This window comes from Pseudophryne corroboree, chromosome 4, assembly GCF_028390025.1.
Source record: "Pseudophryne corroboree isolate aPseCor3 chromosome 4, aPseCor3.hap2, whole genome shotgun sequence".
Taxonomy (NCBI): domain Eukaryota; kingdom Metazoa; phylum Chordata; class Amphibia; order Anura; family Myobatrachidae; genus Pseudophryne; species Pseudophryne corroboree.
This window is the reverse complement of record NC_086447.1, coordinates 45,347,460-45,635,817: the sequence shown is the minus strand read 5'-3', so window position 1 is coordinate 45,635,817 and position 288,358 is coordinate 45,347,460. Positions and strand designations below refer to the sequence as shown.

The window sequence follows — 288,358 nt, the reverse complement described above, 5'->3', positions numbered from 1 at the left end:
CGAGCCCGCAAGGGGCTCATTTGCGCTTGCCCAGCTGTCGGTATGCCGGCGCCGGTAGGCTGCTCGCCGGGACCCCGACCGCCGGCAAACCATACTACACCCTGCCTGCTTGTGGACACTTGCACCTGAAGGGGGTCTATTATGTACAGGGCCTAATGCCCTCTATGGTGTCACACACCAAAGGCTTGTTTTGTGGCCACGGGCCTAGCGCCCGCCTACTGCACCCCAGGCCAAGCAGCCTGCCTCTTGCACTACAGCCTGCCTCTTGTCCCCTCAGGCTAAGTGCCTGATCCCTGATGGTCTAGGGAGGGGAGGGTGTTACAGATGGGCCTCACAGAGGGCCTAGCTGTCTGGTGGGAGAGTCTACAATTAGCCCTTTTGCTTTCCAGCCTGTAACATGACAGTTAGGAGCTGATTGGTTGGTACTTTATCACTGTGCTATTTATCACTCTCCAAGGCTTGATAAATCTGGGCCCATGTCCGTAACATGGCAGTTAGGAGCTGATTGGCTGGTACTTTATCTCTCTGCACTTTATCTCTCTCAAAGGCGTGGTACATAGACCCTATGGGGTGTATTCAATTGTAGTCGGAAACTGCCGCCTTGTCGGAAAGACGGCAGTTTACGACTTTTTTAGATTGGAAACTGTTCCGACCTATCCAATCCCTCTGCTTTTTTTCTGACAAGTCGGCAATTCCGACTTGTCGGAAAACACGTGGATCGGCAGATTAGCCGCGTATCCACGTGTTTTGTCGGATTCTGCGTCCAAATCCGACAGGTTTTGGCCCTGTTTCCGACAATGGCCCTCATTCCGAGTTGTTCGCTCGCTAGCTGCTTTTAGCAGCATTGCACACGCTAAGCCGCCGCCCTCTGGGAGTGAATCTAAGCTTAGCAAAATAGCGAACGAAAGATTCGCAAAATAGCGAAAATAAATTTCTTTGCAGTTTCTGAGTAACCCGAGACTTACTCCTCCAGTGCGATCAGTTCAGTGCTTTTCGTTCCTGGTTTGACGTCACAAACACACCCAGCGTTCGCCCAGCCACTCCCCCGTTTCTCCAGCCACTCCCGCGTTTTTACCCGAAACGCCAGCGTTTTTCCAAACACTCCCATAAAACGGCCAGTTTCCGCCCAGAAACACCCACTTCCTGTCAATCACACAACGATCACCAGAACGAAGAAAAAACCTCGTAATGCCGTGAGTAAAATACCAAACTTCTTAGCAAATTTACTTGGCGCAGCCGCAGTGCGAACATTGCGCATGCGCAGTTTGCGGAAAATCGCTCCGATGCGAAGTAAAATAACGAGCGAACAACTCGGAATGAGGGCCAATGTCGATCCAACTTTAAAAAAAGCCGGACTGGCATTGTCGGGAACGTGTCGGATCCTTTCTGTCGGAAAGGATCCGACAAGCATTAAATACCCCCCTTAGTCTTAAATACATTTTATTGCCTGGGGAAATGACTGTCTTAGAACTGAAGTAAAGCATAAATGGACAAGCTTCAGTTTGCGGTTAAACATACTGAGACAGTCAGCACAGACAAATGTGCACATTCTCCTAATTGTGGTTCTTCTGTGCGACTGTATAAAGTATAAAAGGTGATTGTTCTCATGTAGGGAATTATACTGGATTAGACATGACAGATTTTCCATGTTTGGCATCTTGGTAAGTGTGTGGGTGCTCTGCTATGTCCTGCAAAACTAAAGCGGTGCAAGAAAAATAGAACAAAAATCTCCAGTAATCTGCATTCTTCTCAGAGAGAACGGGTGTGGGTGTAATGGTAATATACGATCATTTAGATAAACTGTTTTTCTGAGCCTATAGATTAGGGATGGCCATCAACCATCAATGATTCATAATCATAAATGGTTTCTGCTCCATGTTGAATGTTTTTGCCATCGATGGTAGAGAACCAAATGGTTTCCCTGCATCAATGGCACGACATAAACTAATATATATATATATATATATATATATGTTTTTTGCAAGGTGTCGGGACACAGAGCATAGCTCTGCCCACTAAGCCCCACCCCCCTTTTTTATTGGTCCGCGGCCCAGCTAGCACCTCTCAGCGGTGGCAATCGAGTGGTGCAAACCATAGATGGCTTATGTACCATCGGTAGTTATCGTTGTTGGCCTTCCCTACTATAGATACTCATTACCATGCATCTCCGTCGAGGTTATATGTGACCCTTATATGCCCAATGCCATAAGTCATGTCCCCTTTATCCATCAGTAATAGGGACTATGGGGTGAATTTACTAGGGTGGGAGTTTTTTTTAGAACTGGTGAGGTTGCCCATAGCAACCAATCAGATTCTATCTATTATCTTCTAGAAGCAGCTTGATAAATGTTGCGCAGAATATGATTGGTTGCTCTGAGCAACATCACCACTTCTACCTTAGTAAATTTACCCCAATGAATCTGATTCTACATCAGATCAACATAAGGGTATGGATGGGGGTGGGGGGGGGTGAGAATTAGGAAGCGAGAGATTTTGTGAGCGTTCTCTTGTGGTTTTTTAAAGTGGCAATCATTTACATGGCAATACCAGGTTGAGTTTGCCATATAAATGATTGCCACTTTAAAAAACAGGAGAACTCTCACAAAATCTCTCACTTCCTAATTCTCATGCCCTATTACACAGGTTCTCAAACTCGGCCCTCAGGACCCCACACGGTGCATGTTTTCCAGGTCTCCTCACAGAATCACAAGTGAAATAATTTGCTCCACATGTGGACCTTTTAAAATGTGTCAGTGAGTAATTAATACACCTGTGCACCTGCTGGGTTACCTGCAAAACATGCACTGTGTGGGGTCCTGAGGACCGAGTTTGAGAACCACTGCCCTATTACATTCTCCCATAGACTCCCTCTCTCTCTCTCTCTCTCTCTCTCGCTCTCTCTCTCTCTCCAGGTGCAGCACATATGGCGCTGGTACTAGTAAGCAGCTGCTCCCAGTATATAGGTGGTCATTCCGAGTTGTTTGCTCGTTAATTTTCTTTGCATCGCAGCGATTTTCCACTATTTGCCATGCGCAATGTTCGCACTGCGACTGCGCCAAGTAAATTTGCTATGCAGTTAGGTATTTTACTCACGGCTTTTTCTTCGCTCAGGCGATCGGAGTGTGATTGACAGGAAGTGGGTGTTTCTGGGCGGAAACTGGACGTTTTATGGGTGTGTGTGAAAAAACGCTACCGTTTCTGGGAAAAACGCGGGAGTGGCTGGAGAAACGGAGGAGTGTCTGGGCGAACGCTGGGTGTGTTTGTGACGTCAAACCAGGAACGACAAGCACTGAACTGATCGCACTGGAAGAGTAAGTCTGGAGCTACTCAGAAACTGCACAGAGAAGTCTTTTCGCAATATTGCGAATCTTTCGTTCGCAATTTTGATAAGCTAAGATTCACTCCCAGTAGGCGGCGGCTTAGCGTGTGCAATGCTGCTAAAAGCAGCTAGCGAGCGAACAACTCGGAATGAGGGCCATAGTTAGGACTGGCTCAGTGGCCACAATCACTGGGTGCAATGAGTGCAGATGATGCTGTATACAGCTCTGCACCACAATATACATCTCACTCTCACAGCCCTGACCACAATTGTGTTACCACAAACACTGCAGGCTGTAATATTCTCCCTGTGTCTGTCACCTCTCTCAGGGTGGTCCGCAGCCCTCCATAAACACTGCAGCTTCCACACAGATCTCATTACGGCAGACAAAATCCTAAAAAAACAAATATTTTATTGTTAAAAAAAATCTGATTTTCTCCTTTTTGCTGCAGCTCCTCTGTGCTGCAGAAAATCAGGTTAGTAGTGTTTATTTGGCATCAACCATTTATTGGGCACAACAGCACTAATTACCTGTAATCTGTGTGTATGTGTGTAACTGTGTGTCTGTTGGGATGTATGAAGATCAACTCATTTAGAATTTTTTTTAAATTTAGATTTCTTCTTTCAATTAAATTGCGATCACATTGTGGGGCGGTGCTACACACGCTGGGCGGAACCCAGCATGTGGGTATATGGATGCAGATTTTGCTGCAGAAGCAAGATCTGCATCCATCTCTGAATACCCTTCCCCCCTTTCACTTCCTAGTAAATAATAAATAGAGTGGATCTACGATCCCGGCATTTTTGCTGGTGGCATTGGCAAGCACGTGTACTGTAAGGTGTGAACACGGGCTTTGTAATCCAGCGGAACCATTAGTATGTACCTGGACTTGGTAAAACGCAGGTCTGTTCTACTTGGGGTGGATAAGTGATCATGCAGAGTAATGTTCTGATAACACTCAATATGGGGAGGCATTCAATTTGCTGGCGGTCGGAATCCCGACACGGGCCCTGCAATTGCATTGCAGTATTGCAAACGCTTCTGCCTGATTACCAGGCAAAGGTATCAAGGGGGGAGGGATGGGGGAGGGCAGCATTGCCGGAAATGTGGGCGTGTAACCCCTGTTTTCCGGGAGTGGCGAGGCCAAGGACTTCGTCACGAGTTTCCTTGGCTTTGCAAGCCGCCTGCAATGACCAGCCTGAGTAACCTGAGGCTTACTCAGCTGGCAGTCTGCGAGGAACATTGCGACCATTAGTTGTGATGACGATCTCAGGCTGCGACGCGGTTGCATCGCTGGGATTGCAAATGCAGCAAGAAGGTGGATAACACCTCCTACTGTATCTGCATTGCTCAGAATCACATTTGCAAAGCTGCCTGTGAGTTGTTTTTACAACCACATCTGAATGACCCTCCTAAGTAGCTAAAGATTTACTTATAAGTGAGTTTAAAGATGCTTCATGTCGTTATAGCTGCTCCTTGCCCTTGTCCAAACATTCAGCAGGACATGTGGTGGAAAGATTTGGGGCAGCGACTGGTGAACAATTATACACCTATCTGGTCGTCTCCACCAGGTTTTTTTTTTTTTTTGAGTCTCTCAGAGGGGAAATTACCTCCCTCTCTCCTGCTTCCCCTTCAAAGGGTACGTTTCTGCGCCCACTGCCCACCTTTTTGGGAGGAGAGTCTGCCTTGCCTTCTTTGCCCCCTGCTGCAGGTACCAGAATCCTCTACCATTGCTCAATCTGCCCGCCGGCCACATCGGAGAACAAGATACCCGGTCAGCTCAAAAAGTTGCCCCTGACTGCACAGCTCTCTGTAAGTGATGTAACAGTTCCCATCAGCCACCTGCTGCTGGCACCACTGGATTGTAAATCATGTGACCGGCTGCTGGCTCCAGCGGCTTGTAAGTCATGTGACCGGCTGCTGGCTCCAGCGGCTTGTAAGTCATGTGACCGGCTGCTGGCTCCAGCGGTTTCTAAGTGTTGTAACTCAATATATAGCTCTTGTACTTTCCCAATCCAGACCAACATTGAATTAATAGCACCGAAAACACAGCAGAATTAAATTAATATACTCATCACTTCACCCTAATTTAATATACAGCAACATGATCTCTGTATTAAATGGGCCCCACTACTACAATTATCCCAAAATGAATATCACACAAATAGATGAATACCACCACTCCCAATAAAAATGTTGGCATCGGCTTCACCATATCATTAAATTAAATAGCTCTTACACCCCAAGTATTATGAAGCGTGCATATCAGGACATGACTTGCTGAGGTGCAGGGCGAAGCCGTAACACATTGGGGCAGATGTACTATTAACCTGGAGAAGGAATAAGGAAGTGACAAACATGTGGAAGGGAGGAAGTAGGACTAAGAGGCTGGTGGGAATGGGGCTACGGACAGAAAAGTCTTAAGATGTGTAATTTTTTATTCTGACCGGATATCCATGTCACCCCAAAATTCCACATCATCAGGCAGCTGGAGAAGATGGTGTGCTCTGGCCCTCATTCCGAGTTGTTCGCTCGCTAGCTGCTTTTAGCAGCATTGCAAACGCTAGGCCGCCGCCCTCTGGGAGTGTATCTTAGCTTAGCAGAATAGCGAACGAAAGATTAGCAGAACGGCTACTAAATAATTCTAAGCAGTTTCTGAGTAGCTCCAGACCTACTCCTACACTGCGTTCAGCTCAGTCCGTTTAGTTCCTGGTTTGACGTCACAAATACGCCCTGCGTTCGGCCAGCCACTCCCCCGTTTCTCCAGCCAATCCTCCGTTTTTCCTTGGCACGCCTGCGTATTTTAGCACACTCCCTGAAAACGGTCAGTTTCCGCCCAGAAACACCCACTTCCTGTCAATCACACTACGATCACTCGAGCAATGAAAAAACGTTGCTCGAGCTTGTGCAAATCTCCAAAGTTTTGTGTTAAATTACTGAACGCATGCGCGCTGCATACCATGAGCATTTTCCACCTAATCGCTCCGTTGCAAAAAACGGCAACGAGCTAACAACTTGGAATGACCACCTGTATGCACAGTCTCAGCAAACAGGTTTGAGAAGCATTTTCATGACTTTTACAGTGCAGCCCGTAGAACTGCACCGTTCCTCCTAATACCATGTAACCCATATAATATCCTGCGCAATCCCCACTAATTCCGGGATTTCTGCACCTGCCGGTGGCGTGACAAGTGTTTATTATGATTAAATACTTTTTCTTGACTTTGGTAAAATGAGTTAAAGGAATGGTGAAACCTCATCTCTTTACAGCACGCCCGGTGACCCGGAAAGGGGAAAGAGCCGTGGTGTCAATGCGTTCTGCTGATTTTCCAGATCCGAGGATGCAGCCAAGAGAAACATTGCTGCTGGGATTCAGGTTGCAGCAGTCCAGGTGGGCGCATCTACCCCGGACTGTATGCTGCTCCCTCTTTTCTTGTGTCGGCAGACAGAAGATCGGTCTCATATGAATCTGACCACAGGTATGTGCATCACGCCCATAAACATAAATGTAGAGTAACGAGAGGAAAATGGAGGCTGGGAATACTGTACTGTGTTATACAGAATATAAGTGTCAAAGGTCATGAAATATACAGAAGTCACCTGACCTTGGGCCGCAAGGAAGCGGCTGTGCAATTCTGTATCATTCTAATTCTAATGCACCAGGGAACGCCTCGTGTTAGCAAGGATCTGAGAGCTGCGTCTGAGTCTCCACTTTATCTCTCTCCAAGGTTTGCTACATTTCCCCCACAGTATCTTAGCATCCAGATCGGCAGGCAGCGGTTCCCCTTTTCTGGAAAGCAGAACCACAGATATATTGGACTTGCTTGATCCCAGTGGTACCCCAGTATGATGGGGCGTACAGGGGCCCTGGTGCCACATCCCCAGAAGCTGATCCTGATATCTACTATAAAGGTGAAATATAAAAATAAAATAAAACTCAACAGCAACTTGTATCATATTTTTTTTTATAGATTTTTCTGCATTTGTTTTCAAATAGAAGATGCTAAAAAAACTGATTTTTATGTTTAAATACTGAGCGCCTAGAACGGTATACACAATACACATTTCGCAGTGCAGTGCTTGGTGTTCGTTACGTGTATATAAATTGTGTAGACCGGTAGTCATGTTCTCCAAGTAGTGTCTCCGTGCCTGGCTCATGATGCATGGACTTTTCTCCATATCGGTGTTGTGCAATGACAGGCCTCTGTCCTGCTCCCTCCATGCTTGGATATAACATGCTTCCTGGTGATCCGTTCTTGCTGAACATCTGGGAAGCGCCGTCAGCTTGTAAATGTGCGATGCTAAGACCTCTGCAAGTTCTCAAACCAAACCAAGTGTAATAAATAACATGTGTCTGCGGAGCCAGCCAAGGCTTTCCAGCAAAATGTAATGAGTCCACTAAGGAGCCTGACTCATCTGTCCAAAACAGCAGCTCGGAGTAGTCCTACACACAGCTAACTTCTTACATTGACTCGGGCACTAGAAGGACCAATGTAAGGAGCAGCCCAGCAGTCTATCCTTGGATGCGGGTATGGATCCCTGGGTCGACCCTAATTAGGTCAACAGTCATTAGGTGGACTACTAATGGTTGACATGGCAAAGGTCAACATGGTCAATATGGGCATTAGGTCGACATGTGAAATGTTGACAGTTCAAAAGGTCGACATGTACAAAAAGGTCAACGCTCAAAACTGTTTTTTGTTTTGTTTTTTGGTGTCCTTTTCTTCGTACACCAAAAAAACAGGGAATCCCAATTAGAGCACCACGTTCCCTTGCATGGCGCGGTTACTATTCCCAATCGTAGTCCATGTGGATGGTAACCTTTGCTCGCCACAAGGTTACTAAAGGTAATAGTTTGTGATATGGATAGTAAAGGAAACAAAAAGTTGTAAAAGCATGAAAAAACCCTAAAAAACATGTCCACTTTTTGACCCTGTCTGACTTTTGACTATTGACCATGTAGTGTCGCCTACTGACTGTCTATCTTCTAAATGTCTGTCTATCGACCTCCTCCCATGTGTGTTGATCGTTAGAACCTGTCGACCTTTTGTGCTGTAGACATTTTGCACTGTCGACCTATTACATGTAGGCTTAATGATCATGTCAACCTTTTGACCATGTAGACCTGTCCCATGTTGACCATTAGTGGTCGACCTATTGAGTAATGCCCTAATTAATGTCGACTTAGAGCCCAGACACCCTTGGATTCAACATGTGTAAATTATTTGCTGAGAGCATAATCTTGCTGTCACGCTCGGAGTAAGTTGGGGTTAACTTCCAACAACTGAGTTTTGGCTGAAGGGACAGCTACCTGTGAGGAGAGTAAACGAGGTGGCTGAATGTAATTCCTCCTCATGGGCTGGAAGCTAAACTAAGTGTTAACGTTGGCCGGAGGGCGTAAAGAAAAGGAGGACTTCGTAGCAAGATAACTGTAGTTTTAATGAATAATCAGGCTGTACACGAATATTGGAGAAATAGAAGAAACTGGAAGAATTAGAGTCTATGGTTAAATGACTTGAAGAGTGAAGCTGAAGAACTCCGGTAAAGAAGAACTGAAGACTGTGTTTTATGATTAAAAGACGAGGCTGAAGTACTTGGACTTTGAAGAAATGAAGACGTGGTTTGTGATTGAAAGACGAGGCTGAAGAACTTGGACTTTGAAGAAATGAAGACGTCTGCGGGAACCGCCGTTAGCACCTGGAGCTCCTCTATGACCTGGGACCCCGTGAGCGCTTCCACGAGTGGCAACGGACTTAGACAGCAAGACTGCAGCAGCGTTTAGGTAACCGATGGATGTGAGCAATCAGGACCAGGGAACCAGAAGTAACCTGGGAGCACAGAGCTGGAGAACCTTTCACAAGGAGATAACTTGAAGCACTGGCACTCTCCCTCTGAGCCAGCCCCCTTTTGTAAGGGGAGAACATGCAGGATTGGCAGGACACAGATGGAGAGAGAATTGACTACATAGGAGAGGAATGAGTTAAACATCCTGGGAGGAGTGGACCTAGCTGTGAGGTAGTACAGCCTTAGGAAAAGGGGAGGGTTAGGATATATATAGGCAGGAGTGGCCATTTTGGGTCTCTTTGCCTGTGAATTTCCTTGGGTGAGTGCTGCTTTGCAGATTTTTCACCCTTACTTTATTTCACTTTAAAAGTTTACTAAATTGGACAGAATGGCCTCCAGCCGCCCACGCCGGTCCGCTGGTGCCCCAGCCCGTTACCAGTCTGGTGAGGCTGGTCTCGGGGCAGGGGTGTCCGGCTCTGATGAGGCCGTACCTTCCCCTGGGGCCTCTCAGATGGCAGGGGGTTCGGAGCGCAGAACGCGCTCCTCTGGCGACCCTGTGGTCAGGTCTGCCTCTGCGGGCGCGGTCGGCGGTCCGGGGCGTCTCGGAGGTCTGGCCTCCCGGAGAGGGGCGAGCAACAGCCCTCGCCTCCGGGGTCGGCCAGGGGTGCCGGGAATGCGGGCGCGCGCTGGCGCGCCTCGCCGGGCGCCTTTCGGCACCCGCTACTTCGACTCCCGCACACTCACGCTTGCCGGGGCCGGATGGAGGCCCCAGGCGGGGGGTGAGAGCCGGGCGGGAGTTAGTGGCGATCCGGGCCAGGCCCGTCGCGGGGCCCAGCGCTGGATCGACGGGCGCACCAGCAGAGACCTCAGCGGAGGGCGCCCGGGCTGTAAGCGGTGGGGCGTGCGCACGCGCCCACGCGCGGCTCCGGCGGCGTCTCTCGCGCACGTGTGCGCGCAGCGACGCCGCAGCACTCTGTGTCCCCCCAGCCCTCCTCGTTGCGGCCGGATCCCGGCATGACGAGGGGGGGGGAGGAGGCCTGGCAGGGATCAACCAGGTTTTGGGGGGAATGAGCCCAGCGGTGCTGAGGGCACAGCATCGCGGGCACCTAGCGATCCACGGAGCGGAGCCAACCCGGCTGGCCGAGCTGGCTCCGTCCGGCGGCAGGTGAGCCTCAGAGAAGGGGCAGAGCGGGAGTCAGGCATCACTCCCAGGGGGCCGGGGCGGGTCGGTGCAGGATGGATGGAGGGGTGGTTATCCGGGGTGAGGTATCCTAACATTGCGTACCCCCCCCTCCAGGGCCGACCTGGCCGCGGAGCGGATGGGTCCTGGCTGCCTATGCCCAGCGGCGGTTCTAATCGCCGTGTGCCTCCAACACGGCAGCCATCAGGCGACGTCACGGCGTCCCGGGGTCACGCTGAACCGCAAGGCGCATTTGAGTCGGCCCTTGCCACGGTGGTGGCGGCGTTGGGTCCGCTCGCCGTGGCCCCGGAGCTCGAGGGCGGGTCCGGGGGGGGTGCCGGGCGGATCGGGCGCTGGTGCCGTTTCAGCCGCCCAGAGGGTAGTGCGTGCGTGCCGGGAGCTTGGTGCGGCCGCGGCACAGCTGCATCAGCAGCCGCGGCAAGACGAGAGTGTGCAGTCATCTGGCACGCCTACTCCTGGACGGGCTAGGCGCACGCCACTGTTTGTGTCCGGGTCCTCTCTCCCTTTTCTGCCCACAGATGTTCAAGCGGATACAGGGGTACCGGAATCGGAAGATGAGGATGTTACGTACGTCGCGCCTGAGGAATCTGGATCTGACCAATCTACGGCTTCAGGTGAGGCGGAACAGTCGGGGTCGGTTTCAAGTACGCCCTCGTGTTCGCGCAGCTCTTCCCCTTCCTCCTCTTCTTCCTCCTCCTCCCTTTCTTCGGCAGCGTCCGACGTCAGTAGCACGACAAAGGCGAAGAAAAGGGCAACCAAATACGCCAAGAAGGCGGCTGGGCAGCAGGAGAGGCGTAAGAGGCGAAGGCGGCTTAGCAAGGAATCTCGCAGGGCCAGGAAGCGACGCGACCTGCCAGGCGTGGTCCGCTGCGAATATACCGCTGTCATGCGGGGGCTTAGGGATAGCTGCAGCAAGAAGATTCGCAGGGGGGACTACGTAGATGTCTTCGTCTTGACTAAAGACGCTAAAAAAGATTTTAAGGCAGCAACCGCTAAGAAGGGCATAGGGGCCGAGGCGTTCCGCACGTTTGATAACTGGCTGGCGGGTTTCTGGGTTTTCGCGGCTTGTTACCTTGAGGACAGGCCAGAGGAACACATGAATGTCATTCGGTACCTGCATCTCGTGCACGATATGCAACGCACGTCGGCGGGTAACGAATGGCGTAGGTATGATGAAGAATTCCGGGAGAAGCAGGACGGGTTGTACGTGATGGATTTCGGTTTCAAGGACGTGGAGGTATGGCTTAAGGTCACCAGGGCCTCGCAGCAGGCCAAGGAGCGCAGGGGCGGACGGACACCGTGCTGGGCCGTCCGCCCATGCGCCCGGCGCGGACGGCGGGTCGGCCAAGCCAGGTAGGTCGGCCGTCCGGGCAGGGAAGCAGCCCGCAACGAAAGGACTCTGTTTCGCGTTTAACAACGCTGCATGTTCCTACGGCAAGCAGTGTCGGTTCCGTCACGCTTGCCTCCATTGCGGGGGTTCCCACCCTGCCTCATCCTGCTTCAAGAGCAATCGGCAGGGCCCCCGTACTAAGCAATCCTACACGAGAGCGGCACCCGGCGGAAGCACTCCACAGGGCGCCAACGCCAATTAGGTTAGAGGCTATGGGTAGATGGTTGGATTGGTATCCGAATAGGGAGGATGCCAGGTTTTTATATTCAGGTTTTAGTTTTGGTTTCCGCTTGCCTGTTGCGAGCGATGTTACGGTTCGGGCACAGAGGAACCTCCAGTCTGCTCGGGCCTTGCCTTTAGTGTTGCGGGAAAAGGTCGATAAAGAGGTCAGGCTGGGCAGGATGGAGGGGCCGTTTGCAACACCCCCAGTGGAGGACCTCGTCATCTCCCCGGTGGGGGTGGTCCCCAAGAAAACGCCCGGTTCTTTTCGACTGATTCAACACCTTTCCTACCCAGCGGGGGCCTCGGTCAACGACGCCATACCTCCGGCTCATTGCTCGGTAGTGTATCAGTCGTTTGACGAGGCGCTTGAATTGGTCCGCAGCTACGGCGCTGGGGCCCTCATGGCAAAGATCGACGTCGAATCCGCTTTTCGGTTGCTGCCCCTCCATCCGGACTCATTCCGTTTTATGGGCTTCCGGATTGGATCGGAATATTTCATTGACAAATGTTTGCCGATGGGATGTTCCGTTTCATGCTCGTATTTCGAACGTTTTAGCACTTTCCTGCATTGGTGCGTGGAGTCTTCGTCGGGTGGGCACGGGGTTGCCCACTACCTCGATGATTTCCTTTGTACGGGACCGGCGGATTCGCCGCGGTGCGGCAACTTGCTTTTCAGTATACGAGCATTATTTTGTCATTTCGGAGTGCCAGTGGCCGAGGACAAAACGGAGGGGCCGGTTTCTTGCCTGTCATTTCTGGGAATCGAGATCGACACGGTGTCAGGCGCGTGTCGCCTTCCTTTGGACAAAGTGGCTAAGCTTCGCGAAGCCATTGGCAATTTCATGGGTTCGCGCAAGGTTAAGCTGCGGCAGGCGCAATCCTTGCTGGGCATGTTTAACTTTGCGTGTCGGGTCATCCCGATGGGCAGGGTTTTCTGCCGGAAGCTTGAAAGAGCGACTGCGGGGTGTGCCAGGCCGCACCACTTTGTACGCTTGTCCGCGGAGTTAAAAAGGGATCTGGCAGTATGGGCCTCGTTCCTGGAGGATTTCAACGGTGTGCGCATATGGCAGGCTCCAACGGTCGACAGCGCTAGATTGCAGCTGTTCACCGACGCGGCAGGAGCCTCCGGTTTTGGTTGCTATCTTGAGGGATCTTGGTGCGCGGCATCATGGCCGGCGGACTGGCACCAGGCGGGTTTGACTAAGGACCTTCTGCTCCTGGAACTTTTTCCCATCATGGTTGCGCTGGAAATTTGGGGCGAGCGGCTAGCACATCGCAGCATCCTGTTCAGATGCGACAATCTGGGCGTGGTGCACGCGATTAACAACCAGAGGGCAAAATCGCTGGTGGTGCTACGGGTGCTAGGGCAGTTGCTGCTTACTTGCCTGCGCAGGAACGTGTGGTTTCGCGCACAACACGTGCCGGGTCTGGAGAATGGGGTCGCTGATGCGCTATCACGAGGGCAATGGGATAGGTTTTACTTGTTGGCTCCCGAGGCCGACGAACGGGGTTTTCATTGTCCCGGTTATGTCTGGCAGGTCATCGAGCCGGACTGGAGGGTCTAGCACTGCGATCGGTCGCGCCATCCACGCTTAAGGCTTACGAACAGGCCTGGAGCGAATGGGAAGAATTTGCTAGAGGACGGAAGCAACGAGGTAAGAGCGGGCATCGGATGATGCTTTCTTTTATTTGGCAGCTTTATGTTTCGGGTAGGTCTAGAGCGGTGGTTTCCCGGTACTTGGCTGGCATTGCGTTCTTCTGCGGAATTAAGGGTGTTCCCGATGTGACGAAAAGTGGGATTCTGCTTAAGGCTATGAAAGGATGGGCGCGCGTGGCGCCTACGCCGCCTGACAGAAGGCGGCCCATTGATGCGGCTTTGCTGCCGGGCATCATTGGGTCGGTCGGAGCCATCGCATCGTCTATGTTTGAATCGCTGCTTTTTAGATTGGCGTTCTCTATGGCCTTTAGGATATCGGAGTTGGTAGCTCCTTCTAAGCAAACGGATTCGCGCATGCTGGTAGGGGACGTGGTGGTGAGTGGGAGGTCCTTGCTGTGCAGATTGCGACGCTCTAAGACGGACCAGGTGGGGAAGGGCCGATGGGTCACCCTGGTTCCGGCACTTGAGGAGAGCATATGCCCAGTGCGGTTGGCAGTCCAATACGAGGCAGTGAGGCCCGACTGTCGGGGGTCGTGGTTGCTGCACTATGACGGGCTGCCAGTAACGAAGTTCCAATTTCGGTGGATGATGGGTCGCTGTCTGACGAGCTTGTGCCTTTCCCCCTCCCACTTCGGTACACACTCCTTCCGCATAGGGGCTGCGACGGCGGCAGCGGCTGCGGGTTTTTCGGGGGCCCAAATCCAGGCGGTGGGACGATGTAAGTCGTCCTGTTATAAGCGGTACATTCGCCCCATCGCCTGAGATGCTTTGCTTAAGCGTGGCTTGCCTCGATAAAGTTAGAGTAAGATAAATTTTGCTTTGTGTTTATGCATATGTTATGTTCGCTGTATGTTGGTTTGTTTACCCGTGTGTGATCCTACTCAGGGATTAGCCACTTGCCGCTGCGGGCGTGAGCTGGCAGCGGGGGTCTGGAGTTATTTTGCGATTTTTGCCTGACTAGACGGACTGAATTCTAATCATTAATTCGGCTGATCTGTTCTAATCTAAGTCCCTCAGCAGGTTTTTATGCTTTCACCTCCAGCTGAGTTATTTCATGTTTTTTCCCTCTTTTTTATACCCCCCCCCCCACCCCCATTTAATTTTGTTTTGTTTCTTTTGCCTTTCCCTTAATGTCTTAATGTTTTTTGCTCCAAATTGGCTAGAAGCTCGGGAGATCGGCTAGGCCGTGACTGCTGCGACATTAGGAAGCAATAAATTTTTTTTCTTTTTGGCAGATCCTTCAGGTTAACACAATCACAATTTATGGCGTAGAATTCTATTAACACATTTTACCCCTTTTTCCTTCCCTTCAGGTTGTTTGGCTGATGGCTTGTCCGTTTGGGTGGTCGGCCACTCGTATGTCTTTTGGGCAGCAAGGTTTTTGGCCTCTGATACTGCTCAGAGGTTTCCTGGTGGTCAGGGAATCAGATGGCTTGGTTGGCGAGGAATGATGTGGAAAGATCTGATGAGTAGACTAGTCAGTCAGGCCAGGAAGCATGGAGTTCCCAAGGTTTTGGTTGTCCACTTAGGTGGCAACGACCTAGGGAAGAGGACTTCCTTGGAGTTACGGTGGGCCATGATACAGGATCTGGCAAGGGTGGCCGCAGCATGGACCAATTGTATATTGGTATTTTCCCTGATGGTGCCAAGGTTGAGTTGGCGAGGTGTGGAGGACGGACGCGTAATAGATGAAGCCAGGATAAAGGTGAATGGGGTGGTGGCGAAGTGGGTTTTGTCCCACGGAGGTAAAGTGGTTCGCCACCCCAGGATTCGGTTCCGAGACAAACACCTTTTTCGCCCTGATGGTGTGCATCTATCCAATGAGGGGATGATGTTGTTCCTGGAGGATCTGTTCCTAGTGTTGCAGGAGTTAGGGTAGGTCATGGTGGCGGTGCGAGGACTCTGGGATGGAGTCCTTCGCTTTTGGCGGAAAAGAACGGCAGTTTGTAGTTGTATGGTTTTTATAGGTAGTAAGTTTCAGTGTTATATGGTTTAGGTGCACTCACCTCCATCGACTTAATGGCCGCTCGACCACCCATCCGGGAGGCAGCGGCAGGGCACCCAGGAGCAGTGGGAAGTCACTGTGGGGGTTGTGTTGACACCTATTACCGGTTTTGATAGGGTGCTGGACGGTTTCGATCAGTTTACCACTTTAAGTTTACCAATAGTTTTAATAGAGCCGTTCTTTTTTCTGCCACCATTATGCCGGCTGATTCGGCATCTTAACAAACTTTTTCCAATTACAGGTTTTGCTATGGTTAGGGTCAAATAAATAGCTAGCAATTTTTCTGCCAAAATCAAGTCTCCGTGTCTTTATTTACTGGTATAAAAGGTAACTAAGGTTTACTTGAATGAAGGGGGTCCACCAAATATCACTAGGATGTTTAGGAGAGAGAATTGACTACATAGGAGAGGAATGAGTTAAACATCCTGGGAGGAGTGGACCTAGCTGTGAGGTAGTACAGCCTTAGGAAAAGGGGAGGGTTAGGATATATATAGGCAGGAGTGGCCATTTTGGGTCTCTTTGCCTGTGAATTTCCTTCCCGCCCTCCCGCCCTATGGGTAGAGGTTGTGTTTTGTTTGACGCGGAGTGCAGTGGCGTTTAATTGCTTGGCTGGTTTATTCGTTGGCTATTTATAGGCGGAAAAGAACGGCAGTTTGTAGTTGTATGGTTTTTATAGGTAGTAAGTTTCAGTGTTATATGGTTTAGGTGCACTCACCTCCATCGACTTAATGGCCGCTCGACCACCCATCCGGGAGGCAGCGGCAGGGCACCCAGGAGCGGTGGGAAGTCACTGTGGGGGTTGTGTTGACACCTATTACCGGTTTTGATAGGGTGCTGGACGGTTTCGATCAGTTTACCACTTTAAGTTTACCAATAGTTTTAATAGAGCCGTTCTTTTTTCTGCCACCATTATGCCGGCTGATTCGGCATCTTAACAAACTTTTTCCAATTACAGGTTTTGCTATGGTTAGGGTCAAATAAATAGCTAGCAATTTTTCTGCCAAAATCAAGTCTCCGTGTCTTTATTTACTGGTATAAAAGGTAACTAAGGTTTACTTGAATGAAGGGGGTCCACCAAATATCACTAGGATGTTTATTGGAACTTCATTGGTAATACTCTGGTCTGCAACTTGGCTGCCCCCAGCACAGGAGACATACTTAGCTGTTAGCACTGTTACAGTGTTTGGATTGGAAGCACCTGTATTCTGGAAGCAGACACCAGGTGGTTGGCGCGACCCAGAGCAGAGGCGCAGAGTCTAACACACCGGGGGGTGTTCACCAGGGAACCCCGCAAGGGGATTTGGGCTTCGCTGCCCCTTATGTGCAGGTCGCGGCCCTCTGCCTGGGTCACCTGGTATCTGCACAGGAGTCCACAGGGTATAAACAGGATAATTTACCTGGAGAAATGCAGCTGGTAAAGCAGGGGTTAATTGCAGAGTAACTGACACAGCAGGGCTAATGGCAGAGGTTTGATGAGAGCTGAACTGGGACACAGAGGGAAACTTAAAACTTATATATGAAAGTTCTGGATAGCAGAGCTGGAATTTGGCAGGATTCACAGGAGTTTGTTTGGAGTCTGGATACAGAATTGCAGGTACTGAAAGGGGATGAACATGCAGAAAGGTCTGAGTGATTACTGATGCAAGGTGCAAGACTGGCTGGAATGGTGCACTGATATCTTGAAGCAGGGATTCCAAAGCAAAAGGACACACTGGATCAGTGGCAGAACTAGCGAGCTGTGGGCCCAGGTGCGACAAAATGCTGTGGGCCCCCCATTCCATCCAAGTCCACCCCCTCACCCCTGAAGAGGATCTGGTGAGGGGGACCTGCTCAGGGCCAGAGAAATGGATACCTAGCAACAGTGCCGTAACTAGACATTTTAGCACTGTGTGCAAGAAACGGCATCGGAGCCCCAACCCTGCATGCAAAACAGGGGCAGTGCGCGCCGTAGGCGCACGCAAAAAATACATAGTGGCGTGGCTTCGTGGGGAAGGGGTGTGGCCACAAAATAATACCAATTCATAATACGGTGCACAGTAGTCTCCATTATTCACATTACGCCGCACAGTAGCACCACTACACCAGGTAGAGACCCTTTTACACCTTACGGCAGACAGATTCCTCTTTTTACACATTACAGCAGACAGTGTCCCCTTTTTACACATTACGGCAGACAGCGTCCCCCTTTTTACACATAACGGCAGACAGCGTACACTTTTTACACTGATTTGTGTAAAAAGTGTACGCTGTCGACGCGACCCCTATCAGCGCCGCCCGAAAACGCAGGACAATACCGCCAGGACGACCCCAATTATGCTCACGGTGGCAAAAGAGCTGTACAAATACCCCTCAGTATCCCTTAACTACGGACACCCAACAACAAACCACCCTGACCAAAACATCAGCTGTCCTACACGCCAAGGAATGCCCTGCCACCCAAAAATTGTACCAACTAACGCGGGCGCCAAGGAGAACCAGGGGAACACTACAGAAGATAACGCACTGTAACAATAAGGAGAAAAGAACAGCATGCTCACCAGTGCCTGAAGGACCTGGAACACCATCAGCTGCCGCCACCGCCACCGATTCCGGCGGTGCATCTTCCGCTGCTGCCGCATCCCTCCTCGGCCTCCGGTTCCTCCATGCTGACGCCCTGACTCCTCCGGACCCGCAGACACCTGCGCAGACAAAACAGAGGGGACAACAAGCGCAGGAAGCGCACGCGCTTCGACGACAAAAACAGGAGGCACAGGCGGGAGGGGGCGCAAGTGGAAATAGGGTAGGAGGGCTGCCATGACCCCCGGAGCGTCCCAGTGGTGAAGGCCGGAAGCCATGATGGGGGGGGCTATAGCCCGGGAAAACATAGGAGGAACGGTGGGGAACAGTGCGGGAGCGGGGGGGGCCGTAGAAACTGGGCAGGAGGGGCCGTAGGGGCCGTAGCAGGGGAATTCCCGAGCTGGCCGCCCGCGTGGGCTGAACCCCCGGGGGCCGAACTGAGTAAAAATGGGAAAATTGGGTGGGGGGGGGGGGGGGCAGACGGAAGGCCCGGGATGCGCACCAAGGAAGACCTGGTAATTGACCGCGCAACGGGACAGGCACGAGTTCCGGGAACAGTTGGAGGGACCTGACCCCCGGCAAACCCAACCGGTGCCGAAAACCAACAGGAGGGCCAGGCAGGTGTAACAAGGCTGCCGCAGCCGACCGCGCCGACACAAACCGCACCGTCCCAGCCTGCAGTGCGGGGCACCCGCAAGCCGGTAAACGGAGGGGGTGGGTGCAGGATGGGCCAGGCAAGCGGGAAAAGGGAGGGGGCCACGCAGGTGAGGCCCCCCGCGAGCACCGCGTCCGGAGGCCCCCACTAAAGAGGGGGGGCCACCCAACGCACCCGCGCAACGTAGCCCACCAGCGAAAACTACGCAAAACCAGGGAGCCCGGCCGGGATCCCACTCGAGCTAGTGACTCCCACAACCGGACCCCCCCCGCGCCTAAGCGATCACCCCAGCTCCCACCAGCACAGCAGCAACCCGTGGAGACGCTGCAGAGACGCTGCCCCAGCTACCCCCCCCCCACCAGAACACACCGCGCAACCCCCCCCCCCCCCCCCCCCCCCCGCCCGCCCTGGGCCGCCAGGCACCACGTGTGCGCCGGAGCCGTCAGCCGGGGCCGCAACGGGGAGGAGGCAGCAGGCGCGCCGGGAGAAGGAGGACCGGCGGGGAGAGCCCTGCGGCCCTGCAGACGCCGGGGATGACTCCCCGCGACCGCGGCTGTCCACAGCGGCGAACGTTGAGGAAGGGACCGCACCGCCCGCCCCAGCAGCCAGGGGAGAGCGCAGTATGTAGCGGTACGACCCCGCCGCGCTCAGCAGACGCCGGGCCGGAGATCGGGGAGGACACGGGCCCCGCACGAGAGCGCTGGAATCTCACCCCTAATACAAGCGACGGGGTGGGAGGGGGGCGAGGAGAGGACCCGCCGGGACGCTGCATGGCGAAGGGGGCACAGGAGCCACAAGCACCCGGCGCCATAAGAAATGCATGTAGGAAGGAAGGGACAGGGATGGGGAAGGGGGGGGGGCGATAAAAACAGTGGGTAGGGAAAAAGCATCACATAGTAGAAGTGGGATAAGAACCCAAACAAAAGCAATAACCATTAACAATATATAATGCCAGCAGTACTCAGCCTTCTTGGGCCATTCCAAAATGGCAAGAGGAAGTCTGAGGCAAATGACTATGGCTTATATATTATTCCGAGACCAACCCCTAAACCCTTGACGGACAGCCCTATAATCCTATAGGAAAAATACCAGAGAAAACACTAATCTACCTAGCAGTTGCTTAGTCATAAACAACCAATCACAAAAAATTGGGCTCTTATATGGCCTCAGGCTTATGCAGCCTTCAGCTAATCTAATTATAACAGGAAACATCCTGAAATAAAGGAAGATGGTTTTGTCTTTCTTACAGTATGTCTCACTCCTCCTTACCTAGGGGACAACATAAGTACGGATTGTCTCATTTTACCCCGCTCTCCCTATACAAGCCTGCATGGATCTTAGACCCTCCAACATGACCCGCCCCACTAGGTACAAAATGCTCTGTTTCTGGACTTCCCTCTTAATTTATGATTTCCATCACCTGTGTTGAACTAGCTAAATGATAAGAAAGCTGTTTCTTCACAGGTGATGGAAATCATAAATTAAGAGGGAAGTCCAGAAACAGAGCATTTTGTACCTAGTGGGGCGGGTCATGTTGGAGGGTATGGGATCTCAGTAATCTGTCCAGTGCTTGCACACCCACCTGTCAGAGGCAGGTCATTTACTGTATTTGGGTGGATATGCAGTGTGATTTTGCAGTGAATTCTAAACCCACCACTTAGTAAATCCCGGTTTTCTATCCTTCTAATGGCAAAATCATTGATAGAGGCTCATAACCCTTTTCCACTAGCTCAAAAAAAAAACAGGTTTTTGCACAAGGGCGCGCATCAACCCTTTTTGTTTTGGTAGTGGAAACGGCTCCCTCAGAAAAAACCCGGGTTAAGTGTCCCGGGAATCCTACCTGGGTAGCTACCTGGGTTAGACCCAGGAATGACCTGGGTAAGGGTGTAGTGTAAAGGGGTTACCCGGGTCATCCGACCCGAGACACGTTTACAGTATGTTAGAGCCCATACCTCCCTGACCGCAGTGTCCCGCGGGCGGTCGGGAGGTTGGGGGGAACAGTGCATGCTGTCGGCACTGCTGTCTGTCCTGCTATGCAGACAGCATCGCTGGCTGGGAAAGCATGTGCCGGAGTCTGGGGGCAGCACAGCAGCTTCCAGACGATGGGCAGCATCGAATTGGGGGTGTGGCCTAACGGGACCAAGCCCATGCCCCGAGGGTCCCGATCTGACGGTTTTCCCGGCGCTTGGAGATGACGTCATCTCCAAGTGCCGGCGAGAAGACACTGCACCCGGGTGCAGTGTAAATGGCGCCGACCTAGGATATTCCGGGTCGGCACCGATGAGGAAAAGAGGTTGTCTCGGGTCAGACCCGTGACTTTAAGTGGAAAAATAAGATTTGACTTACCGGTAAATCTATTTCTCGTAGTCCGTAGTGGATGCTGGGGACTCCGTAAGGACCATGGGGAATAGACGGGCTCCGCAGGAGACATGGGCACTTTAAGAAAGAATTTAGATTCTGGTGTGCACTGGCTCCTCCCTCTATGTCCCCCCTCCAGACCTCAGTTAGAGAAACTGTGCCTGGAAGAGCTGACCGTACAAGGAAAGGATTTTGGAAATCCAGGGCAAGATTCATACCAGCCACACCAATCACACCGTATAACTTGTGATAAACATACCCAGTCAACAGTATGAACAACAACAGAGCATCAGATCAACCCTGATGCAACAATAACATAGCCCTTATTGCAGCAATAACTATATACAAGTATTGCAGAAGAAGTCCGCACTTGGGACGGGTGCCCAGCATCCACTACGGACTACAAGTAAAATCTTATTTTCTCTAACATCCTAGTGGATGCTGGGGACTCCGTAAGGACCATGGGGATTATACCAAAGCTCCCAAACGGGCGGGAGAGTGCGGATGACTCTGCAGCACCGAATGAGCAAACACAAGGTCCTCCTCAGCCAAGGTATCAAACTTGTAGAACTTTGCAAAAGTGTTTGAACCTGACCAAGTAGCCGCTCGGCACAGCTGTAGTGCCGAGACCCCTCGGGCATCCGCCCAAGAAGAGCCCACCTTCCTAGTGGAATGGGCCTTAACTGATTTTGGCAGCGGCAATCCAGCCGCAAAATGAGCCTGCTGAATCGTGTTACAGATCCAGCGAGCAATAGTTTGCTTTGAAGCAGGTGCACCAAGCTTGTTGGAAGCATACAGGATAAACAAAGAGTCTGTTTTCCTGACTCTAGCCGTTCTGGCTACATAAACCTTCAAAGCCCTGACCACATCAAGCAACTCGGAATCCTCCAAGTCAGTAGTAGCCACAGGCACCACAATAGGTTGGTTTATATGAAAAGATGAAACCACTTTTGGCAGGAATTGTGGACGGGTCCGCAACTCTACTCTATCCGCATGGTTCAAACCAGTGGGATTTCAGGAAACTCAACACCACGTTAAGATCCCAAGGTGCCACTGGAGGCACAAAAAGGGGGCTGAATATGCAGCACTCCCTTCACAAACGTCTGAACTTCAGGTAGAGAAGTCAACTCCTTTTGAAAGAAAATGGATAGGGCCGAAATCTCGACCTTAATGGAACCCAATTTTAGGCCCAAAGTCACTCCTGACTGTAGGACGTGAAGGAAACAGCCCATCTGGAATTCCTCCGTAGGGGCATTCCTGGCCTCACACCAAGCAACATATTTTCGCCATATACGGTGATAATGTTGAGCTGTCACGTCCTTCCTAGCCTTTATCAGCATAGGAATGACCTCATCCGGAAATGCCTTTCTCCGCTAGGATCCGGCGTTCAACCACCATGCCGTCAAACGCAGCCGCGGTAAGTCTTGGAACAGACAGGGCCCTTGTTGCAACAAGTCTTGTCTTAGAGGAAGAGGCCACGGGTCCTCTGTGAGCATTTCTTGCAGATCTGGATACCAAGTCCTTCGTGGCCAATCTGGAACAATGAGTATCGTTCTCACTCCTCTTTTTCTTATTATTCTCAGCACCTTGGGTATGAGAGGAAGAGGAGGAAATACATAGACCGACTGGAACACCCACGGTGTCACCAGGGCGTCTACAGCTATCGCCTGAGGGTCTCTTGACCTGGTGCAATACCTCTGTAGCTTTTCTGTTGAGGCGGGATGCCATCATGTCCACCTGTGGCAGTACCCACCGACTTGCAGTCTGTGCGAAGACTTCCTGATGAAGTCCCCACTCTCCCGGGTGGAGGTCGTGTCTGCTGAGGAAGTCTGCTTCCCAGTTGTCCACTCCCGGGATGAACACTGCTGACAGTGCGCTTACGTGATTTTTCGCCCAGCGAAGAATTCTGGTGGCTTGCGCCATTGCTACCCTGCTCCTTGTGCCGCCTTGTCAGTTTACATGAGCCACTGCGGTGATGGTGTCTGACTGATTCAGAACCGGTTGGTCGCGAAGCAGGGTCTCCGCTTGACGTAGGGCGTTGTATACGGCCCTTAGTTCCAGGATGTTGATGTGAAGGCAAGTCTCCTGACTTGACCACAGACCTTGGAAATTCCTTCCCTGTGTGACTGCTCCCCACCCTCGGAGGCTTGCATCCGTGGTCACCAGGACCCAGTCCTGAATGCCGAATCTGCGGCCCTCGAGAAGGTGAGCACTCTGCAGCCACCACAGGAGAGACACCCTGGCCCTGGGGGATAGGGTGATTAACCGATGCATCTGAAGATGTGATCCAAGCCACTTGTCCTGTAAGTCCCATTGAAAGGTCCTCGCATGGAACCTGCCTAAGGGAATGGCCTCGTATGATGCCACCATCCTTCCCAGGACTCGAGTGCAGTGATGCACTGACACCTGTTTTGGTTTTAATAGGTTCCTGACCAGTGTCATGAGCTCCTGAGCTCTCTCTATCGGGAGATAACCCTTTTCTGGTCTGTGTCTAGGATCGTGCCTAGGAAAGGCAGACGAGCCGTAGGAACCAACTGCGACTTTGGAATATTTAGAATCCAGCTGTGTTGCCGTTACACTTCCAGAGAAAGTGCTACGCTGATCAGCAACTGCTCTCTTGATCCCGCTTTTATGAGGAGATCGTCCAAGTATGGGATAAATGCGACCCCTTGCTTCCGCAGGAGTACCATCATTTCCGCCATTACCTTGGTAAATATTCACGGTGCCGTGGAGAGACCAACGGCAACGTCTGAAATTGGTAATGACAATCCTGTACCCCAAATCTGAGGTACGCCTGATGAGGTGGATAAATGGGGACATGAAGGTATGCATCCTTTATGTCCAGAGGCACCATAAAATCCCCCCCTTCCAGGCTTGCGACGACCGCTCTCAGCGATTCCATCTTGAACTTGAACCTTTTCAGGTATATGTTCAGGGATTTTAAATTCAATATGGGTCTGACCGAACCGTCCGATTTCGGGACTACAACATGGTCGAATAATAACCCCCTCCTTGTTGAAGGAGGGGAACCTTGACCACCACCTGTTGAAGATACAATTTGTGAATTGCAGTTAACACTATTTCCCTCTCGTGGGGGAAAGCCGGCAGGGCCGTCGGTGAGGGGGCATCTCCTCGAAGTCCAGCTTGTATCCCTGAGACACAATATCTATTGCCCAGGGATCCAACAGGGAGTGAACCCACTTGTGGCTGAAATTTCGAAGACGTGCCCCCACCAGGCCTAGCTCTGCCTGTGGAGCCCCAGCGACATGCGGTGGATTTTGTAGAGGCCGGGGAGGACTTATGTTCCTGGGAACTAGCTGTGTTGTGCAGCTTCTTTCCTCTGCCCCCGCCTCTGGCAAGAAAGGACGCACCTCGGACTTTCTTGTTTCTTTGTGATCGAAAGGACTGCATTTGATAATGTCGTGCTTTCCTAGGCTGTGCGGGAATATAAGGCAAAAGATCAGAATTACCAGCCATAGCTGTGGAGACCCGGTCCGAGATCCCTTCTCCACATAATCCTCAGCCTTGTAAGGTAAACCTTCCATATGCCTCTTAAGTCGGCATCACCTGTCCATTGCATGTTCCACAGGACACGTCAAGCAGAAATCGACATAGCGTTGACTCTAGAACCCAGTAGACTAATGTCTCTTTGGGCATGTTTTATATATATATATATATATATCTATATCTAAGACAGCATCTTTTATATATATATATCTATATATATATATATATATATATACATATATATATATATATATATATATATACATACTAGGGTCTCAATCTCTGCTGATAAGGTATCTGTCCACGCTGCTACAGCGCTATAAACCCATGCCGACACAATCGCCGGTCTGAGTAGTGTACCAGAATGTGTGTAAATGGACTTCAAAGTACTTTTACTGCATGCTATCTGCAGGATCCCTGAGGATAGCTGTTAAGTCAGCGCTACCTTTTGGGCAAACGTGACACCCTAGGGGAAGATTCCAATCGTATCCTGGCCCTAGTAGGGAAAGGATACTCCATGAGAATTCTTTGTGGGAAACTGCAGTCTCTTGTCTGGAGATTCCCGCTCTTTTTCTTCATGAGAGGAGGGAAATTTACCTCAGCTTTCTTCCCCTTAAACATGTGTACCCTTGTGTCAGGGACAGATGAGTCATCAGTGATACGCAAAACATTTTTTATTACAATAATCATATATTGAATACTTTCCTGCCATTTTGGCTGTAACTTTGCATTATCATAGTCGACACTGGAGTCAGACTCCGTGTCGATATCAGTCTCTATTATTTTGGATAGTGAGCATTTAGAGACTCTGAAGGTCTCTGCGACATAGGGACAGACATGGGTAGATTCCCTGTCTGTTCTCTAATCTTTTGTGCAATAAATTTACCTTAGCACTTAATTTCACATATCCAAACAGGTGTCGGCGTTGTCGACGGAGACACCACTCACACACACATTTGCTCCATCTCCTCCTTAGGGGAGCCTTTTACCTCAGACATGTCGACACACACGTACCGACACACCACACACTCAGGGAATGCTCATCTGAAGACAATTCCTCCACAAAGCCCTTTGGAGAGACAGAGAGAGAGTATGCCAGCACACACCCCAGCGCTATTAACCCAGGAGTAACACAGTAACTTAATGTTAACCCAGTAGCTGCTGTTTATATTGATTTTTGCGTCCTAATTATGTGCCCCCCCCTCTCTTTTTACCCTCTTCTACCGTGTATCTGCAGGGGAGAGCATGGGGAGCTTCCTTTCAGCGGAGCTGTGGAGAAAAAATGGCGCAGGTGAGTGCTGAGGAAGAAGCCCCGCCCCCTCGATGGCGGGCTTCTGTCCCGCTTAAATATACATTTTCTTGGCGGGGGCTCATACATATATACAGTGCCCAACTGTATATATGAGTACTTTTGCCAACAGAGGTCCATATGCTGCCCAGGGCGCCCCCCCCTGCGCCCTGCACCCTTACAGTGACCGGAGTATGTGAGGTGTGTTTGGAGCAATGGCGCACAGCTGCAGTGCTGTGCGTTACCTCATGTGAAGACTGGAGTCTTCTGCCGCCGATTTCGATGTCTTCTTGCTTCTCATACTCACCCGGCTACTGTCTTCCGGCTCTGCGAGGGGGACGGCGGCGCGGCTCTGGGATCGGACGACGAGGGTGAAATCCTGTGTACGATCCCTCTGGAGCTAATAGTGTCCAGTAGCCTAAGAAGCAGGACCTAGCTTCAGAGAGTAGGGCTGCTTCTCACCCCTCTGTCCCACGATGCAGGGAGTCTGTTGCCAGCAGAGCTCCCTGAAAATAAAAAATCTAACAAAATACTTTCTTACAGCAAGCTCAGGAGAGCTCACTGAACAGCACCCAGCTCGTCCGGGCACAGATTCAAACTGAGGTCTGGAGGAGGGACATAGAGGGAGGAGCCAGAGCACACCAGAAAGTAAATTCTTTCTTAAAGTGCCCATGTCTCCTGCGGAGCCCGTCTATTCCCCATGGTCCTTACGGAGTCCCCAGCATCCACTAGGACATTAGAGAAAGGGGTATTAATTAGAGATGAGCGGGTTCGGTTCCTCGGAATCCGAACCCGCCCGAACTTCAGGTTTTTTTACACGGGGCCGAGCGACTCTGATCTTCCCGCCTTGCTCGGTTAACCCGAGCGCGCCCGAACGTCATCATCCCGCTGTCGGATTCTCGCGAGGCTCGGATTCTATCGCGAGACTCGGATTCTATATAAGGAGCCGCGCGTCGCCGCCATTTTCACACGTGCATTGAGATTGATAGGGAGAGGACGTGGCTGGCGTCCTCTCCGTTTAGAGTGACTAGAGTACTAGAGAGAGACACAAATTTTGGGAAGCATATAGGAGGAGTACTACTTGCTGCTGATAGTGTGACCAGTGACCAGTGCCACCAGTTTAATTAATCCGTTCTCTGCCTGAAAAAAAACGATACACACTGCACAGTGTGACACAGTCACACATACCATATCTGTGCTCAGCCCAGTGTGCTGCATCATATACTGTATATCATTATCTGACTGCTGAGTGCTCACTGCTCACACAGCTTAATTGTGGGGGAGACTGGGGAGCAGTTATAGCAGGAGTACATTTAAGTACAGTGCACACTTTTGCTGCCAGAGTGCCACTGCCAGTGTGACTGACCAGTGACCACTGACCACCAGTATTGTGATTGTCTGCTGACCACCAGTATATTGTGATTGTCTGCCTGAAAAAGTTAAACACTCGTCGTGTGGTGTTTTTATAAACGCATTCTGCAGACAGTGTCCAGCAGGTCCGTCATTACATAATATATACCTGTCCGGCTGCAGTACTAGTGTGATATATATATATATTTTAATTTTATCTCATTATCATCCAGTCTATATTAGCAGCAGACACAGTACGGTAGTCCACGGCTGTAGCTACCTCTGTGTCGGCAGTCGCTCGTCCATCCATAATTGTATACCACCTACCCGTGGTTTTTTTTTTTTTCTATCTTCTTGATACTAGTAGCCTACTTTAGGAGTCTGCAGTGCTGACAGTGTCCAGCAGGTCCGTCATTACATAATATATACCTGTCCGGCTGCAGTACTAGTGTGATATATATATATATACTTTAATTTTATCTCATTATCATCCAGTCTATATTAGCAGCAGACACAGTACGGTAGTCCACGGCTGTAGCTACCTCTGTGTCGGCAGTCGCTCGTCCATCAATAATTGTATACCACCTACCCGTGTTTTTTTTTTTCTATCTTCTTGATACTAGTAGCTTACTTTAGGAGTCTGCAGTGCTGACAGACAGTGTCCAGCAGGTCCGTCATTACATAATATATACCTGTCCGGCTGCAGTACTAGTGTGATATATAATATATATATATTTAAATTTTATCTCATTATCATCCAGTCTATATTAGCAGCAGACACAGTACGGTAGTCCACGGCTGTAGCTACCTCTGTGTCGGCAGTCGCTCGTCCATCCATAATTGTATACCACCTACCCGTGTTTTTTTTTTTTTTTCTATCTTCTTGATACTAGTAGCTTACTTTAGGAGTCTGCAGTGCTGACAGTGTCCAGCAGGTCCGTCATTACATAATATATACCTGTCCGGCTGCAGTACTAGTGTGATATATATATATATACTTTAATTTTATCTCATTATCATCCAGTCTATATTAGCAGCAGACACAGTACGGTAGTCCACGGCTGTAGCTACCTCTGTGTCGGCAGTCGCTCGTCCATCAATAATTGTATACCACCTACCCGTGTTTTTTTTTTTCTATCTTCTTGATACTAGTAGCTTACTTTAGGAGTCTGCAGTGCTGACAGACAGTGTCCAGCAGGTCCGTCATTACATAATATATACCTGTCCGGCTGCAGTACTAGTGTGATATATAATATATATATATTTTAATTTTATCTCATTATCATCCAGTCTATATTAGCAGCAGACACAGTACGGTAGTCCACGGCTGTAGCTACCTCTGTGTCGGCAGTCGCTTGTCCATCCATAATTGTATACCACCTACCCGTGTTTTTTTTTTTTTTTCTATCTTCTTGATACTAGTAGCTTACTTTAGGAGTCTGCAGTGCTGACAGACAGTGTCCAGCAGGTCCGTCATTACATAATATATACCTGTCCGGCTGCAGTACTAGTGTGATATATATATATATATTTTAATTTTATCTCATTATCATCCAGTCTATATTAGCAGCAGACACAGTACGGTAGTCCACGGCTGTAGCTACCTCTGTGTCGGCAGTCGCTCGTCCATCCATAATTGTATACCACCTACCCGTGTTTTTTTCTTTCTTTCTATCTTCTTGATACTAGTAGCTTACTTTAGGAGTCTGCAGTGCTGACAGACAGTGTCCAACAGGTCCGTCATTACATAATATATACCTGTCCGGCTGCAGTACTAGTGTGATATATATATATATTTGAATTTTATCTCATTATCATCCAGTCTATATTAGCAGCAGACACAGTACGGTAGTCCACGGCTGTAGCTACCTCTGTGTCGGCAGTCGCTCGTCCATCCATAATTGTATACCACCTACCCGTGGTTTTTTTTTCTTCTATCTTCTTGATACTAGTAGCTTACTTTAGGAGTCTGCAGTGCTGACAGACAGTGTCCAGCAGGTCCGTCATTACATAATATATACCTGTCCGGCTGCAGTACTAGTGTGATATATATATATATATATTTTAATTTTATCTCATTATCATCCAGTCTATATTAGCAGCAGACACAGTACGGTAGTCCACGGCTGTAGCTACCTCTGTGTCGGCAGTCGCTCGTCCATCCATAAGTATACTAGTATCCATCCATCTCCATTGTTTACCTGAGGTGCCTTTTAGTTGTGCCTATTAAAATATGGAGAACAAAAATGTTGAGGTTCCAAAAATAGGGAAAGATCAAGATCGACTTCCACCTCGTGCTGAAGCTGCTGCCACTAGTCATGGCCGAGACGATGAAATGCCAGCAACGTCGTCTGCCAAGGCCGATGCCCAATGTCATAGTACAGAGCATGTAAAATCCAAAACACCAAATATCAGTAAAAAAAGGACTCAAAAATCTAAAATAAAATTGTCGGAGGAGAAGCGTAAACTTGCCAATATGCCATTTACCACACGGAGTGGCAAGGAACGGCTGAGGCCCTGGCCTATGTTCATGGCTAGTGGTTCAGCTTCACATGAGGATGGAAGCACTCAGCCTCTCGCTAGAAAAATGAAAAGACTCAAGCTGGCAAAAGCACAGCAAAGAACTGTGCGTTCTTCGAAATCCCAAATCCACAAGGAGAGTCCAATTGTGTCGGTTGCGATGCCTGACCTTCCCAACACTGGACGTGAAGAGCATGCGCCTTCCACCATTTGCACGCCCCCTGCAAGTGCTGGAAGGAGCACCCGCAGTCCAGTTCCTGATAGTCATATTGAAGATGTCAGTGTTGAAGTACACCAGGATGAGGAGGATTTGGGTGTTGCTGGCGCTGGGGAGGAAATTGACAAGGAGGATTCTGATGGTGAGGTGGTTTGTTTAAGTCAGGCACCCGGGGAGACACCTGTTGTCTGTGGGAGGAATATGGCCATTGACATGCCTGGTGAAAATACCAAAAAAATCAGCTCTTCGGTGTGGAAGTATTTCAACAGAAATGCGGACAAAATTTGTCAAGCCGTGTGTTGCCTTTGTCAAGCTGTAATAAGTAGGGGTAAGGACGTTAACCACCTCGGAACATCCTCCCTTATACGTCACCTGCAGCGCATTCATAATAAGTCAGTGACAAGTTCAAAAACATTGGGCGACAGCGGAAGCAGTCCACTGACCAGTAAATCCCTTCCTCTTGTAACCAAGCTCACGCAAACCACCCCACCAACTCCCTCAGTGTCAATTTCCTCCTTCCCCAGGAATGCCAATAGTCCTGCAGGCCATGTCACTGGCAATTCTGACGAGTCCTCTCCTGCCTGGGATTCCTCCGATGCATCCTTGCGTGTAACGCCTACTGCTGCTGGCGCTGCTGTTGTTGCTGCTGGGAGTCGATGGTCATCCCAGAGGGGAAGTCGGAAGACCACTTGTACTACTTCCAGTAAGCAATTGACTGTCCAACAGTCCTTTGCGAGGAAGATGAAATATCACAGCAGTCATCCTGTTGCAAAGCGGATAACTGAGGCCTTGACAACTATGTTGGTGTTAGACGTGCGTCCGGTATCCGCCGTTAGTTCACAGGGAACTAGACAATTTCTTGAGGTAATGTGCCCCCGTTACCAAATACCATCTAGGTTCCACTTCTCTAGGCAGGCGATACCGAGAATGTACACGGACGTCAGAAAAAGACTCACCAGTGTCCTAAAAAATGCAGTTGTACCCAATGTCCACTTAACCACGGACATGTGGACAAGTGGAGCAGGGCAGGGTCAGGACTATATGACTGTGACAGCCCACTGGGTAGATGTATGGACTCCCGCCGCAAGAACAGCAGCGGCGGCACAAGTAGCAGCATCTCGCAAACGCCAACTCTTTCCTAGGCAGGCTACGCTTTGTATCACCGGTTTCCAGAATACGCACACAGCTGAAAACCTCTTACGGCAACTGAGGAAGATCATCGCGGAATGGCTTACCCCAATTGGACTCTCCTGTGGATTTGTGGCATCGGACAACGCCAGCAATATTGTGTGTGCATTAAATATGGGCAAATTCCAGCACGTCCCATGTTTTGCACATACCTTGAATTTGGTGGTGCAGAATTATTTAAAAAACGAGAGGGGCGTGCAAGAGATGCTGTCGGTGGCCAGAAGAATTGCGGGACACTTTCGGCGTACAGGCACCACATACAGAAGACTGGAGCACCACCAAAAACGCCTGAACCTGCCCTGCCATCATCTGAAGCAAGAAGTGGTAACGAGGTGGAATTCAACCCTATATATGCTTCAGAGGTTGGAGGAGCAGCAAAAGGCCATTCAAGCCTATACAATTGAGCACGATATAGGAGGTGGAATGCACCTGTCTCAAGCGCAGTGGAGAATGATTTCAACGTTGTGCAAGGTTCTGCTTTTGCAGAAGAAGCTGGAGACATTGAAGGAGGAGCTAACACGGAGCGATTCCGCTAGGCATGTGGGACTTGTGGATGGAGCCCTTAATTCGCTTAACAAGGATTCACGGGTGGTCAATCTGTTGAAATCAGAGCACTACATTTTGGCCACCGTGCTCGATCCTAGATTTAAAACCTACCTTGGATCTCTCTTTCCGTCACACACAAGTCTGCTGGGGTTCAAAGACCTGCTGGTGAGAAAATTGTCAAGTCAAGCGGAACGCGACCTGTCAACATCTCCTCCTTCACATTCTCCCGCAACTGGGGGTGCGAGGAAAAGGCTCAGAATTCCGAGCCCACCCGCTGGCGGTGATGCTGGGCAGTCTGGAGCGACTGCTGATGCTGACATCTGGTCCGGACTGAAGGACCTGCCAACGATTACGGATACGGACATGTCGTCTACTGGCACTGCATATGATTCTCTCCCCATTGAAAGAATGGTGGAGGATTATATGAGTGACCGCATCCAAGTAGGCACTTAGTACTTATACTGGCAGGAAAAAGAGGCAATTTGGAGGCCCTTGCACAAACTGGCTTTATTCTACCTAAGTTGCCCTCCCACAAGTGTGTACTCCGAAAGAGTGTTTAGTGCCGCCGCTCACTTTGTCAGCAATCGGCGTACGAGGTTACTTCCAGAAAATGTGGAGAAGATGATGTTCATTAAAATGAATTATAATCAATTCCTCCGTGGAGACATTGACCAGCAGCAATTGCCTCCACAAAGTACACAGGGAGCTGAGATGGTGGATTCCAGTGGGGACGAATTGATAATCTGTGAGGAGGGGGATGTACACGGTGATATATCGGAGGATGATGATGAGGTGGACATCTTGCCTCTGTAGAGCCAGTTTGTGCAAGGAGAGATTAATTGCTTCTTTTTTGGTGGGGGTCCAAACCAACCTGTCATTTCAGTCACAGTCGTGTGGCAGACCCTGTCACTGAAATGATGGGTTGGTTAAAGTGTGCATGTCCTGTTTATACAACATAAGGGTGGGTGGGAGGGCCCAAGGACAATTCCATCTTGCACCTCTTTTTTCTTTAATTTTTCTTTGCGTCATGTGCTGTTTGGGGAGTATTTTTTTGAAGGGCCATCCTGCGTGACACTGCAGTGCCACTCCTAGATGGGCCAGGTGTTTGTGTCGGCCACTAGGGTCGCTTATCTTACTCACACAGCTACCTCATTGCGCCTCTTTTTTTCTTTGCGTCATGTGCTGTTTGGGGAGTGTTTTTTGGAAGGGCCATCCTGCGTGACACTGCAGTGCCACTCCTAGATGGGCCAGGTGTTTGTGTCGGCCACTAGGGTCGCTTACCTTACTCACACAGCTACCTCATTGCGCCTCTTTTTTTCTTTGCAGTCATGTGCTGTTTGGGGAGTGTTTTTTGGAAGGGCTATCCTGCGTGACACTGCAGTGCCACTCCTAGATGGGCCAGGTGTTTGTGTCGGCCACTAGGGTCGCTTACCTTACTCACACAGCTACCTCATTGCGCCTCTTTTTTTCTTTGCGTCATGTGCTGTTTGGGGAGTGTTTTTTGGAAGGGCCATCCTGCGTGACACTGCAGTGCCACTCCTAGATGGGCCAGGTGTTTGTGTCGGCCACTAGGGTCGCTTATCTTACTCACACAGCTACCTCATTGCGCCTCTTTTTTTCTTTGCGTCATGTGCTGTTTGGGGAGTGTTTTTTGGAAGGGCCATCCTGCGTGACACTGCAGTGCCACTCCTAGATGGGCCAGGTGTTTGTGTCGGCCACTAGGGTCGCTTAGCTTAGTCATCCAGCGACCTCGGTGCAAATTTTAGGACTAAAAATAATATTGTGAAGTGTGAGGTGTTCAGAATAGACTGAAAATGAGTGGAAATTATGGTTTTTGAGGTTAATAATACTTTGGGATCAAAATGACCCCCAAATTCTATGATTTAAGCTGTTTTTTAGTGTTTTTTGAAAAAAACACCCGAATCCAAAACACACCCGAATCCGACAAAAAAAATTCGGTGAGGTTTTGCCAAAACGCGGTCGAACCCAAAACACGGCCGCGGAACCGAACCCAAAACCAAAACACAAAACCCGAAAAATTTCAAGTGCACATCTCTAGTATTAATGTTCTATTCCAGGGGTTCTAAAACGCAGTCCTCAGGACCCCACACAGGTCATGTTTTCCAGGTCACCCGGAAGCTGCACTGTGTATCCCCAACTGTCATATTTTAAAAATCCACAGTGACCTAGAAAACATGAACCGTGTGGGGTCCTGAGGACTGAGTTTGAGAACCTGTGCGCTATTCCATTCTAAAGTGTGGTTTGTGTACAGTTTTACGGTGGTTTTAAGCTTATTAAATCTGCAAAATGCAATCCAAACAGTAAACTGCCACAAAGCCACAGGGATATCAAACTCGCCACTTAGAAAATGTACCCCTCTCTCTGTTTCTCTGGAGGAGATTTATCAAATCTCGGAGAGAGATAAAGGACCTGATATTGAATTGGACGCAATGGGGATGCTTGCGCATGGGGTGGCGAGGAAAGTGCAGGCGTTTCACAACCTTTTCGGGGCGTGTCATATCCAGCAACTGCATCTTCAAACACAGTATCGCTGGCCCAGGTGTCTTACTTACGTCAGACATTCTGAGAAGCGTCATAAGGTTGCTCGGGGGACCGATTCTATGACCGATGTTTGTCCGATTCTGTGTCTGTGTATGTATGTGGCCGGATCTGAGAAACCTCCGGTGGACATCGTTATTCAAAAGACAATGGATGTGACATTTGTGCATCTACTCAGATTCACCGCGTATGAAGCCGCAGATTAGTGTCCAACTTCTGAATCAGGCCCAAAGTGGAGAGACATAAAGTACCAACCAATCAGCTACTAGCAGTCACGTTACAGGCTGTCTATTTTGGGTCTACAGATTAAAATTGACCAAAACTGACCGACATCCCCATAAAATTGATCAAAGTGCTTCTATTCAAAATAGATAATTTACTAACAGTCCATTCTGATTTTGATGGTGTGTTGGTTTCTATTTGAAGTTCTAAATGTGTTCTACTCACCCTCAATAGGACCAAAAATTGACACAAAATCGACACAAATTGAAAATGGTGATTTTTGGATGTTTTTGGACGATCTTCAAGTCAATGAGCGTTTTCTGCTGATGTCTATGGGGAAGTACTGGTGGTCTATTTCAGGTTCTATCTGTGTGAAGTCGAATGTCTGGAGATTTCGAGGGGATTTTGAGCCAGTTTGCTTTTAGTACATACCTGACTTTCAAAATCACCTCAAAATCACCTCAAAATCGTCATGGAACAGAAACTTGACCTTTGGTTAATCTGGGATTGGTACGCGATCCCAGCGGTCAAGATCCCGACAAGGGTGAGGTAAGTATTCCAACCCCCCCATCCCTCCCTTACCGCACCTTAAGCCTAACCTCCCCCTTAGTGCCTAAACCTAACCCCCCCTATCCACAGCCTAACCCTCCCCCTTAGTGCCTAAACCTAACAGCCCCCCAGTGATGCCTAACCCCCCACCCAGCAGCCTAACTCTCCCTTGCCCCCGCCAAAGACAAATCCTAACCCTCCCAGTCCCAGCTGTACATTTAGGATTGGCTGTTGGTATTTCACTGCTGGAATGCTGGGTTACAATACCAACGCCTGCATCCCGACCCCTCAAATTCCCGACAGTCGGCATGCCGAATAACAGGGACTAATCCCACTTTCGCCACCGAACCCGCAAGGGGCATTGTTGCGCTTGCCCCCAATCATCGGCATTCGAAACCCCCGGGATCCCGGCGTCGGTATGGTGACCGATGGGATCCCAAACGCCGGTCACCCATACCCAACCTGGGATGCTGATGTGGTCGGATTGCGGCACCGTGTTCTGACGGCCGTCGGGATTCCGGCCTCAGTATTTTGACTGCTGAGATCCCCGACAGCCGGGATCTATCACATATACCGTAAGTTTACTCCTAAGATTTGATAAATCTCCCTCTCTTTCTCTTTTGTCTTCATTTTCTTTTCTTTTTTAATAAAAAAAAAAAAAGAAATAAAAGGCATGAAACTGTTAGTATCTTTTTTGCACTGAAGTCATATCTGACAGGAAACAATTTCCTAGTTAATAATTAATATTGTATTTTATTACCAATAAATGGGGTATAAAAATAGAAACCCCATCTGGCATATCAGGACTTACTAACGTATGAAATGATTAAAATTCCACAAAGCTTAGACAACGTGAAATATGTTATATACATTATGAAGGCTTGGAAGTAATTATCAACGGGCACAGATTTTCGTTAAGCATGAAAGGAAAAATCCAACACACCCAGCGACGTTCTATAAATTCTCTACCCTACAGGCAATTATCACACAGCGTCCAGACAGTGGAGTCGCAACGCATTGCGCATCTGCTATTCTAAAAGTTAGACACTGCAGACTGTTACCAATCATGAGATGCCTCTATAAATCTGGCATAACCTGTACTGTATTGAAACAAATGTAAAGTAATATAGTTAAAGGATATTGGCCCTCATTCCGAGTTGTTCGCTCGCTAGCTGCTTTTAGCAGCAGTGCAAACGCTAGGCCGCCGCCCTCTGGGAGTGTATCTTAGCTTAGCAGAAGTGCGAACGAAAGGATCCGAGCGCGGCTACAAAAAAAGATTGTGCAGTTTCTGAGCAGCTCGAGACCTACTCCTAGCTAGCGATCACTTCTAACTGTTTAGTTCCTGTTTTGACGTCACGAACACGCCCTGCGTTTGGCCAGCCACGCCTGCGTTTTTCCAGGCACGTCCGCGTTTGTATCTGACACGCCTGCATTTTTACACACACTCCCAGAAAACGGTCTGATACCACCCAGAAACAACGACTTCCTGTCAATCACTCTGCGGTCAGCAGTGCGACTGAAAAGCGTCGCTAGACCTTGTGTGAAACTACGTCGGCTTTTGTGAAAGTACATTTTTAGCCTGATCGCTGCGCAGTGAACAACGGCAGCTAGCGATTAACTTGGAATGAGGGCCAATAATAGGTCTGATGGTTGGGTTCCTTAATGTCTTACCAACCTCTGCACAGTTTGCTCACGCTCCCAGTATGATGTTAGTGAAGTATTCTATCCGTCTAGAAGATCACCTCCGCGAGAATGCGGCAGACAGCGTTGGGTTCTCTGGGGTCTAGTAAACGGAGATAAAGTACCAGCCAATCAGCTCCTATCTGTCATTTTTCAAACACAGCCTGTGACACGGCATGTATTATTTATTTATTATTTATTTACAGTTTCTTAGTGAAACTTTTTTATTGAGGTGCTTTTATGGAATAATACAAAATGGCATAACATACAAGAGTTATAGGGGTGTACTCAATTCAAACTGGGTCCATACTGACATGAATTTCTCGGAATGTATCCGACAGAACCTATTCAATGCGGCGATTTGGCCGTTCCTGACATCTCAATCCGACTTCAAAAAAAGTCGGATTGAGATGAGGGTGCTGAGGGAGAGCAACCGGGAGACGGGGGAGAGCAGTGGCAACAGCAGTTTAGCCGGAGGATGTGGCACCGCCGCCAGAGCTCACCACAGCGTCCACCCGGCTCCAGCAAGCGGGACCTCGCTTGCGAGAGCCGGGTGGACGCTTCCGTGAGCGGCGGCTGTGCCACATCCTCCTGCATTTGCTGTGCTGTAGCCGCTGCTCTCCCCTGTCTCCTGCGGTTCTCCCCCGTCTCCTCCTCTCAGCTCCCTCAATGTGCTTTTTTTAAAGTCGGATTGAGATGGTCGGGGGCCAAAACCTGTCGGATTTGGCCCCGTTTCCGACAGAAGCTTGCGGATCGGCAGCTATTCAGCCGATCCACGTGCTTTCCGACAAGGCGAATTCCACGACTTGTCAGATAATTTGGGGGTATATTGAATAGGTCGGAACCCCTTCCGACCTAAAAAAGTCAAAAACTGCCGTCTTTCCGACAGACGGCAGCTTTCAACTTCCATTGAATATACCCCATAGTCTCAATATGTGACATATAAAATAATCAAGGATAATAGCAATAACAATGTTTCCCCTGAAACAGTTTAAGTACAGAGAATGATAAAACTGTATTATATTACTTGCTAAAATGTATAAGAGAGCATGACCATAAGGCCATCAAATGTAGTACTATATATCCATATGCAACAATCTGAAACTCAGAAAACAAGACAGTGGCAAGGTATAAGAAACATGAGGATCAACAAAACAAGGTGTGGCAGGAGAGGTACTTTGCCACCTGTAAGCTACACACAGGGTCCTGGGGGTAGGTGGGAAGTGTGGATGGACCGGGTTCCCATCCATTTGGCCCAAAACAGGTCTTATAGGCTTCTTAGCCCAAGAAGCTGCTTCATCAGCCAGCACCTGGGTGCTGGGTTAAAAGCAGAGTCTCTCCCATGAGTCAGGGCTCCTGAAGGCAGTTAGTGTCCAGGTGATAGGCCTGCTAGGGACAGTGGGATCGGGTAGACTGGGGCACTAGTGTCAGGATGCCGGGACCTGAAGGGTTCCTTATTAAGTAAGAGGGAGTGAGACACGGCCTAACCTCCCTGGTAGTTTATACTAAAGACAGTGATCTTTGTTTTAACCTGAATAAAAGGTATTTGTTGTTTTTGCACAAGCCTGGAGTCGGTCGTTGGTGGATTTTTGTAGCAGAGCACATTCTAGCATGTCTCCTGTTACAAAGGTTACAACTTGATTCCAGAATATTAGATCTGAAACCAATGTTATGGTTGTTTGTAATCCTAAACCTTATGATATAGACCGAAATTCTAAGTGCGCTTATTAACAGTCAGAAATCGTAGATCCCCAAGACATGTAGTAGGTGTTGAAACTTGAGTAATGAATACGCTGAGTTAGTCTTTCAAAATGGCATTACTGGATAGGGACATAGAATCTTAAATATCTTACATACATAATAGTAATACTCTTACCTAATGGTAATGTTTAGTTACTATAAGCTCATCACAGCAATAGTAATAATACACAATCATCTTAAAAGAATGGAAATTGAGTTGGTCCTGGTTATTAGTTGAGAAGAGAGGTATAGGTTATACAGCATCTATAACATACTAGCGTTCAAGGAGCTTATTAGGGAGAAACAGACGATACAATCTGATCCCGGGTAACGCCATCAAGTGCCGAGATATAGAACTTCTATTTCCGTAAGAGGGAAATCATAGATATTTCAGAGTCATGTGGAAGCGACCTAATATCAAAGAGAAGGAGTTGTAGTAGCCTACAGTGCCATAACTAGACATTTTAGCGCTGTGTGCACGAAACAGCATTGGCACCCCCCTCATCATATTGAAAATATGGCCAGTGCGCGCCGTAGGCGCGTGCCAAAAATATAGGGGTGTGGCTTCATGGGGAAGAAGCGTGGCCACAGAATAATACCAATTCATATTATGCCACACAGTAGCGCCACTTACACACATTACGGCAGGCAGAGTCCCCCTTTAACACATTACGGCAGGCAGAGTCCTCCTTTTACACATTACGGCAGCAGAGTCCTCTTTATACTCATTACGGCAGGCTGAGTTCCCCTTTTACACATTACGGCAGGCAGAGTCCCTCTTTTACACATTACAGCAGGCAGAGTCCCCCTTTTACACATTACGGCAGGCAGAGTCCCCCATACATCCCACCCCCTACCCTTAGAGTGTAGTGAAGTGTAGTATATTGTAGAGTACTATAGTGTAGTGTAGTGTAGTATAGTGTACTGTAGTGTCAATACAATGGTGAGAAAGGATATTACATGTAATCCCTGCGAAATTAAAATCCAATTTTTAAAATGAATGCATAGACATGCCAGTGGATCAGGCTTAAGGGATATATTGCCGGTGACGTTGATAAAAGCCATGACCTTACGCTAAAATTTTAGAACTTTGGAGCATGCCCAGAAGCAGTGAAAAAAATTAGCATTATTAATTTTGCACTTTTTACATTCCCCGGATTGAGCAGGTGACATATGTTTGCTTTGGGCAGGGGCTATATAAAGTCTGTGTATAGTTTTAAACTGTACTTCTTGTAGGTAGACCGAATTAAGTATTTTTAATGTGTAGGACAGATGGTGAAGTAGCATGTCAATATCAGTTATTTCTGGTATATTAATTTTTCAAATGTATTATCTAAATATTAGTGATGTGCACCGGACATTTTTCGGGTTTTGGTTTTGGATTCGGTTCCGCGGCCGTGTTTTGGATTCGGAGGCGTTTTGGCAAAACCTCCCTGAAATTTTTGTGTCGGATTCGGGTGTGTTTTGGATTCAGGTGTTTTTTTACAAAAAACCCTCAAAAACAGCTTAAATCATAGAATTTGGGGGTCATTTTGATCCCATAGTATTATTAAACTCAATAACCATAATTTCCACTCATTTCCAGTCTATTCTGAACACCTCACGCCTCACAATATTATTTTTAGTCCTAAAATTTGCACCGAGGTCGCTGGATGGCTAAGCTAAGCGACCCAAGTGGCCGACACAAACACCTGGCCCATCTAGGAGTGGCACTACAGTGTCAGACAGGATGGCACTTCAAAAAATAGTCCCCAAACAGCACATGATGCAAAGAAAAAAAGAGGTGCAATGAGGTAGCTGTGTGACTAAGCTAAGCGACACAAGTGGCCGACACAAACACCTGGCCCATCTAGGAGTGGCACTGCAGTTTTATAGCGAGAGGATGAGTGCTTCCATCCTCATGTGAATCTGAACCACTAGCCATGAACATAGGCCAGGGCCTCAGCCGTTCCTTGCCACTCCGTGTCGTAAATGGCATATTGGCAAGTTTACGCTTTTCATCAGACGCTTTTAATTTTGATTTTTATGTCATTTTACTGAACTTTTGTTTTTTGGATTTTACATGCTCTCTACTATGACACTGGGCATCAGCCTTGGCAGACGACGTTGATGGCATTTCATCGTCTCGGCCATGACTAGTGGCAGCAGCTTCAGCACGAGGTGGAAGTGGATCTTGATCTTTCCCTATTTTACCCTCCACATTTTTGTTCTCCATTTTTTAATGTGTGGAATTATATGCCAGTAATATATCAATAGCAATGGCCTACTGTACCGTACTGCTATATATTATATACTGGTGGTCAGCAAAATTATGCACTGTCCCCCTACTATATATACTGCGCACAACTTAAATGCACTACAGCTATGGATGGATAGTATACTTGACGACACAGAGGTAGGTAGATCAGTGGACTACTGTACCGTACTGCTATATATTATATACTGGTGGTCAGCAAAATTATGCACTGTCCTCCTACTATATATACTGCGCACAACTTAAATGCACCACAGGTATGGATGGATAGTATACTTGACGACACAGAGGTAGGTAGAGCAGTGGACTACTGTACCGTACTGCTATATATTATATACTGGTGGTCAGCAAAATTATGCACTGTACTCCTACTATATATACTGCGCACAACTAAAATGCACCACAGGTATGGATGAATAGTATACTAGACGACACAGAGGTAGGTAGAGCAGTGGCCTACTGTACCGTACTGCTATATATTATATACTGGTGGTCAGCAAAATTATGCACTGTCCTCCTACTATATATACTGCGCACAACTTAAATGCACCACAGGTATGGATGGATAGTATACTTGACGACACAGAGGTAGGTAGAGCAGTGGCCTACTGTACCGTTCTGCTATATATTATATACTGGTGGTCAGCAAAATTATGCACTGTCCTCCTACTATATACTACAATGCAGCACAGATATGGGGGGTAATTCCAAGTTGATCGCAGCAGGATTTTTGTTAGCAAATGGGCAAAACCATGTGCACTGCAGGGGAGGCAGATTTAACATGTGCAGAGAGAGTTAGATTTGGGTTGGGTGTGTTCAATCTGCAATCTAATTTGCAGTGTAAAAATAAAGCAGCCAGTATTTACCCTGCACAGAAACAAAATAACCCTCCCAAATCTAACTCTTTCTGCACATGTTATATCTGCACCCCCCTGCAATGCACATGGTTTTGCCCATTTGCTAACAAAAATCCTGCTGCGATCAACTTGGAATTACCCCCATGGAGCGTTTTTCAGGCAGAGAACGTATAATACTGGTGGTCACTGGTCACTGGTCAGCAAAACTCTGCACTGTCCTCCTACTATATAATACTGGTGGTCCCCAGTCCCCACAATAAAGCACACTGAGCACAGATATTTGCAGCACACTGAGCACAGATATGGAGCGTTTTTCAGGCAGAGAACGTAGATATTTTCAGCACACTGAGCACAGATATTTTCAGCACACTGAGCACAGATATTTTCAGCACACTGAGCACAGATATTTGCAGCACACTGAATACAGAAACTGAGAGGACGCCAGCCACGTCCTCTCCCTATCATCTCCAAAGCACGAGTGAAAATGGCGGCGACGCGCGTCTCCTTATATAGAATACGAATCTCGCGAGAATCCGACTGCGGGATGATGACGTTCGGGCGCGCTCGGGTTAACCGAGCAAGGCGGGAAGATCCGAGTCTGCCTTGGACCCGTGTAAAATGGGTGAAGTTCGGGGGGGGTCGGATTCCGAGGAACCGAACCCGCTCATCTCTACTAAATATGTTGAAGTATTGAGAAACCAATCCGAGATGTATCTGAAATGCACTGTCACATATGTGAATTCCAGTCATCAAGGTATCTTTAAAATGGGTCTGGGACTCCAGGTCGACAACAAAAAGGTCGACACACCTTAGGTCAACGCCAATTGGTCGACACACCTTAGGTCGCCATGGACAAAAGGTCGACAGGAACATGGTCGACATTGAAAAAGGTCGACATGAGTTTTTTATGTTTTTTGGGTGTCGTTTTCTTCATAGAGTGACCGGGAACCCCAATTAGTGCACCGCGTCCCCTCGCATGGCTCGCGCTTCGGGCATGGTGCCTTTGCTCCGCTCCGCTTTGCTCGGCACAGATTACCGTTCCAATCGTAGTCCACGTGGATCGTTAAGTATGAAAAGGTTCCAAAAAAGAAAAAAATTGTGAAAAACTCATGTCGACCTTTTTCCATGTCGACCTTGTTCCTGTCGACCTTTTGTCCATGTCGGCCTTTTGTCCATGTCGATCTAAGGCGTGTCGACCATTTGGCATCGACCTAAGGTGTGTCGACCTTTTTGTTGTCGACCTGGAGTCCGGATACCCTTTAAAATATCTGGTTCACAGGATGAGGTCGTTCCCGTTTGCGGCTGCCGGGCAGTGCGCCCTCACTTTTGCAATCCCCATTTGGAAAACACTGCACGCTTCTTGGGTTCTTTTCGCTGCTGTAAATATCTGTCTGTCAATAGTGTGATTTCAAGTCTTAAATAAATATAGTCTGTTCATACAACATCCACCTTGATGAAATTATTGTGAGCCCTGCATCTAAGCTTACCAAAGAAACCATGATAGGTGGTGTACCATCCTGTGAACCAGTGATTATGGTACCCACTATTGGATGATAGTTGTGGTTTGACAGAAATTTCACACAAAGACGATAGACTGGTGTTTTAAAGATATTTTATAGATACCTTGATGAGTGGAATTCACATATGTGATGTGTAAGTTGGGTACGCATTGTTTACAAGCAGGATTTGAAGAACCATAAGAGCTTATTTGGATTTTCTTTATATATATATCTGGACATACTACACCACGATCTGTTTTTATGTTTTTTTCATATAATCTAAACAACTGGAGGACTGGACAAGACGTATGACGCCATCTAGGGGGTACATTTACTAACATTCGTAATTTCCGAAAAAAGGTCAAAGTTCAATCACGAATGACATCGAAAGTGTAAAACTGCAACTTTTTGAATTTGTTACGATGGATTTACTAAGCTGTCGTATTCGGGTTTTTCTTTTCTTCCGATGTCGTTCGTGTTTTTTTTGTGTTTTTTACGGCAGTGATTAGCAAAACACTGCCGACTTTTTTACAATTAATCTCGGCCGGATCTGTGTGATCCGTGCTGGGGTTCTTTTTTTTTTTTTTTTTTAATTAAACACTGTAAAATTTTAAAAAAAAAATTGCGTGGGGTCCTCCCTCCTAAGCATAACCAGCCTCGGGCTCTTTGAGCCGATCCTGGTTGCCGAAATATGGGAAAAAAATTGACAGGGGTTCCCCCATATTTAAGCAACCAGCATCGGGCTCTGCGCCTGGTCCTGGTTCCAAAAATACGGGGGACAAAAAGAGTAGGGGTCCCCCGTATTTTTAAAACCAGCACCGGGCTCCACTAGCTGGACAGATAATGCCACAGCCGGGGGTCACTTTTATATAGTGCCCTGCGGCCGTGGCATCAAAAATCCAACTAGTCACTCCTGGCCGGGGTACCCTGGGGGAGTGGGGACCCCTTCAATCAAGGGGTCCCCCCCCCAGCCACCCAAGGGCCAGGGGTGAAGCCCGAGGCTGTCCCCCCCCATCCAATGGGCTGCGGATGGGGAGGCTGATAGCCTTTGGTGTAAAAGAAAAGATATTGTTTTTTGTAGCAGTACTACAAGGCCCAGCAAGCCTCCCCCGCATGCTGGTACTTGGAGAACCACAAGTACCAGCATGCGACGGAAAAACGGGCCCGCTGGTACCTGTAGTACTACTACTAAAAAAATACCCAAAAAAAGACAAGACACACACACCGTGAAAGTATAATTTTATTACATACATACACACATACATACATACTTACCTTAAGTTCCCACGCAGGTCGGTCCTCTTCTCCAGTAGAATCCAAGGGGTACCTGTTGAAGAAATTATACTCACGAGATCCAGGGGTCCAGGCTCCTCGGGAAATCCAGGGGTAATCCACGTACTTGAAAAAAAAAAAAAAAAACGGTGTCCCGACCACGAACTGAAAGGGGACCCATGTTTGCACATGGGTCACCTTTCCACGAATGCCAGAAACCCACTTTGACTTCTGTCTAAGTGGGTTTCTTCAGCCAATCAGGGAGCGCCACGTTGTAGCACTCTCCTGATCAGCTGTGTGCTCCTGTCCTCACTGACAGGCAGCACACGGCAGTGTTACAATGTAGCGCCTATGCGCTCCATTGTAACCAATGCTGGGAACTTTCTTGCTCAGCGGTGACGTCACTTTAGGTCAACCGCAGGGCAGAAAGTTCCCATCATTGGTTACAATGTAGTGCATAGGCGCTACATTGTAACACTGCCGTGTGCTGCCTGTCAGTGAGGACAGGAGCACACAGCTGATCAGGAGAGTGCTACAACGTGGCGCTCCCTGATTGGCTGAAGAAACCCACTTAGACAGAAGTCAAAGTGGGTTTCTGGCATTCGTGGAAAGGTGACCCATGTGCAAACATGGGTCCCCTTTCAGTTCGTGGTCGGGACACCGTTTTTTTTTTTTTTTCAAGTACGTGGATTACCCCTGGATTTCCCGAGGAGCCTGGACCCCTGGATCTCGTGAGTATAATTTCTTCAACAGGTACCCCTTGGATTCTACTGGAGAAGAGGACCGACCTGCGTGGGAACTTAAGGTAAGTATGTATGTATGTGTGTATGTATGTAATAAAATTATACTTTCACGGTGTGTGTGTCTTGTCTTTTTTTGGGTATTTTTTTAGTAGTAGTACTACAGGTACCAGCGGGCCCGTTTTTCCGTCGCATGCTGGTACTTGTGGTTCTCCAAGTACCAGCATGCGGGGGAGGCTTGCTGGGCCTTGTAGTACTGCTACAAAAAACAATATCTTTTCTTTTACACCAAAGGCTATCAGCCTCCCCATCCGCAGCCCATTGGATGGGGGGGGGACAGCCTCGGGCTTCACCCCTGGCCCTTGGGTGGCTGGGGGGGGGGACCCCTTGATTGAAGGGGTCCCCACTCCCCCAGGGTACCCCGGCCAGGAGTGACTAGTTGGATTTTTGATGCCACGGCCGCAGGGCACTATATAAAAGTGACCCCCGGCTATGGCATTATCTGTCCAGCTAGTGGAGCCCGGTGCTGGTTTTAAAAATACGGGGGACCCCTACTCTTTTTGTCCCCCGTATTTTTGGAACCAGGACCAGGCGCAGAGCCCGATGCTGGTTGCTTAAATATGGGGGAACCCCTGTCAATTTTTTCCCCATATTTCTGCAACCAGGATCGGCTCAAAGAGCCCACGCAATTTTTTTTAATAAAATAACAACTTTCCCACCCCTTCCCACTGATATACATGCACGGATCTCATGGATCCCTGCATGCCTATCCAATCACGGAAAAAAAAAGTAGGTCTGTTTTTTTTTAGCACTTTTTTACGAGTTGTAATTTTTCACGGCAGTGTTTTTTTTTTTTTTTGCTGTGCACTTCTTAGTAAATGACCGAGATTCATACTTAAACAGCCGCGTTTTGACCGATGGTGTATTCATTCGTGATTTTTTTCTTGGACTTCAAAATATAACGAATGCCCTCATCACTGCCGTGATTATTGCTTAGTAAATTACCGAGATGACACTTTGATGAAAAAACGGCATCTCGGTCAAAATCGGGAGCTTAGTAAATTTACCCCTAGGAGTGACTTCATAGAGATCAGACACCGTACCAGAGACTGTTTTGGACTTAAGTATCATTTTTACCACTAGGGTTGGTTTATGATATTTCTTTTACATTGTTTTATGGTGAACGCAGTGAGCGCATTGTGATTGGATAATTTTTCCCTAAGAATTAAGTAAATGTCTGCAGAGGCGTAGAGAGCCACGACGGGCCATGGTAAGGGGGCGTGGCTTTAAAAGTGGGCGTGATGACGTATGTTAATATTAAATTATGTAAATATAAAATAATTGCGTGGACCCGCGTGTTCCACAGGGGAGGTGCCATTTTAACCCAGGGGGCAGAGGGGGGCTCAGGGGAGGGCACCGGCTTCCTACCTTATCCACAGGGATATTACCATGAAACTGGGTGAAAACACGATGACTTATTTAAGGCTGATCTCCTGATGCCAACATGAGACACATTTATAGTTGTCTGCGTCAGGACTTGATCAAAGACACACACACACACACACACACACACACACACACACACACAGACACAGAGTCTGGAACAATGAGTGTCGCCTGAACCCGTGTTCTTCTTATGATCTTTATCACCTTTGGAATGAGTGGAAGTGGAGGGAACACATAGACCGACTGAAACACCCACGGTGTCACCAGGGCGTCCACCGCTATTGCTTGAGGGTCCCCCGACCTGGAACAATATCTCTGTAGTTTCTTGTTGAGGCGAGACTCCATCATGTCTATTTGAGGAATTCCCCAACAATTTGTCACTTCTGCAAAGACCTCTTGATGAAGACCCCATTCTCCTGGATGGAGATCGTGTCTGCTGAGGAAGTCTGCTTCCCAGTTGTCCACTCCTGGAATGAAGACTGCTGACCGAGCGCTTGCATGTTTCTCCGCCTAGCGAAGAACTTTTGTGGCCTCCGCCATCGCCGCTCTGCTCTTTGTTCCGCCCTGGCGGTTTATGTACGCCACTGCTGTTATGTTGTCTGACTGAATCAAACGAGCAGACCGCGAAGAAGATGTTCCGCTTGCAGAAGGCCGTTGTAAATGGCCCTTAATTCCAGAATGTTTATGTGCAGACAAGCTTCCTGGCTTGACCATTTTCCCTGGAAATTTTCCCCCTGTGTGACTGCTCCCCAGCCTCGGAGACTTGCATCTGTGGTCACCAGGATCCAATCCTGAATCCCGAACCTGCGTTCCTCTAGGAGGTGAGAACTGTGCAGCCACCACAGGAGAGAGATTCTGGTCCTGGAAGATAGGATTATTTTCCGGTGCATGTGCAGGTGAGACCCGGACCACTTATCCAACAGGTCCCACTGAAGCACCATCTTCCCCAGCAACCGAGTGCATTGAAGAATCGACACTCTTGCCAGTTTAAGAATCTGTTTTACCATGTTCTGTATTTCCAGAGCCTTTTCCACTGGAAGAAAAACTCTCTGTAATTCTGTATCTAGAATCATACCCAAGATAACCTTGGTGAAAATCCTCGGAGCCATGGACAGACCAAACGGCAATGTCTGAAATTGGTAATGACAATCCTGAACAGCAAACCTCAGATAAGCCTGATGTGGAGGATATATGGGGACGTGTAAGTAGGCATCCTTTATGTCGACCGACACCATAAAATCCCCCTCCTCCAGACTGGAGATCACTGCTTGGAGAGATTCCATCTTGAATTTGAATTTTTTTAGATAGAAATTGAGGGATTTTAGGTTCAGAATCGGTCTGACTGAGCCATCCGGCTTCGGGACCACGAACAGGCTCGAATAAAAGCCTTCCCCCTGTTGTGACGGGGGTACCGTGACAATGACCTGATTTTGACACAGCTTTAGTATTGCAGCGCATACTACCTCCCTTTCTGGAAGAGAAGCTGGCAAGGCCGATTTGAAAAATCAGTGAGGGGGCACGTCTTGAAACTCCAATTTGTACCCTTGGGCTACTATTTCTAATACCCAAGGATCCAGGGCCGAGCGAACCCAGACCTGACTGAAGAGTTGGAGACGTACCCCCACCGGTGCAGACTCCCGCAGAGGAGCCCCAGTGTCATGCGGTGGATTTGGTAGAAGCCGGGGAGGACTTCTGCTCTTGGGAACTTGCCACGGCCTGTGACCTTTTTCCCCTTCCCCTTCCTCTAGTAGCAAGGAAGGAGGACCCTCATCCTTTTTTGTATTTATTGGGCCGAAAGGACTGCATTTGATAGTGGGGTGTTTTCTTTTGATGTGCAGGGACATAAGGTAGAAACGATGACTTACCCCCGGTAGCCGTAGATACCAGGTCAGCGAGGCCGTCACCAAACAAGACACTACCGTTAAACGGCAGAGACTCCATTGCCTTCTTAGAGTCAGCATCAGCATTCCATTGATGAATCCACAATGCCCTTCTAGCCGAGACTACAATGGCATTGGCCCTTGATCCCAAAAGGCCACTATCCCTCGCAGCTTCCTTTAGATAGGCTGCAGCGTCCCTGATATGACCCAGTGTCAAAAGAACGCTATCCCTGTCCAGGGAATCTATATCAGATGACAAGTTATCTGCCCACTTTTCAATAGCGCTATTCACCCATGCCGATGCAACGGCAGGCCTGAGCAGCGTACCTGTAGTGACAAAAATGGATTTCAGTGTATTTTCCTGCTTACGATCCGCAGGATCCTTTATGGCTGCCATGTCAGAAGACGGAAGCGCCACCTTCTTGGACAGACGCGAAAGAGCTTTGTCCACCGTGGGAGTTGACTCCCACTTTTCCCTGTCCCCAGAGGGGAACGGATATGCCACCGGAATTCTCTTGGGAACCTGTAACTTCTTGTCAGGATTTTCCCAAGCTTTTTCAAAAGTTCATGAGAGGGAGGAAACGTCACCTCAGGTTTCTTTCCTTAAACATACAGACCCTAGTATCAGGAACAGTAGGGTCTTCCGTGATATGTAATACATCTTTTATCGCCACAATCATGTACTGAATGCTCTTAGCCAGTTTAGGATTCAATCTGGCATCACTATAGTCGACACTGGAATCAGAGTCCGTGTCGGTATCTGTATCCGCTATCTGGGTAAATGAACGCTTCTGTGACCCCGAGTGGGTCTGAACTTGTGATAATGCATCCTCCATGGATTTTCTCCATGTCTGGTTCTGAGACTCAGATTTATCCAATCTTTTATTCAATCGAGCCACATTAGCATTCAAAACACTCAAAACATTTACACGGTCACTCCTACAGCCTTTTCTGTCCCCACTCCAGCCTCCTCCTGGGAAGAGCACTCAGCCTCAGACATGTCGACACATGCGTACCGACACCCACAACACACTGGGGCTATAGGGGACAGACCCACAGCAAAGCCTGTTAGAGAAACACAGAGGGAGTTCTGCCAGCTCACAACCCAGCGCCTATCCCGGTTCTGAAGCGTGTAATATACTGCCCAGACCTGTTAGCGCTTTTAATATCAATAAAATAGCACCAAATCAACTTTGCCCCCCCCCCCCGTTTTGCACCCTGTTACTTGTACAGCAGTGTGGGAGACCAGGCTCAGCGTCTCTGCAGCTGTGAAGAGAAAATGGCGCTCGTTAGAGCTGTGAGGGCTAAGCCACACACCCTTAATGGCGCGCTTCAGTCCCAGTGGCAAACGCAGGATTTGCATGGGGGGGTTTCCAGAACTGGGTGGAGCCAATCACGGGGTTGGGGACTGAGGTGACCCAGTATATGCTGGGTCCGTAAAACTAGTGTGTCTGTGTGTGTATATATATATATATATATATATATATATCCCATGTAAAGAAGGCGGCACTCAGAGACTTGAAGGTGCAAAAGAATATTTAGTAAACAAGCTGCAGAGTTACATCAACGTTTCGGGGTGCGCAGCCCCTTCATTAGGATGATGAAGGGGCTGCGCGCCCCGAAACGTTGATGTAACTCTGCAGCTTGTTTACTAAATATTATTTTGCACCTTCAAGTCTCTGAGTGCCGCCTTCTTTACATGGGATAGTGATGGAGGTGGAAACCTCATAGGATGGCACCTGAGCCAGAAAGCTCTTGGAGGCCTTCCGAGTGCCGGCTACTACAAGGGTATCTATCTATCTAGCTATCTATATATATATATATATATATATATATATATATATATATATAATACATATCTACACATATATATACCGTGTGTATATATATATATATATATATATATATATATTGTAACACTGTAGGGGTGCAAGGCGCCTTTTCCTGGGGAATATGGTAGCACGCAGCAGCTGAGGAACAACACAAGTCCAGTTTCTGGTACAACTGACCCCGGCCAGTTTTATTGAAACAGAAAATAAAACAAACCCCAAAATAAAAATACCTTGCCTGTCCGGCACTAACTAAACATAAGATATTCCTAACTGTCACTAAACAAAACACAGAGTTCTTCAGTACATACTGTATAGCTCACTTGCATCAGAAAGCATGTCTCTCACACACAGATCCCTCAGCCTTCCCAGGCAGTCTGCCCATACTAATCAGGTTAGCAGCACTATAACACACTTACACAGCTGAAACCCTGATTAGCCCTCTGTGAGGCCAAAGACCCGAACTGGGCCCAATGTCTAGAACTCGCCTTATCTCTCTCTCAGAGCCTTTACCCAGCTTTTACAGCAAACTGAAAAGGTTCAGACAAAACAAAAAGCATTTTTCCTAGAAGTTAACATTTTCTAAAACATGTAAGACAAGAACCTGGGACAAATATACCTGCCCTCAAACACTATCCCAGTGTTCTTGTCACATATCCCCCTCCCCTGTTTCGACCTAGGGGCCGGAACACTTGTAGCCCCCAAACAGAAGATGCGAGACAATGCATCTGCGTTGGCCAATTGTGTTCCCGGTCTATGTTCGACAGTAAACTTAAAGTCCTGCAACGCTAGAAACCATCTAGTTACACGAGCATTCTTGCCTCTATTTACATACATCCATTTTAAAGGGGCATGGTCTGTCACTAGTCTGAATTGTCTACCCAAAAGGTAATATCTCAAGGTATCTAGTGCCCACTTAATGGCCAAAGCCTCCTTTTCCACAATGGCATACCTTTTTTCATGCTCATTGAGTTTCCTACTCAAATAAATGATAGGGTGTTCGTCCCCATCTCTGGTTTGGGACAGCACAGCACCTATCCCTACCTCTGAGGCATCTGTCTGTACCACAAATTCTTTTGAAAAATCTGGTGTTATCAACACCGGTTGTGAACACAAAGCCACTTTTAACGCTTGGAACGCCTTTTCTGCATCAGGGTTCCATTTCACCACATTTGACTGCTTCCCTTTGGTAAGGTCTGACAACGGCACCGCTGTGGTCGCAAAATTAGGAATAAACCGTCTATAGTACCCAGTAATTCCCAAAAAAGCCCTTACCTGTTTTTTATTCACTGGACGAGGCCAGTTTTGAATAGCATCAACTTTATTCAATTGGGGCCTAATCAGACCTCTGCCTATGGTGAAGCCCAAGTATTTGACCTCCTCCATTGCGAGGCAGCACTTCTTTGGGTTAGCAGTTAACCCTGCCTCTCTGATTGAGTCCAGTACTGCTTGTACTTTAACCAAATGGGACCCCCAGTCTGTACTGTGAATTACCACATCATCCAAATAGGCAGCTGCATATTTTCTATGGGGCCTCAAAATTTTATCCATCGCCCGTTGAAAGGTTGCTGGAGCCCCATGCAACCCAAAGGGTAACATCTTATACTGGTACAGCCCCTCCGGAACCGAAAAGGCTGTTTTTTCTTTGGCGCTATCAGATAAAGGTATTTGCCAGTAACCTTTGGTCAGGTCCAATGTGGTGAGAAACCTGGCTGTTCCCAGCCTTTCTACAAGCTCATCCACACGGGGCATGGGGTATGCGTCAAACTTGGACACCTCATTTAACTTACGAAAGTCATTACAGAAGCGTATGCTACCGTCGGGCTTCGGGATGAGCACTATGGGACTGGACCACTCACTGTTAGACTCCTCTATGACTCCAAGTTCTAACATGGTTTTAACTTCCTTAGAAATAGCTTCTCGCTGAGCTTCAGGAATCCTATATGGCTTTAAATGAACCCTGACCCCTGGTTCTGTGACAATGTCATGTTTTATTATGGTCGTTCGGCCAGGCAGCTCTGAAAATACTTCCCTATTTTGGATGAGAAATTCTTTAACCTGATTGTTCTGATCAGCTGATAATGTCTCTGACACCTTCACTGCGGGAAGCAACCGGGGTGAAGACACCGAAGGGCAAGGCTCCGCTGACAGAGACAACCTATCTTTCCAGGGTTTGATTAAGTTAACATGGTAAATCTGTTCGGGTTTTCTCTTTCCCGGCTGGTATACTTTGTAATTAACCTCATTCACTTTTTCCCTAATCTCAAATGGACCCTGCCATTTAGCTAGGAATTTGCTTTCCACAGTGGGTACCAAAACAAGAACTCTATCTCCAGGAGCAAATTCCCGTATCTTGGCACTCCGGTTATAGACCCTCTGTTGAGCACTTTGGGCCTGTTCCATGTGCTCTCTGACAACAGGTACCACGGCTGCAATCCTATCCTGCATTTGTGTTACATGCTCAATAACGCTTCTATAAGGAGTGGGCTGTCCTTCCCACGTCTCTTTGGCAATATCCAACAGCCCTCTGGGGTGTCTACCATACAACAAATCAAATGGAGAAAACCCCGTAGAGGACTGAGGAACTTCTCTGATGGCCATTAACAAGTAGGGCAACAAACAATCCCAGTTTTTCCCATCTCTCTCAACAACCTTTTTTAACATACTTTTTAATGTTTTATTAAACCTTTCCACCAACCCGTCAGTTTGGGGATGGTAGATGGACGTCCTGAGGTGAGTGACCTTAAATAACTTGCACAATTCTTTCATGATCCTTGACATAAATGGAGTACCTTGGTCAGTCAAAATTTCTTTTGGTATTCCCACTCTACTAAATACCTGCACCAGCTCCTTAGCTATCGCCTTGGTTGTGATAGTGCGTAAAGGGACAGCCTCAGGATATCGAGTGGCATAGTCCATAATTACCAGGATATACTGATGGCCCCGAGCAGACTTTAACAAGGGCCCCACGAGATCCATGGCTATTCTGTCAAACGGGACCTCTATAATAGGCATGGGAACTAGTGGGCTCCTGAAATGGGGTCTAGGGGCATGATACTGGCATTCAGGACAGGAAGAACAATATTCAGACACTTCTTTATAAACCCCTGGCCAAAAGAACCTTTGTAAAACTCTTTCAGTGGTTTTTTCTGCCCCTAAATGTCCTGCGGTAACGTGACTATGAGCTAAATCTAGTACCGTTCTCCGATAAGGCTGGGGAACTACCAGCTGTTCTACCACATCCTCACCCCTTTTGACAATGTGGTACAAGAGCTCATTACAGATGGCCATGTGGGGATACGTAACCCTGTCACCTGGTACCACAGGTTCCCCATTAACAATCTTAACATTCTCTCTAGCCTTTATTAAGGTAGGATCCTTTAACTGTTCAGACGCAAACAGATCCTTCTTTACCTCCAGGTCAGGCACGCTTTCAGTTCTAACTACTATGTCTCTGTTCCCGGCAAGAGGGTCCTCACTGGACTCCCCATCTGTCACTTCCCCAGCCAAACTAGCAAAAGGCAAAGGGCCAGAAAGTTCCGAAGACCCACGTACATCCATAAAATCACCGGTATTATCAACTGGCTTTTTACTTCTCACATCTGTTGATAACCGTGATTCCCACAGTTTCCAAAAATGAGGAAAATCCCTCCCTATTATGGCCTCATGCACCAAGGTAGGGACCAGTCCCACTTTAACCATTGCTGACCCACAACAAGTTTCTATATTCACCTCAGCAGTGGCATAATGTTGGGTATCCCCATGTATGCAAGTTACCCCAATAGGTATTTGCTGGACCTTTAAGGGGTTCACTAACCCAGCTTTCACGAGGGTAACTAAACTTCCTGAATCTAGCAAGGCCTCTACCCGGTTACCCTCTAAGAACACATCACACATTTGTTTTTCCAGCTCAGGTGAAGGTACCACAGTACAGGCTAACCTAGCAAAGAAAGACATTCTGCGACATTCAAAGGCAGCATCACATTGCATGGGTTCTTGCATGACTGGGCAATTGGCAACAACATGACCTGGCATACCACATCTAAAACATTTAACCACACGATTATCAACCCGTTTGGGCAACATAGACCGTTCTAGCCCCATTGGCCTGTCTCCAGGGCCAGTGTTTACAGTCTCTCCAGCCTTGCGTTCTCTTAACCGCCCAGCAACGTTTTCCCACGGAACAGTCTTACCAGTCTTTACTGAAGGGCGCTGTCGAGGATCTATGGGTTGCTGGGTGGTCATCAGTAGTTCCTCTGCTGCCAAATACCGCTCTACCATGTCTACTAATTGGTCAGCAGTACCCGGGTTTCCATGGCTCACCCACTTGCGCAGGACCATGGGCAAAGATCTCAAGTAGCGGTCCATGACGACTCTTTCAACCATCTGGGGACCAGTTAATGTCTCTGGCTGTAGCCATTTTTTTGTTAGCTGAATAAGGTCGTGCATCTGAGAGCGCGGAGGCTTCTCCATGGCGTACACCCAACGGTGCACCCGTTGTGCTCGTACTGACAGCGTGACTCCCAGGCGGGTCAGGATCTCAGTCTTTAGTTTATCATAGTCCCGAGCCTCAGCAGGGCTTAAATCAAAGTACGCTTTTTGGGGCTCACCTGACAGAAAAGGTGCCAGCAGACTGGCCCACTGTGCTTTTGGCCAGTTCTCACGCTCTGCAGTCCTTTCAAACGTGGTCAAGTAGGCCTCCACATCGTCAGCCTCTGTCATTTTCTGCAAGAAGTGACTGGCCCGTATAGAACTAGAGCTGGTCGGAGCACTGACGGCCACATCTCCAATCCGGGCTGCAAGGCTCTGCACCACTTCTGTTAAGGCCTCTCTATCCTGACGCTGTTGCCGGTAAAGTTCGTCAATAGCCACCTGCTGCTGTCTCCTATTTTCCTCCATTGCCACCTGCTGCTGTCGGTTGGCCTCCTGCTGAGCCGCTGTAGCTTGCAGCAAGGCTTTAAGCAGATCCTCCATGTCGACAGATTTTTCAGGCGGCTTTGTAGCTGCTTTCACCCAAGACATATATCAAACCCTCAGGGGTGAGTCTCAGTAACTTCACACTGGGCTGTATCTGCATAAACCACCGTTTTCTGCAGGCCTCACAAAGCTGCTGCTTTCACTTATGCGCAGAACGGGGTTGCTCGCATTCTCCACCAAGTTGTAACACTGTAGGGGTGCAAGGCGCCTTTTCCTGGGGAATATGGTAGCACGCAGCAGCTGAGGAACAACACAAGTCCAGTTTCTGGTACAACTGACCCCGGCCAGTTTTATTGAAACAGAAAATAAAACAAACCCCAAAATAAAAATACCTTGCCTGTCCGGCACTAACTAAACATAAGATATTCCTAACTGTCACTAAACAAAACACAGAGTTCTTCAGTACATACTGTATAGCTCACTTGCATCAGAAAGCGTGTCTCTCACACACAGATCCCTCAGCCTTCCCAGGCAGTCTGCCCATACTAATCAGGTTAGCAGCACTATAACACACTTACACAGCTGAAACCCTGATTAGCCCTCTGTGAGGCCAAAGACCCGAACTGGGCCCAATGTCTAGAACTCGCCTTATCTCTCTCTCAGAGCCTTTACCCAGCTTTTACAGCAAACTGAAAAGGTTCAGACAAAACAAAAAGCATTTTTCCTAGAAGTTAACATTTTCTAAAACATGTAAGACAAGAACCTGGGACAAATATACCTGCCCTCAAACACTATCCCAGTGTTCTTGTCACAATATATATACACTCACACACACACACACACACACACACACACACACACACACACACACACACACACACACACACACACACACACAATGATAAACACATATACATAGCATATTAAATATGCATATATATATATATATATATATATATATATACATACACACACACACATACAGTACACGTATATATACACATGTATGTATCATATGTGTGTGTGTTTATATGTATGTATGTATGTATATACTAGAGATGAGCGCCTGAAATTTTTCGGGTTTTGGGTTCGGTTCCGCGGCCGTGTTTTGGGTTCGAACGCGTTTTGGCAAAACCTCACCGAATTTTTTTTGTCGGATTCGGGTGTGTTTTGGATTCGGGTGTTTTTTTCCAAAAACACTAAAAAACAGCTTAAATCATAGAATTTGGGGGTCATTTTGATCCCAAAGTATTATTAACCTCAAAAACCATAATTTACACTCATTTTCAGTCTATTCTGAATACCTCACACCTCACAATATTATTTTTAGTCCTAAAATTTGCACCGAGGTCGCTGTGTGAGTAAGATAAGTGACCCTAGTGGCCGACACAAACACCGGGCCCATCTAGGAGTGGCACTGCAGTGTCACGCAGGATGTCCCTTCCAAAAAACCCTCCCCAAACAGCACATGACGCAAAGAAAAAAAGAGGCGCAATGAGGTAGCTGTGTGAGTAAGATTAGCGACCCTAGTGGCCGACACAAACACCGGGCCCATCTAGGAGTGGCACTGCAGTGTCACGCAGGATGTCCCTTCCAAAAAACCCTCCCCAAACAGCACATGACGCAAAGAAAAAAAGAGGCGCAATGAGGTAGCTGACTGTGTGAGTAAGATTAGCGACCCTAGTGGCCGTCACAAACACCGGGCCCATCTAGGAGTGGCACTGCAGTGTCACGCAGGATGTCCCTTCCAAAAAAACCCTCCCCAATCAGCACATGATGCAAAGAAAAAGAAAAGAAAAAAGAGGTGCAAGATGGAATTGTCCTTGGGCCCTCCCACCCACCCTTATGTTGTATAAACAAAACAGGACATGCACACTTTAACCAACCCATCATTTCAGTGACAGGGTCTGCCACACGACTGTGACTGATATGACGGGTTGGTTTGGACCCCCCCCAAAAAAGAAGCAATTAATCTCTCCTTGCACAAACTGGCTCTACAGAGGCAAGATGTCCACCTCATCTTCACCCTCCGATATATCACCGTGTACATCCCCCTCCTCACAGATTATCAATTCGTCCCCACTGGAATCCACCATTTCAGCTCCCTGTGTACTTTGTGGAGGCAATTGCTGCTGGTCAATGTCTCCGCGGAGGAATTGATTATAATTCATTTTAATGAACATCATCTTCTCCACATTTTCTGGATGTAACCTCGTACGCCGATTGCTGACAAGGTGAGCGGCGGCACTAAACACTCTTTCGGAGTACACACTTGTGGGAGGGCAACTTAGGTAGAATAAAGCCAGTTTGTGCAAGGGCCTCCAAATTGCCTCTTTTTCCTGCCAGTATAAGTACGGACTGTGTGACGTGCCTACTTGGATGCGGTCACTCATATAATCCTCCACCATTCTATCAATGTTGAGAGAATCATATGCAGTGACAGTAGACGACATGTCCGTAATCGTTGTCAGGTCCTTCAGTCCGGACCAGATGTCAGCATCAGCAGTCGCTCCAGACTGCCCTGCATCACCGCCAGCGGGTGGGCTCGGAATTCTGAGCCTTTTCCTCGCACCCCCAGTTGCGGGAGAATGTGAAGGAGGAGATGTTGACAGGTCGCGTTCCGCTTGACTTGACAATTTTGTCACCAGCAGGTCTTTCAACCCCAGCAGACCTGTGTCTGCCGGAAAGAGAGATCCAAGGTAGGCTTTAAATCTAGGATCGAGCACGGTGGCCAAAATGTAGTGCTCTGATTTCAACAGATTGACCACCCGTGAATCCTTGTTAAGCGAATTAAGGGCTGCATCCACAAGTCCCACATGCCTAGCGGAATCGCTCCCTTTTAGCTCCTTCTTCAATGCCTCCAGCTTCTTCTGCAAAAGCCTGATGAGGGGAATGACCTGACTCAGGCTGGCAGTGTCTGAACTGACTTCACGTGTGGCAAGTTCAAAGGGCATCAGAACCTTGCACAACGTTGAAATCATTCTCCACTGCACTTGAGACAGGTGCATTCCATCTCCTATATCGTGCTCAATTGTATAGGCTTGAATGGCCTTTTGCTGCTCCTCCAACCTCTGAAGCATATAGAGGGTTGAATTCCACCTCGTTACCACTTCTTGCTTCAGATGATGGCAGGGCAGGTTCAGTAGTTTTTGGTGGTGCTCCAGTCTTCTGTACGTGGTGCCTGTACGCCGAAAGTGTCCCGCAATTTTTCTGGCCACCGACAGCATCTCTTGCACGCCCCTGTCGTTTTTTAAAAAATTCTGCACCACCAAATTCAAGGTATGTGCAAAACATGGGACGTGCTGGAATTTGCCCATATTTAATGCACACACAATATTGCTGGCGTTGTCCGATGCCACAAATCCACAGGAGAGTCCAATTGGGGTAAGCCATTCCGCGATGATCTTCCTCAGTTGCCGTAAGAGGTTTTCAGCTGTGTGCGTATTCTGGAAAGCGGTGATACAAAGCGTAGCCTGCCTAGGAAAGAGTTGGCGTTTGCGAGATGCTGCTACTGGTGCCGCCGCTGCTGTTCTTGCGGCGGGAGTCCATACATCTACCCAGTGGGCTGTCACAGTCATATAGTCCTGACCCTGCCCTGCTCCACTTGTCCACATGTCCGTGGTTAAGTGGACATTGGGTACAACTGCATTTTTTAGGAGACTGGTGAGTCTTTTTCTGACGTCCGTGTACATTCTCTGTATCGCCTGCCTAGAGAAGTGGAACCTAGATGGTATTTGGTAACGGGGGCACACTGCCTCAATAAATTGTCTAGTTCCCTGTGAACTAACGGCGGATACCGGACGCACGTCTAACACCAACATAGTTGTCAAGGACTCAGTTATCCGCTTTGCAGTAGGATGACTGCTGTGATATTTCATCTTCCTCGCAAAGGACTGTTGAACAGTCAATTGCTTACTGGAAGTAGTACAAGTGGGCTTACGACTTCCCCTCTGGGATGACCATCGACTCCCAGCGGCAACAACAGCAGCGCCAGCAGCAGTAGGCGTTACACGCAAGGATGCATCGGAGGAATCCCAGGCAGGAGAGGACTCGTCAGACTTGCCAGTGACATGGCCTGCAGGACTATTGGCATTCCTGGGGAAGGAGGAAATTGACACTGAGGGAGTTGGTGGGGTGGTTTGCGTGAGCTTGGTTACAAGAGGAAGGGATTTACTGGTCAGTGGACTGCTTCCGCTGTCACCCAAAGTTTTTGAACTTGTCACTGACTTATTATGAATGCGCTGCAGGTGACGTATAAGGGAGGATGTTCCGAGGTGGTTAACGTCCTTACCCCTACTTATTACAGCTTGACAAAGGGAACACACGGCTTGACACCTGTTGTCCGCATTTCTGGTGAAATACCTCCACACCGAAGAGCTGATTTTTTGGGTATTTTCACCTGGCATGTCAACGGCCATATTCCTCCCACGGACAACAGGTGTCTCCCCGGGTGCCTGACTTAAACAAACCACCTCACCATCAGAATCCTCCTGGTCAATTTCCTCCCCAGTGCCAGCAACACCCATATCCTCCTCATCCTGGTGTACTTCAACACTGACATCTTCAATCTGACTATCAGGAACTGGACTGCGGGTGCTCCTTCCAGCACTTGCAGGGGGCGTGCAAATGGTGGAAGGCGCATGCTCTTCACGTCCAGTGTTGGGAAGGTCAGGCATCGCAACCGACACAATTGGACTCTCCTTGTGGATTTGGGATTTCAAAGAACGCACAGTTCTTTGCGGTGCTTTTGCCAGCTTGAGTCTTTTCAGTTTTCTAGCGAGAGGCTGAGTGCTTCCATCCTCATGTGAAGCTGAAGGGCCTCAGCCGTTCCTTGCCACTCCGTGTGGTAAATGGCATATTGGCAAGTTTACGCTTCTCCTCCGACAATTTTATTTTAGGTTTTGGAGTCCTTTTTTTACTGATATTTGGTGTTTTGGTTTTGACATGCTCTGTACTATGCCATTGGGCATCGGCCTTGGCAGACGACGTTGCTGGCATTTCATCGTCTCGGCCATGACTAGTGGCAGCAGCTTCAGCACGAGGTGGAAGTGGATCTTGATCTTTCCCTAATTTTGGAACCTCAACATTTTTGTTCTCCATATTTTAATAGGCACAACTAAAAGGCACCTCAGGTAAACAATGGAGATGGATGGATTGGATACTAGTATACAATTATGGACGGGCTGCCGAGTGCCGACACAGAGGTAGCCACAGCCGTGAACTACCGCACTGTACTGTGTCTGCTGCTAATATATAGACTGGTTGATAAAGAGATAGTATACTCGTAACTAGTATGTATGTATAAAGAAAGAAAAAAAAACCACGGTTAGGTCACTGGTATATACAATTATGGACGGGCTGCCGAGTGCCGACACAGAGGTAGCCACAGCCGTGAACTACCGCACTGTACTGTGTCTGCTGCTAATATATAGACTGGTTGATAAAGAGATAGTATACTCGTAACTAGTATGTATGTATAAAGAAAGAAAAAAAAACCACGGTTAGGTGGTATATACAATTATGGACGGGCTGCCGAGTGCCGACACAGAGGTAGCCACAGCCGTGAACTACCGCACTGTACTGTGTCTGCTGCTAATATATAGACTGGTTGATAAAGAGATAGTATACTCGTAACTAGTATGTATGTATAAAGAAAGAAAAAAAAACCACGGTTAGGTGGTATATACAATTATGGACGGGCTGCCGAGTGCCGACACAGAGGTAGCCACAGCCGTGAACTACCGCACTGTACTGTGTCTGCTGCTAATATATAGACTGGTTGATAAAGAGATAGTATACTCGTAACTAGTATGTATGTATAAAGAAAGAAAAAAAAACCACGGTTAGGTCACTGGTATATACAATTATGGACGGGCTGCCGAGTGCCGACACAGAGGTAGCCACAGCCGTGAACTACCGCACTGTACTGTGTCTGCTGCTAATATATAGACTGGTTGATAAAGAGATAGTATACTCGTAACTAGTATGTATGTATAAAGAAAGAACAAAAAACCACGGTTAGGTCACTGGTATATACAATTATGGACGGGCTGCCGAGTGCCGACACAGAGGTAGCCACAGCCGTGAACTACCGCACTGTACTGTGTCTGCTGCTAATATATAGACTGGTTGATAAAGAGATAGTATACTCGTAACTAGTATGTATGTATAAAGAAAGAAAAAAAAACCACGGTTAGGTGGTATATACAATTATGGACGGGCTGCCGAGTGCCGACACAGAGGTAGCCACAGCCGTGAACTACCGCACTGTACTGTGTCTGCTGCTAATATATAGACTGGTTGATAAAGAGATAGTATACTCGTAACTAGTATGTATGTATAAAGAAAGAAAAAAAAACCACGGTTAGGTGGTATATACAATTATGGACGGGCTGCCGAGTGCCGACACAGAGGTAGCCACAGCCGTGAACTACCGCACTGTACTGTGTCTGCTGCTAATATATAGACTGGTTGATAAAGAGATAGTATACTCGTAACTAGTATGTATGTATAAAGAAAGAAAAAAAAACCACGGTTAGGTGGTATATACAATTATGGACGGGCTGCCGAGTGCCGACACAGAGGTAGCCACAGCCGTGAACTACCGCACTGTACTGTGTCTGCTGCTAATATATAGACTGGTTGATAAAGAGATAGTATACTCGTAACTAGTATGTATGTATAAAGAAAGAAAAAAAAACCACGGTTAGGTCACTGGTATATACAATTATGGACGGGCTGCCGAGTGCCGACACAGAGGTAGCCACAGCCGTGAACTACCGCACTGTACTGTGTCTGCTGCTAATATATAGACTGGTTGATAAAGAGATAGTATACTCGTAACTAGTATGTATGTATAAAGAAAGAAAAAAAAACCACGGTTAGGTGGTATATACAATTATGGACGGGCTGCCGAGTGCCGACACAGAGGTAGCCACAGCCGTGAACTACCGCACTGTACTGTGTCTGCTGCTAATATATAGACTGGTTGATAAAGAGATAGTATACTCGTAACTAGTATGTATGTATAAAGAAAGAAAAAAAAACCACGGTTAGGTGGTATATACAATTATGGACGGGCTGCCGAGTGCCGACACAGAGGTAGCCACAGCCGTGAACTACCGCACTGTACTGTGTCTGCTGCTAATATATAGACTGGTTGATAAAGAGATAGTATACTCGTAACTAGTATGTATGTATAAAGAAAGAAAAAAAAACCACGGTTAGGTGGTATATACAATTATGGACGGGCTGCCGAGTGCCGACACAGAGGTAGCCACAGCCGTGAACTACCGCACTGTACTGTGTCTGCTGCTAATATATAGACTGGTTGATAAAGAGATAGTATACTCGTAACTAGTATGTATGTATAAAGAAAGAAAAAAAAACCACGGTTAGGTCACTGGTATATACAATTATGGACGGGCTGCCGAGTGCCGACACAGAGGTAGCCACAGCCGTGAACTACCGCACTGTACTGTGTCTGCTGCTAATATATAGACTGGTTGATAAAGAGATAGTATACTCGTAACTAGTATGTATGTATAAAGAAAGAAAAAAAAACCACGGTTAGGTCACTGGTATATACAATTATGGACGGGCTGCCGAGTGCCGACACAGAGGTAGCCACAGCCGTGAACTACCGCACTGTACTGTGTCTGCTGCTAATATATAGACTGGTTGATAAAGAGATAGTATACTCGTAACTAGTATGTATGTATAAAGAAAGAACAAAAAACCACGGTTAGGTCACTGGTATATACAATTATGGACGGGCTGCCGAGTGCCGACACAGAGGTAGCCACAGCCGTGAACTACCGCACTGTACTGTGTCTGCTGCTAATATATAGACTGGTTGATAAAGAGATAGTATACTCGTAACTAGTATGTATGTATAAAGAAAGAAAAAAAAACCACGGTTAGGTGGTATATACAATTATGGACGGGCTGCCGAGTGCCGACACAGAGGTAGCCACAGCCGTGAACTACCGCACTGTACTGTGTCTGCTGCTAATATATAGACTGGTTGATAAAGAGATAGTATACTCGTAACTAGTATGTATGTATAAAGAAAGAAAAAAAAACCACGGTTAGGTGGTATATACAATTATGGACGGGCTGCCGAGTGCCGACACAGAGGTAGCCACAGCCGTGAACTACCGCACTGTACTGTGTCTGCTGCTAATATATAGACTGGTTGATAAAGAGATAGTATACTCGTAACTAGTATGTATGTATAAAGAAAGAAAAAAAAACCACGGTTAGGTGGTATATACAATTATGGACGGGCTGCCGAGTGCCGACACAGAGGTAGCCACAGCCGTGAACTACCGCACTGTACTGTGTCTGCTGCTAATATATAGACTGGTTGATAAAGAGATAGTATACTCGTAACTAGTATGTATGTATAAAGAAAGAAAAAAAAACCACGGTTAGGTCACTGGTATATACAATTATGGACGGGCTGCCGAGTGCCGACACAGAGGTAGCCACAGCCGTGAACTACCGCACTGTACTGTGTCTGCTGCTAATATATAGACTGGTTGATAAAGAGATAGTATACTCGTAACTAGTATGTATGTATAAAGAAAGAAAAAAAAACCACGGTTAGGTGGTATATACAATTATGGACGGGCTGCCGAGTGCCGACACAGAGGTAGCCACAGCCGTGAACTACCGCACTGTACTGTGTCTGCTGCTAATATATAGACTGGTTGATAAAGAGATAGTATACTCGTAACTAGTATGTATGTATAAAGAAAGAAAAAAAAACCACGGTTAGGTGGTATATACAATTATGGACGGGCTGCCGAGTGCCGACACAGAGGTAGCCACAGCCGTGAACTACCGCACTGTACTGTGTCTGCTGCTAATATATAGACTGGTTGATAAAGAGATAGTATACTCGTAACTAGTATGTATGTATAAAGAAAGAAAAAAAAACCACGGTTAGGTGGTATATACAATTATGGACGGGCTGCCGAGTGCCGACACAGAGGTAGCCACAGCCGTGAACTACCGCACTGTACTGTGTCTGCTGCTAATATATAGACTGGTTGATAAAGAGATAGTATACTCGTAACTAGTATGTATGTATAAAGAAAGAAAAAAAAACCACGGTTAGGTCACTGGTATATACAATTATGGACGGGCTGCCGAGTGCCGACACAGAGGTAGCCACAGCCGTGAACTACCGCACTGTACTGTGTCTGCTGCTAATATAGACTGGTTGATAAAGAGATAGTATACTACTAATATTATATACTGGTGGTCAGGTCACTGGTCACTAGTCACACTGGCAGTGGCACTCCTGCAGCAAAAGTGTGCACTGTTTAATTTTAATATAATATTATGTACTCCTGGCTCCTGCTATAACCTATAACTGGCACTGCAGTAGTGCTCCCCAGTCTCCCCCACAATTATAAGCTGTGTGAGCTGAGCAGTCAGACAGATATATAATATATATAGATGATGCAGCACACTGGCCTGAGCCTGAGCAGTGCACACAGATATGGTATGTGACTGAGTCACTGTGTGCTGTGTATCGCTTTTTTCAGGCAGAGAACGGATTATAAATAAAAGTGGTGGTCACTGGTCACTATCAGCAAAACTCTGCACTGTACACTACTGAGTACTCCTAATGCTCCCCAAAATTAGTAAATCAAGTGTCTCTCTAATCTATTCTAATTCTAAACGGAGAGGACGCCAGCCACGTCCTCTCCCTATCAATCTCAATGCACGTGTGAAAATGGCGGCGACGCGCGGCTCCTTATATAGAATCCGAGTCTCGCGATAGAATCCGAGCCTCGCGAGAATCCGACAGCGTCATGATGACGTTCGGGCGCGCTCGGGTTAACCGAGCAAGGCGGGAAGATCCGAGTCGCTCGGACCCGTGAAAAAAAACATGAAGTTCTGGCGGGTTCGGATTCAGAGAAACCGAACCCGCTCATCTCTAGTATATACATGTGTATATATGTATGCACATGGATATATATGTACTACAATTAAAATAAAGTAAACTGTTACTGCACTTACATGTGCCGCCAGGAAGACAGCAGGCTGCAGAGGATGCTAGACAGCCATTAATAATACTCATGCAGCTAAAAAAAAAAAAAAAATTTTTTTTTTTTTTTTTTTTTAGTGGAGGGGGGTTTCTGGGTGCTCGGAAACCCCCCCTGGGTGCGCCACTGGACTATGCGTTTTCACCTAATATAGGGATGCTGAATTCAGTGGAAAAGTCAATGTTTCTCTATCACATTTATGAGATACACACAAATAACACAAGCGGTAATGGCTATGGGCAAAATCGCCAATCAGCCAATTATCGGACGACTGCACATGTTCTGCGACTGCATTGCATGAAGATCGTAATGCAAACGCAATGCCGTGGCAGGCCCAGCAAGCTGAAGCACTAGAAGACAACTTTACTGGAGCTGGCTGTGACCTGTAGTTCCATGAACAGTGTCTGCAGGTACTGGAACACTAGTGCTAAACGCAGGAACAGATCTGCAGTTAACAGGTTACCAGCTGTGGCTCCTACTGTCTTGTAGGGGAGGGCTGCCGCTGGCGATACTCTCCGCTGCCGCCGGATGGGTCCCGGCACGTGCGCTATGTAATTCACAGACGCTGGGCCCCGGCTGCAGCCTATAGAAGCTGGCTAGGGCTGATGAGGCAGGGAGTAGGCAGCTAGCTCTCTGCCTATCGCAGCCTGGTCTGGCAGTCCCGGAGGGAGGAAATACCTTTTAACGGGACTGCCTGTAGTGTCTCTGACTGACAGGTAGCCCTTCCAATAGGAAGTCACGGCCAGTCACAGTGAAGCCAGTGCAGCCTCACGAACTGCGTCCGGCTTCACTGACCGTGAGCTGAGGTGCCGGAATTTACTTGGGTGGGCTGCAGTCCTGCAGCCCATTGGTAAAAACCGCCACTGCAGGTTATTAAAGGACAGGTACAGTACCTGGAGCCAAGGTATGTAGCTAGGATAAGCAATGTTGTTCAGGGCACTTGCTCAGTGTCAATCCAGTCCTTTTATCCTCCTTGCTGAGCGAGGATTGGAGGACTGAGTCAGCTGACCGGAGCAGAGCCTATGGTTGGAGGAGTTGTGATCAGCTTACCGTGGGCAAAACGCAGTGCCCAGTGCCAGAAGTAGGCGGGAAGGATTGTAGGGTACACACAAGGGAAGTTAGGGTTGATTGAACTATTGATCCTGCATAATTAAAAACTATGAGATTTCTAACTACTGTACTTGCACTTAAAAAAATAATCAGCGTTGCAACTGAGCAGATCTATGTAGTGCGCAGCCACACATCCAATCTCTTGCAGCCACACACCACATAGATCTGCTCAGCCGCAATGCTGATAATTTTTGAACAAGTACTGTACAAGGGGGGTAATTCTGAGTTGATCGCAGCAGGATTTTTGTTAGCAGTTGGGCAAAACCATGTGCACTGCAGGGGAGGCAGATATAACATGTGCAGAGAGACTTAGATTTGGGTGGGTTATTTTGTTTCTGTGCAGGGTAAATACTGGCTGCTTTATTTTTACACTGCAAATTAGATTGCAGATTGAACACACCACACCCAAATCTAACTCTCTCTGCACATGTTATATCTACCTCCCCTGCAGTGCACATGGTTTTGCCCAACTGCTAAAAAAGATCCTGCTGCGATCAACTCAGAATTACCCCCAAGGTCAGCTTCAAATAGTTAGGGCGGGATGTATGAAGCAGGGCTGTAACTAGATAAGGGCAGAGTGTGCCACTGCACATAGCGCTGCAGGGTAGGGGGCGCTGTTGGCGGCACTTGTCAATTATCTATTTTAATTACTTTCACTTGTATCTTCCCCCCTGTTTGAAGCCCAGCATCTCCTGACCGCCCCTTCCATCGCTAATACCTGTACAACATTCATGAACTTAACTTGAGAGCTCTTTGTTGTTCAGTCACACTGTCCTTTGTTATGTTTCAAGATGCTGACACACCCGGGATTCGAACCCATCGCATGTGACATTGCAGTCAGACACTCTATTCATTGAGCCCTTACATAGAAAGCTAGAGAATTTTAAGCTAGATAATTCTAAGGGGTCTATGGTGGTCATTCCGAGTTGTTCGTTCGCTAGCTGTTTTTAGCAGCCGTGCAAACGCTATGCCGCCGCCCACTGGGAGTGTATTTTAGCTTAGCAGAAGTGAGAATGAAAGGATCGCAGAGCGGCGGCAAAGTTTTTTTGTGCAGTTTTAGAGTAGCGCAAAACCTACTCAGCGCTTGCGATCACTTCAGACTGTTCAGTTCCTGTTTTGACGCCACGAACATGCCCTGCGTTTGCCCAGCCACACCTGCGTTTTTCCTGGCATGCCTGCGTTTTTTCGAACACTCCCTGAAAACAGTCAGTTGACACCCAGAAACGCCCACTTCATGTCAATCACTCTGCGGCCAGCAGTGCGACTGAAAAGCTTCACTAGACCCTGTGTGAAACTACGTCGGCCGTTGTAATAGTACGTCGCGCGTGCGCATTGCGTCACATACGCATGCACAGAAGTGCCGATTTTCTGCCTCATTGCTGCACAGCGAACGAATGCAGCTAGCGATCAACTCGGAATGACCACCTATGTACTAAGCCTTGGTGAGAGGTAAAGTGACAACCAATCAGCTCCCATTGTAGCTGTCATTTTTTCAACCACTGCCTGTAACGTGACCGTTAGGAGCTGATCAACTGGTACTTTATCTCTCTCCAACTTAGATGGTCAGATTAGAACATCCATACTTCTGCTGATACTAAGATAAATATGAATACATTACAGGGATGTTCTACCCCCTACGCATGTTATAGACTTTCCAATTATTAGTCGTGTCTCTATTTAATGCAATATGTGGACACAGGGCAAAGGAAACAGAACATGCACCCGTAATAATGAGCTCACCCACTAGGGAGTTGACTTGTTTTTATTTAGGAGAATTTTAATTTAGAAAATCAGAATATTCTTCTAATGCTAGTGAGCCTGACACATACGTTATTTCATGTTTGGCTGGGTCGCAGTAACAACGTTATGTTTCAGCGTATTGTGATTTTCCACAGTTACAGTCTAGAGTACAGCCAGTCCCGAGCCCTGTGCCAAAACTACATTTGCACCATTAATGTGCTTATTACTATTCAGATAATATTTACAAGGCTAATTTCTCTACCCCACGATGGTACATAATGAGTAACACATGTAACCTCATATTTGTAGGTTGTTGTGTATTTTGTATGTTCTAAAATGCTTTAAAGGGTTTCTCCGCCCAAAACCTGTATGTTACCCATTAGATCCCTTAATGAGTTTAAAGGAGCTTTTTAAGTAACTAGCAAATTAGATTAGGGCATTATAAAACTGGCAATGCTCACTAAGGGTGGTGGTGGTGGGGGGGGGTTAGGAGAGTACTGTATCAAAGGTTTGGTCAGAGCCGGATTAAGGGGGGGGCCCAGGGGGTACGTACCCAGGGCCCCACAGTTTTAGGGGGCCCCCCGGCTGGAGTAGCTCTGTCCCAGCTCTGAAGCTCCCCCGTCCTGCCAGCAACAGCAGCAGCTGCTGCGTGTTGGCACGTGTGTGGAGCTGCAGGGAGACAGCAGCCTCTCTGCTTTCTTCTGCCTGTGTGGGTGTGTAGGGGGGAGCGCCCACCCCCTCTGGATTTATCCCTAGCTGAGGGGCCAAAATCCCATTAAAAAAAATTAAAAATCCCAGAATGTGCATAAGGGGGCGTGGCCACGCATCCCGCGATTAGGCCACGCCCCTGAACTGGCAGCAGGCACAGCAATGAGATAGGGCCCCCTTGTCTCAAGTGCCCTGGGCCCCCCGGACTCATAATTCGCCCCTGGGTTTGGTACATCTCCCCCTTAGTTTGTTTTTAGCAAAACATTTGAGCAAAACATCAACCGTATTATGCCCTAAACAGTGCTTTGCTTGGATTTATTTTTGTTGCTTGCTCTGATCTTGATCTTTATGTGAATATTGTACAGAAATCCCTGAAGTGTTCGGTGCTGGGGAACTTTTCTCAGCCCTTTTATTTATTTCGATTCTTTTTTTTTCCGTAGGAATTAAAAGCTGCCACTAGGAGGCGTACCTTCTAAGTTTGGTAGAGGTCCAAAGAAGAGGACACCATGCACCAGTGATGTCAAAAGAGAGTTTCTATAGGGGATAATGGCTTAAAAACATCTGTCCACTGTAGTGGCCTCTATGCATGAAAGGGTTAAACAGTCATCCTTCATTAGTCCTGATTCCTGAAGCTAATTCAGCAAAGCATCAGTATTTGAAGGAAATGTGAATTGGTAGGAAAGCACCAGCTCAATATAAGGTGACGTATTAGGAGCCATGCTGGGAATACAAACAGTGCAGAGACTGTGAACATATTTATGTGAGTATAGAACAGCATATCATGTTTTATGGTCACTTCCCACAGATCTCTAACCATGGGGAACGTAGAGAGAATCTGCCATGTGCTAAAGTAATTTTAGAGATTCCCCTCACGGGGATGTGACATATTGTTTACATGTGCTTATCCTAACGGTAGGCAATATGTTCTTGGGGCGTGCAGGGCCCCTAAATTCTGTAATCATACAGGGTAACATGAGCTGACAGCTGAAACGCACATCCAGCATCTGTCGCTTCCTGCAGCGAGGAAACACTTTACATGTACAAAGCCGTAGCTAGAGTTCCACGTACCTTGCGCTTGCATCCTCTTGTATTCAGACGCAGATAAGAGGCACAACACGTAGTGCAGTACAGGCAGGTGAGGCTCGTCCCTTATTTAGGGCTGCACATATGCATCTCTATACTGTACATTACATTGTTATCTGGATGTGCGCCTCCTCCGTGCTGGGTGTAATGCATACATCTGAAACAGGAGTCCCGTGTGTGTCCGCACGCTACAGAAGTCACAAATAGCGATGCTTCTGAAATGCCCTTGAGGCCTCCTTTTAGGCAAATCCTTCTTATACCCCTTTCAGACTGACAGAGCCGGGTCACACCTGGGAATGTGTTCCTGGACGCATCCCAGGACACAACCCGGGAATGACCCCTTTCACACTGCATTTAGACCTGGGATCCACCCAGGACAGCCGCGTTTACACTGATCCCGGGAAATCCCTACAAATACATATGTATGTCATTAGAAATTGTCATTTTTCTGGCTCACATAGCATCCTCAAGAACGGCTTTTTCAGAGTCTTAATTTTATTAACAACTTGCTGTTGTGTCCGGATAATTCCTCTGGCTTCAAGCAGCTTTGCAATGTTCTTATAAACAATAGCATCCTTCACTGTGCCTGTGATCTGTCTCTTTATTTCCTCTTCCCCCTTATGCTGGGCAGCTCTCTGGCCTCCTGATCTGTCCAGGTCTCCACATTGCCTGTCTCCTCCGCTTCCAGGACTTCTCCTCCGCTCTCCCGGGCTCTGGATGATGACATCATCTTTTCTGAGCCCGGGGAAGCTCCAATGAGAGGCTTTTTAACAGTCCCGTGTACTGAATACCGGGTAGGGCCCATTCATACTACACTGCGTCCCGGGTCAATTCTGGATTCAACCAAGGTCAAGACCTGGGATGAAATGCCGGGACGCTCCACCCGGGATATTCTTTCAGGACCCTTTCACACTGAGCAAATTCCCGGGTTGATGCGCGTTCATGTGTAATAACCCGGGAAATATTTGTCAGTCTGAAAGGGGTATTATTCCTCAGTGCCCACCACCCATTCATGATATTACACAGTCACACCCCAGACAGGACTGTTCTCAGCCATCACTTCCAGGAGGAGGCGGAAGAGTTTGCACTGGAAATAGATCACATACATTCGGGGGACCACGTATTCGTCAAAGCCAGACCGGATCTAAAATGCAGAACTGATTTATACAGTACACCAGCCCCCATTCATCTGCAGGCACGATGTCCAGAATTAGGTCCTTATTCAGCTTTTCCGGTATTCCTTGGCAGTGCACAAGCGCAGGTCGTGTTCGTGCAGAAGCCGGGAAATGCATTTGCATCGCAGTTGATTGGTAGACAGAGGCATCCGCGGGGTGGTTGGGGGCGGTGACGCGACATTGCAGGGGGGCGTAGTGTCGTGGGCGGCTGTGTAACGTCACATGCGGCCGTTGCAAAAGTAAAAATGCCCGTGGTGCAGAGGTCTACACTTGTTTTGTGGAGGTCAGCGATGCGATCGCAATTCATTTGTCCTTGCCCTGTGTTGGGCGGCCCCCCAGCATGCGACTGCTAGCAGTTGCAGTTTTGCTAAATTAGCTGAAGCTGAAAAAGGCCCTTAGCCCGGAAACCTGTTATTAGAAAGTATTAAATACTTACCCAGACTGGGTGGCCAACACAGAGTTCTGCTACTCCCACTTGATATGATGGCTAAAAACAAGTATGGGCATTGTCAGTTGAAAGACCCCAATTATTAATGAGGTGCACCATACATACGGCCAGTATTGATGGTGTAATGGTCAGCATTACTGCCTTATAGCACAGTTAAATTCCCACCATGGCTCTAACTGTGTGGAGTTTGTATATTCTCCCCGTACTTGCGTGGGTTTCCTCCGGGTACTCTGGTTTCCTCCCACAATCCAAAAATATACTGGTAGGTTACTTGGTTCCCAACAAAATTAACCCTAGCGTGAATGTGTGTGTGTGTACATGTGATAGGGACAGGGCCGGTTGTGCACCTTGTGGCGCAAAGTGCGAAAGTTTCCACTGGCGCCACCCCCCCTTCCCCCGCGGCAAAACAGTTCTCGAAAAATAGGGGTGTGGATTCATAGGGGAGGGTTGTGGCCACAGTTATGCCCCCAGATTTGCCCCAAGTAGTTGTGTCCCCCAGGTGATTTGCCCCCAGTAGATTTGCCCCCTGTAGCTGTGCCCCCAGTAGTTGTGCCCCCAGCAGCTGTGCCCCCAGTTAATTTGCCCCCGGTAGTTGTGCCCCTTGTAGCAGTAACCCCTGTAGTAGTGCCCCCTGTAGTAGTGCCCCCAGTAGCTGTGCCCCTTGTAGCTGTGCCCCCAGTTTATTTGCACCCAGTAGCTGTTCCCCCTGTAGCAGTGCCCCCAGTATATGCCCCCTGTAGTTGTGCCCCCTGTAGATCTGCCCCCAGTAGCTGTGCCCCTTGTAGCTGTGCCCCCTGTAGGTGCCCCCTGTAGTAGTGCCGCTTTGAAACCCTAAAAAAAAAAAAAAGCAATACTTACCAGCCTCGCTCCTGCTTCCAGACCGCTGCTGCCGGCTCCTCTCTATGGGAGAGACGTCATGACGTCTCTCCCATAGCAGCGCCTCACTGACACTAGGGGTCAATTTTGACCTCTAGCATCAGGCACACGGCACTCGCTGCAGCCGGGAGTTGGGGAGCGGGGAGGGAGGATTAGTAGCGGCTCTTGCCATGGCGGTGGCGCCCTCAGGGTAGCGGCGCCCTGAGCAAAAACCTGCTTGCCCGTGGCAAGAGCCGCTACTGGATAGGGAATATAGATTGTAAGCTCTACTGGGACAGGGACTGATGTTGATGGGCAAATATTCTCTGTAAAGAGCTGCGGAATATGTGTGCTATAACTGGTAATAAATAATACAGTAACTAATACTATTAACTAGAGGGGTTGCCCATACTACAGTGCTTTATATATACAGTACTACTCCCACCAGTCAATGACATTACAATCTGTACAAGCTTTCCCCTGTGCACTATGCAGTGTGGGCCTTATCCAGGTTTGTTAGCAAACCAAGAAGGCACACTAATGGTCAAAGCCGTGCTGCACTGCAGGTGGGGCAGATGTAACATGTGCAGAGAGAGTTAGATTTGGGTGGGGTGTGTTCAAACTGAAATCTAAATTGCAGTGTAAAAATAAAGCAGCCGGTATTTACCCTGCACAGAAACAAAATAACCCACCCAAATCTAACTCTCTCTGCACATGTTACATCTGCCCCACCTGCAGTGCACATGATTTTTTGCCCATTAGTGTGCTTTTTTGGTTTGCTAACAACTCTGAATAACCCGGAATAAAAAATCTCATACTGTCATCTAGAACACCAATGCATAATAAAGGAACGTGGGAGCCGTCAGTGACGGGATGACAGTCATTCTGATGTCCCACCTTAATGTGGCTTAGCAGTCCTAGATAACTGTTGCCCTATGGAAAACATGGACTGCCGGCAACTAACGACTGGCTGTTACACAAGTAGAAGATGCTAAGTAATTATAGATTGAAGTTTTAACTACCGAGCCGCAGGGCTGACACACTATCCGCTGTAAAACTGGAGACCGCTGGGTTAAAGTCGTATTTATTATGTTTTGTTTGATATAATTACTGATGCGCCATGAGGTCAGCCAGGAATATGAGATGCATTAACCAGAGAAATATGAACCATATAATCTTGTTTTTCCAATTACGTCCCTGACTTAAACATGGTCAGGCAATAAGGCAGCGGGGCGGGGGAGTTGGAGTAAGTGACTGAGACGCTCGGTGCGCTGTGTTTGCAGAGGAACATTTATGTGTGAGCAAAAGTGTCTGGCAAAGGAGACATTACCTCACAGTCATCTAAACACCGTCTCCGTGACCAACACAATACACAAAATCACATGTTATGCTACAAGCGGCATGGAGACGGATGTGATTTGTGTATGTTATGTTCTAACAAGTGCGTGAGAAGGAAGAATAAGAGAGCGGGGAGGCTCGTCTTGGATCCTTACTGTCTCTTTTTTTAAATTTTCCACTTAGCAACTGGAAGCGTCACCATGGAGATGGGAATGAGGAGAAGAGTTTGGGATATAGGACGGGATGTACTAAGCATCGCTTCCATCATGTGGAACATCTCGCCACTTACCGCATTTGTACTTATCATATATGTACTAACGTATGCTATTAGTAACGCACAGGACAACTCTCCCGATAAGAGCTGTCCTGTGCGATGTCTGGACTTCCAGGTTTTCGGCCACGGGAGTTCCCCTGTGCATGCGCAAGAGGGATGCCGCAGCCACGACGGGTGCTGGGAAGGATCTGACTGGATCCCTCTCAGAGGGAATTGTGTAGAGTAGCCCATAGACTTCTTTTGGGTTACACCATATGGCAAATGCAGCCAAATTCCAAAAACAGTAGTGTTCAGATTTTTGCCTGCATTTTTGCCTTTAGTACATCCTGCCGGCTATATTTAGATATGGTTTAGCTGTGGTGAGGATAGAAGAAGAATTACCCGTGTCATAGAAGTGAGGCGTACTGCAATTATCCACAGTACTTACTTGATAGTTGGACTGGGTATGTGCAAGGCCTCGGCTATCTGTGAACAGGAACCGTGCTGGTCAGGATAGAGATAATAAGAACCGTGCTGGTCAGGATAGTGATAGTAAGAACCTTGCTGATCAGGATAGTGACAGTAGGAACCGTGCTGGTCAGGATAGTGACAGTAGGAACCGTGCTGGTCAGGATAGTGACAGTAGGAACCGTGCTGGTCAGGATAGTGATAGTAGGAACCGTGCTGGTCAGGATAGTGACAGTAGGAACCGTGCTGGTCAGGATAGTGATAGTAGGAACTGTGCTGGTCAGGATAGTGATAGTAGGAACCTTTCTGGTCTGGATAGTGAAAGTAAGAACCGTGTTAGTCAGGTCAATGATAGTAGGAACCATGCTGGTCAGGATAGTGATAGTAGGAACCGTGCTGATCAGAATAGTGATAGTAAGAACCGTGCTGGTCAGGATAGTGATAGTAGGAACTGTGCTGGTCAGAATAGTGATAGTAGGAACTGTGCTGGTCAGGATAGTGATAGTAGGAACCGTGCTGGTCAGGATAGTGATAATAGGAACCGTGCTGGTCAGGATAGTGATAGTAGGAACTGTGCTGGTCAGAATAGTGATAATAGGAACCTTTCTGGTCTGGATAGTGAAAGTAAGAACCGTGTTAGTCAGGTTAATGATAGTAGGAACCATGCTGGTCAGGATAGTGATAGTAGGAACCGTGCTGGTCAGGATAGTGATAGTAGGAACTGTGCTGGTCAGGATAGTGATAGTAGGAACTGTGCTGGTCAGGATAGTGATAGTAGGAACTGTGCTGGTCAGAATAGTGATAATAGGAACCTTTCTGGTCTGGATAGTGAAAGTAAGAACCGTGTTAGTCAGGTTAATGATAGTAGGAACCATGCTGGTCAGGATAGTGATAGTAGGAACCGTGCTGATCAGAATAGTGATAGTAAGAACCGTGCTGGTCAGGATAGTGATAGTAGGAACTGTGCTGGTCAGAATAGTGATAGTAGGAACTGTGCTGGTCAGGATAGTGATAGTAGGAACCGTGCTGGTCAGGATAGTGATAATAGGAACCGTGCTGGTCAGGATAGTGATAGTAGGAACTGTGCTGGTCAGAATAGTGATAATAGGAACCTTTCTGGTCTGGATAGTGAAAGTAAGAACCGTGTTAGTCAGGTTAATGATAGTAGGAACCATGCTGGTCAGGATAGTGATAGTAGGAACCGTGCTGGTCAGGATAGTGATAGTAGGAACTGTGCTGGTCAGGATAGTGATAGTAGGAACTGTGCTGGTCAGGATAGTGATAGTAGGAACCGTGCTGGTCAGGATAGTGATAGTAGGAACTGTGCTGGTCAGAATAGTGATAATAGGAACCTTTCTGGTCTGGATAGTGAAAGTAAGAACCGTGTTAGTCAGGTTAATGATAGTAGGAACCATGCTGGTCAGGATAGTTATAGTAGGAACCGTGCTGATCAGAATAGTGATAGTAAGAACCTTGCTGGTCAGGATAGTGATAATAAGAACCGTGCTGGTCAGGATCGTAAGAACCGTGCTGGTCAGGATAGTGATAGTAGAAACCGTGCTGGTCAGGGTAGTGATAGTAAGAACTGTGCTGGTCAGGATAGTGATAGTAGGAACCATGCTGGTCAGGATAGTGATAGTAGGAACTGTGCTGGTCAGGATAGTGATAGTAGGAACCGTGCTGGTCAAGATAGTGATAGTAGGAACTGTGCTGGTCAGGATAGTGATAGTAGGAACTGTGCTGGTCAGGATAGTGATAGTAGGAACTATGCTGATCAGGATAGTGATAGTAAGAAACGTGCTGGTCAGGAATGGGATAGTAGGAACCGTGCTGATCAGGATAGTGATAGTGTACAGCACCTTATAAGTTCTACACATCTCACTGATCAGTCCCTGTACTTTGTATACTGTCATTCTGCTGAAGGGTTTGAGAGTTTTCATGTACAATCGCAAAGGGAACGTACAGTTATAAAGACATTTAAGTTCCATACAGTACTTTTCACATGGTCCCTTTTTCAGAGCAATTCCAGAATAAAACCCTGAACTATATTTGTCTAATTGTCCCAAGTACAAGATACCAATTGTTGACTTTCAATCAAGGTAGTAGGGAGTTCTATAGACAGGAATAGGGAGAGTGTGTAACATACAACTCTTGGTGGCACCTGTCCACCAACCCCCAGTTCCCGTAGCAGTCCCAGCCTGTTTAGAGGTGAATCCCCACTCCCCAATTATTCTTACATTAGTGTTTATATGAGCAAAGAAAGCAGTACAGTAGTTTACTACTTTATGCACTACTCAAAACTGACCTTGTCTTGTTTTTCATTGTCCCTACTTTGCCCCCATATTGTGTGATTGGGTTGTGGTCAGAATCCTGGCAGTCAGAAGATCAACAGCAGAGCACCGCCAGACAAAATCCAGACAGATCCCAGAAGTCTGGGGTTAGTGTGGGGGTGGGGGGGGGGGGGTTTAGAGTTAGGCTGAGGGAGGGGTAGGTTAGGATTAAGGTTAGGATTAGGGGTACGGTTAAAATTAGAGATGAGCGGGTTCGGATTTACTCGGTTCTTTACGCCAGAATTATTGCCATTTCTTATTTTCTGGATTTTTTTTATTGGCTAACCAAAACGCGTGACGTCCGATAGCCAATAAGGAGATTCGGGTAAATCCGAGTAAAACCGAACCCGCTCATCTCTAGTTAAAATCCTTCCCTCCTGCAGCCTAATCCTAACCTCCCCCACTCTAGAGCCTAACCCTTGCCTCCCCTCTAGTGCTTAACCCCAGTACTTACCTCAAGGATCCATCTGGATTCTGTCCATCGGGATTCTGCTGCCGGTCCTCTGACTGCCAGGATTTTGTACACAACCTGTGTGATTGTGTGCCCGTCACTCCATTACATGGTAAATGTACCTTTACTGCTTTTGACCTAAAAAACTGTTATTGTGAATAATCCAGCAGTAAACACGGCTCCACACAGTTATTTATTGAGCAAATGTATTTATTTTATTGTGAATAAACTTGAGAGTACATGTAGATAACAAACGGCAACCTACAACAATGAACTTGGTACATTCTGTGTGCAATCCAGTTGCACGTTTACATAGAACACAAAAACTGACTTGATCATTTATTAAAATCTACCTACTTCATTGTATAATCGGCGTCTAGAGGAAAACATTTGAAACCAGGATCTGTCCCAGTAAATTGGGGATAGTTGGTGTTTACGTATTAAGAAAGTTTCCATTCAAATGAACGTACGTTTCGCTAATGACTTCCAGCGTCCATTGTCCATCATCAGAATCTTGTGATTTCTTTCTTTTCTTTGTTACTGTTTTGTAACATTAGAGCAGCAGCAGTAGATAAATTGTGATAAATGATCAGTCCAATATAATATATTATATTCTGACAAATAAAAAAGTACACTAATGCAGGGAGAATTTGGAAGTTTGTTAATTACAGATTGTGCACTGAGATGAAAACGTATCTCCGTAGTAGTTCAATTGTTTTGCACCTTTACAGAATGAAGTTATCAGACAATTTTAGGTAATACCAGCATAATCCATACACAAACATAGCTCTTTTACTCACTTTGGGATCATATGCATAAAATGCAGTGAAACGGACATACACTGATAGTACGGTCACCGTTATATCACTATATAATATGCAGGTTGGTTGTTGCATTATGCACAGTATGCAATATTAAGAGGAAGAAAAATAGCTATAAAGTGCTTGCGTAATATTATACTGTCTCAGTATTTTTCTTAGCTTAAAGGAGATACAATTATATAGAACACATTCATTAAGTACAGTAAGAAAATATAATACAATCACTGTTTGGTCCCCAGGAGTCACGATTTACATAAAATGAGGCGGGTTACATAATATGAATAGTGAGTTGGAGTTTCTAGACAATTTAGGCCACCAGCACTTTAAAAACAATCTGCGCCTGATACACACAAACCACACCCACTTTGTTAGGCAAAGCCTGCTTTGGCTTCCTGAAACTGGGATTGATCTGCTAATATCAGGAATGTTGGCAGGTGTGATAAGAGGGCCACTAAACTATACTAGGCTAAAAATCCAATATTACAAGGTAATATTATCATTATTTTTTATTTATATCGCGCCACAAGGGATCCGCAGCGCCCATTTACAGAGTACATAAATGAAAAAAATCAAAATGGGACAATAGTGACTTACATTTGAAGACAATATAGGACAAGTACAGGGTAAATAACACTGACATAAGTATCAGAGTGGCAGAAAACCATGGGATTAGGTGCCGTCGAGGATGGTTTAAGTAAGAGAAGGATAAGCACATGAGGATTGGGGGCCCTGCTCGTGAGAGCTTACATTCTAAAGGGGAGGGGCAGACAGACAGGGGTGGCACAGATGGGGTAGACAGTGAGCGGGGAACGGAGGACTTAGTATCAGAGTTGGCTGGGTTTGATGAAGAAGTGGGTCTTGAGAGCCCGTTTAAAGTTTTGTAGAGAGGTGGAGCATCTGAGGGGGAGAGCTAGGGAATTCCAGAGAAAGGGAGCAGCGTGTGAGAAATCTTGAAGGTAGGAGTGGGAGAAAGTAATCAGCAGGCAGGAGAGGCAGTGTGCGTTAGCAGAGAGAAGAGGAATGGTGGGAGTGTAAAGGGAGATAAGGTCAGATATATAGGGTGGTCTTCAGTATGCCGACTGACGGGATCCTGGCGCACAGTATACCGGCGCCAGGATCCCGACAGCCGGCATACCGACACTTATTCTCCCTCGTGGGGGTCCACGACCTCCCTGGAGGGAGAATAAAGTAGTGTGGTGAGCGTAGCGAGCCCGCAAGGGGCTCATTTGCGCTCGCCACACTGTCGGTAAGCCGACGGTCGGGCTCCCGGCGCCGGTATGCTGGTCGCCGGGAGCCCGACCGCCGGCATATCGTAGTGAACCCGATATATAAATGGGAGAGGAATGGGTGGGGGCTTTAAAGTGAGTGTGAGAAGCTTCAATTGGATTTTAAGCCTTATATGTAAAAGTAGCCATAAACCAATATCTGTCATATGTACGTACAGTAAACTAGATTACCCATGCAAGCTATCATCAACCAGTTTAGGCTCTCATAAAGTCTATTGTGCATAGTAATAATGCTTATTTTATTTGTAAACTAATTAACTTTTATGGAAGACATGATAAACACTGTACAGGAAACTGACGCAGCAATCCCAGTCAAAAATTTTCAAAACTGTTTTTAAAAAAAAATAAAAAATTGCTGTGTAAGTTTTGGGTGTTGTTGGGGGTTGTATCTCTCAACGCGTTTTCTCCCACCCAGACATCTCCTTATTATACTGTATACCAACCAAACCACAGTTCTGGCACTGGTGTTATCCCTGCTCTTTGTATAAATGATAAATTGCATAGAATGAGCATAACTGCAGGGCAGCAAAGCGAAATCAGAACTGGAAGACTGGAAGAGCCTATTTCACTGCGAAACGCGTTTTGCACAAGGTTTTGCTCATTTTGGGCAGAGTGCACTAAAAGAAAAATGCTGTAAAAACCCAGTTTTCAAGGTTTTTGCCGCATTTCCATATGCATTAAGCCCTGTATCCCCGGGCTTCAGTGCAGAGGGTAACGTCAGCAAAAGTTACCCTATAGAAGCCTATGGGCGTCTTTCTGCACTGTGCTGTGACAGGGATCCAGTCGGAATTTTCCAGCATCCCCCACAGCTATCCCTTCACTCTACACATACACAGATGGACACTCAGTGACCGACGCTCATCGCAGAGGACGGCTCTTATAGGAAGAGCTGTCCTTTACGGTACTAATTGCACTGTATCACTCTCCACCGCTTAGTACATCTGCCCCACTGAGCAACAGCAAAGGTAAAAAAAACAGAACAACTGTCCTTTTCCTGGGGTACAAAGGGTCTTCAACCACCTGCCAACCATAGATCCTTCACCTCCTCTCCACCAACTAAATTTCGACAACTTGACCTGAAAACTAAAATGTTGCTTTTGCATGTGGTATACCAATCTTAAAATCTCCTGCCCTCCAAATAGGGTGACACCCCGCGTATGTCGCCATCGTGATGAACACGCATAGGTAATAACAGGTGCATTTGTGCGAAAATAGGCACATTGCATCACCTGAAGTTTAATGATCATCGGTAGACCCTTCAAGGACCTCAAAGATTATCAACATATCACAGCACTAAACCTAAACATAAAGTAGCAAAAAACAGTAAAGACAAAGGTGCATGTCTCATATAATTCATCAATATAATGTGTATAACTAGTTCCGGGAAAAAGGAAGAAATTGACTAAAGTAAGGTTCTGCACACTTATCCAGAGTGTGGAAGCTATGATAAATCTGGTATTATCTTAGAACTTTAGTTTGGGTAGCGGTACCTTTTTTCATAGAAAAAAAGCATTGCCTAAATGATTGCTTATAACACCGGATTGTGCTGAGCATAGTGCCCACCAACTCTGCAACAAGTGTGAAACGCGTGGTGTGTGCATGTTTGCAGAACTCAGTAATACAAGGAACACCCCATAGTTATAGAAAGAGAAACACGTTGCGCTGATTAATTAAATATAATTTCCTTTCAGAAACTGTTGCTATTGAAATTGACAAAGTGCCAGAGTCTTCTGCTGAAATATGACCGTAATTAAAGCGGACGTAACTTGTGGTTCCTCTTCATTTTCCCAATGTACAAATACTGTAATTGTATTCTATATACATGTAAGTTGAGTATTTAGTGTAATTCTATGTGCTTTCTCTATACACATTATGTTAATGTCTTTGCAGCAGAGGTCGATACTTACACTAAGCATTGAGTAAAGAGGAAGGTTCCTGGGAATTTTTTGTTGGAAATCGAAAGCGGTTTAAATAACCCTGTAAAGTGGAAACAACCATTTCATATACTTGTTCCATAACGTTTATCAGAGCCATAACTAATTGTATTGCCCGGGGAACAAAGAAAATGTAATGCCTGCCCAAGTCCCAATTGTAACCAAATGAACCTAACATATTAATCGCTTGCACCCTGCATCAGATTTTCAGCCTGGACGGATGCTCCTCTCACACTTCCACTGTATAACGTAGATTTGTGTTTCTTGACCTCAACTACTTGAACATTCCCATTGCATGCCGATTGCGTAAGGCTCTAAATCGGGCCCATTTGTAGGCTATAATCAGAAGGGAAGAATGGAGTTTACGCAGCATTATATATAGTCATCATATATAAACTTATCAGGTGCATCATTTAGAGACAGAATCCGATTTCCACCCAGCGATCTATACTCAGTCATTACTGAGAAGTGTCAGAAATTGTTGGGGAGCATAGGGTCTGCTTAGGGTCTGTGTCTGACGATGAATGACCTGCACTTCAGGTCAACATTTTTGTTCATGAATTTTGGTAATTTTGAATTCACTGGAAAAATATTCTACAGTCATAACAGTTTTGTTTCATTCCTCAGTGCTGCAGTCATGTAACTTAAGTTCCATTAAATGTGGTTACATTCATTTAGAGAAAGTAGATGGTCCTTTTGGTCCCACAGGCCCAGGCAAACCGCAAGGTCCAGGAACGCCAGCTTCCGCTTGCGGACCCATTGGTTCATCTATTCATGGTAAGCCTGGTTGTCCCTGAATTCCTGGCTCTCCAAAGAAGCCTGAAGGTCCTATGTATCCTGGAGGCCCACCAGGTCCTAGAAGACCTATGTCTCCTTTTGCTCCTTTTTGACCTTTGGGACCTGGTGGCCCCATGCTGCCCTTCTCTCCTTTGATACCTGAAGCCCCTTTTGTTCCAAGGGAACCTTTTACTCCCATAGGCCCAAAGTCACCAATAACTCCTCTCGATCCTTCATGGCCAGGATCACCTAGGTCACCCGTGTCACCTTTCTCTCCTTTTATGCCTATAGGTCCCTTGACGCCCACATCACCTTTAAATCCTCTCGGGCCTGGAAGACCTGGTGAACCTGTTAAAAAAAAATGACATGGTTAGTGGCGTTTTTCACAGGAATTAAAATAATTGTTTTCAGGATTATGTTGAGTCTTCATACAAATGTAAGTCATCATATTTTTTTAACTACCCTCTGTCATGTGTAACAGCCTCTTGTGGGCTTTGATATGTCTCACACAAGCTGGCTGAAACAGACCTACTAACGTCATGCCACGGAAACAGGTTTGGGATTGGTGCACTGCCTGTGGTGGACGTGCTTGGCCGGTCGGATCACTGCTCATTTTGAACGTCCGTCCTCCAAACCTGTTTCCATGACATGACACTACCACTGTACACTTTGACAAATTGGGGATGAATCTCAGCTGCTGATGTGCCCTTTCGATGCAGAAATCAGATCAACTATGAACCTCAATGTGGGACCATGGGGTCTATTTGCTAAGCCTTGGATGGAGGTAAAGTGCGTGGAGATAAAGTACCAGTCAATCAGCTCCTAACTGCCATGTTACAAGCTGGGTTTGAAAAATGACAGTTAGGAGCTGGTTGGTTGTTACTTTGCGGGTCATTCCGAGTTGATCGCACGGTAGCAGCTTTTTGCAGCGCTGCAAACAGATAGTGGCCGCCTATTTGGGGAGTGAATTTTAGCATAGCAAGTGTGCGATCGCTTGTGCAGGGGAGCTGTGCAAAAAGTTTTTGTGCAGTTTCTGAGTAGCTCTGAACTTACTCAGCCACTGCGATAACTTCAGCCTGTCGTGTCCCGGAATTGATGTTAGACACCCGCCCTGCAAACGCCCGGACACGCCTGCATTTTCCACAGCACTCCCAGAAAACGGTCAGTTGCCACCCAGAAACGCCTTCTTGCTGTCAGTCACCTTGCGATCGCCGCTGCGATCGCATTCTTCGTAAGGTCCCACGCTGCCCGGCATTTCCCGTTGCCGGGCAGCGACGCGCCTGCGCATTGCGGTCGCGGCGCATGCGCAGTTCAAACCCCATCGCACCGCTGCTGACAACTGCAGCATGCGATCGGGTCGGAATGACCCCCTTTATCTTCATCCACCATACCTCCCATTCAAGGCTTAGTAAATATACTCCCATGTTTCCACCAGCCCCGCCACCTTACACCTGATGTTGGGACAATATGACTTACATGAGGCGCAGCCTGACGGCCGAGAGGGGAAGAAGCGGTCTACCTGCTCTGGCCTGCGGGAACTTAGAATGTAATGGGGAACATTACACACGTGAGATGTCTTGTTTCCTTACTTATTGAACCACCCTCGTATAAGGCTTATACGATTTGTTAATTCTGTAAAGGGATTTTATTCTTCTCCATTTTTTTACACTATTGAATACATAACCAACAAACATTAGAGTTCCGTTTAATATATAGCTAACAAAAAATAGCTTTTTAACCATACTCACTGTGACCGTAATGCTCCTTATGATTACTTCTTTATATGTGTAATAATAAGTGTGTAATTACTGCGCTTGTGGATACCTATTTCCAGAGGCGTAGCGTGGAGACATGACACCCGGAGCAGGGTCATGTCACGGCGCCCCCACCCACCACCACACATACATACATACATACATACATACATACATACATACACAGATATATATATATACATACACACACATAAATACACAAATATGCACACAGATATACACAGATATATATACACACATATATATACACACACACACACACACACAAATATACACAGACATACATAAATACACAGAAATATACACACTCATATATACACACACACACACACACACACACACGAATATACACACAGATATACAGCATACTTGCCTACTCTCCCGGAATGGCCGGGAGGCTCCCGAAAATCAGGTGACCCTCCCGGCCCCCCGTAAGAGCAGGCAAGTCTCCCGATTTCGGGGGTGCCCCCCTGCCCAGCCGCCCACTTAGAGAGTAAATTGGGCGGTCCGGGCAGGCGATGACGCGATTCTTGTTGAATCGCGTCATCATAGCCACGCCCACCTGCTGGACAATACCGGTAATAGCGGCATTACACAGCGGGGGGCGTGGCTTACATGACGCGTCCCGCCGCCACGCCTCCCGGAGAGAGCAGCCAAAAAGTCGGCAACTATGATATACAGACATACATAAACACACACATATACACAGATGTATACACACACAAACACAAATATACACACACACACACATATATACTGTATACAAAGATATATACACATAAACACACACATATATGTATACACAACATAAACACACATATGCACACAGACATACTGTATACACGCATTTACAAACACATTTACACACACAAACACAGACATATACACATAAACACACAGTATACACAGACATAAACTCACAGACATATACACACAATGGGGGTCATTCTGAGTTGTTCGCTCGTTGTTATTTTTTTTCGCTACGGAGCGATTAGTCGCAAACAGCGCATGAGCAATGTACGCAGCGCGCCTGCGCCAAGTAAATTAGCACAAAAGTTTGGTATTTTACTCACGGCGTAACAAAGTTTTTTCATCGTTCTGCTGATCGGAGTGTGATTGACAGGAAGTGGGTGTTTCTGGGCGGAAACTGGCCGTTTTCTGGGAGTGTGCGGGAAAAACGCGGGAGTGTCTGGAGAAACGGGGGAGTGGCTGGCCGGACGCTGGGCGTGTGTGTGACGTCAAACCAGGAACGAAACTGACTGAACTGACCGCTATTTGTGAGTAGGTCTGGAGCTACTCAGAAACTGCTAAGAAATTTCTATTCACAATTCTGCTAATCTTTCGTTCGCAATTCAGCTAAGCTAAGATACACTCCCAGAGGGCGGCGGCTTAGCGTGTGCAATGCTGCTAAAAGCAGCTAGCGAGCGAACAACTCGGAATCACCCCCAGTATACACACATTAATTCTCACCAAGTGGGCAGCAGCAGAGCAGCTCCTTGTTCTAGCCTGGAGGGGCGGAGCTTCTATGTGATTGACAGGCTGGACCTCCGTGGGTAGAAGGAAAGGACTGAGGAAAGGGAAGGGGTGGCCTCCACACTGCCTGCATGTTCCAGATCACTGAATGCAAATCCCTGACAACCATGAAGCATCTTCTGACAAGCCTCCAAACCTCCCCACTTCCCTAACAACACACCACACCACACCACACTACACTGCACTGGACTCTCTGCATTGTGCAATCAGTGACATGGAACATGCAGGCAGTGTGGTGGCCACCCCTTCCCTCTCTTCTAGTCAAGCTCCACTTGCTCCACCCTCCCAACTCACGTGCCTATTTCACATAGGTTTTTATGTTGTATTTAAATTTAATGTTCTTTAATAAAACTAGTGATCCCCCAAATGTATGAATTAATAAAAATATTTTAGAAGGCCTGTACAATATAAGCACATTTAATAAAACTCACATATACACAAACAAGTCACAAGCAATAATATACAAGCTTTCAGAACAAATATTAGCATAACTATTTGTTCTCCCTTTCACAGATAAGTATATGAATAAGCATACTTGCCTACCCTCCCGGAATGGCCAGGAGACTCCCAAAAATCGGGTGGCCCTCTCGGCCCCCCTGGAAAGGTGGGTAAGCCTACCACTTTCCCTGCAGACTCTCTACACCCCTCCTCGGCCGCCCGCTGCAGAGAAGTGGGCGGTCCAAGGGGGTCCGATGACGCGATTCGCGCTGAATCGCGTCATTGTAGCTCCGCCCCCCGTTATACAGTGCCTTTTTTTTCTCGGCACTGCATAGCAGGGGGCGGAGCCACAGTGACGCTATCCTTATGCCACACCACCGTACTGCCCACTTCACTGTTGGTCACGCCCCCGGACCGCCTATCTTGCTGTCGGCCACGCCCCCATGCACCTAAAACTCTGCCTCCTCCCGGAGGAGGGGGCAGCAAAGTAGGTAAGTGTGTGAATAAGAATACCTTTTTTCTAAAATAACAGGAGCAATATAATATTTCTTTTTCACGACCTCCCAATAAGTCTCTCCTCCAAAGTTAATATATATTGTTCAGTTTTTTTTGTAACAGATGACCAGAATGGTTACTTGTACCCAAATGTTAACAGTTTTGGATGGTCAGAGCTCTGAATCAAAATAAAGGTAATATTGTATTGCCGGTGTCCCGGCTAGGAATCTGGGGGGTAATTCCAAGTTGATCGCAGCAGGACATTTTTTAGCAGTTGGGCAAAACCATGTGCACTGCAGGGGAGGCAGATATAACATGTGCAGAAAGAGTTAGATTTGGGTGGGTTATTTTATTTCTGTGCAGGGTAAATACTGGCTGCTTTATTTTTACACTGCAAATTAGATTGCAGATTGAACACACCCCATCTAAATCTAACTCTCTCTTTACGTTATATCTGTCTCCCCTGCAGTGCACATGGTTTTGCCCAACTGCTAAAAAAAATCCTGCTGCGATCAACTTGGAATTACCCCCCTGGTGTCACCATTCTAGCTGTCAACATTCAAAATGTCGACATTCCCACAATGTCAACATTCAGTGTCAACTGAACTGACTACGTTCCCCCAGATACTGTATGCCTGATTCCTACCTACTAATATTCGTGTTTGTGCCGATTTTTATGGAGTTTGATCTCGAATTTTATCGGACGTATTTTACTGCAACTTTTTGAATCCATCTACGGTAATTTACTAAGCTGCCGAGTTTTCTATTTTCGTATTTTCCGATGTCTATGTGATTCGTATTGTCGGGCAGTGTTTTACGGGAGTGATTAGTAAAACACTGCCGGACATAACACAATAAAGCCCGTCCGGATCAGTGAGATCCGTGCAGGGCTTCATTGTGTACATTATGATAATGTGTAAATAGTTAAAAAGTTTTTAGTTTTTGTATTCAAGTCCATGGATTACGTTGGATAAGAAGAGGACAGATCTACACAGGATTGGTTGTAAGTATAAATTTTATTTGACAGGTACCCCGTGGATTCTACTGGACAAGGGGGCCGAGGAGCTCAGTGGGACAATAGGTAAGTATGTGAGTGTGTAAGTGTGCATGTATGTAAAATAAAGCTTTACTGTCATGGTGTGTGTGTTGTGTTCTTTTTTGGGTATTTTTGTTGTTGTTGTAGAACTACAGGTACCAGCGGGCCCGTTATTTCCCCACATGCTGGTACTTGTGGTTCTCCAAGTACCAGCTTGTGGGGAGGCTTGCTGGGACTTGTAGTTCTTCAACAACAAAAAATATTCTGATTTTTACACAAAGGCTAGCAGCCCCCCATCCACCACCCAGGTATGGGGGTGGGGGGGCAGCCTTGGGCTTCATCCCTGGCCCTTGGGTGGCTGGAGGGGGGGGACCTGTTGATTTAAGGGGTCCCCACTCTTCCGGGGTACCCCGGCCAGGGGTGACTAGTTGGGGGGGGGGGTAATGCCAGGGTCACAGGGACCAATATAAAAGTGCCCCCGGCTGTGGCATTATCTCTCTGGCTAGTGGAGCCCGGTGCTGGTTTTAAAAATACGGGGAACCCCTACATCTTTTGTCCCCCGTATTTTTGGAACCAGGACTGGATGCAGAGCCCGGTGCTGGCTGTATAAATATGGGGGGACCCTACGCAATTTCCCCCCTGTATTTTTACAACCAGGACCGGCTCAAAGAGCCCGAGGCTGGTTATGCTTAGGAGGAGGGACCCCACGTTTTTTTTACATTTTTAACCTAAGCAGACCCTTTCCCACAGATAACCATGCACGTATCTCACTGATCCATGCATGACTATCCAAACACGCCAGGAAAAAGCAGGTCTATTTTTTGCTGCTTTTTTTTATGATTAGCAAAAAAATACAACCGCAATTAACCATTCAGAGACAAACACCCAAATACGAATGAATAGTAAATTCCCGTGTTGTATGAACAAACAGCCGCGTTTGACCCATGGTCTATTCATTCGTATTTCTGCCCTCTGCTGTGAAAACCATTACGAATAGCCCAAACACTGCCGATATTTGTGCTTAGTAAATTCCCGAGATGACACTTAGAAAAGAAAAAAAAACTCGGACAAAATCGGGACTTTAGTAAATAAACCCCCAGATGTCTTTTGCCTATAACTGTAAATTTCCTTTAAATATCTGCTCACTGAGAAGTGTTTTCAGTCCTTTCTCCTTCGGCTGGGAACCTTTGTATGAAGTAATGCTTGGAAACAAGTTCTCCCACCGGGCCGTGGAACTGAAGGGAAACTGCATTTTACAACGTGTGAAGTCCAGTTGTGAGTCACTCTGTCAGGTTTATTACTGACCTACTGAGCCGCTCTGTGTTTTCCTCAGAAACTTCTGTGATTTTTTTTTTTATCGCTGAGCCATTTTTTTGTTATACACAATACAAGTAACGCTCGTTTCCCTAATGTTTTATTGGACTTTTGCTGTAACAGAATATTCCACCTGTCAAAGGTTCATTTATACGCAACAGGAAAACACACGGCAAAGGAACACACACTAGGGGGTATATAATATTTACCAAAGGTTGGTTTCAATAGATTTCAAATTGATCTTAGTCTAGGTTGGGTTTCAGGGGCTATAACACACATTTACTAACTAGATGATTTTTGGAATGTTGGTAAATGTGTGTTTTAGTCCTGGAAAGAAAACATCAATTAATTCATACCTCCCAACTTTCTTCTGCTGGAAAGAGGGACACGCTCCCGGAAAGGGGGGTGTGGTCTATGGAAAGGGGCGTGGCTTCATGGGAGTACCCACGTTCACAAGCCACGCCCCCGTTTTCATCACTGAGGGGGCATGCCCAGCGCTCCGTGAGCTGCTGGCATGCCCCCTCTCCTGTCTCCCCTGAATAGACGCTGTGCACATGCGCACAGCGTTTATTCACTGCTGCACTGCTAAGCAGGGCAGCGAGAGACACCATGATCCTAACTGTGTGGAGTTTGTATATTCTCCCCGGTGCTTTCTAGTACACTGACTGATTTTGTGATGCATAGAAGATGCTAAATTGTAAGAAAATTTCAGCATGCTACTCCTCTCAGACCATCTGAGGCGCGCCTGAGGTCACTTGCGCTCTTTGGCGTTTAGACCTTAGGTATATGAGAACATCAAAACCATCACACCAAAAGTGCAACCCCCCCACCACATTTGTTCCACTCGTATTCAGTAAGTGAGACATTTCTTTGTCTTCTTCACACCTGAAATATTTCCTGGTTTAGCTTCATCTATGACATAAGTTATGCATGAGAGTGATAGGGGCAGGGGACAATTTATTTTTCTCCGCTCCAGTATTGGGTGTTTGAAGCTTTTCTTACATCACTAAGGACGCGCCTAGACATGTCTGTCAATGTATAAGAGGGAGATACAAAATAGGTCCCGCAATATCTGCAAGGGTTCTCCTGGACTCCAGAGAGAATAGTCCATCCTCCCGCACAAACCACCCACAAAAAAATCTCTAGCATTATAAGTTATACTGCTAAATGACTTCTAGGTCTATGAGTAATGTATCTTGGCTCTTCTTAGCAATTAAAAAAAGAAGACACTGTTTATTTTGAAGAGTGTTATTTGGGGCACTACTGTCATTGAGAATTACTACCTCACATTTGCCATCCAGTTGTATGAATTGGGATTAACAACACAAAATGGTGGGGTGACTCACAATTCATATATTTTGGTGAGTGTGGTAGCACTAAAGGATAATTCCATCCAACAATAAACTTTGAGTTTTCAGTGGACACATCCTAGGCAAATTCCAGTCTCCAAAGCTTACCCTTGGGACTCGTATTTAGGATACTTGGTGGGCAGCTTGGTTTCCACTTTCCAATGCTCTACTGGCTCCTTCATGCTTCCGCTGACTGAGTGTTATAAGTGGACAACACACTGCCTATCTTAAAATAGTCACTGCAGAAGGAACAGGAGTCCACCAATGTCCAACACACTCTACCTGCTCCTGAAGATGCAGATACTGTGGGAATATCCTCCTCTGTGCATTTGCTAGAGAAGAAAAGAACTGCAGGCAAAATATGCCTGATGTGGCTTACACCACAAGGTTGGGGGCGGCCATGTTGCTGGTCACATGGTTGTGCCAGCCTATGTTAGGGTTAGAGGTTTGTCAGGTGATATTATTTACTGCAGTGTTCCATAGGTCCAGGCCTCTGTGGTTGGTGAAGCTTCCCCGCCCTCCCTTCCCTGTTTCTTCTCTGTTGTTTCAATATTGTTGGCTGTTTGGGTGGGAAAAGATCTGCAGAACATCAGACCAGGTGGAAATTTTAATTGTTGTGGGGTGCACTCACCTCTTGGACTATATTATGAACTGCACCACCATTACAGGGGCGGCAACACCCCCCTCACTGAATGGGTAGTCAAGTTTAGAAGCGGGGAGTTGCATACCCTAATTTTGCGTTGCTGTAGGCCATTTGGTGGTATCCACCTACAATACATTTCTTTGTTGTTGTTAGTTGTGCATTGTTGGGTTTTGCGCAGTTTCTGCCATCTTTTCTTTGCCACTATAGAGTTTTAATTGACTACATAATAAATACATACAGTAGCTGACCAATTCTGCCAAAGTTATGTCTCCTCGTCTTTACTTTAGTACGTTAAGCTTATAGTATGTATTGTTTAAGGTTCTAAGAAAAAAAATGATGTGGCTGACATAGGGGACACCACTCAGCCTATAGGAGGTTTATGCGAAACTTGTGAAAGTGTTTTTAACTCCCCTTTAGATGATATGCCACCCCTAGAGATGCCACCACCAGAATCCTGCATTGCAATATTTCCCATCCACATGTGAGCTACTGCAATAAGTTGGAGAAACTGTAACCCTCCTTCCATCACACTATGGAGAGTACATCAAGTGAGCATCACCAAATTTAAATGAGTAAAGGTACTCCCATCAGTGCAGTTATCTCCCCTCCTCTCCTTACTTTAGTAGGAACAATGATAAACTCTCTAAAGTGGACAAGTGGAGGTGTTGAACATAGCAGTCAATTTACGAGATAAATGAAAGCTAGAATCTAATTCGTTGCTAGAGCAAAACCTTCACGACCTCTTAAGAAGGTTTCATAGTGCTAGCCATACATCCTTTGACCTGTGCCATACATATATTGTGGCCACCTTTGAATTTGTTCTTGTTATAAAACAATCGGCGGAGAAGCTTTCATACATGTGGCAGAGATCACTGTGTGCGTGACGAGGGGTCCTCTGCTGGGGTTCTATACGGATCGCAGCAGCTGGAACTATGAATGGGATTTTTATCTTCCCTGCTGGGGATTACAACGTGTTCTATCACTGTATGTCAGCGCTGTACGTGTGGAATGCATGACGTGCTAAAATAGTTTCGTAGAGGGGAATGTCATCAATTCAAAACTTCCCTCGTTGACAAGCACCGAAAATATGATTTTTTTAATTTTTAAGTATATTTTCTACCACCATTATTCACTCACGCAGCTTTGTTACCATATTATTTTGTTAAAGACAGAAATTATTCTTTTAACTGTACGTATAATGCTGTCACAAAATTGTCACCCTATGACACAACAGCCTCGATTTTTATTTGGCCATAATACTTGGTGATGTCTAATATCCATATAGTTTACTCTACATTAACCAATGAACTGACAATTTTCTTCCCCAAAAACCGCTCAGAATTTTTTATTTTATTTATCAAAGCGAAAAAAAAAATCTTTTTCATGATATATTTAAATATTTTATATAAAAAAATATATGCCTAAGGGTGTTCACAGGCCCTCACTGTAAAATTACTTCCCACCTCCCATCAAAAATAAACCCCCACAGTCAGTGTCGGACTGGGGTATGAAGGGCCCACCGGGGGAATGCAGTGATAGGGGCCCATACTTAGGGGTGTGGCCAGCCTACAAAGGGTGTGTGGCCAGCCTCTACAGAGGCTTGAGATGCACAATAGTGCAGTGTAATGCAAAATATTTACCATGTATAATACAAGTGCTCAATCTGGAACCTGATCCCTAGAGGAAGGAGTGGGCCCTCAGGCAGTGGGGCCCACCGGTGGTTTCCACTGTACCCCTGTGGGCCAGTCTAACCTTGCCCCCAGTAGTAAAAGATCCCCACCATTATCAGGCCCACCCACCCATAGTGGTACTAGATCCCAGTGGCAAAGCCCCCACCCTCAACCCCAATGTTAATGGGTCCCCACTATTTAGTGCCCCCCCATGTGTCACTATACATGTAATTTTTTATTTTGAATATATCTACCCCCAGTCAAAAACAAAACTTTTTTATAGTCAGCGATCTCACACCCGTACCCAACCTTAGTGCCAAAAGGTGACTCACCCCCCCCCCCCCCCCCCAACTTAGCCCCTCCTCACACTTTTAGTTTTGGTGCATGGGCCTGGGAATGCCGCTTGCACAGCATCCTGTGGCGCGATTTCAGCGGTCACAGACTGCAACATCACCGCTAAGGGGCCGCAGCAGCAGGAAGAAATTCTGCACTTGTGGAGCACACGGCGAGGCATGCCAGACGTATGCGACGCGACCTGGCCAGGTGACGCACTCGAGGCTGTGGTCGTACCACATACGTTTTGGAGTGCATCACCCCCCTATATCACAGTCACTATAATCCCATAGATATCAATCATTGCGCTGCGGGAACTGGGAAAGAGTCCGATGGTCACTAATACCCCTTTCACGCCGCACAAATAACCCGGTATCGACCCGGCATATTGCCGGGTTGTCACGGGTCAGCGTGCGGTGTGAAAGCACCATACTCGAAATCCCGTGTCGCGTGACCCGGCAAGTCAACCCAGGAATAAAGCAGTGTTATTCCCGGGGATGAATACCGGGTCAATGGCAGCGTAAACGGTCTCCCTGGTCGATGCAACCCGGGACCCGTTCACTACAACAGGGAGAGGCGGCGCGGAGATGATCTCATCTCCCAGCGCCGCCTCCGCCTCTGCCCACGCTGCCGGCTCCGCCCCCCGCTGCTATGGCAACCGGCCCGGCATATTGCCACATCCGGGAAGCCAGCGGCAGCATCCAATGCCGGATCCCACCCGGGAAGGACCAGTTTCCAATTCCCGGGTGGGATCCAGCATTGGCGGTGTGAAAGGGGTATAATTGGACTCAGAACCTGGTCGTTTATAGGTATGTTACCATGTAAAACAATCAATAAAAAGTATATATAGTGAAATGTCGTTTAATACATTCATATATACAACACAGACATAAAAAATATATATAAAAAAATCAGGATCAGATTTTGACAGAACCCTATAACCGCGTGCACAGCGGGTAATTACCAAATGTATAGGAACTGTGGCCAAACAGTTCCTAACAGCGTATGTATCCAATATGGATAATCCGGACACCCCCACACGGACTTAGATCGTATATGCTGAATAACGGTCCCCAACTCTGCTAGTTTGTGCTGCCACAGGAGTACCGACGCGTTTCCACCCTGTGCTGGGGTCTTTATCAAGGTCCAAAGTCAGAATACTGATCCTTGCCACGTCAATCCTATTTCAATGCCCAACAGCCAATCCTCATCCTGCATGCACAGCTGGACCCTATACATCATAATCCTACATGTCCCATGGTTCTCTGCTGTGCGTGCCTTCCCCCCCCCCCCCCGTTTCCGTGTACACGGGTTGTCATGACAACGTAATAATCTATTGCAGCCAGACACTCCAAGCCGCGACGTCACTTCCGGCTGCCTGTACCAGTTGTCATAGTGATCTGGCATCCAATAGCGATCTGAAATTCAGAAGCGCGACGTCACTCCCGCTTTCCATATACTCCCGTACTTTTGTCTTTCCTAAGTAGTTTCTCCATTTTTTTGTATTGTTCACGTGTGGTGAGGGGTGAAGAAGACCTCAAAGGAGATATCTGCTTTATCGGCGGCTTTATTGCGCATGAAGTGTTTCCTAGAATTTTTTGATTTACTGGTCGCTCGCACTCCCGTTGTCTGATGCAGTGCTGCAGTTGTCCTCTTCCGTGCATGTGTCTTTAAATGCACTGTGCATGCGTCCAGATAGTGTCGGCACAGAGGGCCTGATTCACAGATATATGCAATGCCGGCACAGTTGAGCGATTACCTCCGTACTGCGCATGCATCGCGGTCGAACTGCGCACACACCAAGGTACCTTAGCGATGCGATTGATAGTCAGGGACCGTATGGGAGTATTGGCAAAACACAGGTGTGTCGTGACCATTTGTGGGGCGTGTCTCAGGCTGCGACGGTGATCATGTGTAGGCAAAAAACATGGCAGCATCTCATTTCCCGCAGCCATTCTGTGTGACCGTAGGATTACGTCGATGGCTGGTTATGGAAAGATCTATGACCACCGCTGCATCTTTGTATGCAGATGCTGGGATCTGCGAGGCCGTCGGTGGGCGTCTCAGGCAGCTACAGCATTGCCGGATTTACCCACACCCGCTGCGTACGGGATCACATCTGCTAATGCATTAGCATCCATCTCTGGATCCGGCCAGAGTCAGAGTTGCCGTTGATGCACGGTCTCAGGAATGTCTCGAAAATGCAGTAAGCATTCCGGGGCGGTGACTGGAAGGTGGCTAGGCAGACGCACGGAAGATGGGCGTGTTACGGTAGTGCTGCGGGTGAGTCGCTAGAACCAGCAGCATTCAGAGGTAAGGTTATTGTTTGTGTTACAAGATAAGTTCATATCAAACAACTTTATTTGTGTTAACACTTTTGTTATCTAGTAGGAGCCCATTACATGTTTCCCATAGCAACCAATCAGATTCTACTTAACATTTATCTAGCTGCTTCTAGAAGATAATAGATATAGGGGTCTATTTAGTAATCCTTGGATGGAGATAAAGTCGCTGGAGATAAAGGGGGACATCTACTAAGCAGTGATAAGAACAGAGAAGTGAGCCAGTGAAGAAATTTCCCCATCAGTGAATCAGCAGCTCTGTATCATTTTATAGTATGCAAATTATAGATGTTACTTGAGTGCTGATTGGTTGCCATGGGCAACTTCTCCACTGGCTCACTTCTCCGCTCTTATCACTGCTTAGTAAATGTCCCCCAAAGTACCAGCCAATCGGCTCCTAACTGTCATTTTTCAAACACAGTCTGTAACATGACAGGAGCTGATTGGCTGGTACTTTACCTCCATCCACTTTATCTCTCTCCAAGGCTTAGTAAATAGACCCCATAATTTGATTGGTTGCTATGGGCAACATCACCAGTTCTTTAACAACTCCCACCTTAGTAAATTTACCCCTGTGTTTTAGAAGCACATACAGTAATATAAAAAAATTTTTTACATTATAAATTACATCGGCAAATGATAGTTTAGATCTAAAAGTGATATTCTAGAAATGGTTAAAACTTACATAAAAAAAGAAAAGAAAAAAAAGACACGTCCGATCTGGGAGTTTTGCTGGCCGGATTTTCTAGATTTACTGTAGTTATACTTCTTCACTGGTAAAGAGAGCATGGCGCACCAAGGGGGGGAGGGGGGGGGCTGTTGTTAGCATGGAATGGGTCTTGTTTGAGTGGATCCATATGCGATTTCCATTTGAGTAGATCTGGGATCTGACCTATTTGATCCTGATTTTTTTTTCTCATAAGACAGGAGCATCTGCTACATTTTTGTGTTGATTAATGGTGTGACTAAAGACCTCAGCCATGCTTCCGTAAAGCCTGATTTATTAGAACCATCCAGAAACTTGTTTTACACAATTTTAAGCCAAAATTAATATATATACTGAAAGCATAAGCTGGCCACACACACATACTGTGAATCATCTAATTGGCCCAATAACGCCAACATCACTGGTGTGTCAGTGGCTCCAAAAAAAGAATAACAGACTAGATACGTCCAATCAAATTTGATCAGATCTTTATTGAACATGTTTAGACGTGGGGTCTGGAGGTGGGCACTAAGGCCCTTCGTAATCATCTTCTGTCTGCAAATGCTGGTTCCTCTCCTTCCTTGACCAAATTGGAAGGTTATTATGTCCAGAGATTGATCATCTGAAACAGTCCATGTAAGGCAAGCATGATATGGAGCTTCAACTGATTAAATTAATAACTAATAATGTACTATCAGAGACACACAATGCTGATGATTCAGCTAGGAGTTTGTACTGACACTGGTTACTGGATTAAATGTAGCTAGGTTGGGACACAAAAGGCTGTGAGATCAAGTATCATGGAACATCCCAGATGGCAACCCACTATGCAGCTAGTAATTGATTGTATTAAGCAGTGAAAAGAGTGGAATCGTTGACCAGTGGAGAAGTTATCCATATCAAGCAATCAACATCTATCATTTTATGGAATGTACTTGATAAATGCTTCCTTGCAGCTGATTGGTGACCATGGACACCTTCTCCACTGGTAAACTTCTCCACTCTTTTCTCTACTTGATACATCAACCCTTTAGTCTTCATCAGGAACCCTGGCAAAAGAGTGATGGACTTGTGGAAAACCACAGGTCAGGTCCAGCCAGTCTATTTTTATTAGCAGTCTTCATCTCTCCAACGAAGACAGGTCCAGGTAGACAACTTTGAAAAGAATAGCTATTGTCCAGAAAAGGTTCATTTTAAGTCCCAAACATATCCTTACATATGGCGAAATGCGTTGGTCATGGCAAGGACGGCTGTAACCATGTTTGAGGAAGTCAAATAGTTGTTGGAGTAGTGCGATACATTGGACAGCGGTTCCAATAAACCCAGCAGGCAGTGGGTTGTTGGTATGCATTGATGACTCCAAACAAGTAATTTCTGATATCCAAGCTTCTAACTGATGTACAAGTGTAGCCTATTGTGTAATTAAAATCATTTTTGAATGTGCTCCACTGTTTTGTGCCCCCTTCTTCTACTTTAATCTACAGAGAGATATATTTACACCTTTATTAAGGCCTCATTCCACAAGCAAAGTATTCAAATTTTGCAGCCAAATGCACAACAATATTCAGTGAACTGGTGTACAGCGATGGGAGCTGCCTTTAGAAGTGGGTGTTTATGGGACATGGAAAATGTAATAACGTTCTTTCTATTTTTGTTTTAGTGGCCCATTAAAAACACAGGCATGGATTATTCTGCACAGCAGTAGGGACAGACGGAGGGGTAATAAACAGAGGTATTCTGGCATGGATTTATCTGCACAGGAAATGTTGCTTATATCATGTTTGGTTATTTTATCTTAATAACCCTTTAGGTTGTGTAATAATCTGCTTATTTATTTTGAAAGAACATCCCATAGTTTCAGATAATTTGACTGCAAACTGTTAAAAATAATTTTTTTACCTTAACATAGAAACATAGAATTTGACGGCAGATAAGAACCACTTGGCCCATCTAGTCTGCCCCTTTTTTTATCCTTTAGGCAATCTCAACCCTTTTTGAACCTTAATTCTTTGTAAGGATATTATTCATATGCCTATCCCAAGCATGTTTAAATTGCTCTACAGTCTTAGCCTCTACCACCTCTGATGGGAGGCTATTCCACTTATCCACTACTCTTTCTGTGAAGTAATTTTTCCTTAAATTTCTCCTGAAACCCCCTGTCACGTCTAAATACAGAAAGGAGGATCACAAATTATATGTGATCTAATGTGTGGTGATTACCTGTAGGAATAATCACCAATAATGTTTTCAAGTGACAATATATATATAATTTTGTATTATTTTCAGCCGAGATGTGACAAGATGGCTGACAGGCAATATCCTGCATTTGACCCCCATAGGTCCAGGCCAGGGGAGATCTGCAGACCATAAAGTTTGAGATGACATGTGCCTGACTGAACAATTGTAAAGGGGGATGACATTTCTACATCAAAAGCAGAGATTTGCAAGCTCTGGACATTGAGGGCTGATAAGGCCAATTTGTTTGTTAGGTCAACAGAGGGGCTGTAAACAGACCAGGGATCCTGTTTCCTGGCTAATGTCATAAACCTCACTTTCTTTGAAAGAGATTCATACAGTGCACCCCTTACCTCCCCCCTTGGCTGTTGCCAAGCACCAAGTATGTAAAACCTGGTGTAGATGTAGTCCAGCACAGAAGTGGTTAAAAATCCCAAGGGAGGGGGCCTGATGAAGCTGGAGACTATATCTGTCTCTCTCATGAAAATAGAAGTTGTGATCTCTTGGGGACACAGCTAGCATGCTGGAGATGACCTGAGTAATTCTGTGATGTCCCGCACGGCAGAAATAGCCAATATTCGTTTGCATCGAATTAGGGTTTCTGTAAGTTTTTTTATTTCCTTTTCATTTATTGAGATTGCTGTATTCTGTGTGTTTTTAAAAAAATATTCTTAATAATCTTTGTAACCTTTTTGTAACCAAAGCTCTGAAGTATTCTTGAAATTAAAATCCTAATTTTAGTTCTGATTTCTGTTGTTCTTATGAACTTTAAACCTGTGTGTGGCTCGCGCCTACCTATTTTTCTAAGTATTGCAGTGTATGTGTGACAGGTAAAGCTAAAGACGCCTGCAACGTCCGTAATACGCTGAAAAGTCTTTGCTGGTGGCAGCTGAAAGTATTTAAGTAATCCCGTGTGTCAAAAGTGATCTCCATACGGCGCATGTGGCAATTCTCAAATTGGCGTATTTGTGGAATTGGCCGGCAGCGTAATCACAAATTATTTTGAAAGAACATCCCATAGTTTCAGATAATTTGACTGCAAACTGTTAAAAATTCCTTTTTTTTACCTCAACATAGAAACATAGAATTTGACGGCAGATAAGAACCACTTGGCCCATCTAGTCTGCCCCTTTTTTTTATCCTTTAGGCAATCTCAACCCTTTTTGAACCTTAATTCTTTGTAAGGATATTCATATGCCTATCCCATGCATGTTTAAATTGCTCTACAGTCTTAGCCTCTACCACCTCTGATGGGAGGCTATTCCACTTATCCACTACCCTTTCTGTGAAGTAATTTTTCCTTAAATTTCCCCTGAACCCCCCCACCCCCCCTCCAGTCTCAGTGTATGTCCTCGAGTTCTAATACTTCTCTTCCTTTGAAGAATGTTTCCCTCCTGAACTTTGCTAAGACCCTTGATATATTTGAAAGTTTCTATCTTGTCCCCCCTTTCCCTTCTCTCCTCCAAACTATACATGTTAAGATCTTTAAGCCTTTCCGGGTAAGTTTTGTGATGTAGGCCATGCACCATTTTTGTTGCCTTCATGTAGTTACTTCCATACTAACGCGTTTCATTTATCACCAAGGTAAATGGAACAATATGTTAACTTTCATAATTCATGTCGTCTTACTGCATTCTGTGGTCCTACAATCTCCACCCTTGCTCTGACAGAGAAAGATTCTCCTATACGCAGGTCATCGTGATTTGTGGTATAAATAATTTTACGTTCCGCGCAGTTAAACTTGAAAATGTTTCCATGAAATTCATTATGACAAGATTGAAGGAGTAAAAAGCGTTGGGAAACTACAGTAACTATAGCTGTCTCTTTCTTTACTGCACTAAAAGCGTCTATAGTGAATTGAGACGAGGCATTTCCATATATAGAGGAAAATTCTATTCCCTGCACGGTGCTGTAATGAAATGCGCTGCGCACATAACCGAGAATTATAGCAGCCCAACAGCGCACATTTCCCCGAGCACCTGTATTGGCTATGCAGTAAAATGTGTGACCTTGGTTGCATCGATGTACCAGCGGCATTCCAACCGCTTCCCCATAACCATAATTGAATTGCCCTCATAAAGTACTGTACATAGGAAATACAGGGTCATAGCATTAAATAGGTATCCGGTCTTTAGGTCGACACTCATTAGCTCGACCATTATTGGTCGACATGCATTCGGTCAACATGGTCATCGGGTCAACATGGCAAAGGTCGACACATGAAAACGTCTCAACACGTGAAAAGGTCGACATGAGTTTTTCACATTTTATTTCTTTTTTTTACTTTTTCATACTTGACGATCCACGTGGACTACGATTGGGAATAGTAACCTGCGCCGAGCGCAGCAGTAGCGGATCGAGGCACCTTGGCCGAAGCATGCAAGGGGACACGGTGCACTAATTGGGGTTCCCGGTCACGTTACAAATAAAACGACACAAATAATTTTTTTAAACTCATGTCGACCTTTTCTCATGTTGACCTATTCCATGTCGACCTAATGACCTATTTCAGGTGTCGACTTAGTCACTGTCGACCAATAGTGGTCGACCTAATGACCATCAACCTAGTTACTGTCGACCCAACAAACCACACCCAGAAATGTCATTGGTCGTGCCATGTTGCAATCCACCAATGCAAAAAAGTATTTAAACATACATAATGCACACGTTTTGTTACCATGCTCACATGTATCTTATACCATAAATGTAAAGAGTTGGTTACCAGATTTACCTTGCACAATGGTGACCTTCTGGAGAATTTCCCCGTGTCTGGTGTCCACTAGTTTCATCTCCTCCATGATCATTGAAAGGTTCCGTACGTCAAAGTCAAGCCTTGCGTTCATTAAACTGAATCTCTCTCTCAGCCAATCAGTAGTGCCCTGCATGAGCCCGACCGTTTTATTAAGGTAATATAACTCCTCAGCGTGAGAGTTGAACCCGTGGGTGCAAGACAGTCGCACGTCGTCAAGGTACTTCAGCATGCTGTGCACGTGGTTGTCGGTGGCATTGATGTTGGTGAAGATCGTGCCAATTTCTGTCTCATGGGAAAACATCCTGCCCTCCAGGCTCTCGAAACGCTCAACCGTCCGGTTCTGTGTGTACTTTGAATGATATTGGAGATCTTGCATGTTCTCCTCGTGGTCGTCCAGGAAGGAAGTTAGGTTGTCCAACTGTAGCTGGAGGCTCATCACTTGTAGAACTAGGTCATGTATGACCTCCGTGTTAAGGGTGATTTGTTGGGCGGTGCCACCCATACTGCTCTGGATGTTCCTCACCATGTCGATTGTTTTGCCCAACGTGGCCTTGAACGCAGTGAAGACCTTGCTGTAATTTTGCCAGTCATTTACGATCTTTTGCAGTGTCAGCGTTTCCTCGTCAGTCTTCCTGTGTATAACGTGGATCCAGTCTGATGTTTGACCTAGGGTAAAGTTGATCTGCTGGACGGCCGCTGTAATGTCGTACCGCTCCTGGACCAAGTTCTTTACCGAAGCCTCCAGCTCAGACGCTGCCGTCTGCCATCCTTTGACCTGAGACAAGAAAAGGCCCAGGGTTTGGTTTATCTGACGAAGGGAGATGTTGCTCTTCACAATCTGGTTGTCCATTTTGCTGTTGGCAATCGTCATTAACTGGTGACTCTCAGAGGTTTGGTCCATTCGCACATCCTGTGCCGAGAGCATCTTCTGCATCTCCTCCAGCTCCCCGTGAAGCTTGCTGATCTCCTGGCCCAAGAAGTTGGCGTCATGGCAGTAAGAGCAGTTGCCCACGGACTTCATGTCTAGCGATGCAAAACATAATTATTAAATTGCAATGCTATAAACGGTCACATAATTGCTTAATGATTGCTAATTGCTTCTCTTTTTAATATGGTGTTTCCAAACTATTAAACAGATGAGACGTGTCTGATTACTCTGTAACATAGACCAATAAATATCTGTCATGAAGAGGAGAGATTTCATCCAATGTCTTTTTAAATATGTATGTCCTAAGCTCTGCCCGACAGGGATACTGCCACCCTGGGACTATTATAGGTATTAATGCCATTTATCTGCTCAGTAGAGAGCTGGGATTGGTCGGTAGAGATTCACGTCACGTGTGGACACTTGTTAATGGACACTGGGTCCTATGTACTAAGCCTTGGAGAGAGATAAAGTGGATGGAGATAAAGTACCAGCCAATCAGCTCACAACTGTCATTGTATAAACACAGCCTGTGACATGGCAGGTAGGAGCTGATTGGCTGGTACTTTATCTCTCTTCACTTTATCTCTCTCCAAGGCTTAGTACATTTCAGCCTCTCTAATATCTAGCACAGTTGTAAAAAAAAAAATTACGTTAATTTGTATTTTTATTATTTAGTATTTTTAACTTTTTTTTTTTACTGCCTTGCCCCGGGTGACGTAAATTCTAGATTCAGCACACACAGTAGTACAAACTTTTACTAATTACGCTGCACAGTAGTACCCCTCTGGCGCCCCTCTGAACCAGCACCAGGGTCACCTGCCCCCCTAGTCCCCCCTAGTTGCGGCCATGCGGAGGACACATCTGTACAATGTGATTTAGAAGCCACACTAACTGTATAAGACGGCTTGAGGAGTGCAGCGTCAGCAGATTTTTTTCCTGCTTCCCAATCCTTTCCACTGCACGTTTCTAATTGCAGATGTTTATTGAAACTAACCGAATCATTGTGTTTCCATAACACCACATTAAAATCTCCTTAATTGGTTAATCAACATCATTATCTCCAGCTGACTAGTACTAAGCGTCTGCAGCCGGCCCTCCTGACTGGTCCGCGCAGTCTGCAGCCATTTATAGATCCCAAACAACTTTATGTTCAAACAGGATGTGGAGTCTTGCAGGCTGAACTTTTGCTAGTAGCAGAACAGACGGTCCTTAGTCTGGACAGATGTTGTTGTTTTTTGGCGGGGGGGGGGGGGGGGCTGGTGTGTAAACGACGAGTTCTCAGCCGATGCGGAAACCCAAACCTGCTTCTCTGCAGATTATTTCAGCGTTTGTAAACACTTCGGTGTAGGGCGGATCTATTTCATGTCCTAACCTGTGGTCGCTGGGGCTTTTATGCACAGGGTCCCCCCGGGAGTTAAAATGCAGAAAGTACATGTGTAAATTTTGGTAAACGTTCAAATACCCATAAATTACACTTCACTGCAAAACAACACGCAGCTGATGTGTTCTGGGAATAGACGTACACAGGTCCGGGCTCCGGTCCTCTGATGAACTGGATGGAAATGTGCTGTTTGCAAGAGATAATGATTGCACAGCAAGTACACATCACATGCGGGTAATAATATTCCAGATGTGGCAGATTTAAGGCAAAGGCAGAAAATGGGCTTTGAGTACTTGCTACTATTATATTTATTGTCATTTAATTATATATATTAATGATACATATATATAGGAATCATAATCAGTAAATGAGAATATTAATAATATTGATTATAATAATGGAGGAAATGGCTTATGGGTGATATTTAGCTGCTTGCGGGAGACTGGGTTCGGTATCACGGAGCGTCGCAATATTTGATACGCTGATAAATAGTTCCTGAATTAAATAAGCTTGTTTAGATGCTGCATTTCTCTTCCTATTTAGACAACTATTATTATTTGTATAATAATAATAATAATAATTTTTAGATTACTGTATTGTGGGTAACCAATTAGCCACGATAAAACATTGGGTTTGCAATTTTTTCAGATGTTGACCGGATTTTTTTTTTACAGGCTATCCAATTAGGATCGGTAAAACCTGTGTGTTTTTGCGGCTACAGTCCCGTTTTTCGCACAAAAACGGGATTGCTTTTGGGATTTTGTTTCGCCTGCCTGAGGCAGGTGAAACAAAATCCCAGATAAGCCATGGCTTGTGCCAGCCTATCAGAGCTAATTGGATAGCCCCCAGGGATATACTGTAATTACCAGCGGTAAATAACTGCAGGTAATTGAATACCCCCAATGTATAAGATTTATGGTGAACATAAAGCACTTACTGATCTGTTTAAAACACCTTTTTGATTACAGCAGAAAGATACAGTACACTATGGGTGGTATCCAGTTAGCCACGATAATTTACCACGGCTAATTGATCCGTCGGGGGCTATCCAATTAGCCCCAAAAGCCAACGCTTATCAGAGATTTTTTTTCACCTGATAGAACATTTTTCAGCTGAAAAAAGGGGATTAATTTGATAGGTAAAAAAACTGCAATAATGTAAACCCCCCCATTTTTTGCAGCTGAACATGTAAAATAATCTTGTTTAGAACTTGGATTGTGGGTAGCTCTTCAGGCATGTCCGCTGTTTGTCCAAATCAGTGGCCGGCCCTGGTATATTACAATTAGTCCTATCTCTGAGTGCTGGAGGATGTGATTCCTAGATAGAAATAATGGCTGCTTCTTCAGCGATTGGCCGTTGCGTTCTACCAATCAGTAGCCTCCTGTTATTTCTAGCCCCTCCCACAACACTGAGACATGATCACACATGCCGCCCAGCAAAGGTCCCCGGAAACTGTAAGCAACGGAACCAGATTCAGTTAACCTAATGGTACTAGTGGGATCTCTACGCCTTAGTGATAGAGGCCCCAATATTTGGAGAGAAGGCGTTATATAACTTTACTTTCAGGCGGAAAACCCCTTTAACATTAAACACTGTACTGTACCTCTGTTTCTGTTATATTTAAAGAACAGCGGCTCATCTAATGGGTCCTAGTAAAATAGGCAATTACAGTAGTTTCAAGGAAAAAAAAAGAACAGAATTGATTCCCAAAGATAAAGAGACAAAATACTTACCGAGCTCTTGGAGGTTTACTTGCACCGAAACAATCTTCTTCTCGTAACTGGACTTAGCCGAGCTGAAGTCTTCGTGCAGGGAATCCACTCTCCTGAAAACTACAAGTAACAGGAGGGAATGAGAAGTCATGCTTTATTCATTACTCAGACTTTCAGTATGGCATTGTAGACTTACTAAGGTACACCGAGAAACTTCCCCTCCACAATACCCTTTTTTTTAAGGCTGGCCCAAATGGCCTTTGTATGTGTATTGTACATGACTAGGGAGGCCAATCCCGGGACGTTTTATCAATCCCGGGATTCGGGATTGAAAAACGATCAATCCCGGGATTCCCGGGATCCCGGGATTGCAGTAGGGATCAGTGAAGAAGGGTGTAGGGAGCCGCGCTGGAGGGTAGGTAGCGGTGCGGGAGGGTGTAGGTAGCAGCAGGGAAGGGAGGGAGGGTGTAGGTAGCAGTGCAGGAGAGTGTAGGTAGCTGGGCGGGAGGGTGTAGGTAGCTGGGCGGAGGGTGTAGGTAGCTGAGCGGGAGGGTGTACAGTAGGTAGCGGGGAGGGTTGGTAGCGGCGTGGGAGGGAGGCTGGGTGTAAGTAATAACACTTACTATTAGGTGGGCGCCAGCCATGGACACACTGAACGCGGCGGCATTTCAAATGAAGCGCCGGCCGCCAGCCAACCAGAGCTGGCGGACCAGCAGCCAATCAGGAAAGCGGCCGCAGCAGTCGCTCCTGATTGGCAGCCGCAACAGCTTCCCTGATTGGCTGCCGGTCCGCCAGCTCTGATTGGCTGGCGGCCGGCGCCACATTTGAAGTGTCGCCGCGTTCAGCGTTCGTCTATGGCTGCCGCCCGCCTAAGAGTAAGTAGTATTACTTACACACACTCCCTCCCGCACATGCGCAGTGTAATCCCGTGAATCCCGGGATTGGATGCTCCAATCCCGGGATTCAAATCCCGGCATTTTTGGGCCCAAATCCCGGGATCCCGCCGATCCCGATCCCGGGATTGGCCTCCCTATACATGACAGTACTATTTTGTACCTTCGTGAATGAAATATACAGTACTTGTACCGGTGTACAGCAATGCGTAATGCAAGAGTAACAACTGTAACCCCGTCCACAGCTATAGAAATAATAGAGGCTGAAGTGGGACAAGTAGATACTTGTTCGGGCTTGGTGTTAGCCCTCCCATTGTGGGCCTAATTCTGACTTACAGTAGTAGCAAAGCAAAAAAAAAAAACACAAGTAACTTTGTATCATTATCACACCATGTTGCAATGCAAGGGGAACAAATACATTTATCGTTCCTGCATGATGCGTAAATACTGTCTGCATTTGCATGTAGCCCACAATACTGGGCACCTTTATTCTTACACCGAATACTAATTCTCTCTGCACATGTTAGATCTCCCCCCACCTGCAGTGCAGCATGGCTTTGCCCAGGTGCAAAGTTACTCCTTTTTGCATTGTTCCCAACTCATCAATCATGCACTTGCGAATATTTTGTAGGCTTTTGATTGGTGGACATTGTCCGAGTCCCCTTATGCTCTCTCATAAACCTGCCCATAGGCAGGCAAGGCCGGACACTCCGTGGCAGCTTGTTATGTAAATTGGAGTCAAGGTCTGACTTCCTACCGAGGTCCAATTTCCTCAGAAGAGAAGTAGAAGATCCCAGGGTGGAGCCACCGTTATACCACCAGTATTGGTGGGACTTTATTATAAATGTATACATCTGAATAGACGTTTCATCATATTATGGGAAACGATGATGTCACAGAACAGGAGTATCCCCCTACAGCGTACAACGTAGGGTCCTTGTTCTCACATTGCTCAGCAGACGGTGCACACATGACTAGGAGAGATGTCCCTCATCTGTCATTAGTACCGGGCTGGGCCTAGTAGTGCAGCCAGCCAAGCACATTGTGTTATTGTACATAGTTTGGCAGAAAACAGGGTAGCAGGGAAGGTCATACACTCCCACTGTTTATATTATGCTGAAATGTTGTGTTTTTCCTTCAATAAATCACATACAGATAAAACCCTTCCGTACCGTAGAATTTGCTCAGCATCATTAGCGTAAACAAATAATATTTCTAAATGTTTCATTGCAGCATAAAAATATTTCTATCCAACATTTATCTTCCTGCTCGCCAAAGTAATAATGTTTCTGTAGCACGCTAAAGTATTTGTTGAGTAAATAGATTTAGCACAGTCAGATTCAAGGCTTCATTGGTTGGGGCTTAAATGCTGGTAGTCAGAATAGCGACCGTGACATCCCCTCATAGCCAGATTAAAGGGGGATGCAGGGCATACTGTACCCCTGGCCCCCATTTGTTAGGGTGCCCCCCCCCTTTGCCAGAACACACTGACATCACTAGCTTTCCATCTTAAGCAGCAGCAGAACCAGCAGCCAGAATGCGAGCAGGACAGTATCCAGTGCAGGCAGAGACACAGGAATATCAGGTTTCATGAGCTACCGACTGAGCTTTCCGACCAGAGGACAGATAGGAGGGTGGAGAGAGCTGTAAGTGACACAGGGATCCCAGCTTCTCCTCCTCCCTGTCTGGGTGTCTGAGTCCTGTGTAAACTGTTATGCAACTAAACCATTTGAGAGTCCTCCTGAGTCCTGTCCCAGTGTGTAAGTAGTACAGAGGCTGCTGCTATTCTTGCATGTGACAAGATCAATTATTTTATTTGTATTTTTCTGTGTTTTTATTTTTATTGTGTTTATTGTATTGTATGTGTATTTTAAGGTTAAGTTGTCTTTGTTCCACTAAAAGAAAAGTTTATAAAATAGTTGTCTGTCAATTAGGTGAAGCTATAAACAGTACCCATGCATTAATAAACTATTAGTTAAAACTAGTATACACCATTGGTTTAAATTTAATATACACAATCTATACCTCCCACCATGACCTATTCCAGAAGGGACAAAATGCTCTCTACCTGGACTTCCTTCTTCATTTATGATTGCAATCACCCGAGTTGAAATACCTTTCTTATCACTGAAATAGTTCAACACAGGTGACGCCAATCATATATTAAGTGGGAAGTCCAGGTAGAGAGTATTTTTGTCCCTCCTGGAATGGGACATGTTGGGAGGTATGTACAATTCCCCCTGTCTTAAGTGCTCCGGGCACCCCTAAGGCTTAATCCGGCCATGCATCCCACTGTTTAGAATCCCGACAGGGGTCGGGAAAGCATATACCCCTCGACCCTAACCCTACCTTACTACAGCCTAAACCTAACCCTCCCTTACTGCAGCCTGAACCTAACCCACCCCTCAACCCCGCAACCTAACCCTCCCCGGTGGTGCTTAAACCTAACCCCCCCTTCCTGCAGCCTAAACCTAACCTCCCCCCTACGGGTTACCTGTCCGAAGGCCCGGCAGTCATATTGGAATCCCGGCTGTCAGGATTCCGTCGGCGGCATTGTGATCTCATTTGGGATGCTGGCGTCGGCATTCTGAGCAGTGTAGGTAATTCGACAGGCGGGATCCCGACCTCCGTGATCCTTTCCAGATCCCTTACAGGGTTCTCCGGCATTCCGAGCAGTTTCAGGATTCTGGCGTCGGTATTTCGAAAAGCCGAGATCCTGACCGGATCACTTACAGGGTTCGCAGGCATTCCGAGCAGTTTCGGGATTCCGAACTCAGTATTTTGCCAGCCGGGACCCAAACAGTCAGGATCCTGACCAGATCCCTTATATTTAACATACAGGATATAATGATGATAATAGTAATAACAACAATCAGAATACAATTAAACATGTACAGTAATCTAACTAGATGACTCTTCTTCCTGAAATTAGGAACGCGATAGACCCCTTAGCCAGATAACCTTTAATGAGCTATAGATTGGTAAATCAAAAAAAAGAAAGAAAAGAAAAGAAAGAAACCACAACAGCTGTTTTTCAGCGCAGTTCTTCCACTCACCCAGTGAAGCCAGCACAATAACAACGATGATGAGAATGACAACGAAAACGTAGAGAACTTTCACCGAGTTCTGGAGGGACAGGTTCTTCTGGCACCTGCTGCAGTTAGTCCTGGCCCGACCTAAAATGAATAGATGACGATAAAATAGACTGTTATTTGCAGAGACATCCTAGAAATCTTGGGTTTAGATTGATCACCCCCTTTTTTTTTTTGCTCCTGTATAAATACAAATGGATAAAACAAAGGGGGTCATTCAGATCTCATCGCTGCTGTGCGTTTTCGCACAGCGGCCGATTGGCTCCGAACTGCGCGTGCGTATGCACCACAATGCGCAGGCTGCAACGGGTATCGGCGCCCTCCGGAGGGATTGTGTGAAGAATCCATTTAGGAGGAGACAGACAAGGAGATTGACATATTGACAGTAAGAGGCCATTTGTGGGTGGCAACTGACCGTTTTCAGGGAGTGTCCGGAAAAGCTCAGGCGGGTGTCTGACGTCAAATCCGGTCCTGATCGGCCTGATCTGATCGCAGTGGAAGAGTAAGTCCTGGGCTGCGCAGAGACTGCGCAAAATCAGTTTATGCAGCTCTGCTACACATGCGAACGCACACCTGAACAGCAAAAAAACCCTCCCCCTGTAGGCGGCGACTATCGGATCGCAGGGCAGCAAAAAACGCAGCCCAGCGATCAGATCTGAATGACCCCAAAAGTGAAAACAATCACCCCATAGATTTATTTTATTATTTATTTATTAGCAGTTTCTTATATAGCGCAGCATATTCCGTTGCGCTTTACAATTAGAACAACAATTATAGAACAAAACTGGGCAAAGACAGACAGACAGACAGACAGAGGTAGGAAGGCCCTGCTCGCAAGCTTACAATCTATAGGGAAATAGGCATTGATACACAAGGATAGATGCTACCTGTCACATAATGGTTCCCCAGGTTGCTAGGTTCTTATATGATATGATCACCCAGCAATGTTGGAAGACAAAATGTGAGTTTATGTGGACTGTACAGAGGGGATGTAACTTGATAGGGAAGCTGTGAAGGTTATGTGTGTGGGTCTGAAATTTGGTAGGCTTGTCTGAAGAGATGAGTTTTCAGAGAACGTTTAAAGGTTTGGAGACTAGAGGAGAGTCTTATTGTGCGTGGGAGTGCATTCCACAGAGTGGGTGAAGCCCGGGTAAAGTCCTGTAATTTTGAGTGGGAACAGGTAATACATGTGGATGAGAGACGCAGATCTTGTGCAGAGCGGAGAGGTCTGGTAGGGAGATATTTTGAGATGAGTGAGGAGATGTATGATGGTGCAGTTTGGTTAATAGCCTTGTATGTAAGTAAAAGTATTTTATATTTGACACGGTAGAATACCGGTAACCAATGGAGGGACTGACAGAGCGGATCAGCAGATGAAGAACGTCTGGCAAGGAAGATTAGCCTCGCAGCTGCATTTAAAATGGATTGAAGTGGTGATAGCCTATGTTTGGGAAGACCAGTAAGGAGACTATTACAATAATCAATGCGGGAGATGATGAGTGCATGGATTAGAGTTTTTGCAGTGTCTTGTGTAAGATAAGGGCGTATTTTGGATATGTTTTTAAGGTGCATGTAACATGATTTAGAGACAGATTGAATGTGTGGAACAAAGGACAGTTCAGAGTCAAGGGTGACACCTAGGCAACGAGCTTGTGGGGTGGGGTGGATAGTTGCATTGTCAACAGTTATAGAGATATCAGGTTGGTAACTACTCTTAGCTGGTGGGAAAATAATTAATTCAATTTTGGAAATGTTGAGTTTGAGGTGGCGAGATGACATCCAAGATGAAATGGCAGACAGGCATCCAGTGACACGAGCCAATACTGGTGGTGACAAATCTGGGGAGGATAGGTAGATTTGAGTATCATCAGCATACAAATGATACTGAAATCCAAAGGAGCTGATTAGTTTACCAAGAGAGGAGGTATAGATTGAGAAAAGCAGAGGACCTAAGACTGAGCCTTGCGGTACTCCAACTGATAGAGGTAGAGAAGAGGAGGTAGAAACAGAGAAGTGAACACTGAAAGAGCGATTAGATAGGTAGGATGAGAACCAAGAAAGGGCTGTGTCCTGAAGACCTAGGGATTGTAGTGTTTGTATGAGAAGAGAGTGGTCAACAGTGTCAAAAGCAGCAGAGAGATCTAGAAGAATAAGTAGTGTGTAATGGCCTTTTGATCTAGCAGTGACTAGATCATTCACTACTTTGGTCAGTGCCGTCTCTGTGGAGTGTTGGGCACGAAAGCCTGACTGAAGTGGATCCAATAAGTTGTGCGAGTTAAGAAAGTGTGTAAGGCGAGTGTAGGCAAGCCTCTCAAGTAGCTTGGAGGGACTGGGTAGCTGAGAAATGGGACGGTAGTTAGAGAGTGTGTTTGGGTCAGAGTTGTGTTTGTTTAGTAATGGGAGTAATCACTGCATGTTTAAACAGAGAGGGAAAGATACCAGTAGAGAGAGAGAGATTACAGATTTTAGTTAAGGTTGGGATAAGCACAGGAGACAAAGTTTTACTGACCTGTGAGGGTATAGGATCAAGAGGAGAGGTAGTGGAGTAGGAGGATGAAAAGAGTGTTGATACTTCATCTTCACTTGTGGGATCAAATGAAGAGAAAGTGCCAGAGGGTTCAGGTAGGGAATTGAGCAGGTCACTGGCTGAGTTAGAGCATACCATTTCATCTCGGATTTTATCAATCTTATCCTTGAAGTAGGAAGCAAGTTCTTGTGCACGGATAGTAGCTAGTGGGGGAGGTGAGGGAGGGTAAAGAAGTGATTTAAATGTATTAAAAAGTCGCTTGGGGTTGTTGGCATGATAAGAGATGAGAGATTGGAAATATGTTTGTTTGGCAGTGTCCAGGGCCTGACGATAGGAGTGGTAGGTAGTCTTATATGTGAGAAAGTCACTTGGATTCGGAGATTTCCGCCACTGACGTTCTACTTTACGTGACAGTTTTTGTAGGTGTCTTGTTGATTTAGAGTGCCATGGTTGGCATCTAAGCCTACGTGGAGTGTGATGGGTAGCTGGAGCCACTTCATCAAGGGCACTCTCTAGGGTCTGGTGCAGGTGTGATACAGCAGTGTCAGGTGTAGTAAATGTCGAGATTGGTGAGAGCAGTTGTTGCAGAGAAGTGGAAAGTTGTTGAAAATGTATATTGTTAGTATTTCTGCGGGTTAGAGGAGGCTTGCTTGGTTTTAGTGTCCTAGAATTTAAAGTAATAGAAGAGATTGTGAAGGTGATCAGGTTGTGATCAGAGAGAGGGAAAGGAGTGTTAGTGAATTCGGAAACTGAGCAGAGCCTGGTGAACACAAGATCAAGGCAGTGGCCCTCATGGTGAGTAGAGGAGTCGGACCATTGGGTTAGGCCAAGAGAGGAGGTTAGAGAGAGGAGTTTGGATGCATGAACAGATTGTGGACTGTCAAGAGCTATATTGAAATCACCCATAATGATGGTGGAGATGTCAGAGGATAAGAAGTGTGGGAGCCAGGCAGAGAAATCTTCTAGAAATTGTTGTTTAGGTTGCCCAGGAGGGCGATAGATAGCTGCAACACGCAGAGAGAAGGGGGTGAAAATCCTGATAGAGTGAACTTCAAATGAGGTGAATGCGAGTGATGGAACCTGAGGTAGAACAGTGTATGTGAAAAACTGTGACATGAAGAGAAGTGTTTGCGTAAAATGCGCATTTCTTTATAACGCATGCACACAAGAAATCCTGGCGCCTGTATGCAGATTAAGTTGCATTTTAGTGATATTTGCATTCAGAATATGGCAATTCAGGAGATTCCCATTTTACATTTATAAGGACAGAAAAAGCAACTTTCAAGCAGCATCCATACCCAGTAGTTTCTCCAGGTGTAATCCTAACACAAGGGCTAGATGCATCATCGCTTAGAGAGAGAAAAAACACCAGCCTATCAGCTCTTCACTGCCATGTTACAGGTAGAGATGAGCGGGTTCGGTTCCTCGGAATCCGAACCCCCCCGAACTTCAGCCTTTTTACACGGGTCCGAGGCAGACTCTGATCTTCCCGCATTGCTCGGCTAACCCGAGCGCGCCCGAACGTCATCATCCCGCTGTCGGATTCTCGCGAGGCTCGTATTCTATCGCGAGACTCGGATTCTATATAAGGAGCCGCGCGTCGCCGCCATTTTCACACGTGCATTGAGATTGATAGGGAGAGGACGTGGCTGGCGTCCTCTCCGTTAGAATAGATAGAGACACTTGAGTTGATTTACTACTAACTTAGTAATTTAGGGGAGCATTAGGAGTACTCAGAGTGCAGAGTTTTGCTGATAGTTACTAGTGACCACCACCAGTTTTATTTATTATTTAATATAATCCGTTCTCTGCCTGAAAAAAAACGATACACAGTCACATACCATATCTGTGCTCAGCCTCAGTGTGCTGCATGATAATATCATCTATGTATGTCTGACTGTGCTGAGTGCTCACTGCTCACACAGCTGAATTGTGGGGGAGACTGGGGTTTCTCCTGGGGTTCTGTAAATATAGAACATATATGCTTCTGTTTCTCCTGGGGTTCTGTAAATATAGAACATATATGCTCCTGTGTCTCCTGGGGTTCTGTAAATATAGAACATATATGCTCCTATTTCTCCTGGGGTTCTGTAAATATAGAACATATATGCTCCTGTGTCTCCTGGGGTTCTGTAAATATAGAACATATATGCTCCTGTGTCTCCTGGGGTTCTGTAAATACAGAACATATATGCTTCTGTTTCTCCTGGGGTTCTGTAAATATAGAACATATATGCTCCTGTGTCTCCTGGGGTTCTGTAAATATAGAACATATATGCTCCTGTGTCTCCTGGGGTTCTGTAAATATAGAACATATATGCTCCTATTTCTCCTGGGGTTCTGTAAATATAGAACATATATGCTCCTGTGTCTCCTGGGGTTCTGTAAATATAGAACATATATGCTCCTGTGTCTCCTGGGGTTCTGTAAATACAGAACATATATGCTTCTGTTTCTCCTGGGGTTCAGTAAATACAGAACATATATGCTCCTGTGTCTCCTGGGGTTCTGTAAATATAGAACATATATGCTCCTGTGTCTCCTGGGGTTCTGTAAATACAGAACATATATGCTTCTGTTTCTCCTGGGGTTCTGTAAATATAGAACATATATGCTCCTGTGTCTCCTGGGGTTCTGTAAATATAGAACATATATGCTCCTATTTCTCCTGGGGTTCTGTAAATATAGAACATATATGCTCCTGTGTCTCCTGGGGTTCTGTAAATATAGAACATATATGCTCCTGTGTCTCCAGGGGTTCTGTAAATACAGAACATATATGCTTCTGTTTCTCCTGGGGTTCTGTAAATACAGAACATATATGCTCCTGTGTCTCCTGGGGTTCTGTAAATATAGAACATATATGCTCCTGTGTCTCCTGGGGTTCTGTAAATACAGAACATATATGCTTCTGTTTCTCCTGGGGTTCTGTAAATATAGAACATATATGCTCCTATTTCTCCTGGGGTTCTGTAAATATAGAACATATATGCTTCTGTTTCTCCTGGGGTTCTGTAAATATAGAACATATATGCTCCTGTGTCTCCTGGGCTTCTGTAAATATAGAACATATATGCTCCTATTTCTCCTGGGGTTCTGTAAATATAGAACATATATGCTCCTGTGTCTCCTGGGGTTCTGTAAATATAGAACATATATGCTCCTATTTCTCCTGGGGTTCTGTAAATATAGAACATATATGCTCCTGTGTCTCCTGGGGTTCTGTAAATATAGAACATATATGCTCCTGTGTCTCCTGGGGTTCTGTAAATATAGAACATATATGCTCCTGTGTCTCCTGGGGTTCTGTAAATATAGAACATATATGCTCCTATTTCTCCTGGGGTTCTGTAAATATAGAACATATATGCTACTGTTTCTCCTGGGGTTCTGTAAATATAGAACATATATGCTCCTGTGTCTCCTGGGCTTCTGTAAATATAGAACATATATGCTCCTATTTCTCCTGGGGTTCTGTAAATATAGAACATATATGCTCCTGTGTCTCCTGGGCTTCTGTAAATATAGAACATATATGCTCCTATTTCTCCTGGGGTTCTGTAAATATAGAACATATATGCTCCTGTGTCTCCTGGGGTTCTGTAAATATAGAACATATATGCTCCTGTGTCTCCTGGGGTTCTGTAAATATAGAACATATATGCTCCTGTGTCTCCTGGGGTTCTGTATATATAGAACATATATGCTCCTATTTCTCCTGGGGTTCTGTAAATATAGAACATATATGCTTCTGTTTCTCCTGGGGTTCTGTAAATATAGAACATATATGCTCCTGTGTCTCCTGGGCTTCTGTAAATATAGAACATATATGCTCCTATTTCTCCTGGGGTTCTGTAAATATAGAACATATATGCTCCTGTGTATCCTGGGGTTCTGTAAATATAGAACATATATGCTCCTGTGTCTCCTGGGGTTCTGTAAATATAGAACATATATGCTCCTGTGTCTCCAGGGCTTCTGTAAATATAGAACATATATGCTCCTGTTTCTCCTGGGGTTCTGTAAATATAGAACATATATGCTCCTGTTTCTCCTGGGGTTCTGTAAATATAGAACATATATGCTCCTGTTTCTCTTGGGGTTCTGTAAATATAGGACATATATGCTCCTATTTCTCCTGGGGTTCTGTAAATATAGAACATATATGCTCCTGTTTCTCCTGGGGTTCTGTAAATATAGAACATATATGCTCCTGTTTCTCCTGGGTTTCTGTAAATATAGAACATATATGCTCCTGTTTTTCCTGGGGTTCTGTAAATATGGAACATATATGCTCCTGTTTCTCCACAGGTGTAAACCTAGAACACAAATGTTCCTGTTTCTCCTGGGGTTCTGTAAATATAGAACATATATGCTCCTGTTTCTCCTGAGGTTCTGTAAATATAGAACATAATAAGTTCTATATTTACAGAACCCCAGGAGAAACAGGAGCATATATGTTCTATATTTACAGAACCCCAGGAGACACAGGAGTATATATGTTCAACATATATACTCCTGTGTCTCCTGGGGTTCTGTAAATATAGAAAATATATGCTCCTGTTTCTCCTGGGGTTCTGTAAATATAGAACATATATGCTCCTGTTTCTCCTGGGGTTCTGTAAATATAGAACATATATGCTCCTGTTTCTACTGGGGTTCTGTAACTATAGAACATATATGCTCCTGTTTCTCCTGGGGTTCTGTAACTATAGAACATATATGCTCCTGTTTCTACTGGGGTTCTGTAACTATAGAACATATATGCTCCTGTTTCTCCTGGGGTTCTGTAAATATAGAACATATATGCTCCTGTGTCTCCTGTGGTTCTGTAAATATAGAACATATATGCTCCTGTTTCTCCTGGGGTTCTGTAAATATAGAAAATATATGCTCATGTTTCTCCTGGGGTTCTGTAAATATATAACATATATGCTCCTGGGGTTCTGTAAATATAGGACATATATGCTCCTGTGTCTCCTGGGGTTCTGTAACTATAGAACATATATGCTCCTGTTTCTCCTGGGGTTCTATAAATATAGAACATATATGCTCCTGTTTCTCCTGAAGTTCTGTAAATATAGAACATATATGCTCCTGTTTCTCCAGGGGTTCTGTAAATATAGAACATATATGCTCCTGTTTCTCCTGGGGTTCTGTAAATATAGAACATATATGCTCCTGTTTCTCCTGGGGTTCTGTAAGTATAGAACATATATGCTCCTGTGTCTCCTGGGGTTCTGTAAGTATAGAACATATATGCTCCTGTGTCTCCTGGGGTTCTGTAAATATAGAACATATATGCTCCTGTTTCTCCTGGGGTTCTGCAAATATAGAACATATATGCTCCTGTTTCTCCTGGGGTTCTGTAAATATAGAACATATATGCTCCTGTTTCTACTGGGGTTCTGTAACTATAGAACATATATGCTCCTGTTTCTCCTGGGGTTCTGTAAATATAGAACATATATGCTCCTGTTTCTCCTGGGGTTCTGTAACTATAGAACATATATGCTCCTGTTTCTACTGGGGTTCTGTAACTATAGAACATATATGCTCCTGTTTCTCCTGGGGTTCTGTAAATATAGAACATATATGCTCCTGTGTCTCCTGTGGTTCTGTAAATATAGAACATATATGCTCCTGTTTCTCCTGGGGTTCTGTAAATATAGAAAATATATGCTCCTGTTTCTCCTGGGGTTCTGTAAATATATAACATATATGCTCCTGTGTCTCCTGGGGTTCTGTAAATATAGGACATATATGCTCCTGTGTCTCCTGGGGTTCTGTAACTATAGAACATATATGCTCCTGTTTCTCCTGGGGTTCTATAAATATAGAACATATATGCTCCTGTTTCTCCTGAAGTTCTGTAAATATAGAACATATATGCTCCTGTTTCTCCTGGGGTTCTGTAAATATAGAACATATATGCTCCTGTTTCTCCTGGGGTTCTGTAAATATAGAACATATATGCTCCTGTTTCTCCTGGGGTTCTGTAAGTATAGAACATATATGCTCCTGTGTCTCCTGGGGTTCTGTAAATATAGAACATATATGCTCCTGTTTCTCCTGGGGTTATGTAAATATAGAACATATATGCTGCTGTTACTCCTGGGGCTCTTTAAATATAGAACATATATGCTCCTGTTACTCCTGGGGTTCTGTAAATATAGGACATATATGCTCCTGTTTCTCCTGGGGTTCTGTAAATATAGAACATATATGCTCCTGTTTTCCTGGGGTTCTGTAAATATAGAACATATATGCTCCTGTGTCTCCTGGGGTTCTGTAAATATAGAACATATATGCTCCTGTTTCTCCTGGGGTTCTGTAAATATAGAACATATATGCTCCTGTTTCTCCTGAGGTTCTGTAAATATAGAACATATATGCTCCTGTTTCTCCTGGGGTTCTGTAAATATAGAACATATATGCTCCTGTTTCTCCTGTGGTTCTGTAAATATAGAACATATATGCTCCTGTTTCTCCTGGGGTTCTGTAAATATAGAACATATATGCTCCTGTTTCTCCTGGGGTTCTGTAAATATAGAACATATATGCTCCTGTTACTCCTGGGGCTCTTTAAATATAGAACATATATGCTCCTGTTACTCCTGGGGTTCTGTAAATATAGAACATATATGCTCCTGTTTCTCCTGGGGTTCTGTAAGTATAGAACATATATGCTCCTGTGTCTCCTGGGGTTCTGTAAATATAGAACATATATGCTCCTGTTTCTCCTGGGGTTCTGTAAATATAGAACATATATGCTCCTTATTCTCCTGGGGTTCTGTAAATATAGAACATATATGCTCCTGTTACTCCTGGGGCTCTTTAAATATAGAACATATATGCTCCTGTTACTCCTGGGGTTCTGTAAATATAGAACATATATGCTCCTGTTACTCCTGGGGTTCTGTACATATAGAACATATATGCTCCTGTTACTCCTGGGGCTCTTTAAATATAGAACATATATGCTCCTGTTACTCCTGGGGTTCTGTAAATATAGAACATATATGCTCCTGTTACTCCTGGGGCTCTTTAAATATAGAACATATATGCTCCTGTTTCTCCTGGGGTTCTGTAAATATAGAACATATATGCTCCTGTTACTCCTGGGGTTCTGTAAATATAGAACATATATGCTCCTGTTACTCCTGGGGTTCTGTAAATATAGAACATATATTCTCCTGTTACTCCTGGGGTTCTGTAAATATAGAACATATATGCTTCGGTTACTCCTGGGGCTCTTTAAATATAGAACATATATGCTCCTGTTACTCCTGGGGTTCTGTAAATATAGAATATATATGCTCCTGTTTCTCCTGGGGTTCTGTAAATATAGAACATATATGCTCCTGTGTCTCCTGGGGTTCTGTAAATATAGAACATATAAGCTCCTGTGTCTCCTGGTGTTCTGTAAATATAGGACATATATGCTTCTGTTTCTCCTGGGGTTCTGTAAATATAGAACATATATGCTCCTGTTTCTCCGTAAATATAGAACATATATGCTCCTGTTTCTCCTGGGGTTCTGTAAATATAGAACATATATGCTCCTGTGTCTCCTGGTGTTCTGTAAATATAGAACATATATGCTCCTGTTTCTCCTGGGGTTCTGTAACTATTGAACATATATGCTCCTGTTTCTCCTTGGGCTCTGTAAATATAGAACATATATGCTCCTGTGTCTCCTGGGGCTCTGTAAATATAGAACATATATGCTCCTGTGTCTCCTGGGGTTCTGTAAATATAGAATATATATGCTCCTGTTTCTCCTGGGGTTCTGTAAATATAGAACATATATGCTCCTGTGTCTCCTGGGGTTCTGTAAATATAGAACATATATGCTCCTGTGTCTCCTGGTGTTCTGTAAATATAGGACATATATGCTTCTGTTTCTCCTGGGGTTCTGTAAATATAGAACATATATGCTCCTGTTTCTCCTGGGGTTCTGTAAATATAGAACATATATGCTCCTGTGTCTCCTGGGGTTCTGTAAATATAGAACATATATGCTCCTGTGTCTCCTGGGGTTCTGTAAATATAGAACATATATGCTCCTGTTACTCCTGGGGCTCTTTAAATATAGAACATATATGCTCCTGTTTCTCCTGGGGTTCTGTAAATATAGAACATATATGCTCCTGTTTCTCCTGGGGTTCTGTACATATAAAACATATATGCTCCTGTTACTCCTGGGGCTCTTTAAATATAGAACATATATGCTCCTGTTACTCCTGGGGTTCTGTAAATATAAAACATATATGCTCCTGTTATTTCTGGGGCTCTTTAAATATAGAACATATATGCTCCTGTTTCTCCTGGGGTTCTGTAAATATAGAACATATATGCTCCTGTTTCTCCTGGGGCTCTGTAAATATAGAATATATATGCTCCTGTTTCTCCTGGGGTTCTGTAAATATAGAACATATATGCTCCTGTGTCTCCTGGGGTTCTGTAAATAATAAATATAGGACATATATGCTCCTGTTTCTCCTGGGGTTCTGTAAATATAGAACATATATGCTCCTGTTTCTCCGTAAATATAGAACATATATGCTCCTGTTTCTCCTGGGGTTCTGTAAATATAGAACATATATGCTCCTGTGTCTCCTGGTGTTCTGTAAATATAGAACATATATGCTCCTGTTTCTCCTGGGGTTCTGTAACTATAGAACATATATGCTCCTGTTTCTCCTGGGGTTCTGTAAATATAGAACATATATGCTCCTGTTTCTCCTGGGGTTCTGTAAGTATAGAACATATATGCTCCTGTTTCTCCTGGGGTTCTGTAAATATAGAACATATATGCTGCTGTTACTCCTGGGGCTCTTTAAATATAGAACATATATGCTCCTGTTACTCCTGGGGTTCTGTAAATATAGGACATATATGCTCCTGTTTCTCCTGGGGTTCTGTAAATATAGAACATATATGCTCCTGTTTTCCTGGGGTTCTGTAAATATAGAACATATATGCTCCTGTGTCTCCTGGGGTTCTGTAAATATAGAACATATATGCTCCTGTTTCTCCTGGGGTTCTGTAAATATAGAACATATATGCTCCTGTTTCTCCTGAGGTTCTGTAAATATAGAACATATATGCTCCTGTTTCTCCTGGGGTTCTGTAAATATAGAACATATATGCTCCTGTTTCTCCTGGGGTTCTGTAAATATAGAACATATATGCTCCTGTTTCTCCTGGGGTTCTGTAAATATAGAACATATATGCTCCTGTTTCTCCTGGGGTTCTGTAAATATAGAACATATATGCTCCTGTTACTCCTGGGGCTCTTTAAATATAGAACATATATGCTCCTGTTACTCCTGGGGTTCTGTAAATATAGAACATATATGCTCCTGTTTCTCCTGGGGTTCTGTAAGTATAGAACATATATGCTCCTGTGTCTCCTGGGGTTCTGTAAATATAGAACATATATGCTCCTGTTTCTCCTGGGGTTCTGTAAATATAGAACATATATGCTCCTTATTCTCCTGGGGTTCTGTAAATATAGAACATATATGCTCCTGTTACTCCTGGGGCTCTTTAAATATAGAACATATATGCTCCTGTTACTCCTGGGGTTCTGTAAATATAGAACATATATGCTCCTGGTACTCCTGGGGTTCTGTAAATATAGAACATATATGCTCCTGTTACTCCTGGGGTTCTGTAAATATAGAACATATATGCTTCTGTTACTCCTGGGGCTCTTTAAATATAGAACATATATGCTCCTGTTACTCCTGGGGTTCTGTAAATATAGAATATATATGCTCCTGTTTCTCCTGGGGTTCTGTAAATATAGAACATATATGCTCCTGTGTCTCCTGGGGTTCTGTAAATATAGAACATATAAGCTCCTGTGTCTCCTGGTGTTCTGTAAATATAGGACATATATGCTTCTGTTTCTCCTGTGGTTTTGTAAATATAGAACATATATGCTCCTGTTTCTCCGTAAATATAGAACATATATGCTCCTGTTTCTCCTGGGGTTCTGTAAATATAGAACATATATGCTCCTGTGTCTCCTGGTGTTCTGTAAATATAGAACATATATGCTCCTGTTTCTCCTGGGGTTCTGTAACTATAGAACATATATGCTCCTGTTTCTCCTTGGGCTCTGTAAATATAGAACATATATGCTCCTGTGTCTCCTGGGGCTCTGTAAATATAGAACATATATGCTCCTGTGTCTCCTGGGGTTCTGTAAATATAGAATATATATGCTCCTGTTTCTCCTGGGGTTCTGTAAATATAGAACATATATGCTCCTGTGTCTCCTGGGGTTCTGTAAATATAGAACATATATGCTCCTGTGTCTCCTGGTGTTCTGTAAATATAGGACATATATGCTTCTGTTTCTCCTGGGGTTCTGTAAATATAGAACATATATGCTCCTGTTTCTCCTGGGGTTCTGTAAATATAGAACATATATGCTCCTGTGTCTCCTGGGGTTCTGTAAATATAGAACATATATGCTCCTGTGTCTCCTGGTGTTCTGTAAATATAGAACATATATGCTCCTGTTACTCCTGGGGCTCTTTAAATATAGAACATATATGCTCCTGTTTCTCCTGGGGTTCTGTACATATAAAACATATATGCTCCTGTTACTCCTGGGGCTCTTTAAATATAGAACATATATGCTCCTGTTACTCCTGGGGTTCTGTAAATATAAAACATATATGCTCCTGTTATTTCTGGGGCTCTTTAAATATAGAACATATATGCTCCTGTTTCTCCTGGGGTTCTGTAAATATAGAACATATATGCTCCTGTTTCTCCTGGGGCTCTGTAAATATAGAATATATATGCTCCTGTTTCTCCTGGGGTTCTGTAAATATAGAACATATATGCTCCTGTGTCTCCTGGGGTTCTGTAAATATAGAACATATATGCTCCTGTGTCTCCTGGTGTTCTGTAAATAATAAATATAGGACATATATGCTCCTGTTTCTCCTGGGGTTCTGTAAATATAGAACATATATGCTCCTGTTTCTCCGTAAATATAGAACATATATGCTCCTGTTTCTCCTGGGGTTCTGTAAATATAGAACATATATGCTCCTGTGTCTCCTGGTGTTCTGTAAATATAGAACATATATGCTCCTGTTTCTCCTGGGGTTCTGTAACTATAGAACATATATGCTCCTGTTTCTCCAGGGGCTCTGTAAATATAGAACATATATGCTCCTGTTACTCCTGGGGCTCTGTAAATATAGAACATATATGCTCCTGTGTCTCCTGGGGTTCTGTAAATATAGAATATATATGCTCCTGTTTCTCCTGGGGTTCTGTAAATATAGAACATATATGCTCCTGTGTCTCCTGGGGTTCTGTAAATATAGAACATATATGCTCCTGTGTCTCCTGGTGTTCTGTAAATATAGGACATATATGCTTCTGTTTCTCCTGGGGTTCTGTAAATATAGAACATATATGCTCCTGTTTCTCCTGGGGTTCTGTAAATATAGAACATATATGCTCCTGTGTCTCCTGGGGTTCTGTAAATATAGAACATATATGCTCCTGTGTCTCCTGGTGTTCTGTAAATATAGAACATATATGCTCCTGTTACTCCTGGGGCTCTTTAAATATAGAACATATATGCTCCTGTTTCTTCTGGGGTTCTGTAAATATAGAACATATATGCTCCTGTTTCTCCTGGGGTTCTGTAAATATAGAACATATATGCTCCTGTGTCTCCTGGGGTTCTGTAAATATAGAACATATATGCTCCTGTGTCTCCTGGTGTTCTGTAAATATAGAACATATATGCTCCTGTTACTCCTGGGGCTCTTTAAATATAGAACATATATGCTCCTGTTTCTCCTGGGGTTCTGTAAATATAGAACATATATGCTCCTGTTTCTCCTGGGGTTCTGTACATATAAAACATATATGCTCCTGTTACTCCTGGGGCTCTTTAAATATAGAACATATATGCTCCTGTTACTCCTGGGGTTCTGTAAATATAAAACATATATGCTCCTGTTATTTCTGGGGCTCTTTAAATATAGAACATATATGCTCCTGTTTCTCCTGGGGTTCTGTAAATATAGAACATATATGCTCCTGTTTCTCCTGGGGCTCTGTAAATATAGAATATATATGCTCCTGTTTCTCCTGGGGTTCTGTAAATATAGAATATATATGCTCCTGTTTCTCCTGGGGTTCTGTAAATATAGAACATATATGCTCCTGTGTCTCCTGGGGTTCTGTAAATATAGAACATATATGCTCCTGTGTCTCCTGGTGTTCTGTAAATAATAAATATAGGACATATATGCTCCTGTTTCTCCTGGGGTTCTGTAAATATAGAACATATATGCTCCTGTTTCTCCGTAAATATAGAACATATATGCTCCTGTTTCTCCTGGGGTTCTGTAAATATAGAACATATATGCTCCTGTGTCTCCTGGTGTTCTGTAAATATAGAACATATATGCTCCTGTTTCTCCTGGGGTTCTGTAACTATAGAACATATATGCTCCTGTTTCTCCTGGGGCTCTGTAAATATAGAACATATATGCTCCTGTTACTCCTGGGGCTCTGTAAATATAGAACATATATGCTCCTGTGTCTCCTGGGGTTCTGTAAATATAGAATATATATGCTCCTGTTTCTCCTGGGGTTCTGTAAATATAGAACATATATGCTCCTGTGTCTCCTTGGGTTCTGTAAATATAGAACATATATGCTCCTGTGTCTCCTGGTGTTCTGTAAATATAGGACATATATGCTTCTGTTTCTCCTGGGGTTCTGTAAATATAGAACATATATGCTCCTGTTTCTCCTGGGGTTCTGTAAATATAGAACATATATGCTCCTGTGTCTCCTGGGGTTCTGTAAATATAGAACATATATGCTCCTGTGTCTCCTGGTGTTCTGTAAATATAGAACATATATGCTCCTGTTACTCCTGGGGCTCTTTAAATATAGAACATATATGCTCCTGTTTCTCCTGGGGTTCTGTAAATATAGAACATATATGCTCCTGTTTCTCCTGGGGTTCTGTAAATATAAAACATATATGCTCCTGTTACTCCTGGGGCTCTTTAAATACAGAACATATATGCTCCTGTTACTCCTGGGGTTCTGTAAATATAAAACATATATGCTCCTGTTATTTCTGGGGCTCTTTAAATATAGAACATATATGATCCTGTTTCTTCTGGGGTTCTGTAAATATAGAACATATATGCTCCTGTTTCTCCTGGGGCTCTGTAAATATAGAATATATATGCTTCTGTGTCTCCTGGGGTTCTGTAAATATAGAACATATATGCTCCTGTGTCTCCTGGGGTTCTGTAAATATAGAACATATATGCTCCTGTGTCTCCTGGGGTTCTGTAAATATAGAACATATATGCTCCTGTTTCTCCTGGGGTTCTGTAAATATAGAACATATATGCTCCTGTTTCTCCTGGGGTTCTGTAAATATAGAACATATATGCTCCTGTTTCTCCTGAAGTTCTGTAAATAATAGAACATATATGCTCCTGTTTCTCCTGGTGCTCTGTAAATATAGAACATGTATGCTCCTGTTTCTCCTGGGGTTCTGTAAATATAGGACATATATGCTCCTGTTTTTCCTGGGGTTCTGTAAATATAGAACATATATGCTCCTGTGTCTCCTGGTGTTCTGTAAATATAGAACATATATGCTCCTGTTACTCCTGGGGCTCTTTAAATATAGAACATATATGCTCCTGTTTCTCCTGGGGTTCTGTAAATATAGAACATATATGCTCCTGTTTCTCCTGGGGTTCTGTACATATAAAACATATATGCTCCTGTTACTCCTGGGGCTCTTTAAATATAGAACATATATGCTCCTGTTACTCCTGGGGTTCTGTAAATATAAAACATATATGCTCCTGTTATTTCTGGGGCTCTTTAAATATAGAACATATATGCTCCTGTTTCTCCTGGGGTTCTGTAAATATAGAACATATATGCTCCTGTTTCTCCTGGGGCTCTGTAAATATAGAATATATATGCTCCTGTTTCTCCTGGGGTTCTGTAAATATAGAACATATATGCTCCTGTTTCTCCTGGGGCTCTGTAAATATAGAATATATATGCTCCTGTTTCTCCTGGGGTTCTGTAAATATAGAACATATATGCTCCTGTTTCTCCTGGGGTTCTGTAAATATAGAACATATATGCTCCTGTGTCTCCTGGGGTTCTGTAAATATAGAACATATATGCTCCTGTGTCTCCTTGGGCTCTGTAAATATAGAACATATATGCTCCTGTGTCTCCTGGGGCTCTGTAAATATAGAACATATATGCTCCTGTGTCTCCTGGGGTTCTGTAAATATAGAATATATATGCTCCTGTTTGTCCTGGGGTTCTGTAAATATAGAACATATATGCTCCTGTGTCTCCTGGGGTTCTGTAAATATAGAACATATATGCTCCTGTGTCTCCTGGTGTTCTGTAAATATAGGACATATATGCTTCTGTTTCTCCTGGGGTTCTGTAAATATAGAACATATATGCTCCTGTTTCTCCTGGGGTTCTGTAAATATAGAACATATATGCTCCTGTGTCTCCTGGGGTTCTGTAAATATAGAACATATATGCTCCTGTGTCTCCTGGTGTTCTGTAAATATAGAACATATATGCTCCTGTTACTCCTGGGGCTCTTTAAATATAGAACATATATGCTCCTGTTTCTCCTGGGGTTCTGTACATATAAAACATATATGCTCCTGTTACTCCTGGGGCTCTTTAAATATAGAACATATATGCTCCTGTTACTCCTGGGGTTCTGTAAATATAAAACATATATGCTCCTGTTATTTCTGGGGCTCTTTAAATATAGAACATATATGCTCCTGTTTCTCCTGGGGTTCTGTAAATATAGAACATATATGCTCCTGTTTCTCCTGGGGCTCTGTAAATATAGAATATATATGCTCCTGTTTCTCCTGGGGTTCTGTAAATATAGAACATATATGCTCCTGTGTCTCCTGGGGTTCTGTAAATATAGAACATATATGCTCCTGTGTCTCCTGGTGTTCTGTAAATAATAAATATAGGACATATATGCTCCTGTTTCTCCTGGGGTTCTGTAAATATAGAACATATATGCTCCTGTTTCTCCGTAAATATAGAACATATATGCTCCTGTTTCTCCTGGGGTTCTGTAAATATAGAACATATATGCTCCTGTGTCTCCTGGTGTTCTGTAAATATAGAACATATATGCTCCTGTTTCTCCTGGGGTTCTGTAACTATAGAACATATATGCTCCTGTTTCTCCTGGGGCTCTGTAAATATAGAACATATATGCTCCTGTTACTCCTGGGGCTCTGTAAATATAGAACATATATGCTCCTGTGTCTCCTGGGGTTCTGTAAATATAGAATATACATGCTCCTGTTTCTCCTGGGGTTCTGTAAATATAGAACATATATGCTCCTGTGTCTCCTGGGGTTCTGTAAATATAGAACATATATGCTCCTGTGTCTCCTGGTGTTCTGTAAATATAGAACATATATGCTCCTGTTACTCCTGGGGCTCTTTAAATATAGAACATATATGCTCCTGTTTCTTCTGGGGTTCTGTAAATATAGAACATATATGCTCCTGTTTCTCCTGGGGTTCTGTAAATATAGAACATATATGCTCCTGTGTCTCCTGGGGTTCTGTAAATATAGAACATATATGCTCCTGTGTCTCCTGGTGTTCTGTAAATATAGAACATATATGCTCCTGTTACTCCTGGGGCTCTTTAAATATAGAACATATATGCTCCTGTTTCTCCTGGGGTTCTGTAAATATAGAACATATATGCTCCTGTTTCTCCTGGGGTTCTGTACATATAAAACATATATGCTCCTGTTACTCCTGGGGCTCTTTAAATATAGAACATATATGCTCCTGTTACTCCTGGGGTTCTGTAAATATAAAACATATATGCTCCTGTTATTTCTGGGGCTCTTTAAATATAGAACATATATGCTCCTGTTTCTCCTGGGGTTCTGTAAATATAGAACATATATGCTCCTGTTTCTCCTGGGGCTCTGTAAATATAGAATATATATGCTCCTGTTTCTCCTGGGGTTCTGTAAATATAGAATATATATGCTCCTGTTTCTCCTGGGGTTCTGTAAATATAGAACATATATGCTCCTGTGTCTCCTGGGGTTCTGTAAATATAGAACATATATGCTCCTGTGTCTCCTGGTGTTCTGTAAATAATAAATATAGGACATATATGCTCCTGTTTCTCCTGGGGTTCTGTAAATATAGAACATATATGCTCCTGTTTCTCCGTAAATATAGAACATATATGCTCCTGTTTCTCCTGGGGTTCTGTAAATATAGAACATATATGCTCCTGTGTCTCCTGGTGTTCTGTAAATATAGAACATATATGCTCCTGTTTCTCCTGGGGTTCTGTAACTATAGAACATATATGCTCCTGTTTCTCCTGGGGCTCTGTAAATATAGAACATATATGCTCCTGTTACTCCTGGGGCTCTGTAAATATAGAACATATATGCTCCTGTGTCTCCTGGGGTTCTGTAAATATAGAATATATATGCTCCTGTTTCTCCTGGGGTTCTGTAAATATAGAACATATATGCTCCTGTGTCTCCTGGTGTTCTGTAAATATAGGACATATATGCTTCTGTTTCTCCTGGGGTTCTGTAAATATAGAACATATATGCTCCTGTTTCTCCTGGGGTTCTGTAAATATAGAACATATATGCTCCTGTGTCTCCTGGGGTTCTGTAAATATAGAACATATATGCTCCTGTGTCTCCTGGTGTTCTGTAAATATAGAACATATATGCTCCTGTTACTCCTGGGGCTCTTTAAATATAGAACATATATGCTCCTGTTTCTCCTGGGGTTCTGTAAATATAGAACATATATGCTCCTGTTTCTCCTGGGGTTCTGTAAATATAAAACATATATGCTCCTGTTACTCCTGGGGCTCTTTAAATACAGAACATATATGCTCCTGTTACTCCTGGGGTTCTGTAAATATAAAACATATATGCTCCTGTTATTTCTGGGGCTCTTTAAATATAGAACATATATGATCCTGTTTCTTCTGGGGTTCTGTAAATATAGAACATATATGCTCCTGTTTCTCCTGGGGCTCTGTAAATATAGAATATATATGCTTCTGTGTCTCCTGGGGTTCTGTAAATATAGAACATATATGCTCCTGTGTCTCCTGGGGTTCTGTAAATATAGAACATATATGCTCCTGTGTCTCCTGGGGTTCTGTAAATATAGAACATATATGCTCCTGTTTCTCCTGGGGTTCTGTAAATATAGAACATATATGCTCCTGTTTCTCCTGGGGTTCTGTAAATATAGAACATATATGCTCCTGTTTCTCCTGAAGTTCTGTAAATAATAGAACATATATGCTCCTGTTTCTCCTGGTGCTCTGTAAATATAGAACATGTATGCTCCTGTTTCTCCTGGGGTTCTGTAAATATAGGACATATATGCTCCTGTTTTTCCTGGGGTTCTGTAAATATAGAACATATATGCTCCTGTGTCTCCTGGTGTTCTGTAAATATAGAACATATATGCTCCTGTTACTCCTGGGGCTCTTTAAATATAGAACATATATGCTCCTGTTTCTCCTGGGGTTCTGTAAATATAGAACATATATGCTCCTGTTTCTCCTGGGGTTCTGTACATATAAAACATATATGCTCCTGTTACTCCTGGGGCTCTTTAAATATAGAACATATATGCTCCTGTTACTCCTGGGGTTCTGTAAATATAAAACATATATGCTCCTGTTATTTCTGGGGCTCTTTAAATATAGAACATATATGCTCCTGTTTCTCCTGGGGTTCTGTAAATATAGAACATATATGCTCCTGTTTCTCCTGGGGCTCTGTAAATATAGAATATATATGCTCCTGTTTCTCCTGGGGTTCTGTAAATATAGAACATATATGCTCCTGTTTCTCCTGGGGCTCTGTAAATATAGAATATATATGCTCCTGTTTCTCCTGGGGTTCTGTAAATATAGAACATATATGCTCCTGTTTCTCCTGGGGTTCTGTAAATATAGAACATATATGCTCCTGTGTCTCCTGGGGTTCTGTAAATATAGAACATATATGCTCCTGTGTCTCCTGGGGTTCTGTAAATATAGAACATATATGCTCCTGTGTCTCCTGGGGTTCTGTAAATATAGAATATATATGCTCCTGTTTCTCCTGGGGTTCTGTAAATATAGAACATATATGCTCCTGTGTCTCCTTGGGTTCTGTAAATATAGAACATATATGCTCCTGTGTCTCCTGGTGTTCTGTAAATATAGGACATATATGCTTCTGTTTCTCCTGGGGTTCTGTAAATATAGAACATATATGCTCCTGTTTCTCCTGGGGTTCTGTAAATATAGAACATATATGCTCCTGTGTCTCCTGGGGTTCTGTAAATATAGAACATATATGCTCCTGTGTCTCCTGGTGTTCTGTAAATATAGAACATATATGCTCCTGTTACTCCTGGGGCTCTTTAAATATAGAACATATATGCTCCTGTTTCTCCTGGGGTTCTGTAAATATAGAACATATATGCTCCTGTTTCTCCTGGGGTTCTGTAAATATAAAACATATATGCTCCTGTTACTCCTGGGGCTCTTTAAATACAGAACATATATGCTCCTGTTACTCCTGGGGTTCTGTAAATATAAAACATATATGCTCCTGTTATTTCTGGGGCTCTTTAAATATAGAACATATATGATCCTGTTTCTTCTGGGGTTCTGTAAATATAGAACATATATGCTCCTGTTTCTCCTGGGGCTCTGTAAATATAGAATATATATGCTTCTGTGTCTCCTGGGGTTCTGTAAATATAGAACATATATGCTCCTGTGTCTCCTGGGGTTCTGTAAATATAGAACATATATGCTCCTGTGTCTCCTGGGGTTCTGTAAATATAGAACATATATGCTCCTGTTTCTCCTGGGGTTCTGTAAATATAGAACATATATGCTCCTGTTTCTCCTGGGGTTCTGTAAATATAGAACATATATGCTCCTGTTTCTCCTGAAGTTCTGTAAATAATAGAACATATATGCTCCTGTTTCTCCTGGTGCTCTGTAAATATAGAACATGTATGCTCCTGTTTCTCCTGGGGTTCTGTAAATATAGGACATATATGCTCCTGTTTTTCCTGGGGTTCTGTAAATATAGAACATATATGCTCCTGTGTCTCCTGGTGTTCTGTAAATATAGAACATATATGCTCCTGTTACTCCTGGGGCTCTTTAAATATAGAACATATATGCTCCTGTTTCTCCTGGGGTTCTGTAAATATAGAACATATATGCTCCTGTTTCTCCTGGGGTTCTGTACATATAAAACATATATGCTCCTGTTACTCCTGGGGCTCTTTAAATATAGAACATATATGCTCCTGTTACTCCTGGGGTTCTGTAAATATAAAACATATATGCTCCTGTTATTTCTGGGGCTCTTTAAATATAGAACATATATGCTCCTGTTTCTCCTGGGGTTCTGTAAATATAGAACATATATGCTCCTGTTTCTCCTGGGGCTCTGTAAATATAGAATATATATGCTCCTGTTTCTCCTGGGGTTCTGTAAATATAGAACATATATGCTCCTGTGTCTCCTGGGGTTCTGTAAATATAGAACATATATGCTCCTGTGTCTCCTGGTGTTCTGTAAATAATAAATATAGGACATATATGCTCCTGTTTCTCCTGGGGTTCTGTAAATATAGAACATATATGCTCCTGTTTCTCCGTAAATATAGAACATATATGCTCCTGTTTCTCCTGGGGTTCTGTAAATATAGAACATATATGCTCCTGTGTCTCCTGGTGTTCTGTAAATATAGAACATATATGCTCCTGTTTCTCCTGGGGTTCTGTAACTATAGAACATATATGCTCCTGTTTCTCCTGGGGCTCTGTAAATATAGAACATATATGCTCCTGTTACTCCTGGGGCTCTGTAAATATAGAACATATATGCTCCTGTGTCTCCTGGGGTTCTGTAAATATAGAATATACATGCTCCTGTTTCTCCTGGGGTTCTGTAAATATAGAACATATATGCTCCTGTGTCTCCTGGGGTTCTGTAAATATAGAACATATATGCTCCTGTGTCTCCTGGTGTTCTGTAAATATAGAACATATATGCTCCTGTTACTCCTGGGGCTCTTTAAATATAGAACATATATGCTCCTGTTTCTTCTGGGGTTCTGTAAATATAGAACATATATGCTCCTGTTTCTCCTGGGGTTCTGTAAATATAGAACATATATGCTCCTGTGTCTCCTGGGGTTCTGTAAATATAGAACATATATGCTCCTGTGTCTCCTGGTGTTCTGTAAATATAGAACATATATGCTCCTGTTACTCCTGGGGCTCTTTAAATATAGAACATATATGCTCCTGTTTCTCCTGGGGTTCTGTAAATATAGAACATATATGCTCCTGTTTCTCCTGGGGTTCTGTACATATAAAACATATATGCTCCTGTTACTCCTGGGGCTCTTTAAATATAGAACATATATGCTCCTGTTACTCCTGGGGTTCTGTAAATATAAAACATATATGCTCCTGTTATTTCTGGGGCTCTTTAAATATAGAACATATATGCTCCTGTTTCTCCTGGGGTTCTGTAAATATAGAACATATATGCTCCTGTTTCTCCTGGGGCTCTGTAAATATAGAATATATATGCTCCTGTTTCTCCTGGGGTTCTGTAAATATAGAATATATATGCTCCTGTTTCTCCTGGGGTTCTGTAAATATAGAACATATATGCTCCTGTGTCTCCTGGGGTTCTGTAAATATAGAACATATATGCTCCTGTGTCTCCTGGTGTTCTGTAAATAATAAATATAGGACATATATGCTCCTGTTTCTCCTGGGGTTCTGTAAATATAGAACATATATGCTCCTGTTTCTCCGTAAATATAGAACATATATGCTCCTGTTTCTCCTGGGGTTCTGTAAATATAGAACATATATGCTCCTGTGTCTCCTGGTGTTCTGTAAATATAGAACATATATGCTCCTGTTTCTCCTGGGGTTCTGTAACTATAGAACATATATGCTCCTGTTTCTCCTGGGGCTCTGTAAATATAGAACATATATGCTCCTGTTACTCCTGGGGCTCTGTAAATATAGAACATATATGCTCCTGTGTCTCCTGGGGTTCTGTAAATATAGAATATATATGCTCCTGTTTCTCCTGGGGTTCTGTAAATATAGAACATATATGCTCCTGTGTCTCCTGGTGTTCTGTAAATATAGGACATATATGCTTCTGTTTCTCCTGGGGTTCTGTAAATATAGAACATATATGCTCCTGTTTCTCCTGGGGTTCTGTAAATATAGAACATATATGCTCCTGTGTCTCCTGGGGTTCTGTAAATATAGAACATATATGCTCCTGTGTCTCCTGGTGTTCTGTAAATATAGAACATATATGCTCCTGTTACTCCTGGGGCTCTTTAAATATAGAACATATATGCTCCTGTTTCTCCTGGGGTTCTGTAAATATAGAACATATATGCTCCTGTTTCTCCTGGGGTTCTGTAAATATAAAACATATATGCTCCTGTTACTCCTGGGGCTCTTTAAATACAGAACATATATGCTCCTGTTACTCCTGGGGTTCTGTAAATATAAAACATATATGCTCCTGTTATTTCTGGGGCTCTTTAAATATAGAACATATATGATCCTGTTTCTTCTGGGGTTCTGTAAATATAGAACATATATGCTCCTGTTTCTCCTGGGGCTCTGTAAATATAGAATATATATGCTTCTGTGTCTCCTGGGGTTCTGTAAATATAGAACATATATGCTCCTGTGTCTCCTGGGGTTCTGTAAATATAGAACATATATGCTCCTGTGTCTCCTGGGGTTCTGTAAATATAGAACATATATGCTCCTGTTTCTCCTGGGGTTCTGTAAATATAGAACATATATGCTCCTGTTTCTCCTGGGGTTCTGTAAATATAGAACATATATGCTCCTGTTTCTCCTGAAGTTCTGTAAATAATAGAACATATATGCTCCTGTTTCTCCTGGTGCTCTGTAAATATAGAACATGTATGCTCCTGTTTCTCCTGGGGTTCTGTAAATATAGGACATATATGCTCCTGTTTTTCCTGGGGTTCTGTAAATATAGAACATATATGCTCCTGTGTCTCCTGGTGTTCTGTAAATATAGAACATATATGCTCCTGTTACTCCTGGGGCTCTTTAAATATAGAACATATATGCTCCTGTTTCTCCTGGGGTTCTGTAAATATAGAACATATATGCTCCTGTTTCTCCTGGGGTTCTGTACATATAAAACATATATGCTCCTGTTACTCCTGGGGCTCTTTAAATATAGAACATATATGCTCCTGTTACTCCTGGGGTTCTGTAAATATAAAACATATATGCTCCTGTTATTTCTGGGGCTCTTTAAATATAGAACATATATGCTCCTGTTTCTCCTGGGGTTCTGTAAATATAGAACATATATGCTCCTGTTTCTCCTGGGGCTCTGTAAATATAGAATATATATGCTCCTGTTTCTCCTGGGGTTCTGTAAATATAGAACATATATGCTCCTGTTTCTCCTGGGGCTCTGTAAATATAGAATATATATGCTCCTGTTTCTCCTGGGGTTCTGTAAATATAGAACATATATGCTCCTGTTTCTCCTGGGGTTCTGTAAATATAGAACATATATGCTCCTGTGTCTCCTGGGGTTCTGTAAATATAGAACATATATGCTCCTGTGTCTCCTGGGGTTCTGTAAATATAGAACATATATGCTCCTGTGTCTCCTGGGGTTCTGTAAATATAGAATATATATGCTCCTGTTTCTCCTGGGGTTCTGTAAATATAGAACATATATGCTCCTGTGTCTCCTTGGGTTCTGTAAATATAGAACATATATGCTCCTGTGTCTCCTGGTGTTCTGTAAATATAGGACATATATGCTTCTGTTTCTCCTGGGGTTCTGTAAATATAGAACATATATGCTCCTGTTTCTCCTGGGGTTCTGTAAATATAGAACATATATGCTCCTGTGTCTCCTGGGGTTCTGTAAATATAGAACATATATGCTCCTGTGTCTCCTGGTGTTCTGTAAATATAGAACATATATGCTCCTGTTACTCCTGGGGCTCTTTAAATATAGAACATATATGCTCCTGTTTCTCCTGGGGTTCTGTAAATATAGAACATATATGCTCCTGTTTCTCCTGGGGTTCTGTAAATATAAAACATATATGCTCCTGTTACTCCTGGGGCTCTTTAAATACAGAACATATATGCTCCTGTTACTCCTGGGGTTCTGTAAATATAAAACATATATGCTCCTGTTATTTCTGGGGCTCTTTAAATATAGAACATATATGATCCTGTTTCTTCTGGGGTTCTGTAAATATAGAACATATATGCTCCTGTTTCTCCTGGGGCTCTGTAAATATAGAATATATATGCTTCTGTGTCTCCTGGGGTTCTGTAAATATAGAACATATATGCTCCTGTGTCTCCTGGGGTTCTGTAAATATAGAACATATATGCTCCTGTGTCTCCTGGGGTTCTGTAAATATAGAACATATATGCTCCTGTTTCTCCTGGGGTTCTGTAAATATAGAACATATATGCTCCTGTTTCTCCTGGGGTTCTGTAAATATAGAACATATATGCTCCTGTTTCTCCTGAAGTTCTGTAAATAATAGAACATATATGCTCCTGTTTCTCCTGGTGCTCTGTAAATATAGAACATGTATGCTCCTGTTTCTCCTGGGGTTCTGTAAATATAGGACATATATGCTCCTGTTTTTCCTGGGGTTCTGTAAATATAGAACATATATGCTCCTGTGTCTCCTGGTGTTCTGTAAATATAGAACATATATGCTCCTGTTACTCCTGGGGCTCTTTAAATATAGAACATATATGCTCCTGTTTCTCCTGGGGTTCTGTAAATATAGAACATATATGCTCCTGTTTCTCCTGGGGTTCTGTACATATAAAACATATATGCTCCTGTTACTCCTGGGGCTCTTTAAATATAGAACATATATGCTCCTGTTACTCCTGGGGTTCTGTAAATATAAAACATATATGCTCCTGTTATTTCTGGGGCTCTTTAAATATAGAACATATATGCTCCTGTTTCTCCTGGGGTTCTGTAAATATAGAACATATATGCTCCTGTTTCTCCTGGGGCTCTGTAAATATAGAATATATATGCTCCTGTTTCTCCTGGGGTTCTGTAAATATAGAACATATATGCTCCTGTTTCTCCTGGGGCTCTGTAAATATAGAATATATATGCTCCTGTTTCTCCTGGGGTTCTGTAAATATAGAACATATATGCTCCTGTTTCTCCTGGGGTTCTGTAAATATAGAACATATATGCTCCTGTGTCTCCTGGGGTTCTGTAAATATAGAACATATATGCTCCTGTGTCTCCTTGGGCTCTGTAAATATAGAACATATATGCTCCTGTGTCTCCTGGGGCTCTGTAAATATAGAACATATATGCTCCTGTGTCTCCTGGGGTTCTGTAAATATAGAATATATATGCTCCTGTTTGTCCTGGGGTTCTGTAAATATAGAACATATATGCTCCTGTGTCTCCTGGGGTTCTGTAAATATAGAACATATATGCTCCTGTGTCTCCTGGTGTTCTGTAAATATAGGACATATATGCTTCTGTTTCTCCTGGGGTTCTGTAAATATAGAACATATATGCTCCTGTTTCTCCTGGGGTTCTGTAAATATAGAACATATATGCTCCTGTGTCTCCTGGGGTTCTGTAAATATAGAACATATATGCTCCTGTGTCTCCTGGTGTTCTGTAAATATAGAACATATATGCTCCTGTTACTCCTGGGGCTCTTTAAATATAGAACATATATGCTCCTGTTTCTCCTGGGGTTCTGTACATATAAAACATATATGCTCCTGTTACTCCTGGGGCTCTTTAAATATAGAACATATATGCTCCTGTTACTCCTGGGGTTCTGTAAATATAAAACATATATGCTCCTGTTATTTCTGGGGCTCTTTAAATATAGAACATATATGCTCCTGTTTCTCCTGGGGTTCTGTAAATATAGAACATATATGCTCCTGTTTCTCCTGGGGCTCTGTAAATATAGAATATATATGCTCCTGTTTCTCCTGGGGTTCTGTAAATATAGAACATATATGCTCCTGTGTCTCCTGGGGTTCTGTAAATATAGAACATATATGCTCCTGTGTCTCCTGGTGTTCTGTAAATAATAAATATAGGACATATATGCTCCTGTTTCTCCTGGGGTTCTGTAAATATAGAACATATATGCTCCTGTTTCTCCGTAAATATAGAACATATATGCTCCTGTTTCTCCTGGGGTTCTGTAAATATAGAACATATATGCTCCTGTGTCTCCTGGTGTTCTGTAAATATAGAACATATATGCTCCTGTTTCTCCTGGGGTTCTGTAACTATAGAACATATATGCTCCTGTTTCTCCTGGGGCTCTGTAAATATAGAACATATATGCTCCTGTTACTCCTGGGGCTCTGTAAATATAGAACATATATGCTCCTGTGTCTCCTGGGGTTCTGTAAATATAGAATATACATGCTCCTGTTTCTCCTGGGGTTCTGTAAATATAGAACATATATGCTCCTGTGTCTCCTGGGGTTCTGTAAATATAGAACATATATGCTCCTGTGTCTCCTGGTGTTCTGTAAATATAGAACATATATGCTCCTGTTACTCCTGGGGCTCTTTAAATATAGAACATATATGCTCCTGTTTCTTCTGGGGTTCTGTAAATATAGAACATATATGCTCCTGTTTCTCCTGGGGTTCTGTAAATATAGAACATATATGCTCCTGTGTCTCCTGGGGTTCTGTAAATATAGAACATATATGCTCCTGTGTCTCCTGGTGTTCTGTAAATATAGAACATATATGCTCCTGTTACTCCTGGGGCTCTTTAAATATAGAACATATATGCTCCTGTTTCTCCTGGGGTTCTGTAAATATAGAACATATATGCTCCTGTTTCTCCTGGGGTTCTGTACATATAAAACATATATGCTCCTGTTACTCCTGGGGCTCTTTAAATATAGAACATATATGCTCCTGTTACTCCTGGGGTTCTGTAAATATAAAACATATATGCTCCTGTTATTTCTGGGGCTCTTTAAATATAGAACATATATGCTCCTGTTTCTCCTGGGGTTCTGTAAATATAGAACATATATGCTCCTGTTTCTCCTGGGGCTCTGTAAATATAGAATATATATGCTCCTGTTTCTCCTGGGGTTCTGTAAATATAGAATATATATGCTCCTGTTTCTCCTGGGGTTCTGTAAATATAGAACATATATGCTCCTGTGTCTCCTGGGGTTCTGTAAATATAGAACATATATGCTCCTGTGTCTCCTGGTGTTCTGTAAATAATAAATATAGGACATATATGCTCCTGTTTCTCCTGGGGTTCTGTAAATATAGAACATATATGCTCCTGTTTCTCCGTAAATATAGAACATATATGCTCCTGTTTCTCCTGGGGTTCTGTAAATATAGAACATATATGCTCCTGTGTCTCCTGGTGTTCTGTAAATATAGAACATATATGCTCCTGTTTCTCCTGGGGTTCTGTAACTATAGAACATATATGCTCCTGTTTCTCCTGGGGCTCTGTAAATATAGAACATATATGCTCCTGTTACTCCTGGGGCTCTGTAAATATAGAACATATATGCTCCTGTGTCTCCTGGGGTTCTGTAAATATAGAATATATATGCTCCTGTTTCTCCTGGGGTTCTGTAAATATAGAACATATATGCTCCTGTGTCTCCTTGGGTTCTGTAAATATAGAACATATATGCTCCTGTGTCTCCTGGTGTTCTGTAAATATAGGACATATATGCTTCTGTTTCTCCTGGGGTTCTGTAAATATAGAACATATATGCTCCTGTTTCTCCTGGGGTTCTGTAAATATAGAACATATATGCTCCTGTGTCTCCTGGGGTTCTGTAAATATAGAACATATATGCTCCTGTGTCTCCTGGTGTTCTGTAAATATAGAACATATATGCTCCTGTTACTCCTGGGGCTCTTTAAATATAGAACATATATGCTCCTGTTTCTCCTGGGGTTCTGTAAATATAGAACATATATGCTCCTGTTTCTCCTGGGGTTCTGTAAATATAAAACATATATGCTCCTGTTACTCCTGGGGCTCTTTAAATACAGAACATATATGCTCCTGTTACTCCTGGGGTTCTGTAAATATAAAACATATATGCTCCTGTTATTTCTGGGGCTCTTTAAATATAGAACATATATGATCCTGTTTCTTCTGGGGTTCTGTAAATATAGAACATATATGCTCCTGTTTCTCCTGGGGCTCTGTAAATATAGAATATATATGCTTCTGTGTCTCCTGGGGTTCTGTAAATATAGAACATATATGCTCCTGTGTCTCCTGGGGTTCTGTAAATATAGAACATATATGCTCCTGTGTCTCCTGGGGTTCTGTAAATATAGAACATATATGCTCCTGTTTCTCCTGGGGTTCTGTAAATATAGAACATATATGCTCCTGTTTCTCCTGGGGTTCTGTAAATATAGAACATATATGCTCCTGTTTCTCCTGAAGTTCTGTAAATAATAGAACATATATGCTCCTGTTTCTCCTGGTGCTCTGTAAATATAGAACATGTATGCTCCTGTTTCTCCTGGGGTTCTGTAAATATAGGACATATATGCTCCTGTTTTTCCTGGGGTTCTGTAAATATAGAACATATATGCTCCTGTGTCTCCTGGTGTTCTGTAAATATAGAACATATATGCTCCTGTTACTCCTGGGGCTCTTTAAATATAGAACATATATGCTCCTGTTTCTCCTGGGGTTCTGTAAATATAGAACATATATGCTCCTGTTTCTCCTGGGGTTCTGTACATATAAAACATATATGCTCCTGTTACTCCTGGGGCTCTTTAAATATAGAACATATATGCTCCTGTTACTCCTGGGGTTCTGTAAATATAAAACATATATGCTCCTGTTATTTCTGGGGCTCTTTAAATATAGAACATATATGCTCCTGTTTCTCCTGGGGTTCTGTAAATATAGAACATATATGCTCCTGTTTCTCCTGGGGCTCTGTAAATATAGAATATATATGCTCCTGTTTCTCCTGGGGTTCTGTAAATATAGAACATATATGCTCCTGTTTCTCCTGGGGCTCTGTAAATATAGAATATATATGCTCCTGTTTCTCCTGGGGTTCTGTAAATATAGAACATATATGCTCCTGTTTCTCCTGGGGTTCTGTAAATATAGAACATATATGCTCCTGTGTCTCCTGGGGTTCTGTAAATATAGAACATATATGCTCCTGTGTCTCCTGGGGTTCTGTAAATATAGAACATATATGCTCCTGTGTCTCCTGGTGTTCTGTAAATATAGAACATATATGCTCCTGTTACTCCTGGGGCTCTTTAAATATAGAACATATATGCTCCTGTTTCTCCTGGGGTTCTGTAAATATAGAACATATATGCTCCTGTTTCTCCCGGGGTTCTGTACATATAAAACATATATGCTCCTGTTACTCCTGGGGCTCTTTAAATATAGAACATATATGCTCCTGTTACTCCTGGGGTTCTGTAAATATAAAACATATATGCTCCTGTTATTTCTGGGGCTCTTTAAATATAGAACATATATGCTCCTGTTTCTCCTGGGGTTCTGTAAATATAGAACATATATGCTCCTGTTTCTCCTGGGGCTCTGTAAATATAGAATATATATGCTCCTGTTTCTCCTGGGGTTCTGTAAATATAGAACATATATGCTCCTGTGTCTCCTGGGGTTCTGTAAATATAGAACATATATGCTCCTGTGTCTCCTGGTGTTCTGTAAATAATAAATATAGGACATATATGCTCCTGTTTCTCCTGGGGTTCTGTAAATATAGAACATATATGCTCCTGTTTCTCCGTAAATATAGAACATATATGCTCCTGTTTCTCCTGGGGTTCTGTAAATATAGAACATATATGCTCCTGTGTCTCCTGGTGTTCTGTAAATATAGAACATATATGCTCCTGTTTCTCCTGGGGTTCTGTTACTATAGAACATATATGCTCCTGTTTCTCCTGGGGCTCTGTAAATATAGAACATATATGCTCCTGTTACTCCTGGGGCTCTGTAAATATAGAACATATATGCTCCTGTGTCTCCTGGGGTTCTGTAAATATAGAATATATATGCTCCTGTTTCTCCTGGGGTTCTGTAAATATAGAACATATATGCTCCTGTGTCTCCTGGGGTTCTGTAAATATAGAACATATATGCTCCTGTGTCTCCTGGTGTTCTGTAAATATAGGACATACTAGGTGCTTCATCGCGCCCTACGGGCGCTCTTCACACCGTCGCAAGGGGCTACGCCCCCTTAACCCTTGCATGCCTTTCTGGGGTTCAATATTTGTGTTATATGGAGTATCACCTGCATTCCTTTGTTAGTGGTTAAATATTGCACAATGAAAGGGTGTGCGATGGTGAAGGAGGCGCAGCCCCTTGCGACGGCGTGAACAGCACCTGCAGGCCACAATGTACAGAATGTAGCGGGTGCGGGGGGTACTGCGGATGGTGTCTGTAGATGCTGCGGATGGAGGGGGGGGCGGAAGTGGGGGTGGGGCCCGGATGGGGAAGGGTTGGGAGGTGCTGCGGGTGGGGGAGGGGCAGAGGAGTGGGGGATGCAGATGGGGGAGGGGTCCGGAGGCACTGCAGGTGGGGGAGGGGCAGGGGTGCCATTGGTGGGGGAGGGGCAGGTGTGGGGATGTTGCAGATGGGTGAAGGGTTCCGGAGGTGCTGTGGGATGGGAAGGGGCGGGAGTGCCACTGGTGGGGGAAGGGGTCCGTAGGCGCCATGGGTAGGGGAGGGGCAGGTACGGGTGTTGCGGCAGATGGGGAAGGAGGTCCAGAGGTGCTGCAGGTGGTGGTGGGGCAGGTGCGGGGGTGCCATTGGTGGGGGAGGGGTGGGTGAGGGGGGGACCGCGGATGGAGGAGGGTGTCTGCAGATTCTGCGGGTGGAGGGGGGCAGGTGTGGGGGAGACATATAAGGGGGGTGAATGGTGGAGGGGGCCTGGAGATTGCTGGGGGTGGTGAAGGGGCGGAGGAGTGGGAGCCGCGGGTGGTGTAGGGGGTCTGGAGGCACAGCATGTGGGGGAGGAGTGGAGTGCCGCATGTGGTGGAGGGGAAGGTGCGGAGGTGTGGTGCATTGGGGAGAGGTCTGGAGGTGCTGCGGGTACTGTACCTGCCAAAAAGGTAGTTGGAGGGTATGCAGTAACAGGGCCAGGACAGGGGTGACAGGGTCAGAACAGGGTTGACTGGGCCAGGACAGGGGTGACAGGGTCAGAACAGGGGTGACAGGGTCAGAACAGGGGTGACGGGGCCAGGACAGGGGTGACGGGGCCAGGACATGGGCGACGGGGCCAGGACAGAAATGACAGGGACAGGATAGGGGTGACATGGTCAGTGTAGGGGCGGCAGGACCAGGACAGGGGTGTCAGGGCCAGTATAGGGTTGACAGGGCAAGCACAGGGGTGACAGGGCCAGGATAGGGGTAGCAGGGCCAGCATAAGGGTGACAGGGCCAGGATAAGGGTGAAAGGGCCAGGATAAGGGTGAAAGGGCCAGGATAAGGGTGGCAGGTCAAGGCCAGGGGTTACAGGGACATGACAGAACACAGGGCACGGGAGAGATTGGTATTAGGGACAGAACAGTGGTGACAGACAGATGTGTCTTACCGGAGTCACTGCTGCTGGCTGCTGCTGTTCCACTCCAACCTGTTGGCATCTGCTGCTGGTGGAGACTTGGCATGGCTGACTCTCTTAGGCTGTATTCCTGCTTCCTCTGCCCGTCCGCATCACTCCCCCCCTCCTCAGTCACACACCGCAGACCTCGCGCAGCTGCCGGGCACTGTGGTAAGGTGAGACTGGGAGTGACTGGTTAGCCCCCAGGAGATGCTGCGGCTGGAGGGAGGAGGGGGTCATAGCATGCACGTGGCGCGGACCTCACGGCTGCTGGGCACTATGGTAAGGGGAGACTGGGAGTGACTGGTTAGCTCCCAGGAGACGCTGATGCTGGAGGGAGGAGGGGGTCAGAGCCTGCAAGCAGCGCGGACTTCTGCAGCGCTACCCGCCGGCTAAAGTGTGTGAAGTAGCTGGGCGCAACTCACTGCGGGTGGCAGCGCTGCAGCTAGCGGTGGGGTCGCAGGGGCTGGAGATAACAGAGGCAGTACGGAAAGTGCACAGCGGCTGGTGACCCACAAAACTACAGCTAAGAAGCGTGGAGTGTGCCAGAATGTGACGCTCCTCCCTGCCAGAGAGACCCTGCTGAGTATGCTGATGTGGGGGTCAAGTATGGCATACCCCCTCACACACCCCCATACCTCCCAAATGTCCCAATTTTCGCGGGACAGTCCCATTTTTTGGGGTCTGTCCCGCTGTCCCACCCGCGGGTTGCAGTGTCCTGCGGTGGGGGGGGGGCAGTTGGAAAGCTCCTGTACTCGCTGTTCTGCTTAGCAGAGCAGCGGTGAATAGTGGAGACAGAGGGAGAGGGGGCATCAGGGGGTACGGATTAAGGGGGGGTTCCAGCAGCAGAGCCGGATTAAGGGGGGGGGGGGGCAGGCGGAACGTACCGTTGGCCCTACAGTTTTAGGGGTCCCCCCGGCTCGAGTAGCTCTGTCCCAGCTCAGAAGCTCCCCCAGCAACAACGGCAGCATTGTGCTACAGTCAGCACACGCTGCTACGTATTGGCAGGTCTGTGGTGTTGCAGGGAGGCAGCAGTCTCCCTGCTTTCTTCTGCCTGTGCGGGTGTGTAGGGGGGAGCGACCACCTCCTCTGGATTTACCCCTAGCTGAGGGGCCAAAATACCATAAAAAAAAAAAAAAAAAAAAAAAATCCAGGAATTTGCATAATGGGGCGTGGCCTCGCATCCCGCGATCAGGCCACGCTCCCAACCCACAGCAGGCACAGCAATGAGATAGGGCTCCCCTGTCTCAAGTACCCTGTGCCCCCCGGACTCATAATCAGCCCCTGGGGGCATGCCAGCAGCTCACAGAGCGCTGGGCATGCCCCCTCACTGACGAAAAACGGGGCCCTCCCGCGAAGCCACGCCCCCTTTTCGGTGTGTGTGTGTGTGTGTGTGTGTGTGTGTGTGTGTGTGTGTGTGTGTGTGTGTGTGTGTGTGTGAAAGCTGGGAGGTATGCACCCCTGCCTGTGCCTATACTATCTGCTTCTGCAGCTGCTCCTAGTGTCCTATAGATTTGGCCAGATCTGTGACTCATTTGACTAACTCCGCCCACTGTTGTGACTCCGCCCAGCGTTAGCAAATGAATCACAAGATCACAGATCTGGGCTATTATATAGGAGATATGCTTCTGTTTCTCCTGGGGTTCTGTAAATATAGAACATATATGCTCCTGTTTCTCCTGGGGTTCTGTAAATATAGAACATATATGCTCCTGTGTCTCCTGGGGTTCTGTAAATATAGAACATATATGCTCCTGTGTCTCCTGGTGTTCTGTAAATATAGAACATATATGCTCCTGTTACTCCTGGGGCTCTTTAAATATAGAACATATATGCTCCTGTTTCTCCTGGGGTTCTGTAAATATAGAACATATATGCTCCTGTTTCTCCTGGGGTTCTGTAAATATAAAACATATATGCTCCTGTTACTCCTGGGGCTCTTTAAATATAGAACATATATGCTCCTGTTACTCCTGGGGTTCTGTAAATATAAAACATATATGCTCCTGTTATTTCTGGGGCTCTTTAAATATAGAACATATATGATCCTGTTTCTTCTGGGGTTCTGTAAATATAGAACATATATGCTCCTGTTTCTCCTGGGGCTCTGTAAATATAGAATATATATGCTTCTGTGTCTCCTGGGGTTCTGTAAATATAGAACATATATGCTCCTGTGTCTCCTGGGGTTCTGTAAATATAGAACATATATGCACCTGTGTCTCCTGGGGTTCTGTAAATATAGAACATATATGCTCCTGTTTCTCCTGGGGTTCTGTAAATATAGAACATATATGCTCCTGTTTCTCCTGGGGTTCTGTAAATATAGAACATATATGCTCCTGTTTCTCCTGAAGTTCTGTAAATAATAGAACATATATGCTCCTGTTTCTCCTGGTGCTCTGTAAATATAGAACATATATGCTCCTGTGTCTCCTGGTGTTCTGTAAATATAGAACATATATGCTCCTGTTACTCCTGGGGCTCTTTAAATATAGAACATATATGCTCCTGTTTCTCCTGGGGTTCTGTAAATATAGAACATATATGCTCCTGTTTCTCCTGGGGTTCTGTACATATAAAACATATATGCTCCTGTTACTCCTGGGGCTCTTTAAATATAGAACATATATGCTCCTGTTACTCCTGGGGTTCTGTAAATATAAAACATATATGCTCCTGTTATTTCTGGGGCTCTTTAAATATAGAACATATATGCTCCTGTTTCTCCTGGGGTTCTGTAAATATAGAACATATATGCTCCTGTTTCTCCTGAAGTTCTGTAAATAACAGAACATATATGCTCCTGTTTCTCCTGGGGTTCTGTAAATATAGGACATATATGCTCCTGTTTCTCCTGGGGTTCTGTAAATATAGAACATATATGCTCCTGTTTCTCCTGGGCTTCTGTAAATATAGAACATATATGCTCCTGTGTCTCCTGGGGTTCTGTAAATATAGAACATATATGCTCCTGTTTCTCCTGGGGTTCTGTAAATATAGAACATATATGCTCCTGTGTCTCCTGGGCTTCTGTAAATATAGAACATATATGCTCCTGTTTCTCCTGGGGTTCTGTAAATATAGAACATATATGCTCCTGTTTCTCCTGGGGTTCTGTAAATATAGAACATATATGCTCCTGTTTCTCCTGAAGTTCTGTAAATAATAGAACATATATGCTCCTGTTTCTCCTGGGGCTCTGTAAATATAGAACATATATGCTCCTGTTTATCCTGGGGTTCTGTAAATATAGGACATATATGCTCCTGTTTCTCCTGGGGTTCTGTAAATATAGAACATATATGCTCCTGTTTCTCCTGGGCTTCTGTAAATATAGAACATATATGCTCCTGTTTCTCCTGGGGTTCTGTAAATATATAACATATATGCTCCTGTTTCTCCTGGGGTTCTGTAAATATAGAACATATATGCTCCTGTGTCTCCTGGTGTAAATCTACAACACATATGGTCCCGGTGTAGCGCTGGACGCAGTGTGAGATTCGACCAGGTCAGCCTGCGCACAAAAGCACAATCTTTTACTACGCATTTCACGATTGTGTTTATTGCATAAAGTGCATCCAATCTACATGAGCCGCAGTGTGTTTTATAACAATAGTAACAAGGAATATACTATAGTGCAAACAATCACGAGACAATAGATGTGTAAAATTTATTCAACAGGATGTTAGGCACATACGCTATGGGCCAGATTCAGACCTGATCGCTGTGCTGCAAATTACGCTGTCCTGCGATCAGGAAGTCGCCGCCCAGGGGGAGTGTAAATTCGCCCCGCACAAGTGTGTGATCGCATGTGTACGCTGTGCCAAAATTCCCCTCAGTCAGCGGACATCTGCAAAACCGTTCCCATCACACTCACTATCAAATGTTTTCCTATTCTGTGCAGTGTGTGCAGTGTGTGCGCAGCTCCATACTTACCGCTCCAGTGCGATGAGAACAGGCTGATCGGGGCCGGAGCTGACGTCACACACCCTCCCTGAAATCGCTTGGGAACGTCTGCGTCTTCCCTGACACTCCCTGAAAATGGCCACTTACCACCACACAAACGTCCTCTTCCTGTCAATCAGCTTGCGAACAGCCGTGCGATTTAAATTTTCGCACCATCCCGTCGCTGTTTGTCAACGTGCATGTGCATTGCAGTTGTTCGATAATCGCCCGCTGTTTGAAAACGCACAGCAGCGATCAGGTTTGAATCGGGCCCTATGTATGATCACTGAAATAATCTAAATGCGTCGCTCAGTGACATTGGTGGTCATTCCGAGTTGTTCGCTCGCTAGCAGTTTTTAGCAGCCGTGCAAACGCTATGCCGCCTCCCACTGGGAGTGTATTTTAGCTTAGCAGAAGTGCAAACGAAAGGATCGCAGAGCGGCTACAAAAAAATGTTGTGCAGTTTGAGAGTAGCTTTAGACCTACTCAGCACTTGCGATCACTTCAGACTGTTCAATTCCTGTTTTGACGTCATGAACACGCCCTGCGTTCTCCCAGCCACGCCTGCGTTTTCCCTGGCACGCCTGCGTTTTTTTTCGAACACTCCCTGAAAACGGTCAGTTGCCACCCAGAAACGCCCACTTCCTGTCAATCACTCTGCGGCTGCCGGTGCGACTGAAAAGCTTCGCTAGACCCTGTGTAAAACTACATCGTTCATTGTAATAGTACGACGTGCGTGCGCATTCATTCGCAGAAGTGACTTTTTTTTGCCTCATCGCTGCACAGCGAACGAATGCAGCTAGCGAACAACTCGGAATGACCACCATTGTTATCTGGGTCGACCTTTGACCTTATATCATAAGAAGTGTAAAACTTGTTTGACTAAGCCTATTTCTATGTACAATGTCTATGGGGAGATAAACCCAGAAGAATGGTGGTAAGGCAAGTGGCACCAGTGGACTAGACACAACTAGAGATATACTGTATTCTTACCATTTTGCCTGTATCTAGAGGAAGGCATGTCATCCTCTTCTTGTATAAGTTCCTCGTCTGAAAGACAAAATAAATCTGCTTCTTTTTATAGCACATATATACAAGTCTAGTATACAGCTCCATATTCTATTCTGGTTATAAAGTTACTACTCCTGAACAATTATTATACAGTAGTTACAAGATATAATATTTGAATGTAGTGTAGCACGGCACGGGACGCCTATTCAATTGCCACTGGGACGCACCCATCACTCCTAAGAGGTGCAGGTTATTTGTCTCAATATGGCCTCCTATGTGAGCACATCTGTGCGTCTGTATGGATCTGTATGTGTGGTGATGCGATCGCAAATGGCACCACACATACTGGGAGGCCTTGCCCTGTGCTGGGCGGTCCCCAGAATGTTAGTATTGTCGCAGATTTTGCATAATTTAGAGGTTGACCCCTGCCTACGCAGCATGTCGGAAACGCAGGTGACGTCATCGTCCGGCCTTGGAAACGGCCATGGCATGTCTGTGTTTACAGCCCCCTCCCTCCTTGTCCGTCGCCTGTCAATCACTATGCGATTGCATCCTTCCGGGAAACAATCGCATAGTGACGGGACGCGCACTATAGCCACTGCAAGCGCGCTGAACCTTTGGGCACATCCCCGCGTGCGAATGTAGCGGCTGCGTTCAGGACTGAATGATCCCCATTGCACAGAATTGAAGATAGGAGATTAGTAAACTGTACATTGAAGGTGAATGTTCTAGCAAGCCATGTACTGTACATTGAAGGAGGTGAGTGTCCCAGCAAGCCATGTACTGTACATTGAAGAAGGTGAGTGTCCCAGCAAGCCATGTACTGTACATTGAAGGAGGTGAGTGTCCCAGCAAGCCATGTACTGTACATTGAAGTAGGTGAGTGTCCCAGCAAGCCATGTACTGTACATTGAAGAAGGTGAGTGTCCCAGCAAGCCATATACTGTACATTGAAGGAGGTGAGTGTCCCAGCAAGCCATGTACTGTACATTGAAGAAGGTGAGTGTCCCAGCAAGCCATGTACTGTACATGGAAGGAGGTGAGTGTCCCAGCAAGCCATGTACTGTACATTGAAGTAGGTGAGTGTCCCAGCAAGCCATGTACTGGATATTGAAGGAGGTGAGTGTCCCAGCAAGCCATGTACTGTACATTGAAGAAGGTGAGTGTCCCAGCAAGCCATGTACTGTACATTGAAGAAGGTGAGTGCCCCAGCAAGCCATATACTGGATATTGAAGGAGGTGAGTGTCCCAGCAAGCCATGTACTGTACATTGAAGAAGGTGAGTGTCCCAGCAAGCCATGTACTGTATATTGAAGGAGGTGAGTGTCCCAGCAAGCCATGTACTGTACATTGAAGTAGGTGAGTGTCCCAGCAAGCCATGTACTGTACATTGAAGTAGGTGAGTGTCCCAGCAAGCCATGTACTGTACATTGAAGGAGGTGAGTGTCCCAGCAAGCCATGTACAGTACATTAAAGAAGGTGAGTGTCCCAGCAAGCCATGTACTGTATATTGAAGGAGGTGAGTGTCCCAGCAAGCCATGTACTGTACATTGAAGTAGGTGAGTGTCCCAGCAAGCCATGTACTGTACATTGAAGTAGGTGAGTGTCCCAGCAAGCCATGTACTGTACATTGAAGTAGGTGAGTGTCCCAGCAAGCTATGTTCTGTACATTGAAGTAGGTGAGTGTCCCAGCAAGCCATGTACTGTACATTGAAGGAGGTGAGTGTCCCAGCAAGCCATGTACTGTACATTGAAGGAGGTGAGTGTCCCAGCAAGCCATGTACTGTACATTGAAGGAGGTGAGTGTCCCAGCAAGCCATGTACTGTACATTGAAGGAGGTGAGAGTCCCAGCAAGCCATGTACTGTACATAGAAGGTTAATGTTCCTGCAAGCCATGTACTGTACATAGAAGGAGGTGAGAGTCCCAGCAAGCCATGTACTGTACATTGAAGTAGGTGAGTGTCCCAGCAAGCCATGTACTGTACATTGAAGTAGGTGAGTGTCCCAGCAAGCCATGTACTGTACATTGAAGGAGGTGAGTGTCCCAGCAAGCCATGTACTGTACATTGAAGGAGGTGAGTGTCCCAGCAAGCCATGTACTGTACATTGAAGTAGGTGAGTGTCCCAGCAAGCCATGTACTGTACATTGAAGGAGGTGAGTGTCCCAGCAAGCCATGTACTGTACATAGAAGGTTAATGTTCCTGCAAGCCATATACTGTACATTGAAGGAGGTGAGTGTCCTAGCAAGCCATGTACTATACATTGAAGTAGGTGAGTGTCCCAGCAAGCCATGTACTGTACATTGAAGAAGGTGAGTGTCCCAGCAAGCCATGTACTGTACATTGAAGGAGGTGAGTGTCCCAGCAAGCCATGTACTGGATATTGAAGGAGGTGAGTGTCCCAACAAACCATGTACTGTACACTGAAGTAAGTGAGTGTCCCAGCAAGCCATGTACTGTACATTGAAGTGAGTGTCCCAGCAAGCCATGTACTGTACATTGAAGTAGGTGAGTGTCCCAGCAAGCCATGTACTGTACATTGAAGTAGGTGAGTGTCCCAGCAAGCCATGTACTGGATATTGAAGGAGGTGAGTGTCCCAGCAAGCCATGTACAGTACATTGTAGTAGGTGAGTGTCCCAGCAAGCCATGTACTGTACATTGAAGTAGGCGAGTGTCCCAGCAAGCCATATACTAGATATTGAAGGAGGTGAGTGTCCCAGCAAGCCATGTACTGGATATTGAAGGAGGTGAGTGTCCCAGCAAGCCATGTACTGTACATTGAAGTAGGTGAGTGTCCCAGCAAGCCATATACTAGATATTGAAGGAGGTGAGTGTCCCAGCAAGCCATGTACTGTACATTGAAGGAGGTGAGTGTCCCAGCAAGCCATGTACTGTACATTGAAGAAGGTGAGTGTCCCAGCAAGCCATGTACTGTACATTGAAGTAGGTGAGTGTCCCAGCAAGCCATGTACTTTACATTGAAGGAGGTGAGTGTCCCAGCAAGCCATGTACTGTACATTGAAGTAGGTGAGTGTCCCAGCAAGCCATGTACTGTACATTGAAGGAGGTGAGTGTCCCAGCAAGCCATGTACTGTACATTGAAGGAGGTGAGTGTCCCAGCAAGCCATGTACTGTACATAGAAGTAGGTGAGTGTCCCAGCAAGCCATGTACTGTACATTGAAGGAGGTGAGTGTCCCAGCAAGCCATGTACTGTACATAGAGGGTTAATGTTCCTGCAAGCCATGTACTGTACATAGAAGGTTAATGTTCCTGCAAGCCATGTACTGTACATTGAAGGAGGTGAGAGTCCCAGCAAGCCATGTATTGTACATTGAAGTAGGTGAGTGTCCCAGCAAGCCATGTACTGTACATTGAAGGAGGTGAGTGTCCCAGCAAGCCATGTACTGTACATTGAAGGAGGTGAGTGTCCCAGCAAGCCATGTACTGTACATTGAAGGAGGTGAGTGTCCCAGCAAGCCATGTACTGTACATTGAAGTAGGTGAGTGTCCCAGCAAGCCATGTACTGTACATTGAAGTAGGTGAGTGTCCTAGCAAGCCATGTACTGTACATTGAAGGTGGTGAGAGTCCCAGCAAGCCATGTACTGTACATAGAAGGTTAATGTTCCTGCAAGCCATATACTGTACATTGAAGGAGGTGAGTGTCCTAGCAAGCCATGTACTATACATTGAAGAAGGTGAGTGTCCCAGCAAGCCATGTACTGTACATTGAAGGAGGTGAGTGTCCCAGCAAGCCATGTACTGGATATTGAAGAAGGTGAGTGTCCCAACAAACCATGTACTGTACACTGAAGTGAGTGTCCCAGCAAGCCATGTACTGTACATTTAAGGTGAGTGTCCCAGCAAGCCATGTACTGTAGATTGAAGTAGTTGAGTGTCCCAGCAAGCCATGTACTGTACATTGAAGTAGGTGAGTGTCCCAGCAAGCCATGTACTGTACATTGAAGTAGGTGAGTGTCCCAGCAAGCCATGTACTGGATATTGAAGGAGGTGAGTGTCCCAGCAAGCCATGTACTGTACATTGAAGTAGGTGAGTGTCCCAGCAAGCCATATACTAGATATTGAAGGAGGTGAGTGTCCCAGCAAGCCATGTACTGTACATTGAAGAAGGTGAGTGTCCCAGCAAGCCATGTACTGTACATTGAAGTAGGTGAGTGTCCCAGCAAGCCATATACTAGATATTGAAGGAGGTGAGTGTCCCAGCAAGCCATGTACTGGATATTGAAGGAGGTGAGTGTCCCAGCAAGCCATGTACTGTACATTTGAAGTAGGTGAGTGTCCCAGCATGCCATATACTAGATATTGAAGGAGGTGAGTGTCCCAGCAAGCCATGTACTGGATATTGAAGGAGGTGAGTGTCCCAGCAAGCCATGTACTGTACATTTAAGGTGAGTGTCCCAGCAAGCCATGTACTGTAGATTGAAGTAGTTGAGTGTCCCAGCAAGCCATGTACTGTACATTGAAGAAGGTGAGTGTCCCAGCAAGCCGTGTACTGTACATTGAAGAAGGTGAGTGTCCCAGCAAGCCGTGTACTGTACATTGAAGAAGGTGAGTGTCCCAGCAAGCCATGTACTGTACATTGAAGAAGGTGAGTGTCCCAGCAAGCCGTGTACTGTACATTGAAGAAGGTGAGTGTCCCAGCAAGCCGTGTACTGTACATTGAAGAAGGTGAGTGTCCCAGCAAGCCATGTACTGTACATTGAAGAAGGTGAGTGTCCCAGCAAGCCATGTACTGTACATTGAAGAAGGTGAGTGTCCCAGCAAGCCATGTACTGGATATTGAAGAAGGTAAGTTCACAGGCATATTCTTCACACAGACAGACATGAGGTTATTAAGTCAGTCCCAGCAAGCTGGAACAAGGGGGAAGAGTTATCAAATCCCGGAGAGAGATAAAAGTACCAACCAATCAGCTCCTAACTAATTTTACAGGCTGCATTTATAAAATGACAGCTATTAGCTGATTGGTTGGTACTTTATTTCTCTCCAATCTTTGATAAATCTCCCCAATGTTCTCCTAAACACAGGGAGATGAATCTAGCAACTAATTTTCTACCTTTAATAGAAATGGCTGAAAAAAAATGGCAAATGTATGAAACCTACTGTAGAAGACTTACACGAGGCGCACTAAGTAATATAGCCAAATGAATTCTTATATCAGAACGACGCTGTGAAATCATTTTAATTTCACGCGTCAGACCATTCCTAGCTTGTGCATGTTACACGCAGTTAACTAGGGACCCGCAGTGGCAAACGCAGGATTTTTAGAGGGGGGGTTTCCAAATGCAATCCACAATCTCCCGCTCTGCAGAACATTGGAGCAAGTGAGGGAGTCTGGGGGATCAGTAGAACCTAGAACCAACCTTGGACAGTAATGTATACATTGATCTTTTTATACATTGGATACTGTATGGAATACAGTATTAATATAACACTATAGTCTATAGTATAGCCTACAGTATATCAAACATATTTAACCAATATAAATAAAATAAATGGTCAGGAAAATATTAAACATCCCAAAATGAATAAATATACAACATAACAGAACCAGTAGGAGACAGAATTGCATTTTCTAAGCACACATTCTCCCACCTCATGGTTAGGCTCCTGTCTCTTCTTCCTGGAAGCTACTCTCTGGTCAAGTGCACTGATTGAGTTGACTCAGATCCACACACACAGCAAACTTCATAGAAGAAGCTGTTACCACTTGCTGTTGCTGTCTGTCTATAATTTGAACTGCTGTCCAAGAGGAAAGGGTTTCTGGGCAACCGGAAACCCCCCTTGCGTTTGCCTATCACCTGGCATAAGATTTCTTAGAGCATAAAAGGGAAGGAGGGATGGGATGTGCTCTGCACCAGCTGGATAATTAGTAATATTAAGTTGAAAGAAAGGGCCCCGATTAATATCCGTCAGTGAATCAATCCCTTATTGCTGAATATTCGGGGGTGCAACCAGACACAATCATATTGTACGAAAAGAAGAGAGGAAAGAATGTCTCTTTGTTGGCACCAACAAAGACATTCTTTCCTCTCTTCTTTTCATAAGATTTCTTAGGGAATTAGCCAAAGGTTTAGTTTAGTGATGTGACACTGCGCCTTCAGAATATACCGTGTAATGGCCCTCATTCCGAGTTGATCGCTCGCTAGATACTTTTTGCAGCAGTGCAAATGTATAGTCGCCGCCCACGGGGGAGTGTATTTTCGCTTTGCAAGTGTGCGATCGCATGGGCAGCCGAGCGGGACGAAAATGTTTTTTGCAGTTTCTGAGTAGGTCTGAACTTACTCAGCCGCTGCGATCACTTCAGCCTGTCCGGTCCCGGAATTGACGTCAGACACCCGCCCTGCAAACGCTTGGACACGCCTGCGTTTTCCCTACCACTCCCAGAAAACGGTCAGTTGACACCCATAAACGCCCTCTTCCTGTCAATCTCCTTGCGATCGGTTGTGCGAATGGATTCTTCGCTAGAAGCATTGCACAGCTACGATGCTGTTTGTACTCGTACGACGCGCGTGCGCATTGCGGTGCATATGCATGCGCAGTAGTAACCTGATCGCTGCGCTGCGAAAAATGGCAGCGTGCGATCAACTCGGAATGAGGGCTAATGTACAGGTTGAAACAGTATAAATGGGGTATACATTCCTAATTATGGGACACCTTGGGAAGAAACTACTTTTTGCTACAGTGTGTTCTCAAGGAATGGAAAACTCCCTCGCACTGCATACGGTAGATTGTATATTTTATTGTTGTGTTGTCTTTTATATAGTACTACTGATTGTGCAGCACTGTACTTGTCATTCATATATTGACTACACAGTGTGGGAACTGAAAGTGTAACTCATCCTACTGTACATGGTTACCTGGGCGTATAAACATAAACACTGAGTTCCAACAGGGGCCCTCATTCCGAGTTGTTCGCTCGCAAGGCGATTTTAGCAGAGTTGCTCACGCTAAGCTGCCGCCTACTGGGAGTGAATCTTAGCATCTTAAAATTGCGACCGAAGTAATCGCAATATTGCGATTACACACCTCGTAGCAGTTTCTGAGTAGCTCCAGACTTACTCGGCATCTGCGATCAGTTCAGTGCTTGTCGTTCCTGGTTTGACGTCACAAACACACCCAGCGTTCGCCCAGACACTCCTCCGTTTCTCCGGCCACTCCTGCGTTTTTTCCGGAAACGGTAGCGTTTTTTCCCACACGCCCATAAAACGGCCTGTTTCCGCCCAGTAACACCCATTTCCTGTCAATCACATTACGATCGCCAGAACGATGAAAAAGCCGTGAGTAAAATTCCTAACTGCATAGCAAATTTACTTGGCGCAGTCGCAGTGCGGACATTGCGCATGCGCATTAAGCGGAAAATCGCTGCGATGCGGAGATTTTTACCGAGCGAACAACTCGGAATGAGGGCCCTGGTTACCTGAGCGTATAAACACTGAGTTCCAACAGGGTTCCAAGAAAGCCTTCTCAGCTGCAGAAACATTGCTCCAGTATCTCCAATTGTCTGAGGAGCATTTGAGACTTTATGGGGCAGATCCATAAACATTTTTTCTCTCCAGTATCATTACCGGTATTGAAGCATGGTCCATCTCTGGGGTCATAAAACGAAACTAGAACCCAGACAATGGAAACACCAGGTCCACGCACTGCCAAAATAATCAGACACAACAGTCTGCTTGGAAGATTATTAGCCACTGACTATTATTTGGTTTGGGATGAGAAGGGAGTTATAGTAATAAGATACATATAGGAGGGGGGGGGGGGGAGTTTATCAAGCCTTGGAGAGTCATAAAGTTTAGAACTTGCTCATAGCAACCTATCAGATTCTGTCGTTTTTCCAGCGCAACTTGTAAAGTGACAGAAGCTGATTGCTTGATACTTTTACTCTCTCCAAGATTTGATAAATCTCCCCCATAGACCCCAATTTTAGATGTTTGAGACATAAGAGAATAGTAACCAATATGTTTCCTTATTTTCAGCAATCTATAGAGAAGAGAAGAAAAACAAGCAGTGTTTAGGGAGAATAATTGTAAAGGTGTATTGTCTAAATTACTATGGGGAGATATATCAAATCGTAGATAGAGATAAAGTGGAAAGAGATAAAGCACCAACCAATCAGCTCCTATCATTTTTCAAACACAGCCTGTAACATGGCAGTTCGGAGTTGATTGGCTGGTACTTTATCGCCGTCCACTTTATCTCTCTCCAGCATTTGATACATCTCCCCCTATGTGTTAGGATGTAGTTACTGTTCTGAGGCAAATACCAATGTGTTCCCAGCTGGGTCGCATTTGTGTTTTTGTTCCACGAGGAGGGTGTAACCTGGGGTAACAGTAAGAGCCTGTAAGTCAGGAAACGGCCATGTGATGACCGAGTAAGAGGCGGAGCTGAGGGAAAGGGATGGCCATGATATTGTTTACTATGAATGGTCTCCATCAATGGTGCCATTGATACTTTACATCAATGGCAGGAAATAATCAATGTCAAACCCATTGATAGTTTGAACTATCGATGGGCAACACCACTGTGGGACAATTGGCAGCAGCGGGCCAATCAGAGAGGTGGACAGGGCTTAAGTGGTGCAACAGAGTTCAAGCTAAGCATTGTGTGAGGTGAACCGGGGGAAGTAAACCTCACCACAATGCCATCAGTGGTGAAGAAACATCGGAATGCCAGCATCGATGGCAAAGCCATCAGCAATCAGTGGCACACCAATGATGGTTGCTAAACATTGATGGTTGATGGCCAACACTACAGGAGATTTATGGGCCTTTCGGTCTACTCTATCATGGGCCTGTATGAGCATAGATCCATCGGCCCACTTGGGTTTCCACATCTGCAGCCTCCTATGGTATATGCAGCCTTAAACCTACTGTATAGGAGCATCCAGAGCAACAGTCATCAACACCTCTACTACTACTGTAGCACCTACTGTAGTTTACATAGGTACTATATTTACCACTGATATCTATAGGATCAAAAAGTCTGCGTAGCTAAAAACTAAGTCAGATCTCAATGGGCCGTCGGTCAGAGCCGGCCCTAACCAATATGATGGCCTAGGCAAGATTTTGGCTGGTGCCCACTAGCACCGCCCCTAGTTACGCCTCTGCCCCTGCACCATCACCCCTCACTGATAGCAGTTCTCATTTTGGTGTTCCTACCCCCTATATTTTAAATAGGAACATTGAGCATTTGGCGCACAGTACAAAAAGGGGCGTGTTTTTGCTGGGAAGGGGCATGGCCACACACTAGTACCCCCAATTCAAATTATGCCACACACTAGTGCAACTTGTTTATTCACACACATAATGCCCCTTACACATATGCCGAACACTACTGCACAACCAACCCACCAACCCATCACTCACATAGCTGCTATCACTCTGACCTCTGCCTCTGCTTGGATACAGATGTGTCCTCATATATCTTGCCTCAATACACCATGCAGCAGGAGATGCTTGGCGTGAGTCAGCTGGTAGATCTGCTAATGTTGGGCGCCTTTTTTTCTGAAACTGCATCTTATTTGCATTACTATGTGGCTAGGATTCACAAGCAGCTTCTGCTGTCTAAAATGATATGCAGCATGCCTATATTCTGTGTGCAATTGTGACTGTATCTGCATACGAAATGCTACGTTACAGTGATTTCCAGGAATAGACTGCAACGTAGCATTTCATATGCAGATACAGCCGCAGTCACACACAGAATATAGGCATGCCGCATATCATTTTAATCAGCAGAAGCTGCTTGTGCCCCATGGCATACCAAATGCCCTAGGCATTTGCCTAGTTTGCCTATGCCTAAGGCCGGCTCTGCCGTCGGTAACTAGTATCTGCGCCTCTTTCCTGTCCTGCGTTTGCATCTTAAAACCCTTTCAAGTCGAGCATAAAGTGCAGCAAGTACGGGACTTGCGGTTCTAATCGTAGCTGCACATCTTTTGCATGTGCAATATGTGTATTTTTTTGCAAAAAAACCCCCAAAACCTCTTTCAGTCATTTTATTGATGTCTCTAAGGGGTATATTTATTAACCTGCGGTTTGTCAAAGATTCCAATATATGGACTGATAAACAAGCCTCGATTCCTGTTGCCGTTTTAAAACCACTCTGATGTAACGACATTTAGTACATTTACCCCTAAATGTTTATTCATACGGTATGCATTAAACTCTTTCACATGTCAGAAACTGCTGAATCTCTGACTAATGGTTAATTTCCAAACCAATATTATTTTTCACTTGTCGGCATCGTGTTACTGGCAGTCGGGGAATAAGACGGACCTCTCGCCAGGAATAACAATGTGACAGCATGAGGATGACGGGTGTTTTTTTCCAGCAAACTGGACAAGTGAGAATTGAGGAACTGGTGGAACCGAGCTTCCTGTATTGTCCGATAATCTGAGGGTTTTATCCTATACGAGGAGAAAAGCAGGCGCTGATCCCTGGCGGAGGCAATACAGGGTATTAATCAAGTCGTTGTCTCTCCCTATACGTATCCTTACATCAAGCTTCTTACTCATGTTTCCGGTGGTGTAGCCATAGCCTGCCTGCAAACAGACCAGTGCTGTAACTTGTGTGGGTATTACATAATGCTGCGTTACCGGCCAACATTCTGACAAGCTCTGCGGCTCGTCCCGGACTTGTTAATAATAAGCACCTGCAGGTGGACATTAATCATCAGCCGTGTCCCTGGCTCCGTCTCTGGTCGCGGAGCTTCCAGCATGCAGCACTTTGGGAATTGTGCTCTGCGTCGTGTTTCATGTTCAGCGTAAAGTGTTTCTTAAGACGCCTTAGTTATTCAAAACAAGAGAATGTCAGACAACTCATGAAAGCGATTATTCCTTTGGAGCCGTTCCCTGGCTCTCAGCAACTTTTACAGCCCCGCGGTGAATACCAATTACTTGAGGACTACTTGGATAGAGTGTCCAATTCTGTAGCTTCTAGTCATAGTTTTTTTTTTTTTTTTACCCCATAGGTGGTGGTGATAAGCTGGTGGGGACTGAGGTAGCTGGGGTGGTGGGTATGAACCTCCTGTGGGCATGTAGGCCCAATTCAGAATGGATGCCGTTGGTACAGCACTTGCGTCTTTGGATGGAGCAGCTGTACAAAAATAGGCAAAAGCAGCAGGAGGCGTCTTGTGTCTTGCCCAGGCTGTTCACGCTGCAGAGGCCAGGAAATCTGCATCTGAAGACACAGGTCCTGGCCTCACCACTCACAGAAGATGTAACCATCACACCTCCATTTTTGGGAATACTGGCCAGCTCCACACTCCCCCCCAAACACAGCTTGGGGACAACTGCGCATGAGCATGCGGAATGTGTTCTGCACATGTGCAGCTGACTCGCCATCTGAGATGAACATAAACCTACGGGTTTAGGTACATCTCCTAATCAGCCCGTGTGTTTGTGGTTTGGGGGTCTGGCATTGCCTTCATACCTTCAAATGCTGTAGTTGCTCAGTGCTGATGGCATCAGACAGACACATCTATGAGTCAACCAGTCAATGATGGGCAGATGTTTTTTTAGTTTTTTTACAAGGTCTACTTTTAGACCCAGTCAGCCCTGGACAAATGGGACTGGCTTAGGTCTGGGGCGCCTGAGGTGCTTTGCATGCATTTGTGACGAGTGACCATCCCCCCATGACACATGACCACTGCCACTTCTCTAGCACCTGCTCCAGCCGCTACAAATCGTCAGCTCCAAAACTTGCATCTGGTCTGTGCAGGACTAAACTGTTTATCTCGTATCTAACATATGTAGAGATCCGTTTGGTCCAAAACATGATACTGTGGGAAAAGTCTCCACTCAGAAGCCCACCGGTTTTTTGAAAGAGACTTATAAATCTGCCCATAATTGAATTTTAAAATGTACAAAATGCAGACCCATAATTGCTATTTGTGAGCAAATGGGCCCAGTCATTTGTGGAAAGCACATTTATTTGCGGGTACATAGCGGTGTAAATGTAGCGTCTTACATTTGGAAAGCTATGTAATATTGAAGGCTACTCTAGACTTAGGGGTCTATTTACTAAGCTTTGGATGGAGATAAAGTAGCTGGAGATAAAGTACCAGCTAATCAGCTCCTAACTGCCATGTCACAGGCTGGGTTTAAAAAATGACAATTAGGAGCCGATTGGCTAGGACTTTGGTGGTCACTCCGAGTTGTTCGCTCGCTAGCAGTTTTTAGCAGCCGTGCAAACGCTATGCCGCCGCCCACTGGGAGTGTATTTTAGCTTAGCAGAAGTGTGAACGAAAGGATCGCAGAGCGGCGGCAACGTTTTTGTGTGCAGTTTTAGAGTAGCTCAAAACCTACTCAGCGCTTGCGATCACTTCAGACTGTTCAGTTCAGGATTTGACGTCACAAACACGCCCTGCGTTCGCCCAGCCACGCCTGCGTTTTTCCTGGCACGCCTGCGTTTTTTCCGAATACTCCCTGAAAACGGTCAGTTGACACCCAGAAACGCCCTCTTCCTGTCAATCACTCTGCGGCCAGCAGTGCGACTGAAAAACTTCGCTAGACCTTGTGTGAAAGTACATTGTTCGCTGTAATAGTACGTCGCGCGTGCACATTGCGCCGCATACGCATGCACCGTAGTGCCGTTTTTTTGCCTCATCGCTGCACAGCGAACGAATGCAGCTAGCGATCAACTCGGAATGACCCCCTTTATCTCCAGCCGCTTTATCTCCATCCAAGGCTTCGTAACTAGACCCCTTAGTTTTGCTGGCTGAGAGAATTGAAAATAAGATTGAATTTGGTGCAGACTATAACTCTACTTTCATAAGGAATCGGATGTCTTTTACATCTTACCAAATATAATTAGAACTTTCTGTGGTCCTGTTCAACTATCTAGGGCCCTCATTCCGAGTTGTTCGCTCGGTAATTTTCTTCGCATCGCAGCGATTTTCCGCTATTTGCGCATGCGCAATGTTCGCACTGCGACTGTGCCAAGTAAATTTGCTAAGAAGTTTGGTATTTTACTCACGGCATTACGAGGTTTTTCTTCGTTCTGGTGATCGTAATGTGATTGACGGGAAGTGGGTGTTTCTGGGCGGAAACTGGCCGTTTTATGCGTGTGTGTGCGAAAAAACGCTACAGTTTCTGGGAAAAACGCGGGAGTGGCTGGAGAAACGGGGGAGTGTCTGAAGAAACGGGGGATTTTCTGGGCGAACGCTGGGTGTGTTTGTGACGTCAAACCAGGAACGAAACTGACTGAACTGATCGCAGTGGCAGAGTAAGTCTGGAGCTACTCAGAAACTGCTAAGAAGTGTCTATTCGCAATTCTGCTAATCTTTCGTTAGCAATTTTGATAAGCTAAGATTCACTCCCAGTAGGCGGCGGCTTAGCGTGTGCAATGCTGCTAAAAGCAGCTTGCGAGCGAACAACTCGGAATGAGGGCCAATATACAGTAAATATTAAAGCAAACGAGAGGTGGTCCATACACATGATATTCTGAGATTTCTTATTGGACGTTCCTGTTGTAGTCTCATTTTATTGGGCTCATCGGCATCGCCATTATGAGTCCAGAATCTGTTCCGAAAGTCCAGCAAGAGCAAAAAATCTTTTCTGGCACAGGTTCCCCCCGGTTCAGCAATCAGTACAAGTAGTTTATTGAGTAATCATTACAGGTTTTTGGTAGATACTACAGATGGAGCCTCGCTCATCTAGCCTTCTCTGCTGCACCTAGGTGCACCAAGGCTTATTAGCATAAACCTTTCATCTATTGTTCTCAGCTGCAATACAATACAGAGAGAACAATACATCAGGGGATTAAGTCATTACAGCAGGGGATTAACTCCAACTGCTCTGGCTCAATTAATCCTATTAAAGGGATAGATAAGCAGGGCTCCATCTGTACATATAGAAACCGCATACACTTGTTACGCGTTTCACCGGAAAACTGCTTGCTTCTTCAGGCGGTTTATGCCAATGTATCTTAGTAGATGGTACTTATAAATCCTGGGGAAGCAATGCAAACTGCACCTTTTATTCCATGCAGAGTGCCATTACATTTTCATTGCACACAGAGAATGGTCACTATGCTGGCATTCTGCAAGTGAACTGATTACTCAGTTGGGGGAAACCTACTGCAGTTACTCCAAAATGATGATGTGACCATGTCCTCTAACCATTGTCAAGTGTAGTACAGATCCGATTCAACTTTCTTGGTTGCCAGACAGATAAGAGAAGGAAAAAAGGGAAGAATGGTGACAAAATGTATATTATTGAATATGGCAATAAAGTCCCTCCATGAGATTCAATCATGGGTAATGGACGTATTGCAGGTTGGGTAAGTAGTAGAGATGTGCACTTGAAATTTTACGGGTTTTGTGTTTTGGTTTTGGGTTTGGTTCCGCGGCCGTGTTTTGGGTTCGACCGCGTTTTGGCAAAACCTCACCGAATTTTTTTTGTCGGATTCGGGTGTGTTTTGGATTCGGGTGTTTTTTTCAAAAAACACTAAAAAACAGCTTAAATCATAGAATTTGGGGGTCATTTTGATCCCAAAGTATTATTAACCTCAAAAACCATAATTTCCACTCATTTTCAGTCTATTCTGAACACCTCACAATATTATTTTTAGTCCTAAAATTTGCACCAAGGTCGCTGGATGACTAAGCTAAGCGACCCTAGTGGCCGACACAAACACCTGGCCCATCTAGAAGTGTCACTGCAGTGTCACGCAGGATGGCCCTTCCAAAAAACACTCCCCAAACAGCACATGACGCAAAGAAAAAAAGAGGCGCAATGAGGTAGCTGTGTGAGTAAGATAAGCGACCCTAGTGGCCGACACAAACACCTGGCCCATCTAGGAGTGTCACTGCAGTGTCACGCAGGATGGCCCTTCCAAAAAACACTCCCCAAACAGCACATGACGCAAAGAAAAAAAGAGGCGCAATGAGGTAGCTGTGTGAGTAAGGTAAGCGACCCTAGTGGCCGACACAAACACCTGGCCCATCTAGGAGTGGCACTGCAGTGTCACGCAGGATGGCCCTTCCAAAAAACACTCCCCAAACAGCACATGACGCAAAGAAAAAAAGAGGCGCAATGAGGTAGCTGTGTGAGTAAGATAAGCGACCCTAGTGGCCGACACAAACACCTGGCCCATCTAGGAGTGGCACTGCAGTGTCACGCAGGATGGCCCTTCAAAAAAATACTCCCCAAACAGCACATGACGCAAAGAAAAATGAAAGAAAAAAGAGGTGCAAGATGGAATTGTCCTTGGGCCCTCCCACCCACCCTTATGTTGTATAAACAAGACATGCACACTTTAACCAACCCATCATTTCAGTGACAGGGTCTGCCACACGACTGTGACTGAAATGACGGGTTGATTTGGACCCCCACCAAAAAAGAAGCAATTAATCTCTCCTTGCACAAACTGGCTCTACAGAGGCAAGATGTCCACCTCATCATCATCCTCCGATATATCACCGTGTACATCCCCCTCCTCACAGATTATCAATTCGTCCCCACTGGAATCCACCATCTCAGCTCCCTGTGTACTTTGTGGAGGCAATTGCTGCTGGTCAATGTCTCCACGGAGGAATTGATTATAATTCATTTTAATGAACATCATCTTCTCCACATTTTCTGGAAGTAACCTCGTACGCCGATTGCTGACAAGGTGAGCGGCGGCACTAAACACTCTTTCGGAGTACACACTTGTGGGAGGGCAACTTAGGTAGAATAAAGCCAGTTTGTGCAAGGGCCTCCAAATTGCCTCTTTTTCCTGCCAGTATTAGTACGGACTGTCTGACGGGCCTACTTGGATGCGGTCACTCATATAATCCTCCACCATTCTTTCAATGGGGAGAGAATCATATGCTGTGCCAGTAGACGACATGTCTGTATCCGTAATCGTTGGCAGGTCCTTCAGTCCGGACCAGATGTCAGCATCAGCAGTCGCTCCAGACTGCCCTGCATCACCGCCAGCGGGTGGGCTCGGAATTCTGAGCCTTTTCCTCGCACCCCCAGTTGCGGGAGAATGTGAAGGAGGAGATGTTGACAGGTCGCGTTCCGCTTGACTTGACAATTTTCTCACCAGCAGGTCTTTGAACCCCAGCAGACTTGTGTGTGCCGGAAAGAGAGATCCAAGGTAGGTTTTAAATCTAGGATCGAGCACGGTGGCCAAAATGTAGTGCTCTGATTTCAACAGATTGACCACCCGTGAATCCTTGTTAAGCGAATTAAGGGCTCCATCCACAAGTCCCACATGCCTAGCGGAATCGCTCCGTGTTAGCTCCTCCTTCAATGTCTCCAGCTTCTTCTGCAAAAGCCTGATGAGGGGAATGACCTGACTCAGGCTGGCAGTGTCTGAACTGACTTCACGTGTGGCAAGTTCAAAGGGCATCAGAACCTTGCACAACGTTGAAATCATTCTCCACTGCGCTTGAGACAGGTGCATTCCACCTCCTATATCGTGCTCAATTGTATAGGTTTGAATGGCCTTTTGCTGCTCCTCCAACCTCTGAAGCATATATAGGGTTGAATTCCACCTCGTTACCACTTCTTGCTTCAGATGATGGCAGGGCAGGTTCAGGCGTTTTTGGTGGTGCTCCAGTCTTCTGTACGTGGTGCCTGTACGCCGAAAGTGTCCCGCAATTCTTCTGGCCACCGACAGCATCTCTTGCACGCCCCTCTCGTTTTTTAAATAATTCTGCACCACCAAATTCAAGGTATGTGCAAAACATGGGACGTGCTGGAATTTGCCCATATTTAATGCACACACAATATTGCTGGCGTTGTCCGATGCCACAAATCCACAGGAGAGTCCAATTGGGGTAAGCCATTCCGCGATGATCTTCCTCAGTTGCCGTAAGAGGTTTTCAGCTGTGTGCGTATTCTGGAAACCGGTGATACAAAGCGTAGCCTGCCTAGGAAAGAGTTGGCGTTTGCGAGATGCTGCTACTGGTGCCGCCGCTGCTGTTCTTGCGGCGGGAGTCCATACATCTACCCAGTGGGCTGTCACAGTCATATAGTCCTGACCCTGCCCTGCTCCACTTGTCCACATGTCCGTGGTTAAGTGGACATTGGGTACAACTGCATTTTTTAGGACACTGGTGAGTCTTTTTCTGACGTCCGTGTACATTCTCGGTATCGCCTGCCTAGAGAAGTGGAACCTAGATGGTATTTGGTAACGGGGGCACACTACCTCAAGAAATTGTCTAGTTCCCTGTGAACTAACGGCGGATACCGGACGCACGTCTAACACCAACATAGTTGTCAAGGCCTCAGTTATCCGCTTTGCAACAGGATGACTGCTGTGATATTTCATCTTCCTCGCAAAGGACTGTTGGACAGTCAATTGCTTACTGGAAGTAGTACAAGTGGTCTTCCGACTTCCCCTCTGGGATGACCATCGACTCCCAGCAGCAACAACAGCAGCGCCAGCAGCAGTAGGCGTTACACGCAAGGATGCATCGGAGGAATCCCAGGCAGGAGAGGACTCGTCAGAATTGCCAGTGACATGGCCTGCAGGACTATTGGCATTCCTGGGGAAGTAGGAAATTGACACTGAGGGAGTTGGTGGGGTGGTTTGCGTGAGCTTGGTTACAAGAGGAAGGGATTTACTGGTCAGTGGACTGCTTCCGCTGTCGCCCAAAGTTTTTGAACTTGTCACTGACTTATTATGAATGCGCTGCAGGTGACGTATAAGGGAGGATGTTCCGAGGTGGTTAACGTCCTTACCCCTACTTATTACAGCTTGACAAAGGCAACACACGGCTTGACAAATGTTGTCCGCATTTCTGTTGAAATACTTCCACACCGAAGAGCTGATTTTTTTGGTATTTTCACCAGGCATGTCAATGGCCATATTCCTCCCACGGACAACAGGTGTCTCCCCGGGTGCCTGACTTAAACAAACCACCTCACCATCAGAATCCTCCTTGTCAATTTCCTCCCCAGCGCCAGCAACACCCATATCCTCCTCATCCTGGTGTACTTCAACACTGACATCTTCAATATGACTATCAGGAACTGGACTGCGGGTGCTCCTTCCAGCACTTGCAGGGGGCGTGCAAATGGTGGAAGGCGCATGCTCTTCACGTCCAGTGTTGGGAAGGTCAGGCATCGCAACCGACACAATTGGACTCTCCTTGTGGATTTGGGATTTCGAAGAACGCACAGTTCTTTGCTGTGCTTTTGCCAGCTTGAGTCTTTTCATTTTTCTAGCGAGAGGCTGAGTGCTTCCATCCTCATGTGAAGCTGAACCACTAGCCATGAACATAGGCCAGGGCCTCAGCCGTTCCTTGCCACTCCGTGTGGTAAATGGCATATTGGCAAGTTTACGCTTCTCCTCCGACAATTTTATTTTAGATTTTTGAGTCCTTTTTTTACTGATATTTGGTGTTTTGGATTTTACATGCTCTGTACTATGACATTGGACATCGGCCTTGGCAGACGACGTTGCTGGCATTTCATCGTCTCGGCCATGACTAGTGGCAGTAGCTTCAGCACGAGGTGGAAGTCGATCTTGATCTTTCCCTATTTTTGGAACCTCAACATTTTTGTTCTCCATATTTTAATAGGCGAAACTAAAAGGCACCTCAGGTAAACAATGGAGATGGATGGATACTAGTATACTTATGGATGGACGAGCGACTGCCGACACAGAGGTAGCTACAGCCGTGGACTACCGTACTGTGTCTGCTGCTAATATAGACTGGATGATAATGAGATAAAATTAAAATATATATATATATATATCACACTAGTACTGCAGCCGGACAGGTATATATTATGTAATGACGGACCTGCTGGACACTGTCTGTCAGCACTGCAGACTCCTAAAGTAAGCTACTAGTATCAAGAAGATAGAAAAAAAAAAAAAACCACGGGTAGGTGGTATACAATTATGGATGGACGAGCGACTGCCGACACAGAGGTAGCTACAGCCGTGGACTACCGTACTGTGTCTGCTGCTAATATAGACTGGATGATAATGAGATAAAATTAAAATATATATATATATCACACTAGTACTGCAGCCGGACAGGTATATATTATGTAATGACGGACCTGCTGGACACTGTCTGTCAGCACTGCAGACTCCTAAAGTAAGCTACTAGTATCAAGAAGATAGAAAAAAATAAGATTTTACTTACCGATAAATCTATTTCTCGTAGTCCGTAGTGGATGCTGGGACTCCGTAAGGACCATGGGGAATAGCGGCTCCGCAGGAGACAGGGCACAAGAATAAAAGCTTTAGGATCAGGTGGTGTGCACTGGCTCCTCCCCCTATGACCCTCCTCCAAGCCTCAGTTAGGATACTGTGCCCGGACGAGCGTACATAATAAGGAAGGATATTGAATCCCGGGTAAGACTCATACCAGCCACACCAATCACACCGTACAACTTGTGATCTGAACCCAGTTAACAGTATGATAAAACGAAAAGGAGCCTCTGAAAAGATGGCTCACAACAATAATAACCCGAATTTTTGTAACAATAACTATATACAAGTATTGCAGACAATCCGCACTTGGGATGGGCGCCCAGCATCCACTACGGACTACGAGAAATAGATTTATCGGTAAGTAAAATCTTATTTTCTCTGACGTTCTAGTGGATGCTGGGACTCCGTAAGGACCATGGGGATTATACCAAAGCTCCCAAACGGGCGGGAGAGTGCGGATGACTCTGCAGCACCGAATGAGAGAACTCCAGGTCCTCCTCAGCCAGGGTATCAAATTTGTAGAATTTCGCAAACGTGTTTGCCCCTGACCAAGTAGCTGCTCGGCAAAGTTGTAAAGCCGAGACCCCTCGGGCAGCCGCCCAAGATGAGCCCACTTTCCTTGTGGAATGGGCTTTTACCGATTTTGGCTGTGGCAGGCCTGCCACAGAATGTGCAAGCTGAATTGTACTACAAATCCAACGAGCAATCGTCTGCTTAGAAGCAGGAGCACCCAGCTTGTTGGGTGCATACAGGATAAACAGCGAGTCAGATTTTCTGACTCCAGCCGTCCTGGAAACATATATTTTCAGGGCCCTGACAACGTCAAGCAACTTGGAGTCCTCCAAGTCCCTAGTAGCCGCAGGTACCACAATAGGTTGGTTCATGTGAAATGCAGAAACCACCTTAGGTAGAAATTGAGGACGAGTCCTCAATTCTGCCCTGTCAGAATGAAAAATTAAGTAAGGACTTTTATATGATAAAGCCGCCAATTCTGACACACGCCTGGCTGAAGCCAGGGCTAACAGCATCGTCACCTTCCATGTGAGATATTTGAAGTCCACAGTGGTGAGTGGTTCAAACCAATGTGACTTTAGAAAACTCAACACAACATTGAGATCCCAAGGTGCCACTGGAGGCACAAAAGGAGGCTGTATATGCAGTACCCCTTTTACAAATGTCTGAACTTCAGGCATTGAAGCCAGTTCTTTCTGGAAGAAAATCGACAGGGCCGAAATTTGAACCTTAATGGACCCTAATTTTAGGCCCATAGATAGTCCTGTTTGCAGGAAATGGAGGAAACGACCCAGTTGAAATTCCTCTGTAGGGGCCTTCTTGGCCTCACACCACGCAACATATTTTCGCCAAATGCGGTGATAATGTTTTGCGGTTACGTCCTTCCTGGCCTTGACCAGGGTAGGGATGACTTCATCTGGAATGCCTTTTTCCCTCAGGATCCGGCGTTCAACCGCCATGCCGTCAAACGCAGCCGCGGTAAGTCTTGGAACAGACAAGGCCCCTGCTGGAGCAGGTCCTTTCTCAGAGGTAGAGGCCACGGTTCGTCCGTGAGCATCTCTTGAAGTTCCGGGTACCAAGTCCTTCTTGGCCAATCCGGAACCACGAGTATAGTTCTTACTCCTCTCCTTCTTATGATTCTCAGTACCTTTGGTATGAGAGGCAGAGGAGGGAACACATACACTGACTGGTACACCCACGGCGTTACCAGGGCGTCCACCGCTATTGCCTGAGGGTCCCTTGACCTGGCGCAATATCTGTCTAGTTTTTTGTTTAGACGGGACGCCATCATGTCCACCTTTGGTTCTTCCCAACGGTTTACTATCAGGTGGAAGACTTCTGGGTGAAGTCCCCACTCTCCCGGGTGGAGGTTGTGTCTGCTGAGGAAGTCTGCTTCCCAGTTGTCCACTCCCGGAATGAACACTGCTGACAGTGCTATCACATGATTTTCCGCCCAGCGAAGAATCCTTGCAGCTTCTGCCATTGCCCTCCTGCTTCTCGTGCCGCCCTGTCTGTTTACGTGGGCGACTGACGTGATGTTGTCCGATTGGATCAATACCGCCTGACCCCGAAGCAGGGGTTTCGCTTGACTTAGGGCATTGTAAATGGCCCTTAGTTCCAGAATGTTTATATGAAGAGATGCTTCCATGCTTGACCACAAGCCCTGGAAATTTCTTCCCTGTGTGACTGCTTCCCAGCCTCTCAGGCTTGCATCCGTGGTCACCAGGATCCAATCCTGAATGCCAAATCTGCGGCCCTCTAGTAGATGAGCACTCTGCAGCCACCACAGAAGAGACACCCATGTCCTTGGTGACAGGGTTATCCGCTGATGCATCTGAAGATGCGATCCGGACCATTTGTCCAGTAGATCCCACTGAAAAGTTCTTGCATGGAATCTTCCGAATGGAATCGCTTCGTAAGAAGCCACCATTTTTCCCAGGACCCTCGTGCACTGATGCACTGACACCTGGCCTGGTTTTAGGAGGTTCCTGACTAGCTCGGATAACTCCCTGGCCTTCTCCTCCGGGAGAAACACCTTTTTCTGGACTGTGTCCAGAATCATTCCTAGGAACAGTAGACGTGTCGTTGGAATCAGCTGCGATTTTGGAATATTTAGGATCCACCCGTGCTGACGTAACACTACCTGAGATAGTGCTACTCCGACTTCTAACTGTTCTCTGGACCTTGCCCTTATCAGGAGATCGTCCAAGTAAGGGATAATTAAGATGCCTTTTCTTCGAAGAAGAATCATCATTTCGGCCATTACCTTGGTAAAGACCCGAGGTGCCGTGGACAACCCAAACGGCAGCGTCTGAAACTGATAATGACAGTCTTGTACTACAAACCTGAGGTACCCTTGGTGAGACGGGTAGATTGGGACGTGGAGATAAGCATCCTTGATGTCCAGAGACACCATATAGTCCCCTTCTTCCAGGTTTGCTATCACCGCTCTGAGTGATTCCATCTTGAATTTGAACCTCTTTATGTAAGTGTTCAAGGATTTCAGATTTAAAATTGGTCTCACCGAGCCGTCCGGCTTCGGTACCACAAACAGCGTGGAATAATACCCCTTTCCCTGTTGTAGGAGGGGTACCTTGATTATCACCTGCTGGGAATACAGCTTGTGAATGGCTTCCAAAACTGCCTCCCTGTCGGAGGGAGACTTTGGTAGAGCAGACTTCAGGAACCGGCGAGGGGGAAACGCCTCGAATTCCAGTTTGTACCCCTGCGATACTACCTGTAGAATCCAGGGGTCCACTTGCGAGTGAGCCCACTGCGCGTTGAAATTCTTGAGACGGGCCCCCACCATGTCTGAGTCTGCTTGTAAAGCCCCAGCGTCATGCTGAAGACTTGGCAGAAGCAGGGGAGGGCTTCTGCTCCTGGGAAGCGGCTGCATGGTGCAGTCTTTTTCCCCTTCCTCTGCCCCGGGGCAGGAAGGAATGGCCTTTAGCTCGCTTGTACTTATGGGAACGAAAGGACTGAGTTTGAAAAGACGGTGTCTTTTTCTGCTGATGTGAAGTGACCTGGGGTAAAAAGGTGGATTTTCCAGCCGTTGCCGTGGCCACCAGGTCCGATAGACCAGCCCCAAATAACTCCTCCCCTTTATACGGCAATACTTCCATATGTCGTTTGGAATCCGCATCGCCTGACCACTGTCGCGTCCATAACGCTCTTCTGGCAGAAATGGACATAGCACTTACTCTTGATGCCAGGGTGCAAATATCCCTCTGTGCATCACGCATATATAGTAATGCATCCTTCAAATGCTCTATAGTTAACAGTATATTGTCCCTATCCAGGGTATCAATATTTTCAGTCAGGGAATCCGACCACGCGACTCCAGCACTGCACATCCAGGCTGAAGCGATTGCTGGTCGCAGTATAACACCAGTATGTGTGTATATACTTTTAAGAATATTTTCCAGCCTTCTATCTGCTGGTTCTTTGAGGGTGGCCGTATCAGGAGACGGTAACGCTACTTGTTTAGATAAACGTGTGAGCGCCTTATCTACCCTAGGGGGTGTTTCCCAACGCGTCCTAACCTCTGATGGGAAAGGATATAGTGCCAATAATTTTTTAGAAATTAGCAGTTTTTTGTCGGGGGAAACCCACGCTTTTTCACACACCTCATTTAACTCATCTGACTCAGGGAAAACTATTGGTAGTTTTTTCACACCCCACATAATACCCTTCTTTGTGGTACTTGTAGTGTCAGAAATGTTCAATGCCTCCTTCATTGCCGTGATCATGTAACGTGTGGCCCTACTGGACATTACGTTTGTCTCCTCACCGTCGACACTAGACTCAGTATCTGTGTCTGGGTCTGTGTCGACCCACTGAGGTAACGGGCGTTTTAGGGCCCCTGACGGTGTCTGAGACGCCTGGACAGGCACTAATTGATTTGCCGGCTGTCTCATGTCATCAACCGTTCTTTGCAAAGTGCTGACATTATCACTTAATTCTTTAAATACGATCATCCAGTCAGGTGTCGACTCCCTAGGGGGTGACATCACTAACCCAGGCAATTGCTCCGCCTCCACATCATTTTCCTCCTCATACATGTCGACACACACGTACCGACACACAGCACACACACCGGGAATGCTCTGATAGAGGACAGGACCCCACAAGCCCTTTGGAGAGACAGAGGGAGAGTCTGCCAGCACACACCAAGCGCTATATATATATACAGGAATAACCTTATATAAGTGTTATTCCCTTATAGCTGCTGTTTATATAATTTTTAGCTGCCAATAGTGCCCCCCCTTCTCTTTTTTACCCTGATTCTGTAGCAAGTCTGCAGGGGAGAGTCAGGGAGCCGTCCTTCCAGCGGAGCTGTGAGGGAAAATGGCGCTTGTGTGCTGAGGAGATAGGCTCCGCCCCTTCACGACATCCTTATCTCCCGCTCTTTTCTGTAAAAATGGCAGGGGTTAAAATACATCCATATAGCCCAAGAGCTATATGTGATGTATTCTTTTGCCAACCTAAGGTATCATCTGTTATATTGCGTCTCAGGGCGCTCCCCCCCAGCGCCCTGCACCCTCAGTGACCGGAGTGTAAAGTGTGCTGAGAGCAATGGCGCACAGCTGTGTGCTGTGCGCTACCTTAGTCTGAAGACAGGATCGTCTTCTGCCGCCGATTTCACCGGACCTCTTCGCTCTTCTGGCTCTGTAAGGGGGCCGGCGGCGCGGCTCCGGGACCCATCCAGGCTGAACCTGTGATCGTCCCTCTGGAGCTAATGTCCAGTAGCCTAAGAAGCCCAATCCACTCTGCACGCAGGTGAGTCCGTTTCTTCTCCCCTTAGTCCCACGATGCAGTGAGCCTGTTGCCAGCAGGACTCACTGAAAATAAAAAACCTAAAATACACTTTTATTCTAAGCAGCTCAGGAGAGCCACCTAGCCTGCACCCTTCTCGTTCGGGCACAAAAATCTAACTGAGGCTTGGAGGAGGGTCATAGGGGGAGGAGCCAGTGCACACCACCTGATCCTAAAGCTTTTATTCTTGTGCCCTGTCTCCTGCGGAGCCGCTATTCCCCATGGTCCTTACGGAGTCCCAGCATCCACTAGGACATCAGAGAAAAAAAAAAACCACGGGTAGGTGGTATACAATTATGGATGGACGAGCGACTGCCGACACAGAGGTAGCTACAGCCGTGGACTACCGTACTGTGTCTGCTGCTAATATAGACTGGATGATAATGAGATAAAATTAAAATATATATATATATATATATATCACACTAGTACTGCAGCCGGACAGGTATATATTATGTAATGACGGACCTGCTGGACACTGTCTGTCAGCACTGCAGACTCCTAAAGTAAGCTACTAGTATCAAGAAGATATAAAAAAAAAAAAACCACGGGTAGGTGGTATACAATTATGTATGGACGAGCGACTGCCGACACAGAGGTAGCTACAGCCGTGGACTACCGTACTGTGTCTGCTGCTAATATAGACTGGATGATAATGAGATAAAATTAATATATATATATATATATATATATATCACACTAGTACTGCAGCCGGACAGGTATATATTATGTAATGACGGACCTGCTGGACACTGTCTGTCAGCACTGCAGACTCCTAAAGTAAGCTACTAGTATCAAGAAGATAGAAAAAAAAAAAAACCCACTGGTAGGTGGTATACAATTATGGATGGACGAGCGACTGCCGACACAGAGGTAGCTACAGCCGTGGACTACCGTACTGTGTCTGCTGCTAATATAGACTGGATGATAATGAGATAAAATTAAAATATATATATATATATATCACACTAGTACTGCAGCCGGACAGGTATATATTATGTAATGACGGACCTGCTGGACACTGTCTGCAGAATGCGTTTATAAAAACACCACACGACGAGTGTTTAACTTTTTCAGGCAGACAATCACAATATACTGGTGGTCAGCAGACAATCACAATACTGGTGGTCAGTGGTCACTGGTCAGTCACACTGGCAGTGGCACTCTGGCAGCAAAAGTGTGCACTGTACTTAAATGTACTCCTGCTATAACTGCTCCCCAGTCTCCCCCACAATTAAGCTGTGTGAGCAGTGAGCACTCAGCAGTCAGATAATGATATACAGTATATGATGCAGCACACTGGGCTGAGCACAGATATGGTATGTGTGACTGTGTCACACTGTGCAGTGTGTATCGTTTTTTTTCAGGCAGAGAACGGATTAATTAAACTGGTGGCACTGGTCACTGGTCACACTATCAGCAGCAAGTAGTACTCCTCCTATATGCTCCCCAAAATTTGTGTCTCTCTCTAGTACTCTAGTCACTCTAAACGGAGAGGACGCCAGCCACGTCCTCTCCCTATCAATCTCAATGCACGTGTGAAAATGGCGGCGACGCGCGGCTCCTTATATAGAATCCGAGTCTCGCGATAGAATACGAGCCTCGCGAGAATCCGACAGCGGGATGATGACGTTCGGGCGCGCTCGGGTTAACCGAGCAAGGCGGGAAGATCCGAGTCGCTCGGCCCCGTGTAAAAAAACCTGAAGTTCGGGCGGGTTCGGATTCCGAGGAACCGAACCCGCTCATCTCTAGTTAGTAGGGCACAAAAAGAAGATCCCCGGTGGGATGATGTGCATGTGGGGAATGTTGTGATTGCTGACATGTGAGGTTTGGTGCTGTCGCCATGGTTACACAGTATACCTTTGGTGCTGCCCATATGAGGCCACTTCTGCAAATTTTTCCAGGGCCACTTTCAGTTTCCAATCTGCCCTTGACCCTAACAGACAGGGATACGGACACCGTTAACAAAAACATAACCAAGATGGCAGTTTAGGGGAGGGGCAGCAGGGCCCGATTACAGTTCCAGGCATCCACTTAAAAATAGACCCATTATTATGACAGCGTTATGATCGCCAGCCACCCAGCAGGCACCCAGTCGGTCATAAATCATAGGTACAGTATTAAAATTGTATTGTTTTCTCACAAAACGAAGAAGTTTTTCTATTGTTATGTGTTTAAGGAGACATTGGGGCTGATAGTGTAGGGATGTACACGCCCACGTGACACTGGCCACACCCACACATCACTGGTCACACCTACACGACACTGGCCACACCCAGACGACAGTGGCCACACCCGTGCAGCACTGATCACAGCTCTTGTCACTATAGGCCATTGAACATTTTCAGTCCCAGGCCCATGTGGCCCTTAATCTGGCCCTTCTGGGCAGGGTGGATGAGGATTGTGCGCTGTTGTGTCATAATTTCTTTTGTTGGAGTGTTGAGCTTTACTATGTGATTGTATGCATTGTGTAAAAGCTTGCTTAAGGCATTCTGAATGTATTGAATAAGAGCAGAAGTAGCGACAGGCAACAGAGCGAATTCACAGTCAACTTGAGAGTCTGTCCATATATATATATATATATATATATATATATACACAGTATGCAATGACATATATAATATATACAGTATGCAATGATTCGTGCTGACGAGGTGACATGCTGCATATATATACAGTATACAATGATTGGTGCTGACGAGGTGACATGCTGCATATATATACAGTATGCAATGATTGGTGCTGACGAGGTGACACGCTGCATATATATACAGTATGCAATGATTGGTGCTGACGAGGTGACACGCTGCATATATATACAGTATGCAATGATTGGCGCTGACGAGGTGACATGCTGCATATATATACAGTATGCAATGATTGGTGCTGACGAGGTGACATGCTGCATATATATACAGTATGCAATGATTGGTGCTGACGAGGTGACATGCTGCATATATATACAGTATGCAATGATTGGTGCTGACGAGGTGACATGCTGCATATATATACAGTATGCAATGATTGGTGCTGACGAGGTGACATGCTGCATATATATACAGTATGCAATGATTGGTGCGGACGAGGTGACATGCTGCATATATATATAGTATGCAATGATTGGTGCTGACGAGGTGACATGCTGCATATATATACAGTAGGCAATGATTGGTGCTGAGGAGGTGACATGCTGCATATATATATAGAGTATGCAATGACTGGCGCTGACGAGGTGACATGCTGCATATATATACAGTATGCAATGATTGGTGCTGACGAGGTGACATGCTGCATATATATACAGTATGCAATGATTGGTGCTGACGAGGTGACATGCTGCATATATATACAGTATGCAATGATTGGTGCTGAGGAGGTGACATGCTGCATATATATACAGTATGCAATGATTGGTGCTGAGGAGGTGACATGCTGCATATATATACAGTATGCAATGATTGGTGCTGACGAGGTGACATGCTGCATATATATACAGTATGCAATGATTGGTGCTGAGGAGGTGACACGCTGCATATACATACAGTATGCAATGATTGGTGCTGAGGAGGTGACACGCTGCATATACATACAGTATGCAATGATTGGTGCTGATGAGGTGACATGCTGCATATATATACAGTATGCAATGATTGGTGCTGACGAGGTGACATGCTGCATATATATACAGTATGCAATGATTGGTGCTGAGGAGGTGACATGCTGCATATATATACAGTATGCAATGATTGGTGCTGACGAGGTGACATGCTGCATATATATACAGTATGCAATGATTGGTGATGACGAGGTGACATGTTGCATATATATACAGTATGCAATGATTGGTGCTGAGGAGGTGACATGCTGCATATATATACAGTATGTAATGATTGGTGCTGACGAGGTGACATTCTGCATATATATACAGTATGCAATGATTTGTGATGACGAGGTGACACGTTGCATATATATACAGTATGCAATGATTGGTGCTGACGAGGTGACACGCTGCATATATATACAGTATGCAATGATTGGTGCTGACGAGGTGACATGCTGCATATATATACAGTATGCAATGATTGGTGCTGACGAGGTGACATGCTGCATATATATACAGTATGCAATGATTGGTGATGACGAGGTGACATGCTGCATATATATACAGTATGCAATGATTGGTGCTGACGAGGTGACACGCTGCATATATATACAGTATGCAATGATTGGTGCTGACGAGGTGACATGCTGCATATATATACAGTATGCATTGCAATGATTGGTGCTGACGAGGCGACATTCTGCATATATATATATAGTATGCAATGATTGGTGCTGACGAGGTGACATGCTGCATATATATACAGTATGCAATGATTGGTGCTGACGAGGTGACATGCTGCATATATATACAGTATGCAATGATTGGTGCTGAGGAGGTGACATGCTGCATATATATACAGTATGCAATGATTGGTGCTGAGGAGGTGACATGCTGCATATATATATACAGTATGCAATGATTGGTGCTGACGAGGTGACACGCTGTATATATATACAGTATGCAATGATTGGTGCTGACGAGGTGACATGCTGCATATATATATACAGTATGCAATGATTGGTGCTGACGAGGTGACATGCTGCATATATATACAGTATGCAATGATTGGTGCTGACGAGGTGACATGCTGCATATATATACAGTATGCAATGATTGGTGCTGACGAGGTGACATGCTGCATATATATACAGTATGCAATGATTGGTGCTGACGAGGTGACATGCTGCATATATATACAGTATGCAATGATTGGTGCTGAGGAGGTGACATGCTGCATATATATACAGTATGCAATGATTGGCGCTGACGAGGCGACATGCTGCATATATATACAGTATGCAATGATTGGTGCTGAGGAGGTGACATGCTGCATATATATACAGTATGCAATGATTGGTGCTGACGAGGTGACACGCTGTATATATATACAGTATGCAATGATTGGTGCTGACGAGGTGACATGCTGCATATATATACAGTATGCAATGATTGGTGCTGACGAGGTGACATGCTGCATATATATACAGTATGCAATGATTGGTGCTGACGAGGCGACATTCTGCATATATATACAGTATGCAATGATTGGTGCTGAGGAGGTGACACGCTGCATATACATACAGTATGCAATGATTGGTGCTGAGGAGGTGACACGCTGCATATACATACAGTATGCAATGATTGGTGCTGATGAGGTGACATGCTGCATATATATACAGTATGCAATGATTGGTGCTGACGAGGTGACATGCTGCATATATATACAGTATGCAATGATTGGTGCTGACGAGGTGATATGCTGCATATATATACAGTATGCAATGATTGGTGCTGACGAGGTGACATGCTGCATATATATACAGTATGCAATGATTGGTGCTGACGAGGTGACATGCTGCATATATATATATATATATATATATATACAGTATGCAATGATTGGTGCTGAGGAGGTGACACGCTGCATATATATACAGTATGCAATGATTGGTGCTGACGAGGTGACATGCTGCATATATATACAGTATGCAATGATTGGTGCTGAGGAGGTGACATGCTGCATATATATACAGTATGCAATGATTGGTGCTGAGGAGGTGACATGCTGTATATATATATACAGTATGCAATGATTGGTGCTGACGAGGTGACATGCTGCATATATATACAGTATGCAATGATTGGTGCTGACGAGGTGACATGCTGCATATATATATACAGTATGCAATGATTGGTGCTGACGAGGTGACATGCTGCATATATATATATATACAGTATGCAATGATTGGTGCTGAGGAGGTGACACGCTGCATATATATACAGTATGCAATGATTGGTGCTGAGGAGGTGACATTCTGCATATATATACAGTATGCAATGATTGGTGCTGAGGAGGTGACATGCTGCATATATATACAGTATGCAATGATTGGTGCTGAGGAGGTGACATGCTGTATATATATATACAGTATGCAATGATTGGTGCTGACGAGGTGACATGCTGCATATATATACAGTATGCAATGATTGGTGCTGACGAGGTGACATGCTGTATATATATACAGTATGCAATGATTGGTGCTGAGGAGGTTACATTCTGCATATATATACAGTATGCAATGATTGGTGCTGAGGAGGTGACATGCTGCATATATATACAGTATGCAATGATTGGTGCTGAGGAGGTGACATGCTGTATATATATATACAGTATGCAATGATTGGTGCTGACGAGGTGACATGCTGCATATATATACAGTATGCAATGATTGGTGCTGACGAGGTGACATGCTGCATATATATACAGTATGCAGTGATTGGTGCTGATGAGGTGACATGCTGCATATATACACAGTATGCGATAATTGGTGCTGACGAGGTGACATGCTGCATATATATACAGTATGCAATGATTGGAGCTGACGAGGTGACATGCTGCATATATATACAGTATGCAATGATTGGTGCTGAGGAGGTGACGTGCTGCATATATATATACAGTATGCAATGATTGGTGCTGAGGAGGTGACATTCTGCATATATATACAGTATGCAATGATTGGTGCTGAGGAGGTGACATGCTGCATATATATACAGTATGCAATGATTGGTGCTGAGGAGGTGACATGCTGTATATATATATACAGTATGCAATGATTGGTGCTGACGAGGTGACATGCTGCATATATATACAGTATGCAATGATTGGTGCTGACGAGGTGACATGCTGCATATATATACAGTATGCAATGATTGGTGCTGACGAGGTGACATGCATATATATACAGTATGCAATGATTGGTGCTGAGGAGGTGACATGCTGCATATATATACAATATGCGATGATTGGTGCTGACGAGGTGACATGCTGCATATATATACAGTATGCAATGATTGGTGCTGAGGAGGTGACATGCTGCATATATACACAGTATGCAATGATTGGTGCTGAGGAGGTGACATGCTGCATATATATACAATATGCGATGATTGGTGCTGACGAGGTGACATGCTGCATATATATACAGTATGCAATGATTGGTGCTGAGGAGGTGACATGCTGCATATATATACAGTATGCAATGATTGGTGCTGACGAGGTGACACGCTGCATATATATACAGTATGCAATGATTGGTGCTGACGAGGTGACATGCTGCATATATATACAGTATGCAATGATTGGTGCTGACGAGGTGACATGCTGCATATATATACAGTATGCAGTGATTGGTGCTGATGAGGTGACATGCTGCATATATACACAGTATGCGATAATTGGTGCTGACGAGGTGACATGCTGCATATATATACAGTATGCAATGATTGGCGCTGACGAGGTGACATGCTGCATATATATACAGTATGCAATGATTGGAGCTGACGAGGTGACATGCTGCATATATATACAGTATGCAATGATTGGTGCTGACGAGGTGACATGCTGCATATATATACAGTATGCAATGATTGGTGCTGACGAGGTGACATGCTGCATATATATACAGTATGCAATTGGTGCTGACTTGCTTTGGTCTCCTACTATTTGCTCTGGGCTGTTTTCCTTGAGCAGGCCGATGTTCCCCGGTCAGAGGCAGCAGGAACAGCTAGTATTAGACGCTTGGAAAAGGAAACAGACCAGACCTTTTAGTGATATTTAATCACACACTGAATACAGTCACATTGGTGTTAGAGGACAGCTATTGGACATTACAGGGGTTTTCCAGTGTAGTTAAGAAGTAAACAAAATCCCTTCCCAATAACAGCACATTGGCCTCATTCAGGTGTGTTTGGAGGGACGATTGCTGCTTCCATAGACGCAGCAGTAATAGCTCTCATATGGTAATGCTGGAGGTGTCACTGCTGCATTAGTGATCCGGAACACATCCAAGGATCTTCCCCAGCACCATCGGCTGGCTGTGTGACCCATGGGGTCGTGCAAGCCAGGTGCCCAAGTCCTACCTAGAGGTCAGGAAATCTCCATCTTTTGTCAGAGATCCTGTCCTTGTCCTTCCCCTGTAACGGAGGCGCCACACATCTCTTTGGAGAAACGGAGGCCTTCGCCACACACTCACCGCACCCAAGCGGCATCAGACTGTCAACCACTGACAGTATGATGCCGCAGTGTGACCAGCGTCGCAGACCCATACGGGTCCGGTGCATGCGCAAAGTACAGAACATCGGTACTTGGCTGCATGGCTACACCATCCACATCGGAACCTGTTTTAGCCCTGGAAGTGCAATTGATTTAGATCTTAAATTGATGGAGATTAACCTTTAGTAAATATCCCCCTAATGTGTCTCTGCACACGCTGACAGCTCCTGGCCCTTAATATGAAGAAGCAGCAGAAGTCCCATTTCTGGCCAGCTGGTGTATGTCTCGGACTGCATGCTGGGACTATTAGTTCCACTACATCTGTATAGCTTCCTTCTGCACTGATTTATCCCATTTGTCAGGTTTTTGATGTAAAGGATGCTGTAAATTGCTCACAATTAAGGCCCTCATTCCGTGTTGATCGCTCGCTAGCTACTTTTAGCAGCCGTGCAAACGCATAGTCGCCGCCCACGGGGGGAGTGTATTTTCGCTTTGCAGGAGGGCGAACGCCTGTGCAGCCGCGCGGCAGCAAACACATTTTGTGCAGAACAAGACCAGCCCTGTAGTTACTTATCCTGTGCGATGATTGCTGCGACGAGTGACACGGTAATGACGTCAGATACCCGCCCAGCAAACGCCCGGCCACGCCTGCATTTTTCCAAACACTCCCAGAAAACGGTCAGTTGCCACCCAGAAACTCCCACTTCCTGTCAATCTCCTTGCGTCCGCCAGTGTGACTGAAAGCGTCGCTAGAACCTGTGCAAAACCACCAAGCTCTTTGTACTCGTACGACGCGCCTGCGCGTTGCGGTGCACACGCATGTGCAGATTAGCCCCGTTCTGCCATAATCGCTATGCTGCGAAAATCCGTGGCAAGCGATCAACTCCGAATGACCCCTAAATGTACTGTAGTTGTGGATGGAATCAGTAGCGGATCATGCCACGGGCAAGCAGGACTTTTTCCCGGGGCGCACCATGGCAAGATCTGCTACTGCTGTGCCCCCCGCTGCCCGCTGTGTCCCCCGTTGGTCCCCCGCTGTGAAGGGAACTAGACGCTACGTGTCTAGTTTCCCTTCATGGAGAGGACCTTTGCTGTGCGGTGCGCAATGACGTCATCGCGCACCACACAGCATTGTGGGACTGACACAGACGTTAGGGGTCATAATTGACCTCTAGTGTCTGTCTATGCCAGATCTGAGGAGAGGAGCGGCGCCGGCGGAGGTCTGCAGCGGTCGGGAGCGGGGATAGTAAGTATTCATTTTTTTTTTCTTTTTCAGCGGCGTTACTCTACTGTACAGGGGGTATAACTGACCACGCCCCCTTATGAAGCCACACCCCTATTTCCCGCCCGGTCCACCAAAAGGGTAAGAACCGGCCCTGGATGGAATAAGGTGGGGTCAGTAAAACAAACAATAAAACTCTCCCTGATTCTGTAATATAAGGGGTCACTGGCCAGGTGTAATGGTAGCTCTCCGATATATTCCCCGGTTCCTCCATTACTGACCGCAAACGCAAATCCCACAGGTTTCTATGGGTGGCTGCTAAGATGTCAGATCTACCAAGCTCCAGAATGCCCCAGAGCTTAGCCCCGCTCCCCGTGCCTTCTTCATATGGCGTTAGTCCACAGTTAGCTCTTTCGCATAGCGGACTATGGGCTGCTGGATGGTGCTTTAGTAGCCCGACCGCTTCGCGTGCGCAGTACATTCGCCAGGTACAAACCCGTAACAAAGCGATATCCGGTAACCGACAGACCTAAGACCTCCAGGAGACGTGTATAGTGGTAGTCACTAATAAGAAAGGTGCATTAAGTGGAGGACGACTCTGGGGTGGGGGGGGGGGGGGGTAAATTTACTAAGATGGGAGTTCTACATACTTACCTACTTTCTGGCAGCTCTCTCCGGGAGAGAGCTGCCAGGACGGCTCAGTGGAGGGGCTGGGCTGGACAATGACGAGAGGAGGGGCGGGGATGGGGAGTGACGGAGGAGGGGCAGAGGCAGAACAAGGGCGGAGTTACAGCATTACATTGTTTAAACCACGCCCCCCGCTATGTAATGCCGCTATAACCGGCATTTTACAGCAGGGGACGTGACTATGATGACGCGATTCAACAAGAATCGCGTCATCTACTGTCCGGACCGCCCTCTTACTCTCAAAGTGGTCAGCCAGGCAGGGGAGAACTGAAAACCGGGAGACTTGTCTGCTCTTCCGTGGGGCCGGGAGGGTCACCCGATTTTCGGGAGCCTCCCGGCCATTCCGAGAGAGTAGGCAAGTATGGAGTTCTATTTAAGATGGGATGTTGCCCATAGCAACCAATCAGATTCTATTTCTCATTTATCTAGCACCTTCTAGAAGATAATACCTGGAATCTGATTGGTTGATATGGGCAACATCCTATCTTAAATAGAACTCCCATCTTAGTAAATTTACCCCTGGGTGTCCAGCGATATTACAGCTGTTGCCTTCCTCTTCCTAGAGCTCCGGTGGCTTCTACATGCTGCTGTGTTTCCACATGACCAGTATTACAAGTCCCCATCTTTAAATGGTGGTGGAGCCAATCACAGGCCACGCTTTCACATTTTCATATTCATACCTTCCGTTAGGCCCATTTCACTCCAGGCTTAAATTAATTTGGTTATACTGGGAATGTGCAGTCTGATAATAGATGACCAGGTAAAAGGGACATGAAATGTTTTGTGATGTTGGACGTAGGACAATTCTCTCCATGTTACTGTAGGTAAGGATACCCTCTACTTCCATGCAGAAGCGGGCCATCGATTATTACAGTACTTAGGAACATACAGTAGGTATCAAACTTTGCAAAGCGATAAACTAGAGAGAGATAAAGTGTCAACCAATCAGCTCATAACTGCCATGGTACAGGCTGTACTGTTAGGAGCTGTTTGGCTGGTACTCTATCTCTCTCCTTTTTATCTCTCTCTTCGAGCTTTGCTACGTATGACCCTCAGGGGTCTATGGGCAGGATGTATTAACATACATCGCTGCCCCTCGCCGCCCCTCGCAGCGATGTTGATCACATATGTACTAACATATGCGACTAGTATCGCGATGCGGTGACGGAGGCTCCCCGCGATACCTGTGAGGTGGTGTGTGGGGGGTCTCCCCCCCGTGACAGGTTCACTAGTGCCCGGTTCGAAATGGTGCTCCAGTCCGTCACTGGCAGTGGGTATGGCAACCCTTAATGCAGGTGCTACAATCACTGCGCTCATCCAACATACAGTATAGAGATGAAGTTCTGATGCCTGGTCCTGACTGCAGGAAACACGCGCAATAGCAATGTCAGGGTTACAGTACGGTAGTGAATGCATGTTCCTTTTACAGATAGACGGGTCTATGTACTAAGCCTCGGGGAGAGATAAAGTGGAGAGAGATAAGCTACCAGTCAACTAGCTCCTAACTGTCATTTTTCAAACACAGCCTGCAACATGGCACTTAGGAGCTGATTGGCTGATACTTTATCTCTCTCCACGTTATCACTCTCCTAGGCATAGTACAGCTCTAATATTGCACAGAAGGTAGAACACTTCCTTGTATAACGTAGTATTTCTGTTTTTAGGGGCTGATTCAGACCTGATCGGTGCTGTGCGTTTTCGCAGGTCTGAAGTGTGCATGCGCCGGTGCCGCAGCACGCTGGCGCATGGCAGTCTCAGCCCTGGGGGCGGGCCGGCAGCATTTGGTTGCCATTTAGGGGGCGCGGCCCGGGAAACACAGGTGTACCCGGACCGTTGGGGGGGTGGGTCGGTGACGGCTGCGTGACGTCAAGCAGCGACGAGTAGCTCCCTGCCAGCGCGCTGGATCTGCGCTGGCAGAGAGCTACTCCTGAAGTACAAAAGCAACGCCGCTGTGCGATGCCTTTGTACTTCCGCGACGGGGCAGGGACTGACATGTGGGGCAGACTAGCCCTATGTTGGGCGTCCTCCTGCATGTCAGTGTGACTGATCGTAGCTGTGCTAAATTTATCACATCTACGATCAACTCGGAACCACCCCCCATAGTGTTGCTCTCTATGCATTTTCTCTTCATTACATTACTGTGCACTTTGCAGTTTATAAATGTAACGATAGATACTTAGTAAAACAAGACACCATATAGATTTGATGTAAATAGTAAAGAACCATCTGGTCCATATAACTGCGACGTCACATTAATCTCCGGAGGTTAGTGCTTGTTACACCTGGAAGCGTTGTAAGATAAACTGCAGATTTTTACAGATATGTTTCCAAATTAGCTCATGCAATGCATGCCATACACCAATGTTACTTGCACCGACAACAAAGTTCTCAATTCCCAGTCCCTGCACTATCCCCACTGGTAAAACACACCGGGAAGCCGGCGTGCAGACTGGTACTTATGCAGCTCACGGAACTTGTAGCTGCCCAATCAGATTATTCTTGCACAGGTTAAAAAAAATGAAAGCAGACCTTCGATTGGTTGGTACGGACACCTATTGCACAGTCACCGATTTCTATATGTGCTCCCCAACAAGTCAAGTAAAACCTTGCACCGGGTACCAGTTAGTGTTGGGAGGGTTATATCATGCAGTTGCACACGTTGCCAGTGACCTACCTTTCATGGCTCTCTAGTCGGCACAGTCCGTAAACCAGTGATCTAGCCGTTCCCTTCTCCCCGACACGGTTCCGGCACAAATCTATTGTCCCCGTTAGGAGGAAAATGTCGTTAACTATTTTGTGTTCTTCATGTTCTCTGTAAAAGTGAAGAGACGATAAGATTCCCGGCTGCAGTTCCAGAGATGTCTGGCTGCAATTAAGTGGTCTGTTTCCAATAACACAACATAACACAAGACACCGTCCTCTCTATCTGCACCGTAGCATCATGTGTATTGTCTCTCCCTCCAGCAGCTGAAAATAAAACAACGTTATCCCAGAAGGCGCCGTCCTTTGGTGTACAGCCCAGACAAACTTCCGTGGTATTGAAAAGCACAAAATAAGTCAGTGTTTGCATCCTATACTCCCAGGTTCTGAGGCTCTGGGCTCAGCCTGGAGAATGATTCCCCACTGCAGGGAAGGAGTAATATGACACAGCTAAGTACATGCTCCAGAGAGAGGGTTCCTCGCCCCCTCCCATTCCGAAATGAGGGAAAAGACAAACAAATGTAAGAGCCTGGAGCCCATGGATGGTCTGATGTTACAGGGGGAAGAATGAGCTGCAGAATTCAGAATAGTCACATTCTAAGAGAAACCATTGCATCGGTCATATTTATCAAGCAAATCTCACTTTAAAACAGACAGGAGCTGCTGTTTCCGCATGTTTCAGGGCAGAGGTAAGTGTCGCTAGAATGTAGTAACATTTGGGCCTGATTTCTGATTTGGGAATAAAGTAAAGTAAGACAGAGCAAGGACTGTAACTGCACCTTGGCAAACCATGTTGCAATGCAAGGGGAGCAAATACATCCATTTTTTGCATGCAGGGTAAATAAATAGTGACTGTTTCTGCGTGTAGCCTCCACATGCTGAACAGCTTTATTTATACTCTGCAATTTAGATTGGATTCAGTTTGGACCCTCACCCAACCCACCCAAATCTATCTCTCCCTGCACGTTACATCTGCCCTCGTCACCCCATCCGTGGTGTTACCATGGTGCACAGTTAGTGCATACCTCCCAACTTTTAACATTGCAGACCCAGGACTCCTATGTGTGGCGAAACCACCCGGAAAAGGGGGCGTGGCCTTGGTAAAAGGGGGCATGGCTTTACTGGAATGCTGCAACCACCTCCCACGCTCCCGTTTTCTGTCACTGAGGCGGCATGCCCGGCGCTCTATGAGCTGTGCATGCATTTTATAATAAATCTGCCCCTACAGATCTGATGGAGAGTTGGATAGGAAATTGTCTGTACAGTATAGGCACCGCCATTGCGTGCATGGAACAAATATGAACATTTGCCTATATATCTGGTTTGCCACCCATCATTATCATCATCACTGCCTACACTTGACGGAGATGCTACACATGGAAACAGGGGCATTTAGATTTATGTCCAACTCTCCGAACTATGGACCTTATTCAGCTTCAGTTGCAGTTTTGCGTTTCTAGCTGAATCGGGCCCTATAGCTGCAGTTCCATTGATGCCCCTTTGCTGGACTTTGCCTACATGAGAGCACATGGTTATGGCTCTCTTACGCCTGCTCAGTCTTAAATGGTGATGCTCAGTTCTAGAACATGTGTACTGCCAAAAATAAAAAAGATATTGGGGGTAATTCAGAGTTGATTGCAGCAGCAAATTTGTTAGCAGTTGGGCAAAACCATGGGGGTCATTCCGACCCGATCGCAGCATGCTTTCGTTCGCACAGCTGCGACCGGGTCACTACTGCGCATGCGTGGGGGCTGTAATGCGCACGCGCGTCGTTGCCCGATGACAGCCGTCGCCGGGCAACGACGTTGACAGCGGAAAAAGCGGTCGCAGCGGCGAACGCTAGAAGATTGACTGCAGGAAGGTGTTCCGGGGCATCAACTGACCGCTGGAGGCCGTTTTCGGGGAGTGATAAGAAAAACGCAGGCGTGTCCAGGCGAGCGGAGGGCGGATGTCTGACGTCAAGCCGAGCACATCATCGCTGGATCCGTCGCACAGGGTAAGTATGTCCAGGGCTGGTCTTGTTTTGCAGGAAACTTTTTTAGCATAGCAGGGCTGCACAAGCGATCGCAGCCCTGCTATGCTAAAATACACTCCCCCATAGGCGGAGATTAGTTGATCGCACCAGCAGCAAAAAGTTGCTGGCTGCGATCAACTCAGAATGAGGGCCCATGTGCACTGCAGGTGGGGCAGATATAACATTTGCAGAGAGAGTTAGATTTGGGGGGGGGGGGTTATTTTGTTTCTGTGCAGGGTAAATACTGGCTGCTTTATTTTTACACTGCAATTTAGATTTCAGATTGAACACACCCCACCCAAATCTAACTCTCTCTGCACATGTTACATCTGCCCCCCTGCGGTGCACATGGTTTTGCCCAACTGCTAACAAATTTGCTGCTGCAATCAACTCTGAATTACTCCCATAATCTGCAAACATCCGTAGGTTCAACCCTGCATCCGGTGCTAACAGCCAGATTCAGTGTGGACGGATAATCAGTAGCGGCAGTGACTTTTGTCATTCCATCTCGTACACATGCACAGATGTAGAACATTGGGTGGCTGCGTCTGATGTTCTACATCCGTCCACCTCTAAATCAGGCCATACTGTAGGTGCAGAGCTGCACATACAGCTACAGTACAGGGGTGGTCATTCCGAGTTGATCGCTCGCTAGCAGTTTTAGCAGCCGTGCAAACGCTATGCCGCCGCCCACTGGGGGTGTATTTTAGCTTAGCAGAAGTGCGAACGAAAGGATCGCAGTGCGGCTACAAAGTTTTTTTGTGCAGTTTCAGAGTAGCTTCAGACCTACTCAGCGCTTGCGATCACTTCAGACTGTTCAGTTCCTGTTTTGACATCACAAACCCGCTCAGCGTTCTCCCAGCCACGCCTGCATTTTCCCTGGCACTCCTGTGTTTTTCCAAACACTCCCTGAAAACGGTCAGTTGCCACCCAGAAACGCCCTCTTCCTGTCAATCACTCTGCAGTCTGCAGTGCGACTGAAATGCTTCGCTAGACCCTGTGCAAAACTACATCGTTCGTTGTAATAGTACGTTGCGTGTGCGCATTGCGCCACATACGCATGCGCAGAACTGCCGATTTTTTGCCTGATCACTGCGCTGCGAACAAATGCAGCTAGCGATCAACTCGGAATGACCACCAGGGTATTTTAAGGTTGTCAGGACAGATTTCTCTATGTAATTAGATACACCAGTGACCCAAGCTGTCCTGGCATTCTTGCTTAACAGAGCTCCTTATGGTTCTGGTATGAATGGTCGACCATGTTAAGGTCGAAGGTCATTAGGTCGACCACTGTTGCTTGACATTGACATGATCGACATGGAATAATGGTCGACACATGAAAATGGTCAACGCATGACAGGTCGACACATGAAAAGGTCGACATGGTTTTTTTATCTGTTTTTGGTGTCATTTTTTCCATAACATGACCAGGAACCCCAATTAGTGTACCGCGTCCCCTTGCATGGCTCGCTTTGCTCGCCATGCTGTGGGCAAGGTGCCTCACTCCACTACCTCTGCACTCTGCACAGGTTACTATTCCCAATCGTAGTCCAAGTGGATGGTAAAGTATGAAAAATGTAAAAATCCAATTTAGAAAAAGCTATGTCGGCCTTTTCATGTGTCGACCATTTTTATGTGTAGACCATTAGTCCATGTCAATGTCGACCAATAGTGGTCGACCTAATGACTGTCGACCTTAACTTGATAGACCATCCAAGCAGATACCGCTCCTCATAGTGCCTACAGAAAGAAACAAAATCACCAAACAGCAGAAATAGTTAGATTCTTTATTTTTGTCATTTTCTGGATATTTCTGTATGTATTTTGCTCCTGCAGACCTGGAAATATCAAGTTGCAGACTTTCCGCTGCAATAATGTGCAGATTATGGGGGAAATGTAATAGGTTGCGAGTTTCCAGGAAGATTACTTTGGTCTGAAGCCCGCTGAATGTAATAGGTTGTGAGTTTGAGTCGGCAACGTTCTGGAGGTGTGTGGCAGGTTCTCTCTGGCATTCCAGCGTGTCGGCAGCATTTTTCTGGAAATAATGAAATAATTGAAATAAAATAAAATAGTGATGTGCACCAGACATTTTTCGGGTTTTGTGTTTTGGTTTTGGATTCGGTTCCGCGGCCGTGTTTTGGATTCGGACGCGTTTCGGCAAAACCTCACCGAAAATTTTTTGTCGGATTCGGGTGTGTTTTGGATTCGGGTGTTTTTTTCAAAAAAACCTAAAAAACAGCTTAAATCATAGAATTTGGGGGTCATTTTGATCCCATAGTATTATTAACCTCAATTACCATAATTTCCACTCATTTCCAGTCTATTCTGAAACACCTCACACCTCACAATACTATTTTTAGTCCTACAATTTCCACCGAGGTCGCTGGATGGCTAAGCTAAGCGACACAAGTGGCCGACACAAACACCTGGCCCATCTAGGAGTGGCACTGCAGTGTCAGGCAGGATGGCACTTCCAAAAAATTGTCCCCAAACAGCACATGATGCAAAGAAAAAAAGAGGCGCACCAAGGTCGCTGTGTGACTAAGCTAAGCGACACAAGTGGCCGACACAAACACCTGGCCCATCTAGGAGTGGCACTGCAGTGTCAGGCAGGATGGCACTTCCAAAAAATTGTCCCCAAACAGCACATGATGCAAAGAAAAAAATAGGCGCACCAAGGTCGCTGTGTGACTAAGCTAAGCGACACAAGTTGCCGACACAAACACCTGGCCCATCTAGGAGTGGCACTGCAGTGTCAGGCAGGATGGCACTTCCAAAAAATTGTCCCCAAACAGCACATGATGCAAAGAAAAAAAGAGGCGCACCAAGGTCACTGGATGACTAAACTAAGCGACACAAGTGGCCGACACAAACACCTGGCCCATCTAGGAGTGGCACTGCAGTGTCAGGCAGGATGGCACTTCAAAAAAATTGTCCCCAAACAGCACATGATGCAAAGAAAAATGAAAGAAAAAAGAGGTGCAAGATGTAATTGTCCTTGGGCCCTCCCACCCACCCTTATGTTGTAAAAACAGGACATGCACACTTTAACAAACCCATCATTTCAGCGACAGGGTCTGCCACACGACTGTGACTGAAATGACTGGTTGGTTTGGGCCCCCACCAAAAAAAGAAGCAATCAATCTCTCCTTGCACAAACTGGCTCTACAGAGGCAAGATGTCCACCTCATCATCATCCTCCGATTCCTCACCCCTTTCACGGTGTACATCCCCCTCCTCACAGATTATTAATTCGTCCCCACTGGAATCCACCATCTCAGGTCCCCGTGTACTTTCTGGAGGCAATTGTTGCTGGTGAATGTCTCCACGGAGGAATTGATTATAATTCATTTTGATGAACATCATCTTCTCCACATTTTCTGGAAGTAACCTCGTACGCCGATTGCTGACAAGGTGAGCGGCTGCACTAAACACTCTTTCGGAGTACACACTGGAGGGAGGGCAACTTAGGTAGAATAAAGCCAGTTTGTGCAAGGGCCTCCAAATTGCCTCTTTTTCCTGCCAGTATACGTACGGACTGTCTGACGTGCCTACTTGGATGCGGTCACTCATATAATCCTCCACCATTCTTTCCATGGTGAGAGAATCATATGCAGTGACAGTAGACGACATGTCAGTAATCGTTGGCAGGTCCTTCAGTCCGGACCAGATGTCAGCACTCGCTCCAGACTGCCCTGCATCACCGCCAGCGGGTGGGCTCGGAATTCTTAGCCTTTTCCTCGCACCCCCAGTTGCGGGAGAATGTGAAGGAGGAGCTGTTGACGGGTCACGTTCCGCTTGACTTGACAATTTTCTCACCAGCAGGTCTTTGAACCTCTGCAGACTTGTGTCTGCCGGAAAGAGAGATACAACGTAGGTTTTAAATCTAGGATCGAGCACGGTGGCCAAAATGTAGTGCTCTGATTTCAACAGATTGACCACCCGTGAATCCTGGTTAAGCGAATTAAGGGCTCCATCCACAAGTCCCACATGCCTAGCGGAATCGCTCTGTTTTAGCTCCTCCTTCAATGTCTCCAGCTTCTTCTGCAAAAGCCTGATGAGGGGAATGACCTGACTCAGGCTGGCAGTGTCTGAACTGACTTCACGTGTGGCAAGTTCAAAGGGTTGCAGAACCTTGCACAACGTTGAAATCATTCTCCACTGCGCTTGAGTCAGGTGCATTCCCCCTCCTTTGCCTATATCATGGGCAGATGTATAGGCTTGAATGGCCTTTTGCTGCTCCTCCATCCTCTGAAGCATATAGAGGGTTGAATTCCACCTCGTTACCACCTCTTGCTTCAGATGATGGCAGGGCAGGTTCAGGAATGTTTGGTGGTGCTCCAGTCTTCTGTACGCGGTGCCTGAATGCCGAAAGTGGCCCGCAATTCTTCTGGCCACCGACAGCATCTCTTGCACGCCCCTGTCGTTTTTTAAATAATTCTGCACCACCAAATTCAATGTATGTGCAAAACATGGGACGTGCTGGAATTTGCCCAGATGTAATGCACGCACAATATTGCTGGCGTTGTCCGATGTCACAAATCCCCAGGAGAGTCCAATTGGGGTAAGCCATTCTGCGATGATCTTCCTCAGTTCCCGTAAGAGGTTGTCAGCTGTGTGCCTCTTATGGAAAGCGGTGATACAAAGCGTAGCCTGCCTAGGAACGAGTTGGCGTTTGCGAGATGCTGCTACTGGTGCCGCCGCTGCTGTTCTTGCTGCGGGAGGCAATACATCTACCCAGTGGGCTGTCACAGTCATATAGTCCTGAGTCTGCCCTGCTCCACTTGTCCGTGGTTAAGTGGACATTGGGTACAACTGCATTTTTTAGGACACTGGTGAGTCTTTTTCTGAGGTCTGTGTACATTTTCGGTATCGCCTGCCTAGAGAAATGGAACCTAGATGGTATTTGGTACCGGGGACACAGTACCTCAATCAAGTCTATAGTTGCCTCTGAATTAACGATGGATACCGGAACCACGTTTCTCACCGCCCAGGCTGCCAAGGCCTGAGTTATCTGCTTTGCAGCAGGATGACTGCTGTGATATTTCATCTTCCACGCAAAGGACTGTTGGACAGTCAATTGCTTACTGGAAGTAGTACAAGTGGTCTTCCGACTTCCCCTCTGGGATGACAATCGACTCCCAGCAGCAACAACAGCAGCGCCAGCAGCAGTAGGCGTTACACTCAAGGATGCATCGGAGGAACCCCAGGCAGGAGAGGACTCGTCAGACTTGACAGTGACATGGCCTGCAGGACTATTGGCTTTCCTGGGTAAGGAGGAAATTGACACTGAGGGAGTTGGTGGTGTGGTTTGCAGGAGCATGGTTACAAGAGGAAGGGATTTAGTGGTCAGTGGACTGCTTCCGCTGTCACCCAAAGTTTTTGAACTTGTCACTGACTTATGATGAATTACGTATAAGGGAGGATGTTCCGAGGTGGTTAACGTCCTTACCCCTACTTATTACAGCTTGACAAAGGCAACACACGGCTTGACACCTGTTGTCCGCATTTGTGTTGAAATAATTCCACACCGAAGAGGTGATTTTTTTTGTATTTTGACCAGGCATGTCAATGGCCATATTCGTCCCACGGACAACAGGTGTCTCCCCGGGTGCCTGACTTAAACAAACCACCTCACCAACAGAATCCTCCTTGTCAATTTCCTCCCCAGCGCCAGCAACACCCATATCCTCATCCTGGTGTACTTCAACAGTGACATCTTTAATTTGACTATCAGGAACTGGACTGCGGATGCTCCTTCCAGCACTTGCAGGGGGCGTGCAAATGGTGGAAGGCGCAAGCTCTTCCCGTCCAGTGTTGGGAAGGTCAGGCATCGCAACCGACACAATTGGACTCTCCTTGGGGATTTGTGATTTAGAAGAACGCACAGTTCTTTGCTGTGCTTTTGCCAGCTTAAGTCTTTTCATTTTTCTAGCGAGAGGATGAGTGCTTCCATCCTCATGTGAAGCTGAACCACTAGCCATGAACATAGGCCAGGGCCTCAGCCGTTCCTTGCCACTCCGTGTCGTAAATGGCATATTGGCAAGTTTACGCTTCTCCTCAGACGATTTTAATTTTGATTTTTGGGTCATTTTACTGAACTTTTGTTTTTTTGGATTTTACATGCTCTCTACTATGACATTGGGCATCGGCCTTGGCAGACGACGTTGATGGCATTTCATCGTCTCGGCCATGACTAGTGGCAGCAGCTTCAGCACGAGGTGGAAGTGGATCTTGATCTTTCCCTATTTTAACCTCCACATTTTTGTTCTCCATTTTTTAATGTGTGGAATAATATGCCAGTATCAATAGCAGTGGCCTACTACTATATTTACTGCGCACAACTGAAATGCACCACAGGTATGGATGGATAGTATACTTGACGACACAGAGGTAGGTACAGCAGTGGCCTACCGTACTGCTATATATAGTATACTGGTGGTCACTGTGTCAGCAAACTGCAAAACTAAAATGCACCACAGGTATAGAATGTAGATGGATAGTATACTTAATGGATGACGACACAGAGGTAGGTACAGCAGTGGCCTACCGTACTGCTATATATAGTATACTGGTGGTCACTGTGTCAGCAAACTGCAAAACTAAAATGCACCACAGGTATCGAATGTAGATGGATAGTATACTTAATGGATGACGACACAGAGGTAGGTACAGCAGTGGCCTACCGTACTGCTATATATAGTATACTGGTGGTCACTGTGTCAGCAAACTGCAAAACTAAAATGCACCACAGGTATAGAATGTAGATGGATAGTATACTTAATGGATGACGACACAGAGGTAGGTACAGCAGTGGCCTACAGTACTGCTATATATAGTATACTAGTGGTCACTGTGTCAGCAAACTGCAAAACTAAAATGCACCACAGGTATAGAATGTAGATGGATAGTATACTTAATGAATGACGACACAGAGGTAGGTACAGCAGTGGCCTACCATACTGCTATATATAGTATACTGGTGGTCACTGTGTCAGCTAACTGCAAAACTAAAATGCACCACAGGTATAGAATGTAGATGGATAGTATACTTAATGGATGACGACACAGAGGTAGGTACAGCAGTGGCCTACCGTACTGCTATATATAGTATACTGGTGGTCACTGTGTCAGCAAACTGCAAAACTAAAATGCACCACAGGTATAGAATGTAGATGGATAGTATACTTAATGAATGACGACACAGAGGTAGGTACAGCAGTGGCCTACTGTACTGCTATATATAGTATACTGGTGGTCACTGTGTCAGCAAAACTCTGCACTGTACTCCTCCTATATAATATTAATTATACTGGTGGTCCCCAGTCCCCACAATAAAGCAGCACACTGAGCACAGATATGGAGTGTTTTTCAGGCAGACAACGTATACTGGTGGTCACTGTCAGCAAAACTCTGCACTGTACTCCCGCTATATAATACAGCTGCTCCCCAGTCCCCACAATTAAGCAGTGTGAGCACAGATATATGCAGCACACTGAGCACAGATATGGAGCGTTTTTTTCAGGCAGAGAACGGATAACTGGTGGTCACTGATCAGCAAAACTCTGCACTGTACTCCTGCTATATAATACAGCTGCTCCCCAGTCCCCACAATTAAGCAGTGTGAGCACAGATATATTATGCAGCACACTGAGCACAGATATGGTATGGAGCGTTTTTTTCAGGCAGAGAACGGATAAAAACTGGTGGTCACTTATCAGCAAAACTCTGCACTGTACTCCTCCTAACAGCTGCTCCCCAGTCCTCCCCACAATTAAGCAATAAAGCAATCAAGTTCAACAATAAACGGAGAGGATGCCAGCCACGTCCTCTCCCTATCATCTCCAATGCACGAGTGAAAATGGCGGCGACGCGCGGCTGCTTATATAGAATCCGAATCTCGCGAGAATCCGACAGCGGGATGATGACGTTCGGGCGCGCTCGGGTTAGCCGAGCAAGGCGGGAAGGTTCGAATCTGCCTCGGACCCGTGTAAAAAGGGTGAAGTTCGGGGGGGGTTCGGTTTCCGAGAAACCGAACCCGCTCATCTCTAAAATAAAAGCATTGTGTGGTATTGCCTAGGCTGGTATTGGATAAAACTGGAGGACAAAGAACAAATCTGGAGGACAAAGAACATCGGACCTCTCCAATTATTTCATTGCATTCAACAGACTTGACCACCTAGGACTAGTGGAACCATAGGTGGTAGAACTGCAGTGGGAGGGTCCACCAACCATGATTCCACCAGCTCTTGGCCAGTTAGCACCAGGGCTGGTTTCCCCAGGTGGGTGGTGCAACAAAGAAGAAAAAAAAAGTGTAATAGATACCCAGGAGAGGTGGGCCACCTCTCCTCGGTACAACCAGCCCAAGTGCCAGTAGAATATATATGGCAACTTCAGTCTCACTAGAAACATGACCGGTTTCCAAAATCACAACCTATTACGTTTTCCCCAATTTGCATAGAAATCTATGGAAGTCTGCAGTATAATACCATGTTCCAATTACCCCTGATAAATAGAGTATTTCTCTTACAAATGTGACTGGCAACAAAGCTTAGTTTATTTCAAAAGCTTAGTTTATTTCATCCCTTCTCTCTGGACCACTCGCAGTGTTCCAGTAATATGTTAGGGGAACTCTGTACCTGTCCTTGTTATATAATTTATGTGGTGCGGCTTTCTTTGTCCTAAACTAGACCTGGTGCACCCTCTAGTAGCAAAGGTGTGAAGTATTTTGTTTTATTACTGTTTTGCTTCAGTGACTGATGGATGAGTACATAGCACTCCTAGACCAGGCAACCTGCAAAGCGACACAGGACCCATGCTATACATGGCAGACAAACCAGAACAGATTCTTAGCAAATCTCATGGTCAATGCCACATTGGCAATCAATCACTTTTGCTGCTTAGGATACCATGCATACAGCAAGAAAGGTTTCAGTGCCAGGACTTTGTGTTGCGGAACAAAGGAGGAGATTTATCAAAGCTTGCAGAGAGATAAAAGTGGACAGAGATAAAGAACCAACCAATCAGCTCCTGTAAAGTAAACACTGGGGACAAAAGCTGCCACCCATACAGGTTTCTTTGTTACGATTCCTTATACTTGATAGTGGGGTACGGAAAAGGAAAGGACACCCATGTATCTTGTATCAGGATAAGAAATGTGCGTACCCACCTCACAGTAAGTCGTGTAAAGATGTGTTCATAAAGGTATGTTTGGTATCGTTGGCGTTCTTCCTTTTCCTCCTGATCACATTTCTTTCCTCATACCCCATACCCCATTCCTCATACCCCAGCTAGAGTCAAGGGGTATGTAAATATGAATACGTGGAAGAATACTGTATGTCATGAGCGGAACTTTCTCCCAGCAATTTTATTAGAACATAGTAACTTAAACACAACAAGTACAACACTTAAACACTGATCATTAAGGAGAAGATGGAGGAACATATAACCTGGTGTGGGTTGAATAGTCCAGACTGCCACTCTGCAGATAATAAGTTGCATTTCGATGTCCTGTCATTGTCAAGGGTTGTAGGGATCGAATAGGAGACTTCTTATCTGCAGTGTGCCAGTCTAAAAAAACTAAATAAAATGTCAGTCAGGAGGGATTTCTGGAAACTCTGAAACCCCCCCTGTGTGCGCCACTGTAATCATTTACTAAAACACTAAATTTCACTCAGTTCAACATACATACATACATAACCAGTGAAGGCTGGAATCTCTCGTGGATAAACCACGTTAAAATAGCACAGAGTATGCATTAGTTGGAAGGTTTAACATCAATAAAACAATTTTCACTCCATTAAGGTGGAAGATCTGTAAATCCTTTTTAGAAAACAATAATCTACATTTTAGTTTTTATGATGGAGATACGCATAAGGCAGGCATGTCCAAACTGCGGCCCTCCAGCTGTTGTGAAACTACATATCCCAGCATGCCCTGACACAGTTTTGCTGTCAGAGAATGCTAAAGCTGTTTCAGGGCATGCTGGGATGTGTAGTGTCTCAACAGCTGGAGGGCCGCAGTTTGGACATGCCTGGCATAAGGGAATATATTGTTTGTTTGTATGAAACTACTGCACAGTTCAAATGAGCATAGTATAAATCTTTAGTAGGTAAAAGTTGGAGAGCAATAATTGACGGACGCAGTGCCGTACATAAAAACTGCAGTTACGCATGTTCTCAGAACTGACTGAATGCAGTAACACTTTGTACAGTATGTTGGCATCTTCTGAACATCTTCTGAGGAAAGCACCCTTAACATGTGTACCACTGAACAATCCCAAGTTTAGTTGCTAACAGACAAGAATAATGAGAACACAGTAAAAGGTAAGGGCTGGTGGCAGACAAGCAGAGGCAGAATATAATCTGAGGTCAGGGCAGGTAGAAAGCAAAAACTAGTGAAGGTCAGGACAGTAGAAAACAGTAAAGTTCAAGTACAATCTGAATTAGCAATAGGTAATCTACAGGAACACAGGTTATACAGCAACTGAGTTGCAAGAAATTCTAGCCAGCACAGGTTGTAAAGAGAGGAGGCTGTTTATATTGAACTACCCAATGGAGAGAGTTCTAGAAGAATCGCCTATTTTCTTGGGCTCAGCTGCAGTTGAATTGCAAATATTCTAAACGTATCTCGTTGCCTAGTAACCGGGAATAGTGACCGCACTGATAGAAGAAAGACGGCAGCCATTGCTAATTGGGGGCCTGGGCTTTGATTGGCCTTATTTGGCAGAGGAGCGATCAGTTTCTAACACCATTAATGAAAGTGGTGGCTAGCTCCAAATAAAGGGCATAAAGGTCTGTAGGACTTCCTTGCAGTTTTCTTGGCTGCATCTTGCCAATATAGCCAAGCCCCACAAGGAGCTTCCAAAACGTATAGTGGATCTCATTGTTGAAATGTACCAGTCAGGAGAAAGTTATAAATTCATTTTAAAGGCATTGCATGTAACATGGAATACTGGGCCAAATTCAGATTTGTAAGGACTTGCACAGTCTCAGGAAAGCTGCTGTGCAATTCCAGGCAAATAAAAACTCAAATGCAGCAGGAGGCATCGGTATGAGATAAAAGTCTTCTGCATGCATTTGCGAGATCCGAGTGCAGCGTCTGAGGACACACCCCAGGATCACCATTTCGACTGGCGGTCATAATTCGTGAGCGTTCAGCATGTGCAAGATGAAGCTTACTCAGATTGGCTGCAGAATCCGGACACCCAGGTCCAGGACAGGGGCTGGCTGGCAACTTTCAGCCTAGGGGGCAGACTCAAGCAAGTGGCCCAGCTTTTCACAGGGAATGCAGTGAGAAAATGGCCCTGGAACACTAAAATTGCACTGGCCCGGGGGGCAGATGGCACCCTGCCCCCCTGCCCAACCAGCCCCTGGTCCAGGAAGACCCTGAGCCCGACATGCCTACAAAATGTAGTGACCACTCCCCTGTTTTGAAGAACGGTGCAGGTTGCCATCCCCCAAATGCCTCAGCATGTCAATCTGTCACTGTCCCAGACTCAGTCAACAAGCAGCTGCAGCTTTTGTTTAACCTGCTTTGACCCTTCTATGGATGATAAACACAAGTATTGTACACATGTATTACTGTACGTACTAAAATAGTCTGCAAACTAAGCTATACAGTAATACTTTCTAAGGTATGAATAACATTACCTCCTTTGATGTGGTTTTCAAAACTGTTGTTGACGTCCATCGCTTTACAAATGGCCTAGACACCATGTAAGCCGACGCAAAGCCGCTTAGAACCGCCACATCTTTTCCGGCAATCAGAAGGCGAGGAATCACTACACTTGAAATAAGGTCTACCATTATGTATTTTTCAACTGCCGCTTGATACATTTGGTGGTTTCTATTTGTTTCTGTTCTTAATATGCAACCAAATTGGGAAAGCATTGTGTTTAGTGACATCTACGCTGATGGCTTTATGATAGTTTTGTATTAGTAAATCAGGGGTTTTTCCAAATTGTCAGAAACTGGCAGTTTTGATATTGTAAATTGATGCTTGGTTAATTAACCCCCTAGTGTCCATAGGTGCTATTACATTTCTGTTTACACTTTAGGAGAAAGAATTGACTGCATAGGAGAGGAATGGGTTAAACATCCTGTGAGGGGTGGACCTAGCTGTGAGGTAGTACAGCCTTAGGAAAAGGGGGAGGGTTAGGGTATATATACACTGCAGTGGCCATTTTGGGCCTCTTTGCTGTTTCAATTTCCTTAGGGTGAGTTCTGCCTAGCAGATTGTTTCACCCTTTTGAATTTTGTGCACTATTGGGAACTGTTTGTTATGTCCGCCAGCCGCCCACGTCGATCAGCGGGCGCCCCGGCCCGTTACCAGGCCAGTGAGGCTGAACCCGGGGCCGGGACGTCCGGCGCGGGGGAGGCCGTGTCTGTGACTGGGGCTGCTGCAGGACCGTCGGGTGCAGGGCGCCGGACGCGCTCATCAGGCGGCCCTGCGGTCGCGAGTGTGGCTGCTGGCGGCCGCGGTGGGCGGCAAGTGGCGGCCCGGAGGTCTGGCATCCTGGAGAGAGGGGACCAACGGTCCTCACCTCCGGGGTTAGCTGGGGGCTTCGGGGCAGTGGTAGCCCGCGGGCGCGCGCTGGCGCGCCTCGCTGGACGCCGCCCGGCGCCCGTAGCGGTGTCAATCAACCAGTCTCCCCTGCCAGGGCCGCTTTCAAGGTCCACACGGCGGGGGAGAACTGTGCGAGCAGCAGAGGTGACGGCGATCCGGCCTGGGCCCGTTGGGGTGCCCAGCGCGGGATCGTCGGGTGGAAGTGCACAACAGCAGGCCGCTTCGGCTGCGGGGGACGCCAGGACGGGAGGCGCTGGGGCGCGCGCACGACTGGCGCGCGCACCGACGCGCGGCTCCGGCGGCGTCGCACGCACACGTGTGCGCGCAGCGCCGCTGCATTGTTCATTGTCCCCTCAGCCCTCCTCGCAGCGGATTAATTCCGGCGGGGCTAGGAGGGCAAATATGCCTGGTGGTGATCAACCAGGTTTGCGGGATCTGTCCGCCAGCAGTGCGGAAGGGATGGGCAGCACGGCACCGCGGCCTTCACATGAGGCACGGAGCAGGGCCTCCTGGGCGGGGCGTAATGGCTCATCCATTACTACTGGGGTTCCTGGGCGGGCGGGCACGGCAAGTGGGGGGGGGGTTAGGTCCGGGGTGGGGCACCCGGTCAATACGGACCTTTCCCCCCAGGGCCGACCGATTTGTGGTCCTGATGGGTCATGGCTTCCCGTGCCCATCAGCGGGTCCACACGGCGCGTTCCTCCCGCTCGACAACCAGCAGGGGACGCTCCGTCGCCAGGGGGTGCAGATGTAACTCAGGACGCGTTCACTACGGCCCTCGCCACGGTGGTGGCAGCTTTGGGCCCGCTCTCAGCGGCCCCCGACCGCGAGGTCGGGTCAGGGGGGTTTCCTAGCAGATCGGGCGCGGGCTCAGCCGCGCAGAGGGTCGCGCGCGCGTGCCGTGAGCTTGGTGCGGCCGCGGCTCAGCTGCAGCAGCAGCCACGGCGGGGTGAGAATGTGCGTTCATGTAGCACGCCATCGCATGGTAGGGCTAGACCCTCGCCACTGTCTGTCTCTGGGTCTTTTTCCCCCTTTTTGCCTGCAGTTGATCAGAACGATACGGAAGAAGCGGAATCGGAAGTTGAGGACGTTTCATACATCGCCCCGGACGAATCTGGATCCGATCATTCTACGGCGTCAGGTGAGGCGGAGCAGTCTGTGTCGGTCGCGAGTACTTCCTCAAGTTCTCGCAGCTCGTCCTCTTCTTCCTCTTCTTCCTCCTCCTCCCTTTCCTCGGCGGTGTCCGACATAAGTAGCGCGGCCAAGGCGAGGAAACGGGCGATTAAATACGCCAAAAAGGCAGCCGGGAGGCAGGAGAGGCATAAGAGGCGAAGGCGGGTTAGCAAAGAGTCTCGCAAGGCTAGGAAGCGACGCGACTTGCCAGGTGTGGTCCGCTGCGAATATACAGCTGTCATGCGAGGGCTCAGGGATAGTTGCAGAAAAAGCATTCGCAAAGGAGACTTCGTAGATATCTTCGTCTTGACGAAGGGCGCGAAGAAGGAGCTCAAGGCAGCTACCGCTAAGAAGGGCATAGGGGCCGAGGCATTTCGCACGTTCGATAACTGGCTTGCAGGATTCTGGGTTTTCGCGGCCTGTTACCTTGAGGACAGGCCGGACGAGCATATGAACATCATCCGGTACCTGCACCTCGTGCATGATATGCAACGCACGTCGGCGGGTGACGAATGGCGTAGATATGATGAGGAGTTCAGAGAGAAACAGGATGGGTTGTACGTTATGGACTTCGGGTTCAAAGACGTGGAGGTATGGCTTAGGGTCACAAGGGCCTCACAACAGGCCAAGGAGCCCCGGAGCGCAGGGGCGGACGGACACCGGGTCGGGCCGTCCGCCCACGCGCTCGGCGGGGACGGCGGGTCGTCCAAGCCAGTTAGGTCGGCCGTCCGGACTGGTAAACAGACAGGAACCAAAGGGTTATGCTTCGCGTTTAACAACGCGGCATGTACCTACGGAAAGCAGTGTCGATTCCGTCACGCTTGCCTACATTGCGGGGGTTCCCACCCGGCCTCCTCCTGTTTCAAGAATACTCGGCAGGGTCCCCGCGCTAAACAACCATACGCTAGAGGAGCACCCGGCGGGAGTGCTCCGCAGGGCGCCAACGCCAATTAGGATAGAGGCTATGCGAAAATGGTTAAAATGGTATCCGAATAAGGAGGATGCAGGGTTTTTGTTCGAAGGTTTTAGTTTTGGTTTCCGCTTGCCTGTTGCAAGCGAGGTTACAGTTAGGGCGCAGAGGAACCTTCAATCGGCTAGGTCCTTGCCTTTAGTGTTGCGGGAAAAAGTAGATAAGGAGATCAGGTTGGGCAGGATGGGGGGGCCTTTTGCTTCACCCCCCGTGGCTGACCTCGTCATCTCCCCGGTGGGGGTGGTGCCCAAGAAGACACCTGGGGCCTTCCGTCTGATCCAGCACCTTTCCTACCCACCGGGGGCCTCGGTCAACGACGCTATACCTCCGGGACATTGCTCGGTGGTATATCAGTCGTTCGACGAGGCGCTCAATCTGGTCCGCAGCTACGGAACCGGGGCCCTTATGGCTAAGATTGACGTCGAATCCGCGTTCAGGTTGCTACCCCTCCATCCGGACTCATTTCGTTTTATGGGTTTCCGGATTGGTTCGGAATATTTCATCGACAAATGTTTGCCGATGGGATGTTCCGTTTCATGCTCGTATTTTGAACGCTTTAGCACCTTCCTACATTGGTGCGTGGAGTCTTCGTCGGGTGGGCACGGAGTTGCCCATTACCTCGATGATTTCCTTTGTACGGGTCCGGCAGGTTCGCCGCGGTGCGGCAACCTGCTTTTCAGTATACGAGCATTGTTTTGTCACTTCGGGGTGCCAGTTGCCGAAGACAAAACGGAGGGGCCGATCTCTTGCCTGTCATTTCTGGGTATCGAGATCGACACAGTGGCAGGCGAGTGTCGCCTGCCTTTGGACAAAGTGGCTAAGCTTCGCGAGGTCATTGGCCAGTTCCTGGGCTCGCGTAAGGTTAAGCTGCGACAGGCACAATCCTTGCTGGGCATGTTTAACTTTGCTTGTCGGGTCATCCCGATGGGCAGGGTTTTCTGCCGGAAGCTGGAAAGAGCAACCGCGGGATGTGCCAGGCCGCACCACTTTGTAAGGTTGTCAGCCGAGATAAAAAGAGACCTGGCAGTGTGGGCATCGTTCCTGGAAGATTTTAACGGGGTTCGAATATGGCAAGCACCAACGGTAGATAGCGCCAGATTGCAGCTTTTCACCGACGCGGCGGGAGCATCCGGTTTTGGGTGCTATCTTGAGGGATCTTGGTGCGCGGCAGCGTGGCCAGCGGAATGGCATCAGGCTGGTCTCACTAGGGACCTTCTGCTCCTGGAGCTTTTTCCCATCATGGTTGCGCTGGAAATTTGGGGCGAGCGGTTAGCGCATCGCAGCATCCTGTTCAGATGCGACAATCTGGGCGTGGTGCACGCGATTAACAACCAGAGGGCTAAATCGCTGGTGGTGCTGCGGGTCCTAGGGCAGTTGCTGCTTACTTGTCTGCGCAGGAACGTGTGGTTCCGCGCTCAGCACGTGCCGGGTCTGGAGAACGGGGTCGCTGATGCGCTATCGCGAGGGCATTGGGATAGGTTTCACTTGTTGGCTCCAGAGGCCGACCAACGGGGTTTTCATTGTCCCGGTTATGTCTGGCAGGTCATCGAGCCGGACTGGAAGGTCTAGCACTGCGATCGGTCGCGCCATCCACGCTTAAGGCTTACGAACAGGCCTGGGGCGAATGGGAAGAATTTGCTAGAGGACGGAAGCAACGAGGTAAGAGCGGGCATCGGATGATGCTTTCTTTTATTTGGCAGCTTTATGTTTCGGGCAGGTCTAGAGCGGTGGTGTCCCGGTACTTAGCTGGCATTGCGTTCTTCTGCAGAATTAAGGGCGTTCCCGACCTGACGAAAAGCGGGATTCTGCTTAAGGCTATGAAAGGATGGGCGCGCGTTGCACCTACGCCACCTGACAGGAGGCGGCCCATTGATGCAGCTTTGCTGCCTGACATCATTGGGTCGGTGGGGGACATAGCATCGTCTATGTTTGAATCGCTGCTTTTTAGATTGGCTTTTTCCATGGCCTACCACGGTGCCTTTAGGATTTCGGAGTTGGTAGCGCCTTCTAAGCAGACGGATTCGCGCATGCTGGTGGGTGACGTAGTGGTGAGTGGGGGGTCCCTGCTGTGCAGATTGCGACGCTCTAAGACGGACCAGGCGGGGAAGGGCCGATGGGTCACCCTGGTTCCGTCACTGGAGGAGAGCATATGCCCAGTACGGTTGGCGGTACAGTATGAGGCAGTAAGGCCCGACTGTCGGGGGTCGTGGTTGCTGCACTATGATGGGCTGCCAGTGACAAAGTTCCAATTTCGGTGGATGATGGGTCGCTGTCTGACGAGCTTGGGCCTTTCCCCCTCCCACTTCGGTACACACTCCTTCCGCATTGGGGCTGCTACGGCGGCAGCGGCAGCGGGTTTTTCGGGAGCCCAGATCCAGGCGGTGGGACGATGGAAGTCGTCCTGTTATAAGCGATACATTCGCCCCGTCGCCTGAGATTCTTTGCATAAGCGTAGCTGGCGGCGATAAGTTAGAGTAAGTAAGGTTGGCTTGGTTTATGCATATGTTATGTTCCCTGTATGTTGTTTCGATTACCCGTTTGTGATCCTACTCAGGGATTAGCCACTTGCCGCTGCGGGCGTGAGCCGACAGCGGGGGTCTGGAGTTATTTTGCTATTTTTGCCTGACTTGACGGACTGAATTCTAATCATTAATTCGGCTAATCTGTGCTATCAAAGTCCCTCAGCAGGTTTTTATGCTTTCACCTCCAGCTGAGTTATTTCATGTTCTACCCTACTTTTTCATACCCCCCCCCCCCTCCCCTTCCATCCCCCCCCCCCCCCCCTGTTTTATTTCGTTTTGATTTTTTACCTTTTCCTTAAAGTCTTAACGCTTGGCTTCAAATTCATTAGAACGGGAGATCGGCTAGGCCGTGACTGCTGCGACTTAGGAAGCTATAATCAAAAAAATTTTTCTTTTTTGGCAGATCCTTCAGGTTAACGCAATTTCTATTTCTGGTATAGATTTTAGTAACACATTTTACCCCTTTTCCTTCCATTCAGGTTGTTTCGCTGATGGCTTGTCCGTTTGGGTGGTCGGCCACTCTTATGTCTTTTGGACAGCTAGGTTCTTGGCCTCTGATACGGCTCAGAGGTTCCCTGGAGGTCAGGGAATCAGATGGCTTGGTTGGCGAGGAATGATGTGGACAGATCTATTGAGTAGATTAGTCAGTCAAGCTAGGAAGCATGGTGTTCCCAAGGTGTTGGTTGTCCACTTAGGTGGAAACGACCTTGGGAAGAGGACTTCCTTGGAGCTAAGGTGGGCCATGATACAGGATCTGGCAAAGGTGGCCGCAGCATGGACCAATTGTGTATTGGTTTTTTCCCTGATGGTGCCAAGGTTGAGTTGGCGCGGTGTGGAGGACGGACGCGTAATAGATGAGGCCAGGATAAAGGTGAATGGGGCGGTGGCGAAGTGGGTCTTGGCCCACGGAGGCAAAGTGGTTCGCCACCCTAAGATTCGGTTTCGAGACAAACACCTTTTTCGGCCTGATGGTGTGCATCTATCCGATGAGGGGATGATGTTTTTCCTGGAGGATCTGTTCCTAGTGTTGCAGGAGTTAGGGTAGGTTATGGTGGCGGTGCGAGGACTCTGGGAGGGAGTCCTTCGCTTTTGGCGGAAAAGAACGGCAGTTTGTAGTTGTATCGCTTATTTAGGTAGTAAGTTTCAGTTTATTTGGTTTAGGTGCACTCACCTCCATCGACTTAATGGCCGCTCGACCACCCATCCGGGAGGCAGCGGCAGGGCACCCAGGAGCGGTGGGAAGTCACTGTGGGGGTTGTGTTGACACCTATTACCGGTTTTTGATAAGGTGTTGGACGGTTTCGGTCAGTTTACCAATTTAAGTTCACCAATAGTTTTATAGAGCCGTTCTTTTTTCTGCCACCATTTTGCCGGGGATTCGGCAGCTTAACAAATTTTCCATTTACAGGTTTGCTATGGTTAGGGTCAAATAAATAGCTAGCAATTTTTCTGCCAAAATCATGTCTCCGTGTCTTTATTTACTGGTTTTAGAAGGTAACTAAGGTTTACTTTAATAAAGGGGGTCCACCAAATATCACTAGGATGTTTAGGAGAAAGAATTGACTGCATAGGAGAGGAATGGGTTAAACATCCTGTGAGGGGTGGACCTAGCTGTGAGGTAGTACAGCCTTAGGAAAAGGGGGAGGGTTAGGGTATATATACACTGCAGTGGCCATTTTGGGCCTCTTTGCTGTTTCAATTTCCTTCCCGCCCTCCCGCCCTATGGGATGTGGTTGTTTTGTTGACGCGGAGTGCATTGGCGTTTTGATTGCTGGCTGGTTTTCATTCGTTGGCTATTTATAGGCGGAAAAGAACGGCAGTTTGTAGTTGTATCGCTTATTTAGGTAGTAAGTTTCAGTTTATTTGGTTTAGGTGCACTCACCTCCATCGACTTAATGGCCGCTCGACCACCCATCCGGGAGGCAGCGGCAGGGCACCCAGGAGCGGTGGGAAGTCACTGTGGGGGTTGTGTTGACACCTATTACCGGTTTTTGATAAGGTGTTGGACGGTTTCGGTCAGTTTACCAATTTAAGTTCACCAATAGTTTTATAGAGCCGTTCTTTTTTCTGCCACCATTTTGCCGGGGATTCGGCAGCTTAACAAATTTTCCATTTACAGGTTTGCTATGGTTAGGGTCAAATAAATAGCTAGCAATTTTTCTGCCAAAATCATGTCTCCGTGTCTTTATTTACTGGTTTTAGAAGGTAACTAAGGTTTACTTTAATAAAGGGGGTCCACCAAATATCACTAGGATGTTTATTAGTATTTTTCCACCAGTTGTTTCATGGCCTGGCTGGAGGCAATATCATATCTATAACACCAGAGACCCATACATAGTTATACTATGTCTCCGGAGTCCCGCTCTGGCCGGTGGCCTGGATCTGCAGAGCAGCAGAAAACACAAGGAAAATGGAGCGGCAGCCATTTTCCCAGTTATTCACACATGCTCAGTTGAGAAGTCCCCAGGAACAAGATGAAGCCAGGTGCCATGTTCTTGGAGACCTGCACATGATCAGAAAACAGGGTCTACTGTTCTGCCATAGAGGAGAGGGCATGGAGCCTGCACATGCGACCTCACCTCTCTGCCTGTATACTCTCCTTTCAAATACCCATACCGACTCTCACTCCAAATTTCAGTTCATCTCTAATCTGAAGAGATAGTAATGGAATCATTATTAAATAACCTCTGAGATATTTCCGTAGCCTTGTTAGGTTCCATGCTGATAACCATTTGTGATTCATTCCTCCTTTATTTACTGCATAAAGGAAATAGAGGTCTATGTACTAAACCTTGGAGAGATAAAGTACCAACCAACCAGCTCCTAACTGTCATTTTTCAAACACAGCCTGTAACATGGCAGTTAGGAGCTGATTAGCTGGTACTTTCTCTTTCTCCAAGGCTTAGTACATAGGGGGTGATTCCGAGTTGATCGCTCGCTAGCTGATTTTAGCAGCATTGCACACGCTAAGCCGCCGCCCTCTGGGAGTGTATCTTATCTTAGCAGAATAGCGAACAAAAGATTAGCAGAATTGCGAATACATATTTCTTAGCAGTTTCTGAGTAGCTCCGGACCTACTCACAGATTGTGATCAGCTCAGTCAGTTTCGTTATTGGTTTGACATCACAAACACGCCCTGCGTTCGGGCAGCCACTCCCCCGTTTCTCCAGCCACTCCCACGTTTTTCCCTGGCACGCCTGCGTTTTTCCGCAAACGCCGTGAAAACGCTGAGTTGCCGCCCAGAAACACCCACTTCCTGTCAATCACACTACGATCACTTCAGCGTGGAAAAAACTTTGTTCACTCGTGAGTAAATCTACTAAGTTCTTAGTAAAATTACTAAGCGCATGCGCTCTGCGTATCATGCGCATGCGCATTTTCCACCTATTCGCAGCGTAGCGGAAATCGGCAACGAGCGAACAACTCGGAATGACCCCCATAGATCCCACAGTCTGCTAAATGGAAAATGTAATGTTTGAGAGAAGAGACATGTGCTGCCCTTTGTTTAATATGTGAAATATGATTAGAAGTTACATCGTGCTTTATGAATTTACAGTGTACAGTGGGTCTTATCTCCAGGGGTTAGATTTACTAAGGCTGGGTACACACTTGCCGATGTCACATCATGCAAGATCCCCCCCCCCCCCCCCCCCTGAAAACGATATCATTCATACACTGTCGTTTGCTGTATTAGTGATGGGATGCATCCACATACAGGTCATCTTGTACAATATTATTATTATTATTATTACCACCAGTTACTTATATAGCGCACACATATTCCACAGTGCTGTATAGAGAATATTTGGCCATACACATCAGTCTCTACCCCAGTGGAGCTTACACTCTATATTCACTGACAGACACACACACACACACACACACACACACACACACACACACACACACACACACACACACACACACACACACACACACACACACACACACACACACACACACACACACACACACACACACACACACACACACACACACACACACACACACGTTAATTTAGTTGGGAGCCAATTAACCTACCAGGATATGAGGCAGTAATGCTAACCATTGCACCATCCGTACTGCCCTCTTTAGAGCTTGTGATAAGGGGTGTGAGCAAGTTAACACTTTTACGGGTGGCCAGGAGTTCCACCTGTTTTTTGGGAGCCTCCCACAGATTCTTTATTATCTTGTTACTTCATCTTGATCGCTACCCTAAACAAAATGAATAGCGCTAGTTTAGAATGGCAGTACGAGCTAGACATATTTTCCTAGGCTCTGTTTCGCTTACATTCCGAAACGGAAGATGGGACGTGGAAGGTGACTAATTAAAGGTGTTAAACGGAATTGATTTTCAGGTCCAGTACTACAGCCAACCAAAAGCTGAGGATAAGGCACCGTATGTAATAGTAGCTGTGGCACCATCTAGGAGTCTGGCGCCACTGCACTATCACTGTCATAAGGTGTTACTGCAGCTTTAAAGGAAAACACACATACAGTCTATTGGGGCTGTACATGCCGCAGCTCTCCTTTAATATGATTAGGTTAGCTATTCCATGTTTAAGTCTCAGAAATATGTACTGTATCTCATCCCCTATAAATCACACAGACATTTATAAAAACAAAACAGATTTTGTAATGGAAAAAAAAAAAAAAATCAGGATTGCATTTTTTTAAGGTCACTGGGGATCAAAGTCTTTCCGCTGTCTTTCTCCAGCATGAAAACAAACATGAACTTACATTCACTGCAGCTCGGAAGTAACAATGGGCCTAATGCAGACCTGATCGCAGCAGCATATTTGTTAGCAGTTGGGCAAAACCATGTGCACTGCAGGTGGGGCAGATGTAACATGTGCAGAGAGAGTTAGATTTGGGTGGGGTGTGTTCAAACTGAAATCTAAATTGCAGTGTAAAAATAAAGCAGCCAGTATTTACCCTGCACAGAAACAAAATAACCCACCCAAATCTAACTCTCTCTGCGCATGTTACATCTGCCCCCCCTGCAGTACACATGGTTTTGCCCAATTGCTAACAAACTTGCTGCTGCGATCAACTCAGAATTACCCCCAGTGTTTGGTGTACTGTGTACAGCGCGGGTGTTGATCATTAGATAGACGCAGTCTGGGTCGACAATATTTAGGTCGACCACTATAGGTCGACAGTCACTAGGTCGACAGGGTCAGAATGTCGACAGGGTCAGAAGGTCGACATGTTCTAGGTCGACAGGTCAAAAGGTCGACATGAGGTTTTTTATGTTATTTTGGTTAGTTTGGTTATTTTGGTGTAGAGTGACCAGGAACCCCAATTAGTGCACCGTGTCCCCCCGCATGGCTCGCTTCGCTCGCCATGCTTCGGGCAAGGTGACTCGCTCCGCTACCGCTGCGCTCGGCAAGATTACCGTTCCAATCGTAGCTCACGTGGATCGTTAAGTATGAAAAAGTAAAAAAAAAAACATTTTTTAAAAGAAACTTATGTCGACCTTTTGACCTGTCGACCTAGAACATGTCGACCTTCTGACCCTGTCAACCTAGTAACTGTCGACCTATAGTGGTCGACATAAACATTGACCTAGACACTGTCGATCTTCAGACCGGATCCCGTACAGCGCGTGCTACACGATAATTAGGGATAAAGGCAGGAATAATCCACCAAATTATAAAAGGGTGAGAAAAGCGACACCTAAGAGCCAAGACACCTCGTATCTACAGGATCAGACCAAGTTTCTCACTGCTGTAAGTTTTTTTTGTTTTTTTAATGAGTTTCGATTTTACAAAACCAGCTATTTCCATAGATTTTTTGTGGTGAGATTAAAAGCATAATTATTTGTAAAGCCAAAGAATGGCCTCTTGGGTTATAAATATTTCCCAATCTAAAATCCCTGTTTTTTACCTTAAAACCAATTGCTGCTTTAAATCCTGATCCGAAAATCAAAAAAAACAGTGATTTTGTAAAAAAAAAAACCAGACCTCCTGAAATGACCCCCTATGATTTCCTAATAGCTTCTTAATAATAAGACATGAAAACCTCATGGAGTTTTGCATCAGTTTTGTTTCAGCATTAACTGTAAAGTGTTCTTTACGGTCCGAGCAGTAAAGACGGGAAAGCTCTAACAGTAAGGTTTCTTTCCTGATAGACATTCCGCACACACCTCCATCTCTGAAGCTGTCATACGATATATGTCCCACAGTTGTTATTGCATGGCTTAGCACAATAAGACGGTGTCTATGCAGCGTTTTGCTCCGTGAGTAGCTTTGGCGCTGCTTGCTGAGTGCACTTTCCTCTCAGTGGTGATGATGATGCTTCTGCGCTATACAGTGAAAACGAGATTTTGTGTTGCAAGAGAAAATATTGAAATAATGTAAAGTGGGGAGATTGCCCATTTAAATGGGAAATCCCAGTTTAGTGGGGGTCACAGATCCTTAATTCCTGCACAATGCAACTTCACCTTTCCATGCGCTCAGTCCGGATGGAGGTTGTGCATTGGGCATTTCAATTGATGGGACGAAATTGATTCATACAAGGGAAAGTGCATTTACAGGTGCGCTAATCCCTCAGTGTACAGTGCTGCAGACCCTTTGTGGTATCTTATAAATAAAGATTAACAAAAATAAAAAGTAATATACAAATGTAACACATGCATACCTCCCAACTTGTTCAGCCGGTGATCCGGGACATGCTGCGCAGGGGCGTGGCCACAGTTAAAAAGGGGCGTGGCATTGGGAGGAGTGAGGCCTCAGATGAAGGGGCATGGCCTAGCACCGCAACCCCCATTTTCGTCATTTTTGGGGCATGCCCAGTGCTCCCTGAGCAGCTGGGCAACCCCCGGCCAACCCTCCCTGCACTGATAGAAGCCGCGCGCATGCGTACAATATTGGCAGAGCATAGCGGATTGCCTGGAGGCAGTGACGTCAGTCCACACACTTAATGAACTTAAACAGTAATGCAGGTTTATTCAGTAAACACACAGGTGACTTGGGTGTATTATTGATATAGGTAATTGTCCCCCACTAAATCATACAAGGTAACACAGCAGTGGTAGCGGTACTTATCAGTCTGTTTGCGTGGCTGCGGTATCTCAGCAGAAGTTATCTCCGGTGGTAAGGGATGGAGGACTGCACAGCCGTGCAGTCTGACTCCCGCTGTAGAGAAGGTGCGGCGCCCGGCTCTGCGGTAGCTCCGGAGCCGCGATACATGTAAGGAACGCTGCAAGTCTTTCTCACTGAGCTCCACTCCCAGTCTTAGCTCTGCTCGCCTACTCACTCACTCTAAGATGGAGGATCAGAGCAATACACATAATAAGCTCCTCCTCCGAGAGACACTAGCACAAGGGGATAAACACTAGGGGATGCGCCTATAGACTTCTATGGTAGAAGGAGACAGGCACAGAGCGCATCATCTACTAACATACAGCATCTATTCAGTGATCACTGGCTGCTTTGCAGATTAGAGCAGCAGTGATCACTTGCTCTCCCAATCTGCCCCCCCGCCCGCAGGCCACTGCGACCCGCGGGAGGGACAGTGGGACAGTGTCCAAGTAGCGGGACTGTCCGCTATATTCGGGACAGTTAGGATGTATGCACATGTAATATACACAGTTTCAATGTCCCCTTACTGTCATTACCAGGCAGGGACGTGCGGTGAGCTAAATGGCTCAGGAGGCACTGGCTAGCACCAGAGCCAGATTTACATGCAATATATGAGCCAAAAGGTACATCTGGGCATTATACACAGGTGCAGCAGTATATACATTTGGAAATTTGGTTTGATTTGATCAGAGATGTGTGGAAAAGACAGGCGGGATGGTGGTGGTGTGTGTGTGTGGGGGGGGGGGCACTGTCTCACCTGCCATAGACTTTGTACTCCACGGTTTTGGCTATAAAAATGATTAGAATAATACAAAGAAGATGTTTCACACATATCCTTTGTATTTTTCATATACTTTTTTGCAGTCAAAACTCTGGTACAAACGTTAGTATGCCAGGAAAGGCTCTGCCTCGCCTGCCTCACCCCACCGCACGTCACTGTTACCAGGGGCAGGCTGGGCAGGGTGCCATCTGTCCCCGGGCTAGTGCAATTTAAGTGTACCAGCGCCATTTTTGCATTGCATTCCCTGAGAAAAGCTGGGCCATTTGCTTGACTCTGCCCCCCAGACTGAAAGTTGACAACCAGCATTAAGTAAGACATAAATGAGACTTGATGGAAGTGCATACTCTCCGAGATTACCAGAATTATGGTGAGACCTTTACGCCACAGCCAGTAGGCATCTCAGTAGGAAGACTATCAGCTGCGTAATAAGTCACAGTCACGACTGCAGCTGAATTGGGCCCAGGATGGCAGTTTGCAATGTGTTAAACACCCCTTACCGATCACTATAATTGTTCTTTACAGTATTAACCTTGTTCTACGCTTGCCAAAATAATTTGTCTGGTTTTGCTTTAACTGCTCCCGGTTCTACCCCGGCCACAGCGGAATGACTTCAGTATCAAACTCTCCTCTTACTATATTTCTTCCTTACAACTTCTGGAATAACTGCTGAAATTAAATTTGCAGATCTTTGGCGCCCCCCGGCTGTGGTATGTGTACTAGCATTTTAATATCATTAACGGGAGGACAGTCCAAAATCAAATTGAACCAGATAACATATTACACACAGTAACGCAATAAAGGCCATTTACAAGCTGCACAGGTGGAGGAAATATAGTGCAAATGCCCTTTTATGTCCTCATGCCGCTACTTTTGCTTATTTGCAGACGATTTTACTAGGAATCCTTTATTTTTGTGGCCCATTGTGGCATTGGAGTAAAAACTGCTGTATGTTCTGTATGAGAGGGAGTGACCCTGATGACTTATTGCTGTAGTAGTGGAAAAGGGACTCTCCTAAAGGCCAAATACTGTATCTTCATCATTCTCGCTGCATGCACTGCGGGAGTAATTACAGACAATATGCATCCAGCTTTACATCAGCCCGGGCACCACTGTGCTACCTGTGTGACAAAGCATAGTTCCATCAAGACTATCAGGGCACCTGAGATATTGGGTGCACCCCTACTGTATAGTCAAAAATGGGCACAGTCTATCATAAAATCATTATTTATTCTCCGTATCCACAAATAAAATACAATTACAGAGAACATCACAGTGACCGCCATACAATACACAGAGCATAAGCGGCCTGCTGTTTGATGGACTCTAGAATGTGCCATGTCCAATTTACCAACAACTGTCCAATTTAATCCCCAGCCTTCAATAAATACACAGACACAGTAAGTAGTGTCAAAACGTCACAGCTTTTATTTATAATTATGAATGAATGAATGAATGAATGAATGAATGAATGGAGGAATGAGTGAGAGAGAAAGCATTGTGATACCCAACTCAAGCCATAAATGGAATTAACAAATGGGGATCAGATACACTGTATGTCTACAATTTAAACTACAGTAAGTAGCGAAGGCCCCACTCCAACTTAATTTTCTTGATACTACTGAACCCAACCTCTAGGAAGAAGACCAGGTCCAACCAACTCACATTGTAAAAGGGAAGTTGCCCTGAAACTACGCTGGATATCAATGTAAGCTGAAGCTTACACAGATTGGCATCCGACAACACAGACCCTGGGACTGGCACGTCTACAAAATGGGGGCGTCAAGTCACAGTTTTGTACAATGGTCCCGGATGCGCCTCTGCTCCACCCCCAAATGCTGCAGCTTGTCAATCATGTTGCTCCAAAGGGTGGACTGCAAGCAAGCATGCAGGTCATGTTCTGCATATGTGCAGACTGGGTCCTGCAGATGCGCAGACCACTATCCATAAGATTTGTATGTAAACCATTGGGTTTGCGTAAAATCCAAATCAAGTCCAGAGCCAGGTTCTAATGGAACCACTGCCCACCACCAAGTGACACTAGAACACCGTCCCAAGCACAGAAAACAATCTGCCTAGAAAAAGGAAAACAATGACCTCACTGAGGTGCGCTCCTTTGGGCCTCCAGAGATGGACATTCTCCAAACAAATGAGGGGATGATGAACCCATGACCCCACTCTTTATATCATAAACTTATCAACTGAATCATTGTTTCCTTCCAACCATGTTGACAACATTCCCACCATGTGGACATCCCCTTACCCGCAGCTGTCCTATATCGGACCATATGAGGACCACAATCTCTGCCAAGTCAGGCTCAATGTAGAGAGTGAGGCCATTCACTATTCCCTTACACAGGTAATTATACCCTGAATGAACTAATACACACACGAGGAACCCTTATCTCTCCACCGCATCCATAAGTAGACTCAACAGGCCAACCTAACACAGATGCCAAACTTCCAGCCATCATTTACCATGGCCGTCCATTAGAACATATGTCATCCTGGCTACATCCCACCCAGTATAATCTATGAGCGAATGCCCAGTAAACCATGTTTCCTGAGCATCCCAGGATAGATTTGCAAGCAAACCAATCCCTAAAGCATCCCAGAATATATCTTCACGCAAACCAGTCATGTGGTCACTTGCTTAGGTTAGAGGAGAGGAGTTTCCGCACATTGAGGCGAAAAGGTTTTTTCACAGTAAGGACAATACGTGTTTGGAATTCCCTGCCTGAGAGAATAGTAATGGCGGACTCAGTCAACACCTTTAAGAATGGGTTAGATAAATTCCTATTGGATAAAGATATTCAGGGTTATGGTGCGTAGGCACGCATTATAGTTAATATAACTAGTCCTAACATAAAAATAACTAGTCCTATAATAAGACTGCATAGGAGACCACAAATAGGTTGAACTCGATGGACAATTGTCTTTTTTCAACCTTAGTTACTATGTTACTATGTTACAGTCCTAAAAGTAAGAATGAGCCGAAAAAATAAAAAAATACTGAACCAACATATAATACAGCAAAACTGGAATGTAAGGGATGGAAGGCATCACAAGCAACAAGAGGGGGAATGGGTAGCCCATATGAAGGGAAAAACTATAAAAAAACTCCATGAGACAACAACTAAAAACAATCCCTTAGGAGAAAAAATTAGGTAAAAGTCCCTATATGAAGACAGCAAGCAGCATGCATCCTAAATTAACCTTGCCAAGAGCAGAACACTAACATGCTACCACACTCTTTAAAGCACCACTCCTGAATACATTCCATAAGAGGTCACATTCAAACTCGACTCTACTAAACAGCATTTAAATACTGCAGAAAGCTGAAATGGGAAATTTCAATACATGAAAACCACAGAGGACTTCTCACGGGGCAAAGGAGTGTGCCCACTAAAACCACTGAGCAAACTTCTTCAACTGATTGAAATCGTCCATTTTAGCATGAGGAATCTTGTTCCTGAGGGATAATGACTTAATGTTCCCAATTGTAAAGTCAAACAGAATATGCTGGTGCTGTATTAGTAACTGTTGTTGTTAATAATAATAATAGTCACCAACAGACCTAACTCAATCGACCCTTTAGCAGGCATAACTACTGTAATTCACTTGATCCTGAATTCTCCGAAAAAAGCCAATGGAAAAGTGAGTAGGAATCACAGTGAACTTGAAAAGTTAAAACCATCCTGTCCAGGAAGTTATATCCCACACAGGCCCCAGATCAATTGGCCACCACCTGTTTTAAGGAATCTCCTTTTCTCAGTCATAACCATCTATGATTCTGGAAATCATAAAAGATTTTGAAGAATACTAGCATCCACAAAACTTGGAAAAATAAGTGATGCCCGTCATCACCTACGACAAAGCCTTAAAGTGATTACATTGGTAACCCACCCAAACAAAAGTGCTGAGACATTTCTGACATATTTTGCCTTGACAAGGCCACAAGCCAAGGAACTGATCTGAGTGCCGTCCAGCTGCCGAATTGGCCAACACTACTAGGTCCTACTTCACCAATCCTTTCATACCAGCTTGATAATCTGCCTGATAGAAGGATCACTCTACATGTGGCTCACTGATAATGGGATAGCACATTGACAACACAGTTGTCCACCTAGGGAGTAAGGCCTAAGTTAGCCTTGTGATAGGGCTAAGGACCAAATGATGCCAAATGAACACCATGGGCAAAGATGCCCTCTAACTGTTGATGGCCTGAACTACCCCTAATACGCTGCAGTGATTGCCATACAGTAGACAGAACATCCCAGTGATTGCCATACAGTAGACAGAACATCTCAGTGACCACCATACAGTACATTGAACTTCCCAGTGACTGCCATACAATACACAGAGCACCATCACAGTGACCACCAAGATACTTGATATCCAAGCAATCCAAGTGTCATGGGGGTTGGTTTCTGGTCAGTGGGAAATGTGACTTATAAAAGTCCCACTTGACTGGACGGGTGCCACAGTCAAATAGTCAGGCTCTATTTGCCAAAAAAATCCATTTACTTTGACACAATTCTAGTTGTGCTAGTAGTAGCTGGTCTGTAAACTTGACTATACAAAGTAACCAATGCAACATCACGTTATTATCTGTTTTACATAGAATGTAAACCAATTATTCAAATGATCACTTTCTCATATTATAAAAGGTAACCCCCTAGCTACAGATGCTTGCTAAAATAATTTTACTGTAAACTCCGATTTATAGACCAGTAGTTTAAAATTTCAGAAGTTTTCCCTGTGTAAAGTATGTGTTTATGGTCCACGTACAGCTGCTATGTCATCCTCATCTCATACGCAGCTCCAGGGGCAGCCTGGGGTTATTAATCCGATTCCTTATGCAGCTTGGCCTGGACTTTCTTCTGCTGGACCATCCTAGGGATTCAGGACCAGCTTCATGCTCTCTGGAACTAAGTGGGAGGCTTGTGCCTCTACCAAGTCACTTCTCATAGTCTCGCACAGTACCTATGTAAGGATCACTGTACTAAGGATTTACTAGATAGCTGCAGTCACATGGTGCAGCAGTACAACAGATTGGAGGACAGACCTCCCTACGTCCTAGCGCCCAGCACATATGCAGCGTAAGGAGGCAGTGCAGTAGTGCACTGCTTTCTAACAAAAGTTCATGATCACTGGGTAGAAGACCCACATGTAGTGTCAGAGAAGCTGAAAGATGTTCCAGCTTATGGTGTAAAGCCTGGAATAGGGTAAGGCCTATCACGATCGACCTTTACTTGAACGTCTTACCAGTTATTCCAATCCATAGGTAATATTTGGTGCCCCTAAAGTCACTTTCCATGCCCCCAAAGAGAGAGGGACAGATTATGGATTCAAAGAGATATTCAAACTGCCCTGAAGATGATCTGCAGGGTAGAGATGAGTGGGTTCGGTTCGTCGAGATCCTAACCCCCCCGAACTTCACGTGGTTTACGCGGGTTCGAGGCAGCCTCGGTTCTTCCCGCCTTACTCGCAAAACCCGAACAAGGCAAAATGTCATCATTCCGCTGTCGGATTCTTGCGAGATTCGGATTCCATATAAAGAGCCGCGCGTCGCCTCCATTTTCACTCGTGTATTGTAGATTGAGCAGAGAGGATGTGGCTACGTTCTCTGCCTGAATAGCCCAATATCAGCGAAATATCAGCTCAATATCTGTGCTTAGTATCAGTGCTGCATTGTGGTGACCAGTATATAATACTACAGTACAGTAGTCCAGTGCTGTTCTCGCTGCTCCGTGTCAGTTCTAGTATCCTGAACAGTGCTCAATATCTGTGCTCAGTATCAGTGCTGCATTGTGGTGACCAGTATATATATATATATATATATATATATATATATAGTACAGTACAGTAGTCCATTGCTGTATCTAGCTGCTCCGTGTCAGTTCTAGTATCCTCATCAGTGCTCAATATCTGTGCTCAGTATCAGTGCTGCATTGTGGCGACCAGTATATAGTAGTACAGTACAGTAGTACATTGCTGTATCTTGCTGCTCCGTGTCAGTTCTAGTATCCTGAACAGTGCTCAATATCTGTGCTCAGTATCAGTGCTGCATTGTGGTGACCAGTATATAGTAGTACAGTACAGTAGTCCAGTGCTGTATCTAGCTGCTCCGTGTCAGTTCTAGTATCCTGAACAGTGCTCAATAACTGTGCTCAGTATCAGTGCTGCATTGTGGTGACCAGTATGTAGTATTACAGTACTATAGTCCATTGCTGTATCTAGCTGCTCCGTGTCAGTTCTAGTATCCTGAACAGTGCTCAATATCTGTGCTCAGTATCAGTGCTGCATTGTGGTGACCAGTATATAGTAGTCCAGTACAGTAGTCCAGTGCTGTTCTCGCTGCTCCGTGTCAGTTCTAGTATCCTGAACAGTGCTCAATATCTGTGCTCAGTATCAGTGCTGTATTGTGGTGACCAGTATATATATATATAGTACAGTACAGTAGTCCATTGCTGTATCTAGCTGCTCCGTGTCAGTTCTAGTATCCTGAACAGTGCTCAGTATCTGTGCACAGTATCAGTGCTGCATTGTGGTGACCAGTATATAGTAGTACAGTACAGTAGTCCAGTGCTGTATCTAGCTGCTCCGTGTCAGTTCTAGTATCCTGAACAGTGCTCAATAACTGTGCTCAGTATCAGTGCTGCATTGTGGTGACCAGTATGTAGTAGTACAGTACTATAGTCCATTGCTGTATCTAGCTGCTCTGTGTCAGTTCTAGTATCCTGAACAGTGCTCAATATCTGTGCTCAGTATCAGTGCTGCATTGTGGTGACCAGGATATAATACTACAGTACAGTAGTCCAGTGCTGTATCTAGCTGCTCCGTGTCAGTTCTAGTATCCTGAACAGTGCTCAATAACTGCTCAGTATCAGTGCTGCATTGTGGTGACCAGTATGTAGTAGTACAGTACTATAGTCCATTGCTGTATCTAGCTGCTCCGTGTCAGTTCTAGTATCCTGAACAGTGCTCAATATCTGTGCTCAGTATCAGTGCTGCATTGTGGTGACCAGGATATAATACTACAGTACAGTAGTCCAGTGCTGATCTCGCTGCTCCGTGTCAGTTCTAGTATCCTGAACAGTGCTCAATATCTGTGCTCATTATCAGTGCTGCATTGTGGTGACCAGTATATATATAGTACAATACAGAAGTCCATTGCTGCTCCGTGTCAGTTCTAGTATCCTGAACAGTGCTCAATATCTGTGCTCAGTATCAGTGCTGCATTGTGGTGACCAGTATATAATACTACAGTACAGTAGTCCAGTGCTGTTCTCGCTGCTCCATGTCAGTTCTAGTATCCTGAACAGTGCTCAATATCTGTGCTCAGTATCGGTGCTGCATTGTGGTGACCAGGATATAATACTACAGTACAGTAGTTCAGTGCTGTTCTCGCTGCTCCGTGTCAGTTCTAGTATCCTGAACAGTGCTCAATATCTGTGCTCAGTATCAGTGCTGTATTGTGGTGACCAGTATATAGTAGTACAGTACAGTAGTCCATTGCTGTATCTAGCTGCTCCGTGTCAGTTCTAGTATCCTGAACAGTGCTCAATATCTGTGCTCAGTATCAGTGCTGCATTGTGGTGACCAGGATATAATACTACAGTACAGTAGTCCAGTGCTGATCTCGCTGCTCCGTGTTAGTTCTAGTATCCTGAACAGTGCTCAATATCTGTGCTCAGTATCAGTGCTGCATTGTGGTGACCAGTATATAGTAGTACAGTACAGTAGTCCATTGCTGTATCTAGCTGCTCCATGTCAGTTCTAGTATCCTAATCAGTGCTCAATGTCTGTGCTCAGTATCAGTGCTGCATTGTGGTGACCAGTATATAGTTGTACAGTACAGCAGTCCATTGCTGTATCTATCTGCTCCTTGTTAGTTCTAGTATCCTCAACAGTGCTCAATATCTGTGCTCAGTATCAGTGCTGCATTGTGGTTACCAGTATATAATGCTACAGTACAGTAGTCCAGTGCTGTTCTCACTGCCCAGTGTCAGTTCTAGTATCCTCACCAGTGCTCAGTATCACTGCTCAGTAGTATCATCAGTGCTCAGTATCACTGGTCAGTGTCATGTCAGAACAAAATGTTTTGTAGGTTGTGGAGGTGTCTTCCTCAGAGGAGTCTGTACCAGGAACTCAGGATTGCCTTGAGTGGTTTCATCCCATTAGGATGGAGACAGAATGGCTGGATAGCCTAGGAAATAAGATTCCTCAGAGTTCATTAGGGTATACTCTATTAAGTTGCTGGAAAAAAGCTACGAAGAATGCTCTAGATATGGGGGGTAATTCCAAGTTGATCGCAGCAGGAAATTTTTTAGCAGTTGGGCAAAACCATGTGCACTGCAGGGGGGGCAGATGTAACATGTGCAGAGTGAGTTAGATTTGGGTGGGTTATTTTGTTTCTGTGCAGGGTAAATATAGGCTGCTTTATTTTTACACTGCAATTGCAGATTGAACTCACCACAACCAAATCTAACTCTCTCTGCACATGTTATATCTGCCCCCCTGCAGTGCACATGGTTTTGCCCAACTGCTAACAAAGTTCCTGCTGCGATCAGCTCAGAATTACCCCCAAAGATCTGTCCATTTCATCTAGGACCCCCTCAGCTCCTGATACACAGGTCTTGCAGGCCAACGCGGACATCGATGCCGACACAGGGATCGACACAGAAGTTAGAGGGGGGCACTATGATAGATTGGAATATAAAATTCAGCAATTTATCAATGCCATCAGGGATGTGTTAGAAATACATATACAAATAGAGGAATATTTTTGTATGCTAACTGCAAAATCATTAGTGACATTCCCGGTTTCGGAAGAGTTGAATACCCTATTTGAAAGATCCTGGTCAAACCCAGAAGAGGTTTTTCACATCCCCAATAAAGTACTTAAGACATATCCCTTTCCTGAGGAGGATAGAAGGAGATGGGAGCTACTTCCCATAATGGACATTTCGGTGTCCAGGCCATCAGGTGTAATTACATTACCTGTACCAGGCTCGGCCTCGTTAAAAGAGCCGACTGACCGCAAGATAGAGACAACTCTAAAATCCATATACACGGCTACTGGAGCCACCCTTAGGCCCACTATTGCATGCACTTGGGTAGCTAGGGCTATGTTAAAATGGACAGGCAATTTAATAGAAGACCTTGATACAATCCATAGGGATGATGTTGTCTTGATTCAAGGTCACATAAAGGATTCGGCTAAATTCATGAATTCGCAGGTGAGACACCGCTTGGGGACACTCTGAATACAAATCGTTCCGCAGCACCACCTGTGAGAAGACGTAACTCGGCTTCTCTGATGCAGTCCCCTTGGGCTGCCAGATCGAGAAAATTTCGGGAGTGCCTACTTCTGCACGAGGCTAGGCCATAGAAAGAGCAGAAAGTCTGCACCCTCTACAGGTGCACGGGTTCAGAGGTTGGATTCTACTCCCTTAGCGTCCTCAGCGTGACGCGGAAGGACTCCCATGTGGGGGTCCACTGGGGGGGGGGGTCTCATCTACATCACTACAGGGGAGCCTTAGTGATTATTATTATTATATCCCGGGTAATAAAAATTATTACCCAGGGTTAGAAACTGGATTCAGGAGTTTCCCCCTGGCTGTTTGTTTAATCAGCCAAGCCATTTGTTAGGACAGTGGGTTTGTCCCTGTCATATAAAAAAAAGTTTTTTTTTTAAAAGTGCCATCATGGATGACACTTCCGTATATGTCCAGTGGTACTGCCATTTGATATAATTCCCAACATTACTGCCATTTAATTCCAGTGATTTTGTAATTTTCTTCCAGTGATTTGGACCAATAAATAATACCATTGATTAGAACGAATAATTCCTGTGATATTAAGGTGTTTTTGTTGCTTAGCTTAGCCATCCAGCGACCGTCATCCAGCGACCTTGGTGCACCTCTTTTTTTCTTTGCATCATGTGCTGTTTGGGGACTATTTTTTGAAGTGCCAACCTGTCTGACACTGCAGTGCCACTCTTAAATGGGCCAGGTGTTTGTGCCGCCCTCTTGGGTCACTTAGCTTAGTCATCCAGCGACCTCGGTGCAAATTTTAGGACTAAAAATAATATTGTGAGTTGTGAGGTGTTCAGAATAGACTGGAAGTGAGTGGAAATTGTGGTTATTGAGGTTAATAATACTATGAGATCAAAATTACCCCCAAATTCTATGATTTAAGCTGTTTTTGAGGATTTAAAAAAAAAACACCCGAATCCAAAACACACCCAAATCCAACAAAAATTCTTAAGGGAGGTTTTGCCAAAATGCGTCCGAATCCAAAACACGGCTGCGGAACCGAATCCAAAACCAAAACACAAAACCTGAAAAATGTCCGGTGCACATCTCTACTGTAGGGTGACTGGGATAATGTAGAAGGTGACTGTCTGGGGTCAGTATTCATTTCCAGTAGTAAATGGAGCTATCCTGACTAGAGATGCTCAGATTTGTTTCAAAGTGTTTTCTTTTAATTGTTTTGTCAACTGTACATATCAAAAATGACCAAGAAATCCTGAATCTTTATTAAACTGGAGAAAGGTGAACAGGTTTTACCATGTTTGAGCTTGTTCAAGTAAGTTTAAGTGTAAATGGCCACAATGGGGGTCATTCCGAGTTGATCACTAGCTGAAAATGTTCGCAGCGCAGCGATGATGCAAAAAAAAATAAAAATGGCTCTTCTGCGCATGCGTATGCGGCGCAATGCGCACACACAACGTACTTTCACAACAGTCGAAGTTGTGAAGTAGCGAAGCTTTTTAGTCGCACTGCTGGTCGCAGAGTGATTGACATGAAGAGGGCGTTTCTGGGTGTTATCTGACCGTTTTCAGGGAGTGTTCTGAAAAACGCAGGCGTGCCAGGAAAAACGCAGCATGGTTGGGCGAATGCAGGGCGTGTTCGTGACGTCAAAACAGGAACTGCACAGTCTGAAGTGATCGCAAGCGCTGAGTAGGTCTGGAGCTACTCTGAAACTGCACATTTTTTTTTGTAGCCGCTCTGCGATCCTTTCGTTCGCACTTCTGCTAAGCTAAAATACACTTCCAGTAGGAGGCGGCTTAGCTTTTGCACGGCTGCTAAATACTGCTAGCGAGCAATCAACTCGGAATGACCCCCAATATACGGTATTCACGTGAATGGAGAACTATTTGAATACCGTTGTTAGCTAAAACCTAGAAATATTCACTGTTAAAATAAAAAAAGACTTATTATAATTGTGAATAAACACCAGTATACAGTATGGGGGTCATTCCGACCCAATCGCTCGCTGCAGTTTGTCACAGCGTAGCGATCGGGTCGGAACTGCGCAATGCACCGGTGCCGCAGTGCGCCAGCGCATGGCAGCTTTCGTTACCTAGCGATCACCTCTGAGACAGAGGCGGTCGCTAGGCGGGAGGGGGCTGAACGGCGGCGTTAAGCCGCCATTTAGGCATGGCCGGACCGCTGGGTGGGCGGGCCGTGGCGGCTGTGTGACGTGTCACGCAGCCGCTGTGGCCAGCGGGAGCGACGAGCAACTCCCGGCCAGCCGCGCTGGCCGGGAGTTAATCCACAGATACAAAGGCATTGCCTCTATGCGATGCTTTTGTATTTGTGCGGGGGGCTGGCACTGACATGCGGGGCGGACTAGCCCTGTGCTGGGCGTCCCCCCACATGTCTGAGTTAACGATCGTAGCACAGCAACGATCAACTCGGAATGACCCCCAATATTAATATGTTTTGTGTTGACTGCAAACTGTGAACTTGAAATGCCAACTTTAAACCGCAAATTCCAACTTCAAACCCGAACCCTGATAGAACCAGCCCCAACCACATGGTCAGGGCCACAATCAATTTTGATGCCCTCTACCACATTCAAATGGATTTCTAACCAGTTTGAATAATTGAAGCATCTTTAGACCTCAGTAAAAGCTGTGAATAAGGACAATGAGCTCCACATCTTGGACACAGAAGGTCCATCTAAACTTCTAAAGCCAGCAAGATAACACAAGTAGGAGGCTTCCAACGGGGCATGATTCCTGAAAGAGACCAGTGAGCAAAAGCTAAGCGCCTTACAATCTTTTCATGCCACTCACAGATTACAGTCCCTCAGGCTAAAAGTATCACATGTGCACTAACCAAGTGGCAATAAACAGGTCTGCCTTGGCTATAGACCTAAAGGATGCAGAGTACCCATATACTGTATACATGTGCACCAGCAACTAATGGCCACAATGTTATGTTATTGATGGTATAAATAGGAAAGACTTAGCGCCTGAAGGGGAGATGTATCAAAACTTGGAGGGAGATAAAGTGAAGTTGCCCATTAGCAACAAATCCGCTTCTTACTTTTCATTTTATAGACTGCGCTAGATAAATGATAGTTATCATTAACTGCTATGGAAAACGTCTTCATTTTATCTGTCAATGGTTTGATGCATCTCCCCCTTGAGAGTGAAATGCGTGAGGTAGTAACACTGCAAATTGCTATTTTGTAATTGTTGTATGTCACTGAAATGCAATTGGCATATCGCTGCTATAAGTACAGATGGAGCCACGCTAATCGTAGCTCCGCCTGTGCCTGGGGAGCGAACGGGACGTCGTAGACAAGCAGGCGTCCCTTTCAAAGTGAATGGGAGCGTCTCTGTGCGCTCGGTGGCGTGCCGAGGCGCAGGCGCGCCACTTACCCCCGCCTGCGATGCAACGGCTCCATCTATACAGTTTAGACATGTACTTGCAGCAACTAATTACATACTGTATATACTAATAGTTTTGTTGCATAAAAGCGTCAGTAAGAGGCTTTCGGGCAGCCCTGTGCCCCATCTCCCACATAATGATCTCCCCACAGATTTAAAACAATGAAATATTTATGAAGGCAGTTTAAAGGGACATGGGTGGTCATTCTGAGTTGATCGCTAGCTGCATTTGTTCGCTGTGCAGCGATGAGGCAAAAAAAGTAACTTCTGCGCATGCGTATGCGGCGCATTGCGCACGCGCAATGTACTATTACAACGAACTATGTCGTTTCACACAAGGTCTAGTGAAGCTTTTCAGTCGCACTGCTGGCCGCAGAGTGATTGACAGGAAGAGGGCGTTTCTGGGTGTCAACTGACCGTTTTCAGGGAGTGTTCGAAAAAAAGGCAGGCGTGCCAGGAAAAACGCAGGCGCGGCTGGGCTAATGCTGGGCGGGTTCGTGACGTCAAAACAGGAACTGAACAGTCTGAAGTGATCGCAAGCGCTGAGTAGGTCTGGAGCTTCTCTGAAACTGCACAAAAAAACTTTTCCGCCGCTCTGCGATCCTCTCGTTCGCACTTCTGCTAAGCTAAAATACACTCCCAGTGGGAGGCGGCATAGCATTTGCACGGCTGCTAAAAACTGCTAGCGAGTGGACAACTCGGAATGACCACCATGGTGATGAGAGGCATCGTCACACCAAGGATATCTGAAAGAGCTGCTGGGTTTCGCTGCTGGACCCACTGTGTTCTGCCATCACTGCTGCGGCCAACTCTGGTCCTCCTATGGTGATCTCTGCTGCCTCCTTAGTGATAACGTCAAGGGAAACAACCGAGCAAGTGCCAGTGCCAGCAGTGGGAATACCAGTACGTTTCCTGGAGCTACCAACCTGCGGATCATAACAATCCACTAAGAAAAAACATTTATTTTTTATTTTTAGACATGTTCCTGACATCTGCTGGTTAATGCATGAATGCCTATCAGTATGTACTTAGAGCCCATGACTGTTATTGCATGCTGGCACTTGTAGAAGAACAAGTCACACGGTCGCCCGAGCATATTAGCACTCAGAGCCGGCCCTAACCAATATGATGCCCTAGGCAAGATTTTGGCTGGTGCCCCCTAGCACCACCGCTGGTTCTGCCTCTGACCTTGCACCTCTTTCCCAGCACCATCACCCCTCACCCATAGCAGTCCTTGTACCCCCTATATTTTAAATAGGAACAGTTCGCACATTTGACGCACAGCCCAAAAAGGGGCATCTTCTTGCTGGGAAAGGGCATGGCCACACAACAGTACCCCCAATTCCAATTACGCCACACATTACTGCATCTTTATTCACATTTTATCTTGCGATAGTGTCCATAATTCATATTACATCCCACAGTAGTATCACTTTACCTTATAAACTTTACTCCTCACAGTAGAGCCCCTTATTCACATTACATCACACTGAATTTCTCCTTATTCACATTACACCACACCTTATTGCTCTTTATACACATTAGATGACACAGTAGTGCCCTTTCTATATGCAACACCACGTAGTAGAGCACCTTATACACATAATGCCACACATTATTAATGCATTTATACACAATTCCACACAGTAATGCCCCTTACACATATGAGACACTTTAATGTCCTTATAAACATAATGCACCTTACACATTATGACAACCTTTATTAATGCCCTTTTATACATAATGTCCCTTACACATATGTCGCACATTATTAATGCCCTTATACACATAATGACACACATAGTGCCCCCTACACATTTGCTGTACATTATTAGTGCACCTATACACATAATGACACACATACAGTAGTACCCTGTTACACATATGTCGCACATTATTAATGCCCTTATACACATAATGACACACATAGTGGCCCTTTACACATATGTTGCACATTATTAATGCATTTTTACATGACACACATAATGCTCCTTATACATATACCGAACACTACTGCACAACCAACCCACTCACATGCACACAGCACTCATACTGCCACTAACACTGTGACCTCTGCCTCTGCTTGGATACAGATGTGTCCTCACAAATCTTTCATCAATGCTAACGTCGGGCACTTTTTTTTTTTAAATGAAAATGCATCTTATTTGCATTGCAATGTGGCTAGGATGCACAAGCAGCTTCTGCTGATTAAACTGATATACAGCATGCATATATACTGTGTGAGACTGGCTGTATCTGCATATGAAATGCTACACACAGAATATAGGCATGCCGCATATCGGCCCTCATTCCGAGTTGTTCGCTCGGTATTTTTCATCGCATCGCAATGAAAATCCGCTTAGTACGCATGCGCAATGTTCGCACTGCGACTGCGCCAAGTAACTTTGCTATGAAGAAAGTAATTTTACTCACGGCTTTTTCATCGCTCCGGCGATCGTAATGTGATTGACAGGAAATGGGTGTTACTGGGCGGAAACACGGCGTTTTAGGGGCGTGTGGCTGAAAACGCTACCGTTTCCGGAAAAAACGCAGGAGTGGCCGGAGAAACGGTGGGAGTGCCTGGGCGAACGCTGGGTGTGTTTGTGACGTCAACCAGGAACGACAATCACTGAACTGATCGCACAGGCAGAGTAAGTCTGAAGCTACTCTAAAACTGCTACGAGGTTTGTGATCGCAATATTGCGATTACTTCGGTCGCACTTTTAAGAAGCTAAGATACACTCCCAGTAGGCGGCGGCTTAGCGTGTGTAACTCTGCTACATTCGCATTGCGACCGATCAACTCGGAATGAGGGCCATCATTTTAATCAGCAGAAGCTGATGATGCCCCTAGGCATATCAAATGCCCTAGGCAATTGCCTAGTTTGCCTATGCCTATGGCCGGCTCTGTTAGCACTTGTAGTGCCACAAGTGCGCACTCAGTGGCATATTAGCAATTGGTGCAGGGTGCGCAGTACACACGGGATCACAAGTCGTGGGGCCCCCGGAGTCGTATACCCTGTACCCACTATATGCATGAAGAGAACAAGTAAATTAGAAGATCCACCGTCAGTGGGGCTTATGGCTCAGTGATCAGCTCTCTCCAACTGTCACTCCACTTATCTCTTTGTATGCAATGATTTACAGACAGCAGGTAGGGGATTTGAAAGGGTTGTCAGGTTCCGGGGCTCCGCCCCTCTCCTTGCGGTCCCTCACCTTGCAGCCCCCCATGCGCGTCCTACTAAATCTGAAACGAGTGCTCCTATTATTCCACGGATGACCTCTAGTGCCCCTATCACAATGTGAATGACCTGCAGTGTGCTCATTGTGACCTGTAGTTGCCTTGTAATGTAAGAAACAAACTACAGTATAGTGACCCCTTTTTTAGTAAAATAATTATCTGATATTAAAAAAAATAAATGCCTCATAATTAATTTAAATAAAAGCCATCCTGAATATTTAATTATTTAATACTCATTGATAAAATCTATCTTTTCTTGATCCAATATGTGATTAAAAAAAAACCCTGATTTACACAGCAGATCGCTCACGAGGGGTACCCAGTGCCATACGAGTTAATATTATTTATTTCTTAGTGTTAGCCAATTAACCGTGCAGTGTTTGCAGGCTGCATCGTATACCCAGCCGCTGATGCATCACTGAGCCTGCCTGAGGTCACCATTGACCAGCGGCAATGTGTGATGGGAAGTTCATGTAGGGCACCACATTGTTAACTATAAATGACTGTTTTCATCCAGACAGCTAATTGCCACATAGCAGCAGGGAACCAGGTCACCCGCTGTTACACAACTCTGTCTGTTCTGCATTAAGTGTGTTCCTCTCTCCTCAGAGACTGGCCAGAGGCTAGGACATACGCTCATTGGGGTAAATTTACTAAGATGGGAGTTCTCAGGGGCGGAAGTCCGGGAGGCAGCGGAGTCGGCTGCCGCCGGGCTCCTGACCCGCAGAGGGCGCCTCGCAGTGGCGCCTCTGACATTACACAGATTGACGTGCGGACGAGCGCCCGCATGTCAATCTGATGTCTCCCTCCCTGCTGTGTTGGAGGGACATGGAGCGCATCGCGCGTCTCCTGTGTCCCTCCCTGGCTCTCTCCCGGCCGGTCTAAGGAAGTGCCATTCGTGAGCTCTGATTGGCTCACGAACCGGCACTTCCTGTATTAGACCGGTCGGGGGAGAGAGCCAGGGAGGGACACAGGAGACGCGCGATGCGCTCCATGTCCCTCCAACACAAGGTGGGAGCAGGCACTGGGGGCATATACCTGGTACTGGGGGGCATATACCTGGCACTGGGGGGGGAGGAGACCTGGCACTGGGGGGCATATACATGGCACTTGGGGGCATATACCTGGCACTGGGGGGGAAGACCTGGCACTGGGGGGCATATACCTGGCACTGTGGGGTATATACCTGGCACTGTGGGGTATATACCTGGCACTGTGGGGCATATACCTGGCACTGGGGGGGGAAGACCTGGCACTGGGGGGCATATACCTGGCACTGGGGGGCATATACCTGGCACTGGGGGGGGGGAGACCTGGCACTGGGGGGCATATACATGGCACTGTGGGGGAAGACCTGGCACTGGGGGGGAAGACCTGGCACTGGGGGGCATATACCTGGCACTGTGGGGCATATACCTGGCACTGGGGGGCATATACCTGGCACTGGGGGGGAAGACCTGGCACTGGGACGGGGGGCATATGTGGCACTGGGGAGGGGGGTATATTTGGCACTGGGGGCATATACCTGGCACTGTGGGGGAAGACCTGGCACTGGGGGGCATATACCTGGCACTGGGGGAGGAGACCTGGCACTGGGGCGGGGGGCATATGTGGCACTGGGGAGGGGGGTATATTTGGCACTGGGGGCATATACCTGGCACAGTGGGGGAAGATCTGGCACTGGGGGCATATGGGGGAAGATCTGGCACTGGGGGCATATACCTGGCACTGGGCGCATATACCTGGCCCTGTGGGGGAATATCTGGCACTGGGGGCATATACCTGGCCCTGTGGGGGAATATCTGGCACTGGGGGCATATACCTGGCACTGGGCGCATATACCTGGCCCTGTGGGGGAATATCTGGCACTGGGGGCATATACCCGGCACTGTGGGGGGAATATCTGGCACTGGGGGCATACACCTGGCACTGTGGGGGAATATCTGGCATTGGGGGCATATGCCTGGCACTGTGGAGAAATATCTGGCACTGGGGGCATATAGCTGGCACTGAGGGGGCATAGGTGGCACTGTGGGGGAGTAGGCACTGAGGGGGCATATGTGGCACTGTGGTGGAATATTTGGCACGGGGGGGAGCAGGCACTGAGGGGGCATATGTGGCACTGGGGGGGTATATTTGGCACTGGGGGCATGTACCTGGCACTGGAGGCATATACCTGACACTGTGGGGGAATATCTGGCACTGGGGGCATATGTGGCACTGGGAGCACGGCCCTAGCAACACGCACTACCCCCTAGCAATGAGCATGACACCCAGTGCATGAACCCCCTGGCAACGAGCATGACACCCTGAGCATGAAACCCCTGGCACCGTGCATGGAACCGCTGGCAACGAGCATGACACCCAGTGCATGAAACCCCTGGCAACGAGCATGACACCCTGAGCATGAAAACCCCTGGCACCGTGCATGGAACCAAGAGCATGAAACCGCTGGCAACGAACATGACACCCAGTGCATGAAACCCCTGGCAACGAGCATGACAACCTGAGCATGAAAACCCCTGGCACCGTGCATGGAACCAAGAGCATGAAACCCCTGGCAACGAGCAGGTAATTTAAAAGTAATTAGAAGCCTTACTGTAGAACTTAATGTATAATGGGCATTACGGTGTGTGGCATAATGTATCACGGACATTGCGGTGTGTGTCATAATGTGTCGGGCATTACGGTGTATGGTATACTATATCGCGGGCATTGTGATATGTGGTATAATGTCTCAGGCTCATTGTGGTGTGTGTTATACTGTGTCAAAGACATTGTATGTGCTATAATGTATCAAGGGCATTGCAGTGTGTAGCATAATGTATAACGGGCATTGTGATTCCTGTCATAATGTGTCACAGGCATTACGGTGTGTGGTATAATGTATCAGGGGCATTGCAGTGTGTAGCATAATGTATAACGGGCATTACGATTCCTGTCATAATGTGTCGGGGGCATTACGGTGTGTGGCATAATGTGTCGGGGGCATTATGGTGTGTTCATATTGTGTCATGTGCATTATTGTGTGTGGCATAATGTCTAAGGGCCACTGCAGTATGTGGCATAATGTATACTGGGCATTACTATAAGGAGGAAAAATTACAAATAATGTAAGGGGCATGAATCAGGATTATGTTTCTTTCCCGTCTGGGCGTGCAGGTTGGAAAACTGGGGTATAACGCAGTCTTTTCCTGCAATGTTACACCCCTTTATGGTAAGCCACGTCCATCCCAACGAAGCCACACACTCTATACTGCCAATTATGGAGGGGGGGGGGGCGAATAATTTTTTGGCTTGGGGGAGAAAAATTTCTAGTTACGTCACTGAACTGACTCATTCCTGTAAGCCGCCACTACAGCGCAAACCCCAGGAGAGTACGCTGGTGCGCGCCTGCTGTGGGAGGTAGGAGAGGAGCTGCTGCTACCGTTGCCCCGCTGCTGTGGGGAAGGGGAGGACGGGATGGATGGACACACGTGCGAGGCGGAGTTTAAGAGCTGGTACCACGCTTGCCTTGGATTACACTTCTTATTGCGCTCTGCCTCTGGTAATTGGGGAGGAGAGAAGAGCCTTCTTTCACTACACAAGGTATCCATCTATGCTCCCTTTCTCCCTGCATAAGTGCACTGCCAGTATACTGTATGTATGTTTGTATATATAGATTGAGGTAGGGGTCTGGCACAGCCACATAATAGACTAATACATTGGGTACCCTCACAGCAAAGTAGTTTAGCAAAATAGAGGTGGTGCGGCACTCCAATGATTTGCACACTGACACCAATTGAAGTAGTGCAACGCTTCAATGCCCGTTTAATGAATCTGCATTTTTGTCATATATACAATGACCCCCATTCTGCCTCATCCCGTCCTCCAGACCTCTGTTACTCCATCTGCCCCCCCCCCCCCCCCCCCATTTGCCAAGTCCTTCTGCCCGCCCGCGACCATCCCTCCCCATCTTCCTCCCATAATTAATTGTCCTCCCGCAGGGAATACATATGTTTTACCGACAGACGGGATGCCGTCTGTCAGCATCCTGACAGCAGCATCCCGTCCGTCAGAATTCTGGCAGGGGGCGTGCGCAATGAAGGCCCTTGCTTGTTGCGCTCGCAACGCAGTGGTCTCGGTGGTTCCCATCCCACTCTATTGGTGTTGTGGACACCCACGAATGGGAATAAGACCTGTGAGACGGTATTCTGGTGTCGGTATCCTGACCGCTAGGAATCCCGACAGCCAGCAAAATGATTGCCTCCCCTCCCGCAGTATCGGTCACATAATAGACTCACTTTCAGCTCCAGGCCCATGTGGACCCCAAACTGGCACTGGTCTGCAGGGATGTATCATTGGCACAAGGTTAAAAATGCAGCCAAACCTCCAAAAATGCAGTTTTCAGAGGTTTGGCGGCTTACTACTTATCCACCAAGCCTAGACCCCAGGGCTTGGATGCGGTGGGCAACACCATCTTTAGATGGGCTTCTATCACATTACCCATTGGACCCCTCCCAGCACCCCCTAGTGGGGCGCATCAGCCCACGCATGCACAGATAGGACTCCGGATCATACACCGGGAAGTTCTACTGTATCATGGCAAAGAATAGCTCTCACCGCAAGAGCTGTCCTTTGGAAATTTCTTCATGCATACGCCATTATGCTTGCAAAGAATGGCAGGATATATATATATATATAAATATATATATAGCCTGCAGGATCAATATTGGTGTGGTGTGTGTGTATGTATATATATATATATATATATATATATATATATATATATATATATATATAAAAAAAATTTTTTGCCTCTATATAGGGGGGCACCTGTATTTATATTGCCTCCGGGCGTCTAGGACGAACTTACGCCACTGGGAGTTCTATTTAAGAAGAGATGTTGCCCATAGCAACCAATCAGATTCTACTTCTCATTTATCTAGCACCTTCTAGAAAATAATACCTGAAATCTAATTGGTTGCTATGGGCAACAACCCATCTTAAATAGAACTCCCATCTTAGTAAATTTACCCCATTGTGCAGATGTTCTGTGTGTTGTACAGAGAACGAGAGCGGGCCTGGTATTGGGGTCCTGTCTACTACATTCAGCTTTCAGACTCTGAGGGGTACATTTACTAAAGCTTCTAAAAATGAAAAGTGCTGATGTTGTTGCCCATAGCAACCAATCAGACTCTGTCTATCATTTTCTAGGATGCAATAGAGAAATGGCAGACAGAATCTGATTGGTTGCTATGGGCAACATCACCACTTTTCATTATTACCTGTTCTCTTCATAAGGTTTATATTCGGGTAGAAACAAAGGTTTAGGGTTTGGGTCAGGGTTAGGTTTTTTTTTTGGGTCAGGGTAAGGTTCAGGGTTTGGGTCAGGGTAAGGTTTAGGGTTTGGGTCAGGGTTAGGTTTAGGGTTTGGGTCGGGTAAGGGTCAGGGTTTGGGTCAGGGTAAGGTTTTGTTAGGTGCCGGGGTCCGCTCGTCGGTGCGGCCCGGCGCCTAGCAACCAGGGACGCCGTACGCGTACAGCCGCCGGCTCCCTGGCAACGCTAGACGCCGGGCGCACTGAGCCGCACGGACCCTAGCAACGGGGACGCCACTGGCGGACCGCGTTCCCCGTTGCTGGGTCCAGTTAAAATGATTGTGCACCTGTTTCCTGGCCGTGCAGCAAGGCAGCTGCACGGCATTTATGTAATCAGCCCTGTCAGCAGCTGATTGGAGGACCCCTGTTTATATGCACTCCCAGGGCTTCTCACAGACGCCGGTAATAGCTTCCTGCATGCTGTCCTTGTTTGCTGAGAGTCTGTTTCCAGTCTTGCTGTATCCGGTCGTTCCAGTCTTCAGTAGTCCTGTACTCGGAAGTTGTCATCTTGTTCCTGGAGTCCTGACTGATCACCGTATAACATCCAGTGGTGTTCGTGAGTCGCGGCTTTGCCGTGTGTTGCGGCTTGGCCGCTTACCATTTATTATTTGTGTTTTGGAGCATTTTGCGGAGGGTTCCGCTTCCACAGGTCCACTCTAGTATCCGGTGGTGCTGGGTAGGAGTATTGGACAAGTGGATTTTTGGTTGTCCTTTTCCCTGGCGGTTTTTCCGTACATACTTCAGGTCTTTGCTAGTTAGCTTGTTGCCCCTGGCCTGTTGTCAGTTAGAGGTCCTCTTGTTATCATCCTGCCTCGGATTTCCCTTTGTCTCTCATTAAGACCGGGGGGCACCGGAGTTGGGCAGACATAATCCGCCCTTCAAACGTGGCTGCCATGGGCTCAAGAAACCATAGTCTCGCAAGGGATCTCCGATAGCACGGGTGAGACAATAGAGTTAGGGCGCCAGGGGCAACTAGTCTTTCCTGCTCCCGTTACCAGCATTCCATTCCAGCGCTCTGGTCATTGTCATAAGATCTCCTCTGGTCAGGAGTGCTGGAATCATAACATTATTACCGGCCACACCAAAACTTTAAATTAAACGGGGTTTAATTTTTTTTCTCATTCAGTTTTGTAAGAGTTTATCGTCCTCATGAATCCAACAGGTTTAGGGCCAAATCCTGGTCAGCTCTTAGTCAGCCAGATTCAAAAACTTACTCAGATGGTTCAGGATCTTTCCCTTCGGGTGAAGTCGCAGGAAGATCTTTTGCGAACTTCCCCAAGGGTAGTCCCTGAACCAAAGATGCATTTGCCTGACCGTTTTTCTGGTGATAGGAAAGAGTTTTTTAATTTTAAAGAATCCTGTAAACTTTATTTTCGTTTAAGACCGATCTCCTCGGGTACTGAATCTCAGCGGGTTGGGATTATTATTTCTTTGCTCCAGGGGGATCCTCAGACCTGGGCATTTGGTTTGAAAGCAGAGGATCCGGCCTTGTTGTCAGTAGACGCCTTTTTTGGGTCTTTAGGGCTATTGTATGATGACCCTGATAGAGAGGCATCCGCTGAAGGTCAGTTGCGCGCTCTTAGACAGGGTAGGAATCCTGCAGAGGTTTATTGTACGGAGTTTCGCCGTTGGTCGAACGACTGTGGCTGGAATGACCCAGCCCTGCGCAGTCAGTTTCGCCTCGGCTTATCAGAGTCTATAAAAGACAGTCTCCTTCAGTATCCCGCTCCTGAGACTCTCGATAAACTCATGGAGCTTTCTATTAAGATTGATCGTCGTCTCAGAGAGCGGAGGGCTGAAAAAGGAGCTACTGTCAGGTCAACTCCATGTGTATATTCCATTCCTGAGGACGTAGAGGAGCCCATGCAGATGGGTCTCTCCCGGCTGTCTCCTGAAGAAAGAGCCAGAAGGCAAAACTCTGGTCTTTGTTTGTACTGTGGGGGTAAGGGACATTTTGCTCGTAATTGTCCGAACAAGTCGGGAAACGCCCTGACCAGGTGAATTGTGAGGGGGTTCACCTAGGTCTGCAGCTTATCTCCTCGAATAACTCCCTTTTAGTCCCAGCTAAAGTTTCCTTTGGCAGCCTCAGTTCTTCGGTGTCGGCTTTTGTTGACAGTGGAGCTGCAGGAAACTTTATGGATTTAACTTGGGCTAAGGCCTTAGGCATTCCTCAGTTATCTTTGGGTAGGTGTGTCACCATGCATGGCTTAGATGGGAGTCCACTGTCCAATGGGGTTATTTCCCTCTGTACACCCCCTGTACTACTTACGGTAGGAGCTCTTCATTCTGAAAAAATCGAGTTCTTCCTTACCCATTGCCCAGCAGTTCCAGTGGTTCTGGGTCACCCTTGGCTGGCCTTTCATAATCCCACCATTGATTGGCGGTCGGGGGAGATTTCACAATGGGGTACCTTCTGTGATAAGGAATGTATTACGTTTCCAGTCAGAATAGCAGCTGCCATTCCTGAACTCATTCCCGTGGAATACCAAGAGTTTGCTGATGTGTTCTCCAAGGGCAATGCAGACATTCTGCCTCCACATCGGCCTTATGATTGTGCTATTGAGCTAATTCCTGGTGCCGCATTGCCAAAGGGAAGGTTATATGCTTTATCCGGGCCAGAAACTGCGGCCATGAATGATTATGTTAAGGAGAGCCTAGGGAAAGGATTTATTAGGCCATCAAAATCTCCTTTAAGTGCAGGCTTCTTCTTTGTGGAGAAAAAGGATGGCTCGCTTAGACCTTGCATTGACTTTAGAGCCCTGAATAAAATCTCAGTTAAAAATACTTATCCTCTGCCGCTGATTTCTGTCCTCTTTGATCAGCTGCGTTCGGCTGTGATTTTTTCTAAAATTGACCTAAGAGGAGCGTATAACCTCATCCGAATCAAGTCTGGAGATGAGTGGAAGACGGCCTTCAGTACTCAGTCGGGTCACAACGAGTACCTGGTGATGCCGTTCGGCTTGTCTAACGCTCCAGCAGTTTTCCAGGACCTCATTAACGACGTGCTCCGTGACTTCCTAGGGAAATTCGTGGTCGTTTACTTAGACGACATCCTGATTTATTCTGACTCAATTGAACAACATGTTACCCAGGTGCGTCAGGTTCTTCAAAAGTTACGTGAGAATCATCTATATGCCAAGCTGGAGAAATGTGAGTTTCATGTCACGGAAGTATCTTTTTTAGGGTACATTATTTCCCCTCGGGGATTTTTCATGGAACCTAAGAAGCTCCAGGCCATCCTTAGTTGGGCACAACCCACCAATTTAAAAGCAATTCAGCGCTTTTTAGGGTTTGCGAATTATTATAGGAGGTTCATTCATTCTTTTTCCGACCTGGTTGCTCCCATTGTGGCTCTGACAAAGAAAGGAGCGGATCCTACCAACTGGTCGCGTGAAGCTGAGTTGTCCTTTCGGGCCCTGAAACAAGCTTTTGCCTCGGCTCCAGTCCTCAGACATCCCAATCCAGAATTGCCCTTCATTGTGGAGGTTGATGCCTCGGAAGTTGGAGTGGGGGCTATCCTATCTCAAAAGGATCCGGAGTCTCTGGAACTACATCCTTGTGCCTTTATGTCCAGGAAATTCTCCACCGCTGAATCCAACTATGACGTTGGTAACCGGGAGTTACTGGCAATAAAATGGGCTTTCGAGGAGTGGAGGCATTGGCTGGAGGGAGCAACACATACTATTACAGTATTGACTGACCATAAAAACCTGCAATACATCGAATCAGCTAAGCGGCTGAATGCCCGGCAGGCTCGTTGGGCTTTATTCTTTACTCGTTTCAAATTTATTATCACTTTCAGGCCAGGTTCCAAGAATACCAAGGCGGATGCCCTGTCACGCAGTTTTCTTCCAGTTCACAATAATAGTCCTGTTACTCCCATACTTCCATCTTCAGTCATTTGGGCAGGCCTCACACAAGATTTATTTACCCAGTTAAAACAGCTTCAACACCAAGCTCCTGGAAATACTCCTGCTGGTCGTCTTTACGTCCCTGAGTTTTTGAGAGCTACTGTTTTGACTGAGTTCCATGATAACAAAGTTTCCGGGCATCCGGGGATCTCTAAGACTTTGGAGTTATTCTCCCGCTCAGTATGGTGGCCTGGTCTTTCTAAAGACGTTAAGGAGTTTGTTTTTTCATGTCAGGTTTGTGCACAGCATAAGGTTCCCCGTTCCTTGCCTATCGGGCAACTTATGCCCTTAAATGTCCCCCTCAGGCCATGGTCTCATATTTCCATGGATTTTGTGGTAGACCTTCCCCTTTCAGCCGGATTCCGAGTCATATGGGTGGTAGTGGACCGTTTTAGCAAGATAGCTCATTTCATTGCTCTTCCCCGACTGCCATCTGCCCAAGGATTGGCAGTTTTGTTTCTCCGCCATGTTTTCAGACTTCATGGGTTGCCCACTGATATTGTTTCTGATCGGGGTCCACAATTCATTGCACAATTCTGGAAGTGTTTTTGTGCTTCATTAAAGATGAAATTGTCATTAACACACGGTTACCACCCCCAATCCAACGGGCAAACCGAGCGAGTTAACCAATCATTGAAACAGTATTTGCGTTTGTACTCAGCTAAACTCCAGAATGATTGGTCCGAGTTTCTTTCATTGGCGGAGTTTGCTTACAATAATTCTTGTCATTCCTCCACTAATGTGTCTCCATTCTTTTCAGTTTTTAGTTTTCACCCCAGAGCTAATTCTTTTTTTCAACATTCCTCAGTTTCCTCGCTAACCTTAACCTCCCATCTCAGAGCCATTTGGAAAAAAGTGCACCTTGCTCTCAGAAAAGCAGCCTTTCGAGAGAAACATTTTTCTGACAGGCTCCGACGTCCTTGCACTTTTAAGGTGGGAGATAGGGTATGGTTGTCGACTCGTAACATTAGACTTCGACAATCCTTGGCTAGATTGGGACCCAAATTTATTGGACCATTTCATATTATTAAAAAAGTCAACCCAGTTGCTTTCCGGTTACGTTTACCAAGATCTCTCCGGATTGGAAATACGTTTCATTGCTCCCTGTTGAAACCATACGTTTCTTCCAGTAGATTTCCTCGGAAGATCTCTCAGGGAAGATCTCCAGTGGATGTGCAGGGACAACAGGAGTTCCTGGTGGAGAAGGTTCTCGATTCCAAATTGTCCCGGGGTAGGCTTTATTTTCTGGTTCACTGGAGAGGCTATGGTCCAGAGGAAAGGTCTTGGGTCCTGGATAAGGATCTTCATGCCCCGAGGCTCAAGAGGGCATTTTTTCGGGAATTTCCTCGGAAGCCTGGCTTTAGGGGTTCCTTGACCCCTCCTCAAGGGGGGGGTACTGTTAGGCGCCGGGGTCAGCTCGTCGGTGCGGCCCGGTGCCTAGCAACCAGGGATGCCGTACGCGTACAGCCGCCGGCTCCCTGGCAACGCTAGACGCCGGGCGCACTGAGCCGCACGGACCCTAGCAACGGGGACGCCACTGGCGGACCGCGTTCCCCGTTGCTGGGTCCAGTTAAAATGATTGTGCACCTGTTTCCTGGCCGTGCAGCAAGGCAGCTGCACGGCATTTATGTAATCAGCCCTGTCAGCAGCTGATTGGAGGACCCCTGTTTATATGCACTCCCAGGGCTTCTCACAGACGCCGGTAATAGCTTCCTGCATGCTGTCCTTGTTTGCTGAGAGTCTGTTTCCAGTCTTGCTGTATCCGGTCGTTCCAGTCTTCAGTAGTCCTATACTCGGAAGTTGTCATCTTGTTCCTGGAGTCCTGACTGATCACTGTATAACATCCAGTGGTGTTCGTGAGTCGCGGCTTTGCCGTGTGTTGCGGCTTGGTCGCTTACCATTTATTATTTGTGTTTTGGAGCATTTTGCGGAGGGTTCCGCTTCCACAGGTCCACTCTGGTATCCGGCGGTGCTGGGTAGGAGTATTGGACAAGTGGATTTTTGGTTGTCCTTTTCCCTGGCGGTTTTTCCGCACATACTTCAGGTCTTTGCTAGTTAGCTTGTTGCCCCTGGCCTGTTGTCAGTTAGAGGTCCTCTTGTTATCATCCTGCCTCGGATTTCCCTTTGTCTCTCATTAAGACCGGGGGGCACCGGAGTTGGGCAGACATAATCCGCCCTTCAAACGTGGCTGCCATGGGCTCAAGAAACCATAGTCTCGCAAGGGATCTCCGATAGCACGGGTGAGACAATAGAGTTAGGGCGCCAGGGGCAACTAGTCTTTCCTGCTCCCGTTACCAGCATTCCATTCCAGCGCTCTGGTCATTGTCATAAGATCTCCTCTGGTCAGGAGTGCTGGAATCATAACAGGTTTACGGTTTGGGTCAGGGTTAGGGCTAGGGTTTGGGTTAGGGTTTGGGTCAGGGTTAGGTTTAGGGTTTGGGTCAGGGTTAGGTTTAGGGTTTGGGTCAGGGTTAGGTCTAAGGTTTAGGGTTTGGGCCGTTAGGTTTAGGGTTTGGGTCATGGTTTGGTCTAGGGTTTGGGTTAGGTTTAGGGTTTGGATTAGGGTTAGGTTTGAGGTTTGTGTCAGGGCTAGGTTTAGGGTTTGGGTCAGGGTTAGGTTTGGGTAAGGTTTAGGGTTTGGGTCAGGGTTAGGTCTAGGGTTAGGTTTAGGGTTTGGGTCATGGTTAGGTTTAGGGTTTGGGTCAGGGTTAGGTTTAGGGTTAGGTTTAGGGTTTGGGTCAGGGTTAGGGTCAGGCTTAGGTATAGGGTTTGGGTCAGGGTTAGGTTTAGGGTTTGGGTTAAGGTTAGGTTTAGGGTTATGATTAGTCTTAGGGTTTGTTTTGGTTTAGGATTAGGCTTCGGGTTAGGCCTAGGGTTAGAGTGTAGTTTAGGTTTAGAATTAAATTTAGGGTTATGATTAAGGTTAGGTTCAGGATTAGGTTTAGAATTTGGGTTAGGGTTATGGTTAGGATTAGGGTTTGGGTTAGGCACACCATATCTAACATGATGGTGTTGGCACTTTAGACATGTTGACCTATGTGTATGTTGATCTACTGGCTGCAATGGGGCCACCTTGCCAGGCAGGGGTCTTGTTAAGTCTTTCTAGTGGGCTGCAGGAGATCCAGAAGCGCTTTTGGGGCCATTTCTTCATTATTCATGCGATGCAAGGGAGACGCGCATGTGCAGTAGCCCACCCAGTGTCCGTAGGTCCGGGAAGGGCTCTCATCGGAATCCATGTTCCAGAGATTTACGTTGATACATCCTAGAAGAAGAATCCTACTTTCTGCTGTGTACTGCATTAACCATTCCTAATATTTGGGGGAAGACCGCGCATCTTCATATATATGCGTTAGATCATTACGTATGTGGTAAGGCCGCACGCCAGCCTGGGATATGAATGATAGGGCTGGGAACTCTTCTTTGTACACATTGCAAGGGACACAGATTATCCGCACGCACCTTTGCATCATGCATTCATAAAAGGGGATGGTATCGGGATCCCGACGCTCGAGATGACGGCAGTCAGTGGGGCTTATTCAGATTTGGATGCAGCCGATGTGTTCGCATGCAGCGGGCGCATCCAAACGGTCTGCCCATAGTGCGTGTGCGTAACCCTTCACCATGCGATCGCTTACCGGAAAGGATGCGATCGCATGATGATTGACAGGCGACGGTCGTCTGGGGGAGGCGACGCGGCGTTGGGAGGAATCGGGAAATGCAGACGTGCCGTGGCTATTTTCGGGGCCGGCCTATAACGTTGCCTGCATTTCCTGCCTATGGAAGCATGGCGGCGACGCGCCTGCCTACACAACCAGGCTGCGCAGGAAGTGGTCGACCTCTATTCGATGCGTTCTCAGTTAGATTTGTGAATTCATCACGGGGCAGCACCACACATGCTGGACGGACCCCGGTATGTGAGTAGATGGATGCAGATTTTGCTGCGGGTGTAAAATCTCTGTCCATCTCTGAATAACCCCCAGAATACCAACAGTGGCTTCCCGATGCTCAGGATGCTGATGCCTACTAGTTAAGAATGCTACCCCTCATCCCTGACCTTCCTAACCCTCCGTACCCACATCCTGACCCTAACCTTCCCTCCTCGCAGCATAAACCTACCCCCCTCCATCCCTGCAGCCTAAACCTAACCCTCCCCCCCTGCAGCCTAACTCTAACCCTCCTCGGTGCTGCCTAACCCTAACCCTCCCTCCCTGCAGCCTAACCCTAACCCTCCCCCCCTGCAGCCTAACCCCCCCCCCCTGCAGCCTAACCCTGCCTCCCCGCAGCCTAACTCTAACCCTCCTCGGTGCTGCCTAACCCTAACCCTCCCTCCCTGCAGCCTAACCCTAACCCTCCTTGGTGCTGCCTAACCCTAACCCTCCCTCCCTGCTAGCGCCTGACCCTAATCTCCCATCCTCACAGTCTAAACCTAACCCTCCCTCCCTGCAGCCTAACCCTTCCTCCCCACAGCCTAACCCTCCTCGGTGCTGCCTAACCCTAACCCTCCCCCCCCCTGCAGCCTGACCCTCCCTCCCCGCAGCCTAACCCTCCTTGGTGCTGTCTAACCCTAACCTTCCCTCCTCGCAGCCTAACCCCCCTCCATCCCTGCAGCCTAACCCTAACCTCCCTCCATCCCTGCAGCCTAAACCGAACCCTCCCTTCCTGCAGCCTAACCCTCCTCGGTGTTGCCTAACCCTAACGCTCCCTCCCTCCTAGTGCCTGACCCTAACCTCCCATCCTCACGGCCTAAACCTAACCCCCCCTCCCCACAACCTAAACCTAACCCTCCCCCCCGCTGCAGCCTAACCCTCCCTCCCCACAGCCTAACCCTAACCCTCCTCGGTGCTGCCTAACCCTAACCCTCCATCCCTCCTAGTGCCTGACCCTAACCTCCCATCCTCACAGCCTAAACCTAACCCCCCTCACTGCAACCTAAACCTACGCCCCCCCCCCCTCTCCCCGGGCTACCAGGGGGGTATATAACAATAACCATTGGTGGGCAGTAGGAAAATACACTGTAAACAAACCATTGGTGGGCAGTTTGCCCTTCACATACTAAAAATCAAAGGAATCCGGTCCAACTTGTCTGTGCTGCCGTCTGATACTGCTGCCGAGTCCTCGTAGTAGCCTCAGAGACCTGTAGTTCAGACAAATCTGACACGGGAGTGCGCATTGGATCGGAAGAGCCATCCGATGTGACACTTTTCTTCAGATGTGACGGTCAGATGCGTTGAAATCTGAAGAAAACTGCCCAAATCTGACTAGTGAATGGGGGCCTTAAGCCTAGCCCTCCCTCCCGCGCAGCCTAACCCTAACCCTCCTTCCCCACAGCCTAAGCCTATAGGCTGCCGAGATCATGAACGCCAGGGTCCTGACCGGATCACCATAAAAGATATTTGCACTTTCTGTTCTCGGCTCTCTACAATGGAAATGAGGCGCAGGTGCCAGATGCCGGTAAATCAGCATTTGAGCATGTGCGCGCGGCTTGCTGGCTCTCTGTGAGCACGCACAGTGCAAATTGACCTAAATGGTGCCACATAAACAGGAATAAGTCCCACTCGAGTCCCTGCACTTGCCACTTGAAGGGGCCCAGACCATGCACTCTCTAATTGTTAGGCAAACCTCTGTAGTGGCTGGCCACACCCCCTCTGGAGACTGGCCACACCCCTAAACATGGGCCCCTACCAATGCATTCCCCCGGTGGGCCCTTCATGCAGTGGCGGATGTTGCCACGGGCAAGCAGGACTTTTGCCTGGGGCGCTGACTTCCGGAGGGCACAGGGCGCCACACCAGGGCAAGATCCGCTGCTGCTGTGCCCCCCTGCTGCCCGCTGTGAAGGGAAACTAGACGCGTACGCGTCTAGTTTCCCTTCGTGGAGAGGACCTTTGCTGTGCGGTGCACGATGACGTCATCGCGCACCGCACATCATCTCAGTCTGTACAGGGGGCGTAAATGACCACGCCCCCTGTACAAAGCCACGCCCCCTATTGCCGCCCGGGCTGCACAGAGCCCCAGAACCGGCCCTGCCTTCATGCCCCAGTCCGACACTGTTTCCAGCCATCAGACATATGGGGACCACAGTATTTTGCAAAAGGTGAACACAGAAAATGAACAGAGTAATCTCAATAAAAATATGTCTCTGTGTAATAAGAGTATGGCCCTCATTCCGAGTTGTTCGCTCGCTAGCTGCTTTTAGCAGCATTGCACGCGCTAGGCCGCCGCCCTCTGGGAGTGTATCTTAGCTCAGCAGAAGTGCGAACGAAAGGTTAGCAGAACTGCTACTAAATAATTCTTAGCAGTTTCTGAGTAGCTCCGGACCTACTCCTAGACTGCGTTCAGCTCAGTCCGTTTAGTTCCTGGTTTGACGTCAGAAAACACGCCCTGCGTTCGGCAAGCCACTCCCCCGTTTCTCCAGCCACTCCTGCATTTTTACCTGACACGCCTGCGTTTTTTCAGCACACTCCCTGAAAACGCCAGTTTCCGCCCAGAAACGCCCCTTTCCTGTCAATCACACTACGATCACTCGAGCGATGAAAAACGTCGCTCGACCTTGTGTAACTCTACTAAGTTTTGTGTGAAAGTATTTAGCGCATGTGCGCTGCGTACCATGCGCATTTTTGCCATTTTTTCATCTGACCGCTGCGCTGCGAAAAACGGCAGCGAACGATCAACTCGGAATGACCACCATTATCCATAAACTTTTCTCTTTACTAATATTTTGGCCTATTGTCTAATTACTGTGTATAACATTGTAAACGTGTTCAAGTAACAATTACAGATGACGCAGTAAGTGCTTGCCTCATGAAATCAATATTTCCGTATTAGCGTTTGCCGGCGGCTTCGCTCGGGTGGATGTCTGTCACGGCTCAATGGAACTCATTTTACTAAGACAGTAGTGCCATTTAATATTATGTATATGTTATATTGTACACATTTCTTTGCGAGCCATCTTTGCAGTTTTTCCTTTTTTTTTCCCATCTCCGTGGTCCTTAAACAGCCCGTAGAAGTATATTTCTCAAAGAATTGCTATGTACAGACACAACCCTTCCAGTTTTATTATATGTACAGATAATGGGATTTTTGTGAGAACTGCAGAGAAAGTCCTGTCTGTGTGCGCCCACTAGTGGAGACATGGGGGCAGTGCAGCCCTGCAGGACCAGCAGAGGGATGCACTCACTCTTCCAGAATACTCTGCATGCAGTCTACTGGTGCATTCCTCCCTGATGACTCAGGATCTCTCTATATAAATATCATAAGCATCTCGGGACTTGCTGCATAGACCTCTGCCTGCCAGGATCTCAGGCTCTACGCATTAGACAGCCAGTCATCTTCCAGGTAAGGGCTACACAGAGCCTCATGATACTAATACCCCCATTAACCCCCACATGGCCAGCCTTTATTTCTATCATGGGGCAAATGCAGCCTGCTTATTTATTAAAGGGCCACCCATGTGCCCAGCACCTGACAGTACAAGGTAGCGACTTGCGGGGACAGGTATCTGCAGGAAAAGATTAGGAGAATTCAGTGGCCGAAAAACAGATATTTTTTTTTTAAAGACCTAATTATTATTATTATTATTATTATTATTATTATTATTATTATTGTTATTATTCTGCAGAAAAGCACATTTAACTTTGCCATACAGTACTTACAGTGGTGACTTATCTACAGCGCAACATCATGTGATACAGTTACGGCTCAGTGTGTGTCAATAAAACATACATACAGCATAACATGTGTGCATATACTGTATACTGTAATGTGTAATTGTATCACCTCATTGTTATAGCTTTGGGTCTGAGGAGAATCTGGCTATTGTCAGACAAGCAGTTTTTTTTTTAAATAACAGGTAATTAAAAAAATATATAAATATTGCTTAGTGGGACTTTAACTATTTGCTGCCAGGTAAGAATTATATAAATAGTGCAATTAATCCAATATTTGTCTGTGTGATTATACGTAGTTCTTTGTGTCAGCTGTACAAGGCGCGGTGACACTCATAGGCAAATGCAGGGGGGGGGGGGGGGGGGTTCCAGTTGCCCAGAAACCCCCCTTCTCTTGGCAGGTGGCTCAAATTATGACAATAGCAGTGGTATTTAATACAATGACAAGAACTGCCACCACATCATACAGTTTAGGGGACAGAGCAGAGCTGCTGCACATGCCAAGTAGTAGTAGCCTCTTCTACAAAGTTTGCTGTGTGTAGTTCTGAGTCCTCAATCCGTGCACTGGACCAGGGAGCAGCTACCAGGAAGAGAAGACAGGAGCCTTACCATGAGGTGGGAGAATGTGTGCTTAGAAAGTACAGTACTGGTTCTATTATGTTTGTGTATTTATTTATTATGGCATGTTGAACCTTTTCCTGACCACTTATCTTATTTATATTATTTAAATACGTTTGATACAGCCTATACTATAGACCATCTGTAGTGTTAGATATTAATACTGTATTCCATACAGTATGCAGAGTATAAAAATGTTTACATTAAAGTCCAGGGTCGTTACTAGCTTTTTCTTCCGCTCTCCCAGACTCCGACACATTTGGAAACCCCCCTCTAGAAATCCTGCGTTTGCCACTGACACTGGAGGGTTTGGGTCCTAGGTGTAGTGGTTCATTTACAGATAGGAAACATGTGGGACTCAGGAAGGAAGTTGACCTTAAACACTTCTGACACCTTTAAACAATAAAAACTATAATGACGAAATAAGTGCCTGCTGTGTGACCCTGAACATGTCCTGCGTATGTGCAGTGTAACATTAATGACTATGAAATGACTACAGTACAGTGTAATAATGTCCTGCTCCAGTTTTCTTACTTTTTATCAGTACTGTGGCCTGAGTTCATTAATTGCTGTTATATATTATGCATCCATTAGGTTACAAAGCTTGTACTGTAAATAGGGGAAGCCAGACAGATGCTGAGGATTGTATAATGCTGGAATGCCTGCCCTTTGTAACAATTTCAAGTCTTTTGATATAATGCATAGGTTCTCAAACTCGGTCCTCAGGACCCCACACAGTGCATGGTCTGCAGGTCTCCTCACAGAATCGCAAGTGAAATAATTTGCTCCACCTGTGAACCTTTTACATTGTGTCAGTGAGTAATAATACACCTGTGCACCTGCTGGGTTACCTGCAAAACATGCACTGTGTGGGGTCCTGAGGACCGAGATTGAGAACCTGTGATATAATGTGTTGCACCAACTGTTTCAATAAACTCAGGTTTATAATAGTTGTACAAGGAGATGCTACATAAACACATGCCTGCTAAGTAACACCTTACATGGTATGACGTTACACATGCATAATGCAAGAATGGAAACTACCTACAATAAAATATTTGTTTGAAAAATATATATATTTTTTAGTAACCTGTGCTATATTAACCACTTCAGTGCTAAGGATGAGTGGGTCTTATCCTCAGCATATACCTAATAAGTGTTGGGGACTAGTCCCGCTTGTCCTCAGCACTACAGGAATTGAAATAACCATGTCCCCCACCAGTAGTTTGAGGAGAAGGTGGCAGAATGATAATGTCGCACTGGTGCAGGAGTGGGGCTGATACCCCTGCACTACAGAAAATAGGGCAAACCCACGGGTGTAAGATATCTATCTCTCCTATACTGGCAGCTAAAAACTCAGTGGTACTGTACCCTTGTTAGAAAATTAGGTTCTTCCCTTTCAAACTATTTGTGCCCACATAGTAGTTATTACCTGGTGCTTAGTGTGATCAAGCAGACAATTTGTCCTACATTACATAAATCTTTATGAAATCCAGGGATGTTGGAGGATCTCCCCACTCTGCCTCATCCCATCCTGGCTTCAATAAACACAGTCATTCCTGTGTGTCCCCTGTAAAATGATGGGTCCCCTAAATGGTTGCTGTCTGGTGATCACCTGTGATTATCACCAGACAGTCTCACGCTGCACTGCAGGATACTACAGTAGTAGAACCAGGGGATTATGGGGTGCACTTAAAACACCCCAGTTTTCCAATTCTGACACCTACACACCTAGGGGGACCCAAATTTCGGTGAGGGGTTTCCAATTCCAAATAATAAGTCCCCTTAGTAGTAATTGGTGATAACCAGAAATGAACACCCTTTATTACAGAAAGGGTAAATACGCCTAGAGACTGGAGGGAGGGGAGGTGTGTATGTGTGTGTGTGTGGGGGGGGGGGGGGGGGGGGAATTACAAGACCTTCCCCATCCTGGCTCAATAAATAAGCAGTGCCAGTTCTAGGGACAGTGTGGCACTGCTTTCAGTGTGCAGTCGCCTCTACAAAACTTACCCACTATTGCGGAAGCGTAGCACCGCCAAAGCAGAGCACCAAAGTAGCATAGCACCACCAAAGCAGAGACGCCTCGCCGTGGCTGGTGGCTTACCATATGTTTGCAAATGTATGTAACTGAGATCTCTGCATTACTGTGATCATGTAGGAGGCATGTCTCTTTTGCTGGCCTACTGCAGTGTGCTGGGGGAATCTGTATTTTCTTAACTCTTCCCTTACATGCACCTGTGCTGGGCCCAGCTATTTTTCTAATTGTGTGGTTTATAAACTACCCTTAAAGACTGTAACAGAACAGTTTCCATGGCTGCTTTCCCGTAAAATAGCTTTAGCATAAAATATCTTTCAGACACTGGACCTCACTTGTTCACCGGACAGTGCTACAAAATATTGATGGTGTTGCTAATATGTATTTGATTGTTATTACATTGTTACTACAATAAGAAAGATCCCTTGTAGTACTATAACTATCCCTTTTGCAAAATGAATTATATTATTATTATCAATAATAATAATAATAATAATAAAAAAAATAATAATACTCCAGGAATAATGAAAGAACACCAGGCTGGGTGACAGATACAGCAAATCATTATCGGTACACTGACTGTACTAGAAATAACTAAAGCTGCGTTCCAAGGTCAGCGCTGGCCTCAGGGAGAACAGATGAGGATGGAATCCGGTCCCAGTCAGGGAAGGAGGGGTGGGGGGGGGGGTGTTATTATTTTAGTGGGAAGATTTCACAATAGAGAATCTAAACACTTGGAAAACAGTGCCTCATGTACAGCCCCCCACCCTCGTCCACGCAGAATAGCGTTGCTGCCAACCATTTATGTATTGTGAGAGACGGAGCCCCTCGGGCGCTAATGACCGAGCATTACTGACATTTTCCATGGTTATTACAGTAAGATTATTGCATAAGTCCCCTGCTTCTGGGAAGCTGTTACGTAACATCTGTCTTCACAAGCTGTGACATTTATTTGGCCAGGCGGGTGTGTAACTGTTATGCAGCACTTAGCATTAAACCGGACTAGAAAAACAAGATGTCCATTTCCAGTAGGATGTGCCTTCCTCTAACAGCTTCCGGCCGTAAGTAAATATTAGTATTGTGATTGAGCAGCCGGAGGTGCGGCCTCATCGCCTGTCCAGGGATTTGTCACCCTCGGCTTGCTCTGTACAATAATCACAATACTTGAGCCGGATATTTTGATGGCATCTCCTTTTTAAGGGATTTAAATAGGATCATGGGTTAATCAAGTGATCAACAGATATAAGGTGTGTGTGGGGGGAATGTATCAAGCCTTGGAGAGAGATTAAGAGAAGTTACTCAAAGTAGCTGATTTGTCATTTCAAAGACTGTGCTAGATAAATGACAGGAGACTGGCCAGCTCTGTCTGGAGTCCGGGAAAGCCACCCCGAATTCGGGACTCTCTGGGAAATTCCAAGAGACTTGGCTAGTGTGGTTTGCAGTAGTTGTGTTATCATTAAAAATGTTTATGAGTTCAACGGGTATGTCTATTAATGTAGAGTACGAGCAGGTCACTGCAGCATTGAGCTGGAAACTAACTGATCATAAGTGATGGCATCGGGATAAGGTAATACATTATGTATTGAGTATTATGAAGGACTCAGAGGACCATTCGTGTTTTATTAAACTAATATTCTGCAAACAATGAAAACAAAAGGTAGAGTAAAGCTATAAAGCCTTCCTTAGAGCAACTGTGCTACCTTCAAGATTTCTCACGTGCTGCTCCCTTTCTCTGGAATTCCCTACCTCTCCCCCTCAGACTCTCCACCTCTCTACAAAACATCAAATGGACTCTCAAGAAACAGTTCTTTATCAAACCCACTCAAATCTCATCCTAACCCTCTGTGGCCCACGCTCACTGTCTACCCTATCTGTGTCACCCCGGTCTGTCTGCCCCTTACCTTTAGAATATAAGCTTTCACGAGCAGGGCCCTCAACACTCATGTGCTTATCATTCTCTTACTTAGACCATCCTCGATCGCACCTAATCCCGCGGTTTTCTGCCACTCTGATACTTATGTTAGTGTTACTTACCCTGTACTTGTCGTATATTGTCTTCAACTGTAAGTCACTATTGTCCCGTTTTGATTTTTCATTTATGTACTCTGTAATTGGGCGCTGCGGACCCCTTGTGGCACCATTTAAATAAAGGATAATAATTATAATAATAGTAATAATAATAATAATAAATAATAATAATAAATTCTGCTCACTGTAAACTGTTATGTCTCTCTACTCAGGTTACAAGATGAGGACCAGTGCTGCCGCCCTCCTGCCGCTGGTGGTTCTGCTCAGCTCCTGCGAGGCTCTACTCTCTCCGGAGAGCCTGAAACGTGAGTCTACATGAGCCTCAAGGAATTGCCTAAATATCTCACTATTTGCTCACCAAAGAGTTGATAATACATAGCTCTGTATTAAGCCTGAGAGAAGGAATTGAAATTCCCAATTACAGCTAAATGTATATATAGTATAATAATAGCATGCCGCAATTCTCTATCATGCAATTATCCAGCTGCCGGGTGATGCAGGTCCTGGCACCGACCACTGTCAGACCCAAGGGCTGCTCAGTCATCTTCACCCAGGCTATAGATGCGTGTTATTGTACAGTCAGGTGACCCCCGCATATGGAAGTCTGGTTGGAAGAAATCGCATCCAATAATCATTTTTATTGCATACTTTCTCTCCAGAGCATTTCTTGGCTGCACACATCACTGCTGAAGAAACATTAGATAATTTGTCCCCAGAGCTGACAATCTTGTAGATTTGGATTGATCCTTTGGGTTTCATTCTGCAGCATCTTCGCTTCAGGGGTCACTTTGCTTGCCCTGCTCCCACCTCACTCCAGGGTGATTCTTCCCATCAGCTAATTTGCTCTGCCACACCTGTCTGTCTCCACACATACACCTGCTGCGATGCCTTTCAGCGTGGACAACTATAATCCTAGCACTGCTCTCTCTGACCAGTAAGGCTAACAGTCTTTGCATTTGAGGCACTCATGTTATCTATCACGGTGGTGTCACCGGCTCCTCTGTGTCGCTCACTGCACTCCGGATGATACAGGCGCTCTCTCTCTGTCTTTCTCAATGTATCATCTCTTGACAGGTCTTTATCCAAGACTCTTCCTCCCGGAACTCAAACTGACTTGAAGATCAGCGTCTGTGTCTTGTCCATAGAGCTGACAGAAGCCATCAGTAGAGAAGAGGGATTGAAAGATCCCTCTCACAGAATAGTTTAGCCTGAGGTATTGGTCACAAACTTTAATTGCTACATCCCAGGTATTTACATTATTGGCACGCCACCGATGTTGCTCCATTTATACTCACATCGCTCGGTGGTGTCACTAAAGCACATCCATACAAGGGTTGATGCATCTTCCCCCATTAGATTAATGGTTTGTGGGTGTGGCTCCTTGCGGCATGGTTGGTTCAATGGGCTCTCACCAACTAATTCGTCATCCGTTTTCTGCATTGCCTGTAAGTGTATAAATTGATCTTAGAACAGAGGGGATACAGTTCTGCAGCCTCGGGAGCAGACTATGTGCTCCTCTTCAGCTTTTTCAAGGTCAGAGGTAGAAAAGCATAAATTTCCCTGAAGAAACTGCTGATCAAGCAATGAAACGCGTTCGATTTCTGGTCTGCTCTTCTGCTGGCAGTAGCCTTATGGGGCCTTGTCTTTGGGAGTTTATTGCAGTCAACCTTGCAGAGCCCAAACACCAACCTGAGCAGGTCACTACTCCCATGGCAGTAGCCACCATTGGATCTATCTCCCTCTGACTTCATACCTACCTGTCTGTATGGTTTATCAGTAAAGGAACTTAGGGAGGCCGCCGTTACCCACTGACATCTAGATGCTGCACTACTGAAGGGTGAGATCAGACCAGGTAAGTCTCTGCAGGAATACCTGAATACTGACCAGACAATTACCGTCCGTGGACCTGCAACGTGCTCTGTGGAATGTACAAGTTTGTTTGCTCACCATGAGGAAAGCTACTGGTGTTCTCCTGCTTAACGCTTCTAGCCGCTGAGCTGATATATGATATATTCCTATTTACACACCTCAGGTGAATATGAATTATGTACACTCAGGAGTGACTGTTCGGAAATGGAGCTGTAATGTTATTAACCATCCAAGCTACAGCCGTGGGTGCAATTTATTACGTTCCTCTCAAATCTGTGGCACGTCTCAGACAGCCGCCTTTATCAGAACTGTCCTCGTTCTGTGAGTTATACCGCTGCTGCAGATTCTAACGTTCTTTCCGGGACTGTGACCTTCCTGTAACACATCTGGCAGCAGCCTGTATTGGGGTGTCTCTGCGGTATACAGGAGTTGTCAGATATTCCACGAACTGTCAGTCTGCTGAATAGCGGTTGTGCTAGATATCACCCATACAAGCTTCCACTGTAACTGCATTCAGATCGCATTTCACTTCAACTGGAAATACATTTTATTATACAACATATATTTTAACCTGTGAATGTATTTACTATGTGCTTTTTTATGATTAAAATTGGCTTTATATAACATAGTATTCACTCTAGTCCACCAGTCCTTTTTTTTCATATTTACCTTTCAGTACCAGAATCAGTGAAATGCGTTGCTGCTTACTCTTCAGTGGTCAGGGACAGCGGCTCCTGGCTAGAGTCTATGGGGGTCATTCCGAGTTGATCACTCGCTAGCTACCTTTTGCAGCGCTGCGAGCAGATAGTCGCCGCCCATAGAGGAGTGTATTTTCGCTTTGCAAGTGTGCGATCGCATGTGCAGCCGAGCGGTCCAAAAAAGTTTTGTGCAGTTTCTGAGTAGGTCTGAACTTACTCAGCCGCTGCGATCACTTCAGCCTGTCCGGGCACCCGGTATTTACGTCAGTCACCCTCCCTGCAAACGCCAAACACTCCCAGAAAACGGTTAGTTGCCACCCTCAAACGCCTTCTTCCTGTCAATCTCCTTGCGATCGGCTGTGCAAATGGATTCCTCATTAAATCCATCGCTCAGCAATGATCCGCTTTGTACCCGTACGACGCGCCTGCACATTGCGGTGCATATGCAGGCGCAGTTTTGACCTGATCGCACCTCAGCGAAAAAACCTAGCGTGTGATCTGATTGTAATGACCCTCTATCTCTCCTCTGGTGCAGGCACATCTGCAGAACTCCTTCCAGCAGGGCCTGTATTCTTCCCTGTAGGTTGGGCTCTGGCTCCTCAATGCTGTCTCTCCAAGGCTCCCACTACCTCAGGAACTAAGAGCAGGTTTATTTGGGCTGGTGCTCCTAGGAGGAGGGTACTAAACCTTTCTTTGGGCAGTCACCTTCAGATCCGGCTATCCCCTGGCATACAGCACCTATCGTTGGCCTTGGAATGCCTTTCTCCTGTCACACTGCACCTAATGAGCATTAAGGCGCCAATGTTATTACATTGCATAATTGCTAAGTGTGCATAACGGGTTGTATAGCTTGCTAGCTGTACTCATTATCAGTGCACACTTGCACCAGCCATATCCTTGGAACCAATGATCCATCTAAAACACAGGTGTGTGTTACATGCAACTCTGCATAGCCCACAACTCCGGGGAACCATCATCTCTGAACGTATCCTACTCATGCATGTCCCATTACCAGGCCCTTTCAGGTATGCATGGGGCCCAGGTACTGAGGGGGCGTGACCAAATCTGAGAAGCATGGCCACGCCTACGCAGACAAAAAAAAGTATAATACTATTGCAGTGTCACACACTGAACATGGTGATATTTGTTCCCCACATCTCCTGCATGTCCCTCCAGCAGGCCGGGGACTGAGTAATAAGTCCTCCTGCCATTTAGGTGCCCCTGCCCATTACCACTCAGTTATGCCCCTTCAGCCGCAAGAACCATCTCCAACTCTGACATTCTGCAGTGAAGGGTTCCGGCTACTTCATGTCCTAGGCCAATGCCAGACCTGGTCCTGGAGGCGGCAGTAGGCATGGTTGTATAATGGCGTACTGAGAGACTGATTGCTGCCGTCCCGCGTTTCTCTTTGCAATGCAGAGATCTCGGAGGAAGGGAGCAAATACATCACTGCGCAATTTGAGAATGCTCTGAACGGAGTCCGGCAGATGAAGATGATCATGGACAAAACAGGACAAGAGCATCAGGAGATAATGCACTCGCTGGAGGAGACCAAGAGGAACAAGGAGGTGAGTCTCCCACGTTACTACGTCATTTCTTTGTTTTTTCCTTTGTTACTCCAGGGTAACATTTAGTAGCAACTTAAGGACTAAGGGGGACATGTACTAAGCGGTGATAAAAGTGGAGAAGTAAGTCAGTGGAGAAGTTACCCATGGCAACCAATCAGCCACACTGTATACGTTTATAGTATGCAAATTCTAAAATGTTACGTTAATGCTGATTGGTTGCCATGGGCAACTTCTCCACTGGCTCACTTCTCTACTTTTATCACCGCTTGGTACATGTCCCCCTAAGTGGCAGATGTACTAAGCCTTGGAGAGATATAAAGTAGAAAGAGAAAAACTATCAACCAATCAGCTCCTAACTGTTATTTTTAAAATACATAATGTAACATGGCAGTTAAGAGCTGATTGGCTGATACGTTATCTCTCTCCGCTTTATCACTATGCTAACGTATCCCAACATCTTCCCCAAAGTATCACTCCCAGGTGGTTTTATTAAAAAACATGTCACCATAACCAGGGCCGGCAACATAAATCTTGGATGGCTCACATCCCTGCTGGGCACTAAGTGGCGTAGCCTTAGGGCCCTGTACAGGTGTCCCCTTTGCCCCCCCCCCCCCCCCCATTTCCCTCTGCCACCAGCCCTGACCATAATAAACATTAATAGAAATTACCCTGTTTCCCTAATGACGTAGTACTGTAGAAAAACCCAATATAGAATACAGAGAAATCATAGCAAATAGGATCATCTGAAAGTGCACAGAAGCACCAAGTATTTAAGGAGATGATTGTGGTAATATTATGGGAGGTGATAATCTGTCTACCCACAATGTGATTTTGTTGGTGAGGACATATCTGCATGGAGGGCAGGAGCATAGCCAGAAATTTGTGGGCCCTATAGCAACATGTTGAAGGGGCCCCTGTCCCAATGCTTCTAGAGAGACTCTCCACAGCAGGTGTTAATGTTCTGCTCCATAGTAATGACCTAATTCATATTCTGAACCATAGTAGTGCCCTAGTTTATTTTATGAGCCATAATAGTTCCCTAATTTACATTATGTCACATTGTAGTGCTGTCAGTACACATTATGCCACACAGAACCCCCAATTCACATTATGACATAGTGTCCCCAGTTCATATTATGCCACAATATAGTGCCCTCCAGTTCATTTGAAACCATATTACGAAGGGAAGGTCCAGGGGCCAAAAGTAGATATTTGTAGGCCCCAAGGCAAACGTTTGTAAGTACCACTATGTACCTCCAATGGTGGAAAATGTATATGGAAATGGAGGCAGCAGGAAGCCACAGACTGAGAGTTATATAGTGGGAGGAGCAGGGTCCCCAGCAGCACAGAGTATATCAGGAGATGAGTGATGTGTAAGTGAGGACAGGGCTGCATGTGACAGTGGCAGTGACATGATGTGAGGAGGGGAATGGAGGCAGCAGGAAGCCACAGACTGAGAGTTATATAGTGGGAGGAGCAGGGTCCCCAGCAGCGCAGAGTATATCAGGAGATGAGTGATGTGTCAGTGAGGACAGGGCTGCATGTGACAGGTGCAGTGACATGATGTGAGGAGGGGAATGGAGGCAGCAGGAAGCCACAGACTGAGAGTTATATAGTGGGAGGAGCAGGGTCCCCAGCAGCACAGAGTATATCAGGAGATGAGTGATGTGTCAGTGAGGACAGGGCTGCATGTGACAGGGGCAGTGACATGATGTGAGGAGGGGAATGGAGGCAGCAGGAAGCCACAGACTGAGAGTTATATAGTGGTAGGAGCAGGTTACCCAGCAGCACAGAGTATATCAGGAGATGAGTGATGTGTCATTGAGGACAGGGCTGCATGTGACAGGGGCAGTGACATGATGTGGGGAGGGGAATGGAGGCAGCAGGAAGCAACAGACTGAGAGTTATATAGTAGGAGGAGCAGGGTCCCCAGCAGCACAGAGTATATCAGGAGATGAGTGATGTGTCAGTGAGGACAGGGCTACATGTGACAGGAGCAGTGACATGATGTGAGGAGGGGAATGGAGGCAGGAGGAAGCCACAGACTGAGAGTTATATAGTGGGAGGAGCAGGGTCCCCAGCAGCACAGAGTATATCAGGAGAAGAGTGATGTGTCAGTGAGGACAGGGCTACATGTGACAGGGGCAGTGACATGATGTGAGGAGGGGAATGGAGGCAGCAGGAAGCCACAGACTGAGAATTATATAGTGGGAGGAGCAGGGTCCCCAGCAGCACAGAGTATATCAGGAGATGAGGGATGTGTCAGTGAGGACAGGGCTGCATGTGACAGGGGCAGTGACATGATGTGAGGAGGGGAATGGAGGCAGCAGGAAGCCACAGACTGAGAGTTATATAGTGGGAGGAGCAGGGTCCCCAGCAGCACAGAGTATATCAGGAGAGGAGTGATGTGTCAGTGAGGACAGGGCTGCATGTGACAGGGACAGTGACATGATGTGAGGAGGAGAATGGAGGCAGCAGGAAGCCACAGACTGAGAGTTATATAGTGGGAGGAGCAGGGTCCCCAGCAGCACAGAGTATATCAGGAGATGAGTGACGTGTTAGTGAGGACAGGGCTGCATGTGACAGGGGCAGTAACATGATGTGAGGAGGGGAATGGAGGCAGCAGGAAGCCACAGACTGAGAGTTATATAGTGGGAGGAGCAGGGTCCCCAGCAGCACAGAGTATATCAGGAGATGAGTGATGTGTCAGTGAGGACAGGGCTACATGTGACAGGGGCAGTGACATGATGTGAGGAGGGGAATGGAGGCAGCAGGAAGCCACAGACTGAGAGTTATATAGTGGGAGAAGCAGGGTCCCCAGCAGCACAGAGTATATCAGGAGAGGAGTGATGTGTCAGTGAGGACAGGGCTGCATGTGACAGGGACAGTGACATGATGTGAGGAGGAGAATGGAGGCAGCAGGGAGCCACAGACTGAGAGTTATATAGTGGGAGGAGCAGGGTCCCCAGCAGCACAGAGTATATCAGGAGATGAGTGACGTGTTAGTGAGGACAGGGCTGCATGTGACAGGGGCAGTGACATGAAGTGAGGAGGGGAATGGAGGCAGCAGGAAGCCACAGACTGAGAGTTATATAGTAGGAGGAGCAGTGTCCCCAGCAGCACAGAGTATATCAGGAGATGAGTGATGTGCGGACAGGGCTGCATGTGACAGGGGCAGTGACATGATGTGAGGAGGGGAATGGAGGCAGCAGGAAGCCACAGACTGAGAGTTATATAGTGGGAGGAGCAGGGTCCCCAGCAGCACAGAGTATATCAGGAGATGAGTGATGTGGTAGTGAGGACAGGGCTGAATGTGACAGGGGCAGTGACATGATGTGAGGAGGGGAATGGAGGCAGCAGTAAGCCACAGACTGAGAGTTATATAGTGGGAGGAGCAGGGTCCCCAGCAGCACAGAGTATATCAGGAGATGAGTGATGTGCGGACAGGGCTGCATGTGACAGGGGCAGTGACATGATGTGAGGAGGGGAATGGAGGCAGCAGGAAGCCACAGACTGAGAGTTATATAGTGGGAGGAGCAGGGTCCCCAGCAGCACAGAGTATATCAGGAGATGAGTGATGTGGTAGTGAGGACAGGGCTGAATGTGACAGGGGCAGTGACATGATGTGAGGAGGGGAATGGAGGCAGCAGTAAGCCACAGACTGAGAGTTATATAGTGGGAGGAGCAGGGTCCCCAGCAGCACAGAGTATATCAGGAGAAGAGTGATGTGTCAGTGAGGACAGGGCTACATGTGACAGGGGCAGTGACATGATGTGAGGAGGGGAATGGAGGCAGCAGGAAGCCACAGACTGAGAGTTATATAGTGGGAGAAGCAGGATCCCCAGCAGCACAGAGTATATCAGGAGATGAGGGATGTATCAGTGAGGACAGGGCTGCATGTGACAGGGGCAGTGACATGATGTGAGGAGGGGAATTGAGGCAGCAGGAAGCCACAGACTAAGAGTTATATAGTGGGAGGAGCAGGGTCCCCAGCAGCACAGAGTATATCAGGAGATGAGTGATGTGTCAGTGAGGACAGGGCTACATGTGACAGGGGCAGTGACATGATGTGAGGAGGGGAATGGAGGCAGCAGGAAGCCACAGACTGAGAGTTATATAGTGGGAGGAGCAGGGTCCCCAGCAGCACAGAGTATATCAGGAGATGAGTGACGTGTTAGTGAGGACAGGGCTGCATGTGACAGGGGCAGTGACATGAAGTGAGGAGGGGAATGGAGGCAGCAGGAAGCCACAGACTGAGAGTTATATAGTAGGAGGAGCAGTGTCCCCAGCAGCACAGAGTATATCAGGAGATGAGTGATGTGCGGACAGGGCTGCATGTGACAGGGGCAGTGACATGATGTGAGGAGGGGAATGGAGGCAGCAGGAAGCCACAGACTGAGAGTTATATAGTGGGAGGAGCAGGGTCCCCAGCAGCACAGAGTATATCAGGAGATGAGTGATGTGGTAGTGAGGACAGGGCTGAATGTGACAGGGGCAGTGACATGATGTGAGGAGGGGAATGGAGGCAGCAGTAAGCCACAGACTGAGAGTTATATAGTGGGAGGAGCAGGGTCCCCAGCAGCACAGAGTATATCAGGAGATGAGTGATGTGTCAGTGAGGATAGGGCTGCATGTGACAGGACAGTGACATGATGTGAGGGGTGGAATGGAGGCAGCAGGAAGCCACAGACTGAGAGTTATATAGTGGGAGGAGCAGGGTCCCCAGCAGCACAGAGTATATCAGGAGATGAGTGATGTGTCAGTGAGGATAGGGCTGCATGTGACAGGACAGTGACATGATGTGAGGTGGGGAATGGAGGTAGTATGAACCCACAGACTGAGAGTTATATAGTGGGAGGAGCAGGGTCCCCAGCAGCACAGAATATATCAGGAGATGAGTGATGTGTCAGTGAGGACAGGGCTACATGTGACAGGGGCAGTGACATGATGTGAGGAGGGGAATGGAGGAAGCAGGAAGCCACAGACTGAGAGTTACATCTGCCCCACCTGCAGTGCCACATTGTTTTCCCAGTTACATACCTCACAAATGCCCTGATTTTGGCTGAACAATCCATTTTCCAGGGACTGTCCCGCTGTCTCATCTGCCGGCCACAGTATTCCATTTATGGTGCAGTTGGGAGACCCTCTGTATCTTGCTGCTCTGCGGTGAATAGATGCTTTGCACATGCGCACAGCGTCTGTTCACCAGGAGAGAGTGACAGGAGGCATGCCAGCAGCTCACAGAGTACTGGACATGCCCACACAGTGATGAAAACATGGGCATGGCTCGCGAATGCAGCTTTTCCCACAAAGCCACAACCTCAATTTTGAACGCACCCCTTCGGAGCGTACAAATGTCACTCTTGCAGCCACCACAAAGTTGGGAGGTATGCCGTTACTTGCTTGTTTGATTTACTTACAAACATGAATCAGGCCCCTTGTTTCTTTGTGATTTTATATTTCTTTATTTCTTCCTGAGGGTTAAGTGCATAACTGTCTTCCCAGCTAGGTTCCATTGTGTCTTATTTAATATGACACCTACTGATCTTTCATTCTTATTCCTAGGATGCCCTAAAACAAGCGTTAGACTCTGAGCAGCAGCTGTCAGGGTCTCAGGAAATCTGCAATGACACTGTTCTGGCGCTGTGGGAGGAGTGTAAACCCTGCTTAAAGCAGACGTGTGTCAGGTTTTACTCTAAGACCTGCAGAAGCGGCTCCGGGCTGGTCGGCCGCCAGGTAAATTGCTTTCCTGTTCAGACTGTTTCATGACGTTTAACTTACGACTTCAATCTCCCTTCCTTCAAAGCAACTGATATTATATTGTAATACGTAATCATTATTTCCTTGAATGCACAGTAGTCTTAGAATGGAGACACTGCTGCTCTCTCATTGGTGGTCATTACGAGTTGATCGCTAGCTGCATTCGTTCGCTGTGTAGCGATGAGGCAAAAAAATGGCACTTCTGCTCATGCATATGTGGCGCAATGCGCACGCGCAATGTACTATTTCAACGAACGACGTAGTTTCACACAGGGTCTAGCGTAGCTTTTCAGTCGCACTGCTGGCCGCAGAGTGATTGATATGAAGTGGGCGTTTCTGGGTGTCAACTGACCGTTTTCAGGGAGTGTTCGAAAAAACGCAGGCGTGCCAGGAAAAATGCAGGCGTGGCTAGGCGAACGCAGGGCGTGTTTGTGACGTCATAAAAGGAAATGAACAGTCTGATGTCATCGCAAGCGCTGAGTAGGTTTTGAGCTACTCAGAAACTGCACAAAAAACTTTGTAGCCGCTCTGCGATCCTTTCGTTCGCACTTCTGCTAAGCTAAAATACACTCCCAGTGGGCGGCAGCATAGCGTTTGCACGGCTGCTAAAAACAGCTAGCGAGTGAACAACTCGGAATGACCACCATCACACTCCCTGGGAATAGGGTTGTATGACGGAAATTCTTTTTACGTGTAATCAAACAAAGCAAATAATAAAATTGGGCAGTGGGGGATGCCCATCACTGTTTTGCCTAAGGGCGAGCTGACCCCTAAATCCGGCCTAGGCGGACCCGACATGTTGTTTAAAGCGATAAACTCTCAGCCGGCCCAACGTTACCGTCCCAGTGCTCCCAGTCCCCTGTCATAACAAAATGGTAAACATAATTAGCCACAAACATATAATCATAATTAACTTTTATTGAATAATTGATGACAATATTATACTACTAATAATGATATTAATAATAATACAATGTCAAATATTTCCACAATTCATCCTTTTATCAAATATAAAATAATACAAAAAATTATTTCTTGATTATTCTTAGTCCAAATAATAAAAATATAAAAAAAAACATGAAAAACCCTTTATAGAGTGACCCACCCACACGCCAGCTCTGATTGCCACTAAGTTATCACATAGTCTTCCATTCACAGAGACAGAAGGGCAGGGGCGTATCTACGGAGGAGGGAACCCGTGTGCAGTCTCCGCATGTGGGCCCCCTCCTCCTCCGTAGCCGGTAGCGCAGTTGGTGCTCTGAGGACTAGAGAGACTCTGGCACAGTTCCAGAGATAACAGACGCGGCGGCCATTTTTCCGGAGACCAGCACAAGTGCTTTAGACTCTGGCACAGTGCCAGAGTCTCTCTAGTGCTCAGAGCACCAGCTGCGCTGCCGGCTACGGAGGAGGAGGGGGCCCACATGCGGAGACGCCGATGGACATCAGAAAGGTAAGTATAGACAAAATGGGTGCAGTGTGTGTGGTTTGGGCCTTCCTCTGGACCCAGGGGCCCGTGTGCACTACACACACTGCACCCATTACATACAGCACCTCCCAACATGACCCTCTCCAGGAGGGACAGAATGCTCTGCTCCTGGACTCTTTTCTTAATTTATGATTGCCGGCACATGTTTTGAACAGGTTAATGGGTAAGAAAGGTGTTTCAGCACAGGTGATGGCAATCATAGATTAAGAGGTAAGTCCAGCAGCAGAGCATTGTGTCCCTCCTGGAGAGGGCCATGTTGGGAGGTATGCATTATAGATACACCACTGCAGAAGGGGCTGTTACTCAAGCATCTCCTCTTCCACACCTGTGACTAGTGCATTAGTGCGCACTGCTCGCTTGGACCCCAGCTAGATAGAGACTGATACCTGGATGAAGATGTCCTTGCTGCAGGAAGAACAACTTTCTAACTTCCTTGTTGACACAAAGAACCCCTTGAATCCATAGAGCTACATAAGTGCAGGATTTCCATGTGTCCCATAATATGAAAACGTATTAGGTAGGTCTGTAGGATATGGGAAAATGCAGCAAACGTGTCCTTTCTTCTATTCCCAGTTTGAAGACTTCCTAAACCGCTCTTCCCCATTCTCTGTTTGGGTCAATGGAGAAAAGATAGACACCCTGACCAAGCTGGACGAGCAGCAGCACATGACGCTGGAAGACCTAGAGGACGGCTACAGCATTGTGGAGGACAGCGTGGATGAGCTCTTCCAGGACAGCATAAAGGCCTTTGCCCAAATGAAACCGCTCTTTAGCAACCCATTCCAGGGTGGGTTTAATGCACCCCAGTGGAATCCATTCCCCTTCCAGAGGCCCAGCTTCCCATCCTACTCCACCCGCAGGGAACGCTCCGCTCTCTTTGATCCGTTTTTCACTGGAAACTTTGAATCGCTCTTTGAAGCAGCTCAGAAAATCATGGAGAGGCATCACCAGTTACTGCAACAGGGACCCCAGATTGATGGAGGAGGTATATGGGAGGAATGTGAATCTGCTGATAATCCCTAAGATTGTATTATACTTGGGTTCTTCATTGTAAAATTGAAGAGTTAGGGATCTGTGTACTAAGCCTTGGAGAGAGATAAAGTGGATGGAGTTAAAGTCCCAACCAACCAACCAACCAACCAGCTCCTAACTAATTTTTCAAACACAGCCTGTAACATGGCAGTTAGGAGCTGATTGACTTTAACTCTTTGCACTTTATCTATCTCCATGGATTAGTAAATAGACCCCTTAATTGCTAAATATTTACTACAATTTCACAAGCCGCAGGGATTTTTAAAACACATTGATGTACCACTCCTACTGAAAACTGGTTAAGCTGAAACCTTTTGATAAGTTTTTCCACTCATCTAGTTCTTAAAAAAGTTTTCTACCCCACTGTAACTTTTTTAGGGCAGAGTAATTCCACGGATGACAAAGTCGTCTGCCGGGAACTCAGGCGCAATTCTGCCGGCTGCTTGAGGATGAGAGACAGCTGTGAGAAGTGCAAGGAAATTCTGGCAATTGGTAAGTTCCAAGATTTCACTTCAAACACAGTTGCCACCAGTATGCCCCTTTGTGATGGCATAGCCATGTGCTGCCACCCTGACTCATCAAGCTTCATGGGACTGGACTTTCATCAATATCATCATGCAAAATTATTATTATTATTATTAAATCTTGGCCTGAATCAGAGATGTATGGAAAAACGATGGTTTGTGCACATCTGCAAAGGTGGGTGGCGTGCAGATGTGCAGGACTCCTTCTGCACATATGAAGAACAGGTCCCCTAAACCACAGCCTGATTAACAGGTTGCCAAGGTTTGGGGGTGGGCGGAATTCGCCAGTACTCCTGATAAACGGGGCGTGTCACCCTTGTTTTCTGGGTGTGTGGAGCCCAGGTTCTGGCCTCGTCTGAGTAATTCCGGCGGTCTTTCTGAGTAAGCTTTTTTTTATTATGATTATAAAAATGATTATGGTAGAAATGACCGTGATCATAATAACTGTGTGGATGATAATGGTGGTGAATTCAGTGATGGTGATGGTGGTGAGGAGTCTAATGATGTCTTATGGGGATAATGATGATGAGGTTGATGATGATGATGAGGCTGATTCCTCTCCCAATGATGGTGCATTGGGGTAGGAATCAGCAGCAGAAAGAAAGAGGTAATAATGCCACAGTATAGGTCATTGGTGCGGCCTCATCTAGAATACTGTGTTCAATTCTGGAGGCCATATACTCAAATGGATATTAATACATTAGAGACTGTACAAAGAAGGGCAAATAAAATGGTGCATGGCCGTCATCACAAAACATACCCAGAAAGACTAAAAAAAATCTCAGTATGTATAGTTTGGAGCAGAGAAGGGAAAGGGGGTACATGATAGAAACTTTCAAATATATCAAGCGTTTTGACTAGAGATGGGATCAGAGAACCAAAACCCCCCCCGAACTTTGCCTTCCGAGTCCGGATCCGAGCTCAGGTTTTCCTGCCTGACTCAAAAACCCGAACGCGGCAAAACGCCATCATCCCGCTGTCGGATTCTCGCGGGATTTGGATCCCATATACGGAGCCGCACGTTGCGTCCACTTTCACTCCAATCTCGGGTTTTCCTGCCTGACTCAGAAACCCGAACACGGCAAAACGCCATCATCCCGCTGTCGGATTCTCGCAGGATTTGGATTCCATATACGGAGCCGCACGTTGCGTCCACTTTCACTCCAATCTCGGCGAGTGAGAGGACATGTATTCAGTGTGCTCAGTGTCTGTTTATTGGGGCGGGAAAGTGGGGTGACAAGTGTTGTGCTGTTCAGTCCAGTCCATATATCCAGTGTAGCTGTAAAGTGGTGCTGTGTTGTGCAGACCAGTCCAGTGTAGTCAATGTATTGTGCTGTTGTAAGAGGGTGGCGGCGGTGCGTGTAGTGCCTGCTGCCGTGCAGGTGTAGGTTCACCACTTACCAGGCGCCGCACTCTCTCACCTTCAGGTACCGGAACCTTCAACGGACCTGGAATTCTTCAGTTGGACCCGGACACGATGATTCCCTCTCGGAGCTGACGGATGAACGAGCTGAGGAGAAAATAGTCTACCTTAAGGGGGGGTATCAACCCTTCTTCCACCGGAAAAGGGGATACCCCAGGGGTGATGGCGACCTTCACCGGTTGGGTGAAAGGTCATCACTGGCACAAAGCCTCAGCCACCCAGATTTCACACACTCACACTCTCGCGCGTAGTGTGATGAAGGGGGTTCTCACGTCCGTGAGCAACCCCTATTCCGGCGCTCGGGGACAGACAAAGGGACAAACGTACACAGATGCTACTCACCGTCAGTTCTGCACTGCGAACGTCTTCTTCTCTTACAGGTCCCTGTAAGGAGGTAAACAGACAAGCAAACAGCCGTGCAGGGCCTAACTCTAGCCTAGTGTCACACCCCTATACTAACTACAACGGCAGAGCCCTCGAACTAGCTCTGTGGGTGTGGTGCAACAAAACTAAACACAGACTTAACAAGCTCACACTTTGCCCTGCACGGTAACAACATATTCAATCACAATCCACAGCGCAAGCAACTACCACGGTGCTGTCCCTTTAAGTACCTGAATCAATACACCAGGTAGTGGGGGCCGCACAGCTCACCCACCTTCCGTACTCTCTTTCCAGGGGCTCAGGCCGAGCGGGCCTGCCTGCCTAATCACCTTGGGGTGGACTGGGCCTAGTGCCCAGTACCACCTGTATTCACCTTCGGGGGAACCGCTTATTTATTGGGCCTAGCGCCCCCTATTTGCGCACGGGCCCGAGGCCCGATATTACCCACAGGCCTAGCGCCCGCCTAACTCGTCACTCGTTGGGTGACCTGGGCCTAGTACCCAGCGTCACCTTATATTAACCTAATTGGCCAAAACACACTAGGGCCTAATGCCCTCTAATGCCCCACAGGCCTATTGCCTGATATGCCCCTCGGGCCTATTGCCCGCCTAACCGGTGCCACAGGCCGGTGGCCTGACTATCCTTACGGGCCTAGTGCCCACTGTGTGCCCTCGGGCCTAATGCCCGCCTATTGCGCCGTTGAGATGGCTTGGGCCTAATGCCCAAACCACCTAATCAAATGGTGGCCCCAACCTCCTATCTGCGCCCCAGGCCTAGTGCCCGAATTGTGCCCCCGGGCCTAATGCCCGTCCCTGATGGTCTAGGGAGGAAAGGAGAGGGGGGGTGGGGTGGAAGTAGCCTCACTGAGGCCTCACCTGATCTGGGGGTCTCCGGCGCCCTCTTCTGCCGCTGACCCGTCCTGGCCAGCGGCGCCGCCTCCGCTCCTCAGCGTACAGCCGCCGCTGGACATCTTCCTCCTGCAGGCCGACGTCTTCTGGCCTCTTCAGCGGCCACCGGAGCTCCTCTTCTCCCGCCCGTCTTCTTTCGCGCTCCTCCGCGCGCCCGTCCTCTTCAGCTCCCGCCCGGCGTCTGACGTCAGACGCCGGGGGCGGGGCCTGTGACGCGGCGAGCGCCGATTGGCTCGCCGCGCCCATCTCTGATTGGCCGCCGCTCCGGGAGCCGCGATTGGCTCCCGGAGGGCGGCAACATTTGAACGCCTCCGCAGCCTCCGGTCCGGTGCAGGGAAAAGTGTAATCCCTGCACCGGACACCTGCCGCTCCTGCACACTGACAGGCGCTAGGGACAGACAAGCTGTCCCAGCGCTGTCAGAGACGCCCTCCCGCAGGGGACACAGATCCCCTGCGTGCTGTAGCTGGGATGTGTCCTGGGGAACAGGACACATCTCCACATTCCCCCCCCCTTTTTCCTTTGTAGTCCCTACAAAGGTCTCCACGACGTCCATCGTCCGCGGGTCAGGGAATTCCGAGGTCCCTCCAGCGAGGTTGTGTTCGAGGGCCCAGCCCGAAAAGACCGTGACCCCACATCCTTCCTCCTCCAGCTCCGGGTTCCTCTTCTTACCTCCTGACCTCCATCGGCGGATCCTCTGGGGGAGTGGCATCTCCTCACGGTCGCTCGACGTGGGCCACCGAGGGGAATCTTCCTCCACGGGGACAACAGTCACCTACTCTTGACCTCCCATGTCGTCTGTGGCATCGTCCCTGTCTTCAGGGTGTGGTACCGACCACCACCCAACAGCGGAATCCTCCGGGGTATCCATTTCCTCCCGGGCAACAACCACCATCTGTTGCTTCTCCTCGTGGGGCATCTCCAAAGGTCCCATGTCTTCCTCTGGAACGGGTCCTCCCACGGCATCACGATCCTCTCCCCGTACGTCCGTCCAATTCGGCACTTCCGGCAGGTATTCTTGCTCCAGGACTATCTCCTCCTCTTCACAGAGGGCAATCAGCTGGGAGCACGACTCCACCCGATCCTGCCAGTCACTCTCGTCGGTACTTCCGATGCCAGAGTCGTCCTTCATCGGTTCTTGGAGGGATTCGTCGGCGGACATCTCACCGTAGTCCGAGTCCTCCTCCACCGATACCTGGACTAGGGGATTATTTTCCTCCTCAGCGTACTTAGTCCCTTCCGCTGGCATCTCTAATTCCTCAGCGTACTTCTTCTCTTCCGCTGGCATCTCTACTTCCTCAGCGTACTCCTACGCTTCCGCTGGCATCTCTTGGTACCCAGGACACACCTGTTCCGCACGTCCTGGTCGTGGACGGTTCCAACGCGGGGAGATTCCGGACGTCCTCGTCACTGGGTCTTCACGCCTTTCCTCACAGCGTGGTTTCTTCTCCTCCCAGTCGTCCACCTCCGCCTTATGAGGGAAAGGATCCTTCGTTACTGGGGTCGCCTTCTTGGGACAGAGTAGGTCCGCGGCATCTTCCCAGGGACACTCATTGGCCGAATGTCCTGATCGCCGACACTTCCAACAAGGGAGGGTTACTGCCACCTTCTCCAAGACGGGTTCCTTGGCCACCTCTTTCACTGAGGGATCTTCACCCGTTGGTTCCGACTCAGAGGAAATGTGCACCTGCGAACTAACTTCAAGCAGGGCACTTCCGCTCCATTTCTCTGGTTTCCTCCTCCCATCTCTGGGCACGACCATCCGCAGTCATCCGGTCTTCACTCCACGGACAATCGGTAATCTCTTGTCCCCTAGCCTCGCAGAGCGCGCACACGGGCTCTGCAGCCACCCAGTCCCAAAGTTGCTGACGAGACTCCGTCAGCTGCTTCACCGTGGCTTCATAGTCTGTCCTGTCCTCAGTCCATGGACACTCCGGGAGCCGATGTCGGGGATCTCCACAGCTTTCACACTGGAAATCAACCTTGTCTTGGCTCCATTCTTCATCCCAGGGACAACTGTTATGCTCATGCCCGTAGTTTCCGCAGAGCAAACACCAGGACTCTTTATTCGCTTGGCCCTTCCGACGTCTTCGGTCCGCTTCCTGGACCACCTTCTTTGGGGATGTCTCTCGCCAAGTACATTCGTCGGCAAAGTGTCCCGTTTGCCGACATTTCTTGCAGGGCGTCACAGCGGCTTTCTTGCGCCCCTTCTCCCGGCGCTCTTCCTTTTCACGCTGGACCGACCGCTGCACCATCTTCAGGAGGTCTGCCCCAGACACCGTCACCCAGTCGCTCTGGTCCGCACACATCCGGGGGTGGGTCTGTTCCGGAGCCGTCCGCAGGGAGGTCTTCTTGGGGACGTTCCACATCATGTCCGCGGTCCTTGATCCTGCCGACTATGCCAAAATGTAAGAGGGTGGCGGCGGAGCGTGTAGTGCCTGCTGCCGTGCAGGTGTAGGTTCACCACTTACCAGGCGCCGCACTCTCTCACCTTCAGGTACCGGAACCTTCAACGGACCTGGAATTCTTCAGTCGGACCCGGACACGATGATTCCCTCTCGGAGCTGACGGACGAACGAGCTGAGGAGAAAATAGTCTACCTTAAGGGGGGGTATCTGCCCAAACCACCTAATCAAATGGTGGCCCCAACCTCCTATCTGCGCCCCAGGCCTAGTGCCCGAATTGTGCCCCCGGGCCTAATGCCCGTCCCTGATGGTCTAGGGAGGAAAGGAGAGGGGGGGTGGGGTGGAAGTAGCCTCACTGAGGCCTCACCTGATCTGGGGGTCTCCGGCGCCCTCATCTGCCGCTGACCCGTCCTGGCCAGCGGCGCCGTCTCCGCTCCTCAGCGTACAGCCGCCGCTGGACATCTTCCTCCTGCAGGCCGACGTCTTCTGGCCTCTTCAGCGGCCACCGGAGCTCCTCTTCAAACGGCCGTCTTCTCCTCGCGGCGTCTTCTCTCTTCTCCCACCCGTCTTCTTTCGCGCTCCTCCGCGCGACCGGCCTCTTCAGCTCCCGCCTGGCGTCTGACGCCAGGGGCGGGGCCTGTGACGTGGCGAGCGCCGATTGGCTCGCCGCGCCCGTTTCTGATTGGCCGCCACTCCGGGAGCCGCGATTGGCTCCCGGAGGGCGCCAACATTTGCACGCCTCCGCAGCCTCCGGTCCGGTGCAGGGAAAAGTGTAATCCCTGCACCGGACACCTGCCGCTCCTGCACACTGACAGGCGCTAGGGACAGACCAGCTGTCCCAGCGCTGTCAGAGACGCCCTCCCGCAGGGGACACAGATCCCCTGCGTGCTGTAGCTGGGATGTGTCCTGGGGAACAGGACACATCTCCACACTGTATCAGTCCAGGCAGATCTATCCAGTGTAGCTGTATAAAGTGGTGCTGTATTGTGCAGACCAGTCCAGTGTAGTCAGTGTATTGTGTTGCATCAGTCCAGCCAGTCACAGTGTTGGTGTCCTCTGCTGCCATATATCCAGTGTAGCTGTGTAAAGTGGTGCTGTGTTGTGCTGCATCAGACCAGTGGTAGTGTCCTGTGTCATCAGTAATTCCAGTGATGATATACGCTGCTGCTATATGTCCACTGCTGCAGTTTAATAATTATAACAACAACCTGTTGTGCTGCATCAGACCAGTAGTAGTGTCTTGCTGTCTCATCAGTAATTCCAGTGATGATGGGGGTCATTCCGAGTTGTTCGCTCGTTATTTTTTTCTCGCAACGGAGCGATTAGTCGCTAATGCGCATGCGCAATGTTCGCAGTGCGACTGCGCCAAGTAAATTTGCTATGCAGTTAGGTATTTTACTCACGGCATTACAAGGTTTTTCTTCGTTCTGGTGATCGTAATGTGATTGACAGGAAGTGGGTGTTTCTGGGCGGAAACTGGCCGTTTTATGGGTGTGTGCGAAAAAACGCTACCGTTTCTGGGAAAAACGCGGGAGTGGCTGGAGAAACGGAGGAGTGTCTGGGCGAACGCTGGGAGTGTTTGTGACGTCAAACCAGGAACGAAACTGACTGAACTGATCGCAGATGCCGAGTAAGTCTGGAGCTACTCAGAAACTGCTAAGAAGTGTCTATTCGCAATTTTGCTAATCTTTCGTTCGCAATTTTGATAAGCTAAGATTCACTCCCAGTAGGCGGCGGCTTAGCGTGTGCAAAGCTGCTAAAAGCAACTTGCGAGCGAACAACTCGGAATGACCCCCCGATATACGCTGCTGCTATATGTCCACTGCTGCAGTTTAATAATTATAACAACAACAACAACAACCTGTTGTGCTGCATCAGACCAGTGGTAGTGTTTGCATCATGTGCTGTTTGGGGTCTATTTTTTAAATATGCCATCCTGTGTGTAACTGCAGTGCCACTCCTAGATGGGCCAGGTGTTTGTGCCGCACACTTGTGTCGCTTAGCTTAGTCATACAGCCACCTCTGTGCAACTTTTAGGCCTAAAAACAATATTGTGAGGTGTGAGGTGTTCAGAATAGACTGGAAATTAGTGGAAATGAATGTTATTGAGGTTAATAATACCGTAGGAGCAAAATTACCCCCAAATTCTGTGATTTTAGATGTTTTTTTTTCCAAAAATCATCCAGATCCAAAACCAAAACACGAAAGGGTGGTTTTGGCAAAACCAAGCCAAAACCAAAATACGAAAGTGGAATTAGAACCAAAACCAAAACACGAAAAGTGCCCGCCGCACATTAACAAAGTACAGGAGGGAAACATTCTCCAAATGAAGACAAGCAATAGGACACGAGGACATGCACTGAGACTGGAGGGGGGGAGGTTCAGGAGAAATATGAGGAAAAATGACTTCACAGAAAGGGTAGTGGACAAGTGGAATAGCTTCCCATCAGAGGTGGTAGAGGCCAAGACAATAGAGCAATTTAAACATGCATGTGATAGACATAAGGATATCCTTACAAAGAAATAAGGATCAAATAAGGTTTGAGATAAAAATATGGTCAAAAAAAAGGGGCAGACTAGATGGGCCAAGTGGTTCTTATCTGCCAACAAATTCTATGGTTCTATGAGGTTACTATAGAGCACAGGTTCTCAAACTCGGTCCTCAGGACCCCACACAGTGCATGTTTTCCAGGTCTCCTCACAGAATCACAAGTGAAATAATTAGCTCCACCTGTAGACCTTTTAAAATGTGTCAGTGAGTAATTAATACACCTGTGTACCTGCTGGGTTACCTGCAAAACATGCACTGTGTGGGGTCCCGAGGACCGAGTTTGAGAACCTATGATATAGAGTATAGTGAAAATGACGACAATGGTGGTGATAATGGTTATGACGATACTAGTCATGATGATGATGATAATAACAGTGATGATGAAGAGTGAATCATTGATGATGGTAATAATGGAAATCTCTGCCTTGTTTAGACTGTTCGGGAAAAAATCTGATGCAAGAGAAATTACAGGAGAGCTATCAGGACTCAGTGCGCCTGGCGGAGAAGTTCACCCGACAGTACGACGACGTGCTGCAGGAGCTCCGCGAGAAGATGCTGAACACTACCAGCCTTTTAGAAGACCTAAGCAAGAACTTTGGATGGGTGTCCAAGCTGGCCAACATCACTCGGAATGACCAGAATGGAATATTCCAAGTTTCTACAGTGAGTAGAAGTTTTCATTTAACTAAACTGGAGAACAAGGGTGACCTGTGACCTTAGGAAATACAAAGTTGTATAAACCATACAATAAAGACACAAAACGTATTTTGAGCATACAAATGTCACCAAGTGCTGCGTCGGCAATTGGAAACAGACATGGTGCATGCTTTGCCAACAAGGACTTGAGGTTAAATATCAGCTAGATAGACACATGGTAACCCTACCTCTAATGTAGAGGGCATTTCCAGTGGTTGCAAATTTTTAGCAAGCATTAATGTTCCTAACCTACTAGAAATTGTCTCACAGGGAGAGAATGATCAAATCTCGGTGAGAGAGAAAGTGGAAAGCGAAAGAGGGTAATGAAATGATGGAATATCAATGGATTGTGTTAAACCTCAGAGGCTGGAGACAGGCCTGTTGGGAGCATCAGGTGATAAACTTGTTCTATAGAAATTGGGGGATTTTGTTTCGTAGTGTCTTAGGGTTGTTTCAGTCTGGGATCAGCCTCTTTTGTTTCTGGCTTTCCACATCCCTCCCTATTTTTGTGCGATGTTTTGGTGGCTTCTTTGTTGGCTATTTTTGGAAGGAAACATGTGAGGCTACCTGTTATTGGTGCAGATCTTGGTTTGTGTTTGATCGGTTGGTAGTTTTTAGGTGCGATCACCTTCGTTGATTGTTTTTGTCTGCTGCACCTCCCTGATGGGGGCAGCATCATCACCCTGTTGGGTGGGTAGTCAAGTTAGAAGGTTGGAGTGGACACCTTTTGTTGTATTTTAGTCCAGTAGGACTTTTAGCTGGTCAGAGCAATGATAGACTTTTGGTTTTGGCCTGGTTCTATCCGTTCCTTCTTTGTCACCATACAGTCTCTTTACTTCGTACAGCAATTAAATGGTTATGGTTCATTTAAATAAATAGTAACATCTGTCTGCCAAATCCATGTCTCTGTGTAGTTATTTAATTAAGGTTTATGTGGCTATTATCACTGATGCATAAATAGGATAATCCTCAGCCGTTAGAAAGTTTAGTAGCAACCAATCTGCTTCTGTCATGTTGTAGGCTGAATGACAGCAGCTGAGCGGTTGGTACTATGGCCCAGATTTATCAAACCTCGGAGAGTGAAAGATTGCCAACCAATCAGCTCCTGACTGCCATGTTTCAGGCTGTGTTTGAAAAATGACAGCTAGGAGCTGATTGGTTGGTACTTTATTAACGGGCAATTTATCACTCTCCAAGGCCTAAATTTCTCTACACTTTATCTCCCACCAAGTTTGATAAATCTCCCCCAGTCTTGGATTCTGTTAGTGTTATGCTCTGAATTATTCGTATATACATTTACATAATGTCTGCACTCTTTTTGGGTTGATTTTACCATCTATAACCGGTGACGTTTTAGTACTGTGTCCCTATTACAGGCATATTCCAGCAGCGGGGCGACGCCGTCTGAGACCGCAGTGACTGTCAAACTTTTTGACTCTGAGCCCTTTACCTTCAACGTGCCTGGCAATGTTCGATTAGAGGACCCAAACTTTGGAGAACTGGTGGCTGAAGAGGCTTTAAAAAGGTTTAAAGCGGAAGTTGTGTAAGTTTGTTCTGTGAGTAAGATCATTGGCGTGAAATTGGATCTAGAACATATAAGGGTATTCGGGCACAGGGCGATTCCCGATTAACAAAGTAACAGTCAGTCTGGTCGCCCGTTATAGTCCTTAGTATAAGTGTCTTGTGGTAGAACAGAGAAAAGAAACACGAAAATACTCAACTTATCTCTTGTTCTACAGCAAGTGCGAAATTAAAACTATCTGTACAATGCACTCACTGAGTGACAATATTGTGTAAGCAATGGATAAAATTACACCTCTGCCAGTGGCTGTAAACACAAGAAAGTATTTTGGAACTCAAAGATCGTTCAGTTCATGGCTGTACAATCTTCCTTTGGTGCGAAACGCGTCTCTAGTGAAGCTCACTGGGCAAGATGTTTATCACTATAGCTGTAAGATACAACCTTCAGCAGTGTATGAACCATGTCATGAACCAGTTATTTTACAATGTAGCGATGAGGACTACAAATGTCTATACTACTTCTAATATAATTCAGTACTTAGCTCACTGTAGAGGCCTTTATGTACTGCCTGTGTCTAATTAAATGAAATATAATTTACCAGAATAATGACTTTACCTTTCTATCTGCAGTGAGAACGCCTGATTGGACGTCACTGAAGCTGCTTCTTCTTAAACTGCACCTTTTGAAAATGCAATAGAGCCCATCCGTACTGCCACGTTCCACTTACCTGGCGGGACCTACAGTATATCTTTATCACTTTCCGTGTCCACCGAATCTAACTACTGTTCTGTTACTACTACTAGCACTAATGTTTTCTGCTTTTTGTAGAATGTAAAAAATGAATAAAGGACATTTCGTGTCACCGGTCCTGCGCCCGAGGTGTCCTTCCGGCATTTTAACAGTTAAACTTTCATTGCTGACACTTTCGATACCGCTATGTAAATGATAAACATTTTGAACGTTCTGATTTTTGCACCAGCCTTGTACTTCGATATTCCACACAAACGTTCTCTTACGTCCTAGAGGATGCTGGGGACTCTGTAAGGACCATGGGGTATAGACGGGCTCCGCAGGAGACATGGGCACTCTAAAGACTTTAGAATGGGTGTGCACTGGCTCCTCCCTCTATGCCCCTCCTCCAGACCTCAGTTAGATCATGTGCCCAGAGGAGACTGGATGCACTGCTCTCCTGAGTTTCTCTGAAAAGACTTTTGTTAGGTTTTTTATTTTTAGGGAGCACTGCTGGCAACAGGCTACCTGCATCGTGGGACTGAGGGGAGAGAAGCAAACCTACTTAACTGATAGGCTCTGCTTCTTAGGCTACTGGACACCATTAGCTCCAGAGGGTCGGAACACAGGTCTCATCCTCGCTGTTCGTCCCGGAGCCGCGCCGCCGTCCTCCTCACAGAGCCGGAAGATAGAAGCCGGGTGAGTATAAGAAGAAAGAAGAAGAAAGAAGACTTCAAAGGTGGCAGAAGACTTCAGATCTTACCGAGCAGCGGTAACGCTGCGCGCCATTGCTCCCACACTCACACACACTGACGGCACTGTAAGGGTGCAGGGCGCAGGGGGGGTGCCCTGGGCAGCAATTATAAACCTCTAGGGACACTGGCATAGCTATATAATATACTGCGGAGACAGTATATTACAGAAACCCCCGCCAGTATAAAGATTTGAGCGGGACCGAAGCCCGCCATTGAGGGGGCGGAGCTTGATCCTCCAGCACTAACCAGCGCCATTTTCTCCACAGCACGCTGCAGAGAAGCTGGCTCCCCGGACTCTCCCTGCTGAACGCAAGTACAGAGGGCAAAAAAGAGGGGGGGGGGACACATTTATTTGGCGCAGTGACTGTATTATTATATTTATATAAAAGCGCTGTACTGACTGGGATTTTATTCCAGTGTCCGGTGGCGCTGGGTGTGTGCTGGCATACTCTCTCTCTCTGTCTCTCCAAAGGGCCTTATTGGGGGACTGTCTCCATATAGATATATATCCCTGAGTGTGTGGGGGTGTCGGTACGTGTGTGTCGGCATGTCTGAAGCGGAAGGCTCATCTAAGGAGGAGGTAGAGCAGATGATTGTGGTGTCTCCGTCGGCAACGCTGACACCTGATTGGTTGGATATGTGGAATGTTTTAAATGCAAATGTGTCTATTACATAAGAGATTGGACAAAGCAGAGTCCAGGGAAAAAACAGGGAGTCAATCCATGGCTTAGACTGTGTCACAGGGCCCTTCAGGGTCTCAGAAACGTCCCCCGTCCCACGTAGCAGACACTGATACCGACACGGATTCTGACTCCAGTGTCGACTATGATGATGCGAGGTTACACCCAAGGGTGGCCAAAAGTATTCATTATATGATTATTGCAATAAAAGATGTTTTGCATATCACAGAGGACCCCTCTGTCCCTGACACGAGGGTATGCATGTTTAAGGAAAAGAAACCTGAGGTAACCTTTCCCCCATCTCATGAGCTGAACGCTTTATATGAAAAGGCTTGGGAAACTCCAGACAAGAAACTGCAGATTCCCAAGAGAATTCTTATGGCGTACCCTTTCCCCGCGCAGGATAGGTTTCGGTGGGAATCCTCGCCCAGGGTGGACAAGGCTTTGACGCGCTTGTCCAAAAAGGTGGCGCTACCATCTCCAAACACGGCAGCCCTCAAGGATCCTGCTGATCGCAGACAGGAAACTACCTTAAAATCTATTTATACACATACGGGTGCCTTGCTCAGACCGGCAGTAGCGTCAGCATGGGTATGTAGCGCAGTAGCAGCATGGGCAGATAACTTGTCATCTGACATTGACACCCTAGATAGGGATAGCATTTTATTGACCTTGGGTCACATTAAAGACGCAGCCTTATATATGAGAGACGCTGCGAGAGACGTTGGGCTGTTAGGTTCAAGAGCCAACGCCATGGAAATTTCTGCTAGGCGAGCCCTGTGGACCCGCCAATGGACGGGTGATGCCGATTCAAAGAGACATATGGAAACTTTACCTAACAAGGGCGAGGTTTTATTTGGGGAGGGCCTCGCGGACCTGGTTTCCACAGCTACCGCGGGTAAATCTTCTTTTTTGCCTTATGTTCCCCCACAGCAAAAGAAAACACCACAATATCAGATGCAGTCCTTTCGGTCGCATAAGTCCAGAAGAGGTCGGGGCTCCTCTTTCCTCGCCAGAGGTAAAGGTAGAGGACTCTTCAGCCAGGTCTGGGTTCTGTCAGACGTGTATCCTTGGGCGATGGAAATTGTATCCCAAGGCTACAAACTGGAATTCGAAGAGGTGCCTCCTCGACGATTTTTCAAGTCGGCATTGCCAGCTTCTCCCCCAGAGAGGGAAATAGTTTTAGCTGCAATTCAAAAGCTGTGTCAACAGCAAGTGATTATCAAGGTTCCCCTAGTCCATCAGGGGAAAGGGTACTATTCAACCCTGTTTGTGGTCCCGAAACCGGATGGCTCGGTCAGACCCATTCTGAATCTAAAATCCCTAAACCTGTACTTGAAAAAGTTAAAATACAAGATGGAATCGCTCCGGGCAGTGATCTCCAGTCTGGAAGGGGGGGATTTTATGGTGTCACTAGACATAAAGGATGCATACCTTCATGTCCCCATATATCCTCCTCATCAGGCGTACCTGAGATTCGCTGTACAGGACTGTCATTACCAGTTTCAGACATTGCCGTTTGGGCTTTCCACGGCCCCGAGGATTTTCACCAAGGTAATAGCGGAAATGATGGTGCTCCGGCGCAGGCAGGGAGTCACAATTATCCCGTACTTGGACGATCTCCTGATAAAAGCGAGATCGAGAGATCAATTGCTGAAAAGCGTGTCACTCTCCCTGAGAGTGCTGCAGCAGCACGGTTGGATTCTAAATCTACCAAAGTCACAATTGATTCCAACGACTCGGCTATTATTCTTAGGCATGATTCTGGACACGGAACAGAAGAGGGTTTTTCTCCCAATTGAAAAAGCCCAGGAACTCCAGAACATGGTCAGAGAGCTGCTAAAACCAAAAAGAGTGTCAGTCCATCAATGCACTCGAGTTCTGGGAAAAATGGTGGCGGCCTACGAGGCCATCCCCTTCGGCAGGTTCCATGCGAGGACATTTCAGTGGGACCTTCTGGACAAGTGGTCCGGGTCCCATCTACAAATACATCAGAAAGTATGCCTGTCCCCCAGGGCCAGGGTGTCTCTCCTGTGGTGGCTGCAGAGTGCTCACCTTAATCTAGAGGGTAGCAGGTTCGGCATTCAAGACTTGGTTCTGGTGACCACGGACGCGAGCCTCCGAGGATGGGGAGCAGTCACACAAGGAAGAAATTTTCAGGGACTAAGGTCAAGCCAGGAGGCTTGTCTAGTTGTCTACACATCAACGTACTGGAATCGAGGGCCATATACAACGGCCTACAACAAGCGGAGAATCTTCTTCGCGACCTAATGGTTCTGATTCAATCAGACAACGTCACAGCCGTGGCTCATGTAAACCGCCAAGATGGGACAAGGAGCAGAGTGGCAATGGCGGAAGCCACCAGGATTCTTCGCTGTTCGGAAAATCACGTAAGCGCTCTGACAGCAGTCTTCATTCCGGGAGTGGACAACTGGGAAGCAGACTTCCTCAGCAGACACGATCTCCATCCAGGAGAGTGGGGACTTCATCAAGAAGTTTTTGCAGAGATAACAAGTCATTGGGGACTTCCTCAAATAGACATGATGGCGTCACGCCTCAACAAGAAGCTTCGGAGGTATTGTGCCAGGTCAAGGGACCCTCAGGCAGTAGCGGTAGACGCCCTGGTGACACCATGGGTGTTTCAGTCGGTCTATGTGTTCCCTCCTCTTCCTCTCATCTCAAAAATATTGAGAATCATAAGACGAAAAAGAATGCAGACAATACTCATTGTTCCAGATTGACCTCGAAGGGCCTGGTATTCAGATCTTCAGGAAATGCTCACAGAAGATCCGTGGCCTCTTCCTCTGAGGGAGGACCTGTTGCAGCAGGGGCCCTGCGTGTTCCAGGACTTACCGCGGTTACGTTTGACGGCATGGCGGTTGAACACCGAATCCTTGCTGGGAAAGGTATTCCGGAGGAAGTCACCCCTACTCTGATAAAGGCTAGGAAGGAGGTGACGGCGAAACATTATCTCCGTATCTGGAGGAAGTATGTATCTTGGTGTGAAGCCAAGAATGCTACTACGGAAGATTTCCATCTGGGCCGTTTTCTCCACTTTCGACAGACAGGAGTGGATATGGGCCTAAAGTTAGGCTCCATTAAGGTACAGATTTCGGCCCTATCTATTTTCTTTCAGAAGGAATTGGCTTCTCTCCCAGAAGTCCAGACTTTTGTAAAGGGAGTGCTGCACATCCAGCCTCCTTTTGTGCCCCCAGTGGCACCATGGGACCTTAACGTGGTGTTACGGTTCCTAAAATCTCACTGGTTTGAACCTCATCAAACGGTTGAATTAAAATTTCTCACTTGGAAGGTGGTCATGTGGTTGGCCTTGGCATCTGCAAGGCGGGTGTCCGAATTGGCGGCTTTGTCTCACAAAAGCCCCTATCTCATTTTCCATGTGGATAGAGCAGAGTTGAGGACTCGTCCTCAATTTTTGCCAAAGGTGGTTTTATCGTTTCATATGAACCAACCTATTGTGGTGCCTGTGGCTACGGGTGACTTGGAGGATTCCAAGTCCCTTGATGTAGTCAGGGCCTTAAAAGTTTATGTAGCCAGGACGGCTCGGGTTAGGAAAACAGAGGCACTGTTTGTCCTGTATGCAGCCAACAAGGCTGGCGCTCCTGCTTCTAAGCAGACTATTGCTCGCTGGATCTGTAACACAATTCAGCAGGCTCATTCTACGGCTGGATTGCCGTTACCAAATTCGGTAAAGGCCCATTCCACTGGGAAGGTGTGCTCTTCTTGGGCGGCTGCCCGAGGCATCTCGGCTTTACAGCTTTGCCGAGAAGCTACTTGGTCGGGTTCAAACACTTTTGCAAAGTTCTACAAGTTTGATACCCTGGCTGATGAGGACCTCGTGTTTGCTCAATCGGTGCTGCAGAGTCATCCGCACTCTCCGACCCGGTCTGGAGCTTTGGTATAATCCCCATGGTCCTTACGGAGTCCCCAGCATCCTCTAGGTCGTAAGAGAAAATAAGATTTTAAACCTACCGGTAAATCTTTTTCTCCTAGTCCGTAGAGGATGCTGGGCGCCCGTCCCAGTGCGGACATATTTCTGCAAGGCTTGTATATAGTTATTGCTTACATAAGGGTTATATTACAGTTAAGATCAGTCTGTGGCTGATACTGTTAACTGGTTGCGTATATTCCCTGTTATACGGTGTGTATGGTGTGGGCTGGTATGAATCTTGCCCTTAGATTAACAAAAATCCTTTCCTCGTACTGTCCGTCTCCTCTGGGCACAGTTCTTTAACTGAGGTCTGGAGGAGGGGCATAGAGGGAGGAGCCAGTGCACACCCATCTAAAGTCTTTAGAGTGCCCATGTCTCCTGCGGAGCCCATCTATACCCCATGGTCCTTACGGAGTCTCCAGCATCCTCTACGGACTAGGAGAAAAAGATTTACCGGTAGGTTTAAAATCTTATTATTTCCGGTCGTGGTGTTTTTCATGACAGATATCAGCTCCAAGATCATTACTGTCTCATAGGGATACATTTACTAAGCGGCGGCATGCAAAAGTCCATTGCTTCTCGGTGTGTTTGAGCGCAAGCCATTCAAAGCGGAACACGCTGTGCGGGATGCCACTTAGTAAGTTTACCCTGTAGATGGGTGATTCCGTGCATAGGGGGTCATTCCGAGTTGATCGCTAGCAGTTTTTAGCAGCCGTGCAAACGCTATGCTGCCTCCCACTGGGAGTGCATCTTAGCTTAGCAGAAGTGCAAACGAAAGGATCGCAGCGCTGCTACAAAATAATTTTGTGTAGTTTCAGAGTAGCTCCAGACCTACTCAGCGCTTTCGATTACTTCAGACCATTCAGTTCCGGATTTGACATCACAAACACGCCCTGCGTTCGACCAGCCACGCCTGCGTTTTTCCTGGCACGCCTGCATTTTTTTCGAACACTCCCTGAAAAAAACGGTCAGTTGACACCCAGAAACGCCCACTTTATGTCAATCACTCTGCGGTCACCAGTGCGACTGAAAAGCTTTGCTAGACCCTGTGTGAAAAAACATTGGCTGTTGTGAAAGTACGTCGCGTGTGCGCACTGCGCAGAAGTGCCATTTTTTTCCTTAATCGCAGCGCAGCGAACATTTTCAGCTAGCGATCAACTCGGAATAACCCCCATAGAGAGTTAGATTGGGGAAGAGTGTGTTCACATTAAGTTAGAAAGTGTTGGGATTGAAATACCGGCGTTTGGGAGGCCAGCAGTCAGAATACTATCTGCGGTATCCCGATGATCAGAACCCTGACAGGGGAAGGTAAGTAAACTTACCTTCCCCCATGGGCACCCTAACCCAACCTTCTAGCTGCTTAAACATAACCCACCCACCCCTGGCAGCCTAGCCGTAATCCTCCCCGGTGACGCCTAAACCTGGTTCCGGTATGAATGGTCGACCATGTTATGGTCGACAGTCATTAGGTCGACCACTATTGGTCGACATTGACATGGTCAACATGGACACGTGGTCGACACATGAAAATGGTCGACACATGAAAAGGTCGACATGATTTTTTTTACTTTTTTGGGTGTCGTTTTTTGCGTAAAGTGACTGGGAACCCCAATTAGTTCACCGCGTCCCCTCGCATGGCTCGCTTCGCTCGCCATGCTTCGGGCATGGTGCCTTCGCTTCGCTCGGCACAGATTACCGTTCCAATCGTAGTCCACGTGGATCATAAAGTATGGAAAAGTTCCCCAAAAGAAAAAAAAGTAAAAAAACTCATGTCGACCTTTTCATGTGTCGACCATGTGTCCACGTCGACCATGTCACTGTCGACCAATAGTGGTCGACCTAATGACTGTCAACCATAACATGGTCGACCATCTGAACGGATACCCCTAAACCTAACCCACCTCCCTGCAGCACCCCCCCCCCCACGGCTTGCCTCTCCAGTGGCCCGACGGATGCCTCGTTTGGGATCCCAGTAGGCAGGATTCCAGCACTGGGCTCGTGACCCTATTCGGGATGTCAGTGTCGGCATTCCGAGTAGCATTGGGATTCCGGCGTCGATATTCTGACAGCCGGAAAAATGCAGGCGTGTCCAAGCGTTTGCAGGGCGGGTGTCTGACGTCAATTCCGGACACAAACTTTTTTGTACCGCCCGGCTACACAAGCGCTCGCACACTTGCAAAGCTAAAATACACTCCCCCATAGTCGGCAACTATCTGATCGCAGCGCTGCAAAAAGTACCTAGCGAGCAATCAACTGGGAATGACCCCCTGTGTACGATGACATTTTTCATCTAGTGTTTAGCTTGTTATTTATATGACGGTCAGTATTGTCATGAATGTTGGTACACACACGTAGACAAACCTTCACGGTCCCTGTCAACTTTCTGAAAGTTTTTATGCATCTATAAACAGAGCGTCAGGTTCCACACAGACCACGGAGGCTAAAAGTGCAAATAAAACCATTAGTCTTGACAAAAGCTGCATGGAAATGTCCAGGATCTAATTCCCAGGTCCCGGCCAATTATTTCTTAGCAGGGAAACTTAAAACCCAGATTATCTCTGTTTATTTCACACTAAGCTGGAGCACACAAGAGCATTTCACATTGGAGAAAGTGTTTATCAGGCTGACTGATAAATGTGAGACAGAATATTTATAAAGGCCGTCTGCCTTTCAGCCCCGGGTAAGGTGAGACGAGCTGCGGACACTGGATATCACGCAGTAAGATTGCAGTACTATCACAGCATACGTACAGGGCCGTCTTTTCGTATGGGCTCAATGGGCTCTTGCCCAAGGGCCCCAAGAGAATAAGGGCCCTAGGCTGATAGCTGAGGGTCCCCTCTTTCCAGGGGTACCAGATTTTTGAAAATCGGCCCTGGGGAACCAGAGATATCCGACTTGAAAGCAGTGGTCCCCATCCAAGCCTGTTAATTGCTCTTCCCAACCAGATATTTCGGGTTCTTTCTGACTTAGAGTATTTCTAAGGTTATAAGCCAAAAGCTGGGACTCTACCCTTTTAGTGGACACTGGCAGCTTGTTTCAACTATGCCGAAAACCAGAGATATCAGCCTTCAAGCAGCTGATCCCTGCTCCAGCTCCATATGCCTAATATGCAGTTTTAGATATTCGTTGGTGAATTGCTCTGGCTCCTGAACTCTGATTCCCAAGTCCCCAGAACCTTCTGAAAGGTATGACTCTCTAGTTTTTTATCCCATTCAAAGCTAAGAAATATATTTTCAGGAACTTGAGATATCTGCAGTCAAGCAAGCTGCCTACCACCGTAAAATTATAAATATTAAGCCCACTTCACTAGCCACCCCTCCCCTATGTATTGAACACCCCCTACCACCCTGGAAGTCATGTACCAGGGCTTCTTCATTCAGCCCAATGCCCCCTTCTACAGTTTAGCCCCATCTGTGCAGTAAAGGAGTAATTAGCAGAAATGACTGCTTCAGGTCCTACATGCTGAGCAGAAGATAGAACTCCCCCTACTGCCCGCGGGACATCAAAGCTGCTGCTGATAGCTCCTCCCATCCCTACTACTGGAGCATGGGTAGGGGGCCCAGTGAATTGCTGTGCCCAGGGGCCTACACCGCTGTTAAGACGGCTCTGCATACGTAACAATATCTAAAATATAATAATAACTAGAGTAAACCTAAGTATAAAACATGAGCCGAGACTGCGGAGAAGATAAAATCATTGTTGTTAGTGCACATAAAGCCTTTGAATCGTTGACAATATTCACTTTTATTGTCACAGCGGTGTTTGTGCACAAAGCAGACATAGGAATGGAGCAATGCCAAAGCCTTTTGTCCTGTGCTGTATCGTGTGACTGCTTTTCCATGTTTTCTAACTGGTTTTACAATGTACCGATTTGCGCAGCGGGATAGAATCAATTGCTCTCTGCTATAGGTTTCATTTGTCCATTCCACAGTCTCTTGTCTCTGTTTTATTGAGGATAAATTGAGGAATATCTGGGTTGGTTCCTGCACTTTGCCATCAGGTTTCATTCATGCAACTATCTCAGGGTATGATGCAGATCTGATCGTAGAGTTACTCAGATATGCGGGGGGGGGGGGGACGCCCAGCACAGGGCTAGTCCGCCCCTTATGTCAGGCCGTACCCCCCCTCCGCACTGGTGTGAAAGCATCGCACGGCGGTGATGCTTTTGTACCCACCGAGTAGTTCCTTACCTGCGCAGCCTAGCTGCAATGGCAGACGGCTACCTGCCGCGTCCTGGGTCGCAGCGGCTGCGTTTGACATCACGCAGCCGCAGCAGCCCGCCGCCGTGGTCTGCCCCCGCAAAGGTCCGGACACGCCTGCATTGTCCAGACCATACCCCACCAATGGTGGTCTAATGACGTTGGCACAACCCTCGGCCCCACAACCGCCTCTGCCTGTCAACCAGGCAGAGGCATTCGCAGCTTTCAGATGCTCTTAGCATCTCACTGGACCTCCCGGGGTGCGCACGCTGCAGCGCCAGCGATACAGTCTGAATTAGACCCTCAGTCACAGAAAGATTATTTTCTGTTTGCAAAAAATAAGCCGCAGCTGGTGGTGATGAGAATAATTGTGCGTCGCTATTCGTCAGTCATCGCAGAGGTTTTGCATTATGCAGATAAACCCTGATTATTAGCATAAAGTCTCAGAGGAATCACAGCTGAAATACTGAAAATTTGAGTTTTTTTAAAACAAACATGATTTGCAAGCAAAACTTTTGAACATTTTTTTTGCTAAATATTTTTTCTATTTAGTATGCCTGTTTTATGTGTAGCGTAGTGACAAAACTATATGTATTTTTACATAGTGAAATTATACCTCCAAAACATCCCAATTTCAGCAGAACAGTCCTTTTTTTAGGGCTGTATCTATATTTCATGAATGGGAGTGAATTGTCTCAATCACAGGCCAGTAGGGGGAGGTATGTCCACTCACTGTTGGTCTCCGTAGGTTGTGGGCTCCGGCCATTGGTGGGTGAGGCATAAAAAGGGTGGCAGGAGGGGGAACAGAGAGGGGGAAAGGCAGCCCAGCAATTATCAGCGCTTAGGCATGCATCTTCAGATATGGCCATGGTCATACTCCCAATCAGCTCACCTCCAGTGTTGGGTGGAATGGTGACATGGTGAAGTGGTCATTCTGCCTTCCTTATACAGTAAATAATAAACTGTCTCCTAGCCTTCATTGTATCAAACATGTCCTGTAATCTCATTTGTCACGCCTATCAGCTCTTCTCTCGCTATTACTGTAACGCATGCCTGCCGTCCACCCACCTCATCTCTTCCTACACCACCTCCCATTTATTAACTCACACCTGCTGCCCTCCTGCCTCACCTCTTCCTACACCACCTTCCAGTTATTAACTCATACCTGCTGTCCTCCTGCCTCATCTCTTCCTACACCACCTCCCAGTTATTAACTCACACCTGCTGTCCTCCTGCCTCATCTCTTCCTACACCACCTCCCAGTTATTAACTCACACCTGCTGCCCTCCTGCCTCATCTCTTCCTACACCACCTCCCAGTTATTTACTCACACCTGCAGTCCTCCTGCCTCATATCTTCCTATTTCACCTCCCAGTTATTAACTCACTCCTGAAGTCCTCCTGCCTCATATCTTCATGCACCACCTCCCAGTTATTAACTCACACGTGCTGCCCTCCTGCCTCATCTCTTCCTATATCACCTCCCAGTTATTAACTCACTCCTGAAGTCCTCCTGCCTCATCTCTTCCTACACCACCTCAAAGTTATTAACTCATGCCTGCAGTCCTCCTGCCTCATCTCTTCCTACACCACCTCACAGTTATTAACTCACTCCTGAAGTCCTCCTGCCTCATCTCTTCTTACACCACCTCTCAGTTATTAACTCACACCTGCTGCCCTCCTGCCTCATCTCTTCCTCCTATATCACCTCCCAGTTATTAACTCACACCTGCTGCCCTCCTGCCTCATCTCTTCCTATTTCACCTCCCAGTTATTAACTCACTCCTGAAGTCCTCCTGCCTCATCTCTTCCTCCACCACCTCCCAGTTATTAACTCACACCTGCAGTCCTCCCGCCTCATCTCTTACTACACCACCTCCCAGTTATTAACTCACACCTGCTGCCCTCCTGCCTCATCTCTTCATAATTCACCTCCCAGTTATTAACTCACTCCTGAAGTCCTCCTGCCTCATCTCTTCATGCACCACCTCCCAGTTATTAACTCACACCTGCAGTCCTCCTGCCTCATCTCTTCCTACACCACCTCCCAGTTATTAACTCACACCTGCTGCCCTCCTGCCTCATCTCTTCCTATTTTACCTCCTAGTTATTAACTCACTCCTGAAGTCCTCCTGCCTAATCTCTTCATGCACCACCTCCCAGTTATTAACTCACACGTGCTGCCCTCCTGCCTCATCTCTTCCTATATCACCTCCCAGTTATTAACTCACTACTGAAGTCCTCCTGCCTCATCTCTTCCTACACCACCTCAAAGTTATTAACTCATGCCTGCAGTCCTCCTGCCTCATCTCTTCCTACACCACCTCACAGTTATTAATTCACTCCTGAAGTCCTCCTGCCTCATCTCTTCTTACACCACCTCTCAGTTATTAACTCACACCTGCTGCCCTCTTGCCTCATCTCTTCCTATATCACCTCCCAGTTATTAACTCACACCTGCTGCCCTCCTGTCTCATCTCTTCCTATTTCACCTCCCAGTTATTAACTCACTCCTGAAGTCCTCCTGCCTCATCTCTTCCTCCACCACCTCCCAGTTATTAACTCACACCAGCAGTCCTCCTGCCTCATCTCTTACTACACCACCTCCCAGTTATTAACTCACACATGCTGCCCTCCTGCCTCATCTCTTCCTATACCACCTCCCAGTTATTAACTCACACCTGCTGCCCTCCTGCCTCATCTCCTCCTACACCACCTCACAGTTATTAACTCACACCTGTAGTCCTCCTGCCTCATCTCTTCCTCCACCACCGACCAGTTATTAACTCACACCTGCAGTCCTCCTGCCTCATCTCTTCCTACACCACCTCCAAGTTATTAACTCACACCTGCTGCCCTCCTGCCTCATCTCTTCCTATTTCACCTCCCAGTTATTAACTCACTCCTGAAGTCCTCCTGCCTCATCTCTTCCTCCACCACCTCCCAGTTATTAACTCACACCTGCAGTCCTCCTGCCTCATCACTTACTACACCACCTCCCAGTTATTAACTCACACCTGCTGCCCTCCTGCCTCGTCTCTTCCTATTTCACCTCCCAGTTATTAAATCACTCCTGAAGTCCTCCTGCCTCATCTCTTCATGCACCACCTCCCAGTTATTAACTCACACGTGCTGCCCTCCTGCCTCATCTCTTCCTATATCACCTCCCAGTTATTAACTCACTACTGAAGTCCTCCTGCCTCATCTCTTCCTACACCACCTCAAAGTTATTAACTCATGCCTGCTGTCCTCCTGCCTCATCTCTTCCTACACCACCTCCCAGTTATTAACTCACACCTGCTGTCCTCCTGCCTCATCTCTTCCTACACCACCTCCCAGTTATTAACTCACACCTGTAGTCCTCCTGCCTCATCTCTTCCTCCACCACCGACCAGTTATTAACTCACACCTGCAGTCCTCCTGCCTCATCTCTTCCTACACCACCTCCAAGTTATTAACTCACACCTGCTGCCCTCCTGCCTCATCTCTTCCTATTTCACCTCCCAGTTATTAACTCACTCCTGAAGTCCTCCTGCCTCATCTCTTCCTCCACCACCTCCCAGTTATTAACTCACACCAGCAGTCCTCCTGCCTCATCTCTTACTACACCACCTCCCAGTTATTAACTCACACATGCTGCCCTCCTGCCTCATCTCTTCCTATACCACCTCCCAGTTATTAACTCACACCTGCTGCCCTCCTGCCTCATCTCCTCCTACACCACCTCACAGTTATTAACTCACACCTGTAGTCCTCCTGCCTCATCTCTTCCTCCACCACCGACCAGTTATTAACTCACACCTGCAGTCCTCCTGCCTCATCTCTTCCTACACCACCTCCAAGTTATTAACTCACACCTGCTGCCCTCCTGCCTCATCTCTTCCTATTTCACCTCCCAGTTATTAACTCACTCCTGAAGTCCTCCTGCCTCATCTCTTCCTCCACCACCTCCCAGTTATTAACTCACACCTGCAGTCCTCCTGCCTCATCACTTACTACACCACCTCCCAGTTATTAACTCACACCTGCTGCCCTCCTGCCTCGTCTCTTCCTATTTCACCTCCCAGTTATTAAATCACTCCTGAAGTCCTCCTGCCTCATCTCTTCATGCACCACCTCCCAGTTATTAACTCACACGTGCTGCCCTCCTGCCTCATCTCTTCCTATATCACCTCCCAGTTATTAACTCACTACTGAAGTCCTCCTGCCTCATCTCTTCCTACACCACCTCAAAGTTATTAACTCATGCCTGCTGTCCTCCTGCCTCATCTCTTCCTACACCACCTCCCAGTTATTAACTCACACCTGCTGTCCTCCTGCCTCATCTCTTCCTACACCACCTCCCAGTTATTAACTCACACCTGTAGTCCTCCTGCCTCATCTCTTCCTCCACCACCGACCAGTTATTAACTCACACCTGCAGTCCTCCTGCCTCATCTCTTCCTACACCACCTCCAAGTTATTAACTCACACCTGCTGCCCTCCTGCCTCATCTCTTCCTATTTCACCTCCCAGTTATTAACTCACTCCTGAAGTCCTCCTGCCTCATCTCTTCCTCCACCACCTCCCAGTTATTAACTCACACCTGCAGTCCTCCTGCCTCATCACTTACTACACCACCTCCCAGTTATTAACTCACACCTGCTGCCCTCCTGCCTCGTCTCTTCCTATTTCACCTCCAAGTTATTAAATCACTCCTGAAGTCCTCCTGCCTCATCTCTTCATGCACCACCTCCCAGTTATTAACTCACACGTGCTGCCCTCCTGCCTCATCTCTTCCTATATCACCTCCCAGTTATTAACTCACTACTGAAGTCCTCCTGCCTCATCTCTTCCTACACCACCTCAAAGTTATTAACTCATGCCTGCTGTCCTCCTGCCTCATCTCTTCCTACACCACCTCTCAGTTATTAACTCACACCTGCTGTCCTCCTGCCTCATCTCTTCCTACACCACCTCCCAGTTATTAACTCACACCTGCTGCCCTCCTGCCTCATCTCTTCCTACACCACCTCCCAGTTATTTACTCACACCTGCAGTCCTCCTGCCTCATATCTTCCTATTTCACCTCCCAGTTATTAACTCACTCCTGAAGTCCTCCTGCCTCATCTCTTCCTCCACCACCTCCCAGTTATTAACTCACACCTGCAGTCCTCCTGCCTCATCTCTTACTACACCACCTCCCAGTTATTAACTCACACATGCTGCCCTCCTGCCTCATCTCTTCCTATACCACCTCCCAGTTATTAACTCACACCTGCTGCCCTCCTGCCTCATCTCCTCCTACACCACCTCCCAGTTATTAACTCACACCTGCTGCCCTCCTGCCTCATCTCTTCCTACACCCTCCCAGTTATTTACTCACACCTGCAGTCCTCCTGCCTCATATCTCCCTATTTCACCTCCCAGTTATTAACTCACTCCTGAAGTCCTCCTGCCTCATATCTTCATGCACCACCTCCCAGTTATTAACTCACACGTGCTGCCCTCCTGCCTCATCTCTTCCTATATCACCTCCCAGTTATTAACTCACTCCTGAAGTCCTCCTGCCTCATCTCTTCCTACACCACCTCACAGTTATTAACTCACTCCTGAAGTCCTCCTGCCTCATCTCTTCTTACACCACCTCTCAGTTATTAACTCACACCTGCTGCCCTCCTGCCTCATCTCTTCCTCCTATATCACCTCCCAGTTATTAACTCACTCCTGCTGCCCTCCTGCCTCATCTCTTCCTATTTCACCTCCCAGTTATTAACTCACTCCTGAAGTCCTCCTGCCTCATCTCTTCCTCCAACACCTCCCAGTTATTAACTCACACCTGCAGTCCTCCCGCCTCATCTCTTACTACACCACCTCCCAGTTATTAACTCACACCTGCTGCCCTCCTGCCTCATCTCTTCATAATTCACCTCCCAGTTATTATCTCACTCCTGAAGTCCTCCTGCCTCATCTCTTCATGCACCACCTCCCAGTTATTAACTCACACGTGCTGCCCTCCTGCCTCATCTCTTCCTATATCACCTCCCAGTTATTAACTCACTACTGAAGTCCTCCTGCCTCATCTCTTCCTACACCACCTCAAAGTTATTAACTCATGCCTGCAGTCCTCCTGCCTCATCTCTTCCTACACCACCTCACAGTTATTAATTCACTCCTGAAGTCCTCCTGCCTCATCTCTTCTTACACCACCTCTCAGTTATTAACTCACACCTGCTGCCCTCTTGCCTCATCTCTTCCTATATCACCTCCCAGTTATTAACTCACACCTGCTGCCCTCCTGTCTCATCTCTT

General features: G+C 46.6%; 2 protein-coding genes across 6 annotated transcripts; one reads left to right on the top strand and one right to left on the bottom strand.

Moving 5' to 3' along the window:
* Positions 1-79,348: 79,348 nt before the first annotated feature.
* Positions 79,349-184,741, bottom strand: SCARA3 (scavenger receptor class A member 3). Its single transcript, XM_063915009.1, has 6 exons — positions 184,257-184,741; positions 146,979-147,053; positions 108,638-108,757; positions 104,710-104,808; positions 100,647-101,690; positions 79,349-82,394 (listed from the first exon to the last, which is right to left on the bottom strand). The coding sequence occupies exons 1-6, from the start codon at positions 184,261-184,263 to the stop codon at positions 82,042-82,044; spliced, it is 1,698 nt and encodes a 565-aa protein (XP_063771079.1). The 5' UTR covers positions 184,264-184,741; the 3' UTR covers positions 79,349-82,041.
* A 199-nt stretch (positions 184,742-184,940) lies between these two features.
* CLU (clusterin) lies at positions 184,941-272,618 on the top strand. Of its 5 annotated transcripts, none has more exons than XM_063915012.1 (9): positions 184,941-184,971; positions 249,145-249,237; positions 252,919-253,067; positions 258,633-258,803; positions 260,887-261,298; positions 261,724-261,837; positions 269,972-270,201; positions 271,611-271,777; positions 272,386-272,618. In XM_063915012.1, the coding sequence occupies exons 1-9, from the start codon at positions 184,956-184,958 to the stop codon at positions 272,396-272,398; spliced, it is 1,365 nt and encodes a 454-aa protein (XP_063771082.1). In that variant the 5' UTR covers positions 184,941-184,955; the 3' UTR covers positions 272,399-272,618. The 5 variants fall into 5 exon arrangements, with proteins under 5 accessions (XP_063771082.1, XP_063771084.1, XP_063771083.1 ...); XM_063915014.1 differs by lacking the exon at positions 184,941-184,971 and adding an exon at positions 228,252-228,333; XM_063915013.1 differs by lacking the exon at positions 184,941-184,971 and adding an exon at positions 243,817-243,922.
* The last annotated feature ends 15,740 nt before the right edge of the window (positions 272,619-288,358 follow it).

What these genes read in the sequence shown, in the direction of transcription:
- SCARA3 (XM_063915009.1), bottom strand. An exon ending in TATTGTGCTGGCTTCACTGG is followed by an intron (nt 104,809 to 108,637) that starts GTGAGTGGAAGA and finishes TGTTACTTGTAG; the next exon opens with TTTTCAGGAGAGTGGATTCC. An exon ending in AGTAAACCTCCAAGAGCTCG is followed by an intron (nt 101,691 to 104,709) that starts GTAAGTATTTTG and finishes TTGCATCGCTAG; the next exon opens with ACATGAAGTCCGTGGGCAAC.
- CLU (XM_063915010.1), top strand. Translation starts at nt 247,920, where the DNA reads ATGTCCATTTCCAGTAGGATGTGCCTTCCTCTAACAGCTTCCGGCC. An exon ending in AGACCAAGAGGAACAAGGAG is followed by an intron (nt 253,068 to 258,632) that starts GTGAGTCTCCCA and finishes TCTTATTCCTAG; the next exon opens with GATGCCCTAAAACAAGCGTT. An exon ending in CAAGGAAATTCTGGCAATTG is followed by an intron (nt 261,838 to 269,971) that starts GTAAGTTCCAAG and finishes TGCCTTGTTTAG; the next exon opens with ACTGTTCGGGAAAAAATCTG.